This window comes from Gavia stellata, chromosome 2 (genome assembly GCF_030936135.1).
Source record: "Gavia stellata isolate bGavSte3 chromosome 2, bGavSte3.hap2, whole genome shotgun sequence".
Classification (NCBI taxonomy): Eukaryota; Metazoa; Chordata; class Aves; order Gaviiformes; family Gaviidae; genus Gavia; species Gavia stellata.
Genome location: NC_082595.1, coordinates 90,587,657 through 90,876,014, shown reverse-complemented (window position 1 = coordinate 90,876,014; position 288,358 = coordinate 90,587,657). Strand labels below are relative to the sequence as shown.

The 288,358-nt window shown below is 40.6% G+C and overlaps 3 protein-coding genes across 5 annotated transcripts; 1 reads left to right on the top strand and 2 right to left on the bottom strand.

Annotated features, from left to right (window-relative positions):
* Positions 1 to 52,035: 52,035 nt before the first annotated feature.
* FBXO25 (F-box protein 25) lies at positions 52,036 to 81,620 on the top strand. Of its 3 annotated transcripts, none has more exons than XM_009808641.2 (10): positions 52,036 to 52,162; positions 54,410 to 54,418; positions 59,691 to 59,777; positions 61,145 to 61,194; positions 64,146 to 64,238; positions 68,395 to 68,488; positions 69,222 to 69,406; positions 71,306 to 71,488; positions 74,030 to 74,173; positions 81,489 to 81,620. In XM_009808641.2, the coding sequence occupies exons 1-10, from the start codon at positions 52,036 to 52,038 to the stop codon at positions 81,576 to 81,578; spliced, it is 1,062 nt and encodes a 353-aa protein (XP_009806943.1). In that variant the 3' UTR covers positions 81,579 to 81,620. The 3 variants fall into 3 exon arrangements, with proteins under 3 accessions (XP_009806943.1, XP_009806941.1, XP_009806942.1); XM_009808639.2 differs by lacking the exon at positions 54,410 to 54,418 and adding an exon at positions 78,248 to 78,274 and having other exon boundaries at positions 52,036 to 52,172; positions 59,668 to 59,777; XM_009808640.2 differs by lacking the exon at positions 54,410 to 54,418 and having other exon boundaries at positions 52,036 to 52,172; positions 59,668 to 59,777.
* Positions 81,621 to 94,597: 12,977 nt separating this feature from the next.
* Positions 94,598 to 119,826, bottom strand: TDRP (testis development related protein). Its single transcript, XM_059835744.1, has 4 exons — positions 119,707 to 119,826; positions 107,072 to 107,131; positions 97,286 to 97,389; positions 94,598 to 94,968 (listed from the first exon to the last, which is right to left on the bottom strand). Exons 1-4 carry the CDS (start codon positions 119,824 to 119,826, stop codon positions 94,623 to 94,625), a joined length of 630 nt encoding a protein of 209 aa, XP_059691727.1. The 3' UTR covers positions 94,598 to 94,622.
* A 56,057-nt stretch (positions 119,827 to 175,883) lies between these two features.
* On the bottom strand, positions 175,884 to 284,248 carry ERICH1 (glutamate rich 1). Its single transcript, XM_059831768.1, has 7 exons — positions 284,101 to 284,248; positions 262,651 to 262,842; positions 244,354 to 244,488; positions 211,012 to 211,389; positions 208,365 to 208,559; positions 177,905 to 177,985; positions 175,884 to 176,080 (listed from the first exon to the last, which is right to left on the bottom strand). The coding sequence occupies exons 1-7, from the start codon at positions 284,246 to 284,248 to the stop codon at positions 175,917 to 175,919; spliced, it is 1,293 nt and encodes a 430-aa protein (XP_059687751.1). The 3' UTR covers positions 175,884 to 175,916.
* Positions 284,249 to 288,358: the final 4,110 nt, after the last annotated feature.

Genomic DNA, 288,358 nt, shown 5'->3' with positions numbered 1-288,358 from the left:
GATGGATTTCATGCGCTTAAGCAAAACCAGTTCACTGATATATTGTTTAAACTACTGTTCATGCACAGAAGTATTCCATGAGAAAAAAGTGATTTTTCTGGTTCATGGAGTGTATTTGAACTCTGTCTTGAACCATCCAAAAACACTGAAAAAATCCAAAAGATTCCATCATGACTGACAAGCTGAAATAAACCCAGAGCTTCAAGAGTTGACATTAGTTACGTGTACTGTGAACAGCTGTCATATAAATAATTCCAAATATTTGGTCCTTAGTCCCACATTTTGTTCCTTTCTAGTTATTGTTTTTGCCTGTTGTTCAAATTCTCCATAATAAAATCAAACAAACATGTCTTATTTCTTATCAAAGCCAATAAATTTCTTGGCCTCTTGCTTCACTTCTCAGCTACCATATCACCATTTCATTTAACTTCACCCAGCCAATCCTGTATCATGTAAGAAATCCACAACTCTTAATGTTGCCTTAAATTATTTATTGGAAGTGATATATTAATTATTATATTGTTATTATTTAATGGTCTATATTACATATGCTACAGAATATATTTTATATTGTATATAGAATTATATAATATATATAGCATAGTAATATAAATGTTATAATTTAATGGTCTATATTATATATAGCATATATAACATTATTGTATATAATATAATGATATTTTATACTATAATTAATGTGTCATACAGTACTAATTAATAATTATATTTTTGTTAATCTCACTGATTTTTAACAATCTGTTCATAAGCTCCTATCAATTTCAAAAACTGTTTCTTGTCCACAAGTATTTGCCTTTAAAAAAAAATTAAAATAACTTCTAATTTTTTGGTCATACACTAGCAAGGTACTTTCATTATTTATTAGATATTATTCATATTAAAAGATCATTTCCACAACTCATATTATAATATTACTTGGCTTCCTGACTGACAAACTGGAATTCTTTTAAGAATATTGATCCTGTAGATCAGGCTGCTGATACTAAAGCTTTCAGCTGCATCACATCTCTACAGATAAACGGGCCAAATATATCTACAGCATGGGGAATATGCTCTGGATCTTCCCTAAAGTTTAGAATATAGTTTCTTGACATATCTTTTTGGGAATATTTTTAAGCCTGGTCATAATCAATGATCTGTTTACAGCACAGAGCTTCAAACCAAAGTGCAAATCCGCAGACCTCTCTAGCAAGCCAATTACTGTAAAAGGGGATATTCCAGCAGAATTTCTGCTTTATTTATGGTGCCAAGCTCTACTTAGAGAAATCAGGTCCCTTGGTTTCTGCTTATTTAACAACAGAATTTAGCTACTCATGCACAGAGAAAAAAATCAAAATGTTAATGAGACACCTTTTATCTTTCAGGACAGTATTTGTCCTGAAGTGTGTAAAACCACTTGGAATACTAGATCATTACACCAAAACTATTTCAGTGGGTTTAGCGCTACAAAAAACACTGATCTAACTACACTTTTTTTCATGCTGTGGGGGGTTTCATTAGTCAATGTGCCAGGACAAAAGGTATCTTCATCTATCCACATATAAGCCTGCTTGATCCTGCCAAAGGGAGCATAAATATCCCATCACTTAAGAATGGGAACAAGTAGTAAAAAGAATAAAAAGAAAAGCCTGCTCTAAAAACAGAGGGGAATGGACCCAACACATTGTTTTCTTCTACAGCTTTGAGCAAAAGTCATAAAACTCTTTGAACTTCATAATACCTCCCTGAAAAGGGAACATCCCCTTCCGAACCCGATTATTTCATAATGCCTCACCAAAGGGAAGTGTACGCCTGGTATTTCCTAGGCAAACACCCACTGCAGCAGTTCTCACATCCTTCCATCGCTCACCCACACCTCAGGATATGGTACGTGTCTTCACCACCCCCTCTGAGAGCCTCCGGTATAGCCACCACTCTCCATACATGCCTACACACATACTCCCTCCCACTCAGGTTACAGGTAGACACCATTCAACAGTGGCACTAGATATTTGCGCTTAGGCAACTAAAGTCTCCTTGAACTGTCTCAAGGGTTAGACAAGCCACCCTTTGGCTCTGCATTAACTCAATCTCCATTGACTGTAGTGGAAACTTTAGATATTTAGTGAGCTTGTACATACCTACAAGTAGACACCTATATGTAAGCGTCTTAACTTCTGAATTGAATCCCAGTGTGTATTCTTACATGTAAAGCTTTGAGATAAAGTAGTCTCATCATTAACTCAACTTAGACCACTGAGGCCACTGACAAAAGCAGAATTCAGCTTTAATTACTCTATTTTTGTAAAGTGTTTTGAAATATTTTGAAGGCAGAATACTTCTTGCTCTTATTGTTAGGAAACAAGCTGTAAAACTAAGAAAAGAAATTAAGATCCAGGCCAAAAGTAAAGGGTTCACCCCACCTTTGTAAGGCATCCATGCTAAGAAAATAAACCACAATATATTTTGTGGTAAGGAACAGCTAGCAGAAAATGGCCAGATTTCCCATCTTCCCAGTACAAGTTGTAAGAGGTCAGCTGTGAACACCAGAGCTCCTTGCCTGGCAGGTGCTATTGTTCCTTGCCCTTGCTGCAGCTGATCAAGGTACCTTCAGGAGGCTAAAATGTGAATGATCTGTAACCTCCTCTGGCCCTCCCTTCCAAATACCGCCTGGAATAGCGCTGGCAAGTCAGACAGCATCTTACATACTCTCTGCCTTAGTTCTTTCCTGATGAAGCCAATTTAAAGACCAAGTCCCAGCTTGTCAGTGAAACCCAAAATAAAAGGTTTGACTCTATTTGGGCAGGAATTGCAGCTGCCGTGGGTTGGCCAAGAGGGCTAGCCTTTAGCCCTGGTGCCATTTATGTTTATGTGTGGAGTCCAGAGGGTAACGCCAGTGGAGCCAGTCCTTGTCTACCGCATAGGACTAGGGAAACACAGCCCAGACGTATGTGTGCAGATCTGACCAGTCTGGCAGAAAGCTTCCCACGGCATTCCCCATTCTCTTCTGGGAATTTGCATCTTCTTTCCTTACGTAAGTTGATCAAAGGAACCATCCTTCACTTAAGATTTGTTCCACTGTAAATAAAACCAAAGCCTTAACCACGAACACTTCAAATGTGCTACTTAGGAGCATGTAAGCTATATCCCCAGTCCCTTCTGGCTTTTTGCAACTAGTCCAAGATTCACTTATTACCATTCCATGTGTCTAACGCTATCCTGCTGATCTATAGAAAAAAATACATAGTAAGCAACAACTGAATATTATAAAAGGCTCTCACTTTTGCTGCTTAATGCACTATCTGACTCATATATCTTTGCATTACCACGAGGCTTCTGGAAATTAAAGTGTTGGAACGTGACTTGCATGGTACACAAGACTTTCTGGTAGGCTTACAAGGTATCAAAGGATCGGCTCAAATTTGTGTAAGATGTAGGTCTAATAAGTGGAAAAATGGGTGTGTGGTTGTATAACTGTTGAAGCTGGTGCAGGCACGCTCTCGTTTCGCATACAAGCACTTTATGTACTGCTGTCTCACATAAGTAAACATTTCTCCTTTTTAATCTTGAGGGATAGTTTTAAAGCCGAGTATCCAAACAAACAAGATACAAAGAAAACTTATAGCAATTCAGCATTCCATAAATGAGACTGATTTGCAAGCAGACCTTGAAATTCAGTCTCAGAAGCCAAGGTGTGAAGCAGAAAACTCCCAGGGCAAAAGGCTTCAGCTCCACAGTCTGCAGCCATGGCATCTCTGCACATCACACAGGAGCAGCAGAGCAGCACGTGTCAGATGAGCACAGAAGAGTCGTCCTAAGTCCCACAAAAACCCTGTGGCTCAACAATTAAACTATGTTCCAGTGAGGTACACTTGATTTTGGAAGCAACTGCTAAGGATAACACTGAGGTCAAAGGTAAAAGATTTGCTGCACTGCAATTTAAAATGTTTGGGGAATAAGCTCAAAAGAGGCATTGAGTAATATAGTTTCCACCTTCCTTTTTCTTTAGATTTTGTCATTACTAATTAATTAGAAATAAGCAACATCAGAATTAGTCAATATACTAATTTATTATGAATTTATTAAAAAGACACAATTAAGTAAAGCATTTAGCGTATCAACAAGAACACCAGGGATGTATCACAATGCGTTTTAAGCAAATACAGGAATAAGTAAAATTTCCAAAAGTTTGCAAGTCTGACAGACATGTACAGGAGATCTTATAGGGTCAGCTAGCAAATGCAACTGGAGTTCCTAAAATTATAAATGGCAATTTCCCATTTCCCAAGGGACTTCACACAACATCAAATAACTTCGCTAAAGACCAGATTGTGACAAATAAAAAGAATATAGAGATTGGAATTTGGCACTTTGGGGAACCACTCTGACAAGTATAAAACTTACTGCTTCACTGCAGAAAATCAGGACTGAAGCTGATCTGAAAGTAATGTTTTAAAAGAAAATCTTGAGTTATTTCAATGACAGGCTTAATGGATGGATTTGGGATGAAGCAGCATGGTGTACACATGAGGAGCTAAAGAATTTTCTCCCCTTTTAGTTAATTGGGGTACCTACGAGGGACAAACATTAAAATCCACAAGCTTCATAACTCCTACCTAAAAATCTGGATGACTTGTCTAAAGAAGTCTTAATCTTTCTGATGTTATTTTTCAAGAAATCTTAGAACTCTGGAGAAATTCCAGACAGCTGGTTGTCAACAGGAGTCAGGTATGAAAAAGGACTGATGAAGAAAGGTATTATGTAGACTACTGCTTCAGATTAACATAGATAATTGGCATGGCAGTTTTTAATCAACACCTTAAAGTACATAGTTGAAGATTTTCAGGTGAATTTGAACATTTCTAGAATTTGTTGATCCCCTTTTCCCATTCTGTCTAGTATATCAACATCTTCAGATCTCAAATTATTTTTTAAAAAAGTTACTAAAACAAACCTTATAAACACAAATTTGTTCTTGACAATGATGATGAACATAGGCCAATCTAAGCAGTTACCTGTGGCAGTGGTTAATTAATTCACTCTGACAAGGGGGAAAAAAATGATGTGTCTGAATCTCACCACACTTATGTAAGGTTGCCATGGTGTCTCTACTCCCTGAAAGCCAAATCTGGGGGAGGGCTCTCATCCCAAACACACCATCAGTCCAAACCTTCTCGGTTGTCATCACCTTCCAGACTCTGTCAATAACTAGTAATAAGGTGCTTTCATAATTCTCCTTTCCACGTTTATATAAAACATATTTCTGACATGTATGATATAAAGGGCTGTGCACTAAGGTTTACACCACTCCTTAACAGTCTGCAAAGAACACTTAATTCTCAACAGGTAAATGATCTTTTTATTGTCAAGTATCAAGCTACTCATTAGATGTTGCCTCTAACGAATGTTTTGTTTACTGTCTGGCCAAGTGCTAACTCTGTCTGATATGCCCTGGGGACATCAGCATTTCTAAAGCCACAGCTGTTTGGAATATGGTTTAAAACTTGTTGATTTGCTTACAGACAACCAGGCAAATACATCTGATTTTGAATGGAGTCCCCAGAGAAAAGGGCCAAAAAATAAAAGCATGATCTCAGACAACATTCTGATCCTTCAAATGCAATCATGAAGGTAGGTGTTTTAAAATGTCTGGGTCCTAGCTGGCAGAGCTGCATGACTGTCAATAGCTCTTTGGCCAATGGGCGAGAGAACACCATGAAGTTACTAAGCAAAGCATCAGTAGCTAGAAACACCTGGGGTTTTCTTCTGTATACTTGCTACAAATATACTATTTGTCAAGTCTTACATTTTAGCATGATAATCAGTTCATTTTGCTTTTACTTACAGTCTCCGCATTCTTCAAAGCAGCATCCAAGTACCTGACAGGCCACAGAGATTGTATTCACACAGGGGTGGCTGGCCCAAACAGGGTGACTGGTTCACCTCTGCAGTGCACAGGGTGCCAGGAAAAGCTCAGAGTACTCTGGACAAGGCAGAGACCTTTCAGAGCTAACAGCAAAGACTGTCAGAGGGGAATGACCTTTCCCATGGGACATTTGCTGACTGGTGCACCCTTTACATTGGTAAGAATTTTAGGAAAAGCCTTATGAATCTCCTTTAAATTTTAACAGGCATTAAAACCTGATATAGACTGTTTATCCCCAGCTACTCAAACTCATAAGAAGTATGATAAAGTGCTTGGGTGAGTAGCTTAAAATCATGGTATTTTCAAAATAGTACTTTGTTTCTTGCCTTTTTCATATTTGCTATCTGAATTTTGAGACTTGGGACATATAGTTGAAACTTTTTCCCTGCAAGAGTTTCCTTTAATGTCATGTAATCATGTGGATACAAGTTTTGAGTTGGTGTATTTAAGGATAGAAGTAAGTGAGGAGGGTTTTTTTTTCTTTGTTCTGGAAGTTTTTAGCAGATTCTGAGTGATAAATCTTCCTGTTCCAAATCCTATCCCTGAACGAATGCCTACCTAAAATTAGTGTTGTTCAATGGTGCCATGAAACGTTGTGAGAGTCCTGTGGACTCCTAACCCTTCCTTTTGATAGGAGTTCTTACATACAGTTTAAACATCAGGAATACTAAACATCTATGTTTCCACCTCCAAATTGCTGTTTTCTTCTTTATGCCAAGTTTTGTTTTCTGTAATATGTAATAAAAGAGACATTCTTCCTATATTCTCTCATGGAGTTTTTATTTTCTTTTCTTTCTTGTCACTTCCCTTAATTGAAATTAAAGAAGCTACAGCCTGTATAAGCATGATTTGTTCCTTGTGCATGAACACATAATGCCCTTCTAGGTTATCTCAGCGGGGTGCACTGTGACTGCAATGCACCAAAAACTCTCTGAAATTAGAAGTAAATAAACAAACTGGGTTTACGTTAAACAAAACAATGGAAAATGCCTATTAATATAAAAGAGCGAGCTTGCAGAAAAGGTATGTTCCCTGTGCTTTGCCAAACTCCCCACTTTCTTTTCAGCTCAGCAAGAAAAGCAGTTCTGTGCTGCGTCTTCCTGATCCATGACCATGTTATCATAATGATTCTTTCTTTCCTACCATCATAAAATGTTACAAACAAGTAACTTAGAAAATTGGTGACTTAGAAAATTGGTAATATTACAGCTGCTCCTTGCAATTGCCCTCACATCAGGATGTATCACTCTAAGCCACATAACTCACCCTCAGTATTATAGTGGAAATAGCACTAGCCTGAAATTATTACAAAAGTTTTCAGGGTAAAAGGGACATTTTCACCTCCCACAGCTGAAATCAGTGTGATCACTGACTGTGACCAATAAAATAACGATTTCAACTTCAGCTGTAAGCCTTTGGTAGCAGTAACCGGCAAGTCTATTCTATTTGCCTTTAAAGTGCCAGCACAGACATCACAGTCATAAATCAGGGACATTTTTGTACAAATACAGAACAAAAATTATGATCCTTGCCTCTAAGTTTCCTGTTCTAAATATAGGTATTACTTAGTGATGACAAATATCAGGTTGGCTTCCTATGTGCTTTGCATGACACTGTCTAAAATATATAACTATGCACCAGTGATAGCAAACTGCACCTGCCTGCAAAAGGAAGTACCTAAGGTAGGAAAATAAACACCTCCAGATTTTCTTTGAAACCCTACCAGCCCACCTGTGATTACTTCTGCAAGTTGAAAAAGAATGAAGACAAAACATACCACTTCCATTTCATTAAATCAGGAAAATTACCCCAAAATAAGTTTAGATGACCAGAGGGGTTCAGAACTTCCATGCCATTCCTTTAGAGGCTTGCTGCTTAAGCAAAACTCTCTTGTTTTTTTTAACAATGAAAGTCTGTTACCTGCAGGGGCCTTTATGGAAGTTCTCTGTCTTTATAGAACGGTCCAATGGCTTGAAAAAGTCCCCAGAAGCCTCAGATTTGGAACATATTTTTCACAATAGGCCAGGTCAAATCCTGTTGCATTTTTGAAGGAATTGCAATGGTAACAGTACAGGTAAGGGAATTCAGCATGAAGGCAGAAATATTTCATGCAACTGCTCACATCAGCATCTAGAGCATTCTTCCAGCTAACTGTTCTTGTGCAGCTAATCCAGTCCCTCAGAAAGCTTTAGTGCACATGGCTGTATAAAGGGAAGGTTTCTTACCTCTATAGTTTCCAATTAGCTCCCTCTTTCCTAAAGTCTCCTGCCGTAGTAAGTTTACACCCTCACAAAACTGAGTTAAAAATAGAAATAGAAAGATACAGAAATGCTTGCTGAAGTGCCCAGACTTCATCTGTGCTCACAGTATTTCTCAGGAGAGGTTATCCCTCTGATCCTCCCTCTGACAACTGGTTGCAGCTGTGATTAATATTTGAGCTGCAGTGCAACATGCAAAAGGAATGCAGGACCCAACACTCCCAAGGGGCCATAATAACAAAAATGCAGTCTACAAACACTTACATTTTTGTGTAAGTTCCTTATCAACATGAATACTCATAAACACAGTGTGGAAGGCGTTTTGTCTACAGGTAAGGACTGCAGAGAACAAGTCCCCAAAGCTAAGCACCAGGGAAATGATAACCAAGTCCTTCTGCAAATCTTACTGTGACTGTATGAATTTCTTTTAGCAGTTACATCACCTCTGGGTGATGTTTTAATGCAGTGCTTGTCTTACTAGAATACTTTCCATTTCTACATACAGAGAAGTCAATTTTAATTAATCCCAGACATACAGATAAACCTGCTCAAAATGAAGTCATTCCCCAGGTTTGGCAGTCTGCTTGCCTGAAGAGTGATTGAACTGTTCAGTGAGAGGCAGAAACCTGCTGTATATTGGGAAAGTGCACCAAATATTGCATTACAATAATTAAACAGGTTTAATGAGCCCAGTATTTTAATTCAACCTAAAGTTCAATGCCAGTTTCTGTTGCAAGGTAGCTAGGGGGTTATGTTAGATACTTAAACATGAATTAGTATGCCTGAAACAAAAGAAGACAGCTGTGCTAGTAAACAAAATGAGTCCGGAGACAAAACCATACAGCGAGCCTCGCACCCACATGAAGAACTTCTCTTCCAGTACAAAATACGGTCTTAGCTGCTGGGATGTGATGGGATGCCCTGTGATGTTCCCTGAACTATATCCAAATGCTGTTTGGGAAAGCGTTAGATGTGTCACCGTGGGACTGTGTCCAGTCCTTGCAGAGGTTACTAACACAGACGTAGTTTATGTGTCTAACTTCAGGAAGCCATATTTTTAATTGAATCCATCTGTCAGAATCATAGAATCATAGAATTGTTTAGGTTGGAAAAGACCTTTAAGATCATCAAGTCCAACCATAAACCTAACCCTGCCAAGTCCACGACTAAACCATGTCCCTAAATGCCTCATCTACACGTCTTTTAAATACCTCCAGGGATGGTGATTCAACCACCTCCCTGGGCAGCCTGTTCCAGTGTCTGACAAACCCTTTCAGTGAAGAAATTTTTCCTAATAACCAATCTAAACCTCCCCTGGCGCAACCTGAGGCCGTTTCCTCTTGTCCAATCACTTGTCACTTGGGAGAAGAGACCAACACCCACCTCTCTGCAACCTCCTTTCAGGTAATTGTGGAGAGTGGTAAGGTCTCCCCTCAGCCTCCTCTGCTCCAGACTGAACAACCCCAGCTCCCTCAAATGCTCCTCATAGGACTTGTGCTCCAGACCCTTCCACCAGCGTCGCTGCCCTTCTCTGGACACACTCCAGCACCTCCATGTCCTTCTTGTAGTGAGGGGTCCAAAACTGAACACAGTATTTGAGGTGTGGCCTCACCAGCGCTGAGTACAGGGGCACCATCACCTCCCTACTCGTGCTGGCCACACTATTTCTGATACAGGCCAGGATGCCGTTGGCCTTCTTGGCCACCTGGGCACACTGCTGGCTCATCTTCAGCCGGCTGTCAATCAACACCCCCAGGTCCTTTTACACCAGGCAGCTTTCCAGCCACTCGTCCCCAAGCCTGTAACATTGCATGGGGTTGTTGTGACCCAAGTGCAGGACCCGGCACTTGGCCTCGTTGAACCTCATACAATTGGCCTCAGCCCATCGATCCAGCCTGTCCAGATCCCTCTGCAGAGCCTTCCGACCCTCAAGCAGATCAACACTCCCGCCCAACTTGGTGTAATCCGCAAATTTACTGAGGGAGCACTCAATCCCCTCATCCAGATCATCGGTAAAGATATTAAACAAGACTGGCCCCAAAACTGAGCCCTGGGGGACTCCGCTTGTGACCGGCCGCCAATTGGATTTAACTCCATTCATCACAACTCTCTGGGCTCGGCCATCCAGCCAGTTTTTAACCCAGCAAAGAGTGCACCCATCCAAGCCATGAGCAGTCAGTTTCTCCAGGAGAATACTGTGGGAAACGGTGTCAAAGGCTTTACTAAAGTCCAGGTAGACTATATCCTCAGCCTTCCCCTCATCCACTAGGCGGGTCACCTGGTCATAGAAGGAGATCAGGTTGGTCAAGCAGGACCTGCCTTTCATGAACCCGTGCTGGCTGGGCCTGATCGCCTGGTTGTCCTGTAAACATTGTGGACTGAGAAAGGATCCTGAAAGAGTAATTGGATCATCTGACCCAGTGGAGTAAAACATTTGAGAATTTACAAAATTAAGAGACAGAATTGTATTGTACGGTTGCAGCATTGAAAAGGTCACTCCTATAATCTACCATAAACCAGAATATAATATACTACAGACTATTATTTTAAACACTGTGTAACCACTAAGGGGGTAGTAATCAGTAGTCCACTTTCAAAATAAGAGGATGTATTGAGTAAAACTTTGAAGCAGTCTTTTCTGGCTTTAGCTCTCTTGAAGGGATGGAATATGCTTCCTAGATGTGCAGACTTCATAAAACTGAAGAATTTTATTGCAGGACAGAGTTATAATCCAAAATGAATTTGACAAATTGGAGAAGTGGTCTCAAATCATAGGTACAAATGCAGAATATTTCTTTTCAGGAGTAATAATCATTTGCAAAAATACAGGTATGGAGGTAACTGAGTACATACTCTTTAAAAAAAAGGTTTAGCACTGAAGCCACTATTAAGATGAAAAATCAGAAGTATCATGCTAGTGGAGGAAAGCCATAGTGGCATATATAAAGAGAAATATGCCTCTAAAAACATAAGAAAGTAATATTTCTGTTCTACTCTGCTTTGGTAAGACTTCAGTTGGACAACTGTACCTAATTCGGGTGCCCACATTACAGTAAAAGCATAAAAAAAGCATACAGTATAAAAGCTACCCACTACAGTTGCTCAACTGGGATGCCTTTTTGAGTGTGATATTTAACTATTTTTATGACCTTAATTTCAGAGATATTTGCATGGAAGCTGAAAAGGATGTGAAGAACACTCACTGTGTCAGTAGTATCTTCTTCTGGCCACTGCTTATTATGAGTGAGATAAATTGTATAAACATATAAACCCCGCTCCCTGTCTTAAGTACTTCTCCAGATTTGAACTGAGTAGCCAATGTACTGCCTTCAACAGGATAAGGCTAGAGCTAAAAATGAAGCAGACCACAAAATTGCTTTCGTTAGCCCAGAAACCCCAAATCCTCAAAAAACTTCCGTTAAAATAGTCAATATTAACTAGGTTGCAAGTTCTTCTCCTCAGCTGCACTCACGGTTGACCTTAATTGTTTTTCATTGGTATTTATATTAAAAATAGCAATAAATAAAGAAATAATGCAGTTCCTGTGAATCCTATTTCTGACATGAGACAGATTTATCATTCTGCTTGCAAAGTGAGCCAGTTTCTGATATTTTTTTCTTTGTTCAGGGCTCTGAAGCACTCTTGATCCCTGGGGCAGTGATAAGAGACTCCACATTCTTACTTTTGTTGTGTAGACCTTTGACAGCTTGCAGAGAGAGGCAGTTACAATGAAAAGCATGTGTCAGCGCACTGAGCATCTCTCTCCATTGTACTATCTTGAAAGAGCCATTTCAGTTCTCCATGCTGCAGTGTACCGATTTGTAAAAAGGACAGAACCATACTGTGTTGTTATACAGGCACAAATATTTGTGGCTTCAAGACTTCAGCAATGTCATAAATTTCACTCAACAATAGCCAAGTACCTCAATAAAGGCCAGCCTAAGCACTGAAAAGGAAACACACATTCACTGTGTGTTTGAGATGTAAATACAGAGGAGTGTTAAGCTCTCTTCAGGTGAAGGGAAAGATTATTTCCCTATGCTGCTGTCTCTCTCTTGGGATCTTATAGATGCTTAGCATTTTTCAGGGTTTTGTCCAGTAATAGCACAACAAGTGTAAATACAGTTCAGCATCATGCACATATCTTTTCTGCTTTGCAGCTGAATATTGCATGCAATGGAATCAGTGACTTCTGCAATGGCAGACTGTAACAGATTGAAATATGGTTCCATATGTATTCCTTTTCCCTTTCTTCCTCGGTATTTAAATCAACATACTTAAAAGGACGGATTCTCCCTGCACTGTAGTACTTTTGCTAATACATTAGCAGCTACAAACTCACAATAGTAATTCTTTTCTCTCCATACATCTTTTACAGGTAACCATCTCCAGCCAACCATACTCAAAATAAAAACCAAATTCTGCCCTAAAGTCCTCCGAAGCCACTCTGCTCCTGTATGCCTTTTCAAAAAGATAGGTTTGGCAGTATGCCAAGTATGGAGGCTAAAACTCTGGGATACTTTGGCCCAAGTAGCTTTTCTGCTCACAAGACTCTAACATATCTGGCAGTACAATGACCTGAATGTTCCTTTTGATATTGGCCAGACCCCCACCACTGTCTGATGTAAACTGTTCTCAGTGGAGTCAGAGGAAATTGTTACTAAACACTTGTTATTAGAAGCCCTAGCAAAATGTAGGGCTTTTCACAGCACGCTGATAATCTATTGAGCTTGCAAGTACATGGAATGGCCATTATTTGCACATTCTGCAGAATGACGAATGTGAAGGGCAGAGTTTCAAAGTAATAAGCGGAGAGGCTCGCTTATATACTCCCTATTTCTTAAAAAAAAGAAAAAAGAATTGGCTGATGGATGGATATGACGGCAAATCGCAGCCTCGTCCACACACAAATAAGATCCCTTACCCCTGTTCCGTGCAGTCCCCAGGCTCACTCAGAAAGGGGAAATACTGAGATGCTTTGCTGTGCCCTGAGCTTAACTGTGGCCACACTCAGCCTTCTGCTGCATATATAAATCAAATACAGCCACATACTGGACTGTATAAGCAAAAGTATAGTCAGCAAGTCAAGGGAAGTTGCTATTCTCCTGTACTCAGCGCTTGTGCATCTGCATCTGGAATACTGTCATTTCACTTTTGGCCCCGGCACAACAGTGACAAGGACAAATCAGAGCAAGCCCAGCAGCAGGTAACTGCAATGGTTAAAGATCTGGAGCAACTGATGTACAAAGAGATGCTGAAGGAAATGCATTTGTTTAGCTTGGAGAAGAGAAGGCTGCAGGGGGGACCTAGTAACAGTCTTCCATTTCTGAAAGGGAGTTTATGTTTATAGGGAAGATGGAGCCAGACTCTTCTCAGAGTTGCACAGTGAAAGGACAAGAGAGGATCCAAGCTGCAATAAGGGAAATTCCTATCACACATGATGAAAAAAATGCACAGTGAGGGTAACCTGATCAGGCTGCCCAGAGAACTTGTGGAATCTCCATCCTTGGAGATACTCAGAACTCGAGCTAGACACAGCCCTGAACAAACCCCATCTACCTTCAAAGATAGCTCTGCTTTGGGCAGGAGTCTGAACTAGGTAACCTGCCAATGTCCCTTCCAAACTGTGGTTTTCTATGAGTCTCTAAGTATTTACCATGAAAACAGGCACACATGTCTAACAGTCATTTGCCTATTTACTTGCAAAGCAACTGCTATGGTAGAGCATGAATGTCAATGCACAGAGACTGAGCAGAACTTCAGAAGCAAGATCCTGCATGTGGCTCAGGAAAAAAGCGTTAGGTTTTGACAGATACTAAAACTCTACGAGTCAGTTATAATTACAACCTAATGTTAAGTGAGCTACTATGCAAAATGTCTGAAGTAACAGCACAACTCCTTAAAATTAACTAGGACAGGACTGAAGACAAAAAAAAAGCTTTGCAGAACACTCAGGTTTTGCAGGCAGAAAAATTTACAGGCAGGGAGCAGCAAGAGATGGGGCCATTCCCCAAGGGAAGGCGAGCTGGGAGCCGAGGGTGACTGCCTGTCCAGCAGTGTCCCCATTGCCCAGGGCACAGCCCCACAGCATCTGTGCAGCAGTGCTGGTAACAGGGTGCAAGGAGAGTCCCAGACATAGCGAGGACATGAATCAGGTCCATGGTCCATCCAGGGACCATCAGGAGATTAAGGACAAAGACAGTACTGGAGACAAGGCTGTAGCAAAGGTCCAGGATCCATCCAGGAGGCAGGACCGGAGACATGGCTGGGCACAGGCCCATCCACAGCACACCTGGGGCCAGGACTGGGTGCCCAGACCGGAGCTGAAATGGAGCCCTCAGGCAGTGGTGGGGCTGGAGGATCCAGGTAAGGGTCTTTAAAGCCTGTTAGTGCTCTCAGAGCCCTGACAAATTCATGCTTTAAAGGTACACCTTGTCTAAAGCTATATGCGGCCCCAGTCTGTAATTATCAAATCATGTTAAGAAAAAAAAAATGCTTGGTGACTGTGAAAACCATTTTCCACAATGCAGCAAAAAGTGAAATATATTTCTTATCAACAGAAAAATAACAACAGTGTGATTTGATTAAACAAACTTTCCTACTGCTTAGTAATAAATCAAGCTATTGCATCTAATTTTGACAAGATTCCTAAATTCCTTAGTATCATGCCTTCTACATTTATAGTGGTATCTCACAGGTCAGACCTAGTCACTATGATATTAGAAACTCATTGACATCTTGACTTTTTTTCTCCATTCCAGCTTGTGCATTTTGGTCCCACTTCAAGAGAAATTGAAAATGCTGTCTGGGCCAGATTCATTTCAGTGAAGCACAAATAGGATAAATTTGACCACCTGTCACAGTTTTCTCAACTTATTTTAGAATAACTTCAACAATGCTAAATAAGCTTCCCCAGAAATTGGAAATGCTCCATCAATAGCTATACTTAATACCAATAGATTAAATGCTGAGCACCAGCTCTGGCACTGGTTGGAAATGTGACTCTTACTGTATCCCATACACATGTCAAAGGACATTTCACATATGTTAGCAGTATCATTCCTAATGGTAGGAAGTTCCTTCTGCCCTCCATACTATATATAGATTTTCATAATCATCTGGTACCTGAATCTGGTTTTCCAACATGTAAAGCACCTTCATTTTTCACTGACATGCCTGAAATTTGTACACGCTATGAATTTCCATGAAACACACCCAAACTCCTATTTTTAGGGACAGTTCCTAGATGTTATGAAATCAGTGACAGCATCCTCCCAAGACATCCTGAAAAATGAAAATGTGTTAGTTTGAGTCTATGCAGAACTCCTGCCATAAAACAATAAAAGAAAATAAAGCAATGCTTCCCACCATGAGATAAAGTTATCGCCAGTATGGGTGAGCATAGGGGTAATGAGCTAAGAACTGCTTGAAGTCTCTCCTGGCATTTTAGCAACAGCTTTTGTATCGTTTTCTTTTAGCAAAGTTCACAAACTGAACCAAGACTTCTATGTTTTAGCAAATAGGAAAACTAGTTTGTCACTTGCTAGCTACTTAGAGCTCCACTCTACTGACTACTGTTATTGTTGTTACTGCCCCACAGAGCTGTATGGCATACCACCATTTTTCATCTTGAAGGTAGATATACTACTGACCAGGGAAGGGGAGAAGTCTGTGTTCACAGTGGGAGCCAGTACTCCTGATGAGTTTCTCCAGGTACCAGAGAGCACACTGGTTCTAGGGTCCCTGCCTGTCACAACTGTGCAAGACCATTCATCAGCTGTCTGAAGTATCTTGCCTCCGTGTCAGGCAGGAGCGTGTTGATAATAAGCCAGCGTGGCAGGGCTTCCAGCCCCACTGTGAATCTCAGCACTCAGCTGAAACTGTGCCAGAAGCCCTCCGTCCACTGGGAACACTGCACGTTGGTGCATCTCCTGCTTTTCCTTCTGGGCTCCCCAAATATTAACATTATATTCATTCACTAAAAGAAAGTCTACAGCAGTGCAACTAAGAGTCAGCTTTTAATTGTTAAGTTTCTTATCAACTGAAATCAATACCTTTTGTACAAAATAACTTTTCACTTACGTTTCCTTCAGGCCACTCTTTTTTTCTCAGTGCTAGCATGTTATCATTCTGGGGTACTGGTATGCTAGAATCCTGGTATCCACATTTATTTGCAAGAGCGTTTGCAGTTTCCTAAGATCAGAACCCAAAGCAAATGGCCAGTACCCAGTGAATGACTCACCCTCCACTCTAACCTCCTTTCAACAGGTCCCTTTTCAAAGGGACACTTGCCCTTCTCCATGCGAATAAATGCATTTCCTGTATCCAGTCACGTTCCCCTGTAGCCAGAGGTTGGACCCATTCTTTGACCTCCTTACCTACAGAATAAACACAGATATCTCAATACCAATGTCACTCAGCCTTCCGAGTTTCTCTTCTGGTTCCTGAGCAATGACTTTATCAAATTTAAATTTTTTGCCAGTACCATAAAAATCTCTGTTTATCCCTTTGAGCATTTTGTGCTCTTGGCATCAGAGACTGGAAAGCACAAGTGAAGTCTACAAAAATCAATTACTATTGTTACTAGTCTCATAGAATCACAGCAATTACAAAAGACCTCAAGATCCTCTATTTCACCATCCTACACCAAAGCAGGATCACCTGTACCTGGATTATTCCTGGTAGACATCTCTCTAACCTGTTCCTAAAGTTCTTCAAAGACAGAGATGCCATGACCTTCCCCAGGCAGCTTTCCCATCACTTTACTATTCTTACTATTAGAAAATTTCCATGGTGTCTAACCTGAATTTTCTGATGTAATTCAAGCCCTTACATCTTGTTGCATACATATATGATACATAGAGAACAAATTATTTCTTGGATCTTTGCTGAAGCCCTTTACTTATTTGAACTTTGACACTCCTTTCCTTGTCTTTTTCCCCTGATACTCCTCTCTTCTTTCATCTAAATAACCCTTGTTTGTTCAGTTTTTCCTTGTAGGTCATGTTTTCCAGACCTCTGGTCCTTTTTTGTTGATCTCCTGAATTTCTCCTTTTCATCATCCACAAACTGGAAGCCTCTGCTTCTGCAGAAACCTCACTAATGCGGTGTAAAGACTAAAGATTGCTTCATATGTCTTGCAAGCTGTATTTCTCTTCATCTGGGTATCATCATCTAAATGAGGTATATTAAGTATGTAGGTATCATCTGTGTGTGCACACAAGTAGCAGAATAACAAGTCACTTCCGTTGCTTTTCTTTCATTACCTCTTTCTTAGCCTCAGGCTTGTCCAGCATTCTAACATTCAAATTATGAAAGAAAAACACAGAGTGAAGTCCTGGACAAATTCCAGTGAAGATGAGACAAACTGTAGAACTCAACATTAATACAATTGTCAGAGGCTATTCTAAAGCCACTACTGAGGAGACACAGAGAGGTCTGAGTTACAAAGACCCATCCATAACTGGAATTTTTTTATTTAAAAACATATGGAACTTGAGTTTTAAAGGTGGATGTTCTCTTCTGGCTATGTGAGAACTACATGCAGGCAGTTCTGCTGGGAAGGTACTAAATCATAGAATCACAGAATCACAGAATGGTTTGGGTTGGAAGGGACTTTTAAAGATCATCTAATCCAACCCCCCCCCCGCCATGGGCAGGGACATCTTTCACTAGATGAGGTTGCTCAAAGCCACATCCAACCTTACCTTCAACACTTCCAGAGATGGGGCATCCACAACTTCTCTGGGCAACCTGTTCCAGTGTCTCAACACCCCTATTGTAAAAAAATCACTTCCTTACATTCAATCTAAATCTACCCTCTTTCAGTTTAAAACTGTTGACCCTTGTCCTGTCACTACAGGCCGTGGTAAAAAGTCTCTCTTTGTCTTTCTTATAAGCCCCCTTTATATATTGAAAGGCAACAGTGAGGTCTCTCTGGATCCCCCTCTTCTCCAAGCTGAGCAATTCCAACTCTCCCAGCCTTTCTTCATGGGAGAGGTGTTCCAGCCCTCTAACCATTTTTGTGGCCCTCCTCTGGACCCGCTCCAACAGGTCCGTGTCTTTCCAGTGCTGAAGACTCCAGAGCTGGATGCAGTACTCCAGGTGGGGTCTCACCAGAGTAGAGTAGAGGGGCGGAATCACCTCCCTCGACCTGCTGGCCGCAATCACTACAGCTCCAAATGAAATTTAGAGGACTCCACACCTGGCTTAGACCTTTTATTCCAGTTCATAAGAAAAGGAGTTACCTGAACACATCATTCCCACGTGACTAGAAAAGTAAGCCCTTAGGATCTGGTAGATCAAAATAAATATTGTTAATGGGACTAAAAAACCAACAGTAATGACAGAAATTTTGGCAGCAGTTGAATACAATTTGCAAAATGAATGTTACAAAAAGACATGTCCTCTGTTATTTTTGCCAACTTTTTAATTAAAAAAGTGAGTCATACTTCATGTAAATATTCTTCCTAATTTTACTGACTCACTGGATTTGGGTTGAGAAACCTGTTATCTGGAAAGTTCACGGACTTTCACACTTTTGTCTAAGGCCCATGGGCTAGACCTGTTAAAGGATACTGGAACCTAAACATTTGATAGCAGGTTCTGGAAATGGGAACTCACATTTTAAACTCATAACCTCTATGCAGAAAGCTAAATGTTTATAAAGGGTGTTTAAAATTAAATGCAATTGCCGATAACTCATCAGTAGGACTCCATGGGGGTAGATCTTTACGAAAGTCTCCCTCTTTCTGGAGTTGGATCCTTGACTGGGGTCCACAGGCACGTAGTACCAGGGATCAACAGCACAGTACCATCTCCTAAGCACAAACATAATTATTTTACAAATACTAGGCAGGAGTCACTCTTTTCTTTCAAAACAAGGCCAAAGTAGGAAGGGTCCAGAAAGCAGGAAACCTGAACTCAGTTCCTCCCTGGTGGAGTGCTGTAGGAAGGAGGCTGCACTGCCTACTGTTCCCCGCTGAAGTTGTGCCATTATTCAGCAAAGAGGACACTGATGAAATCACAGAAGAAAAAAACAAGACAGCAGGAACATAGCTCATGCTTATTTATATACCTGAGTAGACAGAAACATAAGCAGGAAGATACACAATGCATATGATACATAATGTAATATTTCTAGCCAGGTGTACAGTCTAGTGATTAGTACTTAGATCCTAAAACCTCCTCAGAGTCCAACTCCCAGGAGAGCAAGCAGAGTTTCACCCAGTGATGTTCCTACATGGAGAACCAGCTCTAGGAGGAAGGACTTAAACCCGAGACTCACACCCTCTTATTCCAAGTTCCTTAATCACTAACTAAAGAACATGTCCATAATTATGTGGCTAAAAAAGCCTTTTCCAATTCTGGGGAGCAAGCTACTCTCCAGGGACAAAATTCAAAAAATACGTATTTTTAGTCAGTTTCACCCAGAAGCACTAATGTAGTGTAGCTCAAGCCTATATGTCTCAACACAAACTGTCCCAACAGTTAATTCAAGAGATTTCCATGTCATATTGACTCTTCATCAAAGGTAGAGAATGTGTATTTTTGTATACTGGAATCAATGGAGAGTTATCATGATATATATATATAGATACATGGTATCTTTCTACTCTCCTGTGGACCTTGCAGCTAATTGTCATCCACAAATGTTACTCCATCCCTCAAGCTATTCATGAAAACATTCAAAATACTAAGCCTAAAACAGAATTCATGGAATTTTGATTTAGACTTAAAGCTGAGCATTGGGGAAAGTCCTATATTCTGCTGTGCAGCAAAATGGAACTGCTGTTTTTCTCACAGAGCACTGAGTGAAAGGTGGCTTTGAAAGAAACCATTGCATGCCCTTCACCGAGAGACCTCCTTCACTGACCAACTAATGTGGTTTTTCTCCTGGGATATTGAAGTTTGATGATCATTTAATGATATTGTATCTGTCTCTCAGTGTGAAAATATCAGTACTGGATATACTTTTTTTAGAATGATGAGAAGATAGTCGGTTTCTCTTAAACTATTATATTGATAACTGGAATGCAAAATATGTTCTGATATACATCTGTCTGACCCCTCATATTTTCAAGAAAAAACTTATGTCAGGTAAAAATAACAGCATATCCATTACAATGTTATTTTCTATTTTAATTTTGATTTTCTCTTAGAAGATGATTATATTTTAAAAAAAATTTTGTTTGAAAAATAAATTATAAGCCAATGCGCAATCACCAGAAGTATCAGTTACAACTTAAATAGCTGGCTAAAATACTGAAATTGCGAGAGCAGACTACAGGTTAGAGGAATAAAAACTGGTTGCAGCAAAGGATATTTATTGTTAAGGAACGGGATTGAGACTCAAGAATTAAGTATTTTGAATTTGTTTTGTTACTATCTTGATTTACCTTTCAGCAAGTTGCTTTCTCTTTTTGAGTTACATTTCATTGGTAAAACAGGAATAATAGTATTCCCTTACTTTATAGGAGCATTAATGAGGATATGCACGTTGGTGAAAAAGGCTATTATGGTACTGAGTGATGTGGAAAATTCTTCAAGTAATTAAAAGAGAATTTGCATTTATTTTCTTCCTTTCAACTAATGTTTAATAGCTCAGTTGTCAGCAACAGAGTATTTGTCAAGAAGCGAGATAACAACCTAGCAACCAAAGACTTAGAGAAACAGTTTAAATTCCACATTCTGTCTCTGCATTTGCACACTCAGTACCATATAGTAGCTCAGCCAAGAAAACCTGACTGGTGCGAGCAAAGGAAAAGTTGTTTTAGTGATGTTCTTTTCTGCTTGTGAGGAAAGTATTACCTTTTTCTGAACACTGAATTTGTAGGAAGCGCAGACCTGAGAAGGAATTTATTTGCCTGAGTTAACTCGACAACTGTCAGGCAGTTAAGGTACATTTCGCGACCTACAGTGCCTGTGCTGCTGCGTGTGAGTCAAGCGTAACCGAGCTCTACTTGCCAAAGGCTGTAATAGAACAAGCTGCAGTGCACAGAGGAGACATATCAAGCCACCAACAAGAAGCTGAAAAATGTAACCCCATAACCCCATTGCTAAGGGATACTCCTCAGCTGGAACTCAGTGACACCCTTTGGGAAGACAAAGTACAGAAAAATGAAGGTAAAGAGGAAAGATGGTGGGAAGATGCCTTTATCCTTAGCTAGGTCTGAGCCACTCTGTAATGAATGCAGTTCTTAAAATCCATCAGAGCATCCAAAAGATGCTGAAACTAATGATTACCTTATTTCGCAGCCTTCAGTAGACAAGATACCATGTAGCTGTATATATTGTGCAAACGCGCCTTTTATCCCGGAAATAACGCCCTCTTCCCTAACCTGACTGCCAGGATTTGTAGAAGGTTCTGCATTGAATATTACTTGCTTTTGTCTCTTATTTATTTTTTTTTAACTTTTGAAAAAAGGTAGAAGGTATTGACCAGAACTGGGGTTTCACAGTTTGTGAATTTTTATACAGCCACATTTAGATGGGATCCTTCTCTTGGACTTACGATTTCAGAAATTAAATGGGTGATGTTTAATGGCTTAATGGGTAATGGCGAAAAGTTTGTTTGATAACCTGCTTCACAACTATATAAAATGTCCACGTGGTGTGAATTTACCTCTCATTTTCATCTACTACTGTCACGTAAAAAAACCAAAACCAAATAACAAAATATTGAAATTGTCACTAATAATGCAGGACTTGCACTATCCTGTGTTCAGATGTCTCAGAACTAGGTAAAAAAAATGCAGGTCTCAACCCCTTCACAGATATGCTAATAGAAGTAAAAATCTTTGTCAATTTGAAATTTCACTTAAAAGTCAGAGTTTATACAAGGAAATGGAATCAAGACTATGACAGTAGACATTGTGAAATTTAAGATAGGCAATTCATATATTCCATAGTCAATGTTATTTCTGTTATCCTATATTTTTCTACACTTTTCTCTAAGGTACAAGCTGACAGATTTTCACTGTGACTTCTACAAATCAAACTCACCAGAGACTTGGCTCCTGAACCATCTCTTATTCTAAGAAATACTGCTTGGTTTTTCCTTTCCTCATCTTTATTCGTAATGGTAGGAAGCCTTTAGCAAACAGGTTGGTCTTGCAGTCTGCTCCAAAGGAAATCTCACCATGGTTGTGTCTAATCTCTTTCGGCTTCTCTGTTTGAATCAAATCACAAGGAGATTTAGAAAAATGCTCTGAAAATACTCTACTACATGCTGACAGTTACAATAAGGAATAGTACAGCAGTGCACACAGCACAAAGAAAACAACATGACCCCATGTTTTTGTGACATAGGTGAGGCTGCAAGAGCAAGGAAGGGAGTAAAGCTTCTTTTATGGGAGATTTAGGATTTTTCCTTAATGGAATAGCTTGGGTGCACCAAGGTGAAACTGTTACCGAAAATCGTAACCAAGAAAACTCTCCAAACCAAATGATAGTTTAGAAAGCCGACATTGGTTTATTGCAGCGCTGGGTGCATGGGGGATCCTTCCTCCTAGCATGCACACCCAGTTGAAATCATGACAGGTATTTAAACAGTTAACAAAGTTAGTTACGCCTACTGGTCCCACCCTTTAGCTAACTATTGGTTAGGATCTTTCTTACTTCATCTTAAAGATACAGTTCTCTTTTAATTCACTACGCATGCCCAGAGAGTAGGGGGCTTATTTGGGTTGGGGGCTTTTCTAGCTAGGAGGTGTGGTTTTTAACATTATAATGAGGTAGGTCAGCCTTAGGGCACCCATTTGGGGCATTTCACTGACTTCGCTGTTTGGCCAAGTCTCAAGTTTGCATATCGGCCATTATCAGTAGACCCAGAGGCTATATCAGGTGCTAGGTCTACTTTTGTCTCCAGGTAGACAACATTAACATAACCCAATAGAGCTAATCGCCACAGCCAGCCTGTTTCCGGGAAAACTAATGCATATTTCAGTTTGTGCGATGCAGTATCATCTTAACTCATCTGTACAAAGTTTGCACAAAGGGATCTGGGTTTTTTGTATGCTAACTAATTTGTTTAAGTCTTTGGTATCAAAACCATAGATTGAGCATCAGAGCAATCCAGAGTGTATGATAAAAATCCTGCAATAATCAAGCTACTTTAGTGCTGGGACTCTCACAGGAGAGAGTGCTAGTAGCTACAGCAAACGTTGCCTAGAGTAACAAGAACTACCAACAGAGTGACATATCTGTTTCCACATCATGTGGATAACATTATTGACCTCTCTTGTATGCCTGCTGTAGTACAATGTTTAATTACATACCACATACAGTTCTTTCCAAGCTGTGCTGAGGATCAAATCAAGGCAGAATACTGAAGGGGGCTCTTATCTGTAGCAGTCTCATTTCCTGAGGGAATAAGAAGGTCTCTAGTGAATGAGGCAGGATACTTCTGGAACAAAAAAGCTGATCGCAAGCTTAAGGCAACTGAACCTTTTGCCCATCCTTCTTGCTTCCAGCCTGCCAGCAATTGTTTTGTGTCTTTGTTTCTTCCACAGAGTTCCTGTGTGATGCCAGGCTCCCTCTTAGCTAAGTATTTTACAGATGATCACTATGCTCTTGTTTTCTGTCTTTCTTAAGAGCTGGAGGCTTGACAAAAGTGCTAAATCCCCTTTGTCCCATCCCAAACCAACCAATCTGGAAGACCTGCCTCAAAGGGATGAGAACTTTATACCTGAACAGAAAAAAAGGCTGTCAGTATGTTTTACCTTTAGAAGACAACTGTATTTCTCTTTTACTTTACTCTTAGTTAAAAAATTATTTGTTTTCACTGAAAATTTCCAAACAAACAAAAATCAGGAGTTCCTGCCACTTACGCTATGAGTGTATTAGCAAACAAAATACTCCGGAGATGGTTCTCTAGCACTGAGTAGCCAAGTATCACAATACGGCTTGCAGGCATACCGCTAAATTTTCTTGCATCCCAAAACAGAATGGCCACAGCCTGATCGTCTCCCTGGCTTGTGCGGATTGAACTGTGCCCAGGCATCAGCTGGGACACTGCTGGTTTGCATGGGACAAAATTTTGCCAGGATGCAGGCTGACAATTAGCAGTATAGGCAGTCAAGTGCCCTGGCTGTATTTAGCCTCATGGTGTAAAGTTTCAGCTCTGATGGCTGTAAGTACTAATATGAAAAACTGAGAATAGCATTTGAACATGGAAGTATGATACATCTGTAATAACAGGCAGAGATGCAAGTACTGATCATCCTGCCCTAAGTTACTTCTCCTTTAGGAGCCTTTTTCAAATGGCGGTTTCATATTCTCTTCATGAAGTTGCCATATGAATTTTATAACTTCTAATTGAAGCACTCTAGGATCAGGTAATTCATTATTTCTATTTCATTCAGGTATTAAAAAAAAGGAAACTTACATGAACTTGTGTAAATAAAATAGTTTGAAGTCTGCCTTCCTATGACGATATCATCTGAAGTGCCATGGATGATTTACATTGATTCCACATTTATAATTCAATACCAGTATAATTAGAAGAATTTATTCCATGAAATGACAGTAAAGCTATATTTGTATTAATTACTTGATTAAATCTTCTTCTGAAACATTTGGTATTTAGACATGGTAATAACATGATAGCATATTTTAACATTGTTTAAGCATTGTAATTCCCCTATGGCTGTTCTTAGTACACAAGCTGTACCGACCTACTATAATAAAAATACCACACACCTAAACAGCACTTTTCTCTGTGAAGGATGCCTAAACATTTTACAAACTATCCATCATTCTTCACTACAGATATAAAAGCTTTCTAGAATTGCCTCTGGCATTTGATTAATAGTAACAGCTCACGTCAGTCTGAGTCAGGAAATAATATACTACTCAAAATGGGCATCAGTTTACATATCCAGGATAAAGTTATCTGAATTAGACTCCAAGGCAGTCTCTTGAACTAGTATTTCAGCACTTTCAGAAAAGGGCATGATTATTCCACAAGTAAAATTATTTAGGACCACACTTTTTATCAGCCATTTCTCTTCACAGGCACAATAGCCGTCCTCTCATTTTGAGGGTCTCATTAATTGTTAATTCCTGGGCTACATTAGCACTTATGGGTTGGCTAGTACTCACACCTAAAACCTGAACAAAGGGCTACTGGAGCTGCACTGTTGTCTGATTCATCTGAACGACAGCAGGATCAGACTTGCACAATCACCAGCACTATCTACACAACTCCGGTTTCTTCTCAATGTGCTGGATGGATGTAAACAACCGGGTTGCTGGAAGTTGTTAATAACACAGTCTGAAGTGACTTGTAGCAGCTACAAAGTTACTGAAAAAGATGGCTAATATTACTTCAGAGATTTTTGTTTTTTTTAATTAGAATGTAAACCCTTTAATGACAATTCCTAAAGGGTATAAAATGCTTGACACTTACATTCCTTTATGCTAACATGTTTATGGGCAGATTTCATAACACATACGGGAAATGACATTACTAAGAAAGAATAGAAAAGAGCAAAGGCAGCTTTAAAGCAGAATACCTATGCTACACCAAGCCATGCAATGGTGGCCCACAGAAGTTTAAGTAACTTAACCAAGGACAATCAGTGAGATAACAGCTAAATGAAGAAAAAAATATGACATTGTATATATGATAAATGTGAACAGCAATAGCTTCGAAGAGGCTAATTATGCAGGTGGCTATATACAAATAACTGATTAAGGAAAAACAGTACTATATATCTCTCTGTTGCAAAAGTAGACCTGGGATGCAGCATTTAATTTTAATGAAAAATCTTGGACTACATTTGTGATTTTAAAAAAATCACAATTAATTAAAAGTTGTTTTCTGAGGACATCCAGCTAATGAGCGACGGTATTTGTACGTAAACAAGCCTGTGCGGATTTTCTTGCTAATTATCTGCACAAGCTCATGTCTGCAAGTCAAGTGAAAACCTAATAACAACACAGACAACTCATTTTTGTTTCCAGATGAGAGAACATGGTGGGACGTTTGTCTGAGCCATTAGACACCACAACAATTAACAGCGTCATTTCAGAGCTCACTGAATCTGGATGATATCTTACTAGATCTCTTTCATGTTTAATGCTTACTTGTGAGTGAGGCTTTGCGCAACATATTCCATTGTTTCTCTCTTTAAGTTACTTTAGTTCATTTCACACTCAAGTATGCAAATGTCCTCCATAACCTATAAAACTTCAGACCTGATTCTTCAAGGCCTAGCACCCTTGTAGCAATAATTCACTTCACGGCTGAGAGAAAATAAGAGATGACACCACAGTCTTGGAAGCCCTCTCTATGCTATGCCAGATACCGATACGTCTCCAAGCCCATCTGTGCTGTCTGATATTGACTTCTGGGGACTATCGATTACTTGGGGATTGCCAGAATGCAACGGGCTCCCATCACATCCCATACACAAGGAAATTTACCTTCTAATCTAGTATTGCCAAGAAGCTTATCATGTTCAGAGGGAGACAGAAGACCAAGTTATTCAGTAGAACAGTGACATTATTTTCTGAACCTCAACGAAACCCATCACCTCAGGCAGGTAAGTTTGATTGCCAAGAGAACCTCCCCCATGACATTTCTGGCCTGCTTCCACCACACACACCACTGTGGCACCATGAAGTGGAGTTACTCCTGACTTACAGCAGTGGTGACCTAGAGAAGGGTGCCTGTTGACTTCAAATTCACATGTTTTAGGAACTATCAACCAAGGTGATCCAGCTGATCTTACACAATGAGAAAGTAACTGAAAAAAAAGGAGTTTCACGGGCAGTCCAGCTGAGAATTACTTTGTAGTTGATGCTCAGAAGCAATTAGAGTGCTAGTACAGAGTGTAAGGGAAATTGTTCAGTTTCAAATAGACATTGGAAACAGATACTCTTCACCAATTTTTATTGTGCACGGGGCAAAAGTGGCACAGCTCGAGAGCAGATGTTGCGGTTTGTCCCCTCTGCACAGACCTGCCCTCTCCATGGCAAACCCTCTATTCTGAACCAGTTGAATCTGTCCATAGAAACAGCTCTTTGAGAAACACCAGCAAAACTTTCACAACACAAATGCTCTTTATCTCCTACCTCCTCAGTTTGGAGCAACCTCCAGGATTGCTTCCTTGATGCACTGCAGTATATTTGGTTCCACGATATATCTAATTAGACAATTTGACATTAAGATAGTGTCTTAATCTTCTTGTGCTTTAACATACTTCAACAGTTCAAGCAAGAGGTGTTTGATTTTACCTCTATTTTACTTTCAAATATTTATATTGCAAGCTTTAGACATATGTGTAAAAAAATACCTGTGATACCGCCAAACTATTTTCCTTGTTTCACCATAAATATTATAGTCCAAGTCCTTAGGTCCCAACACATAGCCTTGGGAAGCCAGTTATATCCTGCAAGGTTTGGGAACTGGAATATTCTCTGCAAGTTGTAGAGCAATAACAAAATGCCTCATACTGCTATACAACTAAAGGCTTCAAATAAGGCAGGTACATTAGTTAATATATGCTAAAATCCCGCTGACTTCTGAGGGATTTGCATGTGTTTTATGTCAAACATGTTTTCTGTTGAGTCATTGTCCTTTGAGATGTACTAGCCTGAGCTAATGTACCGCCTACACCAAAGAAGAGGGTAGCTCATGTAGACATGTATTCAACAGGTCTGCTCTTGTTCAACCTGAAAATCTCCTTCTGTAGAAACACAGAGTTTCTGGAGCACAGTTTTGCAGTACCCAGGAGAGACTTCCTGCTGTTCCCAGACATTCTAGATTCTCTTCCTTCCCCTAAGTAAAAGGATCATTTGAGCTGAGTCTTCTGCTCTTGCTGGCTGTGTCAGGAAAGGCGAGTGCACAGAATCTGTCTCGTATGCAGACACATTATTCACCAGACAGGGACAATAACATTGTTCTTATCTGAAAGAGGACAGCAAATAAGCAGATATCATCATTCAGACTCAAATGGAGATTTGTCCTGAAATACAAAGGCTCACATTAGGATTTTTTTTCTCTGTACACTGCTGCCACCAAGAAGCTTACAATATCTTATAAATACCTCCTAGGGCTGGAAAAGTAAGGCAGTGTCAGGAAGCAGACATGACTGCAAAGTCATTTTTACAGGCTTTGAAAACTACATTTTGAAAAACAATAATAGAATTTTTTTAGATAAAAGGAAATCCAAGGACAGTCTTGGGAAGGCGGGGTTGACACACCACGTGTTTTGCTGGATTTAGATTGTGAATGCTTTGAATATGAATAAATGGTTGTAAGAGTTAAGAATTATTATTGCTGCACATTCATAAAGAATTCCCTTCCTTCTCAACAGTACTAATAGCATCTGCAGTGCTGAGACTCATAAAGCATTACTGTTGGCTTTTAGGATGATTCATAGACCTATTTTAACAGAGAGAGGTATCTTAGCATAGCATTGGGAGTCAGCAGTTCCTCCCTTCTGATCTGGGCTCTGATACAAAATTTTCTTTATAGCCTTGAGCAGTTCACTTAATCTTTCTGCCTCATACTCCACATCTGTGAAATACGAAGTTACCATATTCACCTAACAGTAAAGAAAGGTCATTGTTTCTCTCCTCCAAAAATATTCCCCTTAGGTCATACCTCACCTCAAAGTCACATGAGACCTGAAAGTTATCCTGTGGATTGTGAACCTTTGAGACTGGGTTAAAAGTTTGCCTGTGCTTGATGCTACAGAATTTCTCTCCACAGAAATATGTACTGGGAGCTCAGAACCTGAATCCTGGATACACACACTAGCTGACCATAGTGCAGACCGGAATATACATAATGTGGATACTTAGTGAGCTTCTGCTTGAAGGTGGAAGGAAGAGTCCACTTAAAAGACAATATAGATGCAGCTCTTGCAGTTGAGAAGACAGCCTCAACGCCTACATTCCAAATCTCTACTCTACTGTATGATTTTATACCAAAAAGCAGGTAATTCTCGCCCTGCCCCCCCAAAAGATCTCTTTATATTCTTTTATTGTGAAGCCATGAGCACTGCTGTGGTTTTAGTCCCGCAGAAACTCTGCAGCATGCTAATTCACTCAATGCCCACTTTGTTTTACAGAAAACTCATCCACAGCCCAGAAAAATATTCTACAAAAGAAACAGGATTTTTTTCTTTCAAAACAGTAGGAATATTAAAAGGATAGCTCCATAGCCCAGAAGAATATTCTACAAAAGAAATGAGTTTTTTTTTCTTTCAAAATGGTAGCAATATTAAAAGGATATATTTGTGAATAGTCTAGGAATTTTACTCCACATTTTGTTAATCCTTAAATAGTCCATTCTTCTATTCTTTAAAGGTCCAATGTTCCTATTTACTGTAGAAATCATATTATGGTATCACAGAACAAATGACTCATGAGCACTCATGGGATGTTGACAGATACGGGATGCTCCATAGACGACACCATTGGGAACCTGGAAAGTTCAAATGGAGTGTACTGTGTCTGGCTGGGATGGAGATAATTATCCTAAAAATCACCACGGTGAGAAAGATATATTCAGAAAAATTATCCTAAACCAATGAGCAGTGAGGATTAGGGAAGTTTCTCTGAGCATCTGGGAAGTCCTATACAGATATATCCATGCCCCAACATGGTATATCAAGTGCATCAGGAAAGAAAAAGGAACATCCAGCATCCAAAATTCACATCCTTCTGTTCCTCTGCACTGGCTACTGACACCGACCAAACCAAAAGGTTTAGAACATTGTGAAAGGAGAAGTGCAGCTGTGATCTCTCCTCCTGAAGTAATGCCACAATTTCATCTCTCTGCAGTCTTTCAGTCTTTTTTTTTTTTTTTTAATTATATGAGTCATACAGCATAGTGTCCACTACTCTTTGTTGCAGAGATGGAAATGAAAATTTGATTCGTAAATTCTACAAATGTATTTGATCATGAAACGAAACTGCTCTCAAGCTCTATGCATACACCGATTTGTTTAGGAAGTTGAGGAGCAAAGGAGTGGAGCCTTTGACCTTCAGACCCTCTGTAATCATCCAGTCAGTAAAAGCTACATTTAGCCTTTGTTTAGTTTGATGAACCTCTAACAAATATTCTTTCATGGGAGGGCAGATTCTAACTCGGAATAGCTATAAGCTTTTCTATTAGATTTAGATCAGTTTCTCTAGGTTCTATACCTTGATAGCAGAAACATATGGTACTCTGAACATGCTTTATTTTTTTCTAATTTTATGCAAAATCTATTCTCAAAATTAATCTCTGTGATTCTCCTTCATTCAATTCCTTCAGTAATGTTTATTTTTACTGGTTGAGAAACCATTATTTCTAATGTATACTGTTGCCATCTAGTGTCAAAAAACCAGAGGTGTATTTAAAGTTCTATTTTCCATTTTTATGAGGTTAAGCACATATTTGTATGTCTCCACTAATCCTTAAATTAGTTTGATTCTCTTCTGTATCCATTCTTTTCACCTTATCGACCATTTGTGGTAAAGGCCACCCAGCTTCTACCATGCCTACTACATAACTTCTCCAAGGTCAGCTAGTAGGAATTAGTGCTTCGGTTTCAATTATGTTGGGCCACTTAGTAATGGTACAGGGGTTGGGAACTATGGTGGAAACTGAAATTGTTCCCCAGGACCTGGGAGGAATATGGGATGTCCTGCAGGAAAATGAAGAGTGATCACAGAGGGAGTGCATCTCGCCTAACAAGACGTATTTAAAATGTAGACATTTACCTTTTAGGCTCCCTCTCTAGTCACTGGAAAGACACAGACAGGGAACAATTCCTATCATCCTAAAGCAGAAGTGTAAAATAGGTCAAATTACTAATATGCCTTAAAATCGCCTATTTCCACCCCCTGACACCGCAAGTATATAGACAGCATCACGTAGCAAGCTCAGGTGGAGATATCTAAACTAGAGATGGCTAAAGTCAGATGAGATGAATCCTACCTTAACTCATTCTCATGAGGTCTGGAAAGAATTTACTAACTGTCCAAATTTGGACTTGAGCCTGTCATTTCTGAATATTCCTCTGAGCAGTAATGAGATTTTTGAGTTACGTGCTCACTGAAGGCATCTAGTATCCTCTAAATCTTTTCTAATAATTTCAAGAGAGGTCTATAGAACACTGGAGGAGGAAGGACAATTTGATGACATAATTGATTAAAGTGCAGATACAGCAAAGCTGCCAAGACAATCCCTTTAGACCTGGAACCCCAAAGCACAATACAACCCAATAATTCATCATAATGGCAAGTAACTGGAGAAGAGGGATCCAGTCATGGCATTCTCCTGTAATATTTAGAAAGACAGCAGAAAGGTTTTGGGGTTTGTTTTTTTTTTTAAGCCAACATTTTTCATAGAATTGAAACTACATTAAAAGAGTAATTTTGGCTTACCCTAGTCCACTGGAGTCTTGCCACTGATTTCAGTGAGATCAGGACTGCATCCTCAGTGTTACTGCTGCCTACTCTATCAAGTAGGTAAAACTTACAGAGCACAGGGATACATGAAGGAGCATATGAGGTGAAAGCTTAAGCCAAAAAACAGAGTGTCTTGGAAAGAGTTAAGATTCAAGAAACGTGCAACTTTTTCCTCTCTTTTCTGTCATGTGTTCCTCTCTGACTATTAAATGTACACTCCCAGGTCTCATAATTCCTGTGACTGTCCCCACATGTGTTTAAATTTCTGTTAACACAGTTAGCTCTGCTTCCATATGGCACAGCAGTGGCACTTAGTTGCTGTGATTAACTCTAAGCACTGGCTGAGAAGGAAAAGACATGCTTTCTGCTGAAGCAATTTGTCAGTGAAGTACTGCAAGCCATATGTTTCTCTATCTTCTTCCAAATATTTGTGCTGATGTTGCTACAAGGTGATTTCATCCAAAGAAAGGGAGATGTGTAACAGACTGTGCTGTGATAGATTAGTGAAAGTATATAGCACTTGCCTAATGCATTTTCATCCTCTGAACTCAGTGCTTTACAGCCACTGAGCTGCTGCTGCCACTAGAATTCATCAGGCTGTTCACCAGGACTGCCAGTTTGTGGGGCCCATCACATTCTTGTGGTGTTGGAAGAGGTGAAGTTTGTGCTAACATCTATCTCTTGATGGACTTTATGCTCGAAGCATGTACATACTACATAAAATTGTTAAAAAAAAAATCAGATCAGTGGCTGGTACTGCATTAAATTAAATGGATGGCCTCAAGTAAGGGTAAATAATTCAAGATTGGTTTTAATTCAGTAACTTTTCTGACATGAAAATAAAATAAATTCTCCAGACTGGCACAGCTTTATTTGCAAAATCCGGTCTTTATCTCTTCATGTCTACAATTAACCTGTTGCCTCTCATTCTACCACAGTTATATCAACTAGGATACAATAAAAGGTGAGGATAAGTAGGTAAGGAGAACAAAACCCATACGGAGTGCTCTGTCATCTGTCTCATTCCTCCCTCTTCACCCACAGGAAGATTCTGCCAACTTTTGGATTCGTGTTACAAGCAAATGTGAAGGCAGTTCAACTCCCTTAGCACTGAAGAAGGCTGCAAGACCAGAACATGCCAAGTACAAGACTTTGAAACAGGTCCCATGAAAATCATGCCACATTGCTAGCCATGTTGACTAATCAGTTAGGGCAAACTTATGGGTGGAAACTGCCTTCAGCATCCTCATGGGAATGGCACTGGACTTAAGATGGCATTGTCAGTGCTAATTTACTTTCTGTGATCACACGAAAAGTACTAAGAGCTGGATGGTCTAGAAGTGCAGCTGGTGCAAGAGCCATGGGATGTGATTGAGGCTGTGTTGAGAAATAGATGGGAGCTTTTTTAAAAGTACGTAGCCTAAATCTTGTATCCACATCCGCAAGCATTGTGGTCCATAACCTGGGGGTTCCATTGATTCTGGCTGCAGATATTTTGGCAAATAGCTTTTCCATAGGTTTTCCAGTGTGACAGAACTGACAGAACCATAATGTTATAGAATAACATAGCTTGTATTCAAAAAATGATGCAGCTCCTACTTAACTTCTTGCACAACAACAGCATCTTGGGGCCAGTCTTCACCCTGCCAAATTCTGACTGAAGTTACTGAGCCCAGTTCATCTCACAGATGCAATCTCTGCAGCACCACTTTATTCCATTGACTGTCATGGGATTAACACTCCCTAACACAGGTAGTATCATATGACAAGCATGCAAGTGACTACCAAAGGCATAAGCATCCAAAATGGTAGTTATATCCAGGTGAAACTTCATCTGCCACTATAGAAACTCAACCTAGGACAGCTTTAAGAGGTGAAAAAACACTTTTCCCCTGACCCTCTACTATGCCAAATACAGTTTGTACAGATCCCAACTCTGGAGCTGAAAGATAGGGTATCTAAGTTATAAATTACTTCTTAGTGCATATTTTTTATTTAATTAAATGACTAACATATAACCATGCCATGAAATAGAGACACAAAAATAGTATATGGCATGCATTTACATTTTAGAACTGTCAGCAAATTTAATCAGGAAAATTATCTCCTTAATATAAATGAATACAGGAAAACGATTAACTGTTTTTAATTTAGCAAAACCAAATTGTAATATCTTTCAGACAGGTAAATCAGAATGATGTCCTAACTCTAATGATCAACAGGTAACCGCTGCATCCTCCCAAAGCTGAAGAATTAATATAAGGGTAGAGGTTAACAGCAACAATTAATTATTAGTACAATCATAAATACATTCTTTTAAGCGTATTGATTTAAACATGATGAAGATCCCATAGAATAGAATCCTACAGGATGCAATCCTGCTGCCATTACCTAGGCAAAATTCCTTTCAGTTTCAGTAGTTTTCACAACTGGTGGCATCACAGAACTGGACCTCTATAACTACCATAGAATATAAAGGATCTGACTGGGCCACCTTTAACCAAGTCAGCTATATCTTTAAACAAATTGGCTACATCTTTACTGCACTTCATAGAGTGTTCCAAATTCCCGTTCATCCCAAGGAGATACTGCTAGTGATTAGGAGTGACTGCTAACCTCCCCCATTATATGAATTCGTCAGCTTTAGGAACGTGAAACAATTACATATAGACCATTAGAGATAGCACATCTTTCTGATTTACATACTGTCCTCACAGGCAGCCTGTATTCTGGTTGTTTTCTATGAAGGATCCTTAGGAGTTCTCATTCAGGTTGTCTTGTTGCAAGAGCGACTGGAACATCCAGAACCTGCAGAGTGCCAGATCCGCACAGCAGGTGATGCGCTCTGGGGGATGTTTTAAGCACTGTACACACCCAAAGTTTCCTTTGGGGGATACTAGTGGCATACATCAGAGAGATCTGAGATGCCTGTTACATTACATCAGATGTAAAAGAATGCCATTTTGCCCTAAAATTTGTTTTCCAGATGTTTAATATGACAGTGTGGATGCAGTCACTGGGTAGGAAGAAAGAAGCAGAAGAGAGAACAAAAAAAATGAGAATTAAGGAAATGTCGTTCCTGTTCCATTCTCAAAGTTTTAATGACATTTATTTATCCTTTGGGTATGGATAGGCGATCATTGCTGCAGTAAATGTTATGTTCTTTCAGTGTTCTAGGGTGCTTGCAGGAGAAAAATATGTAAGTGATTCTTGCCTCTAGATGGTGGGATAATTGTACACCTAGCTATGCAAAGTCAGTCTAAATAGCATTCCTGATGCTATCAGCAAGACTATTCACATTGTTTATTGGTATTTGCTAGCATAAATTTCCAACTTGACAGGCCCATTGCTCACTTCCTGCTGTTCCTCTAGTCTAATATGGGTGCTAATGAGTCAGTTTTCTTAATAGGTTTTAAAAATTATTTAATTCTTTGCATATTGCTTGTATTCAAATAATGAATGAATGAAATCTACATGTCTTGCAGCCCTATGTGCTTCTGAAAATGACTATGTTTAGTTTAATTATAATCCTCCTTTTTCTATCAAAATGCGCTAGGAAAAAGAATTTTGCTGTGCACAAGGCCTTTAACTGTTTCCTACAAATTCTTATCCATTTCCATAGATTTATATTTAAGATATCTATAAAATCATAATCAAAGTTTCCAACAAACAGGAAGAAATGTACACTCAGAATTAATAGTTCTAAACCTTGCTGAGAACTGGATAAACAGATTGCCAAGGAGTCCTGCTCTGTGTAGTAGAATAGTCCCAAGAACTACGCAGGAATCTATTAGTGACTCTTAATAAAATGCTGGTTTTGGGTCTTCCTTCTTACAAGGCAAAAAAAGAAAAAAATAACATCACCAAGAAAACAAACCTGAGATTTGCCCAGATCTTTCATGACTGTTTTTAGTACTAGACTGGCACTGAATTTAACTATGAAGTTTAGAACTATAGTTGTATATATGCTGTTGCTTTTCTTCTGTATAAACAAGTCTGATTCATTTCCTGTGAAATAAAGGTCAAAATCCTCCTTGACTCCCTTGGGGCTTGGATGGCACTTAAGGAAGGCTGTCATACAAAGTGGTGTTCGTATGAATACAGTAAACAAAGAACAAATAACCAAATGCAGGAAGTTCAACCCATAAAGCTTTACTGGACAAACTCACAATAACAATAAAAAGCTAGCATTTCAGATTCTTCGGTAGGAAACGTGAATTTAGGGATTGTAATTACATGTGAGCAAGACTATGAATAAGGATCATAAAAGTATACTGTGCTCCTATTTCACAAATATATTACTTTTTAACACTTCCTCTGTTTATTGCTTCCAAAGGGAACTCTTTACAACCACAGGTCACATAGGATTACTTATCATGAGGACTACTAATGATGAGGTATAGAATTACCAATCATATACTAATCTCTGCTAGACTTTCAAGTAGTTAAATTAGCTGTAAATATACAATATATAGAGCATATATTATAGAGCAACCTCTAGAATAGTCAACCTTCAGGTTTTGGTTTCACTCATTCGAAACACTTATCTTCACATCTTTCCAAGAAAGGGTAAAATTTTTCTGAACGCCATCGTTCTAATACCTTACCAACTAAAGGCTTTGTCATCTTGCTTGCTGTTTCACCTCTGGGTCAGATTGCTAATCCATTGGTGTCACTCTCCTTCAGCAGCACTGCAAATTACTCCATTAAAAACAAACAGCATTGCGTTATTTATAACCACAATTTATTTCTCAAAAAAAGCCTAACTGGCAGGCTTACATGTGCACAAAGACTAGATGAAACACTAATTTCCAGCTGCTGTGAGGAGGTAGTGCATTTTAAATATGACAGTGACTCCTTCTGGCCAAAGCAATGAACAGCCTCAGCTCAAGAATGAACAATGGCTTGGAAGAGAAAGCCATCGTAATGCAGAACCTCCTGAGAAAGGAGAGAGTGAAAATGTGAGGTTTCAAAGTCGTTCCAGGACACCTGAAAGGGATGAAAGCATAAACTGTATCCATCCATCTATCTGCCACTATTAATGGCAACCATAACACATCTCAAAGAAAGTAGCCGTTAAAAACCAATCTGATACACAAATGTCTATGATGACTCAATGCCCCAAAGATGCTAAAACATCACTTCTTGTCAAAAAGTCACACAATTTTGTTCTTGTTTTAAATCTTAGAATGAGGTAATAAACATAACCCATGGTACTATGTTTGTAATAAAAAAGGAGCATCAGGGCAAAGCCTGCATCCCACAAACGCAGACACACACACCAGCAGAATTTACAGTGCTCCAGTGTTCATCATGTGATTATTCCAAAACCCTAATTCAGCAGAATTCAGCAACCTACCTCTGTGGAAATAATTGCTTTTATTTCAGCATCTCCCCTTCTTCCTTGTGCCCCTACCTCATTCCAGCCACCTCCCCACCTTTACATTGCCAAAGTTGCAAGAACATAAGACATGGAAACTGAAAACTACCAAAACCTCACGAAATTAAGCCATTCAGTTCAACATGCAAAAATTTACCAGAGAAAAATTACCAGTAAGAGTGGAAGATTTTCCAGTTCTGAAAAATAACATAGGTATAGTATCAAAGTAGTTGAAGTAAGAAATTGCTTAGCTTGTTTTAGAAATTACTCTGGAGTCTGCTGTGTCAGTGGGAAGACACGCTGACTTTAAGGGTCTCCAACCAGATTTTTTATTGTACAAAACCTTTTCTCTTTCCTTACTATGCATCTGCAGTTGACTTCAGACAGCAAACCTGAATCAGGACATTTAGGAAGACAGAACCATGCTTCTTTGACACCTGTGAGCTAAAGTGCAATAGCTGAGTGTATATGTAAACCAAGAAAACATTTCTTTTTACCTTGAATTGCCGTAAGTTAGATGAAACACTTAGATTAAAATGTGCTTATTGGCTTCCATTAAAATTTTTGATAAATCAGAAAGCCTGATTCTGTTCTCATACTACCATAAGCAAGACAACATAAGTTGACTAACACAACTATTACTTACGGGGCCTTCACCTGTGTAAGCAAAAGCTAAGTAAAGGTCAGTATTTTTTTTTCTTCAGAATGCTTTCTTTTTTATTTCCCGAATGCTCATGTTTATCCAAATAATGTTACTGTTATATCAGATACAGCTTCTGCTGTCGAGATAAAGACAGTTACTGATAGCACTAGTAATTTAGCTTGGTTTTATGCAATTCCATTAAACAGTGGTTGTATCACAGGCATAGCTAGACGGGAAAGAAGCATACTATGGACAGACATTTTAATTATGAGTAGTGTGCTAGTTTTGGCTGGGGTAGAGTTAACTTTCTTCATAGTAGCTAGTATGGGGCTATGTTTTGGATTTGTGCTGGAAACAGTGTTGATAAAGCAGGGATGTTTTCATTATTGCTGAGCAGTGCTTACACAGAGTCAAGGCCTTTTCTGCTCCTCACACCACCCCACCAGTGAGTGGGCTGGGGGTGCACAAGGAGTTGGGAGGGGACACAGCCGGGACAGCTGACCACAACTGACCAAAGGGATATTCCACACCATATGATGTCATGCTCAGCATATAAAGCTGGGGGAAGAAGAAGGAGGGGAGGGACGTTCGGAGTTATGGCATTAGTCTTCCCAAGTAACCATTACGCACGATGGAGCCCTGCTTTCCTGGAGATGGCTGAACACCTGCCTGCTGATGGGAAGTGGTGAATGAATTCCTTGTTTTGCTTTGCTTGCATGCATGGCTTTTGCTTTACCTATTAAACTGCCTTTATCTCAACCCATGAGTTTTTTCACTTTTACTCTTCTGATTCTCTTCCTCATCATGCTGAAGGGGGAGTGAGTGACCAGCTGTGTGGTGCTTAGCTGCTGGCTGGGGTTAAACCACGACAGTCCTTTTTGGCACCCAAGGTGGGGCTCAAAGTGTTTGAGATAACGACAGGAATGTCCTAGATTGAATTTGATTGGAATGTGCTAGATTGAATTTACAGCTGTTACAGCTGTTTAGCTATTAATTGGCAGGCTCCTCTGCTTGCCATGGGGTTTGCTTGCCTTACTGTCTATTAGAGTCTAGTGCTCATTAGTGGCTGCTTTTTGCTTTCGCTGCTTGCTGTACTGCTGTACTGCTTATCATCTTGCTCTGCTGTGCCTGCGAACATGTTGATAACAGCAATGGCCATGCGCCTGGGCTGGCAGATGGCCCGGGCATCGCTGCTGTCTCTGCTGCTGTACTGGACAGGCTGGAACTCCAGTGTGAACTCGAGTCAAAGGGACTGTGACCTGTGGATGAGTCCACGTGGGAGCAGGACACCCCAAAGCGTCTGTGGCCTTGAACAGGTCCACACCAGAACAGGTGCATCTTGAAGTGACTGTGGCCGTGGTTATGTCTGTGCCACAGCAGGTGTACCTCTGAAGGGATTGTGGTCCAAGGATAAGTCCATGCTGGAGAAGGTACTCCTTGAAGCATCTGTGGCTGTGGATACATCCACGCTGCAGCAGGTATACCTTGAAGCATCAGTGGCTGTGCATGAAGTCATGCTGGAGCACCTCGAAGCATGTGGCCATGGATAAGCCCACGACAGAGCAGGTACACCCCTGGAGGGTCAGTTATGGGTAAGGCCATGTTGGAGCAGGTTTACTTCTGAAGGGACTGTGGCTGTGGGTAAGGCCACGCTGGAGCAGGTATATCTCTGAAGGCATTGTGGCCCATGGAGAAGGCCATGCTGGAACAGATGCACCTCAAAGTGACTGTGGCTGTGGATAAGTCTATGCCACAGCAGGTATACCCCTGAAGAGACTGTGGCTCATAGATAAGGCTCCACTTGGAGCAGGTACAACCTTAAGGGACTGCAGTCTGTGGACAAGTCCAAGCCAGAGCAGGGGCAAGGGGAGGAGTTCACTGCAATGTTAAACCCGATGGTCTGGTCCAAGGGGACCAGGGGTGGAGACTGTAATGGAAATACCTTTAAACTGTTGTAACCTGGGATTTGAATTGCATGTTATGGGAATTACTATACCAGGAACCCCTTGTTGCTAGCCAGGCTAGGAGCAATGGGAGGAGTTCACTGCAATATTAAAATAAACCCTATGACCTGGCCCAAAGCGACCAGGAGTGGAGACTGCAATGGAAATACCTTTAAATTGTTGTAACCCATGATTTGAGTTGCATGTTATAGGAATTATTATAGCAGGTACCACCTGAAGCAATGGAGGACAAGCAGTGTCCAACAAGCAGTGCAAGTGCAGCAGAGACCCGACCTGAGCTGGCTGTGGTGCCCAATAACTCCATGCAACACACCACCTCTCCTGTCCTGAGTGACCACCATAACAGATGGAGCCCAAAGTCATAGACTAAATGAACTCAATGGACATTTGTGGACATTTTAAAGACATTTTACAGGGGTGGTCCATAGAGTAAGGGAATGATATCTGTGAATTCTATCAAAGGAATTGTACTCTTCTGATTCTCTCCCTCATCCCGCCGAAGGGGGAGTGAGCAAGCGGCTGTGTGGTGCTTAGCTGCCGGCTGGGGTTAAACCACGACAAGCAGATATATAAAAGAAGGTCTGTAGGGAATTTCATTCTGTTTTTCAGACCACTTCTCCAAGGTAATTTTTAACTCTTAGCATATCTTTCCACATTCTTAGAGATCCTGCCAGTTTCCTACCATCTACCAATTTACCATGCATACACTCTGTTCCATATTCCAGCTCACTAAAGAGATCATGTTAGTTCCAGATTTTTCCACCAGAAAGTTAAATTTACAAATTATAATTTCTTGTTTCTATTTTTTCTTTTTTAAAACAGACACTGTATTTGCCCTTTTGCAGTTCTGCTGTACTTCTCCAGTCCTCCACATGTTTTCTATATGTATTTTTAAGCTTGCTTACTGTCTAAGTAACCCAATTTATCAGGTCCGGCCAAACTGATGAACATCTAATGTACCTAAATACTCTCTAGCTATCTTTCTCTTTCTCTGGAAACACCTGTTTTTCTCTGTCTGTTTTCCTGTGGAAACCTACACTTTGTGGCTAGCAGTTCTGTTAGCCATCTCCTTTAGCTGAGCATTTTAGGAAATGCCAATGCATATCACTTTGTAGAACAGCCGACTAACAGTTTAATATTTTTCTTAGCCTTCTTGGTACCTCTGGTAGTGTTCAATCAGTTCCCTCTAGTCAGACTCAACTACATCAATATAGCCCCCTTCATATACTGATTAAGCTTCTCTTTAAAATTAATTAGATTTCTTTGCTCCAATTCTTCCTATGGGAAAAGCTAAGAGAAAGAGTGAGCAAAAGGAGAGAGAATCTCTCTCCTATAACAGTTAGATATCTCCTCATTTATAGATTAATTTTATATCTATTTTAATTATTACAACATTGTCTTCAGTTTTGATCCATTTTCTCCTCTCCTGTATGTCCCTAGCTTTTGCTGCAGCAATCACTTTCTCTTATGAACATATTTGAAACCACTGATCTAAAACAATTTATTGGTTGTAGGGATGCATATAAATATGGTGAAAACAGCTGGTAACTTATCAATACGGGAAGTCTTCTTCTGAAAATTGTTTTTTTCAGATTAAAGGTTTCAAGTAGAAGGTTAGAAAATCTCTCGCCATCCTTCACTAGCCTAAAAGCAATGAACCTCACTTTTATAAATAATTTCTTACCTATTTCTATAGCTTGAACTGCCATGAAATTCCACCCCATACAGAAAACTCCTAAACTAGTTCATTTCCTTTCTTATCTCTCTTTTATATAGGCAAAGCTCGTATTTTTTGAAAAGTGAAAATTTCTTTTCCAAAACTTAGTTTTGACCTCACATTTCCCCTCCCTGCGAATGAGTTGGTTGCAGTATCCAACCTGTCGTTGATCAAATAGTGTACCTTCTCGTGGTGTCCCAGTGCTTTCAATTAAAGATTTGTCTGAAGATATGATACATGGTGTTTTTCAGATTGTTTCTCTGGATTTTTTTAACTAAAATCATGTTTTTCACTGCAACACTGAAACTTCTTTTATTTCTCCCTTAACGTTATTTCCCAGCAAAATGTTACCCATTTTTTCCCTAGAATAATTACTAGTTTTCAAAATTCTTTGCCCTACACTCTATAGCATTTCTTTCAGCCAAAATAAATCTGATTTTACATTCAACAGCAAACTATGATGTAATAAAACATCTTTCATATTAAAATCCTACATCCAACACTGATTTGTGAATCTTTGCTGAAAATAATTACATCTTCGAATGTAATTGTTAATAACCTACTGTATATCTGTGAATTCATTTTCTCACGAAGTTCCTAAAAGATGTTTCTTTTCATAAAGGCTTTCCATTCCCCATGGTGTTTGGAGGGCAATTAGTCTGATGACATTACATGCATGAGGCAAGCAGATGCGGGCGGGCTCACAGATGGTGGCCAGGTTCAGCCAAGAGTCCGGATCATCAGGCAAGTGGTGAGGCAGGTCCACGGTCAAGCTGGGAGGTCAGTCTACAGGTCTAGGTCGGGGCCCAGCTCAGCAGGTTATACGGCCAGGCCAGGCTGGTTCCCCACAGCGCTGTCGGGAGCCTCTCTCCGCTGCCCCGGAGTGAAGGGGGCTGCCCTGGGCTGCACCACCTCTGAGCTGGCCCCGGGCCCCAGCAGCCAAGCCTCCAGGAAGGGGGATGCTCTCTTATGCATCTGTAGTTATCCTAAGACACTTAAATACTATCTTCTCATCATTTGGGGAGAGTAATAAACGTAATGAAGGAAGAGCAGCAGCATTACCTCTTGTTTTGGCAGTGCTTATAATAAAGATTTAGAAAAAAATGATGCCAACCACAAAATAAACTTCGGAAGAACTGTGTAATGCACTGGAAATCACACATTAAGTAATATTTAGGACAATGAGGCTTTTGTCCAAGCTTTACTTTTTAACAGGTTGGAAGCTTTCCTGAAAAATGAAACTATAAGCATCTGACTCCTTGGAAAAATGACAACTGCTTGGATTATGTGTTCTTTTCCAGTTTTGTCTTACCTATAAAATACTATGACTTCTGTCATAGCTTATTGTCATGAGCTCCATTCTGATGTCTAATGATTTTACTGCTGCTTCATCACTTTCCTGTTTTTTTTTGTTAGCATTAAATGTTGCTAAGTAACTGAATCAGGCTGCGGTATTATTTGGTATAACTATTCTATTCTTTAAAATATGTATAGAGATTACTCAGCAAAATGAAAATTACTCTCCCAAGGGAAAGAAGGCCATTTGCATCTACCACAACCCTCATTTTCAGACAATTTCTAAGAAAAATTGAAAGGGAAACCTAAAAAGTGATGCATATTTCCAAACCAGGTAGTTCAGGAGATATTAATATTGATGAAAAATTGCTTCACCTTCGCCATGAGGTTATCCTAAGCCACCCTAAATAACAGCATTTATTTTGCTTTTAATCATGTGTCTCAGCGCTTACAAGCAAAATAACTTAAAAGCAAAATAGCTTGGCTTTCCATCAGTGCAAGCTCATTTAGAGAATTCACCTTTGCTGTGGCTTACTATAGAAATCATAATTTAAGTAATTTTATAGAAAAGAAATGGGAAAGATGGAATTTGCCATTTTATTTAGCTCTCCTAATTTCATGTTAACATGGCAATGGTCTGGAGTGTCTCATCTGTACTACCCACATGGACCTACTATCAACAAGGGTAACCATCCAAATTGCAAACAGGAGACGATCTGGGTTTAATGCAATCTTCACTATACATCCCTCTGAAATAATCAAAACCAGTAACAGTCACACTGCAGACCAATTTGTTCAGTTTCCACTGCAAAGTTTTAAACTGTTTCAGTATTATACAAAACATAATAGAGAAGGTCCAGATGAGGACTGTGACACCAGAATAGAAAAATTCACATAGAACTTTATGAAGAATGTCTGAAGCAGAATAGTTTCAAACATTATTAAAATTCTCAAGAATAGTGCGAGTTGCTCAGTGTTGACTGGAATTGCCTTCAAAGTTTCCATATTCCATTATGCTATTGTTATGTTTCAACTTCCCCCAAAATGAGCAACGTATTTTCTGTTGTGTGTTTTTAACATGCACTACACATAAAAAATATTTTAAAATAAATTTCTCAGTCTTAGAACCTGAATCCCCCAGATGAATTTTTTATAGGTAGGAACTTGGACTCTCAACATAACTATTCTTTCCATGGGAAATACCTCTAAATTTGCTTGTTTGAAAATTTATCAGCTTTAGTTAAAAAAAAAAAAAAGGCAGATGGACAGAAATCATAAATACTAACTAGTAAAAAGACTTCTGTTAGGGAGTACAGAGAGCTAAAATAACACTTGCAATAGAGAGGATGGCTCAACACTAACTATGGGCAAAAATCACTTTATATCTGCTTGTTAGCACAAGATTCTTATACATTTGGAATGAAACCACATATACACAAAGTCTTATACCAAGTGGCGCTGTACTAAAAAAAAAAAAAAACCACAACAAAATACATTGTTGCAGCACCCTCTAATGTATAATTAATATAAATACTCTGAAGCCAACAGGTAAAATACTATAACACCTGGATATGAGTAGCAATGAATATTCAGGAAAGAGACTTGTCACGGAAAACCCAATTACTTGTGTACCTCAACTACTAATGACTTTATTAAATTTGCAGCACAAGTCAAAAAGCGAGACTGCCCAAGCTGGGAAGGCACGCTTGTCCTTGCCCTTCTAGAATCCATACCGTAAAAGGGAAAAAAGGTACAAGAAACACATCACTTTCTCTGCTTCCTCCTTCCATATTGCATCCTTCCTAAGGTGTGAGGTACTCACTCAGGGTACCATCCACCAGATGGGCTTCATAATTAAGGGAGTGTGGTGGGTTGAGCTCGGTGAGCTGCCACGTGCCCACCCAGCCGCTCTCTCACTCCCCCTCCTCAGCAGTCCAGATAAGGACAGGGAGATCACTCACCAATTACCATCACAGGTAAAACAGACTCAACTTGGGGAAGATTAATTTAATTTATTGTGAATTAAAAATAGTGGATTATTAAACTAGGATAGTGAGAAAGAAAAACAAAACTAAAAACACCTTCTCCCCAACCGCCTCTTCTTCCCAGACTCAACTCCACTCTTTCGCTCCTGACGCTTCTGCTGCCTCCTCTCCTCCCCAAGTGCTGCAGGGGGATGGGGAACAGGGGTTGCCGTCAGTTCATAACGCTTTGTCTCTGCCACTCCTTTCTCCTCACGCTGTTCCCCTGCTCCAGCATGTATCCAGGACGGGATACAGTCCTTCACAAACTGCTCCAACGTGGGTCCCTCCCACAAGGCTGCAGTTCTTCAAGAAGCTCGCTCCAGCTCACTCTCTGTCAGTGTTTTAGTGCTGCCTCGTCCCCAGGGGAACACAAGAGTACTACATCACGTTTTCTGAACTGCATCACTTTTGGATTAGATGTTTAGCTCGTGATGCTTTACGAGTCAAATCCCACCTGCCCTGAAAAATCAGCCCCACCTGACCCCTCAGGTAACTGTGTAGTCGTTCTATGTCCACGTGCCATAGGATACCTCAAGAGGCGGAGAGAAAATATAGAAGGAACTTAGAGAGAAAAGGATTTTTGCCACATTATGAAGGAATTTTCTAGATCTAGATCCAAAAGAGCACAAAAGACCCTTTCATGGGCTGGGCAAGGAGCGTTACAGGTTCCTGGCAGAGTACTGTGGTTCAGACATATTTATGACGGAATTATTCAGGCCAGTGAATGTGAGTATAACTGCAGGTAAACTCAACCGTCTTGCTAGCTGTGTTTAGTTGAAGGCTGCCCACAGCAGCCATGGATGTCAACAAGAATCTAGACGAGTTGAAGAAATGAGAGAGGGCGGTTAGCAAGGCTAAAACCATTATGACAGAGCGTGCTGCCCCACAAAAAGTTCCAGACCAGCATAAACCACCAGTATTGACTCACATCCTTTTCCAACGTGACGCTGGGAAACTCTTTGCAATCACAGTATTCTGCAATGTGACAATCAGGCTGGCAGACAGGGTGGCCTACAGCCTTTTACCGTGCAAAGGCAGCGCCTTTGCCACGGCTGTATTTGTGTCAGGACTACAGGGTCTTGAAAAAGACTAGGGTATAGCCTTTTTGTCTCTCTTCATGAGAAGAAATGAATCCTACCTCTAAGACAGGAGTTTAATTGCTAGAAGTGACATACTGAGAACATATTCAATCAATCCCAGGTCAAAAAGAACTACTCACGTAACTTTTTCAAGCCCAAAGACAGAAAAGAAGCCCTTCTAAGGCATCTGAGCCTATGCTGAATTCTGTGCTCTTATGGCACTGAGTTTATTTTGTAAGATCATAACCTCCAGTTTCATACGGGAAGAGCTGCAAAAGAATTAGTGAATGCTTCCAGGTAGGGACGAGTTGCAGCAATTGCAGTATGGTCAATCCCAAGCATTCAAATAATTAAAGGTCAACCCCTTGTTCTACAGTACGAAATATTTAAGAATGATTTAAATGCTTTAAAACACAATTTTAATTTTACTTTTAGCTCCTTTTCTTTTTTTCTGTCTTTCTCCACACTCATACAGGGGAAAATCATTGATTTTTAAGTGAAAGCTGAAACGTTCATACCATCATGTTCATAACTTGAAGCTTTATGAAACAAGGAGCTCCATGAGCTTGCGTTCCTACAGACTTGTTTCCCATTTCCCCCAAACTGCTCTTTTACAAAAATAAGCCCAGTGTAGTTCCAAGCCTCACGTAACACCTCTAAGCCACCAGAGACACCGTGCCTGTCCAGGGAGGATGTCCACAGGGACTGCGGCCGGCCACGCTACTGACTGACCCACACTCCCCAGCCACTCCCTGGCACCTGAGCTCCTCCTGCTCCCCCCGCGGCAGCCCTGGCCTGGCGTCTTCCTCCAGCTGCCTACTTTCATACAACCTGTGGGAACTTGAGCGTCTCTGGGGCAACCGCTTCTGCTTCCAACCCAGCTGCAACCAGCCAACGGGTCCGGAAACTGAAGCGAAGGACGGGCAGGCAGCACAATCTGCCCTTCCCCGAGGGCCCCACCGAGGCTAAAACACTCCCCGGCCGGCCACACGACGACACTGCCAGACTGCGCACGGATTTCTGCGCTTTCCTTGAGAAAATTCAGCCAGCGCCAGGCCCGCGGCGCCGCAGGGGCACGCGCCGCGCCGCGCCGGCGGCCGCTGCTCAGCCCGGCTCGCGACACACGCCCCGCCCCCAGCCGACCAAAACATTGACACGTGCGCCTCGCTCCCCCCTCACTTGGCGCGCCTGCCGCTGACGCCACCGTCCCCTTCCGCCAATGGAGAAGGGCGCTGCCGGGTAGCAACAAGCGCCGCGGCTGGCGGCCAATCAGCGGGGCGGGGGGCGTGGGGAGCGCAGCCCCATGTTACTTCCGTCAATAGCCCCGCGGCCCGCACCGAGCGCGCGAGGGGGTGTTGGGCCGGTTGGGTGCTGTGGGGAGTGTCGGTTACCGCTGTTGTGAGGTGAGTGAGGGGCGGCGGTACGGCCGGCGGCCGCGAGGGCCTAGGCGCGAGGGGCCGCGTGTGCAAGTGAGGCGGGGAAGGGTGTTGGGGCTGTGTATGTGAGGCCCACGGGCCCGGGGGTTTGGGGCTGAGTGTGGGCAGAATGGGCAGGCACGGCTTGAGGGTTTTGGGGCTGGGCCTTGGGGGGGTGTGGCGCTCGAGTAGTTTGGGATAAGGTGTTAGGGTCAGGGTGGGCAGATGGGTCTGGGGCTAGGAATGAGGGGCAGCACGGAGGGGGCGGGGGGGGTTGGTGTCTGGAGCCTGCCTGGAGGAGTGGGGTATTGGGATATCAGCAGGCTGCAAGAGGATGGGGGAACTGGGAGAAGCAAGGGCTCGGCAGCAGCAGACTGGAGGGAAGAAACCTCGGGTAGGCAGTTCAGTTGGAGAGGAGGAGCATTCGTGCCTGTTGGGAACTGAGAACTGCATGGCCTGGATGCACTGAAATTGTTGTATGGGGAAATAACAATCCGAATAGGAGGGGGCAAGAGAAAAGCTGAGGAGTTGTTGAATCATGGTCTTGCAGAAGTTTGAGACCTTATTTGACACAGTCGTTTGATGTTCTTATTTGTTTTTAGGGAAAAGTTAAATGCAATCAATGTCTTGTCTTAAACCGTTGTGGTTAGCTAACAACTACATTCCTTTTCCAGTCCTTTTTTGCTTTAAAGAACCCTGTCCCACTGCATTTTCCCCAATACCCAAGTCTGTGGAGCAAATCTTTTATTGCAGTGAAAGTTTTAACAAGTAAACAGCTGCTTGCTATTGCTGAAGGTATACTACAGAAAGTATGCTGGCACTTTTGAAAGTAAGCTCTGGTCTGGAAGCCACAGGGATACTTTAGTGCAATGCTGTACTGGTAAGCAAAGTCTGAATGGAGGCAGAACAAAAGCATTAATTTTGTTACCTGTCCAGGCGGTCGTTCTCTATGATCACTTTTCATATGAAAGAGATGCATAAGAGAGATATTTATGATACATTGCAGCTTCTTAAAATTTGGTCACTTCTGAACAAAAATCAAATCTACACTTCAATCTTACAGGAGTTGAGAAACAATGGGATTTTTTTTCTAGTTGCATATGCGCTGTTGCTAAAAGAATATTTTTACATTTCAGACTCCATGAGCTACAACTTTCGAGTATGAGTACAGATTATTTTGTGGAATTGCTACTGATGGATGCATTCTTAGCTAGTGCAATGGTGAAACTATGTCTTGGACTAAGAATATCTGTTTCTCTGGAAAAAAATTAGGTCAACATGTGCCAACCTCACAGAATTACTGACTTTTTGTAATCTTCCACAAATGTTTAAGTAATTTTAAAGAAGTTAAAGTAACCTGTAATTTTTCTAATGGATTTTTATTTTTTTTTCTTAAAAAGGTAATGTGCTGACTACATCATACATATGCAGAAATCATTCATGTCTCTGAGCTTTTTGTCTTAAATATGGTTTCCCAGGATTTCTGCAGCAGACATCAGCAGTCTTTGATGTGTGTGTGTGTGCACTTCTAATAATGTTGTTATTATTTTGAAAACACTTAATGTAATTTTTTTTAGGAGGGATGACAGAATATTTATTCTGTGTTGAAGCCTTGCAATGGAAGACCATCACTTTTCAGCTTGTAGAGATCTGGAAAGTAGTCTGCTTTAGAGCATGTAGCTATTGAAGCATGTCATTTTAAACTCCAGTACAGCTCCCTAGAAGGAAGTTGTAAGTAGCACTTACAGTGGTGGTCTGATACCTTGAAACCACAGGGTGTTTTTTTTCCCCAAAAGTTTAAGAATTTATAAAGCATACTAAGCATCCTATTCCATAAATTATGATTAGCTTTGGACTTCAGCTACTTCCATCCCCTTGAACAAAATACTCCATGTTTTCTTGTATTGTTTTCAGGAAGGTTTTTTGTCTTTAGCCTCATTTTTTTGTATCTTATCCTGTTAACTTCTAACAATACACACTCCCACCTTGCTGCAAGTGCATGGTCTCAGTTTTTTCACTTCCTTTTCCCAACAATTCTTTATCAATGTTTATCAATATTCTTGAAATACTTTAAATTGTTTTTTTCAAGTTATCCCATTCAGCCTATAATGATCTCTGTGGTTCTGAATTTTCTCTAGTTTTTAATTTTTGAGTAATGACATGCACCTACAATAGTGTTTTATTTTTGTATCAGAGCTGCTGACCAGGAACAGATTGTGAGCTCTGTATTTCTAGATATGGTTGAAAACCTTTTGTTTCATGTTTGTTTAAGATGATGTTTTTGACTTACTGTCTGCTGTTTTCTGGGTCTCTTTCAGTGGTTTAACAAATTTTTCAAGTAAATTCTGCTTATCTTGGCAGGAGTAGAAATACTTTAACTTATGTTACTCTGAAATGCACTCATGAGCACCAACTATTTAAACAGATGTATGATAAAGACAAGAGGCCTTAATTTCAGTCAAAATGAGAGGAGTTCTAAACAACTTGGGAAAAAAATATGTTATGGCTCATATCACTCCTAGGAATCAGTAAAAAGATTGGAAAAGCAGATAGGCATGAATAGAGTTTGTGGTGGCTGGAGGAAAGGATGTGGTAAATTCTGGAAAGGATTCCTGTAGATGCAGAGGAAGGCTGAGTTATGAGTAGGAAGGGTACTTCAGTCAATGCTGAGAGCTAGACAGTGCTCTTGGTTTTGTGTTTTTTTAATTAAAAAAAAAATACTGGCTCACTCAACTTGTAGTTCTTTGGGCTTTTTTTGCATCTGTGCCTTCTCCTGTTCTAACTACTATATTGTGCAGATGCTGGTCAAGAGTGCAAATGGATAAATAAATTCATAGTAATGTTTGGCTCATGTGGCCTAATATTTTTTCAAGGTGAAAAAATATTAGAAAATGCATACTTGTTAAGAACAAAGATGTTGGTGTTATACATTAACATATATTTCAAATATAATAATGCTATTTTCCCTGTCTAGCTTGCATGTGAAATCTCTAATTAAAATAAGGAGCAACATGTATGCATGATGAGTGGGAAGAAGAGGGCAAAAGCTAGCAAGTTCAGAGTCTTCAAAGTGTAGAAGACTGCTTTGTTCAAATTGTTCCTGGAGAAGCTGGCGAATGGTGGCTCAGACAGGTGCTCTCTTCACTGGGTAAAAAACTGGCTGGACGGCCAAGCCCAGAGAGTTGTGGTGAATGGAGCGAAATCCAGTTGGTGGCCGCTCACAAGCGGAGTCCCCCAGGGCTCAGTTTTGGGACCGGTCTTGTTTAATACATTTATGGATGATCTGCATGAGAGGATTGAGTGCTCCCTCAGCAAGTTTGCAGACGACACCAATTTTGGAGGGAGTGTTGATCTGCTGGAGGGTCGGAAGGCTCTGCAGAGGGATCTGGACAGGCTGGATCGATGGGCTGAGGCCAATTGGATGAGGTTCAACAAGGCCAAGTGCCGTGTCCTGCACTTCGGTCACAATAACCCCATGCAACGCTACAGGCTTGGGGACGAGTGGCTGGAAAGCTCCCCCGCAGAAAAGGACCTGGGGGTGTTGATTGACAGCCGGCTGAAGATGAGCCAGCAGTGTGCACAGGTGGCCAAGAAGGCCAACGGCATCCTGGCCTGTATCAGAAATAGTGTGGCCAGCAGGAGTAGGGAGGTGATGGTGCCCCTGTACTCAGCACTGGTGAGGCTGCACCTCGAATACTGTGTTCAGTTTTGGGCCCCTCACTACAAGAAGGACATTGAGGTGCTGGAGCGTGTCCAGAGAAGGGCGATGGAGCTGGTGAGGGGTCTCGAGCACAAGTCTTATGAGGAGCGGCTGAGGGAGCTGGGGTTGTTTAGCCTGGAGAAGAGGAGGCTGAGGGGAGACCTCATCGTTCTCTACAACTACCTGAAAGGAGGTTGCAGAGAGGTGGGTGTTGGTCTCTTCTCCCAAGTGACTAGCGACAGGACAAGAGGAAATGGCCTCAAGTTGCACCAGGGGAGGTTTAGACTGGATATTAGGAAAAATTTCTTTACTGAGAGAGTGGTGAAACACTGGAATAAGCTGCCCAGGGAAGTGGTGGAGTCACCCTCATTGGAGGTGTTCAAGAAACGTGTGGATGAGGCATTGTGGGAGATGGTTTAATGGGCATGGTGGTGTTAGTTGATGGTTGTACTTGATGATCTTGCAGGTCTTTTCCAGCCTTAGCGATTCTGTCTTAATGTCAGAATTTAATCTCCCGTTTGAAAAAGGGTAGCAGAACACTGTTTGAATGATATACATGGCTTGCGTTTGTTTGTAGGAATTTCAGGGGATATTTCACAATTGACTTTATAATGCAGTCTCCATTTGTCCTGGTATCCAGTTAATAGCCTAGTGTGGGAGGTGACCCTGAAAAAAACGTTTGTGAAAATGAAAATTTCTTTACTGAAACATCACTATACAGTGTAGCACAAACTCAGTATTTATAAGCCTTAGAAAAAATAAAAGGAGCAACGTTGATTTTTTTGGCCTGTCAAACTCAACAGCCATTTATTAGTCAGGTCTCAAAATCAGTAATCTGTTTGATCATGACGGAGCAGATTACACAGGAAACAATTTTGCTCGTTTTGATACCATCCCTTTACTGGACTACCGTTATTCTTTTCCGTGTTCCCTAAAGAACTAGGAAACCTACCTTGATCTAATAAATGCCAAAAGACAAGAAGAATGGGGTTACAGAATCAAAAATGTACTTAAACCACTGAATCTGTTTCTTAAAAGGATGTTCTACAGATAACTTACTTTCTTCAAGGCAATCATTATGTTTTTTTAATGAGAAATGAGCATTGAAAATGAAATAAGGACAAGAAGTTTTGCAAAAAACTGAAATAAGGACAAGAAGTTTTGCAACTTTTCTTAATTATTAAATAATAAACAAAAAATTTTCTTGTTGCTTATAGAGAAACCATGCCGTTTTTGGGTCAAGACTGGAGATCCCCTGGATGGCGATGGGTTAAAACAGAAGATGGATGGAAACGATGTGAACCCTTCAGTCCTGCGCTTGAGGATGGGAATAATCAGCTGAATGATATTAGTCACACTGTGTAAGTTAAAAAAAAAAACAAACCAAAAACCAACAACAAAAAAAAAACCCAAACCAAAAAAACAGTGATTCTGCATGAGTTAATAGCAAGTGGGAAGGCAAAGACTGACTTAATTTCCATTCAGAGTGCAAGTGTTTGTGGTAGATGATACCATCTGCATATGCTAGAAGTATACAGATGCAACCATGTGTTTTGTTTATGTTAGGCAGACAGGAGACCCCTATGGAGATTGTCTGTCTTTTGTCACTGCTTCGCAAGTTGTGTATTTTAGGCAGACGGATCCCATCTTGTTGTATGTCTTTCAAAATAATAAAAAGAACAACCAAACAAAAAAACTTGTCAAGTACTATTTAAAGATAAAAGTGATACTTATAAATTGCAAGTTCAGCAGGCATATTGAAATGTTACCTGGAAATGAATGAAGACTTTCTGCTGATTGGGTGTTGGATTAGGACTGTTCATGGCAGTCACATAATGCCTCTGCTCCAAATACACAATTAATGGTAGCTTTATGATAATTCTCTGACACAATATATGACTGTTTGTGCTCCTGTAGAACAGGTGAGAAAGGTACTGGTCAATTAGAGTAATACTTGTGGCAGATGCCCACAGACTGGTGTGATAGAAATAGCTTTGTCCAAACAAATTTCTACTTGGTTTCTCAACCAAGAAGTAATTCTCAGGGATAGCATTCTTGGTCATAAATTCCATCATGTGTTCATAATGAGGAAAGGGAACATTCAGTGTTTTGTTGTTAGTCCAGAAATGATATAGTAACTGATCTGATTTAGAGGGAATTTACTGGCAAGCTAGGACTTGCTGTACTCATACACCTGTGTTTTTCTGAATTTGTGAAATAAACCTCAAGAGTTATCAAGCAGTGAAGAATTATTATTAAGCTTATCTTGACCTACTGTTTTCTTCATGCCGTTTTTGTGTTCATCGGTCACTGATACTATTTGGACTTCTTTTCCACACAGTCTGGCCACTGTGGATACAAAAGACTTTGCTTGTCTGGAAGAGTGTTCAGTAAGCCTCCAACATAAAAGTTGTCTTAAATACCTTTGAAAAAATCTTTTCTTCCCTCTTTCATAGATCTTTAATAATATAGCTGGCAAATGAAAGGAAATCTAGTTTCATTTTGATAGCTATTTACACAGTTCCTAAATAATGATATTTTGTAGGTTGCTTTAATGAATATTGTTTGGCAAGTATGACATAAATGATCATTGTTTTTGTGAATATCATTAAGACTTTTGCTCTTCTGATCCTAATTATATGTTGAGATACATTTATCTTTTCTCCAGAAAGCAAGGTGAGGTATTTTTATTGCTTCTTCAAGCACAAATGCTAGATTTCTTTTTTCCTTAGTCTTGAAAGAACTTAGTATTGAACTCCTCTGGAGTTGTCTTGCTAGAAACAGATTTAAATCAACTGGTTTTGGAAAGATATGAGAGTATTAAAGTTCAGGACTAAAATAGATACATTAATTTGAAGGGACTGGCCATGAAATGCTCTGGGGGGAAAAAAAGTCTTCATTAAACCTGAGGTGTTTCATGATTTGGGTTTCTTAGGCTAGCTTGCCAATTTGTCAGAATCCCAAACTTGGGGACCAACCTAGTCTGCAGCAGATGCCCTCATCTGTAGCGATTCCCCATCTTCATCTCGTACATCTCCTACTTAGAAAAGCCAAACCACACCGTATTCTGTAGCCCTATTTTTTTTTTAATTCTGCTTGTGTCTATTCAGTTAAAAATGTATATTGTCCAAACTTAGACTATAGAATTCAAGTTAGTACTACTTGGCAAAGTAGCACTACTTGGGAGTAATTTCACTACAATTTGAACTTTGGATCTATGAGTTTAATTGCTGTTTAGCAGCAAAGGTTTTGTCTATTCACAGAATATTATAGAACAATTTAGGGTAGAAAGTACCTCTGGAGGTCATCTGGTCCAAACACATACTCAAAGCAGGGCCCACTGAGGTTGGGTTGTATAGGGTGTGGCCCAGTTGAGCTTTGTGCATTTCCAAGAGTGGAGATTCCTCTCTGGGCTCCTGTTCCAGGTTCCATTACCCTCACTGTGAATTTTTTTTTTTTTCTTTTGGTCCGTGTTCCCCCCCGCAATCTAATAAGAATTTCTCTTATCACAGATTGTGTCCATTACAACTTGACTTACTGCTGCCCACCTCTTCTAATGTTACAGTCTAGCTCTACCTTCTTTATACCCCCATATTAGATATTGACAGTAATCAGATTTCCCTCCACCACCACCTCTTAATACTGAACAAGCTCAGTTCTCTTACCCTCATGCATCGTGTGCTCCTGTACCTAATCACCTTGGTAATTCCCCACTGGACTTGTTCTAGTATGCCAATGTTTTTAGTTTGGGGCTCCCCAATACAATAGACACAGATGAAGTTTCTCATGCCAAATAAAGGGGGATGTTTACTTCTTTCAGTCCACATTTTTGTTAACTCAGACCAGGGTGCAGTTGGCTTTTTACAACATAAGGGCACACTGCTGACTTGTGTTCAGCTTGTTATCCATGAGACCCCTGACTCCTTTTCTGCAAAACTGCTTCCTGTCCAGTCTGTGTATACCCAGGCATGGGGTTCTTTTATCCCATGGGCAGGGCTTCATGTTGAAGTACAGCAGTGTATTGTGTTTTGCTGGCTGGTTCTCTGTACCATCTTAAGCTATTTGGAAACAATTACCTGTGTATATTGAATAGACAGATCAGCTTAGGATATCTGTTAATGTGATACAGTACTGAGTAAGGATGAGGCTTGATAAAATGCTTCCTTCCTTGTGGGAGAAGCGTATTGTAAACAATACGTAAGTACTTATTTGTCTCTTTTTAAACTGCCCTATGAATAGGAGTGACGGTGTGTGCCAGTCTGGCTGCCCTAACAGGGTTTTATTTATTTTCACTTGTTAAATGAAAAAATATTTTTCACCAATATATTCTGTAGAAATCTATGCTAAAGGTAGTACTTGAGTATTGTATTCCAGGGAGCAGTTATGACAGTTTTCCTTTAAAAAGAAATAAATTCAAGCTATGTAGTTGACTGAAACCCTGTTTCCTATTACTTGTATTCTCTTCTGTGAGAAGGTATGGATAGATTTACTTGCCAAACTTTGTCTTTTATCAATTACAAATACTTGTTCTTCAGAAATTTAAAAAGATCTAATCAAAACAGATTCAGAAATAAACCTTCAAGACATGTAAATAACTTACACAATAAAAACATATTCTTCAATTTAAAATAGAACTTTTTACCTTCTTCAATTAGTCATCCAGTGCTTTGGTGAATCCAGTTGATGAATTATTCAAAAACAGTGGACCTAATGATAACCAGCCTTGAACAAACATAATCCCTTTGCAGGAACAATTTAAATGATTTGGAATAAAGTTTGAATAGTTGCACTTTAAATTAGTTCCACTTCTGGAAACTGAGATGGAAGAAATGAGACTCTTGGTTCTGTAGCTCTTACTTATATAATAATGTTAATTATCCAAATAAGTGAAGAGTGCCTTGTATTCAAGGTATACAGTAGCTGGAAATGTGGTTGAGGCAGTGCTCATTCAATCTCCGTGGGCTAAATGCTGGCCACAGCTACCTGCAATTTGTACCGATAAATTCTAGCACAGATATATATTTCCAGTGCCAGGGCGCTGTGTCCTTGAAGCTTGAGGGAGGAGAGAGAGAGAACAGCACTGCCTTACAGAATTGTATGTAAATGCCTCTCAATAGCCTGCAACTTATTAGTAAAGCTGTCTTATGCTTTTCTTTTGAGGTAAAAGGAGAGAATCAGGCTGATTTTCATGATGGTGATACTCCTTTTTTTGTGTGCTAGGCTCATACGAACTACTTGGGCTGGCAGGGTAGTCATTTGAGCCTGCAGTTGTCTCTTGTCTAATTCTGAACGTGAGATATGGTGTTCACAGAAGTGGTTTTGGCACTGGATAGAAGTCCTTGGATTTGAATCTAGTCTTAGATAATTTTGGCATTTGACAAATATTACTTGGTGCAGTCACTTACCTCAGGATTTTCTATGCATGGTCAAGCTGTAAATGGCTTTGAGTCTCTTCTAAAACACTTAGTGTGTCTCTGTAGGTAACTGCATGACTTGAGGGTGTGACTTCCTCCATGAGAAAAGAAGTAAGGGGATGAGGAAGAATAGTTGGAGTTCGGATAGCCCTGTGAAGTTTTCCAGCATTTTAAGTCTCATACCCAAGAGGTTCTTTAAATACTGTTATAAAATTACTTTTTTGAAAAAGCTGAAATTCTTTCATGCTTTTTGTAGGGTATTGTAGTTCTAAGGACACCAGGTACTTTGCTTTTAGACGCTTTAGAGTATTTTTTTTATGAAGAAGTGCATCATCACATGGCTCGGACAGGTGCATTCTTCACTGGGTAAAAAACTGGCTGGGTGCCCGGGCCCAAAGGGTTGTGGTGAATGGAGTTAAATCCAGTTGGCGGCCGGACACAAGTGGTGTTCCCCAGGGCTCAGTATTGGGGCTGGTCTTGTTTAATATCTTTATCGATGATCTGGATGAGGGGATCGAGTGCACCCTCAGGAAGTTTGCAGACAATGTCTACCTTGAGGGTAGGAAGGCTCTGCAGAGGGATCTGGACAGGCTGGATTGATGGGTCGAGGCCAATTGTATGAGGTTCAACAAGGCCAAGTGCCGGGTCCTGCATTTGGGTCACAACAACCCCATGCAACGCTACAGGCTTGAGGAAGAGTGGCTGGAAAGCTGCCTGGTGGAAAAGGACCTGAGGGTGTTGGTTAACAGCTGGCTGAATGCGAGCCATTAGTGTGTGCAGGTGACCAAGAAGGCCAACAGCATCCTGGCCTGTATCAGAAATAGTGTGGCCAGCAGGAGCAGGGAAGTGATTGCGCCCCTGTACTCGGTACTGGTGAGGCTGCACCTCAAATACTGCGTTCAGTTTTGGGCCCCTCACTACAAGAAGGAAATTGGGGTGCTGGAGCGTGTCCAGAGAAGGGCAGCGAAGCTGGTGGAAGGGTCTAGAGCACAAGTCCTATGAGGAGCAGCTGAGAGAACTGGGGTTGTTTAGCCTGGAGAGGAGGAGGGTGAGGGGAGACCTTATTGCTCTCTAAAACTACCTGAAAGGAGGTTGCAGAGAGGTGGGTGTTGGTCTCTTCTCCCAAGTGTCAAGTGATAGGATAAGAGGGAACGGCCTCAAGTTGCACCAGCGGACTTTTAGATTGGTTATTAGGAAAAATTTCTTCACTGAAAGGGTTGTCAGGCATTGGAACAGGTTGCCCAGGGAGGTGGTGGATGAGGCATTTAGGGACATGGTTTAGTGGTGGCCTTGGCAGTGTTAGGTTTACGGTTGGACTTGATGACCTTAAAGGTCTTTTCCAACCTAAATGATTCTATGATCAAGACAAGAAAGTAAGAATAGCTGTAAATTGGCAGTATTATGTATGTATTGAAATCTTTCAAGGTGCACTCAGATGTCATATGCAGTATTATAGTAAAAACATTAAATTAAGGCTTCTGTTACACCATATGGCATGTGCTGCACTTGATTCAATTTATTTTATCTCGCCTTGATGTTTGGGAGGGGCAGGGGTTGCTTTTGGAAATGGGGGAGCAGCTTTGTTACTCATCAGCCAGCTTTCCAGATTTCTGGAAGGAAGGCTAACAGTCACTGTATTTCTGTCCCATTCTTCTGATGTCTGTGGGACAGTTGCTTTTATTCTTGATAAGAGACTTAAAGTTTGTTGAGAAGAATGGTGATGGTTACAGATAAGTAGGGAAAGACTTGCCACATGAAGTGTGGAAATAAAGCCTCATATGACAAGATCCTCAGAGATAAGTCAAAGTTGTCTGTTCTCTAAAATTACATGAAGAATTCCAGGAATGTCACAGCTGAATTTGAATGTCAGACGAAGGTGTTTGAAAGAGTCTGCTTCATCTTCACAATTCCTTGTATTAATTCACTGTCATCAAGCTGCCTTGCTTGTTTATCTGATGCTTGAGGAAGTGTATATTATTGGGCATTTGAGCTCTATCTGAATGCAGAGGTATGTTGCTTTTTTCAGGTTTTAAACCTAAGATGAAAACAACTTTCTATTTCTGAGTCTTCTCAACTTGTGTATCTTTAAGCTGAGCTAGCATTTACTGATTAGAGCAATTAAAAAAATTTAGCTTTCTAAAAGCTTTTCTACAGCATTGTTTAGTCATCCTCCTTAACAGATGGTTCAAGCCTGAAAATTTTAGCTATGTAAACTAATAGCAATAAACTAATAAAATTTTATTTTTGCAACTTAACGCCCAAGTACAGGTCTTTTTTTTTTGAATAAACTGGTGTCCTTCAGTTTCACAATGTTCAGCTGTTGCTGGTGCAATTTGAAGTTCAAACTGAGATAGATAGATTCATCTGGCAAATTCGGATTAAAAAGAGTAATGTGTGGGAAGGGTTTTGTATACAACTTTTTTGTCAAAGAATAATGGGGAAATAAAATAGTCCTACAGAAATAACAGTCCTGCAGTCCACCACGTATCCTTAGTTATTCTGCCTATCTGTGCAAGACTGGCCTTCATATGAAGTATCTTCCTTCTCTGTGCTAGAAAAATGAACACCCATTCTTATCTGTATTGCTGTTCCTTACATTTATCTGCAAGAATGGAAAGCAAAACTTTATGAAACTGTGTAGACTTTATGGAGGACAGGCAGTTTTTAAATGTATGTGATTTTTTAGAAAGGTTAGTTTATCCAACAGAACTTTTATAGTTTCTTTATATATATTTTTCTATATACTCACACTATCTATATATACACTATATAGATAATTATTCACTATAGTCCTCAGTGTTAGGTTACATAGTTTACTGTCAGAAGTGACATAGGTATAGTTGATCCTTTCTGGAAGAGAGGAGGGTAGACCACGTGGTTCTTGATGCCATACAAATCATTGGTAAAACATTATTGTGACACCTAAATTATATACAGTATTGTGATTCAGGCACTTATTAAAATACAGACTTCTTTTTGCCCCAAAGTTGACAGTAGTAAGAGAAATGTATGTCTTTGCTGACTTTCTGCCTGTGTGAGGATGTGCAGTAATCCTGCGCTTTTACCTGTATGCACACATTTTCAATGCTTGGTCCGTTTCAAATAATGAATTCTTGTACACTAAAGCTTTGCAGACAGCCAGCTGCCAGTTAGTCCTGTCTCCTCAGTAGTCCTTCCTAAATGTCAGTAATGACTTACAAGATACCTGTTAGGAAGATACTTGTGTGTATTAATCACTTTGACACAAAATTCAACGCCACTGGGAAGAAAAGAGCAAGACAGCATCTCTCTTAAGATACGTGTTGCTATAGAACATTAGGTAGAGGAACATCATTAAAACTATTATTTTTTCCAGCTGGCAGACTTTAATGCAGAGAATTATAAGCTGTATGCATCTTAAATATTTAATCACTGCTGTTCTAATTACATGTGTTTATTTCAGCATCTTAGCTGGTGATGATGAAGATGAAGAAATATACAGTACTGAAGATTGTGAGTTTGCAGCCAAGAAGAGGAAAAAAGATCATTTTAGGAGTAACACAGATTCGCAATGTAAGGCTGGAGGTTTTTTCATTTATTTTAGAAGACTCTTGTAGGTTCAGCAAAATTTTATAGTAGCCATTCATTTATCTTCATCTATAGAGTAGCCTTCCGAATTATGTTTACTTTAGTATTGGCAACAAATTCTGGTGTCAGAAGTGATACATCTTAATTGAACTGTGTCATTGATCATCTGTTGTGTGATTTTTTTTTTATTTTTTTCTTCCCCAAAGATCCAAAGGTAATTCATTTAAGAATAGTAATTCCTGAATAATAAATGCTTTCTGATACTAAACACTGTGGGTTTTTTGTAGACTAGTTTTAGATTAAATTCTTCTGGATGCTTATGGAAGCTTCTGCTTACCAAAGCAGCTATTTAATGTTGCTTAATTCAAATTCTGATTAGCATTACAGCTCTGGAATCAGTTCATACATAAATATATTTTGTCATAATACCTATAGCTATTGGTAAAGACTTTAATCAGTATTGAATTTCTTTAAAATAGTCCTTTTTTTAGAAATATCAAAGCTATTTTTGTCAGTTCTCATTTTTAAAAGATCACCTGTACTTTAGACTGCAAATATGTGTATTAAAGCAAGTGAACATATTCAAGTAGAGAATTTGAAAGAGTAGGTAAAAAAAAGGTGAGCTGATAAGCAACTTCTTGCTGTTTCTGTTGCTTTGATCTTGAAATTACCTCGATTATTTGTATATTCCCAAAATTGTAAAAGAGATGGTCTTGCAGAAAGCTGTGACCTTCCCCCGGCTTGTCTGGGCATAAAGTATTTCAAAGATTGAAGTGGCTATATGTAAGGGCATGTTTTCATTTGACAACATACCACACTTCTGAAAGCTGAAGGTCTGCGTGGTTGCCTTTTAGTCTTGTATAGTTTACTTCCCTGCAGCATTCTGCAAGTAGTTGAACCAACTGGATGCAGAGGAGGCACCTTTACAGAAGAAAATAGATTAGAGGGGTGGAGTGTTCAGGAACAAAAAGGTTGCTCATTTCTGTACTTTCTGTGTTAAGTGCTAAGGAGCCTGTTGGATTAAAAAAGATCAGGGGTTTTGTAGGAGAAATTGACTGTTGTTGGTACGCAGCTGACAAAAGTTGGACTACATCTGCCATGTGTGTGCCAACTCTTGTGTTTGATTTATAAAATTATTTAACTTTTCCTTTATTTTTTGAAGTATGTCACTTCTGAAAATTTGTAGTCATTGTTTTCAGCTTTTACAAATTTTCTTCATCAAAACTGTTCTACCATCTCTCCCAGCTTATGAAGCATTTTATTGAGGATGGTCTGTTTTCTTCAATTTCTTTCTAGAAGGCATTACCTAAAGTGCAAGCCTAAAAATGCTTATATTTTGATTTTTATTTTAGGTTTTTATCGTGAAAAATGGATTTATGTTCATAAAGAAAGCACCAGGGAAGTAAGTCCTGCATGCTGTGGGTCCATTTCTACAATCTTTGTGCTTCTTAATTGACAAATAGTATATTAAAAAAAAAAAAAGCATTTGTGCCATGTGGTTTTAGGAGTTATATTCAACTCTCTCTTCATTGGCAACATAGTACACCTGCACGTGGTGAGGCAAAGGCAGCTAGCAAAGTTGACTTTACATCAGTCATTATGCCAGAGATGTGGGAACTTCCAAGGATGGATGTACAGTTCTCCACTTGCAAGGATGGACATGCAGTTCTCCACTTCTTTGAAAGTATTTGCAAAACTTTGTCTCCAAAGGTGTCTGCAGGCAGCTACCTGATATTTTGGTGTAAATTTGAATATAAGTAAAACTTCAGTTTCAAACTTTATAAAGAGGACCTTTGTATTCCTCAAAGTCCAGATGCTTTCAGTTTGGGATACAAACTGTCATGCAGTGGTAAAGGGAACATAAAAGATCTTGGAATGACCTCTTGGAAAGCCAAGAGTTAAAATACATCCATTTTATGTAGAGATAAACTGTCTTGAAGTTTGAGTTTCGTTCCTGCTTATTCCTCTGATTATCTGGGATGGGTGGAACCTGGGCACCCATAAGGATGTCTTTCATCCACACAGTAATGCCAGCCAGGAGAGAGAGAAGGAGGTGAGCGTGATGACCCTAGCCATGCAGGCAAAAGTTGGCTTTGCATTTTAGAGCTGAGGGAGACCATAAAGAAGTCTGTACTCGGGAATAACGTGGTGTTGTGGAGAGAGATTACATAGAGGAGATACTGGAAGACTTCATCTTGCAGGCCAGTGACCTGGAGGCTGCCCTTCTACATCTGAAGGGTATTACAAAGCCTTTCACCAGATTCATAGCCCTCTTTCCCAGTTTATCTTAACCTGTGATAGATCTGGTTACTTACATTGGTCTGGAAAAGTCTCAAGCGTGCTCTTTCCCTTTGTGCCATCTCAAATTTAGGGGAAGAATGAAGAGGGGACAACAGACTGTCACCAGTCATGGTGTTTTGTATGATAAGGTTGTTAAGTTTTCAAACTACATTCAGGCCAGAACACAAATTGCCTAAAATCACTCATTGCTGTCCTTCATAACCTGTATGTTGGGATTATTTTTTCCCATACTTGTGTAGAAGTTGGTGTGATTATTTGCTTGGGTTTCTTGTCCATTCAGAGAGTGGAAGAAATATTTTGATGTACAAATTAGCTTATTCTTGTCACTGCTGTTGTCTTCTAATAATTGACCATTCACCTCTCCTGGTTAGAATTAATCACTAACCTCTTCCAAGTAATTCCTTGTATAAATTCAAAAGCTTAGAGTAAAAAGTTAGAAGTTAAGTAGCAGAATGAAAAAGTAGCAATGAATAAGCATACTAGAACCAAAAAATTCAGTGCAACAATTTAAGCTAATCTAAACCATAATTTACAGAGGCTCTGGTTTTCCTTACAGGTTGTAATCTTACTTGGGTTCAAAATGGCTGTGTCACAACTAGGAAACTTTTTTTCCAAACTGGATACTGAATTTTAGGGCAAAATAATGAGTAGCAAGGTCCTGATAAGAAACATGCTATGGGAGAGCACTGAAAATAAAGAAAATCAAAAGAAGTGCAGGTATATAGCTGAAATTAAGTAGGAAATGCTCTTTGAGTAGTTTTGTCATGATGGTACTTTGGGAAAGGTAGAGCTGAAGTTTCACAGAAATCTGCTTTGAGTTGTTTGAGGAAATGTACCTCTCATGTTAATGTATTTAAGCATGGCCTTTTCATAACTGTTTAGCCAGAGAACAGTCACAAATATTTAAATTTCAACAAAAGTTTTGTTGTCTGTAAGTGTTATTTCCCTGCTATTAGCCAACTAAGTTGTGCATATTGTGAAGTGTGCCGCACGCTTGCGTCTCACGTATATTAATTGGATGAGCAAGCAGTGCAATCCTGAATTCGGTCATTAACCAATAGGCAGTAATTACCACCACTCTGCAGTGAATAGTTAACTGTCTCCTGTCCCACTGGGGTACATCCAGGGTAAGCTTTCATTGGGTTGCACAAAGGAACGTTAAGTTGTACTGCCATCTCTTCACCATCACATAATTCACTGAGGAAGTCTGTCTAGGAATGAACTTCAAATAATTATTTATCCCCCTCCTTCCCTGGGCTGATAAGCCATACTAACACACTGTTCTGCAAGTATCTCTTTCACCAGTTGTAGGGTTTTTCCAGCCTCATTATATTTGCTTCAAGGCTCCTGTGTGGCTTTGTGGCTCTAAATTTACTCAGCTTACGCGATCCCATGTAATTTCAGGCTGCTACTACCACCTTAAGTAGTTTCACAACAGCTTCTGAAACTTCCATTTTCACCTTAAGACACCTGTGCAGAAGTACCAAAAGAAAATGCGATTGCTCTTGATAGCTAAGAAAAATTGTGCCTAAACTTCTAGCACCCAGAAAATAAATTCTAGATGTTGAGACCATTTGTTCTTCCAATCCTAGGAGCAAGTAGTTGTGTTCTTACCCTCAAATGTGAACATAAACTCAATCAGTTAATGTTTATGGTTGTAAGCTCAGACTGATGTACAAATAAGCTCTACCTTGTGCTGAGGCAAATGGGCAGCATGATAGCTATGAGAGAGTACCAGCATTGTGGCCATGCAATAGTGGAGTCAAGTCCCAGGACACTCAAGATGCCAGTGATTACAGATTGCATGATTAGTATGGATTTAAAAGCCTTGCTGTCGAGTAATACTGCCTACGTACCTGATAGTTCCAAATAGCGTATCTGGTTTCATTTGTTCTACAAGAAATTAAATAAATCTTCAGTCCAGATACATTGTATTTCCAGGGAGAATGGTATACATAAGCATCAGTTGCAGGGCAGAGTGCTGTTGTGAGTATTTTCCTCAATTTTGTCTTTGTTTCTTTCCATTTAAAGTGTGTTTATTCTTATTCTCAGAGACATGGCTATTGCACTTTGGGAGAAGCTTTTAACCGCTTAGACTTTTCAAGTGCAATTCAGGACATCAGAAGGTTCAATTACGTGGTCAAAGTAAGCTCTCTGTTTTATATGCATATTTTAAAAATGCATTTGCTAATGTGCTTGTGTGTACAAAAGAAATAGTTTTGCACTGAACAGCTGATGATTTGTGACTGTATAGATATCCTGTTCACATGTCATTTATACTGCATGAAGCAACTTCAAACTGAGTAATTTTTCTTTGGCGAAAACTCGTTCTATTGCTCTATGAAAGCTTATAGCTTGAGGAAGATGGTGATGGCCAGTATGCTATGTATTTACAGGGATATACTGATGGTAGTTTCAGTTGTTGTTCATCAGTCTGGGTAGTGAACTCTCTTTAAAGACAAAATTATTCCTATATAACCAGAAATAGCAACGTGTCGTACATCTTAAATATACTTTACTATGTCTTAAATATGCTTAAAATAGCAATTTCCAGAAGAAAATTTCATGTGTAAATATTCTGTAGTTTCCGTTTCTTCTGCAGCTTCTTAACAGTCCTGTGATTCATTGCACTTTTTTATTTATTTTTAATCTAGGACAAGATATATATGCATTTACCTTTGTTAACATCCCTTAAAACTTGAGACTTCAGTTTTTTCAGTCTTCCTTTTTTTTGTCTTCCAGAAATGAGTTTTATTGCAAGTTGTCTTTTACAAATAACATAGTGACATTAAGTTTATAGAAACAATTATGATATATTAATCTTATGATTCCTTGGAAAGTCCCTTTCTCACTATATTAGCTTCTCTGGGTCGGGTCTGGTCTTAAGTTGAGAATTACATGCATGGAACCTGTCAGTTCTGGACAACAGGGCTATCTACCTGTTTTCCAAAACTATGTAACTTGTACATGACATAATCTCATACCTTAATTTCCTTGATGCCTAACCAGCTGTCCACTTGGAAATACCTGTTCTGGGAGATACTGATCTTTCTCTACCCCAACTCCTAGAGAAGCTCAAAATGTGAAACATATCAGGACTACAGTTCAGTTCAGTGGTGAGGCTGTTCACAAATAATGTAGTGTTTGGAATGTATCCACAGCTTAGAAGGGCATAAATCAAAATTAAATAAACATACCAGGAGAACACCCTTACCACTAGGCCATGGAGTATTTGGAGAGAAAACACAATCTACTGATCCTTGTGAAGCTAAGACAGTGTGTTACACTTCCAGAAAAACAAGATATGTGGGACCAAAGGAAACAAAGCAAAAAGGATTTGCTTCCAGGCTAGTGGTTAGGGTACTTGCCTGTTTTATTCCCCTTGCAGATTTTTTGGTATACATGTGCATTGTAGTTTAAACATTGCTTTTAATGCTGTTTTGGGAGCAGAAACAAGAACCTTGAACTTTCCCAAGACTTTTCAGCCTTGAACAGTAGGAAGAAGAAAAAGCACCTAAAAAAGGTGAATTGTGTTATAAATGGGGGCAACCTTGAGTGGCTCACTTGAATGGTAAACAGGTAGAATGAATCCACAACTAGAATTTTACGTGTTTTTTAGATGCTGCAGTGCCTAAGCTCAGTTGCTCAAAACAGTTGATCGGAAAAAAGTGCAAAGTCTAACATAAGCACATTGACTAGTTTATCTTCTGTTCGCCAAAGAATATAAAATGGCTGGTTTACTTAGCCAGGCTTAAGACTGTTGAGAAAGGAGCAATACTTTAAAATTCAGCAATTTGTCTTCGTGATCCAAACACTTTCTAGAGTAATGGTAGACCCTAAGAAATTAGGATGGATTTAGAATAGCAGGCAGACTTCCAAAATCCTTTTAACATTTTAGAATTTAATTTAAAATTTTAATAATTTTAGAATTGTTTTACAATTACAAAAATTTAATTATCTTTGCATCAGTTCCTATGAGGTGATGGAGGCAAACTGACTTTTATCAACAGGGACAGAAACTGTACATCTAAGACCTCAAAAGTTTCTGAGCTGCTAATAAACATGATGAATAACAGCTGCTGCTCATTCATTCTGTAGCTGTAGAACTTGTTGACTTGAAATATTTCTGGTGTTGTATCTAATAAATTAAAACATCTGTGTGGATGTCAGTAATATGTGAAGTTGCAACAGATTTTTAAAAAGGATGTTTAATCTGCTCTATTGGGTTTTAAGCCAGTCTGCAAATGTGACCTAATGTAAAAAGCAGGTCATCCCATACCTATCTGCTTTATACAAGTTCTCACTTACTTCCCTGAAGTTTCTAATGGTGGAGATGTTTTGTGTAGATCTCATTTAATGCAGTGCAGCAGTTCCTATTTCTTCTCCTCTAAGAATTATTTCTAGTTATGCACGAACACATTGATCATTACTTTTGTGTGTTGTTCTGCTTGTTGCATTTAAGATAGCAAGTTATAAATCAAGACGACTTTTTTAAATACCAAGCCCTACTGGACAGCTTTTCTTTGACCCCAGACCACTAAGATGATCCATTTTGATTATCCAGCTAACTAAAAACCTCCCAATCATTATTAAAAGTTAATAGCGATGTCTGCCCAAGACACTTTTAGAGTGGGCAGTGGGGGGAGGAGGTAGGATCAGCTGTATTCCTGCACTTGTTTGTGCTGTAGTATCATGATCATTTCTTAGCTGTTAAATGTCTGATACCTTGAGTTTGATATGGATGGTCTTTTTTCAAAATGTTTCCATTTGAATAAACAAGTTGATCCATTCAAAGTTATAATCTCTAGTAGACAACATAAGCCATGGCTAGGCACGTATTAGAGTGAACAACTAGAGGTGTGCTCTAAATTATTAATCAAACTAAAAGGCTTTGAAAATGCCAAGAAAGAGGTGCTGATATCTAGTCTCAAAAACTGTATAAATAAATTGCTTGTATTTAAGTACATCAGGAAAATTATTTCCTCTTTTCACAGCACATAATGTTTTGTCAAGGATCCTGCAGAGAAGCCAGAAGGAACATTATTAAATTAGGGGGAAAACAGGTGTATTCTCTCTTCCTCCAAAGGAAAATTACTGATTTGACACTACACTCAACATTGTTTTAGAAATGAAGATACAAAATAATTCTGGCAGGCTTAGTCTTTGTTCACCATCTGTGCCAATAGTTGATGCTGTCCTACAAAGCATGGCTCTGCAGGTTAGTGTTTAGAGCACTCTGTAGGGGATGCTGCTCCCTGCTTTCCCTTTCTGATGTATTGAGAACACTTGTTCTGATCTCAGCTTTAGGAATTGCAGTTGTCAAGCTCAGTGCCACACTTACAAACTTTGCAATACTGTCATAACATCGAAGTCTCTGTTATATTTCATATGAAGAGACCATTTTCTGTTGAAGAGGCAACTGTCCTTATCAGCTATGAAACTGAATCTAAAATGTAACAGTAAAGGTGTAAGAATGGAGCAAGGGCATCTAAGATGTAAAAGCAAAGGTGTAAGAATGGAGCAATGGCTGCCTCTAGTAGCTAAAACTTGGCATTCATGTGCAGCAAGAACTTAAGCTCTTCTGGTTACTTTCCCCTAGACCATTCCCACTGTTCTCACCGCTCTTCTGTTCACAGTGGTTCCGGAGAGAAACATGTGGACAATTAGTTAAGGGAAAGTTACTAACACAGTATTTATACTGCTCATTATTAGATTATTGTGGTTTCTTCTACCAGGGATCTCAATGTGAGAGTAATACAGACTTTTTTTTCCCAGTCTAGGTAAAATACGGCATTTGCTCTCTATGAGCAAGAGGTATTGCACTAAGTCCATCACACCTTGGTTTGACCATTATGATACTTTCGCTCAGAAATTGCAAGTCTGGTAGTTGGTATCAGTTCAGAGTGGTTTTCCTGGCCACCAAATCTGTCAGGGGGTTCAGGACCTAGCCACATCAAAGACCACATTTCTATTTGTGAGCCTCCAAAACAGACTCACTCTATTGTTTCATTACAGGTTATAAAGACCGTATGTCATGTGCTGTATTACGGAGATAAACACTGGTATTTGTATATATTTTGAAAATCTACATCTCTTCATGAGTTGTTCATGGGATGCCAGTGGGCATGCCTAAAGCTTTCCGCATTTGTCTTGCTTCGTTTTCTGAACTCTGTAGTTATGTTTTCACAAAATATGGTTGCAGTGCTCTAGGCTGTTGTAGGTGAATGTATGTACTGAAAATCTGTATTTGAAACCATGCTTTACTTCTGTCATTCTTCTGAGTTTTAATTCTTTGCCCTAGCTTTTGCAGTTAATTGCAAAATCCCAGTTAACTTCACTGAGTGGTGCAGCACAGAAGAACTATTTTAACATTTTGGACAAAATTGTGAGAAAGGGTAAGACCTAAGGTTTTGTGATCTGCTTGTTCAGATTTAATCACTGTGACTAAGCTATCGGTTGATATTTTTTTGTTAGCTTTATTGCCATTTTTACATTGTAAGACAAAGCAATAGCATATTTAATTAGTGAAAGGTTTCATACTTCCTATCCCACAGTTGCAGTAAGTTGTTTTCTCATGATTATTGAATCATGTCTGTTCAAACAGATTGGTGAAGTTAAACGACAATTAGATTCTATTTAGAAAATATTGTTTACTATTAAATTATATTCTTCATGAAATGTGAAAGCTTTTAGATTAGTAACATGTTTGTCAGTTTGCACGATGTACTGAGCTTTAAAGTACATAACTGCTTTTCTTTATTGTTTATTTTAAAGTATTACATAATATTGAAAAAAAATTTTTATGGTAACCACACTAAATGGAGATGTAATGCTATCAGCTTTGAACAGAAGAAATCGGATTTATAACTAGCTGTTCAGCATTAAGTTTATTAAATGCATAGCATGAAATGTTACATCAAATCTGCCTGTGAAATTGTTAATTATTGATCTTGCACTTATGAAACAGCATTAATGAATATCATGGTGGGAATTAGGGCAGCTATTTGTACACAAACAGTTGAGTTGTCATTAGTTCATCTAAAAAAAGTGTTTATTAGCTTGAGCTAACTGTATTAGCTTGGTTAATTCAGTTAACCAAAATTGTATTTGGTTTGTTTTGTTTTCCAGTCATGGAAGACCAATATAATCCACGATTAATCAAAGATCTTCTACAGGATCTGAGTTCTACTCTCTGTATACTGATTAGGGGAGTAGGAAAATCTGTGTTGGTAGGGAACATCAATATTTGGATTTGCCGATTAGAAACTATCCTTCTGTGGCAACAACAACTAAAAAACCTTCAGATGAACAAGGTATATTATTAAAACATGCTAAAAAAGTAATTGGGGGAGGGGAATTATATGAACATCGGTTTATGATTTGTAAGTGAACAAAGTTCCAAATACGTCTTAAACACTTTTACTTGTTTTCTTTGTTTTTAGAGAAGTAGTATGAAATTAATGAAATGGAATCAACTTAATTTTCTAATGTTTTAATAGCTCTTTTCTAATGAGGGCTGCAACAGTGCCTGTACTGCTGGTTTGTGGTAGAGATGTATAGGTGTAATTGTTTTTCTCACCCAAATAAATTTCAAAATGTTTGTCTCTAGATTGTCAGTTAGAGATGGAAAAAATACCAATTTTTAATTCCTACTGCTGAAGAAATACAAATCTAAAAGGAATTTTAGAGGTGAATCAAGAAAACAGAAATAAAAAACCAGAAATAAAATACTGAAGTAGCAATTTTACAACTTAATGACTTCAGCATCTGGATTCTGATTATGCGAACTTTTGTTCAAAGCATGTGGTATGCACTGTTCAGGTTTTTATAGTGGAAACTTCTGATGATAAGCAGGCAATTTCTTAAATCTGTCTGGGTTACTCCAGGAGGAAGAAATGCTGCAAAATGTTGCTCCCAGTAAAGTCATACAACTGTTTCATCTGTTTGCTTTCGGCTATGAAATTTTTAAACTATCTTTGCTGTGTGTGCCGGGTATCTGAATAAAACAGCTAATTTTGCAATAGAAAGGAAAAATGGGGAACCCAGTCACAGCACTTCTCATACGCTGAGCAACCACAGCATAGACAGTTTTGAGACACTGAGGTTGCTCTGCTTGTTTCTTTCCAGTGTGCCACTTCAACAGTGTGCTGTTTTACATTGGTTGAAATAACTGATGAGCAATCTTGCATCTGTAATGCTCACATATTCCTCAACAGAACGATAGTCCCAGAGATGTTTATAACAGATGACAGTATGGAAAATCTGGTCTATAAGTGAGATGAATGGTTGTGAAATAAACTGACATTAAGTGAGAGCCTGCTAGAGTACAGCTGCTGCACTGCCAGTGCCTTTCGACTGGGCAGCTCTGCTAGATGGGGCCGGCAGCTGCCCGCACTCCCTCCCTTGCCCCCGGGACACTGCCTCCAGCCATGTCAGGCTTTGTGCCACCTGGCAGCATAGGCTCCAGATTCAGTCATGTATGAGTTGTGCTGTAGGTTATCCCGTTAAAGAGGAAGTTCAGCAGAGGTGTATACTCTCAATGAAAACTTTCTCCGTGCTCTGATTTGTCACCCTCTGCAGAATTCTTCATTTACATATGAGGGGAACTATCTCCAGACTTCAGAAATGAACCTACTCTCTTCTGCCTCTGAGTTTCATGTTTTCATTCTCTATTTCTGCTCTTCAGTCCTATATTCTGTACTCTAGTTGTCTTAAGGCAAATTGACATGCGCTCTGTTTCTTAAAAAAAATTGAGAAACTGTAGTTATCCTACAAATTATAAATAATTGGTTCATACCTTTATTATAGTTAGGGTTTTAGCACAGTTCTCTCAAAGGTGGAATTGAATGTATCGTAATTTTCAAGACTGTATACTCTTGAATTATTTTCTAAGAACAGAAGTGTTTTAAAATTATTTGAAATTTGAATAAAGAATTTAGGATATGTTTATTTTAACAGTAGGAAAGCTAGAAGTTATAAAGCTACAGTCTGTAGGTCCTTCTGTACCTGTAGTCATTTACGTTTTTCAGTAACAGCAGTTTGAGAATAATGGTGGCCAAGTAATCAAAGTATCACAGAATTAACTATAGTTATTACTCAATGGTTTTGTACAAACTAAACTAAGACTTGAGATAACCTCTAAAATAAGAATCTTATTTGTACCTTATACTGTCAAGTTTTTGTAGTTAAAAGTCTTCAACTCTTATTTCCAGCAAGTCAACAATGGTCTTACGCTTAGCGATCTCCCTCTCCATATGCTGAATAACATATTATACAGGTTCTCTGATGGCTGGGACATTATTACTCTGGGTCAAGTGACCCCAACTTTGTACATGCTCAGTGAAGACAGGCAATTGTGGAAAAAACTCTGCCAGTACCATTTTGCGGAAAAGCAGGTAATAAACTCTATCATTTGCATAAATGTGGCCCTCATCTTTGCAATATGGTATACTAATAATGAAGTGTGAAGTCACCCTTTGTGAGATAAAAATGTGACTGTGCAGTAATAGTGAAAACGTTCTCTTTTTTGGGGCTTGGTTCATACTAAAAATTGTATTCAGCATGTCTGTGAGTTTAGGATAACTGTCAGGCTGTTTTCCTTGCACTATTTAAAAGAAAATGTCTACTGTAAGATGATTTTTTTTTTAATCTACACAATCCCCAACAAGTGTAGTAGGGGATACCTCTAAGGAGTTTCTACTTTAGGTACTAAAATTAGAACTTGCTTTACTAACCAAGGCAGGCAGACAGACTCAAACTTTTAGGCTACATTAACAGTCTGGTGAATCCAAAATTGGATTATTTTGCAAAAAAAATAGAACGAATCACAGAATGATAGGGGCTGGAAGGGACCTCTGGAGATCATCTAGTCCGACACCCCCCCCCCCACCACCACCACCAGAGCAGATTGCACAGGAACGCGTCCAGGCGAGTTTTGAATATCTCCAGAGAAGGAGACTCCACAGCCTTTCTGGGCAGCTTGTTCCAGTGCTCTGCCACCCTCAAAGTAAAGAAGTTCCTCCTCATGTTTAGATGGAACTTCCTATGATCAAATTTGTGCCCGTTACCTCTTGTTCTGTCACTGGGCACCACTGAAAAAAGACTGGCCCCATCCTCCTGGCACCCACCCCTTAAGTATTTAGAAGCATTAATAAGATCCCCTCTCAGTCTTCTCTTCTCCAGACTAAAAAGACTCAAGTCCCTCAGCATTTAGTCATAAGATGTTCCAGTCCCCTTATCATCTTGCTTGAGATTTTGAAATTAAGAACAAAAAGAGGAAAGGTACTTTTCTGTCACTTCCTCGTAAAAAGCATTAAAGTAATCTAGGAATACCTCCAGAACTGTCTTCATTTTCTGACAGTAATATATGCTGGGACAAAATCAGAGTAGGTGAAAATAAGGCTATGAAAATAGAAGTTACCTCACCAGAGCTGGAGGAAGAACTTTAAAAACCTAGTACATTCCAATCTGCAGGAAATGAAAATATGCATTCTTAAATCTGACAGGTTGAACTGGTACCGTTTGGTTGGTGACTAGCAGATTAAGTATTATTACAACAGGAAAGATAGAATTGAAGATCAATTAACTCATGTGCACTTGAGCCAAATAAGAATTTCGGTGAGATGAAAGGCTTTAGAATGAACTTCATGGAGAATATAGACAGACAAAAGCGAACTGAAAAACCCTCCTTCAAAAGCAGCTGAGAAGAATGCAGGGTGAAGTTATGAGGATAAGAAGTTTAAGCTTAATGTAGCAGTTGAGTGGATTTTGAGGCTAGATGAGGTAAGCTCTATTGAACAGTGACAAAACTGGTTGGAGAGGAAGCTGTTATACTAAGGTAATGCTGGGAAAAAGATCACTGAAGCATTTCAGTAGAATTAGCCTTGTGCCTTATAAAGGACACTTGTACACAGTGTTTCCAATGCATTCCTAAATGTTCACATTCAATTTCTTACTAGGTTATTAATGATGGAAAGTAAATAAAATCATTAGATTTATAATATAATATAAAATTTTTGCTTTTCCTGTTTAAAAGTGTACTACCTTAATAAGCTATAGAATCACGTTAGGTTGTTTTTCCTGTCCTCTGCAGTATATTTGTTGAACCATTGAAACAACCACAGAAACATACTTGATCTCTGAAGAGCACTTTTAGAAAAAATGAGGACTCTACACAGGGAAGCTATTATGAAACAAAGTGAAGTGTAGCTGAAATCAGAAAGGCAGTGCTAGTCTCCCCATCTAGGAGTTGCCTTCTGAATGAATAAAGCCCTTAATGTATTAGTGTTAATCCACGCTGAACAGAAGCCTTTTACAAATACATACTTCATAAACATTGGCTGTGTATTAAACTGGGGAGCCATAGCCATTGTGCATCAGCTAATCTTTACATGCAGATTATGTCCTTAAGAAGTACATCAATCACTGATTATTGCTAACCTTCTAGAAAGATCATAAGTAGATGTGAAAAACAGCCATGTATATACTTCTAAAATGAAAGAAAAAGCCTTATTTAAATCCATAGTTACTGTCTTAACAGAAAACCACTGTTTGTAATGCACAATCATTTTTTAATCTCATTCCTGAGTGTTTTTTTAAAAAGTATAAAATTAATTACTTATGGCTTTGAATATTGTTTTTGTTAAATGGTTCTTGACTATAATTAGAATAATTACAAGACAGTAGAGTTAGATCAGCTGTGTATGGCCTACTTTTTCTTGGCAAGTATGCACCCTCCTATTCTTAGTGTTTTACCTTCCATATTTTTGGTGCCTAGATCTCTCTCACTGCTTTGCAGAGATGTATTATGTCAGATTATTGACTTCAAAGAATTCCAGTTACAAAACTTCAGTTTAACTACCGTTTTTTTCCAGTTCTTTACCGGATTTGACTAGTTCTTTAACAATTTTAAAAGAAGATACTAATTTTCTGTTCAGTTTTGTAGGCATTTGATTCCATCAGAGAAAGGTCACATTGACTGGAAGCTGATGTACTTTGCACTTCAGAAATATTACCCAATAAAAGAACAGTACGGGGACACCTTGCATTTCTGTCGACACTGTAGTATTCTGTTTTGGAAGGTAAGAGCTTTGAAATAGATGATCAGAAATAAGTTCAAGAAGCTACTTGTCAGTTTTCTTACGTGAAATGTGATTGGACAACTAATATCTAACTTTTAAATAATATATAAAACTTCCATATAAAAATCTATTAAATTCCAAAGTTGTTCTTTGTCTAGCATTCTTATCTCTTAGTATCTGATAACCTCAATACTTAGAATTGCAAGGGAAATTGCCACGTAGAGAGTTGCACTCTGTGTCTTCTTTTATCTATTTATCTTATGCAAAGTTGCTAGGAACTTGTATGACATTAGCCATTTTATGACATCCCTTTTCTAATGATGGCATGGCAATCAATATGTCTCTAATAAGAACTTTTATTACTATAGTATTCCTACCACATTGGTGTAAAACACTGTAGTTTTATGTCTTGCTTCTGTTCCATATGAAGCTTGGAGGAATGTTTGAAACTTCATTCAGAATGCCTTTTACATTGATTTTGATATTTACCATGAAGCATATTCTGTCTTACAGGATGATTTTAATTTCTGTAGGGCATTTTCATGTTTAACTTGTGTGTGAACACATAGTCCTGCTTTATTTCATGTTGCACCATAATCTAGCCTTCTAGTTAGTGAGACTTCCTTAATTTTGCAGCTCAAAGACCAGATATGGGTAGTGCTAAGTAGACAGCAAAGAGCATGAAATGTTTGAGAAATGTTGGAAAATACTCATATTCTACTTCACAGAAATGAGTTACTCTCCTGTCATGTTTCTGTAACTTTAAGAGGAATTGTATGTCAGTGTGAGGCTTTTTTATTTTCCATAGAAAAAACTAGGCTGTTTAACAGGATAAGCTAGCTTTCATAAAGTAGCATGTTACTGAATGATGTTATCTTAAAGTTTAGCATCCTTGGTATCACAGGAGCCCTTCTAGGTACTAATATGTTTTGTTAAATTAATAGTAGAAAAGCAGGTAGTCAGAACTCACTTCCGTGATGAAAAGCCTGGGCATTTGCTGAAGAACCTGTGTCGAGAGTGACATTACAGTGGAATTAGTCTTTATCATGTTGCTCAAAATGTAGGGTAAAGTTTTCTCTTTGAAAGCAGAAATTTTAAAAGTAAGCACACAGGATGCAGGCAGGTGGGCATTTTTGGTATCGGATTTGTTTGGGTTGTCTGGCTTTGCTGTGTAAAGGGTTAATGCTTTCTACAGTAGCTTTCTCTCATTCTGATCTTGGTGTGTGTATATATATAGCACTCTAATATTAGGAATGACTAAAATGTGTTTGGAATTAAATGTGTAACTTCAGAGATCGTGTGTGACAGTAAGAGGCAGTGAACCTGTGCAGGCAGATGTCTTGTTACCTTGACTATTCCAGTCTACTACTGGAATAAGAGCACTCACTTTGTGGTTTTACATTTTTAGTGAAACACAGTAAGTTGTAAAGGTACTTTGTTTGGATTGATGAGCAGTACCTACTAGATCACCATTCCAGTGCTGACTGCCTCATCCTGGAGATTTGGGCATATCTTAAAGTGACAGTGTGGTTATAGATTAATTGCATGCTTCAGCACTAAAATGCTGTAGTAGGTGTTTGGGATTGGCTGTTTTAACAAGAACAGTCAGCAGGTTGGGGAAAGTGATTATCCCTTTTCACTTGGCACTCATCTGAGATACTGCATCCAGCTGGGGGTCCCCAATACAAAAAAAGATACTGATAAACTGGATGGAGTTCAGGTGAGGGCCAAATAATCAGGGAGGCTTGAGGACTTGCCCTATGAGGAGAGGCTGGAGAAGACAGCTTCAGAGGAACCTCAGAGCCTGCCATGAGGACAGCCAAGCAAGGGAACGGTTTGACCACAGAGGTTGTGCAGTTTCCATTCTTGGATGTTTTCAAGACGTGACTGGATAAAGCTCAAAGCAACCTGGTCTGATCTCGTAGCTTACCCTGCTTTGAGCAGAAGGCTGGACTAGAGACCTCCTGAGGTGCCTCCCAACCTGATTGTTCTGCAAGCCTGCATTGCAGTTTTCCTTCTCTAGGTCTTGGAATCTAAGCCTTGTCCCTGTCTTAAAATAAATGTTTGATCAGGCTGAACTAGATTGTTAAAAGAATTGATTTCTGCACAACTGGCACCCTTATTGGCAGGGACACTAAGAGGTTAATCATGGTCTGAAAAACAGTCCCTCTGTTTACAGGGCAATGTGAGTAAAGTAGTGCTAGTCACTCTGAGTTATACAGGGAGTGGAGGGTGGGAATAGTTCTGCTTTTTCAGGCACTTCTATCTATATCCTTTCCCAAGCTTTCTAAAGAGAGATGAGAAGCAATGCAGGGAGTGAGGGGTAGCAGGTTAGGAAGTACTTTATCAGTTCTAGCAAAATTCTGTGTTAGCTGAGAGTATTTCTTAATCAGAACTTTTATCAGGCTTTGACAATTCATTCAAGCTTCAGTATCATACTTGATTAGACAGATTATTAAATTAAATATGTATATGAGTGGTTGACATATAATTGTGTCTGTAATGTACAGATTTTTGTTCTCAACTGAAGCTTTTACTCTGCCTAATTCCATTGAGCATATAGCAAAAAAGCCACCCACCAAAAATGAACTTTAAAAGAGAAATCACCGTTACTTTACAGAGGAAAAGTAGCAAGTGTTTGAATCTTGAAACAAATGGAGGCACTGGATTCTTCAGATAGTTTATAATATGTAAAAAATTTAGTTTCTTCTTTTAATGGTACACTTCAAAAATCAGGCAGCTTTTGCTTTCAAGGGCATTCTGAAGAACTTCAGGCAGTGAGCTGAACACTTCTTGGTATTGCATCTTTTTTCTCCCCTCATTCAAGAACAAAGCAAAACACTGGAATAGTTGTGCAGAGGAAAAAGTACTTAAGTGATTGGGGCATGAAGACTAGCAGAGGTTAATTCCTTTTAACTTAGCTGTGTTAAAGCTAATAAGGAATATGACTGCTCTCCATAAATTCTTCTCAGAGACAGAGAAGGGATGAATAAACGTGAGACTACTTAGGGAAATTATTTAAGCTAAGGGGCATCCTTGATGCAAATAAGTTGTAGAAACTAGTTATGGGTAAACCTGTGCTGAGAATGAAGAGTTTCTAAGAACCAAAGCAGTGAGGTTCTGAAATAGCCACAAAGCACAGGCCTAGCTAGTGATGAGAGGAATTTTCATCAGTTTATGAAATGGATAATATAATGTAATTGCTGGCAACATAACAGGGCTACACACAGGAAATTCAGTCCTGCATTTTGTGTCCTTTTAAAGAAGGCCTTGCAAAAGAAGGGACTGATGGCTACTGAATTGAATTAGCAAACAGTTGAAGTAGGAGAATTACTTTTCCCTTTTCGATATGCTATTACAATCTTAGTGTTACTTTCAACAAGTCTTTAAGAGCTTTTCAGGAAGTGCCATTTGTATTCCTGTATCTGTTTAAAACCTGTGACCATAGTAATGTTAAATACAGTAAGGAGGAGACTCCTAAATTCATTGTAGGAAGTACAGTGATATAATAGAACATTTTGTACTCTTCCGTGTTAAAGGAGGGAATGATTATAAGACACTCTTCATATAGAATTACTATCTTTCAGAAGTGATTTCTTGGTAAAGTATTTGTCCATGATGAAAGTGAGAAAACTATGTAATTTCAGTAGTGTAAAAGTAATGGCAAACTAATTACTGACTGCCTCTGTGAACGCTTTTTGTGTATACTATTTCTTCTGTTCCGCTAAGCAACATTGCCGTTGTGGGCAGTTCTTTTATTTTCTTGGCTCACTCAGTAGCACACTTCTGTTTTTCCCAGAGATGTCCACAGAAGTTGAAATACCTTTTCTTCTTTCAATATCCAGGCCTTTATGTAAAATAGTGTAATTGTTTTGTGTAAGTGATATGCTTCACACTTGGTTTTAGTCTTCTTGGGGCTTGTGCTGGTTTTGGTTCTCCAGCCTCTTGTGATTTGCCACAAGAATAAAACACTATTTTTCTAAATGGCATATGAACCTTAGCTTCAGTAAACCTTAACTCTGCTTCTTTTACTTTACGGCTCTCCTTCCTGCTTCCTTCTTCACGATCTCAAAGGACTACCACCTTGCTTTGTTACTCAAGGTATTTTCTGTGTGTCTCATCTGTTTTCATTGCTGACTGTTCTGTAATGTCAAAGTGAATAACATGTTCATTTCTAATTGTTTGATACTGTTTTTTTGATTTTTGTTTCCCCACATGAATTTAGCAGCAGGAATACTTTGTTTCTTGTTTCCCTGTTAGATAATGTAGTGATGACTTTCCATCTCAGTTTTTCATCAAATTTGTTTTTTATTATTGCCATATTCCCTGTTAATGCCATTTAAACGAGGGACCATAATTCAACTTCTAATGAACATAGGTGCATGGTGTCAGTAAGATCAGCCACATTTTACTAAGAAATAGGTTTCTCTGCACTCAGTGTTACAAACTGTTTCTACACTCCCTGATGTATTTAATTCAGTACTTAAATCTGAAAAGAGTAACATGAACCTCAGATAACTTTCTTCAATGCAAAGATACTAAAATTGATTTTACTCCACTTAGAATACTGTTGTCATTTATGAAAGAGTCTCTCTGAAAAGAAATTCCCAAAACAGGCTGCATATGACTTGGGAGAGTTCAGGGAGGCAATTATAGCATTGCTTTCTGAATGAAGCCATGGTGGAAATAATTATACAGAAAAGGACTGTACCTCCAAAGTTGTTATGGGAGCTTCTTAACATCCAATTATGATAAAATTTGAGGAGGAAAACAACTACATTTGCCAGTAAGCACTCCTGCTGGTGAATTTTCTTGTTAATTTAAAAGAACTCTGTTTTAGCTTTAAGTAGATACATTGAAAATCAGTATGATTTTAACACTGTTTATTAAATGTAATTTCAAGGGAAATACATTTTTCTTGGAAGGAGGACTACTCGCAATTACAGGAAAGTTATGATTCTTCTTTTCAGTCCTCATCACTTGTTTCACTGTAAAATTGTTATTTCTGTTGTTTTGTATAACTAAAACCCCCAAGAACTGCTCTTCCCAGAATCCTAAATCTGATGGTGTTTTATCCTGGAAACTAGGAAAGTAATGACATGACATTGACATGGCAATGGGTAGACAAGTTGATAGTTCATTAGCCTTTGAGAATGTTTTCTGCTGTGGTGTATCTCTTCCTTGCACATGTCATTTCAAGATGAAGGTGTTAGGTTTAACGCTTCTGGTCTTAGTCTTCTGTTCTTTCTAATCTGCAACTTCCCCGAACACGCAGTTGTACCTGGGGTCTAATCTATTTGTCTGTTCTTTTTTGTTTGTTTTTCCCTCTGTCATGAATGTAACAACTGGTTCTCAGGTGATGTTAAAGCAATTGTTAAAAAAGTGGGAGGATGGAGGAGGTGATACCACATGATATTTTCACATAGTCATCTATAGACTTAATGGAAAAACACAGATAATATCTCTATAGAGTAACAATTTTCATTGGAAAAGCTGAGTAGTAGTTAGAATGTGTTTCACCTAGTGCACTTTGGTGTTGCAAAGACTTTAGACAGGAATGTGGCATCTTTGACAGCACTTTCCTTATGTAAGTTTCCAAGTGAGGAGAAAAAAAATTATTTACAGGTTCTTTTCCTTCTGTTAACTGAATTGCATGTAACTTCATTTCCTATGGAAACGAAAGAAGTAAAGACTGCAGTGGTCTGTGATCTAGTTACCATGTATTTACTCTAGTTTTCTTGCCCCACATGGTGAATTCATCAACACTGGTGGAAAAGGGAGAGAGAAACCCTGTAAAACCTGGGCAGGATGCTTTCTGAGCTTTGCAACTTTATTGATCAAGGTGTTTAACCTCTCCATTGACCTGTCTGGGACCTTCTCCTCATTACACCTCCAGCATTTCCTTTCTTCAGAGGGTTCTAATAATGTGCAAAGCTGAACTTTTCATTTGAAGAGGAATTTGAATCTTAAATAATCAGACAATTGTGCTGAGTTCAAGTTTCTGTAATATTAAAGCACTGCAGGCTTAGTCAATTTGTAATGACAAAGCCTTTGCATCCTGTCTGTCTTGTTGTGGTTTAACCCCAGCCAGCAACTAAGCGCCATGCAGCTGCTTGCTCACTCCCCCCCAGGTGGGATGAGGGAGAGAATCAGAAGAGTAAAAGTGAAAAAAAACCCTCATGGGTTGAGACAAAGACAGTTTAATAGGTAAAGTAAAAGCTGCGCAGGCAAGCAAAGCAAGGAATTAATTCACTACTTCCCATCGGCAGGCAGGTGTTCAGCCATCTCCAGGAAAGCAGGGCTCCATCGTGCGTAATGGTTACTTGGGAAGACAAACGCCGTAACTCCGAATGTCCCTCCCCTCCTTCTTCTTCCCCCAGCTTTATAGGCTGAGCATGACATCATATGGTATGGAATATCCCTTTGGTCAGTCGGGGTCAGCTGTCCCGGGTGTGTCCCCTCCCAACTTCTTGTGCACCCCCAGCCTACTCGCTGGTGGGGCAGTGTGAGGAGCAGAAAAGGCCTTGACTCTGTGTAAGCACTGCTCAGCAGTAACTAAAACACCCCTGTGCGATCAACACTGTTTCCAGCACAAATCCAAGACATGGTCCCATACTAGCTACCATGAAGAAAATTAACTCTGTCCCAGCCAAAACCAGCACAGTCTTCTATGTTCCTAACTTGCCTGGGTGCTAACTTCTGTTTTAAGGCAATACTTTCAGGTGGGGAAAAGGTAGGAGTGAAAGAGGAGAAAAAGATTTGGGGGTGGGGGGAAAGAAGAACAAGCAAGGTAGAAAAACTTTCATGACTAGGACTTCAAACATGCTGTTCAGGTGGTTTTTGGGAAGTGTCTGCTGCCCTTCACTTTGAAAGCAAGGAACTCATTTTCCCTCCTGAAGTAGTAGTTGATTTCAGATTTTCATTAAACAGATAATTTAGGTTCAACAAAGCAGTTGCCTTTTTTTAATTACACTTACCAAAAAATAACGGATAACAAATGTGAAACTTTTTTCCAAGAGCTCTGACTCAGGTTCTATTTTTGGTGGGAGGAGGGGCGTTGGGTTTTTTCCCTGAAATCTGAAGCTACCCTGCACTACCACAGTCGAACTGGAAAGGCCCATTTTCTTAACAACTTAGTCTAAAACACCTAAAGAAAAATACGGTGAGCTCTTAAAAAGAGCAAGTTCCTATCAGTTTGTTTACAGTGGAAGTAGTTGCATGTACCTATATGTGAATTTTTGCCCTTTTAATTGGGGTTGGAGGCAGATTGTGGGCATGGAAAGAGAACTTACTTTTTTTATCCTTTATTTTGCAGGATACGGGACACCCCTGCACAGCCAGTGATCCAAACACCTGTCTCATGCCAGTATCTCCTCAGCATTTCATTGATCTCTTCAAATTTTGAGATGTTCAGTAGCTGTTCTCCTGTGTTATTGGCCATTTTTGTGAAAAGTCAGGCAGGATACATTATGCTTTTTGTGCAATATATTTAAGTGTAATGTTATGTTGTAGTTTAAAAAAAAAAGAGATGGGGGAGATTATCAGACAGGTTTATTTGGTGTATTGTTTTTGTGCAGGAAAGAGCTGAGGAGAAGGAGACACATTAAGAAAATTTGTCAGGAAATATGCAGTGGACTTCTTTTCAAGTCCAAGAAAGACCATTTTAATCTCAACTTTAAATCCATTCTTTTGACGCCTTAATAGTTGGTTAAAATTATGTGGGGGAGTTTTGGAAAATTTCATGGAAGAGTTAAACTACTCTTACAGGGACCAAAGGAGGGTTTTTTTGTTAATCCTTCTTTCTTTAAGCCACTATTTTCAAAACACCTCTATATAATTTGCACTATTATAAAGAATAGGCTGATAGTCTCTTGGACTCTTAATGTATCAGTTACCAAGGTGGCATTAATCATTGTGAGCTAGTGAATAAAATATAGCTGTGGTTTTATCTGTTGTTGAACCTATGAATTAAGGAAACAAACCAATATTTGTACATACATTATACAAAAATATTTATTTTTCTTAAGGACTTTATTAAACATATAACCTATCTCAGCACATCCTGCATAACTCAAGAGACAGATCTGGGGCTACTGGAAAGTGACTTTTTTGATGGTAGCTACAGCCTTCATTTATACTGTTTAGTATGTCTACAAATGCAACTGCATTAATTCATCTTCTAAGAAGAAGACATTATTGAAATTTAATGAGAACAGAGTTGCTTGTTTCTAGACTGATACAGTAGCAGGACATTACACTACCAACGGAGGTTTTAACCTGACAAGTCTTTACAAACAAACAAGTCTTCATAAGGAAACACTGAAAGTCAGTCTGAGCTAAAGCACCTTCTGCCAGGTCAATCAGATGATAAATTCTCCAGGAAGCTATTTTCTTCTATCCTGTAGAACAAAATTAATTGCTTGGCTTAGACAGGTAAAGGAAAAATTGGCGAAGTTTTGGATTTGTCAATGAAATTTAACAAATAATATGTAATGTACAGAAAAAAAAAATCAGGTACTATATTCTGCACTTGCTTGTTCTGAAGCTAGTTTTGTACAGTGTAATAAATGATGTTTTTATCTATTATTTCTAGAAGTCTGTTGTGCATAGAGATGAATCAATTGGAATTTTGTAAGATCTTTCTCTAACCTTTTCTCTGTAGTAATTGGCAATGGAATGAGAAGCATACAAGCAGTCCACGTGACATTGCTTGTCAGAAATGGGTTGTATTAGCACTTTTTTTAATAGGATAGCTGGACTGTTAATAGGCTGCACAAGAAGAGGAGAGTATTTATTTCTTCAGGAGATAGTTAAATTTCAGTGATATACCAACCTTATCCATTGAATTTGCTGATAGGTGGATTTTTCAATACAGGGTTTTGTGGGTTTTTCTTTCTTTCAATTAAGGTGTCTGCTATGGCTATGGTAATGACCAGGTGTGGAGCCAATGACAACCATTCTTCTTACTCCTGTTCATTCAGAACATTGCTGCAACCCTCACTTTCCCAGCCCAAGCACTGCTGTAGCCACTGGATTTATTAAGGAACCAGCAGCTCTTCTTAAATAAATGGGGTGCAAATCATTGTTAAACTAATGTAATGGTTGCAGACTTGCTTTCCTGACTATGTGACCTAGGTAACCTTGACAGTGGTTGGTGATGGCTGGCATACATTAATTACTCCTTTAACATGGTTACAGTTTTGCTACCCTTCATGAAACTGCCTGTACATGGATGCTACATGCTTTCTTCTGAGTGCTTTAAAGAAAGGTTCTAAGGTCAGCATTTGCTTTAATACTGTGCTGAGCACTTCACCTATCATGCTATTCAAGCACTAGTTGTCCAGGACTTTGTCCAGAACCATGTCCAGATGGCTTTTGAATATCTCCAAAGAAGGAGACTCTGCAGCCTCTCTGGGCAAGCTGCGCCAGTGCTCTGTCACCCTCACAGTAACAAAAAGTGTTTCCTGATGCTCAGACAGCACCTCTTCTGTTTCAGTTTGTGCCCATTGCCTCTGGTCCTTTCAGTGGTGCCCAGTGACAAGAGCCTGGCTCCATGCTCTTTCCACCCTCCCTTCAGGTATTTATAGACATGCATGAGATCCCCCTGAGCCTTCTCTTTTCCAGGCTGAACAGTCCCAGCTCTCTCAGCCTTTTCTCATAGGAAAGTCCCTTCATCATCTTCATGGCCCTTCATTGGACTCCCTCCAGTATGTCCTTGTTTCTCTTGTATTGGGGAGCCCAGAACTGGACACAGTACTCCAGGTGAGGTCTTGCCAGTAGAGGGGAAGGATCATCTCCCTCCACCTGCTGGAAACACTCCTCCTGATGCAGCCCAGGATACCATTATCCTTATTAGTGGCAAGGGCACATAGCTTAGCTTACATTCAACTTGGTGTCCACAAGGACCCCAGGTCCAAAAGCCAGTAAGGTGGCTTTTTAAACCTTTCTTCCAGGTTAAAAAAAATGAGAAGAGCCATGTGCACACATGCCCTGAGAAGCATTTCAGTGCAGGGCTATTACAATTTTTTTAAAATTTTAGACTGAGTGCAGAATCACACTGTCATAAGCAGTGTTACAAGCTTTTAACACTCCGGAAAACTGAGATTGGGAGCACTTCCATAAGCTAGTTAAATATTTAGTGAATGTATTTCTTAGACTACGCAAATAACAGAGCTTGATTAAAAGTGACTACATGGCGTGAAGTCATCAGATGCGTAAGCGTCACCTAAGCAAAAAGCTAAGGCAGTGATTTTCATCAATAGAGTTTGTGTTGTGTTTGGTTTTTTAAAACCTCTTTATGAGATGGAAAGGGGAGAGGATTTCACCTTCAGGATAACAATCTTGTTAATACCTCACCTGTAGTAAAGAACATACTTTGACAACCGGAATTGTCTCATTGCCCTTTACACCAGCACTTACTCATGTAAGCTAAAGCGTTGTAACCAATGAAAAGGGTTATGCCTTAAAGTAAAACCTCCACTTTTTGGCCTCCTGTGTGCTGGCTGTCATATGCAAAGAAAGGCAGGCGCTCTCTCCTAAAGCAGAAAGTGTGCCTTGAAATGTTTACCAAATCTCCACAGGTGTCTTTTGCTCCACAGCTTTTGTTCCAAGACCTGGATCTGTTTATATATAGATTTTGCAGCGGCAATGATAGGAAACCATGTTGTAACTGTGACCCCTGCATGATCACTTCACAATCAAATGTGTTTTGTTGACTTCTTGTCCTGAAAAACAACACTGATTGTGTTGTGGCAATCAAGACATTCTCTGCCACAGCCCACAAGGAGCTTGAAATTACTTTTGAAAAATAGGCTCTTCCTTCCACTGCCCCAACACCTGTCCCAGCCCCAGTCATTAATGCCAAAACCTGTCTCTGAGAGACTCCAGACCTGTTGGATTACATTGTCTCCCAACAGTTTTGTTCTCCTGTTTCTGGGAAAAGACACTCTGACTGTAAAGACAGCAGACATGGAGCTGTTCAGAGAGCCTTGAGTGAGCCTTTCTATTTGGATGTCAGACAGGACTGAGGTTCTTGTCTGGAAAAAGGAGAAGAGCAGAACCTTGCTCTTTTCCTTTCACCTGCTCCCCATCCCTGGGAAATGCATAAACTCGCTTTTGGAGAAGGAAGAAGCTGAAATGCAAGAAAAAACCTAGGTCAAACAAAGAGAGACCCCCCAGGAACAGGACTGAAAGACAAGTGGCATTTTGTGGTCTAGAAGGCAGAAGCAATGCAGGTCAGCAGAAAGGAGAGGGTGGGATGGAGAATAGTAGCACAATGTTTTGGCTTTGCCTGGTGCACAAATCAGCATATTTACAGCTCCATCACTGGCAAAGAAAGAATTGTAATAGCTAAATAGTTTTGTATACAAGTGTATTTTTGAGCCAATAATAAGCATGAAAGTAGTTCATACACTTGTAGAGAAAGGAGGCAATGAATAAGAGGAAAAATTTATTAATTTTGCATTTATGCTATTGCTCTCAACCTCTAAGTCTTGTCATATATATGCATATGTACATCTAGAAAGAGAGTGAGACAGAGTGTACATATTTCTTAAGCCTCATCACTTGAAGTCAGACAATTGCACCAGAAGCTGATTTCATCAAAAACCTTCAAACTTCACAAAATCAGTCATAGCTACTTCAGCATCTGATACTTAGAAATCCCGTAACCCAGATAACAAACCAAGTACTTCATAGCTTCATAAACTTCCCCATGTCTCCAGAAGACATGGGGAAAGTGCCTAAGAAGTCACTCTGCAACGGCTAGAGAGAAACAGGACACTAAGTCAAGGAGCATACTGAAAATGGCCTCAGTTGCTTAACTTTTGACCAGAGAGAGCGTGAGACTTATCTCCGGCAAGGACAAGCATAAGAATCTTCTTCTGGGAGCTTGTCACCTGCACTCTTACTTTGAAAAGCTGAGGAGGTCTCACCTCTTTCAAAGTCCATGAGAGGTCCCATTTCACCCCAAATCTTCACAGTTAGAACACGAATTTTGGGGAGTCCCTGTCCAAAAAGCTACATTTGAGATTGTGTTGTGTCCCATGTCCCATTCAGCCTCCTCTCCCCTGTGCTGTGGCAGGCATTGATGCAGCTGCAGAGTCAGCCAGTCAGTTCAAGTTGCTGATCCAACCAAAATGAGAAACTAGTATTTCTAGGGGTAATTTTCACAGAACCATTCTTCCTCAGTCTTTTCAGCTGAAGCTACACCACTCCCGTATAGTAATCAATCTTCTCTAGCCCTCAAACAATATTTAATCATGGGGCTAGATGTTCAGGTACTCACCTCAGAAAAAGAAAGGGTCAAAGCATCACAGCCAATTGTGGGCAGCAGCTGCCTAACTCTGTGGCCTCGTATGACCAAGCATACATACCCCGGTATGTGTCACTAGGAGAGGGGACTACAGGCTCACTGCCTGTTTTCCCAGAAAGTGGTCCTGATGAAGAGAAATTTTTTCCTTCCGCATGTTGGGCGTCAGAGGGAGGCTAGATCCTTAAGATCCAGTTAAGGTTGCCAATTCAACACAAATATACCAACATTAACTAAAGCAAACAATATCAAATGTTTGGAAATAGATGTTAAATGACGGTTCAGCATATTGAGGTATTAGCCTATTATGCTATTCATTTGCACGGTTTCTATGCTTTCAGCTGCACGGCTCAGGTCGAACCCCTTGAAAGACTCTGGAACATAATTCCCAACTCCTGCAAAGTTCAGTAGGATGAAGGTTACCTTTAAAGCTTATAATGTCTGTACCCAAGGACATGACAGATAAGCGGATTCAGAATGTGATAGAGGCGAGAGTGCCACTAAAGCTGGGTTTCTTTTCCTTTGATTCCCATGGACTGTTCTCTGTGCAACACACAGACCTGTCCCACTGCCTTTCAGACATGGTGGTAATGCTTATTTCCCGCAGGTTTATGTGTACATTCTTCTACAAATATGAATAAACATGTTCAGCTTTATATTTGTTGCACTTTATGGATAGTCATTGCGCCTTCAGCTGAAAGCCTTTCTAACAATTTTTCAAGGCATACACAAACAGCCGCCACTTAATTCTAAATTTACTTATTTAATTTTTATATGCTCTTTCCACTCAAATGCTGTTTTTCTATAGTGTTTATAACAAAATAATAATGGAAGAATAATTCGTTTGCTGAAGTGAGTTGTCATTCCCACACAATGCTTAGATTACGAAACAAAAAGTTCTGCATGCTTGGAGCACCTCTTCCCCACGTTTCAGTTGCTGTTATTCTCTCAAACACAGCAGCTATTTTTAGACCTTTTTCTTACTGGAGACTTCTATAGCTGTAAACCTGTAGTCCCCTTCTTAACTCAACGGTATCCCATTAGAACTTGGCTAATTTATAAAAGCAATACTTTGGCAGTATTTTCATAAGCCACTAAAACTAGATATGCTTGACTATAATGCAGCAGCTCCTGCAGTAGCACGTCCCAGCCTGTAACTCTGATATTTTTCCTTATTCAGCTGCATGGTGCGTGGCCTGATCCTGTGCCTTCACCTGCACCCTTCCCCTGCTCTTACACTGAAGCATGACCATGTTTAAACAGTCACTGGGCAACAGTGAGACCACCACCAACCAGGATGGTGTTGCACACTGCCTAATTAGACACCTTACATCAAATGCAACAACTTTTACAAGTGATGTGGTGAGCACCCCAACCCAAAATGCTGGCAGCTGGTGCACTCCCAACAGGCCTGTACGCAAGTCTTTGCCCCGATTAAGGCTGCCTGAGGCCTTCAACCCGTTGCAGGTACGTGCATCATAGCCACAAGAAGAGACACCAGGCCACCCACCTCACACACTTCTGCCAAGGATGCTTGCACACACATATTTTGAGGATCTGGCCCCACCAGTAAGTCTGCGAGGATCTTTTGTGCAGCTTCTGATTGCTCAAAACAGCGTGCCTGGGGCAGGAGGTGGAAGCCAGGCACAGAGCACTCGAATCATGGTCCCACCCATTCCAAAATGGGCAAGTTCCAAGTGATGCTTCATAAATTTCCAGATTCACAGGCTTAGAGGCAATAAACCAAAAAAAAAAAAAAAAAAAACCCAAAAAAAAAACCCCAAACCAAAACCAAACAACCTCTAGCATGTAATTCATCCAATAAGAGGGGAAAAAAAAATATCCTGACACTAATGGGGAATGATCAGGGATCTCAGGGAAGAGAGGGAAGGATGGAGAACACTCTTAAGAGATCTCAGGAATCTGGTAAGAGATCAGAGAAGGGGAGGAGGCTTAAAGTACTGTATTTGAAAAAGCAGGATACTGGATGGAGCTGTTTAGTTCAGCTAGAACTTCAACAGTTTAATCCCACTACAACTGAAGTTCTTGCTGCAAGCTGACCACATGCTTTCTACTAATCCTATGTTTAAAGGTACAGTCTTCCACTACCTGCACTCACCTTCCACAGTTTTGATCAACGAAGTCTAATTTATAGGCACAGTAGTATGGAACAGATCTGGAGAAGTGCTAGCTGTGAGTTACAGAGCACCAATGTTAAAGGTATCTAAAACCTTCATTTTGTACCTGTGCACAGGGGACATTCTTTCCAATTGCTCATCACAGCCAAAAATCCTGTTCTTGAATAGGATAACCAAGAAAAAACACTAGGAAAGAGGACTAGCTATGTGTTAGTTCTGATTCTCTAACACTAAACTCCTGGCCTAAGAGTAAATACTAATACTAAACCCCCTAGGAACATTCCCAGATGTTCTGGACTTCTTTCTTCTCTTTATACTGTGCTTCATTCCTCGATGCCAGAACATCTGCTCCTTCACTTGTCTTGAAAACCTTCCCCATGTCCCCAGTGCAGCCAGTTCTCGTCGCACAGGTCAGGAGCTCAGCTCTTCCACCACGGCTTAAGCTCCCAACAGGCCGTCCACCTTGGCCACAACAGTTTGGTTCAACACACACATGCTCTTTTGCGGGCAGCAGCATGACAGCCACGCTGTGCAGAGAGGTTAAGGCTTCCAGGAGATGTGCGAGTTTATAAAATGAAAAAGAGAGCAAGTATATATCTCATTAAGTCTCTAATTTTCAAAATAACCCTATGTGCAGCATTACTGTATCTGTAGTATGACTTCTGGGAATCTTGTACTCCATCCTATCAAACAATAGTTTACTTCCTAATGGGAAATGATGCTTGACTTGTTTTCCTTTGTTTGTCCTGTCAAATGTTGGTTGCCAAGTTTCTGTCCAAATGTTCAAAAGATAAACTGTTTACAGGCTCTAAACTGAAGGCAAGTCTGCCTAAAAGTGGGTGTCCGTCATGAGAGGAACAGCAAAGATTAGGTCCTTATGTAATCAGAGAGGATGTCTTTGCGTATGTGACCCCCAAAAAAAAGCTATTAGGGGACAAGTACAAAAATAAAGCAAAGAATAATTCATATTAATTATCTTGCACATAAGAAAGCTGTAGCAGCAAAAAAAACCCCAAAACCCAAGTACAGTACTTGCACTCTGGATACAGGAGTCTCCCTTCCTTTCTTCAGCACAAACACGTGCCCCACAGTATCATCTTCTCTGTCTCTCCCATACCAGAAGCATTAGCAGTGTAATCTTGTGGAGAAATTGCAAGACCCCTGGACAAACAAGATGTTCAAGCCAACAGCATCTGGGGGTGTCAGGGAAAGACGCACAAGATAAGAAAGGCCAGAAGACATTGTTAACTTAAAGGAATGGTTCTGTATCAAATCTGAGCTGTTTTACTATACAACCTCAAATAACTAAACCGGCCAAGTCCCTGAAAAATTATTTAAACTCAACTGCTCGGTTAGTCTTCTCAGTACAAGGGGTTAGCGCAACTAGAAAGCAAAATATCACATGATTATTTTCAGTAGTGGATAAACTACTCTTACAAAATACAGCTGTGCAGTTTTCTCTGCAGAGAGTAACGCTTTTTCTTTTCCAATAGCAAACTCACAGTTCAAAACGTGTTATTAAGCTTTCATGAGTGTTACTTGGATCTCAAGAGCATAAAAATTTAAATGCCAGCCAAGCTTTTACCAGGTTATCATGGACTTGAAAAGAATATAGTCGCTTTCCTGCATCTTTTAGTAAATACTAAACACAGAATAGGAAAATTTTCTTCCGAAATACAGGGCAGGTATTTCTTTATTCAGTACCAGTAGTAAGAGTTGGTAAATATCATATGAAAACTATCTTCTCCTTACACTTTGTTTACTATTGTATGTTTCATATAATTTCCTATTATTTAAATCCCTATTTTCTGATTCTTTTCACACTCTTTATTACTTTGTAACTATAGAAGAAGCATTTTTTTCTGCTATTATGCTGGTTGCACTTAAAATAAATGCAACTCTCCTTTCAGTTTCTAAACTGGATTCTTTGCCTATCTGTCCGATTCCCTGTCTTGCATGGTACAAAGCAGTCATGCTACAGGAAATTTTTGAGACACAGACATTTAATGATATACACCTTTGCAAACTATGGCCAGTGACTAAGCCTTTTAGGAAATTATTTTTCTTCTTCACAGTGCTGGTTTCATTTCCCAGATACATCAGAAACCAACTAGCAGGCACTCAGGGGGGGGGGGGGAAAAAAAATCAGGAAGAACAGTTTAGATATGCAAGAAACAGCTAAATAACACTCGCATTCATGTTCTTTTAAGACTGTGCAGAGATAGGACCTACAGTTTTGTCATCTGACATTCATATACATTAACAACCATTTCAAAAAGTTTTGGAAATTGAGACAGATGCCAGGGCAAATTCACCTGGGCTGTGGGAGCAGCTATGCTCAAAATTTGGCAGGGTCCTTGTCTACCCAAGGTCTAGAAATGCAGGTCCCTCCACTCCCCTCCACCTGCCCAAATGTGCACCCGACCCACCTGGGTATAGTCAGAGGCATCTCGTTATAGGTTTTTTTCCCATAAGACTGTAACTTGTATGAATAAAATTTTCTGTTTCAGCTAGTTCACACAGTCTGGTAAGAAACATTTTGCTTAAATGTTCCCTGCTAAGTCTATTTAGACAACAACACAGCCAGCAGACTAGAGTGGAAGAATGAGAAGGTGACAATATGCTTCTTTCTATAGCTGATCTACTAGTTACAGTGGCTGCATCTCACTTTTGTCACAGTCCAGGATGTGCAGGTCTCACCTCGTTATGGGGCCAGTGTATGCAAAAGCGTTCCAGGTCCTCCAGTTTACATGTAGCTGGTGAAATCTTTAGGGAAAGAATGCTGCTCTGCCCAAACTTCCATAACAGCCAATAAATTTTTTAAAAAAAATGTTTAAACCAATAAATACCAGTAAAACAAAATATTTGCAGTTTGTCAAAACCAATGAATTCTTCCCACTGTGAAAGCAATGGGTGATGCTTTAAATCTAGGATGCTGCAGCTTCTGAGATGGCATCATTCACTGAGTTTGGATGAACACAGCTATTACTTCCTTGGCCACATTCTACAATGATGCAAGCAACGTCCACGCAGATGGAAACAAGTTCTCATGACAAATAAAATGGGACCAAAAAAAAAAAAAAAAAAAAAAAAATCAAAGAATAAGGCATTTCAGTTCAAACTAAATCTTTATTCATATGGAAAATACTACTTTTCTTTTTGCAAATGATGCTAATAAATAAAAATACTCAGAAAGAACTTTGCTTAGAGTTAAGTGACTAGTTACAGCCACATGAAGCTTTTAATTCCCGTTCAAACCACGCCAACAATCATGCAGATTGGCTACGAGAAAGCAATATAAACTATATTTTATTTTGTGCAATCTTATCATACAATCTTAATGCTACCTTCTTCTAAACCATTTCACATAGATTGAAATGCAATTTCAAAACAAATATTAGGGGACATATTCTACACTTATTCCACATATGGAGCTGTGTATAGCTTAAGCCCATAAATGTATAATGTAATGTAGTTAAGCATCTACAGAAGATAAAAGAAAAGAGGACCCCATTCTGAAAATTCAGACAAGTTTATAAACGTAAGGGAAGAAAAGCTCACATCAGTGAGTTCTCAAAAGACAAATACATTATTAAAGCATAACAATAAATTATATTAGATTTAATAATGTTCATCCTTAGAATGGTTATTTCTGAGGAAATATCACTTAAAAAGCACACCAAAACTTTCATCAGTAGGAGTTAAACCTTAAGTTTACATATCTCAATTTCCCACTTAGATGCAATTTTGTTTTATAATAGGCTTCAGCTTTGTAAGCATATTCTTTATCATACATTTAAAAACAAATGGAAAAATGCTGTAGTTAAGCTGTGCATCAAACACATCATCAAGGTGAGAAACAGGCACTTGACAGTATAATGTGCAAGGCAAAACCTTTACTGGTCACAGTATAAATAGTTTCTTCAGGAGGGAAATTAAAAGTTCTCAACCCATCTTTGAGAGCAAAATACTGAGGGCTGCTAGCAGATCTTTTTCCACTCTTTTAGGGCAGCACCACCAACCAAACTAAATACTAGCTCATGCCTTAGAGGGTATTCCATAAACTATAAAATGCAGCATACTTTACCCAAGAATACTAATTCTTTCCTTAATTAACCTCAGCATATGTACCTGCCAAAGGCAAATACAGCGTTTACTCACAGACTAAATGATGCGATGTAACTGCTAACCCGTTCTCTATTAGTATTTTTTTAATATATAATGCAAATTTTACAAATACATTTGCCAGTTACAAGATCCTGTTTTGTAGCACAAAACACTGATGTTCTTTCTTTTATATAAACTTAAGAACAGTGTCTTTTAACATCCCATTAATACCGGAAAAAAAACCAAAACCAAAAACATTTTGCTACAGTTTCCCTCCAGGCACATCTCAACAGGAATCTACAAAAATAGTTATGCAGGAACTGTAAGCCAGAAAACTGCACATGAATTGGAAGAGCGAGGAGACACAGCGAAGAAAGGAGTAATGTGGCAGTAACAGAAACAAGGTACAAGCTTAGAAGAAAATTGCATGCATCCCTTTTCATCAGCATAAGCTTCTTGCAAAAATATGTTTACAAGACATCCATTATATAAAGGTATATGCTTTCTTGTAAAAATGCTGATTTTCTCTGAAATGTTAACTCGATCTTCTGACTGTACTGGCCATATTGCTAGGCAGTCAGCAAGTTTTCAGTTCTGTTATACCAGTTTAACAATCAGGAGAGAAAAGGCCTACTGTTCCTTTTTTATGAAACTTTTGGTTTGATTTTTTTCCATGAATGTTAAAGTAGTATTTATATAGGTCATATAAACTAAATGGAAACCAACTTTGGATCTGACATCAGCCACACTGCTATTGAGAGACAATATGCTAGAAAGAGGCACTTTTAGTATTCTTATATACATTTCAAATCTCAAGTTTAACACTTCACCTTCTTTTACCAAAACATTAAAATATCAGTAGCTAATAAGACGGAGCTTTATAACAAAAATGCTTCAGAAGTTGTGTGCATGCACATACTTGCAATGGCTCAGTTACTCAGTTACCCTGAAAATGCCAGAGTATAATTCAATCACTGCTTACGGGGCAGGGGGGGAAGGAACAACACAGTACAAAACAAAAATGTCATTTGTAGAGCAAGGATCAGCTATTGTAAAAATGAAAACGGATGCCCTTCCATAAGAAGCAACTTATCCCTAGATTCAGGACTACAGATACTGAATATCAAGATCATCTTATACTCTGCTCACTGCTGCTTTCCAAATTTTCAATCCTTTTTATTTTTGGCATAACATGCATCTTAAAAACTGAGAAGGTTAGCTTTGTCAAACAAAGTTCAATATAAAAAAAAACCACCAACTCTGGAAGACCCATTTGACCTGACTATTGGTGAAGATCCCATGATGGAAGGAATTACATTAGAATTGTATTTTCCCATTTCATACACAGTATAGCACATTGTGACAGTTGAGCATCTTGTGTGCATGAGCTGAAGCATATGCTGAGGCTGAAGATTTGGAAAACAGTCTACCAAGTATAAGCATTCTCCCTGCAAGCGACAGATCAGTATTCTTAGTTAAAAAGGGACAGCATCAAAACTAAAATTTTGAGTGGCCCTCAAATACCAGAAAAAAAACAGGACCTCAATCTAGTGGAAGTTCCTACATAAGGCAGTCAAATTTACAACCAGTGTATACATTCACTAAGGAATTACATTTTTTTGGTAAAACCAACAATCCAACATACTGCAGAGTCTGAATGTGAAATATAGGCACAAAATAGATTCTCTACTTTTTTTTCAGTGTGGAAAACATAGCTATTTAACAATGTAATAAGAAAATTTACTATCAGGTGAGCAAAAATTTGTAACAATCTGAATAAAATAAAGTACTGTATAAAGGTGCAATATTGAGCAGATTTGATTTTGGTTTAAACATACAAGTAAATCATGGAACCTTTCTCTTCTTATCTATAAAGTGTTTCACATTACCAGTATCATTCTAGTTCTTCCCAGTTGTCAGTAAGGTTACCTTTGCTTTGACGTCTAATACTAACCAGTTTTCCAGCTGATTTGATACTCCACCTGGAACTGTTTCCTGAGCTGGCCAGGTTTGTGTATTTTGTGGAGCCTTTGGTTTCATCTTCCCAGCCTGACCAGGCTGTATAGTCACTTAAAGTAGTTGCTGCATCACTGGTAGAGTCAGCAGCGGTAATCTGTGGTGGTTCCCATCCCTCAATCTCATCTGGTTTCCTAGATGGGACATTCTGCTTTATCACCAAACTGTCCCAAAAACCTGGCTTCTTTTCAGACTTCGTCTCTTCCTTTAACTTTAGGTTTGTTCTAGAAAGTAACAATGATTAGGTGATTAATTTCTTCATTTAACGATGCATGTAATAGTTATTCATAAACATTCACTTAATTTATTATGTTTTATAGTAAGAACTGCTAATCAGTCATCAGCCTATGACAGCACATCCATTACTGTCAACTTCAGGAAAAACACCCTTGTATACATATAAGCCTAAACACAGTAGAATCTTGCAGTGATAAATCAGAAGTGGACTGAGTATGGGCATTTCCTATTATAACAGAACTTACACTCCCCCCTCGGGTGAATTACACAGAACTGCCTTTAAAATCTATGACGTATTTTAGCATGCATTAGAACAATTTAGCACTTTAACAACAAAAACCTCGAAAAGCAAACCCAGAGGTAGGATAATAGAAGGAATATGAAAATGTTTTGTCTACTACCAGCTTTAACAATCACTTACTATGTTCCTCAGTTTCATATACCTGTTATCACCTTGCCAGTTAAACCTTACACCCTAAAATAGTCATGTACACAGTATTAGGACTTTAAAGATACCAGCATTTTTTTTTTTTCCCCACAAAGATCTGCAGAGTATTTTGAAAACAGCTGTCTTGTATTTCTGGTAAGAACTCCCAAAATGACCCTCCCAAAACCAAGAAAACACAACCTTTGTTGTAATTTCTCTCTCAAAGAGACATTTGAAAGGCTACTCACATTATGACATTGCTTATCCCATTAAGAACCTTCAATCTAAATTATTTCATATTTTCAGTGTGGAGTATTTAAAATACAGAATGTCAAATGTTTATGCATACGTTTATGTGCAGGATTATGTATGTAATCAAATAATGGACCACAAGGAAAGGCTGAATACCAATGGTGAAACACACAACCTTCAGGTTTCAATGAGTTTAAATAGCAAATTGAAAACATTATATGCCAGTAGCATACAAATTCCTTAGCCACAAATAAAACCACCACTGAAATTTTTTTAGTATTTCTATTAAAAGAGCTTTTTTCCATTAATGAAAGCTTGACACTATCATATTTAAATAGAAGCAACTGAAACCAATACCTTTAAAATTACTTTTCCTTTACTGAACTTTGAATTTATTATTAGATTTTTCAGAATTTTCATCTTGCTAAAGCCAGTCACAGACTCCGAACACTTTTCTCCTATTTCGTGAGTAGCGCACTTGAAAAGTTGCATTTTTCTTTACAAGTAAAGTAAAGTAAAAATCATGGTATACAGTTATAGGAAAATACCCCCAGACTTAAAATACAGTCAGTTTTCATAGTAATGCTAAAATAGCTTTCCACATTTGTGGTAACTCAGTTTTCATACTTCCGCTGTCTTCACTGGGTTACTTGATTCTTATATTCAGCATCAATTGCAAAGGATCCTTGAAGCAACCTAGCATCTTAACAACACCCATAAAATTGTGTGGGGACAGTAGCTGGGAGCTCTTGGGTAGTTTTACTGAACACGCTCAAATGGAAATATATGTATTTACATTCTAAATTGTTTATATATATACACACACACACAGACACACCCCCCACATGCACATATATATACTTGCATACTGAAACCTATGCATTTCAATGTAAACTGGAAACAAAACATACTACAGCAAGTCTTAACAAAGCTAGTATTTGGCTGGAACAGCTATACTGATAGGTGGCACATTTCTTCCTGTTTGTAATGATAGTAGTTAGGTAGAACATGTAGGTAAAGCTTACATATACTTGTAACAGCAAAATAGTCTGTTCTGTTCAGAGAACAGCTCTAACTGTACCAGCAGCAGAACTGTTCCAAGTAAACACCTCCGCTCCAAGAGTGAAGATTTGCAGATCCTGGTATATAGCTACTCCACTTAACCTTTTTAGGTGTTGACAAGACTTCAAAAGAGAAAGTAAAGGATGTAAAAAAAGGAATTTGTAAACTGAACCATAATTAATCCTTAAGAGGAAAGGGGGAGGGTGGGAATGACCCTTTTACTCAGAAACCTTTACTCCTATTCTACAGGAATATAAATATAATATATATTTATATATATAAAAATATAATTAAAAATTATTATGCAGTTAAATTCTCTCTTCTTCCTGACAGACCTAAAAAGGTCATCAATGCTATCCGTCTTTTCCTAATACAGCATGCCTTATTTATTGTAAGCTTAACGTATACATAATTTTGAAATGCACATAAACCTTTCTCTGTGATTTAACTTCCAGGGCGTGAACACTACTGCTTCTCAGTGTCTACTGTCACTACTTTGTACAGCTGTTTTCTGTTCCAGTTTGTGTATTTTAATAGCAGATAGACCAATTGGTTTTACTCACCCTTTGGATTTTGGAGACTTGCATCCTGCTAGCAATTGCTGTTCATCATCTTTATTGAACATAGACGTCACTTCCTTCCAACCCCGGAAACTTGCACCTTGAACCTATACAGAGAAGTAAACATCCTCAAAAATGTGAATTACAGACTTACAAGCACGTAGAATGGCTGCCAGTGCTGACTCTCATTGGCTGATAGGCAGCAACAGCCCTACCTCTCATGTGCTGTGCAGCTGGGAGCGCAGCAGCTCTATATAGCCTGCAGAGGATGACCATGTTTTGAGAGAGAGCAGGTTGGGTTACTGCAGCAAGAGCTCTTTCCTGCTGAGCAATGAGTCCAAAACCTTCCCAGTTTGCAGAGGCTGGCAAGTGATGCCAGTGAGTACAGCTGGGCTCCTGGATGCTCTTCTGCAGGCAGGAGCTGCTGGCTCCATTTTAGTATATCACAGCAAGAAGGGAATTTAGGCAGCTTAGGAAACAGTCTAAGCGGCTTCAGTAGACAGAAATGAAACGAACAGGCATTGCTAGAAGGGGCCACAACAGACAGGACAGCCAGCTGAATTATGAAACTCTTAAGATTTAACCTGCTTTGCACTCATTGTTCCTATTTTTAACTCACCAAAACTACTTTTTGTAGCCCTGCAAGCAAAAAGGGTAAAAGCATTGGCTCACCAGTGAAATGTAACACGTGGCACTGGTGCACAACAGTGTGCTCTCTAAATTTACTGTGACCATTAAACATGTAGCATAAATTATTTTTTCAACATTATTAAAGGTTTGATTCCCTCTCCCCCAAAGCAAAAAAAATAGGTATTGGGTATTTTTATTTTGATAGCATGCTTAGGGACTCTAACAGAAATGCACACATGCGTCCCGAGCACAGAATATGAAAGTTGCTGTTCTTTCTCACGGGGTCTAGTAAGAATGACAGAGTGACAGTCTGTCACTGTTCCTTGATTACATTAAAAAATACAACAATACATTATGAAGTATAATAAGCAATCAAAACAAAATTGTAGTTATCAAAATGAGCAAACGCTAATTCATCGCCTATTATTATGTTTCATCCTTTTTGCAGAACTTACTGATGCAAATTAGTATCAATTTGACGTTTAGTTTTTAATTGATTACAGTTTGTAACTAGTTATATCCACGTAGGCCTTAAAACATGTGAAACATCACCTACGAATTGAGCACAAACACCAGATAGGAAAACACTGGTACTGCCACCTCATCACCTTTCAGAAACCCACAACCTCTACCATTTACAGGAGTAAAACAGCAACCTTGTTATTGCACGTTAGTCATGGAGTATTTCCATCTCTTGTGCTCCCATTTCACTATGTTCTACACCTTCACTTCTCACCCACCTTCCCTACTCACATCTGAACCGCTACTCAGACTTAGGAGACATAGCAGGTCTATTTTAGGATCAGGAGGAAGGTCTAACTTAGACTCAGTTTCACTTGGGTTAGATACAAACATAAATCCAGCCTTGGGCAAAGCTCTGGAGAACTCTGAAGAGGTAAGGCTGAGCAAGCCCACAGCAATTTCCAGCTCTCGTTCATGGGATGTGGACAGACTAGGTATACAAGAGCTCAGTTCACCACAGCCCAGGCCTCCGCAACTGCTCTGCTCACCTCACCTCTTCCTAAACCCATGCCTAATCTTACCATAAAGCACAGCATTCCTCATGGCTTCATAAGAAAAGCAACAGCTTCTATTCTCATAGTGGACAAAAATATGTATGAAGTGAGTACAGATTAGAATAAGCAAACCCTCATGTTTAACTTAAACATACGCTTTCTATTTTCAATTTTGTCAAAAGTATGTAGACAGCTAACTTCAACTTTGCATCCCTGTGGCAGACTCACCATACCCATCTCATAGAAGACTGGTACTGTCGACAGTATAAAACAAAACCAGACAAGCTGCAGATGATACCTTCAAACAGATACCTTGCTATACAAAATCCTTGTGTTTAAACTATCAGCTTCTCCAAGCAGTACTCAACATTTAATGGTTTTGTGCTGTAAATAATGGTCTAAAACCTCAATTCCTGTCTATAAAGGCCTAATCCTGTTATCTGTTTCTGTTGTTCAGTTAAATTCTTTAACAGGTTTAACATGAGGATTTGTTACTCTGATTTGGCTTCCTCTCACTGCAAAGTCGTTAATCCAAAACTTCCAAAAAAAGGAAGAATCTCCAAGAAGTTAGCTGCTGAAGGAAGTAGTCTGTTTAAAGAAAGAAAGAGAAAGAAAAAAGAAAGAAACTCTAGAAAGCACTTAGCTTTTCAGATGTTAAAAAAATCCTTCATCATCTGTCATCTTAAACTCTATTTCAGGCCTTTTTGGGAAGGAACCTTTGCTACCATAGGTAAACCCACAATTAAAAGCAGCACATAACAACTCTTAGTGCCTTAATCCTTTAGGCCTTTAAACTGGAAAAAGACCCAAATATACCTAAGGGATCTAATTTATATATAAGCTTGTCTTTCTTCACTAATGATGTCTCATCAAGCCATTGCCACATAGTGAGTCTGCAGATTAAAAAACAAACAAAAAATACAACAACCCACCTTGTTACTGGTTTTCAGATAGCAGTTTAATACACAGACAGACAGCTACCTTAAATTATATTTGCCTTTAAAGAACAGCACTGACAAAAGACTATTTGGAGATAAGCATTTATGTACACACACTTACATTCATGTAAAAAAGGATATACATACACATACACCTTCTTTTAATCTAGAACATCATACATACTTCACTAACACAAATCCAACCTTTGCTGCATTGTTTTGGATACCCAAGCAACCCTCCAGCAAAAAAAAAACCAAAACCAAACAGAACCAAACCCATTTAATAATAAAATGCTGTTAATATCTAGCCACAAGCTTTTGATATTTTTAACACTGGATATGTTTAAATTTAATTTCATTAAGCCTAATTCTGATTTACAGATATCTTTAAGAACAATTATTAGAAGAGTCCTATTCAGTGTCAAGCAGGTAGCATGTGCAAGTCTCCAGATAAAAATTCACAAACTCTGCACTCTTTCTACCTGTGTGTAAATCAGTATCTATGTACACATTGTACCATTTCTTCAGTAGTTTTCATAAACAAGTACTCCCACAATGGATCCATGGCATTTGGTAGGCACATACAAGGGTAGTAACTGTGGAGCAGATTCTAACTCATTTATTGTTCTCTCAACTAGCCCTTAGGGGAAACGTACACTAAACCTTTAAGACATACTTCTACCACCACTTACTTATTTGGGGGTTTCAGAAGAAACACTGCCAGGATAATCTACATAACAGCATCAGTGTCCAAGTGGACCATGTTTTGCTAATATGTGATAAAACTCATTGCACAAAGTCTAGTGGATATTAAATGGACTAGGCTGAAAGAAACCCCAGAAGTGCAGGAGTAAAACCAGAATCTCTGCCTACCATGCTTAAGCCTCTTCTTCTACACCTGCCTGCACCGGTGCTGATCCCCTGAAGCATCTTTTCAATTGACTGAAAAGGAGCAAACAGCTCACTCTTGATAGTCTTCTCAGTGGTACCATACTTAAGATATAAACCTTAGCAAAGGAGGAGGTACAACATTTACTTGCCACTTCCAGAAGCTTTTTTTCTAACTACTGAACTGTTTGTTAAGACAACAATCTTTGACTATGGCTGACATGTAACTCTGTCACATACTAAAAAAACCCCTCAGAACAGCCTGCTGCCTGTCTGTATTTCCTTTCAATGATTTTCAAAGATTTTTAATTTCCAGACAAGCTCCACCTACATATGCAGCTCCACCACCAATGGAACTGGAACAGTTACAACTGTATTTGCTGGTAGGTACAACTCAGGAAGGAGATCTTGAAGTTACCATTCTCTGAAACCATCAGTTTGACATGCAGCAGTTGCAAAGCCAAAAAACGCTGGGAACCATCACAAAAAGGATTAGACAAATTCAGACAGCAGGTCCATAAATGGATACCATCTATTTAGAGGGATGCACCCTCTAATATCTCAAAACAGTGATTCTTGATGTTAGGGGAAGAGGCCCTAGAAACTGGCCAAGCTATGCTTCTCCGTGAACAGCATCTCCTGTTGCCACAGTCAAAGACAGACTGCCAGACTAGATGGGCCAGTCTCTGAATCAGCTGGAATTTCTTACATTCTGACAGAGCCGTGGAGAAAGACCCAGATCCCAGAACAATTAGCTTCCTTGCAATGGATGTCAAAGGAGGGTCAATCAGTAAAGAAGAGATGACACTTTAGTAAGCTGACTCCTCACCACACCGGAGACTTATTTTATGTAAAATGATTAAAGTTATGCAAAGTATGAAAATACAGTACTGATATGGTCATAAATCATCAAGCCACTTGCAGAAGTTCTGTATTTCATTTTTATGATGTAACTGTCTACACAAAACTCAAAAATACTACTCCTAACATTTTCAAAAAAGTTTATATACATAACTGACTAGCTTGTATTCTCCAACCTTTAAAGTATTTTTCCATGTGTCAGTGGAAAAAGAAATAATTCAACATCCAAAGTTCACAGAATCGCACAACCTTTACAGCTGGAAGGGACCTCTGGTGACGAGCTCGTCCAACCACACTGCTCAAAGCAGGGTCAGCTTGAGCAGATTGCCAAGGATCATGTACAGCCCGGTTTTGAATATCTCCACAGCTGGAGAATCCACAACCTCTCTGGGCAACCTGTTCCAGAGCTTGACCAGCCCCATGGTGAAAACATTTTTTTCTGATGTTTAAATGGTATTGCTTCTATTTCAATTTAAGCCCATTGCCTCTTGCCATTCACTGAACACTACCAAAAAGAGTCAAGCTCCATCTTCTTTATACCCTCCCTGCTGCTGGTGTACATGCAGAAACCTTTCTTGTTACTCTTCACTTTCCTCACCACATTTAACTCTTTCCTAACCCCATTCCTGCATGCTCAGAGAGTGTCTCTATATTCCCCCCGGTCACTTGACCCTGCTTCCACCTCCTGTATCCTTCCTTTTTATGTTTGAGGTTTTTGAGGAACATCTTGTTCATCCAGACAGGCCTCCTGCCACCTTTGCTTCTTGCTCTGCTTGATGGGATGGGCTATTCTTGAGCTTGGAGGAGATCTTTGAAAATCAAAGCTGGTTCATACCACTAGAATAGAACCAGGTGTACAGTCAAAACTCCACGTCAAAAAAAAAAAAAAAAAAAAATCAAGTGAAATGCCCATAAAGGACTGCTAAGAAAAAGACAGCACTATTAAGAAGGACTAGACTTGTAACATCAGATGTTAGAAAGTCAAAACCGTTAGAGGACCAGGTTGGATGCTGCAGTCTACTATTTTTCAAAAATACCAATGAGAAACAAAGCAGAAACTTCTCAAGATGCCATTTCAGTATTCTGTGAGGTAGGATTACAGACTCATCTCATATGAGTTTGACTATGGCAGCATGGAGTATGCTTAACAGAACAGCCATTAATAATGTTTCTCCCATATCTTCCATTTTAGATTGTGAAAATCCATGCAGCACAATGCCCTGTGCAATCACCTGAAAGGATCACTAGCAGTGAATTTACACATACATATTAATCCACCAAGTGGCAGACTACTGAAAAAACATCATCGTCTGTCCCAACAGGCATCTAAAGAGCTCAAGCTCAGAGCACAGATTCTTCCCCTTCAGCAGAGGAAATCCCAGCTTATGAAGTACTCTTTCTCCACCATGAAAAAGCTGCCATTTAATTAGTGTATCATCTGAAACTGGGAGTACAAGTAGTCACTTCTAGAACATCATGAAAAGGATGCAGTCTGTATCCCTAGTTAAACTGTCTGCTGTTTCTCCCTCTTGCTCCCCTCCCCTCTGCTTTGCTTATGCTTCAGTATTGGCACCCATCTGTCAGACAGATTCCCAGAGAGAAGTCTCACAAGGTGGCAGATCTGGTTTATCAGACACCTCTGCTGAAAAGGGTCAACGCAGTCCATTGCCTGCTGATATTTGTACTGCCTTCCTCACACTATGGTTTTGTACCTGTGTGATGCTGTGGAAAACCAGTTCAACTCACTAAGCCAGCAGAAATCTAACTTTCATTTTTTGCATTCTTTTGGGTTAGTGATAAGGATCAGCTCATTAAAAGATGTCAATGTCAGATAGTCACCAACGAATGTGGAATTTAGGGGCAACGGCACCTTTTTTGTAGCAGCAACTACTGTATCAGCTCAAGCACACTCTGAAAGTTGCATCTATCATCTATCCACATTCTTCCATACATACAGCTTCGTACATACAGTATGGCTTCCCCAAACTCTCCCCCTAAGCTTCACTCTGTAAACTCAACCCTTGTAGTAAGGGTTTTCTGCTTTGTTACCTATATTGACTCAAGTGAATCAACTGTATAAAAATTGCATCTGTTGACTACCATTTTTCTTTCTTTAGATCAAACAGGAATCAAATGTCTACTGATAGTTAACTTTATAAATTGCCCTAGAAAGGGACAGCTCCTCTCAAATTGGAAGTCTCCTACAAAATTGAGAGGTAAAAAATGATTTTAGGTATACCATTTTTTCACCATACCAACAAATTCTGATGATTTACATGACTCTCAGCTTCCCATACTAGGTAAACAGGCAATGAGTAATAAATGAATAATCAGAGAGTCTACTGAGAAACAGTAAAGCATCTCTAAGAAGACACTTCAGTTAATTTTACTGTCAAAAGTACATAGTTCATCATTAGAGCTCTCCTAGAGGGCAAGAAGGTTCATGAAAAATTAGGCTAAAAGGCAACAAACCTAGAATACTAACAGTTGGATATAAACTAAAGCAGATCAGTCCTAAAAGCAAATTAAAAAAGTACATTGCAAAAAGAAAGTATGCAGATATAGATGAACATATACTAAAGATGGATGTGATTAATGTACATGAACGCCTTATCATGGGAGGAAAAAAAGCACATAATTCAATCAAGTCAAAGAATAATAGCAAGGATTAGGGACACTATGTTAGAGGTACAAGACAAACAGTTTACATTTCAAAGCAAGAGATTCAAGTATGTTCGAATATTATTCCGACTCTAAAATGGTACTGCTTTATGAGTGGGCACCAGTACTTTCAATATATTCCGGTTAGACTTTTCTACCTCCCAACTGCCTAGCCAGCAGGGCTCTGGAGCACAGAAGTCACTCTCTGCGGGCTACAAGAAGGCACATGACAGGAGTCTTAGCAACCAAAAAGAGCAATTACAGGGGATTCTTGCTGTATACCTGCAGTGAGAATCAGCATGTTCAATGCCACTGTGTAGTTAAGCAGCTAATCCCTAAAAAGTCACTGCTCAGCATGTATGAAATGCGATTTCCAGACATTTATATTTTAGCCAAGTTTTAGCAGACCTTCACAAGTATTTTCACAGAGAATTCACAACTGGTGAATCAAAACCCTCCAACAAAATAGAGGCACTCCACAAAACACTTGCAGAAGTTTTTTATAAACATAAACGAAAAGAAGTATTTTCCTCTCAACCTTGACTGAGGAGAAACAATTGTTTGTTCTACAGCTTCCCTCCCTCCTCTCCCTGAAAAAAATGAACCTAAAATAAAAAGCTAGAGTTGGAATTTTCTATATAAGTACCTTACAGTTCAATAAAGTTACAACTAATTGTTTTACAATAAAAAAATGCCAATCAGCTTTAATTAAAGAACTGTTGTTCCCACATTATAGGAAACTTATTCATAACATGCAAGAACTCAAATAACAGAAAGTGGAAAAAAAAAACCTCTCCAAATTTGTCTTCCAGATATCAAAGCATTGCGGGGGGGTGCGCACGAATTTCTCAACTCAACCAACTGCTGGTGTGCAGACCAACAGTTACTAGTTACTCTATTCCGTGGTGCACGTGAGCTGAAACTCCAGGATTTGGCTGGACCAGAGTGTCCCAACATCTCCGATTTCATTATTAAAATGATTTATTTTGTTTCTCAAAACGCTTTGCCTCTTACCAAAAGCTGGCCTAATAACAACAGTAGGTGATGTCTCCGCTGTGCTTTTAACTCAGAAGCTCAGCACGTAGGTGAGACGCCCAAGATTAGCTTTGCAGAGGCTGAAGGGCCAGCTGCAGTGTGAACACAGGTTCCAGATTTCTGCATTTCACAGAGCACCACTAGAGGGTTCACAATTCCTCACTCCGAGATGTCAGGAGGCTTTTTAAGCAGCTATACCTGCCTTTCGGGAGAGCTGTGAAAAGGGAACTAGAAAAATTCAGCACTGCAGTTAACCTGTCCTCAATGTTAAGTGGGCATCTTCCTGCATGAGCACAAACTAAGACCATTCTCCAACCTCCATCTCCAGCTGTTAGGACTAGCCCCCACTTTTGCACCTTCAAACCTAGGTCAAAGGCTTCCCTCTGCAAATGGGCATCAGGACTGTCTTAAAACTCAGTCTTTAAGAGACCAGGAAGGCTATCTCCCTAAAGGGCAGACATACCCTCATCCACTGCCCTCTTCTCCAAGAACTTCCTTGTTCTTCACCATACTGCTTCAATGTGGAGACTGTTTTATTCATGACACATGCATACTGAAAAGGCCACACATATAATTCATGAGCCTTTTATTAACATATTAAAGATTTTGGAACTCCTGGAATATCACTGTACTGACAGCTTCTAAGATGACAGAACAACCAAATAAAATACAGAAGTGCTTTCAGAAACAACAATAAAGAGAAGATGAGGAGGATAAGGTGCTTTTTTGTGAATACATTTTTAAGACAACAGGGTTTTACTTTAAAACACAAAAATACTGCAGCTCAGTGGTTTGCCTGGTGACTTTTTTTTTTTTTAAGTCAAAACACACACTTAGGAAGCCTTCCTGAATGCCTAAGTAAGGGGCAAAACAAGTTTCAATATAAAATATATTGATTTTAAGATTCTTTTCCTAAACATTCATCACCTGGCATAAAATAAACAGTAATTCATGTTTTCATAAAAACGAATACATTTCTTCTAAAAAGTAGAAAAAGGTACAGTACAATCTGACTTCTGTTTTCAGTGAAAATCATGCTGTATCTGAAGTAGAACAAAAAGAAGTAACAGAGACAGATGTTCAGTTTATACATATTAATGTAAAGTATCCTATTACACTAATGAAGCTATTTTTAAATGCTTTTCTCTATACCTATGGAATTTCAAAACAAGCTCTAGCATATTATAATAACTTCCAGTTCTTTCATCTTCTACTAATGTATTTTAAGAACATTAAAAAAGATTCTTGGACACATATCAAGGTAAAAAAATTAACTTGTATGCCTACTTTTCTTCTCTGAACGAGATATGAGAGACAGCCCTTAACCTCTTGTGGTCAGAGAGCCAGCTGGACTACATATAATGGAATAAATAACCCAAATCCCTTCTACTTTTTATGTTTTCATCGCTGGTTACAGCTAGAATTTAGTGCTTCCTTAGACTTCACTTCAGTTATTCCTGTGGCTTCTTACTTTCATTTTGTGTTTTAATATCTATCATGTGGAGGAAAAAAAAAATTAAGATACCTACCTCTCGCCATTAATGAAAGGAAGTTAACATTTCTAACTAATACTGCACTTCTAATATTACTTCAATGAGAACCCCATGACCAAGGATCACATATAATTATAAAGTCATCAGTGAAATACATAAATATCGTCCTTAATCAGGCTGTACATGAAAAACAGGTAACTTCCTAACAGACATTGACTGAAATATATATGATATAAGACGTTACACTTCCAAAGAACAGGTATTTACCTTTGTTGCAAGTTGTGACACTGAAGATGAAACTTCATCATGAAGAAACTGGTCTTTATTCTCAAAAAAAAAAAAGGATAAAGATAAAAAAGGCCCTTAGTCAGTTTTGGTTTGACAATTAGCAGTGACACATTTTAGAGTATTCACAAATGCTTTTATTCTACTCAGCCCATCATAAAAGAAAATTGACAAAATACAACCACAATGCAAAACTAAGCAAACACCACTACTAAAATAAGAAATGTGAACAAAACTGCACTTGGAATGATGAAAAATGCTGCACCAGATTTAAAAAACAAAATCAAACCCTTACAAAACCAAAATCCCCATACCGCAAAGAGAGATCAAGAAAACCCTTGCATCATAACGATTATAGTACAATTAAAATTAAAAAAATAATGTGACCTTAATAATTGTGTATCTATATTTTGGATCTACACTGATTTTCTGAATACCATACTAGATAATGGTCTATGCAGTGTCTTTAGGCTGGGGGGAGAAGAACGTCCCAAGATTATTTCCTTCTTCACATTAAAAAGCATTACATTTCCTTAACTTAAGGACAGACTTCTGCCCATGTTTCCTTTCCCCTCTATTTGTAACTGTAGAGTTCTGAACAAAACCGAAGTACTGAAGATGTTAGTGAAGGTAATTCAGTAGAGTAGCACTTCTGTCCATCTCTGAATTAAGCTGGTGTCTTAGTACGCACAAAATAACAGGCCAACCTGTTATTATCAACGTTCTCTTAAAGACAGGGCAAGTAAGATAAGTGTCGGGAGTACTTTACAGGCCAAAGAAAGATATAGAAAGTGGGGCATGGCATACAGGAGTTACTAATTTTAAATTCTTCAGTCTGTGTTTTAATGAGAAAAATGTTACTTTTTTTTTTTTTTGCTCTACATATAACTCCAAATACAAACAGTCCCCAAGTACAAAACAAGAACAGCTACCTATAAGCGAAAATACTTAACTCCAGTTCCAAGAAAAAACAGAATTAGAATAAAATGGTTTATGGAAGGCATCTTTGAAGTGGCAGCTTCACATAACCCCGTGTTCACTTTGGTCCATTTGTTGCTTATGTCAGCCACTTACTGTTTCAAAAATCAAATTTATCAACTCTTTCTTTTTCAACTAAAGTGATTGCTAAGGAGTTGATACGCTCTTTGCTCCATAAGCTTAATTTTTGTTTTAGGATAACTCCACAAGCACATATCCCAAGACACACAAAACACACAGTATCCCAGCTCCTACGCATTACCAGACCTCTTTCACTTTCCTAACAGCATCATGAAGAGGTGAGAAAGCCAGCATGAGAAGCATCAGGTATTTCTAGTCATGTGGGGGCCCAGATATATCAGCTTCATTTTGAGAGACCAGCTTCAAATCCCATGAATCTTTTTTTGTTATATTTATTTTTTATAAATATATTTTTCTATTTATATTTATTTATTTGCCTACTAATGTTTCCATGCACTGTATAGGCAATACTTTATATTATACAAAGGACAAGGATGGAGTTGGAGCATTTCTAGAACGAGTATGAAGACCATTGCACTATAGTTCAATAATAACTGTATGTTGAAATGGAATTATTTGTAGATAGATAGCTTTACTTGTTGGGGCAGAACACAAAGTCAGGAACTCCTATTATCATCCAAAATGAGAATATTACTTCCTGTGGATCTTAACCAGTTATTTAACTTCCAGATTTCAGTTATCTGTCTTTAACACAGGAGGATATTGTTGTAGATGGGATACCAAAAATGACAAAGGTAAGATTTGTGTAGTACTCTAAAATGAAATTCAATTACTTTTCCCCCTTTTTTTTTCTTTCCTTCCTTTTAAGAGAATCATTGGCAATGTTTTAAACAGAAATGCCACACACATACCATTTCAGAAGTTTCCTTGTTTCTCCTCAACACTCTCAGCTCTCAAACTTTTAGATGAGGTTGCAAAGCCTTAGACTTAACATGATGGCATCTCTGCTTGGACGCAGGGTAAGAGCTAGAGAATACTTCATCTGATTTGTCCAAGTTTTTCCCAAGAAGAAAAAAAATAACAAGAACTAGAAAAGCCTCAAGGGGAAGTATGGTAAGAGGAGAAATTATCTCAGACATCCAGAGCTGGCAGAGCTACCAGTTTCAACAACCAACATTATTGTCTCCAGAAGAAACAAGACACTGTTAGTACCTCCCAAAGAAATAACACCTCTCATTTTAATTCTTCCAGCTCGCCACATTTCTTAAGAAGGATAATAAAAATATGAAAATGCATAAAGAGACTTCATGCTCTACTACAGAGAAGAGAAAAGATGGCAGCGTGAAGGCATACAGCCTCTAGCAAGCCAGTGCACAAAGAACCAAGAGCATGAAGCAACTTTCACAGTGAAAGCTTTTAGGGGAAAACTGAGATGCAGTGAGGACCTCATGCGGCTAGGGAGTCAGCATAATAAAATGTGAATGCCATTGTTGATAAAATATGTAATTCACAATAAATAGTAGACAAAAAGGGGTATTTATTTGCTCCTTTACAAGTGTGACAACTAGGGCTGTGTTTCTGTGTTAATACAGTGCTACTACTCACGGACATACAAGGTGCTACCTCATAAAGAATGAAACAGTAGTTTGCAGTAACTATACTCACAGAGTGGAAGCTAATGGTAAGAAGACAACACAAAGTTGTCACACAAAGACAACACAAAGATACAAAATACAATGATTAAAAGATATTAAAGCCTCAAGAAAGCAACTGGTGAGAATCCAATACCTAAAATACATTTTTTTTGGGGTGGAAGACCTATCAAGTATCCATAGTATCCTTTTAAGATACACTGCCTGAGAAAAGGAGACATGGACAACAGCAGTGTGCTTGTGATGTCTATCCGTACATCCCATGTACTCACAGTAACTCTTGATTGAAACTGGCCAGTAGGTTTGAATTCATCAGTCTCAAAGAGACTAGATTTCAAAATATTTTGTGAAAAATCCATCACTAGGGAAAGCGGAGAGCAGCAGTCTAATGCCCCACAGCAGGAAGAGAGTGTGGGAGGAGCATGTGTGGAGCTTCAGAGCCCACCATGGCCCACATAACAGGGAGAGACCTGCGCACTGTGCGGTAGGGATGGGTTGTGTATTTAAAAAAAAAAGTGACAGAGGGAAAGAGGAGAGGGTGGGAGGGGACCAGTGCCACCACTGGGAAGAGACGATGAGAGAAGACAAGAAGTCATATACAACCCGTCTTCACTTGTTACCCACAGAATAATTTGAGTTTTTCAGTGATACACATTAGTACACCCTCTTCTGATACATATTCTCTACTTTTGTTACCGATCAGAGATCAGGGACCCTACAATTTGTTTTTTCAAACTTTCTTTAGGGGACGATCTACTGTATAGCTACATGTAAAGAGTGAAGATGAGCTTTGTTTATCATGCTGCATAACACATGGTGACACTAAATGCTTACAAATTACTTCAGTGTATTTTAATCTGGGTGTTTTACAGTTATGACAATTCATTTCTTACTTCAATTTAAAAGAAAAACATGGGCGACATTATAGTATTTAGTAACTAATAGGTGACTGAATGCTAACGCTAGTGGGAAATGCTGATCAGCAACTTGAATAGCCTTCCAGTTCTGGCAGAGGAAGGCTGGTATGCGCAGTGTGTTTTCATAAGGAAACAAGTGCCCTTTTGTTGGACATACTGCAAACCATAAGGTACTCAAGGGATTAATTCAACTAGCACACAAACCTTTTTGTACAGAGATCAAAATTGTAATCTACTTCCCTCAGCTTCCTTTGTGGTAAAGTAATTAATTAGTCTCTTTAGATCATTCACTTTCGTAAGTCAGGCCAAGATGAGGAATGCTGGACATCAAAGAGTTAAGGCAAATAATAGCATCATCTCACCCTGCATGCCCTTCTTTTGCTCTAGTACATAAAATGGTGTATTATCGATTTTCTCTACTCAGTTGTGGAACCTTCCTATCGTACACACACCAGCTGTCAAAGCCAAGCACACGTGAGAGTAAACAAGCTATTATTAAAAGAGTAGGTCTTCTTGGTGCAAATTCTCGTCCTCCTACTGACCTATTACATCCCCTCTGCCTATCATCATGTCTCATCAAGAGGGTAACTTAAAGTGTACGTTATCATGCCTGTTAAGTGCAAATTAGATTATGAACCACAAATGTATAATTTAAGTGGAAAAAAACCCAAAACAAACACCACCTCAAGAGACACACTCCAGGGTAGAATTTAGCACAATTCCCAATATTCCACAAACCCCACTAAATAATTTGGTGATAGGAGAGGGGAAGGTTAAAAAAAAAGAATTAAAAAAAAAATCACTCAGGAAATCACAAACCTGAGAGTTAACCTCTGAAGTTGGAAAGATTCCCAAAACACTGATTACAAACCAAACAGTTGAACAACTATATATACACAGCCTGACCAGAAATAGTCAGCACAGATTCAGAAGAGGAGATCACGCTGCTAGATCACCATCTTAAAATACAGCTAACAAAAGAAATCCTCTCCTTGGGTTTGAGCAGGATCTTACTATAATGTCAAATGAAACAAACAAGACTAAAGCAGATTATTAATGCAAAAGTCACTCTGTTTATCTAATTTTAGAACGGATTCATAAACAATGCAAAATGCACTCAAACACAGGTAAGAAGAAAGTTATCAGCAGATCAGTGGCACTGGGCCTCATTTTCTTTGCTGTACCTATAATATATACCTGGAAAAATTCAACGTGTGGATATATGCTTTTGGAGTCAGGAAATTGAGGCAACAGTGATCAAACGTAAATGGGTACTGAAACAACTATACTATTTTCAACATATTATTTTAACACAGCTGAAAAATAAAGCTGAACTATACCTGAACACTCACACAAAACTGAACATGCCCTTTAAGGAAAAACACGGTTTGCAATTTTAACAAATAAAGGATGCATTACTCAGTCATACATAGCTTTCTTCTGGGACACGAGGCTATGTGTTCAGCAGACATAACTCCCATGCTGAACAGTGAATTGCCTCTGCTCCTTTCTGGCAGAGGTAGTCTAGATTGAGATCAAGATCATTTAATTAGTCTTGTCCATATTTCATCTACTGCTAGATCTCAATCTTCCATTTGCATGTCCCTAAAGCAAATGAGTGAACCAAACTAGCCATCTGGGCAGGCGGTGTAAATTGAAAATTTCCTATTAATATCACCAACGAAAAATAGTAACCTACGCATTTCTAAAGTCTGTTCATGTTCAAGAGTAATTCGGTATTTTAAATTCATTTTTCTTTTCTATAAAAGATACTTTTCCACTCCAGATTGCTCACTACACTTAAAAAAACACCTACATTATGACAATAAACCATTTTAAGTGCCACTGAGACTAAATAGTGACAGTGACTCCTATCCTGCAAGTTTCCTCTGCCAGTCTTTGGCAAAACTGAAAATACTTTGTCCATAAAGAAAAGGAAAATGTAAAAATCTAAGTATGTTAAAGAATTATACTTTCATCTTGGGATATATTTAGTAGACAACACTGATCTTGAAACATGTTTCTAAAATACAATTCATCAGACCATATCTAGAAGAACTTACTTCACTCCGCTGACTTTAAAAAGTCCAGGAGACTATTTCAGATACAGCAGACAACCCATACAATGTATTTAAAAATGCTTCCATCTTCTAAGCCCCAGTCTTCCGTAACTACCTATTATTCACCAGACCAACTGGAAGATGAAAAACAGTTTTCCTATGTTTTCATCTTTCAGATTATTATTAATACTGAATAAATTAAAATTAGGATGATGTGCTTTCCTTCAGCATCCACAGCTGTCAAGAACTTGTTTAGCATTTTCACAAATTCATTCAACCACTTCAGTTATTGCTTCACATTCCACTACATTTTAAAATAGAATATTTACGTTATCTCCATTTGATACAAATGGCCAAACATACTGGAGAAGATTAATTTCAGAACCTAAGTATTTACATAAAAATATTTTTGTAATGCCAACAAAATGCAGAACTACAAAGAGAAGCATCATAACACCAGATTCCTATGCTCTCTGTTTTTACATCAATACACAAGGTTATTGTATTAATTGTTCACATTATTGTGCATCTCCATAGTCAGTGGTTATAATACATCTTACTCAGACTTTGCTTCTCTGAAATCTTTTTGGAAGAATGTTATTAAAGATTAAACACCTTAAAAATTTAAAAAAGGTCAGTTCATTAAGAATTTAGTTTTTCCCAATTTATAATATTTCAAATATGCTTCAAGAAATGGAAACAGCTGTATTAATATCAAAATACCATCAGTGTCAAAGCTGAAACAAAGTGAAGTGGTCAAATAATCAATTTGACCAATTGCTGCAACAATTCAAATATTTCAGTGAAGTTTAAGTTTTCAATTTTGATTAAATTTTTGACTGAAAATCTGACAATTATTTTTAACAACCATACTAGAAGTTCATATTTGCTTTTTTCAGATCCAGAAAACAAACCAATGGATGCTAATTCAAAAGACAGTAGCTGACATACAGTTTTTATTCAGTCATGGCATTTGCAATTAAATTATGTATCTTTAAAAAAGCTCTTGCATGAGTAAGGGCAATATTTTCATAGTACAGTTTCTGCAAAACAGGTTGAACGCATTATTTTTGGTTATAGTGTTCACCAGCACATGCACTGCTTCCTTTTGACACGCGGCTTTTATCAGTACTTGCGGTGTTCACACAGACCCGTCCTGGAGCTCTTCACAGAGAACCAGCAGCAAAACTTGTTGGAATGTACCTCTGATGATGACAGAAATGAAAAATAGTCTACCTGGTAAAGTGTTCAGTAACTTCTAATAATTCTAGTTATGTTATGGATGTCCTCACAAAATCTGGCAAATAGTTTCTATAAAAGTGAGGAAAAAAATTATAAACCAATTTTACCAGTAAAGAATTAAATAGATTAAAATGATTAATTCTTTCTCAAAAAGCAATACATTTTAGTTTGTATGTTAATGGTAACAAATCCAACACTGCTAGGAGAGTGTGGCTCCAGAAACCTCACAAAACCCCATGAAGATACAACAAATAGCTTAGGGAAAGTGGATCTCAAGGAATGATGTGAAGGAGAAGATAGTGGTTTTGTGGATCAGTGAAAGAGTGTAATTCTGTATCAGGCTGGAGGGGAGGAAGACAGACAAGGCTGCTGGCAAACTGAGGAGATCGGAGCTGGTAAAGCAGAACTGGCTCGAGGAAAGATACAACAAGTGATAAAAATGACAAATGGGGGAGAGGAAGGGGATGTACTAAGGAAAACCTTGAAAGCAAGGACAGAGATTTAAATGTAAATGTCCTGAAACAAAGGGAGGCCAGCTGAAGAAGCGGAAACCAAAGGATGAGGAGGACTTAAACTTTCTGCCATAAGCAACAACATTAATATCAGCAATGGGATTTGCAGGGACTAGGGGATGGGGAAATGCAGTGTAGGTATTAGAAGCTGCAGAGGAAGCAATCACCATCAGGATGGGAAGTGAGGGTCTGCACAAGAATTTCAGCTGTCTAGACAGTAAGAAAAATAATAATAATAAAAATAATAAAATAAAATAATAATAATAATAATAATAATACAGACCTGGATTGTATAGAGGGAACAGCAGTAAAGTATTGGACACACATTCTCTTTTGCACAATAGATAAAAACCACTGACAACCTTCAGCTTACAGGCTTAACTGAAAGACGAAGATAGATACTGATGTTGTCTACAGTAGGAGACCAACCAGACAATACGTGCTTTGTAGGACTTCTAAGAGTCAGAATAAACCAACTGAGAGGGGGTAAGAGGTGAGAAGCAGATCTGAGCCAGATCAACTATGTAAAGATGACAGTATAAATCAGAAAGTGAAGCACATCAGAAATGAAGGGGATTAAACAAAAAAAGAAAAAAGCCTAAAGCCCCAAAAGACACTGACGGCTCTGCAGAACTCCAGGAAGACTGTGAGAAAGAAACAGGACCCCCTCAAGAAGTTGCTGAAAGATCAATGTGACAAGAAGGAGGAAAAGCAAGAAAGGCAGGCCAAGGAAGGGCTCAGGAAAGTCTTTGCTGTCAGTCCCACAATCTAATGTTCAAGAATGATGACAGAATACAGGTGATGGATTTTAGCCAGGAAAATGTCACTGAAATGTCGCAAGAGCAACTCTGATGAAAGGAAAAAACCAGGAATTATGAGAGTATTGCAGGCAAAGCCTGAGACACACTGAATGGTTAGAAAGTGAAGGAAAGGCATTAGCTGGATTAACATTGACTGCTTTATTTTTTAATTAAAAAAATACCCTTATTCAACATATTAGTAGAAAGAAATGCTGCTCAGCCCCCACCTATTCCTGCAGGGCCTGTCTGAGTTCGACTCATTCCAAGATGAAAGCCAGTATTAAAATTGTACCAGAGACTTAAACATCTTCATTAAAATAGATAACTAAAATTCTTTATAGCCAACTTTAAAACATCCAGTGAGCAAGTCTAAACAAAATTCAGCATAAAACATGTTTTTGCACATATTCTCTTTGAACATAACAAAAAAATACAATCGGGGAAAACAGATCAAGGCTAAGGATCTAAAGTATTTTTACGTTAAAGTTGCAGAAGATAATATAGGCCAGCCTGACACCCATCCACTACCCTAATATATAGATGTACTTTAAAGTCAAGCGCCATTTTACATCAGTTACATGCAATATTGACACAGCATTGACATCTCTAAGGACTGATTAGATGATAGCAGGATTGAATCAAGGAGAACTTCGCACGACTGCCAAAACACTGCTTTCCAGAAGTCAAAACCCAATATTTTTCCCTTTCCAAAAATATAACTACAGTTTGAAACATAACGACTATATTACAAACTGAATGCAAGCTTGGCATGCCTCACTGTACATTTCTAGCATATTTTGAGAGGGACACACAAAAAGCACAATAATTTCATTTTATACATGTGCACCATTTACGTGTGTTAAGTTGCCTTCATGTATTAATTGTAACCTTAGCCAATTAAGCACCTTCATTGCATAAATTAAAAATATTTATGCTTCAAAGCATAAATTAAAATTAACTTCTAAGATTCAGACTAAAACTGTCTGGTCTAGAAAAAAAATATACAATAATCCACACATTTATTTACACAAGTACTGCTTCAAAATTTGCTTGGCTTTCTTATCTCAGGAAACACCTTACTATTTTAAATAGGTGTTAACAATTCAAAGTACTTGAATGTATGCAGAAACTTTTGCTAAAAAGTGGCCAGAGGTTGACAATTCCCTCCCATTGCAATTTTCATGTTCTAAAATTTCTTTTTGTTCTCCCCTGGAACAAAATCAAACCATTCTGTATTCCACAAAACCAGGACTGTCAAAACTTCTCTTTTTAGATCAAACTAAGCTTTTCTATTTAAGAACTACGAACTTCTACAAATTCAAATGTCTGGTTGAATAAGCCCAGATCAGGCTTCCATATCTAAATAGGATGATTAAAATTTCTGTAGACTAACAACGGGTTTTTGTTTTTCGGGTTTTTTTACACTTACAGTAGCCTAATTCTTTGTTCCTGTCTGCTACTGCAATGTCCTAATTACTAGGTTGCACAATGAGAACTCCTTCACTCTTTCTCTACTTTGAAGAAACAACATACAGCACCAACATTTCATTACACTGGAACACTTTCAACCTGGTCTGTTTTAATGACACAGATGTGACTACCAATTTCTTTTCTTTGAAGTAAAACATTTCAGCATTATTTATAGCATGAATGGTAGAGACTTAAGGATTTTTTTCCCGCTTGCCTGTTAAAAATGAAAATAAAGACAAAAGATAGTCATTGGGGAAAACAACATATCATAAATCAAAGTCAATATTTAATGACTACAGTTCATCTTCTCTTTTACCAAATAACATATCAGAAAAGAACCCAGAGGAAGTGAAATCTTAACAGTAAACGTCTGCATGAAATCTAATGCTGGGCTTTCTCAATTTACTAAAAAGCACTCAAACAAATTATCTGGATTTTGGCCTTCAAGACAGAAAATTAGGAAAATCCTGGATTGTCTTCTTGATGAGGTAATCCTTCATTCACAGCTTAAGCAGGCCATACCATGACAACCTAAACAGAGCAGAGGCTGAGGAAGACCAAGACTTTCTCATGCACAGCTAAGGTAGCAAGAGAACTGCCCCTATAACTCCTCCAACCTCTGGTGGTGCTACTGTTTTCCAGAGTCAGGGGTTTGGGTGATGCAGGTCAGGATGCAGCAGCGGCAAAGTGCAGATCATTACCAAATCCCCTATACATTACTGGAATTCACTCACTTGCAATCATATTATTGGGAGCAAAACCAGGTTCTGATGAAACATCAAAAATGTCAAAGACTAAAAGCAAGGCCCTTGAACCAGATCAGCTATAGCAAGCTGAAAAAGAGCATTCAATTACCTCACAATTTCTCCTTGACACCTGTCTAAGCCATACTTTAGACATGCTGTACCTATGGCTGACCTAGAACCCACCTTTGACAGATCATGAGAATTACAATGTTAATCAGATGGTCATAGTTTTCCATATAGCCTATCCTTCCTTAAAGTCTATATAAACTCTAAAATAACTAAATTTAAATCGTGTTTTGAGGATTGGGGTTTTTTCTCCCCAGTTGTCAAATCTTCTTAACAGGCAAAATAACTAATAGCTTATGGTCTTCACTCCAGTTTCTGTGCCAAGCTACACTACAGCCTTGCTAACTTTTCTGAATCCTTTATCTTTAAGCATAGTTCATTTAGTGCCTTAGAATAATTTATTTTTCCCCTGCCACCTCCAATACCAAAAAAACCATCATTTATTCCAGTGCCATTGGTAATAGACACTGTGGGAGCTGGAAAGGAATTTTCTTAAAGTTAATCAAAATGGCAAACCATTTGCACCAGAAATCACTGTCATCACCATTATAACTTGAGACCACCACTAATGGAACAGAAGCCCAGGACAGTAAAGACAATCAGACAGGACAAAAACCCACAGAATAAACAAACAAAAATCCCCAACCTCTGTTGCTAAAGCAGAGGATTGGGAAAATTATCAGGACAGAAGTCTTAACAATCATCTTCTGACTGGGAGGCTAAGGTCAGGAGCCTCAGAGGGAATTTGGAGCATTTGTGGTAGAGAAGCAGTGAATAGTCAGTGGGGTTTCAGGAGGTAAGCAAGTCTAGGATGGCTGTGGATAGCACAAGCCAGCAGCTTAGTAAAAACAGTGGAAGTTTCTAAGCACCTGAGGATAGGAACTGTAGGAGGGAGAGGTTAGATGTTGCATGAGAGGTTGTGGGAGATACTTCAGGTCGCCTTCAACCACACAATCCCCCTCCAACCCCTGAAAGAGGTCTCCAAAATGATTATCTGTTCTTCTCCCACAGGAAAAGATCCTATTCATCCATATGAATCTTCACAGCTGCTGTCAAACAAGTAGCAAGAGCTAGGGCTCTTCTGTTCACTGTGCAGGGGAAAGGACAAGGCAAGGCTGAATGAGGGAGCAGACAGGTGATTTTGGCTACTGGAAGATGGAGGGAATAACTGCTGCAATTGGGAGAGGCTGCTCCTCCACAGTAGCCACGTACGTTGACAACCCATAGCAGTTGTCAACCAGAAACTCAAGCAGAAGATAGATTATCCAGATATGCTCCAGCTCTTCCAGCAAGGTAGGCAAGACAGCCATAGGATGGGAAGTTGGGTGGGTTTTTGTACCTTCTTTTGAATACAAACCTCATCAGATTGCAACTACTTGCTTTGGATACGCTGATCTCCTGCAACCTCTCATGCAACATCTAAAGATACTCTGTGGCAGCAGACGATCAGTTCAGCAACAAAGCAGTGTCCGCCAGCGTAACAGGCTTTTGAGCTGGATTGATTTGCCATCAAGTTGAATTGTCATCAAGTTTTTGAAAGCAAGTCAACAACCATTCTTTTAGATGTTTTGCCTGATACTCAACTGATACCCTTCCTTTCAGGTTGTATTTGTTAGGCGACCAGTACTTCGAGAAGGTCACTGCTGGTATTTAACTTATCATTTAACAATGAAACCTTTCAAATAAGATTGTGGCTATTTAAAGATAGCCAACTACCATTATTGAAACTATAGAAAAAGCAAAATCCTGCCAAAATGTCAGTGCTCTGTATCTGCAAACGAAGATTATGTTCTTACAAATCACTGTTTAATGTATTGTGCTTAACAGATGGGTTGCAGTGCCCCTGCCTAGGGCTGGGAGAGAAAGTACCCTGCGGTATGAAGCCACTGGAATGAAGGACAGCAAGTCCCAGCAATGCCGGAGGCCGGCTTCTGGAAGAAAACAGGGGAGGACAGACCAGTCAGCACCCCAAAAAATCGGGTGACAGTTGCACACCCCGCGCAAACATCCCCTTCTCCGACCACGGCCAGCCTGCCAGCACATCCAGGGGTGGGAAAAGTGATTACTCATGCCGCCGGAGAGGAGAGGAGCGGGAGGAGGGCGCGGGGCCGAGCCCCACGACCCCTCCCCGGGCCCGCAGGGCTCCGCCGCCGCCCGCCGCCCCCGCCCGCCGCCGGGCTCCGCGCTCCTACCTGGGGGGCCGCGAAGGCGGCGGCGCAGGCGACGGCCGGCGGCGGGCCGCGGGGACGCGTCTCCTCCTCCTCGGGCGAGTCGTCCAGCAGAACTTTGCTGCTCTTGTTGAGCTTCCACATGGCGGGCGCGGGGGTGGCGGCTCTCGCCTCTCTTCGTCCCGGCGGCGAGAGGGCCGAGGCGGGAGCGGCGCTGCCTCCGCAGCCCCGGCCGGGGCGGCTCGGCTCGGCTGGGCACGGCTCGGCGGGGCTCGGCAGGGCTGTCACCCCGCCGGGGGCTCCCGGGGCGGGAGGGAGGAGCGCTGCCTGGCGGTGCCGGGAGCCCGCCCCCCACGACCGCCTCGCCTCGCCTCGCCCGCCGGCCTGCTGGCGGCCCCGGCCCGCCGAGCCACTGCCCCGGCCCCGCCGCCCCGCCTGGCGGCTGAGGGGAGCCGCGTGTGAGGAGGGTGCCGCCCGCGGCGCCAAGGCGGGCAGGGAGCGGGGGCGACGCCTCCCCCCTGCGCTGCGCCTCACCTGCCACCTCTTCCCGCCGGAGCCGCCGCCGCCCGCAGCCGCCGCGCCGCCGCTGCCATGTTTGCGGGGGCGGGGGCACGGGGGGGAGGTGGGGGGGGTGTCTTTCCCGTCACCACGGCAACCGGCGCGGCTCCGGCCGCGCTCTGACAGCGCCGGGACCGCGCGGCCGCCGTCCGCCCGGCCCGGCCTTCGGGGCGGGGGTCGGCCCTCCCGCACGGCACCCGCGGCCTCGCCCCGCGGGGGAAGAGCCCCCACAGCCTTCCGCTGACACAGGAGGGGCCCTCAGGGACAAGGCCCCGCCGAGGGCCTACGCAGGTCCCTCAGAAGAGGGGCCGGCGGGTGTTGTGGATGGCGCTGCCCAGGCAGCGGTGACCGCAAAATGTCCGTCTGGGCAACCCGAGGCACTTTGAGGTGGAGTCGGGCCTGTCCGTGGTGCTGGGAGTAACGGCACCGACACAGCGCCAAAGGCGGCCCGGCACCACCTCAAATGGTCCTGGCGTACCCACCCGTGTACCCGCCGGTGCACGCACCGGCCCCTCTCGCCCAGGGACCACCTGGGTGCATGTCAGTCAGGGCAGGCTCCACAGCCGTGCCCCGCAGCCTGGGCCAAGGCAGGCACCACAGGCCTGCCCCTTCCCACCCGCCTCGTCCTGCAGAGCCCTGCAGCCAGGGTGGGAAGGGCTGGTGCGTCCAGCTGCAGTCCAGTGAGTCCCGGTTTGATGGCTGAATGATCCAGATATAGCGCCCTATGTACCAGCTGGTATTTTGAGTGGTTCTTGTTTTCAAACAGATGTTCTAGCATACTTTTCCATAACGATCCCCACCCAGGCACTCATTTATCCATTATTTTGAACTGTGAGTTAGGGTCAGATGTCCAAAGAACTGTGAAAGTATTCTAAAAAGCCATTTTTGGTTGTTCTGCTTGCTTAACATTACTGTGATTTCTCTAGTTGAAAGGCCATAACCCCCAAGGATCCCTCATGCATGATGGAAAGACTTGCCAGTCTTGCTTTGACTGCCTGATCTCTTCAGGGGCCAAGCAGCAGCAATTAGGCAGCAGCAGTGCTTTGCTGAGGGTGGTTTTGGCTGCAATGCGCTCTTACCTGCTTAGCCGGAAAAGGGCTCACCCCGGGGCTGGAACACCGGCTCCCGTGGGCCAGTTGCTCCGTGTGCTGCCCATGAGTAAGGGTAGTTGCTTTAACTCCCCGTCAGTGGCTTATGAGCACCCACAGAGTCAAGGTTTACAAATCAATGAAAAAACACTACTTTTTCTGTCATAAAACATCTTTATCCGTAACAGCTAACTTCAGAGGCATCATGGTTTTAACTATAATCTCACTTTTGTGTTAAGGATTTCTGTAATGACTTAGGAATGTCGTGTAGCTAACTATAATTTATTACCTAACTGCACAAAAGACACATTCACTTCACTTGAACCTGAAATCACGTACTTTACACCAGTGCAGTTTTAGCCCACTGTCCTGAAAATGAACTTTGCAAAATGATATTGATGTGCATAAAGCAAGTGCACAAATGTTTGAAGGACCGGAAAAGCCTTTAGTTTTACAATAAGTTTCCAGACAAAATCTTCTTTCAACTACTAAAAAGTGAAGCATAGAATTCCCTTTCACATCTTGCGTTAATATTAACCAAATCTCAAGACGGTAGGAGAAAAAACACATTCTCAGTTATTCAGACAGATCAAGTTTAGCATGTGTTTCCTCTAGAAGGCCAGGTCAATTTGTAACTACTTCTTTAACTTCTCACTCCTTCTTCAAATTTATAAACAAAAATATTCAGCAGCAGAGCTGAATGTTTCTAATTTACATTGACGCACGTTGGAGTAACTTTAAGTAGTAAACAACCATTTCATTTGATTTGAGTTCTGTATTTAGACCCTTGAAAAGATCAAAAAAATTATTAGTCACCACGTGACCCTACTATATTAATCCAGTGCCTTCCTTATACTATTTTTCTTACAGTTATCTGAAACACCAGGTCTACCATTAGGCTTAAATCCTGCAAATACTTCTGATTCTGCTCAGTTTTGGTATAATGAAGAATTCCACACAGCATTCCCAATACACACAAATAAAAATAACTACATGCCTTTGGTCTTTTTTAGTTTTATTAAGTTTTAAAATTTTTTCCTTAGGTTTTCTCTAAAGATTTTGGACTTTGGTGTGAAATCCTGGCTTTACTTCGGTCACTGAAAATCAGTCCAGTTTACTTCAGAGAAGTGAGAATTTCAGTCCAGATTTTCTATTTGTTTTCAAGACCCCAAGGCATGGTTGAGCACTCTCTCTTGTTCTTCTAAAAAGAATATTATTTTCTGCTCATCTGTTCTACAGAGTTTGTGCTTAAAAATTCATTATTTCCTTTTAAAATTAATTATATGCATCTAATCAAAAGAATTTTCCAGAGTAAGAAGCTGACATCCACAGACTGGAACTGCCTAGGATAAGAAAGAATACAAAACACTTAAATACAAAGTTTCTTCCTCTAAGCAACTGCATTGTCGTGTTTCCCTAAGTTGTATGCAGGGGAAGGCTGTGAAATCCTGTTTGAGAAACTTGTTGAATGGTATTTAAAATGTTATGAACATCTTCATAAAAATAATTATGAGGAAAAATTGATGATTTTGCTTCTGAACGCTGATCCCGTCTCCCTTAAGGGACACACACAAACAGAGCAGGGGAAAAAAAAGTGAGAGAAGTAACAGAAAACGCAGCCTTTGTCTCTGACTCCCGTGGAAGACTGAGCTGTTTTGAAAGCAAAACCAGACAACATGGTTTTAGCTGCCACTTCGTCACCTAGCAAAACATTACGCTGCTGAAAAACTTGTTTCTTCTTTGCTCTTTTACTCCAGGCTCTCACCCAGGGGAGAAAAGGGTGACCGAGTTCTTTTGGCGGACTAAACCAGGCTCTTAGGACACAGAAAGCAAAAATGGGAAAGGTAGGAAAGAGCAGTAAAGAGGTGATCCCCTGTGTCATACCAAGTAACTGCGTGATGCTTAGTGGCTTTAGCATACTTCAGTGACTGCAGCCTGCAGGCCCGTTGGGTATTACAATGCTTTCAGGTACATACACAATGGTTTCAGGTACTGTATCTACCCTGATAGCTCTCAGGACTTGCCTTTCAAATCCCTGTTACTATTCATGGCATCTCTCATTCATCTGTGCAACAATCAGTATCTTATGTGAGGGGTTTATCACCCTTCACTTGGCAGACTAAACTTGCCATGGCTGCCTGTTCTGAAAAGCTTGCAAGCCATGCAAAAGTGCTGCTGCTCTAAGCAAGAAGTAGAAAGAAGCCCAGGGACAGTAAGCCACATTGCGCTGGCGAACACACATCCACCACTGCTGCCACCACCAGCAACCATCTCAGCTGCACTTGGCACTCAGAGTGTTTAACGAAGCTGTTGGAGACTGTTGCCAGCAAGATGAGGTTCACCACTTCCCAGCAGTGTAAGGCACGCACCACAAGCGTTAGAGAGGCATCCTTCTCCTCCCACGGTGGCCCATTGTTAGCCATTTTATGACGAGAACTGTCTTTATGGCCCTGTGCCAGAACATGGCACAGGTGCTGGAGTATCCATATATCCTTTCCTGGATTCCTACCCCAGTTTAGAAGCAAGTGTTTTTCACTTTCTAGAAGCCAATAGTGCCAGAGTCATAGGCTGGAATTCATCCCATGACATTTTAAATGCCTAGATGTCTAATCTCAGTTATTCTCCCTTTCTAACTGGTGGACAGAAATACTCTGAGTTTTTGCCTTTTTTGTCTTAGCTTCCTTAGGTGTTTACTGTAGGCATCTAGCTCTAACAATACCAAAGTTCACAAAAAAACCAATGCCAGGGCTTGATCTTTACAACTGCAGAAGGGGAGGAAGGTTCAGCAACTAGCAATAACAGAGTCCAGGGACGGCAAGACTTTCTTCTTCATGTTTTCCCCCATACTTTCTAGCAGTTCCCTAGCAATACTTCAGCTGAAACATATGTAATATGTATGGGAGAATACATATTGTGTGATAGGATAGGCAGTTTTTATGAATATGAATTCTGGATGACTACAGTATGTGAGTCCTGCAAGTCATCACAACATTCAAGCTCATTCAAATAAAATACCTATATTTCACCATTCTATACACATGCATAAGTCACATTTATTGCAGAAAAGCTGTTCTAGAGCGATTTGAAGAATGTTGCATTTTACTTTTTTGGAACTTAAGTGTAATTCCTGATTAAAACAAATTGTAAAATATAGCAGTTTTAGGAGCCAGAAAATACCCCAGAATGGTCTAACAGAATCACTACGGTTGGAAAAGACCTGTGAGATCATCAAGTCCAACCATCAACCAACACCACCATGCCCATTAAACCATGTCCCACAATGCCTCGTCCACACGTTCCTTGAACACCTCCAGTGAGACTGACTCCACCACTTCCCTGGGCAGCCTGTTCCAGTGTGTTACCACTCTCTCAGCAAAGAAATTTTTCCTAATATCCAGCCTGAACCTCCCCTCGAGCAACTTGAGGCCATTTCCTCTTGTCCTGTCGCTAGTCACTTGGGAGAAGAGACCAACACCCACCTCTCTGCAACCCCCTTTCAGGTAGTTGTAGAGAACGATGAGGTCTCCCCTCAGCCTCCTCTTCTCCAGACTGAACAACCCCAGTTCCCTCAGCCGCTCCTCATAAGACTTGTGCTCCAGACCCCTCACCAGCTTCGTCGCCCTTCTCTGGACACGCTCCAGCACCTCAATGTCCTTCTTGTAGTGAGGGGCCCAAAACTGAACACAGGATTTGAGGTGTGGCCTCACCAGCGCCAAGTACAGGGGCACGATCACCTCCCTGCTCCTGCTGGCCACACTGTTTCTGATACAGGCCAGGATGCCGTTGACCTTCTTGGCCACCTGGGCACACTGCTGGCTCATATTCAGATGGCTGTCAATCAACACCCCCAGGTCCTTTTCCACCAGGCAGCTTTCCAGCCACTCATCCCCAGTCCTGTAGCGTTGCCTGGGGTTGTTGTGACCCAAGTGCAGGACCCGGCACTTGGCCTTGTTGAACCTCATCCAATTGGCCTGGGCCCATCGATCCAGCCTGTCCAGATCCCTCTGCAGAGCATTCTGACCCTCAAGCAGATCAACACTCCTGCCCAACTTGGTGTCATCTGCAAACTTGCTGAGGGTGCACTCTATCCCCTCATCCAGATCATCAATAAATATATTGAACAAGACTGGCCCCAAAACTGAGCCCTGGCAGATTCCGCTTGTGACCGGCCACCAACTGGATTTCTCTCCATTCACCACGACTCTCTGGGCTCGGCCGTCCAGCCAGTTTGTTACCCAGCGAAGAGTGCACCTGTCTGAGCCACGAGTCGTCAGCTTCTCCAGGAGAATTCTGTGGGGGACAGTGTCGAAGGCTTTACTAAAGTCCAGGTAGACAACATCTACAGCCTTTCCCTCACCCACTAGGTGGGTCACCTGGTCATAGGAAGAGATCAGGTTGGTCAAGCAACCAATAGCCTTATTTTCGAAACTCTTATATGACCATTTTAAGCCTTACCAATAGAACAATGAGGTCCAGCCCTGTAAGGGGAAGGAAATCTTCTGTCTCTAGCCGAACTCCATGCTTATTGATAACAAAACCAATTTGATTTAAAATACTGACATGTATAGGAAAGCTGATTGTGGCTTGGCATATAACTTACTCAGTGTGGCCCTTTGTCCGAAGAAAATGTGTGTGAGAGAAAAGCAAAATACTTCTGAAAAATACACTTATTAAAAAAATTGATAGCTGGTTGAATCAACTGCAAGACAGTTCAAGAAATACCAAGAGTCTTAGAGGAAGCAGATTTAGTGCATGCAAATGCATGCTGAATTAATTTATACTCTGTCATTACGATTTATTATAGAGATTTTTTTGTTCCCAGGGATGACATAGCAAAAATAGAAGAAGCCCAGAACTGATGACAAAGACTGTTAGACATGGAAAAATACTCTTACGAAGATAGATTAATACTGTGCTTTAAACCAGAAATAAATAAGAGGAAATGGAATAAACGTATGCAGAAAAAGTCAGGAAAGGTAGATAAACCTAATAGAATTGCCTCTTCTCATCAGATATAAACAAGGAGGCATCCATTTAGTCGAAAAATAATGCATTTATAACTGATAAAAGGAAATAGATATTTTTCAACTGTGTAATTGCACGCTGTGTGAACTTATTTCCAAAGAATGTCATTGAAGCACAATTCAAGAAACAGGAAGTTTATGAGGATAACAATAACATCAGGTAACACAAGTAAAACCAAAAAAGCTACCAGGATGTAAAAGGCCCAGATTTCAGGGAATATGCTAATTTTCACAAACTGGATGTTAGTTACAAAGCTTTATGAGAATATATTCCATTATTTTCTACTGCAGTATTTCCTGTTGTAATGTAAATCAAATTGGCAGTGACCTCTACTGGAAATAGAATATTAGATAAAGCATACCACTACCTAACCTCTCTGGTCTTACATTCCTTTTCTTTTCCACAAGTCTTTTTCAAAAATTTTTCATAGGCACAAAAGAGTTAAAAAACAATGACCTGAAACAGTGCTGTTCTCTGCAATATGTACATTGGACAGAAGTACACTCAGAAGATTGCAAGTACTAAAATTTCATTGTTTGCAGGAAACAAATGTCATAATCTGAAGTGGGTGCAGTTCTTCATTTTTTGAGGTATGCTGTATTTTGTATTATGCTGGTCAGAAACAGTTTTTCAAGAATTTAGTGCATTTACAATTTTGCATTACCAAAGCTAATGAAAATGAAAAATTACGAGAGTAACTTTTGAATATTGAAAACACCGGGTACAGTGCTCATGTGAGAGAGTGCCCGGAGTCACACAAGAATAGTAAATGTAATCAAACATGCATCATCCTATAGACTACTCAGTGATCTGCTTTGCAGAAGTAGTAAAGAGTTAAACCTAAATAAACCTCCCCAGCATTTTATCTAAGTCATCAGTAAAACTTTGGTTGCAGATTCAGGCCTTCTCTGCCTGGTGAAATGGTGATCTCAGCCTGAAATATTTGCATGGATATACCAGCGCTCCAAACAGGTAAAGCACTTTTACTGCAGATAGGGCCTTTTGTTTTGTAGCTCCACCTTTACCTGAGAAAAACAAAGTGTACTGGGGGGAAAAAGGGGACGGATTTGCCTACACACAACTATCTACCATGGCAGCTGCTCTGGCCATGAATGACATCTCTGCACTACAGGGGATGCCAGGCTCTAGCAGAGATAGCCTAAGTTTTCTTTGGAGGGCCAATTATTACCCACAGTTTTGGTCCAAATCTACAGCACAAGGACTCTGAAGAGTGCAAAGCTCACCTCCACGTTCTCTCCTTGTTCAGAGTATTGTGAGGCCAGTTCTCACAAAAAATCTCTGAAAAGACAGAAGACAGTGATTGACAAGGAAAAATACTCCAGAAACATTCCAGTTCAACGCTTCTTCTGCTGGTTGACTTCAGCAGTGGAAAGATAACAAAGGAAACTACTCAATGTGGAGGGAGAATCTCAAGGCACCACCATATGACTCTCCTGGGGCCAATTATTCTGCAAGTATTTCTCAGTGATGCAGCAAGCACATAAGCTCTCACTAGACCATGCAGGAAGGAGCTAAAAAGTTTTAATTAAGTCCTGTTTAAACCATGTTAGCTGTCATTCTCCCTTTCAGAGCTAGGTGCTAGCCCAACCGTAACCAAACCTTCAAACCCTCTGAGCAGAAGAAGGGCTACAGGAAAAAAGAAATACGAAAACAAAAAGTGATTCCAGGGCACAAGAAAAGTTAAAAGGAAGGTGTGTGAGTGTCACAGACTTAAAAATAGATTGAGGGGCACTGGAGGAGGGCAACCCCCAACACCATCAATCGGTCCTGGAATGTGCCCAGGGAAGCAATGGATGTTGCCCGCCAGTGCTCTCTGCGTTGACATGAGAAGATGAGGGACTAGAAGCAGATGATGCAGTTGGCAGGGTCCTCCATTGAGTTTGCTTCTCCTGGTGGCGTGAAAGACCACTTTGGCCATGACTGGGAGGAGGCTGATGAATAATAGGTCTTGTGGTTACTGCCCATTGTGTTACAAACATCTCAAGTGATCATTAATGAAAAAGTGTTTGAAGAATAAATATTCTTTAAGGCAAGACTGAAATACTGTTCTGCAGTGAGAAAATCTGCTTTTTTATATGTCATGTGATTTAAGACAGAATTTTATTTATTTGTAAATCCTACTCTTTCCTGACATTTAAAATGTTCCTTATTTGCTATATTAATAATGGGCTTCGGATGTGAGAAAACAAATTACATACATACTTCCTTCATAGTGCAGCTTCAGTGCAATGATCTGAAAGTATTCACTTATGTATTAGTGAATTAATCTTGACAATGTATTTCTCAAATAACATCTTCATAGCTGGAAACGGCATCTTATCTTTTTTGCCTCTCTTTCAAAGTTTGCTATTACTGGAATCAAACAACATATCATGATTAATAATAAAGTTCTATATATGCTGGAAGCCAAAATACACTGATTTTTCTAGCAAGCTTTGTCAAATCCGTTACTAAGCAAGCAGCAATTTCCTGACTTTACATTCTTGCTGTTTATCCACTAGCCCACTTTCTTTTCTGATGCCACATCTACAATAGCAAGTATTGTTGCAGAACTGTCAACAAGTAGTCATGGATTGTATATCTACAAATACCTTTTTTAAGAGATCAAAAACTCAAATTATTCTCGTCTGAGCGATACAACCTCCTCAAAGCCACAGAAGCTTTTATCCAGCCTACAGCAGAACAGGAACATAAATGTTGCCTCATTTATGTTTTTCCTAACAATCTTCCAGTTCCACAATGCCTTGTTCCCTCAAAGCAATTGTCCCATTGGGGTTTTGATTTCTATTGCTATAGGATCAATGTGATATGAAACCTTCATATTTGAGAAATACTTTTTATTTTCTCCACTGCTAGCCCAGTTTGCAGGCGGGCAGACATTGCAGACATTGCCTCACATAAATTGAGAAGACACTTAAATACCATGCTTCTGTCTGGAGAGAAAGAGAAAGTATGAATCTCCTCACCCCGGAGAGAAGTGAATGTGTAAGGCTATTTATGGCGCAACTGCTGGAATAGCCACGTTTATGAGGAAAACAGAAGAGATGCAAACCCAAGGAATAAGAAGCAATATTGCTAAAAGACAAACATCCTTCTGGAACAGTAAAGGCATACTTGCTTTCGTATGGCTGAATCAAGCCAAAAGTCCATTTGCCTCAGCATCCTGTCTCTGACAATGGTGTTTAAGAAAAGAAACAAGGCACAGAGCAAGTTCAGGGTGATACTTTCCCTGGCATATCCTGCCAGCATCAGCTTCCTATTCTAGAGGCCATACCAGCATCTTTGGTTTTAATAAAAGCTGATGGACTTTTCTTCCATAAGTTTTCACTACGGATTCAACTTCTTACAGTGCTGCATAAAAAATATTTCATTTTTTTTTTAATTTAATGGAAAAAAAACCACATAGACAATGTTGCTTTTAAACGACAAAGCAAAAGTTAGGAATGTTAATAGCATGGTGGGAAAGATAATATGGGACAAGGTTACCCCAAAAAATCTAGTCATAGTCCTATTGGTGGAACAATGTCATCTGCTGCAAAAAGTCCCCCTGTATATTACCACAAGACAGCCCCATGTCCATCTGAACAGCCCTCTAGTTTCCACCCACCTCTGCATACAGCCAGGGTGCCCACCACCCACGTATGCATTTGCTCTAGCAAAGACTTTCAGAGAATGATGGGACTTACAGTAATTTAACTTTCTATTGCTGGCAGAAGGTAAAGGTCTAGCCCAAACTACTAAGCATCTCTAGTCTTATTGTCATTATAAGACACAGACACATAATCTCCTGCCCTTTTAAACATTCAGCAGTCTATAATCTGTGAATATGAGAATGTCGGTGGAATACAGAGTCCAGAATCTGAGAAATATGCTTGGTTTCTAATGAACAGAAGTATAGAATTATACACAGTATAGAAACATACTATGGAGGCATAGAATTTTAGTTAAATAAAAGAATGCCATTAAATGCACTGAGCAATTAAAAGTTTAAAGGGAATTGGAAAAAGTAACAAAGTACTAGCTAAGCAACAGAACTGAGCCACTTGTGTGACAAATGAAGTTAGTTATGGCTCATGAAATTATACCCATATATTTTCCATAGAATTCTGTAGCATAAGACTTGTCATTGATGGAAGTTGAAAATTCAAAATAATTTTAAAGCAAGTTATTGTCACCTCAGTAAAACTGCCTGTGAATCTCTTATTCAGAATGAAGCATTTTGCAATTAGGAATTTTGCTTACTGAACTTTGGAAGTCTTTAAAAAGCAGATTAAATTATATTTACTTCTCTCATATATAGTCTTACTATTTAATTGACCTTGATTTCACTTTGTTTACTTTGCTTCTCAAGTAAAGTATGCAAAATTAAATTAAAAGTGCTTTAATTCTGAATCAGTGTCCACACAAGATTAAAGGGATTTTTTAAAATACACTTCAAAGTCACACCTGCAGTTAATTCAGATCATTTTCCTGAATGCTTCTACATAATCAAGGCTAGTGTGACACACAAATATGGGAAACTCTGCTGTAGCCTTGGATAATGACAGAGTAAGGAAGAGAGCTATAAATATTTCTATAGAAGTCATTACTCAGTTTTGATTATTTATTAGTTTTCTAATAAAGTATGCAGGAGTCAGTGGCATTTGCCTAAATTTGCCTAGAGTATTTGCCATTCCTATTAATTTTCTTTAACATGAAAAAATATGTTCCCATGCACAGTCTAATGATGCAAGACCAAGTTTCTTTTTATTTCTATGCTTAGACCAACTTGCTGAAATCTTGGCCTCGTTGACATGGTTGATAAAAGTTTTCACTGACTTTAGCAGAGGTCTATTTTAATTCAAAGTAACTTGATAGAAAAGAGAGAGAAAAAACCTGCATGCCTACAATGTAGCAGTATCAATGCAATCTAAACAGGTATTTTAGCAGATTAGCTTGTGGTAAGACTTTTTTCTATGGATAGATCAATATGTTTGTAATTTGAGGTTTCCTAATCTGTTAATAAAAACACTAATAATCCATACAAGTAGTTTTATTCTCTCTTATGCCTTTGAGATTGACATTAAAAATGAGATTTTGTTACCCAGTTAAATTTCACAAGAGAAAGATTCACTTCAATTGCTTCAAAAACTAGTTAAAGGAGTGATTTTTTTCCGTCTCTGTTCCCTCTTGATCATAGCAGTAACACCAGATACATAACATGAAAGGAGACCTTGCATTTGCCCCCTTTCTTCTGGCAGAGACTTACCTAAAATGTTTCTGAATGACTGCTTGAAATGAAGGACATAGATTTTAGTGGATGTTGGACCAGGCTTTTAAATTCTATTTTGGTAAATTAGATTATTTTAATTTTTTTGAATTTATTTGACCTGAACAGTTCTAATGACGAAAAAAATTTTAAAAAGCCTGTCCAAACACTGAGGCACCTCTCACCTGATGACAAGCTGAGCTCCAAAACTGGAGCTCCAGCCCTCTGAAAATGCTGGTCCAGTCTTCTGGGGAGGTTTGAGTTTTCTGTATAGTGCTGTAGACATAAAAAGTAGTCAGGATTAGAGTTCGAAGCAGAAGCATCTCCTAATCATGACATTTTTGCTAAAGTTAGTCCTTGGAGACCAGCTCATACAAGCAATTCTACCAATTTTCTACATACTTTATCCAGTTGTGTAGATAATCCAAATTTAGGAAACAGACAGAAGTTTATGTGGCTCAGTCTTTGCAAATTTGCTTGTCTCTAACTTCACCTTCATTTGCAGTAGTTTTCTCAGCATTTAATCATTCCAAAAACAGAACTCAAATACAAAGTGCTTCCAAAATCATCAGGTTTTCAACAATCAGTTGCTGGTTGTTACTGTTCTCAATATACTAGCGTGTAAATCCAGTGCGGATCACCAAGGAAACTGGCAGCTTGCTACCTTACAATTTTCTTAGCATATCTCCAATGAGACATAAATCTACAATAATCTATATTTTCCACTTTTTTACAGCACTTAAAAATTTAGTTCCAAATAAATTTTTCCCCAGGTGTTCACTAGTAATATTCTCAGTCATACTTGACAGAAAGGTCTACTGTAAAGCAGATACAGGTGAGAGAGTTACTTTCTAAAAACTTACAGTGCTTTGTGCGTGTCATGCTTAATGTGGGTCAGGTAAAAGAGACCACATCCATTATGTTTAGGAGTAAGGGAACATAAAGCTTGCTTCAGCCACAAGGGGTTTATTCCAGTCTAGGAATTCAGTTTAGGCTAAAGCTGGAGAGATTTATACTGGCTGAGAATTTGCTTATGCTTTAAGAAGCTTACTTTGATTTAGAGAGTTCAGAGATTTTAGCAAAGGCTTCAATTAGAAGAGTTTATCTTCTGTGGGGAAATTTGCATACCAGTACTTATTTCTCATAAGAATTTTGTAACTTAAATTTGTCTGGTTTTATTTAGATTTAAAATAACGTAATTTAATTTTTTTCATAGCTTTCCCTTGCTCTATTTCATCCACTGTTGATAAGTTTACATGTAAAATCACTAGCTTCTTTGAAATTCCACTGTATCCTCCTCCTGGCTTTTGTAGTCTCAATATGTACTTTGCATAAATCCTTTTGATTTTAATATCATGATAATTTAGTCTCTAGTGTAGTTTTACATTCAATCAAGAACTTACACCTATTGTTAGCAACAAAAAGAAAAAAAACCCTATCAGTTACTTGGGACCAAGAAATTCATATGCTTCAGGAAAGGTGTAGATCCATATAAAAACTAGTAAGCTTACATTTCCTATGAGGACAAATGTTTGGATTTACAAATGCCATTGCAAATAACTCCCCATTTCTGTTGTGTTGCTGTATAGTGCTGTAATCTCATAATCCTGCTTCTGCAAAACTGTTTTTAAATCTTCATGTTCGATTTGGCAATTGGCCTGTTGATCTTGAAGGTAAGCAGCCGTTATGTGTGTGTGCTAAGTCAGTCAGCCTACATTTTGCTCTTAAGAAATACCTAGTAAGTAAAGTAAAGTAAGTAAGTTTCCTTTGAATTTCAAAGCAAATAACATCTGGTTTAGTCATCCTGTGCAAGGTTTCTGGATGAGTTCAGCAGCACAGGAGCCTGCAGTTGATCAGTTTGCCGCTGCCTTTAAAGGCAAATATTCAACTGTTTCAGATGGTGTAGGACAACTCAGCTATCAAGCCACCAAATTAATAAATTTATACAGCTAGATCTTAACGCTCCTCTTTTGTTTTCTTTACAAAGAAAGGCTTGGCATCTTAATACAATATTGCACCACATCTTTCTTGTGTAAGCTGATGAAAACCCAGCAGTGAGCTCATTTCAGTGGGAAGGCAGCACAACCCATTGACCTAGATCGGGAGCAGGGTACCTGTTGTCCAGCTAAATCCTAATTTGCAATCCGGAAAGCCTCCACTCCAGCACTGTTTAAACTAGGCAGCAAACTCCCCAAGTACACGGCCTGGAATTTCCCTGTACTGCAACATCCCTGGGTTCAGCAGCACCCAGTTGAGGGGAGATGGGAGGCTGGCGCCTGCCTTCCCTCCTCTGCAGCCTGGTGTTAAGAAGGAAACGATCTTATTTCTGCTAAGCTCCCTCAAATAGGGTTTGGCTGTCTGGCCCACAGTAGATCTTCCCAGGCTGCATAGATGCAGCAAGGGCGATGCCATCTGGGGGGTGACTCAACATGGAGGCCCAATGGTGGTACCTCAATTCCTAGTTTGTTCAGTGGCCAGTGTGCCCATCTTAACCCACTGCCACTATTCCTCATGCTACTGAAGAGAGCCCCCCAACAGGCAGGACCTGAGCCCACAAAAATGAGGGATACCTCTTGTGACTCTTCAATAAACCTCTGGCTGCTGTCTAGCAGAGGTCACACCACCCGTCTTAACCATCACTCCAAGAATGAATGAGAATTCTTTAGAGGGCATGTACTTGAATGTATAAAATGTTGCATATTTTTCTTTAATTACTTGAACCTTGTGTTCTGCAGAGATCTGGAAGCATAATTTTATTGTGTAATTTTTGAAAACTTGGCCATTACGTTATCTCTGACATATATAACTATAACTATGCAAACAAAACAAAAGTTCTTAAGCTAATTGCATAAATGTCCAAAGAAACTCGGCTAGACATACGTATATGCAGAGATTTTCTCCATTAAACGAGCCTGCAGGGAAATGCCTGAGTAAACAACTGAATTACACTAGCATATGAATCAATAGATCTAGTCAATAAAAATACCCATCCTAGTGCTGACCCTCCTCTATGAAAAAAGTCACTGGTGTTTCTCCTGAGGGTCTGTAGAAAAATTAATATGACATTAATAAAGCCTAGCTTTTGCCTTTCAGTACAACCCCAAGCAGGGGTTGTAATGCATGACATGACATGAGTAAGGGAATAGCTCACAGAGACCTCATGCCCAAAAGATATTTGGGCTTTTTTTTTTGTTTGCGTTTTTTTTTCTTGCTTTCTGAAGGGAGGAGAAGTTAATTATGTTGCACAGTCTTAGATGCGAAGCACCTTGTCTAAATTGTGCAAACACAGCTGGAGAGTCACTTAAATGGTGAACACTCCTTACCCACCCGTATTGGCGGGGTAGCTGCATTTCTAACGGGTTATTCCTAGATATGCTTACTAGAGATGAAAATTATCTGATGAATTACACTCTAGAAATGCAATATAGCCTAAATGAATATTGGCTCCTTGTGGTCCCATAGCCCATGTGGTGTCCGTATGGGGGAGTTCCTTGTTATCCCAGTAGAATTACATCTCTCCAGGTATACTGGCCTTTCTCTGCAGGCAAACATTGCTCCTGAAGGAACATTAGTTATATCAGCAGTAGAAGATATCTTGATTGCAGGGTAAATGTCAATTTTTACCAGTTTAACTAGTAAAAAGCAGTGGCTTTGCCAGCAAATTTCCGTACATTGATAAAGTGATCCATAGCAGCTTAGTCAAGTGCATTGGCTAATAGGAGAGAGTACCATCTGTGGCACCAATGTGTAGTACCAGGGTAAGACACTTCAGTTTTGCTTCCTACTCCAATTCTGCAACTGCAGGATAATGAAGTAGAACTGTTGTTGCAGTGTTCTATAATTTCAACCTCAGAATGAGCAAAACTATTGTCCATAGTAAAAGAAAAGAAGTCACATTTTCTATTTAATGGAACATTTATTCCTTTTTTAAGCATGTGTCAAAATGATTGTTAGTGTGGTATTGTGCTATAATTCTGTATGCTGTTAAGTTTAAAATAATCTATAAGAAATCTGTCATGCTCATTACTATCTATCACCTTTTTTGTTATCTGCTATCTTATCATTCCCATCTGTGAATGATTAAGACATCTATGAGTAAGTAATGTTACAAAATGCATAAATATTCCAAGAAAATAGTTTTGTACTGTGTCTTACTGTAGTATTAATTTCCTAGAAAATGGAAATAGTGTTTTAACTTTGGCATTTACAGTGCCTTAAAAATGCAATTTCTAACAGAATGAAGATGCCCTTCATCACAGACAGACATTGGTATTCAAAACTTTCTTGCTGATATTTTTGATTTTTATGTGATCAGTAATGCTTCTTTGTTAGTAATAATGCAAGAAAAGTACACTTTAAGATAACACTGCACTTATGTCTCGACCAGAATCCTGAGAGCACAGTGCGTATGCTGTGCCATCAGAAATAGCAGAGTCCCTCATGATTATTCAGTGCAAGCAGAAAACAAACTCTTGTAGCATTTGCTCTTCAGCTAATGCGTATCTTGTGTGGTTGGAGGTGTTCCATGAAACAAGACCCTACAGTAAAGTTATTTCTCTTTCCTATTACAATGGTCAGTAGCTATTTCATTTTAAGCTATGGTATAGAAATCTAAAGCTTATGACTTAGCACTGCCAGTGGCTATGGGGATGTTACCAGGCTGCTGCAATGTAACATTTGAGTCCTTTAGGGAGGTTTGCAAGTTGTGGCTTGAAGCGATTACATTGTGGATGAAAACTGCATTGAAGCTTAGTGAGTTCTTATTGAATTGGCATTGCTGCAAAGATTTTGGCTGATAATAATTTAACCTATAGTATAGTAACACAGAAAAAATACGTGTGAGTGTTATTAAGGTTATGACATAAGCTGTAGAAAGCAAAAAAGGTGGAAAGGTAAATTTTATATTCAGTCTGAAATTGCAGTATATGGTGTACAATGTCATGTACAAAGTGACCAGCATTACTCACTGAGCTAAAAATTTTGTTATATCTGAATACAGTGTAACAAAGCAAGGTAGCAATGTCAAGTTTGTAGATCCTAGAGCTTTGAGTGGCCCCATTTTTCCTTAAATGTTGATCTGGGTATGGAATGGCATGGGGTTATAGGGGAAAAAATAATTAAAAACACACACACAGATGAGCTGTTCTTCTATGCATTTTTTCTACTCAATTAGTAAAAATACCTTTTTCTGCTGATAAAAGCTACTTCACTAGTCTGTTTTGTTTTCCTCCTTGCAAATACTAGAAGGATGGAGAATCTGGCTTTTCTAAAGGTCTGCAAGGCAGAGCTCCTGACCTCCAAGGTTTTGTAATGGACCTGAGCTGCTCATCCCAGAGTGTGCACGAGGCTCACCTTCCCTGGCCTTCGGATTCCACTGAAAGCATCCCCAAACCTGCAGGCTCTAAGGCAGTCACAGAATGCCCCGGGCAAGTTCCCTGCAATGTGCCCCTAAGCATGAGTACACCTAGCAGCACATCAAGACACAGACTTCCAGAGACAAAGCAGAAGTGCAAGACCAGTAGGAAGGGGAAAAAGAGGCTGAAAAATAAAAAGGCAGTTGAAATCAAAGCTAGAGAAAAGCAGTACAATCAGATCCTCAATATTACAAAGCACTTCATTCTGCTCCCTTATAAAGCTGGAGCAAGAGAAAGATCTAAATCTAATCAAATCTAGAAGAATACTTGCCTTAGTCCTGGGAAGAGGGAAGAAAGCAGATCAAATAAACATCAGAGAATGAAAAGTTCAGATGACAAAAACGAAATACAAAGTGTTTATTTATTTGTTGTTATTACTGCAGTCATTTATCTCCAGTTAAATTTTGTTTCTGTTCTCTGACTCTTACCAAACGTTAGTCCACTCACTTGCAAAACTGGTATACTGCTTACCTAGCAGAAGCCCTCCAAATATAATAGGTGGGTTACCTTCACCCCTGGTTCTACTTGGCTCAATGTTTCAGAAATGCTTTTTGGGATTCCTGCGTACCGGGCACCGGAGAACTATAAAAAATATTGTGTTATTACTCTGAGCTTTGGTGAGGTCATGTATTAGGGACCTGACATAATGGAAATAATGACAGTGACCCACTTCAATCAAATTCTGTATTTCTCATGTGGGAAGAGTTTTGACTGAGAACTTCAGGGTTTATCCATAAATGTGAGCACAAGGGCAGACTGTGTTAGCATATTTAAGGAGGGAAAGAAGCATAATGAGTATCTTAAGATCTAGATACTATTTTTTTTTTAAATCCATGCTTAGACACCTAAAGGGGATGGAATTTAAAGCTGCTGAACAATTCCAGATGTCACCATCTTCAAATGATGCTGGGAATACTGCAGCCCCTCAACACCAGGAGAGAATTGGCCTGATACTTAACTATGGATTCAAGTAACTTCAAACATTCAGTTTTGAAGGTGCTGTCTGAAACCTCTGGATATCTGAAACATCAAAAAAAAACCCCCAAATCCTCTGTTAGTAGCAGTTAGCCTCTTCCAAACTTTGGAAGATCTATGGGACAGCTTTCAGTAAACAGTAGTAAAACCATGAGGAAAACAGGTTTCTTCTTTTCTACGTGATGAAATAGCTCCCTAAATCTCATTCTTTTGGATCAACAATTGGCAACGCTCTGGCAGAAATACTCTCTGCCAACATAAAAATGTCAGGCCAGAGTCAGCAGACCCAGCACACTGTAAATATTGAAGTTTGTGGAAAGAAATGCAGCGTGGGAGTAACCTTTTACTCCCTTCTGCATACTTTGAGGCGCTTTCTGCCCTTTTGCACAGTTGTGAGCAGCTGAATGTAAAGCAAAGTGCTGTCAGAGGCTGTGGAGCAATGCTGGAAGCGAAGCAGAGCAGGTGACTCCATTTGCTTTGCTGCCAAATAGTTTAAAAGGTACCTTTAGCCACAGTGCATGGGGTGGGCATTAAATGAGATCTGTGTTTGCACTGCCCAGAGTATGGCTGAGCAAGGATGTTCATTAACTAATGCAAGGTGGAGGTTTTCCTGCCCTAAAGAGACCATATACCACCCTTTTAACAACCGCAGAGACAGCCTGGGCTTAAGAACACATCCATGCTGGGTCAGGCAGAGGTGCTCAAATTAGCTTTCAGCAAAACTTGTGTACAGGAGCCATCCAGCTAGTGCAGAGATCAGAACAGACACTCCCTGAGATTTATATACCAATAAACAGAAAATACCCTACTGCCTCACAGGTATGTCTGAGATTTGGTCCTTCCCTTTAAGGCTTAATAGTCTGTGGAGAACAAAAGAGCCAGAGAAATGCTTACTGCTTTCTCTTTAGTGCCTGATAGCTGGTGATTGAAGTAGATGACACCACCTTAGTGAACGTATTGTACCTCTGTTCGCAGATGACTGAATTAACAGCAGTAATAATGCATCACACACATTCATTTCCTGCCAACTCCACGAGGAAATGATACGCATTTGTTGTAGATTAAAATACCATAGCAAGCCAAGCCAAACGGATCACCAAATTAACCTGAACACCAGTACAATGTTTTCTCCTTGCGCCATCAGATCCCCGCGGTTTTAGCCTTTCCCTGTTTTTGTGGGGTTTGTTGGTAGAGCTTAATATCATTTCCCAAACTGCAAAAAGGTGAAAACAAAACAAAACAAAACAAAAATCATGGTTTTTGACGGTATAATTTGTTGATATAATTGTTTAAGTATTAAAAATAGCACTCCTAGCCAATATTATCAGAGCACAGTGTTTTCCAGGCTCAGGTTTAGCCTTTTGCAGGCAGCTAAGAAACAACAGCAGCTTTGGTCACATTGGCATTTCTGCTGCTCCACCTCAGGTGTTCCCACTGGGATAGGACATCCTGCCTCTCACAGTGTCAGCCAACAGGGCAGTTCTGATGTCTTTCAAGATACACAAAAAGGGGGTTAAAACCTCCAAAGTGAGTATGCTTGGTGACACAAACCAAACAGACATGTTCATTGCTTCATTATGTGAAGCTAGTAAAAATTTCAGTGGAGGTATATAAGTACTTTGTATTTGAATTGCATTAAAGCCTGAAAGAGCACCCTACTTCGGTACAAAAGGCTCGGTTACATCCAGGAACAAAAGAAAATACAAGGGCTTTTTTTACAAGGTAAAATGTTTTTCTTGGGTTTTTTTTGGTAAAGGTCCACAGGATATCTTCCAGGGAAAATCGAAACCAGAGTTATGGGAGTGAGCAGAGCAGTGAGTATGGTTTTACAGCAGGAAAAGAAAAAGATACATTTAGAGAATACTGATCATTAGTGCTGGATAGGAAATAGCAGAACTAGAGGGTTTTTTTTTAAAAAGAAACAAAATCCAATCTGTATTTGTATTCCTGTTCTACCAGAGCTCATGAAATCTCCCTCCACCATCAAAAACTGTCCCTGTCCCTGAAGGACCAAAGTGACCTCTTCCAGTGGAGAAGGGCAATCATACCCACATGAGCTGCAGGGCTCTGGGATGATAAGAAGACGAAACCAAGAGAGCAATTTCTCCCCCATCCAAGGTGGTGGCCTGAACAGCAGCCTGGCTGGGAAGGGGTGGCTCTGCTTGTGGGGTGGCTCCATGTGGTTTGAATAGTCAAGGTAACTGAGCTGGACTCCAAATCCCCGTGATTAGAGCCCTCACCCTGATCTGAAAGGAAGTAGTAATCATTCCATCCACTTTACAGGACTCTTTTCTTTCCCACTTCCCGACCATATATTAAAAAAAGTGCTTTTGTGACTAGGCACATACCTTTTATTCTTCTGAAAACAGTGATTAAAAAAGCAAACAGTCACACAACATTTTCTATCCCTCATCTCCAAGACAGATTGCATGAAACACAATGGCTGGCTGTCTTTGCAATTTCTGGCAATAATTGGGCCACATTTCAACACATACACACACACTTATATGCACTTTATCAAGGTTTGTATTGTTTCTGTACAGTTTTACCTCTGCACTATCACTATATTGCTTTGGTAAGTGCACTGAGTGCGAAGGAAACCCCACCCCTACGACGGTGTTACCATCTTGTGTTTTTCAAAATTAGCACTTAGTTATGCCTCATGTGAAATATGGTGTGAAATCCCTCTGAAAAGACAGATACGTGCAAGAGCGATGGACCATGGAGGAGAAAGCAGCAAGGGGAGGAGTGCCACGGTTCAGCGCCATAAGAGATGCTTGAGGGTTTAAGTCTTTTTGTTAGCTGCTGTACCATCCTCCCCACTTTTTCTAATATCTGCCATGCTTAGGATCAGGTAGAGGGACTCGGAGAATTAGGATATATAAGCATAAACTTTGAAGAAGACCTCTTACAGTTTTTTTATTAAACTTGAAATGAAGGGGTTGTACCATAGGCACTGAGATTCCCTTTTTACAGATAATAATTCATGCAGTAACAACAGTAGGGCAATTGGTGTCCCACAGAATCACCTGGGGCTGCTTTGGGTAAACTTAGCTAAAGAAAAAATCCGGGTTTTCTCCCACCATCTTTAAGATAGTTGAGCTTCCTGTGGATGCCTCAAATGAAAATGATTTATTATTTTAGAATTATTCTGAAGCATCTATTTCCCTTTTAGTGATCCTACGTTGCAGAATATGACAACATCTAAAGAAACTTTTGTGCAGGAAAGATTTGTGCAGCCACGGATGAAAAGCAGTTTTTCATCACAAAGATAATGGCAGCTGCAGTGAGTCAGACCAAAGGTCTATCCTTCTGCTGGCTGACAACAGCCAGTAGCTGTTCCTCAGGGGAAAAGTATTACAATATAGAGTGGTGTTTCTCTGAGTACACCTTCTCTTTAGCTTCCAGCAATCACCTACTTAATGAAACTATTAACCCTTGACAAAACACAGCCCTTTGCATCGTGCAGCAATACATATTTACATTTCAGTTTTCCAATGCACAAAAAATGTGTTTTCTTTTTTATTTCAGAACTTTGCCTAATGATTTCAGTGGATGCTCCTTAATTCTTGTATCGATGCTATTCATCGTTTTAAAGACTTCTCTCAAATATGGCATCATTCTTGCCTCTTTCAAGGCAACGTGCCATAGTGTCTTCATATGATTTGTCTTCCATTCTTGCTTTCTATGGCACCATCATTATGACACCACGTAGGGTGGGAGTGTTGATCTGCTGGAGGGTAGGAAGGCTCTGCAAAGGGATCTGGACAGGCTGGATCGATGGGCGCAGGCCAATTGGATGAGGTTCAACAAGGCCAAGTGCCGGGTCCTGCACTTGGGTCACAATAACCCCAGGCAACGCTACAGGCTTGGGGACGAGTGGCTGGAAAGCTGCCTGGTGGAAAAGGACCTGAGGGTGTTGATGGACAGCTGGCTGAATATGAGCCAGCAGCGTGCCCAGGTGGCCAAGAAGGCCAACGGCATCCTGGCCTGTATCAGAAATAGTGTGGCCAGCAGGAGCAGGGAGGGGATTGTGCCCCTGTACTCGGCGCTGGTGAGGCCGCACCTCGAATGCTGTGTTCAGTTTTGGGCCCCTCACTACCAGAAGGACATTGAGGTGCTGGAGCGTGTCCAGAGAAGGGCGACAAAGCTGGTGAGGGGTCTGGAGCACAAGTCTTATGAGGAGCGGCTGAGGGAACTGGGGTTGTTTAGCCTGGAGAAGAGGAGGCTCAGGGGAGACCTCATCGCTCTCTACAGCTACCTGCAAGGAGGTTGTAGGGAGGTGGATGGTGGTCTCCTCTCCCAAGTGACAAGTGATTGGACAAGAGGAAATGGCCTCAAGTTGCACCAGGGAAGGTTTAGACAGGATATTAGGAAAAATTTCTTCACTGAAAGTGTTATCGGACACTGGAACAGGCTGCCCAGGGAGGTGGCTGAGTCACCATCCCTGGAGGCATTTAGAAGATGTGTGGATGAGGCATTTAGGGATGTGGTTTAGTGGTGGACTTGGCAGTGTTAGGTTTACGGTTGGACTCAATGACCTTAAAGGTCTTTTCCAACCTAAATGATTCTATGATTCTATGATCATGACCATGGTCAGATGTTGTCATCAGAGACACACATAATCTCCTGTACCAGGTTCTGTTTCTCTACATAAGGTGGGAAAAGAAAAGAACATGTAATATTCAAGATGCAGCTAGACCATGAATTTCTGTAACAACATATTGTTTTCTGGTTTGTTCTCTACTTGTCTCTTAGCAAACCCTAATTTTGCGTTTCTGCCTGATATTTCATTACCATTATCCACAATGACTCTTGGGGCTCCATTACCTCCTTTTACTGCTTAACCTTTTGCATATCTGTGCTGAGAAGTGGATGAAGGAACTCACCTACCTAAAGAACAACAGCAGAACAACCTGTATTAATAGCCTGTTTTCTTAATTAGTGCCCTAGTCTGGCTTATGGCATGTACCCACAGACAGCCCCATATGCCGCTGGTGATGCCCTCAATGCTATTGCATCAGGGACCTGGAGCCTCAGCACATTCTCCCCTCATGCTTTGCAGCCTCTTTTCACTGATATCAGCCTTACCTACCGTCAGCAAACAATCCTAGCTGCTTCACTTCAAGCTCCAAATGTTTAGCTAGGTTTTGGTCGATTTGCTCAGGAGCTCCTGAGATGTTTTGTTTGACTGGAATCGGTCAGGCCCTGCTGGGAGCACGTGCCACAGGGCTGCTCAGAAAGCAGAGCGGGCCTGAAGCTACCCACCTGCTCGTGTGGGGCTGGTGTCGGCTCGCCTGCCCAAATGACACTCCAGAATTATCATATGCCATCAGCCATTTACTCAGGTCAGTTCTGCCTGCCTGCATTCAGAGGTGCAAGGGGGCTACTGGACTCCTACTAAGGCAAGAGAGGTACAATTTCTAGAAGAAAATGTGTAGAAATACAAAATTCTCCAGCAATATCTTCCAGAACAATGGAAATATGGGAAAGTTAGAAATATCTGAAGTAGCTACATGCTTACCAAAACAGCAGTTTATTAATTTCTTCAGAAATCATAGATATCTTGTACAGTGTGTAGATCAAAAAAACTTCTATACAACTTTAAGAAAGGAGTATATTTTTATTTTAGGTTATGACAAATACAATTTGTATTTCATTCATAGGTATGAGGAATGTAGAGTTACGTATATATATATACTGTACTTGTTAACATATGTCTGCAATAATAGGAAAATAATAGAAACACTGAAAACAAGGCATGGCTGTTGACTCACTAGCAAAAAGGAAAGCTATAATTGTATGTGTAAAGAGGATGCAACGCAATAGTGGGGAAAAATTGTATTTCTATGGAAGAAGCTAGGGAAATGAATATGCAAATGTTTTATACTTTCATTTATACATTCATTATACCGTAAATAAAACTCAAATAATTATCTCACTGTTCAGTACAAGAAAAAATGTTTCACATGAAAGTTTTATTTCAATTTTTCTTCAGATCTCTGTGGCAGGTGATGGAAAAGAATAGGAATGGGAAAAGAAAAGCAATTTTTCTCTGAGAACTTACCTCTTTTTCCAGACTCACAGATCTGTTTGGGACGGCCCTGCCCTTAGTGTTCTTTCAAAAAAAAAAAAAAAAAAAAGAAAAGCTAAAACATTAAGATAAACAGTTCTCTAGTGAATAGTGAGGAGAAGATCCCATACTGAATTTTGGCCTTATAAAAAGGGATGCAGAAGAGTTCTTTATATGTAAGGCATTATAGGGCAAATGAGAAGCAGAAATTAAAATGTATATTTTCAGTATATTCAGTATGTATTTGGGCTACCTCTATAAAAATAACTGCAGGTCTGCCAAAACATGAGAGAGAGAGGAGGTCAAGCTAAAATAGCCTGGCAGGAGCGATGGACATAGGCCGATGCAGCATCATGCGTACTCAGATCTGTGAGCTGGGAGATGTGTATTCAAAGACAGGATCTGTTTCTCTGCAAGAAACCCCACACACCGAACCCCTCCAGGAGCTCCACGAAGGGCTGGTAGCGGCAGCTTTCCCTGCTCCGCCCTAGATTTGACAGCACTTTGCACTTTGGTGATGCAAAACTTGGCCACTCTGATGCTTCTGGAAGACCTCAGATTGCCTGCCCTCAGGGCTCCTCAGCACTTGGAAAATCTCTGAAATAGCTATTCCAGAACATTATTTGGGCGTATGTCCTCTCAGGATACTCCTATTTCAGAATAGGAGTGCTTTTTTGGACTGACTGTAATCCATATTCAGAGCTAATTCAGAAACTGTGTGGCTGCTCAGAGACTTAAACCAAAATAGCTATTAAAAATAATTATTCTGGACTAATAATTACAGCTTTCATTTCTGCATCAGATACAGTTATTCAGGAATATCTCTTCCAGTGTATTTCCACATGGAGGTGAGTCCTGAGCATTCTACCACCTGTGTTTTCCTCAGTCAGGTGAAGAAAAATCCTTTTGCCGAAGTCCTGGGAAATAAAATGAAAACCCTTTAAAATAAAATGCTGCTCTAAACTGCAGTTATTTTGACAATAGATCAATCAAAGGTATCACACTTTATTTCTGGTGCCTGAAGAGATGAATTCTGAGCTGTAGCTTCTGTTGCGTCATTGAGTTACTCATTGCCTTAAACTTAACTGAAGATGATTCATGGGCAATTAATGGCAAGGAATAGAAATGCCATTTAGGATGCTGAAATAATAACAGCAGTTTATTTCTTTGACATCTTTATTCAGATTGGGTTTTACAGGTACTGACAACAGCTGCTGTACTCAGGTGCTGAAGGGGTAATCTCAAACTGTGTACTTGGGTCTCCAGGTATCATTTAAACCAAAATTACTCAATTGTTCAAACACCCTGGTGCGAGCTAGCAAGCTTGCCAGGTGGGGAAACTCAGGCAGCAGGTAGGCGTTGGCTCAAACCCAGGGTCACCAGCAAGGTGGCATGGATACAACCAGTTTAAACCACACTGCACAGCTCTTGTCCCCACGCTCGGGCACAATTTGCTGAATTTCTGCAACAGTCTCCAGGCAGTGCAAAGCAGACAGAGTCGGCTCTGTGCCCTGAAGGACACTGCCCGGGGGGCCCTTTGTAGCTTTTGTTTTCTGTGTTTGCCCCATACAGCTCTGCAGTGAGATGCCAAGTGGAACAGAAACGTTGCTGGACCGAAGGAGTCAACCAGTTGTTAGTCGTATGTATTCCAGTAAGGACCATTATCAATTTAACACATTTTCTAGTAATACAAAGATGGGTGTCAGAAAGCATGGGAGGAAAGGCATGTTGCCATGAGCTTAAGGTACTTGGGCAGCTACCCTTCCTCCATAGCCACCCCGCCGAGCTGAGGAGCTCTGAAGTGCTCCCTAGAAGAGACTTTCTCTCCATTATCTGTAAAGGAAGATTACCTAGCTCTCAAACAGGTCCTCTACAGCGTGTGATGTTAAGAACTTCCAAACATTTAGGCCTGTAATAAAATTATAGCATACAGCAACAATGGGAAGGCTGAACTTTCCCTAAATCTATGCTCAAGCCTAAAGAGGTAAATGCTACCGCCTGTCAAAACACAGATGTCAGGCTGTCGGGACTCTCATAGTTACTAGTAGAAGACCAACAGGTAATAAATACCCATAAAGTCAGCCTATTAATTTCTTGACTAGTGCTGGCCAAAAATAGGCCAGTGCTATTTGTAGCAGAGAGATAAATACTGGATGAGTACAGAGGAGTAAATTGCTGTTGTGAATTATGAGTTAATGGGTGTTGAAAATGTATAAATTATAGATATGAAATAATTATGCAAATCATATTCCTTCATCCAATCATTTATTTAGTGGAAACACTTATACAGTATCTTTACAGAGTGACTGCAGTGGCAGAAATGGTCCTATTGATGTATAACCTGTAAGCGTTAGAAGTAAACAAACTTCTGTTATAAATGGCATTGTCTTCCTTTCAGGAACCTCAAAGCTTCTCCTGATGTTAAATAACATCTTAAGATGGTCCTCAGACATGTAGGGATGGGCAATCTGAGGCTCAGAACTGGCAAGGTTTTCCTCCTCTTAAGTTTCATGTACCAGTTTCACTGCTGGTGGTGGCAATGCTTGGCTTAACGTGTTCCCATGCTCATCACCCCAGCCTAAGCCATCCATTGCCCCCAGCCTTGCTGTGCTCCTCAGCTATGTCTGGACAATTGCTTATAGGACCACTTCCACACAGGAGATTAATCCAATTTTTTAAAAAAATTGTATTAATTAATGTTTTAAAAATCGGTTACTTTTGCAGAGGTTTTCCTTTTTCTTTTTTTTAATTACACCACCCCCTTGGGGGGAATGCATGGTGGCAGGTGCAAGCAGCAGCAGCAGCAGCAAAGGGGCTGGGAACAGCGTACGTCCCCCAGCTGCTGTAGGCTGAAGAGGTGGTGCAGAGGATCTGTGCTCTCCGCATGACAGACTCGTTGAGTCTTCCCCTTAGCACATGAAGACGGCAGCCCTTCTCCGAATGCACTGCTGAAGCATTGTTTTGCAGGAGGTTGGCTGAAATCCAGCAAATACATCTTTGTTTTTCAAGCTGGTCACATACAATCCTCACTGGGTTTTATGGTTATGCTGGCTGCTCTCTCTTTGGACTAAATGAGCAAACAATTAAATATCCCACTGCTCAGTCAGACCTAAAACAATGGTTGTGGCTGCCAAGGACTAGACTGAACGTAAGCACTAGACTGAACGTAAGCACTAGACTGAACGTAAGCACTAGCGCTGGCAATTAATTAGTTCAGAGCTTATGTGTGTGTGCACCTTATAGAACATGCAGAATTTCAGCAGAAAGCCATGCAGACAGGAAAAGTCACGTCTGTAAGTCAGAAAGAAAACCAGAAGACCACTTGGGGTTTGGAAACATGAAAAGGGAAATTGGCTCTGTACAGTCTTCGTGCTTATGAGAACATTGTTTGCCAATAAACCTGATCGTATCCAAGAAATAGCTGACTGTCATAATTTTCTCCTATTGAGAAGGGTGCACAAGTCGCTGCACACAAGGCAAATGCTTGCCGTGAAAAGAATGTAAGTATGAGATCTGATCTGTTGCATTTGACGACTCCACTCGGGTATTTAAAAGATGCCCATTAACTTGAAATCAGAAAACTTTGATATCCCAGCTGCGAGCTCTGCTGAAACCACCTATAGCCCTGCTGAAGCCTGGCAGCACTGACACAGCCCTGGCTGCAGCCCAGGCCAGGGCACAGACTTACTGATCACTCAGCTGTGTCCAGCAGAAACTCTTAAACTCTTCTTTTGCCGAGAGCTGCAGTGGTGAAGAATCTTTTGCTGCTACATGGGATTTTTAGATGTATTTCTTGCTTGTTGAAACGAAACCATAGTTATTACAAAAAGCTTTCATGTGAAACTGGGATGAGGTAACTTGAAAATAGGACAATTTCACTGTCTTACCAGATATCTTGCCAACAGCTGTAACGCATTAGCCACGTGCATATAGAAGCTAATGGGAATTACAGTGTAGGTAGCACAGGACTTCACTAGCTATAAGCTCCTCACCAAAAGGAATGACACCCAACCTGTGGCTTGTTTGATCCAGGAGCAGATGTGTTAATCGTCAGTGTAAGATACCAAACCACTAACAGGTTTCTATATTTTGCTATGCTTGTATGCAAAAAGTGCTCGTTAGCAAAGACTTTCCGTGTCCTTGCCTCCATCATCCACGGTCGTCTTGATCTCATAAAATGACAACTCTCCTGCAATGATTTCTTTCCCGCAGGACTAGCTGGAGATTAATCACTAGTTTCAAGTGTATTGAATAATAAACAGGTTTCAGTGGGTTAAAAAGCTCCTGGTAGCTACTGTTGCTCAGCTTCAGAATGGTACAGGTGCCTGAGTGTTTTCTGGAGCAAGAGACCACTGATTATTATTAACGTATGACATTAACATTAAGTAGTAATGATGGCTGAATTGGTTTTGCTGAAATGAAATTAACACAGAGGATGCATTTTAACAAGGAATAAACAAACAGTAAATCCTAAAGTAATCCCTGGAACAAGTATTACCATGCAGAGGCTTTCCTTTTCTCTTTCATATTCCCAAATCTAATTATATTTTTCTAATTTTCCTCTTTTCTTTTTCCCAATTCCTACTCTGTTTCCACTCTATCATTCTCGTTCCTGCTTAAAACTTCCTGCTTCTTTGCACATTTCTTTTCAACAAAGGGGAAGGAAATCCTGTGGTCCTTCATTTTACTGCTCCTTCGTAGCAAAATCAGAAGGAGAAAATACAGCAGGGAAGGAAATAGAAGCACACAAATTTCTGCTAACCACTGTTGTCACTGACATTTATATTTGTTTGATTTACATACATTCTAATTAATACAAATAGTAAAGGGGAGAACTCAGCAGTGAAGCTACAGAAGTTTACAAGTTGCTTTCACATGTTTATTGCTTTGCTAAAACCCAGACCTCCTAATCAGCTTCACAGATTATTCCTTGCTTTTTAATACCCCGCTGACAACAAAATGTAAACAAACTGCTGCAATGGAAGAGGTAAAATCTATAGAGAAGATCCCATGTTAACATATGTCTGTGTTCCTAGTGTCAGGAAACAAAAAAAAACACCAAAACCAAAACCGTAATATAAGCCTCAAACGAGTAGTTTTTCTGCAAGTGAAAACAATCTTACAGGTCAAAGATTGTACGAGGCTATATCCGAGGAACATGTTGTTCCATAGTTGCTAACTGTTGAATACGGAACCCAGCAGTATCAATCACGCAAGTGAATGAAAAAAATTTCTCCAAAAAAAGGAAAAAAAAAGAAAGAAAAAAAGAATGTGTAAAGTTAGTCACAAAAAAAAAAGCATTGTCATTTGAGGAAAAAATATCAAAGCATCAAACAGTATAAAAAATATTAGCGTATGAAATCGAAGTCAAAAAGAGCTCTCCCACTGTCCCCAGTATGGCCTGGGAGCTGTAAGGGAGATAGAGCAACACAATAAGGAAGAAGAAACTTCATTACCTGACATTTCCAGGGATTCTTTTTCCTTTTACTCCAAGAAAGATGGGATTCAGAAAACCTGGGTATTTTTTTGCAGCTTTTAATCTAAATGACTTTTTTTTCCTCCATCTGCTGCAAGCTCACAGTATTTTTCTGTCTCTACACAACACACTGGATCTTCAGAGAGTGACGGGCACCACAGGGAAGACAATCCTACCTTCACCTAGATAGTTCGCAGGTTAAAGGTAGATCTTGCCCCATATTATACCCTACACTCCTTCTGTGAGCTGGCCCCACTATGAGTTGGTTGTGGGTGGAATTCACCCACAAAAAAGATTTCCTAGCCCAACGGCGACCTCTCTTCAGTCAGCATCTGTAGGAATCAAACCAAACCTGTTGGATAGACTGCAGGGCTTCCCGGCACACGAACATGCATGAGTTGGCCAGGCTGCACCTACATGTGCTGTGCTGTGTTGTTGATTAAACACGCAAAAAGAACATGTGCGTTTTATCAGTTCCATGCAAGTCATTAGACTTTTCTCTGCCCTTACCAGTTCATACCACAATCAGAAATTTTGGAATAAGTAAACACTCCTCAATCACTTCCAGCTGTAAAAATGGGTCTCAGAAGGATATGATCATCTATTCTGAGTTCTTGAGCCCTGAGCAACAAGTTTAATTTGTCACATGTCACCTTAGATTGCAAGGCAGTCCAGGCTGCCATACAGAATTCCACAATAGGAGGAATTTATATGTATTCAAATAAAAACATCTTCAGTTTACCATGCAGTCAAGGAAGGCAATGCCTGTTTATCATAGTCTCCTGATACTGGTTCAAAAGGCTATCGCATTACAGACAGAAATATAGATATAGTCTGCTTTCCCATCACCACAAGTCAACAGTGATGACAGGCCCACTGACAGACAATTTGAGTGTTCTCCTAAGCCCTCCATCCCCAAACCAATATTTCACTGGTTCAGCATACCTATTGCATTGATAGAAGGAAATATTCCGAGTTTATTCAAGGGCACTTTACAATCTTGAGTCTTTTGTTCAAAAAGTGGTCTCAGCACAGGCTGTTTTAAAGCAGCTTTCCCATGATGGTGGACCAGTAGCTGAAGCCTACGCCTTTCCACTGACCTTCTTTCTCCCCAAGGCATATGTGCAATTAGGAGGATGTAGCCAATCTGATCTTAATAGCTTCTTGTTAGAGGAGGTGACACCGGTTAACACAGATCTTCTAGGTGTCTAATCTAACCTCTGCACTCTCAAGGAATTGTGCTGCAGAAGGGGGGTCACGGTCTTCATCCAGATCTGATGGTCTTCCAGTAGACAGCCCAGTGTTGGCTCAGGTGAGAGCACCTGCAGAAATCTTCCCTAGAAAGAGACCTATTGCAAGGTGGGAACTATGACTTATTTCTCTGACTGGAAGAGAATTTCAGCCTTGGCCATTCGACAAAAATTTGACTTGGGATAACATATCCTGTGTTATGTTCTGATATGAGCATTTTCTTGGGGTTTGTGCAGGTCTATAGTTGCAGGTATTTTAGCAAATTACCCTCCAGTGTGATACTACTTTATGGAGTGCAACAACTAAAGTAGCAGAGTGCAGGCCAAAACACTGGGCCACATAGGGAGGCTTAAGCAGGAATTAATTTAGCTGGAATTATATTTGGATCTAATCCCAAATGCAGGAGTTTGGGTATTTAATTGTAGCGCAGCTGTTCACGTCAATGTGCCAGAAGCAGAAAGCATCAAGGAGGCTGGGAGAGCATGGACAGTATGGCCTCAGGGGGTAGCACAAGGAAGAGAGGAGATGTATTTAGAAATAATTTATTTATTCCTACTGTAATCAGAAAAATAAGAATTTGTAATGGTCACAGCACCTAATTTAGCTACTGAAATGCACTCCTGCACTAAGTCACCTTCTCCTTCTTGAATGCAAAAGTCAAGGAAAGGGACCCCTCATGTAGATAGCGTACATCCCTCCTCTTGTGTCTGCTCATTGGAAACGGAAAGGACAGCACCAAAGATGTTCCCAATTCACATCACAGCAACGTCAAAGCGTGGCTGAATACTTCAGCCCAAGGCAATTGCAATGTGGGGGATGTGACGGTGGGAGGCTGTCTTGGGCACAGGGATCATGAAATGATAGAGTTTTCGATTGTCAGAGAAATAAGGAAGGGGATCAGCACAACTGCTACCTTGGACTTCTGGAGGGCTGACTTCAGCCTGTTTAGGAGCCTGGTGTCCCTTGGGAGGCAGTCCTGGAGGGCAAAGGAGTTCAGGAAGGCTGGACACTCTTCAAGAAGGAAGTCTTAAAGGGGCAGGAGCAGGCAGTCCCCAATGTGCCGGAAGACGAGCCAGCAGGGAAGAAGACCGGCCTGGCTGAAGAGAGAGCTTTGGCTAGAACTCAGGAAAAAGAAGAGAATTTATGACCTCTGGAAGAAGGGGCAGGAAACTCAGGAGGACTACAAGGATGTCCTGAGATTTTGCAGGGAGAAAATTAGAAGGGCCAAAGCCCAATGAGAAATTAACCTGGTGACTGCCGTAACAGACAACAAAAAATGTTTCTATAAATACATTAGCAAGACAAGGAGGGCTAAGGAGAATCTTCATCCTTTACTGGATGTGGGGGGAAACATATTGACAAAGAATGAAGAAAAGGCTGAGGTACTTAATGCCTTCTTTGCCTCATTCTTTAATAGTAAGACCCATTGTTCTCCAGGTACCCAGCCACCTGAGCTGGAAGATAGGGCCAGAGAGCAGAATGAAGCCCCCACAATCCACGGGGAAATGCTTAGTGACCTGCTACACCACTTAGACATCCACAAGTCTGTGGGACCAGATGGGATCCGCCCAAGGGTACTGAGTGAGCTGGTGCAAGTGCTCACCAAGCCACTTTCCATCATCCACCAGCAGTCCTGGCTAACCGGGGAGGTCCCAGAGGACTGGAGGTTAGCAAATGTGACACCCATCTACAAGAAGGGCCAGAAGGAGGATCTGTGGAACTACAGGCCTGTCAGCCTGACCTCGGTGCCGGGGAAGGTTATGGAGAGGTTCATCTTGAGGGCGCTCACAAGGCACATGCAAGACAACCAAGGGATCAGGCCCAGCCAGCACGGGTTCATGAAAGGCAGGTCCTGCTTGACCAACCTGATCTCCTTCTATGACCGGGTGACCCGCCTAGGGGATGAGGGGAAGGCTGTCGATGTTGTCTACCTGGACTTTAGTAAAGCCTTTGACACTGTTTCCCTCAGCATTCTCCTGGAGAAACTGTCTGCTCATGGCTTGGACAGGCACACTCTTCCCTGGGTTAAAAACTGGCTGGCTGGCCATGCCCAAAGGGTTGTGGTGAATGGAGTTAAATCCAGTTGGCGGCTGGTCACAAGTGGTGTTCCCCAGGGCTCAGTATTGGGGTGGGTTTTGTTTAATATCTTTATCAATGATCTGGAAGAGGGGATCGAGTGCACCCTCAATAGGTTTGCAGATGACACCAAGTTGGGTGGGTATGTTGATCCGCTTGAGGGTCAGAAGGCTCTGCAGAGGGATCTGGACAGGCTGGATCGATGGGCCCAGGCCAATTGTATGAGGTTCAACAAGGCCAAGTGCCGGGTCCTACACTTGGGTCACAACAACCCCAGGCAACGCTACAGGCTTGGGGACGAGTGGCTGGAAAGCTGCCTGGTGGAAAAGGACCTGGGGGTGTTGATTGACAGCCGGCTGAATATGAGCCAGCAGTGTGCTCAGGTGGCCAAGAAGGCCAACGGCATCCTGGCTTGTATCAGAAATAGTGTGGCCAGCAGGAGCAGGGAGGTGATCGTGCCCCTGTACTCGGCGCTGGTGAGGCCGCACCTCGAATACTGTGTTCAGTTTTGGGCCCCTCACTACAAGAAGGACATTGAGGTGCTGGAGCGTGTCCAGAGAAGGGCGATGAAGCTGGTGAGGGGTCTGGAGCACAAGTCTTATGAGGAGTGGCTGAGGGAGCTGGGGTTGTTTAGCCTGGAGAAGAGGAGGCTGAGGGGAGACCTTATCGCTCTCTACAACTACCTGAAAGGAGGTTGCAGAGAGGTGGGTGTTGGTCTCTTCTCCCAAGTGACAAGTGATTGGACAAGTGGAAATGGCCTCAAGTTGCGCCAGGGGAGGTTTAGATTGGATATTAGGAAAAATTTCTTCACTGAAAGTGTTATCAGACATTGGAACAGGCTGCCCAGGGAGGTGGTGGAGTCACCATCCCTGGAGGTATTTAAAAGACGTGTGGATGAGGCATTTAGGGACGTGGTTTAGTGGTGGACTTGGCAGTGTTAGGTTTACGGTTGGACTCAATGACCTTAAAGGTCTTTTCCAACCTAAAGGATTCTATGATTCTACAACAATATTCTTTAAGGCAGAGAGATACAAGTGCTTCCCTTCGGATCACAGAATCACAGAATCACAGAATCACTAAGGTTGGAAAAGACCTGTAAGATCATCAAGTCCAACCATAAAAAAAAAAAAAAAAAACAAACCACACCACAAAAAACAAACCACAACACACCAAAAACCAACCCACCCAACACCACACAGCACCATGCCCATCAAGCCACAACCAGACCATGCTACTGGCAGACAGATTTCACCTGTCCTTCTCAAGGGAACTAGTCCTGTTTCACACCAATGTAACTGAGGAGATTGACACACCGGGGATTAACAAGCTACTTTCATTCAACTGCTTAACAGTAATTGCCCAAATGCATTTCTCTTCCCAATGGGAAATACAGAGTAGCTCCAGATTAAGTTGCTTCCTTTCCACTGAGAGTTAGATCACCTCATATTTGCCATGGAGTAAAATTGTTCCAATTAGCAGTTGCTGCCCCATCGCTAACAGATAGCAAATTCAGAGGATAACATGCCTACAGGTCCATAATCCTGAGAGCAGCATCAAGCTCAAAGGCCTGAGAAAACAATAGGAATAAGTTATTCAATAATGAAATTTAATTAAAATTCTAATCAGAGTGGAACAAAGGAAATAAACAACTAATAATCTTATGCTAAGTAATCAGGATAATTAAGTTCACATTTGTTTGTATATTTAGAAGACCTCTGCAGCTGTGTCGGGTGAGGTGGTTACGCTCTCTTCCCTGGACTAATTAATTTAAGAAATGCCATACCTTGAAAGACTTTTTTTACTAGATAGATGGAGAAATTGCTGATGGACCCAGGTGGCTCTTTGATGCCACTGTTTTCCTGAAGAGGGCAGGAATTCCAGGGCAGATGGCAGGGTCTGTGCGGGTGGTGCCCAGCTTCCTTCCCTGCCGGGGCGTGCCTGAAAAGTTGCTTTTATTTCCTCATCTCAGGTCACGCTCTAGTTCCTGTTTTGACTTCGGCTTCTCTAGCTCTGCGTGCTGGTGTTTTTTCCTGTTTCCCTTCGGAAAGCAGCAGCTCACAGACTCCTTCCACCTGGGCCTGCCTCGCCGGTGCCTTGGTGTTGTGGGCTTGTGCTGAGGGTGCTCTGGTTTCTGCCATGCCTGCCCCTAAAATGCCCTTGCTGTGTCTCACGACTACCTTAAATACACAAGAGCTGCAGCTTTAGCATGTCAGGATGTTGGGGGGGTTTTGCTGTGTTTTGGGGCGGTGTGTCTAGGTTTCTGGTTTTATTTTAAAGCAACTTTACTCCTTGGTAGCTCCAAATCCCCATCACGTGGAAGTTTACTTGCATTTCTGATGATAGTGTTAGCGAGAAAATGGGCTTCTATTTTGAGTTTTTACATATATATATATAATAAATTATATGTTTGTATAGGGATTTGTGTGCATGTGTATATGTCTTCCAGGAGCTATATATTGGAGCTGTTGATGTCCTGAGGTTCTGTATGAATAGCGCTAAATCACAATATGTAACTTGTCACTTCTGGCTTGCTAACAGCAGGATCACAATCTCAGGGGAAAAAACAGAGGGTGGAGGGTGCGAGCTGAGCACTGCTTTCATTACCTGCATCAGAGCCAGATGGTTTGACAGCAGAGGCATGAACGGTGTGCGCGAAGGGGATCCAAAAACCCATGACCTTGGAGCGCTTGGACTCGCTGTCATTTAACCCTTCTGGCTCAGCTCGGTGGCTCCTGCTTCGGAGTCCCCTGAGAAAGGATACAATATTCGTGAAGTCCTGAGTAAATTTAAGTTGCAAGCTGCTATTTGCTCTTCCACTGCCTTTTACAGAAGCGCTATCAGGTGAAGAAGGAACTCTATAAGGCAAAGTAACTGGTGCTATAAGAAACTAAAAGCGCTGTGATTATATATCAGATTTATAAGAAGCTATACAGAAGTGCTATAAGGTGAAGTAACCGGTGAGGAAGTTAAGCTTGAAAAGATCTTTATTTAATGTTGGTTGGAAGAAAAAGTACTGTTTGGTCTCATTACATTGAGTTACACCAACTGCATTGCCATTTTCAGTAGTAGGTATTAAATGTCCAAAAGCAAAAGTTAACCTGAGGTAAATAGCAATAATACCTAATGGTTATCACTATTTCCAAAACTTTAAATGTAGACGATCCTGATTCCTCCAGCACAACGATGGGAGCTTGAAGACCATGACATTAAAGTAGAACACTTTGACAACATCTGTTGCAAATCGTTGAAAGGGTATTTTTTTATTACACAATAATACATAAAAAATAAGAAAGTATGCTTTTTGCCTCAAAATTTGGCCCTGTATCCAGCGGGCCTCTGGCTCTGTCCATCACAGCACAAAGACAGGGCTGTGGCGACTGGCCTCTAGAGAGGCCGCAGGACCCGAGTGGCTGACGAGGCTCTGCTCGTTCCCCGTGCTCTCGCGTGGTGCAGGCAGGCGGGGAGGTGCTGCGTGCCGTGTCGTGGCAGACTGCTCGTGCCTGGGTCTTGGTCTAGGCTGGGCGACTCCCTCCCGCCCGAGCACAGCAGAACAGGCATGGGGATCAAAACAGGGGTTCCTCATGGGTAAGTGGGAGGAGAGATCACTGAAGAAGGCAGCGAGGCGGCGGCAGGTCTCTGTGTGCTCCCCAGGGTGGGATGGGGCAAGGGGACCAGGGGGTCTGGACCCCGCTCCACTGCTACACCCTCTTTGGTTTTGCAGGCTGTGGGTCAAACCGCGGGCTGCGGCTGTTGTCCCTGTGTTTGTGATGGGCCTCGCAGTGTTGGCTTGCTTTCCGCTGCAGTCGCTGCTGAAATGATGACCCGACAGCGGTGGTGCCGGTGGGGGAATACAGCCCCAGCTGGCTGATGGCCGGAGGGCAGCGGGGCTCGGTCTGCCTGGGGGGGCGAGGGACGCGCGGAAGCACAGCTGCTGCCACCGCCGCGGTGGCACAGGAGCAGACGAGGCCCTGGGGAACAGCAATGGGGAGATGGCATGTGCCTTCCTCCTGCCACCTCTGCACCTGCTGGAAACACAATGGGGCATGCCTTAGCGGGAATACATAAATACGCAAGGATAATAATAATGTATAATATAGTTAAATAATTGTATATTTATAAATTGTGTAACCACGTTATTAATATAGAACATAGATGTATTTATTAGATGTGGTTGTATATAAATTTTTATATTAATTCTATAAAGTAAATAAATATTATATTGTATCATGTAAATAAAAGTATATTATATAATACATTTACATAACAATAGATATATAACGATATATGTACTTAGAAACACACTATAGTATGTAATATACACTGTATATCTTTTTATATGTAACATACACATATGTAATGCTTATATAATATATAATAGGTTTACATCATTATATATTTGTACACTATATAATATATACACATAACAACATATGCATATAATATACCGTGTATATGTGTTATATGCATTATATGCACATATATAACATATGTATTACTGTTGTACATAATGACATATATATACATAAAAACCTTAGCTGAAATAGGTAAGTGGCTCTGTTGGGTTCGGCTTGTGCCTCTGCAGTGACAGGGAGTTTTGTCACCAACTAGAAAGAGCATAGAGTGGCTCCTGAAGAGGAGGCACAAGTTGAGCAGAGGTGCCTTAACATGCTCTCTTAAAACGTTTCTAAACAAGAAATAACACTGTGGTGTCCAGCTCCTGCTTCTCTTCATTTTAATACTGTTTGTTCACTGGTAGCATTTTCAAGCTAAATATATTGGTGGTGTTAAGAGGGCTATGTAGCAGCTCTTTTAATGTTACCCCACCACTGTAGGACATCCCTGTCCTGACACTTTTGTCCAGATGCTTATTATTTTCTTTTTATGGATTGTGTTTAATTCCCAGGAAATAGCTCAGAAGAAAATTAAATATTGAGTAAAGATTTCTGAAGATGGGTCCTTCCCTGAGAGCAGTGGCTGGTAGATTTCCCTGGGAGTGGTGAGATTTATGTCCCGGGAAGAAGACAATGCATGGTGCTCTTCAGAGCCATGAAGCTGCCTCGGTACAGACATCTGAAGAGTTGATTATCTGAAGTACTCGGAAAGTATTTCTTGGGCAGAATGTGCTGTTTCATACTTTCAAGATAATACCTACCATTGTATTCACTTCTTACCGGAACAAAATATTCAGAATTCTCTAGAAAAAAAGAGAGTGATAGTTATTATGCAAAGGGCAGTGTATTGGTGGCAGAGACTTCAGGCAGGAATTTTGAGAAATAGCTTTGGGCACCTGGGCTCGGAGAGAAATGTGTAGAGACAGCCAAGAGCAGTGATTGATTTCCTAGTCTCCAACCACACCAACACTCATCTGACCAGACCAGTCTTTTTTTTATTATTAATTATTTTGTGTGTGTGTGTTTTCCCCTGTGGTTTTCCACAGAACTGCTTTCAGCTAAATTTTATGACAGAACTTCCAGTTTATTCATTTAAATTGGCAGGTGTCTTTTTTATTATTATTTTTGAGAAAATATTTTGAAAGTCCATGCTCTTAAAAGGGTAAGGTAATAATGGTGTGTAAAATATGGATTGCTAAATAACATCTCTAATTTTTAATTTCTTGATATTCAGAAGCAAATCTACAACATAATAAAAAATCAGTCTGGAGAATCCAAGAGTTAAACACAAAATTATGGGGTTTGTGATGTTGATTTGATGGCAGATTTGTGTGAATTTAGATCCTAATCCAAACCCAATGAAGTCAACACCAGGACTATCATGCTCAGCAGACCTTTTCTGCTGTCCGTGGAGTGTTGGCGCAGTGGGTCAATCACAGAATCACAGAATCACAGAATCACTAAGGTTGGAAAAGACCTGTAAGATCATCAAGTCCAACCTGAAAAAAAAAAAAAAAAAAAAAACACCACACAACAACAACAAGTCACAACACACCAAAAACCAACCCACCCAACACCACACAGCACCATGTCCATCAAGCTACATCCCACAATGCCACATCCACACGCTCCTTGAATACCTCCAGGGAGGGTGACTCTACCACCTCCCTGGGCAGCCTGTTCCAATGTTTCACTACTCTCTCAGTAAAGAACTTTTTCCTAATATCTAGCCTGAACCTCCCCTGGCGCAACTTGAGGCCATTTCCTCTAGTCCTGTCACTAGTCACTTGGGAGAAGAGACCAACACCCACCTCTCTGCAACGCCCTTTCAGGTAATTGTAGAGAGCGATGAGGTCTCCCCTCAGCCTCCTCTTCTCCACACTGAACAACCCCAGCTCCCTCAGCCGCTCCTCATAAGACTTGTGCTCCAGACCCCTCACCAGCTTCGTCGCCCTTCTCTGGACATGCTCCAGCACCTCAATGTCCTTCTTGTAGTGAGGGGCCCAAAACTGAACACAGTATTCGAGGTGCGGCCTTACCAGAGCCGAGTACAGGGGCATGATCACCTCCCTGCTCCTGCTGGCCACACCATTTCTGATACAAGCCAGGATGCCGTTGGCCTTCTTGGCCACCTGGGCACACTGCTGGCTCATATTCAGCCGGGTGTCAATCAACACCCCCAGGTCCTTTTCTGCGGGGCAGCTTTCCAGCCACTCATCCCCAAGCCTGTAGCGTTGCTTGAGGTTGTTGTGGCCAAAGTGTAGAACCCAATGCATTATGACCAGTGAGCACTTGCTCTCTCTTAACATATTTAAGTACATCCACAGGACCTCGTGGTCAGAAGGCATCTTACCAATAAATAAAATCAGAGAGCAACAGAAACTTGCAAAGGCGAGACTGAGCAGACAGCTTGGGCTACAAATGAGGTGCAAGCGAGGAAAAAAATTAAATCAGTTTTGATGCTGAAGGACTGCCTTGTCAAATCATTCTCTCTGGTAACACTGCAGGGTGCTACCAAATTCAGTGGGGTTGAATCAACATGAGTAAAATTTGAATTTTTCTAAAGTGATAGAGCAATACTGGAGCTATTTAGGATTGGGGTGTTTTGAGATACCTGGTAGCATTCATCCCACAAGCTGAACTGCCTCCCATTTTATATTCTGCAATGTCAGTCAGCTATTCCTTCGAAGGGATTTTATTTTTTAACAGCCCCCCCAAAATTACGACGTTTCATGGAGTCACACTTCACTTTAGTGTTTCTCCCTGACAAACTGCTACTAAAGAGCAAGTTTTCATCTACTCATAGTTTAATTACAGAGTATTCCCCTGCCCTGTTCCTCCGGGTATACCACTAAGTGTAAAAAAGCCCTTCCTAATGGGTTATATATACAGTTATATACTTAGTATACCACTAAGTATATAGAAAAACTTGTTAATGGGATTAAGTTTTGTTACCTTGAATCCTTCCTTTAATAACCACCCATTTGTATTTTGCCAGTAGGCTTGACCTCGTGACGACATGTTTATTATATAGGGGGGAAACGTGGCTCAGAGCACTGCTCTGGGACTGTCTCTGTGAAGGGGCATTGTCATTACAGCTGCATAGTGTTGGTGGGTGTGATGCTGACTCTTCTCCCTGAACGTACACTGAAAGCTCCCAATGTTTTTGTAGGGTTTCTATGAAACAAGAACACTTTTCTGGCAGCAGGAGCGGCACAAGTGAGCGTGCGGCCGACCCCGTGGTGAGGTTGCAGCGTGGTGGGGCTGCAGCACCCAGGGCCACGGGGAGGGTACGCATGGCATTTGCAGGCAGTCCCAGCCATAACACGGCAAATAACATCTCTCACCTGGTGTTTTGACAGCACGAGTTTGGCACACAGAGGTGCCAGTGAGTCTTACCGGGGACCATCATTCCTATGGGTGGTGTATAGAGTGTTTCTGACAAAAGGAGCAATTGTTTTTAATGCTTGCCCTCAGGGAAAACTTGGATGGAGAGATGGTGCCCCACTGCAGGAACTGAGACTTTTTATGTTATCCCAACTCACCCCTTCCTAGTTCATGGGTCATTTCAACACAGAGGAATTTCATGAGACTTGTGCTTCCATGGGGGACGTTACAGAGGGAGGTATTTGAACCGTTAGAAATATTTAAAGCAGGTAAAGAAGCATATTGTTGGCATAAGCATATGCACTTAAATCAGGACTGAGCTAGATATACTAAATCTAAATAACCAAAATTGGAATGAGGGCCCAGAGTGAAGGAACAAAACAACAACCAACCACTCTTGGTACACAGAAGTACTTCAAGTGCAAATCCACTCCAGAAATCCCCTCTCATGCCCATTGTGTGGAGTAGGCTTTGCTCTATGGCACTTGCATATGGATGGGATTTACAAAGCTGCTCACCACACGTTCGGTCCCCAGCGTTTCCTACGGCAGTAATAACTCAGCATATCTCACCGCGTGCTCTCTGCAAGCGTGTGAGCAGGCAGAAGGATGTATGACATGTGAAATCAGAGTGGGAGACCACAGAACACCAGAAAGAGCCTCGCCCAGGAGCTTTTGCATCAAGTTTATAACCTCTGCCTTCTTTAAATATATTTAGAGTTGTTTCAAAGTGACAGAGATTACCTTATTCCCCATAAGGTGTTCCATGGATGAGGCAGTTTTTTGGCAGGGGGAGGAAGATGATTCATTTGTCTAAACCGCTCAACCTCATTATACACTCAGCTGGTAAATGGCAGTTGCACACAGATAGACTCCCAAAGAAGAAAATACCTCATTGCTCGTAGAAAGGAGGAAAAGTTAAATTTGCTAACATTACAATTTTCATGGCACTTAAAATAATAAGCAGTTGGGGCTAGAAGTTGTTTTATTCTCATTTTCAAGACTCTGTTCTCCTCCACTTCTTCCTTTATCTTTTAAGCACAGATGCAAGGAGGTGAGCGAATCCTTACTTGTTCCTGCTTGTGAAAATTTCCTGATTTGGCAAAAAATAATTATGCGTCAAAAAAATATTTTTTGTAGATGTCGGAATTTGCACAGGTGAATTTGTGAACACATGCATGTTACAGGGATGGTTTAAGGATCTTGTCTGGAAATCTGCCCTCAAATACCTTGCAGTAATGGATATTCAGATTCGGTTATTTCAAAGAGCAAGGCTACGAGGCACCAGTGATTACTTAAAATGAAACAGGTACATCATTTTTATAGAAGAGCCTCAGTAGGCAACATGGAAAAATGATGTACAGGGAATCAAAACAGATCCTGAGCTCTGGACCTGCTTTCTTCCCCAGCGCTCCGCCGGCTGCGGGATGGTCGCACTCGCTTGGAGAGCTCCTTTATACTGACTTGACATCTTGGTGAGGGCTTGCACAGAGGTAATCACCTTCACCAGGGCAAGGGCGTTGACTGGTTTTTGCAACTACAATAAAATGATGACAGTTTTGACAGCGAAGGTTTAAATTTAAACCTCTCTGCATGTCCGACTGCAAAAGGCGGCCAATATTTTCAGAACGCTGTCAAAAATAGTTTTGGTCTGGTGTTTGCCCAAGTCCTTTGGGTTGTCCTAGAGCTGTTCAGAAGTAGAGCTAGATTTCAAGAGGAGATTAACAGAGAGATGGAACTTTTCACTAAATATTTTTATCCTTTTTTTTGACCAGTTCTACTTGCATCTAAATTGCTGAAAAAAATATCATTTCTCTGCTCTTTTGATCTTCATACCCCACCCACACTGGTGCTATAGGAACAGTTCAGAGTTAAGAAACTTGCAATAACATTTTGTCTCTCGATGATCAATAGCATATGAAATAAAAGCTCCATTCCTAAAAATAAACTAGGGATTTCTGCTATCACATTATATTGACTTTACCTTAGGCATATAAACTATTATTTGGGTTACATAATATCGAGTAGTGGATTTAAAAAAAACAAAACAAACAGGCTAGTGAATTGGACCATGTGTGACAATGAGAGCAACAAAAGAAATCACAAGTATTTAAAGTGAAATGCTAGAACTGGGCATAAGAGGGCTATGTGGAAAGAGGGAAAACTCCAGGATGGGAAGAAAAGCAGTACTGAAAAGAGCAAATATATGCATAAAATTATTATGCTGTTACTTAAAAAAGGACATCTGGGTGCACAGTTTATGACATTACGTGACGAGTCACAGATAGCTTTCCTGCTCCCAGTCAGTGTGATAAATATGTCTCAAGTGAGAATACTTTTGCCTATGTCCTATGTATGTGAAATTGGGCTCCTGCACCAAAGCTGGACACCAGCCTCACTTTCTGGTCTATGGGGTAAAGCATGGGCTCATACAGAGGAGATCTACCTGAAGTGTCTCAGGACAGAGCTTGCCCTGTGGATGGGCAGCTGTGACTGGTGAGACCAGATGGCCAACACTGAAGGCTTGTGGTGGGTCCAATGACCCCACATCATTAGGAAAGGAAGAGGCAAGTGTGGACATGAGACTGTTGCCTCTATCCACCTATGCGTGCGATGGCAGACTTGCCAAACCGAGCAGTCTTGCTGTGTGCGATCCGTTTGGGTATTCGACTGGGTATTGCACTGGAGATAATTACAGTCGTTTACCACTTGCAAACAATCTTCTACAGAGCACAGACAAGATCACAGCTCTGTCTCAGAGTTTATAATGGAAAGGAGAATTAATGACACTTAATAGATTACTTATGCTGAAGTTCAGTCAGTTTGTTCTCAGTGTTTAATTACATTTGTTTGGGGAGCCATGGGGAGAGCAGGGAAAGTGCTAGGTGTCTGTGCTTCAAAGTTTTTGGCCTCCTTTCCCACTCTAGCTGTTTGCCTACAGCCATGCTCCTGCTCCCTTGGTGTCCCCACGTGCAGCTCTCCTATAGCAGGGACCTGCCTCCTCCCCAGGCCCACTGCTGGGGGCACCTCGTGGGGCTGGGAGGTGGCTGGGGCCAGGGACACAGTGCTCCTGGGGGTGAGCCTGGAGCCACCTCCAGCCTTTGTCATCCTGGGATGGGTGCTTCGGGCACTGGGCTCTGGGAGAAGAGCGAGTGGCACTGTCTGCTCCCCTCCAGCCACATGTCCAGAGGCATCGGTTGTCCATGAATACCTGCATTTGGAAGAGGTTTCCACAGGCTGGTGAGTCCCAGGTGACCAGGAGTGTCCAAGCACTGATGGAGGTTCAGCTCTTTCAGAGTAGCTACCCCAGGGTGGACTGGTGTCCTGCAGACCTGATGGGCTGCTCTGCAGTCTCTCTTCTTTTCCCTGCCCCCATGGGGAGCCCTGGAAACCTCCTGGCATGGTAGAGCTCATTTCGGTGAGGTCAAGCTTTGTGGTACCTAAAGAAAGGCACCTGAAGTAGGAAGTCGTGATTTTGGCTTCAATGCCTTTACAAATCTAAGCCAAGATTTATTTTTTTTTTCCCACCCAATATTATGGACCCTTTCCCAGGCAGAGTGGACAGAACAGCAAGAGATCGACTTCGCTGGAACTTCTTTTACTAAATAAAACTGAAAACAAAACACCCATTTCCAGCACTGTCCTTGTACCGGACAACCCTTGGTAGCACTTGGCAATGCAGCCATGCACTTCGATGTCCCAGGATGTCAACCTGCAGGATGGAAAAGGTCTGGGATGGCTCATCCCTGATTGCATGTTAGGTGGCATCTTCCCTGCAGTGATTCTTCAGTATTGAGTGTTGGTTGGCATGTTGGCTGTTCCAGGATAACCAAATGCCCCTGAGCCTCCTGTCCAAACCAGCTTTACCCAGTGTTAACTTTGCAGGTGCAGCAGTGTATATTACGTATCTGCTAAAGCATCGCCAAGCAGGGTGGCCTTACCTTTGCAAGACTGCTGTAACACAAAGTGTATGGTAGGTCAGTGAAAAAAAACGCTTGCTTTTTGTGAGTCAGCAGATGTGCCCGTTGTGGGCATGGTGTCCACGGTCAGGGATGGTGGGGAGATGGTCAGGTTCGTGGCGTTTATCAGCTTTCCCCTCCCCAGGCTACCAGCTTATTCAGTCTTTCCGTGCAGGTCACATTTTGTGCACTTCTTATTTTTGTCACTTCCCTCTGAACTCTCTTTAACTGGTCCACATCCTTGAAGGGTGGTGCCCAAAATGAGACACAGCAGTCACCAGTACCAGGCAAAACAGGAGGACCCCTCCACACGCCTTCCAGCCTGCATTTCCACCCTTGACACCCCCACGAGATTGCTTCCTGCCCCCGCAAGAATTTGAGGCTGCTGACTGGTGCTGTGATTCACTCCATCGATCTTGCGCTGCTCCTCACCCTGTGTTTGCACGGCTGATGCTTTTGCCAAAGCATCAAGCTTTTTGCACTTGTCCTTCTTGAATCCCACCGCCGATCTGAGCACTCTGCAGATTTTAGATCATTGTGAATTCTGCTCCTGTCTTTTGGCGCCTGCAGACCTTCCGAGGTTGATGTTTTATGCATACCCACTCTCATAACATGAGTCATTAGTAAAAATATCAGGCAGCCCCCGTTCACAGCAGCGTGCAGCAGTCCATTCTGTACTTTTTTTTCCAGACACTCAAAGAATACTGTTCATTCTTTGTAGGTTTTTGGACAAGACAACAATCTCATTACTGCAGTTCATTTAAAAGAGCTTTCCCCCAGCTTTCATATGAGGATGTTATTTGAGACCATCTTACTGAAGTTGTGCGTTACGATGCTAGCTCACTTGCTTGTAATGTTGTTTAAGAAGGAAACTGGGTTGGTTGCACACGATTTACTCCTGGTAAACGTTAGCTGCTTTTTATCTTCTTATTTTTCTGTGGGTTTGAAGATAGCTCTGAATATTTGTTGAGTACTGAGTGTTTGTTGAGCACCATTGAGTGGCAAGCTGATCCTAGGCTTTCCCATCTGAAGGATATTTACCCTTTTTTCAGTCTTCTGGGACCTTCCCCATCCTTTATGAACCTCAGCTATAACCACTAATAGCTCTGAGACTCCTTCAGACAGATCCCAAAGTACTCCGAAGTGAATTTCCTTAGGTCCACCTGATAATAGCATAGTTATTAGGTGAATGCTTACTCTCTGGCAGCAGCACCTCTCAGGTAATGGAAGCAAATGGATTCTGATACTAAAATATTACTTCAAATAACCATATATTGATTATATTAATTAGAGATCACAACTGTTAGGTATAATTGTTTAAGACTTGGTATGTAGAAAGCATCTGAGGCATTAGCGTAACTCCCTTTCAACATTATCTAATACAGCACAGACATTTTCAGCGAGGTTGATGGTCTGCGTGATTCAGTTGTTTCCTTGTTCTTACCCTGCAAGCATATTGGTATATTTCCCACTTGTTTTATTAGGAGCCACTGGCAAAAAAGGCAAGAAAAAAAGTCTGTTGCTCGCCTTTGACTTCTCAGAAACACTAACAGGTTGCCAGAGTGAGCTGTCAATCTTTACACCTTGCTCATTCGCATGGAAAGCAATTTGGGGCGGGAAATTGTGTTTAGGGTTGGTATGTGCCTAGCGCAGCAGGGACATCCTGGGGGCCTCTCGGAACATCTGCAATAGGAGTAGTAGATGTTCATTCATCAAGGACTGATACCGTCTCTGCCTTTAGGACACTTAACACGCTACTTATGCAGCTGGAGGAAGGGAAGACCGCTGAGTCAGTTGAAGATAGATATGGAGCCAGGTGATTTACTTAAGATCTTGGCAGGTTTTGATTTTTTCTCAGGAGGAGATCTTAAGCACCCGAGAGGCCATAATTTCTATTCAAGAGATTTTTTTTTTTTAAACCACAGGCCAGGTTTTTTACTCTTGTATCCTTACCTGTGGCAGCAGCTCATATTCTTCCACGTAAAGACCAAGGCTCTTCGGCACAAGCACCTGATGGTATCAGGCAACTGAGGGGGCTGTGGTCAGCCAGGGTAACCCATGCAGCCCAAAGTGCTGCCCAAGCGCAGAGCAGGTCTCTGCCTGGGGAAACCGGCACCCAGAGCACATGCTGCCTGCATGGGAAGGGCGGCCACCAGCCCCCCACTCTGGCTGCCATCGACAGAGCAGAAGCATGAGAAAAAGGAAATATTATTTTCTGCCTGTTGCAGGTGGGGAAATGAAACAACTACTGGAGTCCCTAATCAGACTGAAACGTAAAGCTTGAGCTGTGTTCTCCGTATACCCTCTCTTTTTCTCACTCTCTCTCGGTAAAGCGAATGATTTCAGGTTCTTGGCACCACCTGAGCTCACATAGCGCAAAGCACACACAGCACTTTATTTACAGTGCAGCACGGACCTGCAGATAATTCACGCTCAGTGATATTACGCAATTACTTATAGATGCCTGTGTTGAAAATAAATGAAAATTATTATTTATTGAGAACTTCTCAGCAGTCCCTGGGATTAAAGAATATAATAACCAGTAACATTTTATGCCAAACATTGAGTTAACAGAAAGACTACTATAGTATAGGTATTGGCAAAAGAATATTTCATTTAAAGTGCTGTTAGACTATGAGTATATGCAGTCCAGCTTTAAAGGAACCATGAAAATCGAGGTAGAGCACAATTCACTTCTTAATCAAATCTCAGGGATGACAGTGAAGCTCATGAGAAACACAAGCCAGTCAGGGGTGGAAGGGGTTCAGTGCTGACACGTGCAAGATCATTTGCTGTGCTGCTTCACACTCCTTTCAACATGCATTGCACGGTGCCAGGGTGTGTGGTATCTCAGGATGACTAACATTACTTCTGTCTGAAAAGGACAGCGGATGACACCAAGCTGAGTGGTGCAGCCCATATACACTAGAAGGACAGGATGCCATCCAGAGGGACCTTGACAGGCTCGAGGAGTGGGCCCATGCGAACCTTATGAAGTTCAACGAGGCCAAGTGCAAGGTCCTGCACTTCGGTTGGGGCAATCCCCAATATCAATACAGGTTGGGGGATGAAGGGATTGAGAGCAGCCCTGCAGAGAAGGACTTGGGGATATTGGTGGATGAAAAGCTGGACATGAGTCAGCAATGTGTGCTCGCAGCCCAGAAGGCCAACTGTGTCCTGGGCTGCATCAAAAGAAGCATGAACAGCAGGTCGAGGGAGGCAATTCTGCCCCTCTACCCTGCTCTTGTGAGACGCCTCCGGAGTACTGCGTCCAGCTCTGGGGCCCCCAACATAAGAACATGGACCTCTTGGAGTGGGTCCAGAGGAGGGCCACAAAAATGGCCAGAGGGATGGAACACCTCTCCCATGAAGAAAGGCTGGGAGAGTTGGGCTTGTTCAGCCTGGAAAAGAGAAGGATCCGGGGAGACCTTATTTCAGCCTGGAAAAGAGAAGGATCTGGGGAGACCTTATTGCAGCCTTCCAATATTTAAAGGGGGCTTATAAGAAAGATGAAAAACTTTTTACCAGGGCCTGCAGTGACAGGAAAACAGTTTTAAATTAAAAGAAGGTAGATTTAGATTGAACATAAGGAATAATTTTTTTTTTACTATGAGGGTGGTGAGGCCCTGGAACAGGTTGCCCAGAGAAGTTGTGGATGCCCCATCATTGGAAGTGTTGAAGGTCAGGTTGGATGTGGCTTTGAGCAACCTCATCTAGTGGAAGACGTCCCTGCCCAGAGCAGGGAAGTTAGACTAGATGATCTTTGAAGTTTCCTTCCCACCCAGAGCACTGTGATGCTATTCCATGATTGTGGCTTTGTTGCTCGGGATAACCAAGTGCCAAGAGCTGTTGGTGTTGTTTGCTGTAGCAGCAAGTTCAGCTTGTCCTTTGGTGGTGGGAGATTTGACACTTAAGTGGGCTCTTTGGAGATTGTATTGCTTTATAACATTTTGCTTTGGAAACCCTCAGCCAGTCATCCCTGATGCTGTGTGATTACTCGTATGGTAAGAAATATCCCTCACACAGGCCTCCACAGGGCTGCTGCTGGGCACCTCCTGCTTTGGCTACGCCTCATGCCCTGGGGCCAGCAGAAGGCTCTGGTGGCCACTGGGCTTCACCCTGGTCCTCAGTCCACCTCCCGCCTGTGGGCAGCAGCCATGCCTCTGCTTCAGGGGAGGCAGGAGGCAAGCCGGCTCTCACAACCTCATTGCTGATGAGGTCCATTTCCCCGGAAGGACGACAAAGAGAGGTGGTGCTGGGAAGGACGAGAGTGACCAGTTGGGGGGGGTCACTCTTCTGGCAGTGGGGAGATGGAGGGCAGTAGGTGGTGGGGTTGCAAATGGGCTTTGTGGCAGATCCTTCAGCGCTGTTGAGGTTTTCCAGGCGCCTGGAAGCCGTTCCTTCCTGCCTCTTTCAGGGAGGATGGTCAGTAGATGCGTGATAACCACCCATCTAGCGGCTCCCATCGTGGTGCAATAACAGCGCACATGCAGTGGCGAGGGCTTCAGCTCCCAAGGAAACACGAAATGTCCTTTGTGGGCTTCTAATTCCCAAGTGGATGCCTGGACCTGTGCATCTTCATCGCAGCCTTTCTTAATGCTAGTCAGCCCTGCTACAGTGACATGCACTGCTGCATTCACCTCTCCAGCACAAGCATGCTCTTACTCAGCGCTGCTTCAGCTTTCTGAGGTTTCCAGGTGCCTCTGTATGGGAGGTGAGCCGCAGCAGGGCTGCCTGTGCTGGTCGGTGCCTAGACACCGCTTTTTTGGACCCAGAGACAGTGTCCCGCAGCTCAGCGGCTCGCTCGGAAAGCTGCTCAGAGCCTGGCAATCGTGTCTCTGAATTCGCTAACTGATTATCTCGGTGTCTGTCTTGAATGGGAAATTTCTATTATTGGAATAGGATGTTTTTGTAGAGATAGGGATGATTTGTCTCCTCTACCTTGAGCTTTCTAAAAATGAGGTGTCCAGCCCATAGTCAGTAAGCAGAGAGGCATATGTCCAGATGGGGGGTTAGCCCACCTCTTCTAGACACCTCCTGAAAGGGATGAATTGCTCTCTGGAGGTGGCCATTTTTTGCACTGACTACGGAGAGAACCTATGGCAATAGCTCACGCTGAATATTTCACGTGCAGTGGCTAAGGTTTAGCAAACTAAAGGTGTAGCATCACACTCCAGTGTCAATATCCTTAGGCAAACTCTGGAGTGAGAAACTAATTTTGCTTTAATGTGGGAGAGCAATTATGAAGTTGAAGTCAGATTGTATGATTTTAAAAAAAAAAAAAACAACCCAAAACCTGTTAGTGACCTCGTATAAACGGGTTGCTTTGTATTCATCTTCCTGTCACTTTGGCACAAGCTTGTATTGAGACAGTTGCATAGTTAAACCACAGCTAAAACTACCCAGACCTTGAGTGAGTCCCCAGCTTTGCTAAATGGTTGCAGGAGCATTGGTTCATGAAAGCCACCCTGGGCTCAGCATGATCCCTGGCTCACTGCGTGGCCGGGTGTTGAGATTTACAGCTCTTCTCTGGTGGGAGGGATGCTTGTTCTGCTTCCCTTGTTCTTCACTGAGTGATGCCTCTCCTCCCATCGCACGCTGTTCTGCAAGATGGGATCAGCTGAGGCTCAGGGCCTTTCTGCTTCGCAAGGAAAAGGCAGGGAGATGCAGGGACACTCATACAAGAGCAGAATTGTTATTGGAAAATTGACAATAAGGAGGAAAGTGGCAAAAAAAACATTGCAGGTATATTTCATGGCAAACACTCCCAGTGTTTCTTTAGTTTCTCCTCTTGACACTATGCCATCAAATTAACAGTCAAATTCAGTTGGGGATGAAACATTACAAATAATCCCTTAGGTGAGCTCTGGGGCTAATGAATGGGATGTAACTGGCAAGGGAGTGAAAAGGGGACTCCGAGTTAAAGAAACCCCAAATGTTAAGTGCTTTCACATGTAAGGAAACCATCCACATTCCTTCAGCTCGTCTCAAAGGACCTTCAGGCGGCTGCCGGGTGGCAGGGTGGAGGTGGCCTCCGCAGGACCCCTCTCTGCTGTCTGTGGAGGGAGCTAAGGCTGCTGGCAGACTTGGTCAACCTTTCCATGGCTGCTGTTAGCCGAGCTGAACCTCAGCCGTCCTTTCCGAATGGAAACATGTGGAAGCACCCACTGAGAGTTAATTCAAGCCCTCGCTCGGCTTGGGATCAGACACCTCCTCTGACCACCCTGCCTCCAGTGTCTCCCTTGCAGGATGGACTTCCTTGGTGGGGTGCTGTGGATTACACCAAGTTCCTAAAAGCTTTTGAAAAGGTGTGGATTGTTGGCTTTAAAGCACTTTGTACTCTTAAAAAAGATCACTTGCAAAAATGCTGCAAGGGAGCTGAAAACCCAGCTCTTTCTGGGCCCTTTTGGGCTGTTTTTATGCTTACAAACACATTCACTACAAAGACAGGGGCCCTCTGATTAAAAGTCAGTGACACACCTGAGCTCATGATTACACGCTTAGTTAAAAACTGAAGTGAACATAGCCCCAGGAACCATATTAATCTACCATTTGAATAAACTACCTTTCAGCTACCTTATTAAATGGCAATAGTTGTAGAAGAGTAACAAGAAAGTCATAAGAAAGACAAGATAGATTTAGGGGGTTATTTTGTGTTGTCATTTAGTATTCACAACTAAGAGTGGAAAAGGCATTTTGTCCAAGATAGGAAAATACGTGACAAACTTCCGTAAGTGTTTTTTTTGTTTATTACTAATATATTCATAGGGAAGTGCCATTGCACTGCACAGGTAAATCCATTTCTCAGTTAAATCCCTGTGGCCACGTTTGAGTGAAGCCAGTGAGGTGAGTTACCACTAATACATAGCTCTACATAGCTCATGCAGACACAGAACATTTTAAGAAGGAAGCTCCCCCACAGCATCAGTTTTATTGGTGGTATTAATAACCATTACAGCAGCACCTGAAACCCTAGCTGAGGTCTGACTTCCATGTATCTGGCACTCAGAAAAATGCATGGTCTAAAATGAAGGGCTTCTCAGGAAGGTGCGGGTGGCATGAGGGTTACGCTGCCAGAACAACCCTGAAGACATGCGGTACCTCCATTGAGGGCCGTGGCGGATACTTTTCAAATTAGAAGCTTGATAGCAGTTCTGCACGACATGAGACCTCAAGGTAGCTGAAGGACAGAAAATAACAGCTCAAGTGATCTGATTCTTCAGCCTGCAGCACATATGCTGTATAAAAGGATATGCACATAATTTAGGGGTAAAAAAATTAATTTTCTTGTTTGGGTTCTGCTCTTTTTTTGATATACAAATTAAAGGCTCAGCATCACGATGATATTACCATTGCCTAATAAGTGACCAAGTGTCCACTCATTGGTAACGACTGAAGTTTGCCTTGGTCTATGGCATATCTGGAAATGCACAATTTGTAATTCTTTAGTCTCCAGCTTCAGAGATAAATAATAATAATAATAATCATAATTTCCAGAAGATGCATGAAAAGATGTCAGATACATTGCTTTCAATTTATGCTTCCTTTATTAGTAAATAAGTGTTACCTTGAGTCCTTGTCCTAGGTGTCTGTCCTGATGGAAGAAGACAGAAATTCTGCTTTAGACAACTGAGTAGATATATGTGAAAGAGTTTTTCATAAAGCATTCAAGTGAATTTAATCAACTTTATTTAGCACAAGAGATCAAGTTTGAATGCTCTCTGATATTCACTAGCAATGCCATTTATCTCAAACAACTCTCCAGTCTATGCTACATCTATTTGAAGAGAATACCAATGATGTTTGATTTTCTGATTGTTTAATACTTTCATTTCCCTTGCCTTTAGGAGGTGGACTTAGGCGTACAAACCAAACACCTACAAGATCTCTGGGGATTCCTTCTCAAAGAATAAAATAATTAACTTGATGTATCAAGACATAATTCAAACTGGTGAAGTTACTGCTGTTAGAAGCAGTATTAAATTGTTTGGCATCAGGAGATATTAACCTATATTTGCCTGATATTAGAGGTAAAACCAATTTGATAAATTTTATGAGATGGCTTTTAAAGTGTATTTGTAAAGAAAGTCTAATATTTACTAGCTTAAACAGTACTTCTATTTTTACAAGCTAGGGAAAGTAAAAAGTAATTCCTGGAGCGTAATTCCTCAAACATAACAATTTATGTGCCAGATGAAATCCATTGCGGGTGTTTCTTAAAAGCTTTGCAAAACTGCGTAAAGCAGCATTAACCTCCCCAAGCTCACCAGGCTCCCAACTTTCATCAGCATTCAATTGTTGATGAATTGCCAACATTTTTGAAGTAAAAGTCATATAAACAAAAGTACAAATATGTTTAAAATGTAAATGCTTTTTGGGGGAGATCAAGGAAGAGATTAAATAACTCAGTCTAGCAAAGGATATACGGATGTTCCTTAAACCCCCCTTTGACTTCAACAGGACATAAACATATGCTTGAGGTTTGGCATGCTCAGAGCTTTGAAGATGAAGTTCACAGGCAGGTTTGGGAATTGCAGCATGGAGTGGTGTCCTGCACAGATTTTGGGAGCCCTGCCACATACTGAGCCCGCAGTGCCTTGGTTGGTAGGGTCCAAGCCCAGGCCACGCTGACTGTGGGGATGGGGCCCAAATTCACAATTAGGACAAGCTAAAGACTTTTTCCTCCTCATCGCCCCCATCCCCATGGATGCAGAGTTGGGACAGGTTCATGGACCCCACGGGACCATGCTGGTCCTTCAGAAGAACATGCAGAGGGAAGGTACAGCACCATGGGCTCCTTTGTGAGAGTCGTTGTGCAGGTGCCTTTCCTTCCTCTGTTGAACAGTGTTTCTTCTAACAAACAACAGGACAAAAGGGGCTAGGGGGTGTTAGCTTCCAGTCATATTTTGGGCAGCCTCCAGCCCACCTCTGTGCTTCCAGCCACAGGGAAGATAAGAAGATGAGCATGTCATCACGCACCCCCACAAGGTTTCAATGTCTTGGTCCTCAACGTGCCCCAGCCTCACCTGGGAAACCTGTGGGGAAACCTGAAAGCAGATCTTCCAGGGAGCTGCAGCAGTGAAAGGGCCGGGCACGTGGCCATCCGTCACACCCAGCATGAGCTTTAGGAAATCTAAATTTTAGATTTAGACGTTTACAGGAGCAGATAGGTTAGCTATAGATGCCTACATCCCCTGTTGGATGGAGTCCCAACTTTTCACCAAAAGATGATTTTAGCTCAGGCCCAAATCATCAGCATCAAGTTTAAACATACCCGTTCTCTAATTAATTTCAATTACATCTTCCTGCTGCTTTACTTTATGTTCCTGAGGCTCCTAAGGCTTATACCTTTGATGAGTCTCTCCACACTCAATTTGCCTATCACCAGTGTTGTCCTCCTGTCATTTTCATTGGTGCCAAATACAACTTCCAAAACTATTCAAAGCAATTCTCATGGAGAAAATACATTTCCTTATGAGCTTTGTCTCCATGATACAGTAAAATGAGAACATCTCAGTGGTCAAGTTATAATTTATTTTCTTTAGCATCTCTTCTGAAAATTATATTGTTATTTTACTTAAAAACTGCATCATGTTATTACACTTAGCTTTTATCTAACGGAAGAGTTCGTATTAGCATAGAAATGACACTGATAACAGCTAATGATCTTACATTCACCTTACATGGGGGAAGGAAATCGGGTAACAAAAATACAGCTGCTCCAAATTACATGCATTGATTAGAAAACCATAAATATGGCATATTGGGGATGTGTTGTGGGGTCACACTGTATATCTTCAATCAATGCAACTAAATGCTTTCCAGAGATATCATTCTTACTTTTGTCAAAAGAATTAAGTATTTTGTTTCATTTCTTGTAGGTGAAGGCAGAAGATGGAATATTCCATTATATGATTTTTTTATTTTAAATATAAACAGAAGGCTATACAAGATGGAGGTAATTTGTGACCTGGTACATTGTAAAAAATGACCCTGTAAACACTGATTTTCTAATCTTCTTCAATTTAACAACAGTTATGGGAGGAGGAGAGACATTTCTTGGAGGTGGTGAGAAAGGGAAATAGGGGCAAGAACAATTTAAAAATAAAAAAGGGTAAAAATTTCAACCTGATTCAATTTGTGGTTTGTAATGTTGCAACAAGCAATCTGAAGACTTCAAAATATTCAGCTGTGTAGGATGCCCCTTAGTGGCTGAATACAAACACTGTTGACAGAAGAAATAATTTTAAACACAGAAAAAAACCCTGAAATAATATTGGTATTTATTAACTGAAAACAAAGGATTTTAAACACTAACATACACACAGAAGAGCCTACAAAGCCATGTTTACATAAAACATCAGGAAGAGTTGGAAAAATGCAAACCAATAGTAACAGAACATTCCTGAATAAGCTATTGCATCGAGTGAGAAGAACAAGAAAACAAGGGAAAAGGAGGGGAAAAAAGGCCAATCTCTATTTCTGTTTTAATCAGAATGTATATTATGGGAGGAGTAGGCTTTGCAGAGGAGCACAGTCAGACATTGAACTCTGCAAGGAAACTCAACCTAATATTTTTACTGATACTTTTAAGAGCTGAGAGTTTCTGTACAGAATTACGAAATTAGCTGGTCTGGTGCTATGGTTCCTTCCCAACACCATATGGATGGTGTAGCCTACGGCTATCTCTGCTGTTACAGAAGGCTACCAGCTTGTGTTACAATACACAAACATTTCTACACAAAAGGCATCAAGAAATGTTTAAGATTCAATAGGACAGGTTAGAGTGCACAAATTCTGTAATACACACAAACGTATATATCTAGTTAGATGTAACAGTACAAAGAGTCTATGAGAGATGATTTTTATTTGGTCTAACTCTTGTCGTGAGGAATATATTGCTTCTAACTTTTTCTTTTCAAAACCAGTCTTTGCAGAGGAGTCAATTTGCAAAAGCTGCAACAAAGTGATGCTAACGAAGCATGGCACCCCCATCGATCTGTTTACACTTACTCCGATATTAAGTGTACTTTATAACCTTAGATCTCTGTCTATATATACACTGGATAACACAAGAAGTCCATTGGATTTACAGGCAGTTGGTCTTATTTGGAAATCTGATGCCTCTGCTAGTCATAATTCTTTCTTTCTTTCTTGAAAAGGTCTGTAATTCTTCCATCTTTTTAACTTTGCACGTAGAAATCATGGCTGCAAAGTGTCTCACTACCTCCACACCAGTAATGGAGGCAGAAAAGCCACTCAGCACTACTGACATCAGCCTTTACTTCTTGGGTCACATCCCAACGCAGCTGAAAGGGTCAAGGGAAGTCTTGTCTTTTGAGTTAGCTGGTGTGTGCTGTAGCTGGATATACTGATCCCAAACATTCCCAACAGCAACGCTGTCCGTTGCAGCAGTGTGTCGGAGGAGTTGGTAACAATTTTTCCTGCAGCTTGAGTCTATGGGTGAAACAGGACAAGTTACATGCTGATTCAGGTGAGCGTAAGACAAAAAGTGGGTCTTTGGAACCTACAAAGCACATTTTTCTTCTCCATGTCATTTAATATAGTATGACTCCACTTATTGCTGAAGAGCATTCGGCACAGAGTATTACACATTTTGGAAGGCGCCCCTTTTTATCACTTTGTAAAAGAAAGGACACATTTCTGATACGATTTTTCTTTCATTTGTAATGCATTGATTTTGGTGATTTTAATGGGTTTCTCTCTGGCTACCTGGCGGAGAGGGAGAGCTGAATCAAGCATTGAGGCTTTGGCATAAAGGAGAAGGGACTTTCCTGTTCTGTGAAGTACAAAGATCTCTTCCTTCCCACAGATTAGCTACTAACACAGTGATGCTCCCTTGAATGTTAGTTATTAATTCAGGAAAGCAAGGCTAAAAGGGATCAGTAACATCTTTTATTAGCTCCACATGTAGGACTAGATTAAGCAGACAAGTTTTAACACAGTCTCTTTGTCAAGTCCAACAAAGAAGCAGGAAATGCCCATCAAAGTAAAGACTTAAAAAAAAAATATTTACTGATTATCTGAATAACAATCAGAAAATAAATTAAGTTACTGTTGCTTGCCTAGTACATATGATACACTGACCAAGAAGCAGAAACACAGCTGCATGGACTCCCTAGAGAGCAAAACACAAATTCCTATACGTATTGGTGCCATGAGTTAAAACATATCATGTGTCTTTGTAGTTGCAGCATTTCTTACATGAAATGACGAACAGGCCTCAAATGATGATTTTTTTTGTGCTGGCCCTTGCAATCCATGGACAGATAGCATGGCACCACTAACAGGAGTGACAGATTCCAAGGAGCCTGATTCTCCCTTCCAGGTTCTATGCTTTTTATGCGAGCTTAAATAATAAGAGCTCAGTGCTCCGACCTTGATAAATGTGGCTAACAGTGTGGCTACTTCAGCAGCAGAATAAATAAAGACAAAAGAAACTTCAAATAAAATTACTGTGTAAGATGATACCAAAAGATATGCAGGGAGCCGTGAAAAAAATTCACTGCTAGGACTGAAACACAGTATCCTTAGCTCAGCCTCGCAACTACTCAACTATCACCTCTCAGCTACTACAGTCTATGATTTTGGATGCAGATCACATCTCTAAGAGCTGTGAGATTTTCCAACAAAGGATATATACTCTGTAAATATCAAAATCTGGAGTACAATAAGGAAGATGCTCTACTTTGGTATATATATTTTTGGGCTGTTTTACTCTCAATTATTCAGCTGATTTAAAACATTTTCTATGCATGCTTTTATTTTTTTCTTCATATAATGATTGATACTCTGGTCCCCCAATGTTCCAGAGGTCAATACTGATTGAGGTGTCTTTATCATAACCATGTAAGCTGGTTGAAGTGTTTCACTGACAGCTCATTTGAGTTGCTTTGGAACCCAGCATCCTTCTTCCCATTAACATTTTCCTACTGCCCCAAACATACAAAGCCCTTGCAAGAGAAAACGATGGAGAAGTAGTTTCTGTTTAAGCATTGCAGAAACATAAACTCCTTCCAAGTATTCTGCATTTGGTATTCCAGCATGATACCAATTATCAAGAGTTATCATAACTCATTCACTTTTCAGCAGAGGCTTAATTAAGACTTCTTTGAGTTGTTATGCAAGTTAACCCACCAGAAACCAGTGTTCCCTTGGGTTGGTCAGGCAATAATTTGAAATAAAATCAGTCTGAGTAAAAGAAATACTGGTGTTTCGAAGATCTAATTAAAAGCAGAAAAAAAGACAGAATTTTCATACCTGCAACAACCTTATATACCCAGGTGTCATTCTCCGGAGAGGAATAACCATGATTTCTGAGTCTTCGTAGAATTTCAGCCCCTACAATTTTAGAGCACAGAGAACATTACTAAATCCCAGGGATTTTTTACAAGTTGACCCCTTAATGAAACAGAAAATTAAATCTAATATGGTTTGCTGCAATGCCAAAAGCACTCCAAGCAGCAACATATGCAAACATTTTTTCCTCACCTGATGCTCTTTTCCCGCGAGCACTTATACGCTTAAGGTCCTAGGGGTATATAAAGCCCTGCTCAGTTGCATAACCGGTCACATGGGATCTGTCTGCACCGCTTAGGTGTTGGCAGGGCCCTAACTGTCCCGCCTGGTGCCAGGTATGTCTTGCAATATTGGAAAACTCTCTGGGAATGCCCAAAGCTCATTAACAGAGCAGCACGACAGCTGACCTCCTTAAGAACAAAAGGGCCTAAGCCTGCTTTATAGATAGCACTGGACATAAAAAAAGGAGGTCATTATAGCATTTTGTATCATAGAGTGGCAATGCAAATAGGATTGGATGGCTTTTATGTAACTTAGAGCATATATTTATACCCATAGGATGACCTGACTGGGCAGGAAGCTTAACGCAGCCATGACCTGAGTTGAAAGGATGTGCTAATAAAATAGGGTCATTTGGAGGCACATTTAAAAATAAGTTTTTTCTTTTCTGATAGCCTTCTCTTTTACTCAGCATTATGCATGTTCTTGCCCCTTTTTCTACTTCTAAAGCTTTGTCACTAAAAATACTTAATATCTAATACTTGTTATTACTATTTTCTGTTAACAGTGATTTCTTTTCACTGTAGTAAGCTTGGATTCAGTTCTGCTCCTGGGGTGGTATAGTTCACAGTGTGAGAAATGGTGGTAAAATCTAATTTACAAAATGAATTTCTCTGTCTTTTAGGAGTGTCCATGGATAGACTGTGCTGAGAAAGCTCCTTTTTCCCATTATCAATACATGCAACCTTGAACAAGGATAGCAAGGAAGAATTTGGCTCCAGTTGCAGTTCCACTTCTGAACACGCAGGCAAAATCTTCAGGAGGTGTAAGTCCGTATAGCACCAGTGTGCACAGTGAGCCTGCATCGGTTTTCATCACAAGTACTCCGTAGAATAGGGCTGATTTACACCCCATTAGTCTCTGCTACGGCAGCCTAAAGCTCTCTGAGAAATATTCCTGCCATGAAAAAGCAGAAACACAAAATGTTTCTACTTGGAGAAATACTCTACATTAGGTATTCCACAGCGATACCACTTATCAAGAATTCTCATAACTCATTTACTTTTCAGCAGATGCTTAACTGATGTTATATAAAGAAACGATGCTGTTTCCTTCTGAGGCTCTGGCTTACACAGCACGCAGCGGGCAGATCTCATTTTCCTCTCACCACACCACGTTTATACCACATGAACCCTGTCGGCACCAGTGGAGCTATGTCTCATTCACAAAAAAGGTAACTTGAGTTGAACTTGTCCTACAGCGTCAATCTAAATACTAAAAGCAATACTAAAATACTAAAGACTAAAAGCAATAGTAAAAGACTGGGAACCTGCCAATCTGGGTTTTTACTTTAATATGCAACTTGTACAGTGACACCATGCTAAACCTTAACTGCTGTATACCTCAGCTATAAGGAATACTGTATTAATGGGAAGCTATCAACATAAAATTGGGAGCTGACTGAAGTTAATGGAAAGCGTATCAGTAAATATAAGTCACAGTGCCCTCCTAGTTGCATTTGGGATGAAAATCTATACCATAAAATGGCAAAGGCTTTTTTCTTGATATTGTTTCTCACCGTATGCCCCATGCTAACTTTCTTGCAGAAACAGGAGAGCGTCTGGGCTTGCTGCCCAGAGCAGGACAAGGCTAACGCTGCAAAGTCCATGTTCTTCTGGAAATATACAGAACGCTGAGTTTTTTCTTTAAATTTCCAGCTTTGCCTGCATTCAAAGAAACACCTACATACTGCAGCATCAGAGTTTCAGGAGCGGCAAAAAATGCGTTACTAACAATTTCTATCATATTGTGTGCAATTCTTTCTGTTCAGAGAACGGCAGTGAGATTCCTGTGGCATGGTATTCAGAAAGGGAGAGCTTTCCAACCAAGTTTCTTTGTGCAGAAAATAAAAGGGAAGGGAAAGCATATGCCTTGAATGCCACAGCTGTCTTTAAAAATTATTTCTTGGCCATGCTCAACACAGCTGAATTGTATAACGTTTTCTGTAATTGCAGGTGTTACCAAAATCTGTGTTACTTTCCTGAGGACTCTGAAAGAATAGCCCTCCCAGGCTGTCCTAGGAGAACTTTGAACACACAAGGGGCTGCCTCTGTTCCTTTCAAGTTCAAGCCTCTGAGAATTGAGTCCCAACTGCCACGATGCAGAGATGAATGTGTCCCTCCTGGGCAGGGGACCAGCTAACGAAGGAGGACAACCACAAGCAGCAAAGGGCTCTCTTGGCAAATACACGGGGATGCCACACGCAGTGCAGACTGCTCGCCTCATTCATCTACTAATGCCTTCACTGCTTGATGGAGGCACTGTTTTCTAATAGGCATCAAGCAGATAAGAATGCAAATGATATGCTGGCATCCTCCCCATCCCAAAATTAAAGGTGAGGGACACTTTGAACCCAGCTGACAATATTCACCACCTTGTGCTCTATTTCCATTAAAAGGAGAAATCAATAATGAAATTAGATGTTCCTTCACTGTAATCCTGTGCCTTTGGGACCAGCAAGGGCTGTTTCCCCAAATGCAGCAGGAATCAACCAACAGGAACAACTTATTTTCACAGCGTTAGAAGCCCCTTGACTGGCACTCCCCAAAAAGAAATTTGTGCTGACTTTGCTGCCCACAGGTGCGTCCCTGCCTCTCCGGAGCACAGTGCAGGGACACTCATGTTAGCATTGCCCAACACAGCTTGGTGGCAAGCAGCAGGGCAAGCACGGCAGCATGGGGCTCAGGCCCTTGCTCTTTCAGTAGGTTTTGTGGCGCACACCAAGCCCATGCTGTTGACCACTCCAATATAGATGCTGCAAATATTTAGGCTGAAACTACACTGTAATCATGGAATCATAGAATCATTTAGGTTGGAAAAGACCTTTAAGGTCATCGAGTCCAACCGTAAACCTAACACTGCCAAGTCCACCACTAAACCATGTCCCTAAGTGCCTCATTCGCACGTCTTTTAAATACCTCCAGGGATGGTGACTCAACCACCTCCCTGGGCAGCCTGTTCCAGTGTCTGACAACCCTTTCAGTGAAGTTTTTCCTAATATCCAATCTAATCCTCCCCTGATGCAACTTGAGGCTGTTTCCTCTCATCCTATCACTTGTTATGTGGGAGAAGAGACCAACACCCACCTCCCTACAACCTCCTTTCAGGTAGTTGTAGAGAGCAATAAGGTCTTCCCTCAGCCTTCTCTTCTCCAGACTGAACAACCCCAGTTCCCTCAGCCGCTCCTCATAAGACTTGTACTCCAGACCCCTCACCAGCTTCGTCGCCCTTCTCTGGACATGCTCCAGCACCTCAATGTCCTTCTTGTAGTGAGGGGCAGCCTCAGCAGCGTTGAGTACAGGGGAACACTCACCTCCCTACTCCTGCTGGCCACACTGTTTCTGATACAAGCCAGGATGCCGTTGGCCTTCTTGGCCACCTGGGCACACTGCTGGCTCATCTTCAGCCGGCGGTCAATCAACACCCCCAGGTCCTTTTCTGCGGGGGAGCTTTCCAGCCACTTGTTCCCCAAGCCTGTAGCGTAGCATGGGGTTGTTGTGACCCAAGAGCAGGACCCGGCACTTGTCCTTGTTGAACCTCATACAATTGGCCTGGGCCCATCGATCCAGCCTGTCCAGATCCCTCTGCAGAGCCTTCCTACCTTTGAGCAGTTCAACACTCCCTCCCAAATTGGTGTCATCTGCAAACTTACAAACATATAATTCACGGACTTGTTCCCTTCTCTATGGGCCCCAGATTTCCTTAGCTTCTCTTTCACAGACTGCTGCTTCTCCCATCACCCTGAATTTACTTTCAGATCCTTACATATGCGATCTCCTAAAATCAGGCTCAACTTTTTGGTTTTCCTTGCTACCTGTACTCCATACAGTGATTTCTATTTTCCAGCTCACTTTCCCAGCTGCTTTCCAGTATATTTACTTTTATCCTGACGAAAGGGCAGCCATGTCAGCATTTCCCTCTACACCAATACTTTAGATTTAGCATCAGAAATGTCTCTTCAGAAGAGGGTCTGGTACTGCTCTCTTCTGCTGGTCAGTTCTTGCCATTGCGGACCCTTGCAGCTGCCAGAATAGTGATGGTCTGTGGCACTTGAGAGACTCTGGATGCTAGCGGGCCCTCTCACCCCTATGGCAGTCCACTGCATACGTTTAGATATGCTATTTTCCCTCTGCTTTCTTATTTCTCAAAAAACCCTATTTCTAAAAATTTTTGTAGCCATCCTGAAGGAGAGGGAGGGAGGAGCGAGGCAAGCTGGTAAGGTGCGTGAGTTAAACCACAGGCAACAGCAGCTGGGGAGAGCAGTTTCTCTTACGTCTGTGTGGAAGCCCAGCCTAGGGAACTACAGCCAACACGTGGCTGTTACACAAAGGATGCCCAGACAGTTCCACATGCACAAGGATCCATCAGCGGGGTCTGCAGCTGACAGCGTGCATGGAGTTGCTTTTGGTGAAAAATGGAAATGACAGAGGAAGGGAGAGGTGAGGAAAGGTGACAGAGACAAAAAAAAAAAAAGGGGAAAAAAGGGAATTTCAGTGGCCAGCAGGAAGAGAGGTGATGTGGGTGCCCAGGCGAGCAGCTGCCCCAGGAATCCCCTCCAGTGCAGGAGGGTCACCCCAGAAAGTCCCTTGCAGAAACTACACAAGTCTCATTGGGACCTGCTCAGACTGCTGTTGGTGGTTCCTGCTTGTGATGCTGTTACTGCTGACTGGTGCATGCTGGCTGGGGCTGGTGTGTGCTGACCGACTGCTACACTCCATGCATGTGTATTATTCTTGTATATTATTCCCACACCAAGCAATGGTGGGAGGAGTGGTGGAAAGGTGGGTGATTCTCCCACTCCCACAGTCACTTCCTATGAGAACTCGCTACAGCCACATTACTGGATCTGCTGGGGCAAGGCCACAAGAACGACAGCGCGACAGCAAGAACCTGAGACCAAGGAGGGGAAAATCCTGCCCCATGGGCGGCTAGGGTGATGGGCACCCCCCCTGCCAGGGGACGGCAGGCTGCATACCTGCAGACAGGAGGCTCTCAGCAGCACGAAGGCTAAGGCACCTAAGGCAGCGAAGGCAATGTGGCAGCAAGTGCGCATGCTTATGGACATCAGTTACTTGTGATCCTCATATGCTCAAGTGGTTGGAGCCTATTTGTGGTTGCATTTCTGATCAATAAACTGGTTTAAAACAAGACTCTCCACCGGCTTCAAGGGTCATTAAGCTTGATTTATCCTAGGCCTTCCAAACTGATACAGGGGCAGCATGCTAAAAGAGGATTTCCTGTAAAGCATACACAATTTTCATTCTATACCTGGACAATAAAAGCAAAATTTATTGTTTTGAAGTAATAATTTTGAAAATAATTCAGGTATTTAACTACAGAAGTACTTTCCAAAATTGATCATCCTTATGTAGGCCAGGGTGGAGAAATATGGACAGGATTCTGAACCTACCCATGGCTTCCACTGCTGCTCTTTGTGCAGGGTAGGAGTAAACACAAAGTTCTGTCACTGTAGGCAAGCAAATAAAACAAACTATATAAAGAAAACAAACCAGCAAATCTTCCTCTACACACAACGGTATGAGTAATCCTAGGCTTTTTTACTTAAACAGTTATTACATCTGAGAGTACATCCTTGCAAATCGTTCTGTGCATTTAGCTAAGCTAAAAGGAATTTTGCCTAAACCAAAGGTAACTAAAACACCAGCTCTGCAGCGGTAACAGGATTGGGCACTGTCACCTCATAGAAGAAAGAGATGGTCCTGCCCCAAAGAGCCTACAATCCATGGGGCGGGAGATGGATGCCAACAGATGGAGGAGCATGGGGAAACAAAGAGAATATATTGCTTGGCATGCGAGGCAATGTTCTCAGCTCACTCACAGTCAGATTGTTTCCAAATTTTTGTAGGCGTTGCAGCAAAGCACAGTGTTAAGGAGGGATGTGAAGATGGTTAATGATTTTTAAGATGATAAGGCAGGCAAGAAACAGGAACAGTGTTAGTCATATTGTTGCATTAAACAGTAATATCTTTGCGGAACACAAAATTAGGGAGATGTATTGGAATATGCTGATGACAGAAGTAGGAAATACTGTCAATAAAAGAAAACTGCAATACCGTGCAGATGAGCTGAGGCATAGACAGACAATTGCAGATAGTTCAATCCTCAAAGTCATCTAAGGTTACAGATAGACAGCAGCAAGAGATTGTGTTGCTGAAGCTTATGGAGTTACCATTGAAGTAGCTTACACTACTCATTTATTTCCTGCTGAGAATTGACTCGTTCATGTCCCACAGGTCCACTGCCAAGCGGGTACTCCTGTACTTGCAGCCTGTCTATCCATAGTGCTTTGATACCACTGAGGGACGAAATAATAGAAACAGAAAAAAATTTAACAGCAAAAGACTTAATAGCAGAACATCAAGTTAATTTCTGCTACAGAGAAAGGATAACTTCTGCCATAAAAGAAAATTTTGTTAGAAATTGCTGCAGTTTGTATCTGTTAGAAACTACAGGGGGAAAAAAAAATCCTGGAATGTTTTTTTGAAGTATTTCCAAAGCAAAGGCAGGTAAGTGCTACTGTCACGGGCAGCAGCATAGGCATAGTTCAAAGGCACTAGTACAGCTCATCTGGAACCCAGTTCTGGTCAAGCAGGGCTGGATCCCTCTCTCCTACTTCCAGACATGGCTAGCGCAGATGCCTGCCTTGGAACTAGTTGCTCTAAACTCCCATTGTAATTTACCTATTTTAGACGTTTATGTTAAGGTCAGGGAAAAAAGTGATGCTTGATAGTACAGTGAGTTAATACAGCTAGTGCGGACAGACATAAATAGTGTAAATACAGCCAGTCATGTGAACTACACCCCACTGATTACAGCAGGAGAATTCAAAGTGAAACCGGTATGAAGAACGGCTACTAAGATGACCAAAGCAAATAAACAGTATGTATTACAAGAAGAACCTATTAAAAAAATGTTTAACCTCACAAAAGGAGGATTGTCAGACTCTTCGTCTCCTCTTAGATAATGATGAGCAGTGATGATGTCCTTGAACACTGATTTTTGCCTTATTCCCCAACTACTGGATGCAGTCAATAGCCTAGCTTCATCTCCCCCTACTCAGGGGAGGTCTTCATAGAGGGAAAGCAACACTGGTAAAACTGAGTGGCCCACTACACATGGAAAAGCTAACACATGAAAAGGACTGCATTTAAGGCCTTGCATGAACAGGTACTATGTGACCTGATCTGCAAGTACAGCATCTTTGGGGGGACCATCTCCAGTGTCCTAGTAGACAGACATTGCCCTACAGAACATTGCCAGTCCTGATTGCTACTGACCCATGAATGATCAGTAGGTGAATAAACTCACTGTCAGTTTTTCTGTAGCTAAGGTGTGTACTAGTACAGATGTATTTATTCATTTTACAACTGAAAACCAAAAAGACCCAACCAAAATGAAAAAAAAAAAACCCCAAACCAAGAATATAAACAATGGTCATTAATAGAGAGACTTGGGGTCTTGCAGGACTGAAGACCTTAATGGAAGCTAGCACCTTTCAAAAAGGTACTGCTACACTCACACCAACCACTGGCAACTCTGATGTTTGGGTCCACCTTAATGATTTGTACAGCCTTGCAGAATCTGTAGGTTGGACTGCAACAGAAAACTGGTCTAGCAGATAATGGGCACGGAGAAGCCTGTCTGCCTCAGCTGTGCAAGTGACATGGCATCACAAGCACTTCCTTCTTGTGTCTTTTTCTTAATACCCACCCCTGGAAAGTGGGTTGAGTGTTTAAAACACGTAGCAGAATAATGGCTGTCTTTTTTGAGCAACAGCTTTATGCCTTGCTGCTTCTGAGGTGGGTTCAGAAATCAACCAGCACAACACACTACCAGAGAAGCTGGAACACTATGGACCATCCTCATTGGCCTGAGAATTATCTGGGTGCATACTGGTGGAAAGATTTATCTATAGCCATTATTCTGGGAAGGTTCCCATCTGTCAGGCAGCGGACGGACTTCCAGTAGAGGTCCAGAGTCCCAGTTAACCCTGGAAACAGTTGGTAATAGAGTTCCCTTTTTCTCACAAGTGTAATGCACTGTCTTGCAATGATCCCAGTATTCAGCACATGTACCAACCACCTCAGCAAGGCAGCGCACTAGAAGGACATGCAATGCAATGTGACAGTTTGTGAAGAAGGTGGGTATCATCATTTAAAATAATGCCTTTTTTCAGCTACCAAGACACTGCTGATCTGACTAGGAAAGCCTATGGCGCACCTATGGATATATCCGGATACATAAGACTCGCAAGACACATCATTACTCAAGAGCGCATCCACTCCTGTGATTGCGTGTGCCAATCAGCTGATATTAATCCAAGACAGTGTATTTTTTGTCGCTCTAAAGGAGTGACATACGATGGCTGCTATTTTGCTAAGAAACAAGGCATTAGGCTCTTTCCTGTGAACAGCCTGCCATTTCCTTTCCATTTAGAAGAGATGTACAAAGAGAGGTGAGCTTGTTAAGGAGCAAGGCATGTCCTCTCACTCTGCTCTGCTCCCCAAAGTCCATTGAAATGGGTATCTACACCAAGACACCCACCAGACAGTGGCTCCTGTGCCAGGCTGAACACGTGTTCCTGGCTAGTCAGTCCTCAGTGGGTGTTTTTCACCATGAGAGTTGATATGAGAAATTATATTACAGTCTGTTCATGCTGTGTCCTTTGCTGCTTCGATGCCTGATGAGACAAAAAGCTGGACTGTCAGACTCCATGTCCTCATGGGCATCCCTCACTCCATCTGCAGAGGGTCCCAGATCATGAGAGGCTCCATTGCAGCATCCCAGATACCTTCTGCAGCTTGATACACAGTGTATAGCTATACCGACCTGCGTAGGGTTGTAACCTGTCCAATGCACATATACACACACCCTAGAGCCTTTTGAATTTGAACGACTTGTTCATAAAAAGCTGGACAGATCATTCCCAGCAGTTCTGTATTGCTGTTGGGAAATTTTCTCATCAGTAAAACTGTGCACGTGAGCAGGTGCAGACGCAACGAATTATTGAGCAGGGTTCTTCCTCCTCCTCCTCTACGTCCCACATTGCAGCCCTATTACACACATGCCAAATCTTCACCATGAATCACACAAAGAGAGAGCTTAAGAAGCAGCCTTCTGACATGTAATTCCAGAATTGCAGGTATTTGCGTATGGCAGCTGAGGATAGAAGGCCACAAGATCTCCTGCGATGCCCGAGAATGACTCAGAAGCTTGCAAAGAACTGCCATATTTTATGTACAAGAAAGACCCTAACATACAGTATACTGAGCTTTTCTGTAGCAAGCGACATTTTTAATTTGTTTCAGAGCATAGCCACAGTGTGAAAAAACAGCCGTGGTAGGGATGTTTGGGGTAGGGTCTCTGGAATGGAAAAGGATTCATTCCAAGAAGATAATATAGATACGTTCAAAGCATGACCATGATTTTGGTTCTAATTCTAAAGCACTGATTTACAACAGAAGTACACAACTTCAGTCAATCATTTCACTGGTACCTCTCTCTTCTTTTTAATCAAAATTTTCAGGTAGTCAAAATGTGTGGGTTACTATATTCCATATGGCTTTATAATTCTGAGTCATGAATCCTAGAAAGACAGTTTGTGGGGTTTTTTTTCCTTTTTTTAAAACCCAAACTTTAAGGTCTACACTTCAAAGCACCTGATCTACCTTCTAAACAAACCTGTAGAATCTTCTTTTTGGAAGGGCTGGAACTTGTTCTACATGTGATCACAGTTAAAATGAATCTGGAGCTATTATAAAAATGTAGAATTTTACTGACATTCACCATTCCTGCATAAACAAATGTATCTGAACATCGAGAGGTTCTGAAGTCTTCCTTAGTGGTCTGCTAGGAAAGTTACTTACATTAAGCGGTAATGGATATCTAGATCTGTAACGTCCAAAAATGGTTTCTAATTTAGAAACTATAAATGCTTTGATCCATCCTTGCAAATATAAAGGCCTAAATATACATTGCTGTATGCTGCGTGTTTCCAATGCAACAGGCTAATGAATTAGTCCACCCAAAACACAAAAGGTCTGTAAATTCTCTTGTAAGACTTTAAACTGCAATATAAAAAGATTTAAATTACTGGAGCCTTCCAAGTATGATAGAAAATGCTTCAAAGCTTTAAATTAAATTACATAGCTTCAGTGGGAACCTTGCTTGTTGAATGTCTGTTCTCACACATTTTCTGACATGTCCCCTTGTTTTGGTTCCTTGTAATTGGCTTCACATTGGCAATTACATATGGCTCCTATCCCTTACTGTCTGTATTCCTACTTAAATGTTCTAATCCCTTAAAGAGACATCTATTATTTCTGGCATGGCATTATGCCAGCACAGTTGTGGCTATTTAACATGATTGGTAATCTATTTTTAGGCATAATCCTGCGTAAAGGTACATGTCTCATGTTGTGAACTCTCCAGCCGAACACTGGAAGATTCTTTCATCAACTTAAGAAGAGGGCAAAACAACCTATGCAGGAAATAAAGCATGAAAAATGCATTAATCAAAAAAGGAGTGTTTCTATAATGTTTATTTTTTCATTAGATAGTCTTTATTTATTCTGATTAAGTATTGTGGTTATCTGACTGTGAGGCCAAGCAGAAATGATTAAAACAGAATTCAAATTATCTAGGAGTGGAAAACAAAGCAAGAGGGGAACAGTAGTGAACATCTGCACTTAAGCACGATGCACTGGACTTAGCATGGAGTTCTCTCTTCAGAGATCGTATTTCCCACGGCTCAACACTAACAGCTCACTAGGACCAGATGGTGTTCACCTAAGAGCTCTAAACCAACCGAAGGATGAAATAACACAGCTGTGAGCCATGGAGTGTAACCTCTCACTGGGAATTGTCTCAGTGTCAGGGGACGGGAAGGTGGTGAAATGGCTAATTTTTACAAAGGATTCCAGGGGCGATCAGAGGAACTACAGACCAGCAAACTTGATGTCCTTGTTCAGCAAATCAGTAGGAACCACTGCAAGGAACAGAATGAGCAGACACATAGAAAAATATATTGGGAAGCACTCCATTAAGCTTCTTTAAAGGGAAGACATACTTCACAAGCCCATTGTCATTTTTTTTGAGGAACTAACAAATAAGCAGACAAGGTGTACTAAAGTGAATTTTTAAAATTCATTGGGAAAAAGAAGCTCCTAAAAAGGAAGTCTCATGGGCTAAGAAGATCCTCATCTGAATGAATAAGCAATTAAAAGATATGAAAGAAAAAGTAGGAATGCAGAGTTTTCCCACTGGAAGGAAATCACCAATGCAATCCTACGGGACTTTGTGCTAGGATCTGTGCTGCTCAGCAAAGTCCTAAATGACCTGAAAAAGCCTATGAATAATGGGGGAACAGAGACTGCTGATTCCACTACAGTTATCACAGGGACTAAAATTGAAAGCTGACTGTGCAGAGCTGCAGAAGAGCACCATGATCATGAACAACTTGTGATAAAATGGCAGATGAAATTCCGTGTAGGGTATTGCAAAGTGGTGCACATAATTACTTAAACTGGTAAGGGCCGTTGAGGAATGAAATAACAGTTCTATGAAGATGTCAGCTCAGTACTCAGTAAGAGGTCAAAAAAGCAGCCAGATTATTTGGAAAGGACTGATGAACAAATCAAAGCACAGTTCAAAAAATGCATGGTGAACCTGCATTTTTAATAACATGGGCAGTTTTGGTCCTCCCATCTCTGAAAGGATGAAGCAGACTCAGAAAAGATACAAGAAAGGGCAAAAAAGGTATAAAGAAAAGGAGGAAAAGTTTCTTTATGAAGAATGAGCAAACAGGACTCTTCAAGTTGGGATTTGTCCTTTTACTCTTCTTCCCTGCTTCCTTACCCCCTCTATATGTCTTCCTCTCCCTCTAATGTTACTGTATTCTTACCAACACTTCCATAGCCTTCCCAGACCTGCAGACAAATGGAGGGTTTGAAATACAAGCTGTTGGGATTTTCTTTCCTCACTCAGTTAAAGGGAGGGCTTCCTCCAATCTTCCCATACTCCTCCTCCAAGGCAGGAAATGCATAAGGATTCACTGCCCCCTGCCTCAATATACGAACCAAAACCAAGCTCCTTTGAGTTTTTTACCTCCTTCCTGCATGATAGCCTTGTCAATAAGATTTTTACTGATTATCAGACATTGACTTCTCCAGTTCAGAGGCAGCAAGACTGCTTTTAGTGCATGGCTTCTCTGTGAGTTAGGAACTGCTGTGACAGATTGTCCCACCTTGAAGTTACTTTCAGAACTGATTGTAAACTCCCCCTATTTCACAGCTTATAGAAATCTCAGCCAACTGCTCTTCTGTGATGGTGAGGTGGTACTACTAGTTAAGCATGGTTAAGTCTTCCCTCTCACTTACTGGAAATTTGTGTCAACTTTATTTGGAAACTGAGTACAGATACTACAATAGCCAGGGGGTGCTAATGCCCTGGCTGCTTAATCTTAAAATTTAGCTCCGACCAGTTTTTGAGTCTGATGGAAAACTCACTGCAACTTGAGAGACATGTTCATATTCCCACTAACGTGAGCCAAAGACAGATACTCAGTTACTGAGAAATGCACTGCTTCAATCCTTGGCTCATACCACTTCAAAGACCGGTGCACAGTTCAGTTCAGGAGGAACAGGACTGATGGGCTGTGGGCTGGAAGCTGCCCTTTGTATAGGCTCTACAAAGACTTTCCATGAGATGCGTATCAATTCATTCATATGAACTTCTATACAAAAGCCTTTCCCTGCCAGAGATGATTTGGTTTTTACACTGGTCTATAGGAAGTGTCCAATTATACAGATTATGCAGAATCCTCCTTTGCTTGGTTCCCTACAGTCTGAAGCACTCGTATTGGTTTATTTAGTGTCACATTATTTTTGTGAGCATTAAAAACTCTGTGGAAGGCTGAGTGTAGCATTGTGGAAAAAAGATTGCCACTCACTATAAAAATGCAAAGCACAACCAAGGGAGGGTGCTTTAATTTCAGATAGACAGCTGTAAAATTGCTTAGCAAAGATAGTTGGAAATTTGTTTGTATTTCTTCCCAATTGCAATGCAGAGGTGAATGGCTGTGTACTGATAAAGCCATCTGTCTTGTGGGTGCCTGGAGGAAGCCTCTGCACCAAAGCAATATTGCCAGTTTTACAGCTAATATCCTGGTGCACAATACTCTTGAGCTGAGAGTTGGACTGCAGTCATTTCCACCGCCTTGGGGCATACCATAGAACAGCATGCTCAGTTGTAATGACTCCTGCTCACAAGCACAGGCTGCCAGATTGGGAAAGGGAATGAATATCCCTGCAGGGCACAATGGCAATGCGAGCACACCACTCCATGCACTGAGATAATATTCAGGTCCATGGACTCAGATTTTAACCCAGAGAAGAGAAGGAACAGCAACTGTGGGTAGAATGCTTTTATTGGGTAGGTTTTTCAGATGACTTGCTTATCCTGCATATTCACAAAGAATAACAACAACAATTTATGGGCTCAGGGGAAAAAAAAAAAGTGGCAAAGACTGGCCTAGTGTGGATTTCTAACAGTTTTATGGTTTTTGTAGTATTATAGGGTTCTTTTCAGACTTCTTTGGCTGGCTTCCAACAAAACACCATGCAAGAGACTACTGTACAAAGCATCTATGATTTCTGGATACCAGTAACTCCTATGATTTGGATCAGCCTCGGACAACTGGAGCTGCATCAAGGTTGATAGAGAGGACCCTTAGATATTATTCAAAAGAGTAATTATCCTCTTAGAGATACTTGCTCAAGGCTATCTCATCTTTGTGACTTTTACCTCCCAAGTTTCCCACCACTCTCATTTGAAAGTGCGAGTCTCAGGTTAGCCATGAGAATGTTGTTGAGCACAGAGCAGAATGGGTCTGCGAATCACCATCGCAACCAACAAGGGAAAAGCTACACTCACGTAGCCCCATCTCTCCTTCCCTCCTGTTCACATCACCTCGGTAAGTCACTGTTGCCAGTTGCTTCCCAGGATTTGCCCATGTTCAGATTCTCAACCTACGGTACCTGCAAGGTAGTTTGAGACTGCTTTTTACTCTGTGAAACATGGCAAGGCCCTCCAAATTATGGAGAAAGTGGATGGGCAAGGGCTACAAAGATGATTAGGGGACTGGAACATCTTTCTTATGAGGAAAGGCTGAGGGACTTGGGTCTTTTTAGTCTGGAGAAGACTGAGGGGGATCTTATTAATGCTTCTAAATACTTAAGGGGTGGGTGCCAGGAGGATGGGGCCAGTCTTTTTTCAGCGGTGCCCAGTGACAGGACAAGAGGTAACGGGCACAAACTTGATCATAGGAAGTTCCATCTAAACATGAGGAGGAACTTCTTTCCTTTGAGGGTGGCAGAGCACTGGAACAAGCTGCCCAGAGAGGTTGTGGAGTCTCCTTCTCTGGAGATACTCAAAACTCACCTGGACGCATTCCTGTGCAACCTGCTCTAGGTGACCCTGCTCTGGTGGGGGGGTTGGGCTAGATGATCTCCAGAGGTCCCTTCCAACCCCTGTCATTCTGTGTGATTCTGTGATTCTGTGACTTCTAGAAACACAAGTCAGCTAAGTCCTTGTGTCTCAGGCACCCTGACAAGGACACCTGAAATATTTTTTGCTTTATATCAAACTTAGATGTTTTTTGCTTATGCATAAGGGAATCAGACTGAAAGAAAGGATGTTGCCAGGGTACTTTGACAGACACGCTGCTTTTTTCCCCTAAGGCTTCCAGTGTAGGAGAGAGTTAAAGAACCTTTTGGAATCCTGCAAGGCATGTTCTGTGTTAGCACAGAGCCAGAACCTTGCAGCTGGAGTCTCTATGCTGTTTGTATGTGATGGGTTTATACAGCCACAGATCAGATTCTGGTTAGGGCAATTAGACTTTCCTCAAATAAAGCGGCAGAACTGCATTCACCAGCTTTATTCACATGGAGAAAACAAATCAATGTATTGCTCTGCATATCTCTTATCTTTGGCTCTTTTTCTTTTGCAATTTCTGGTACAAAACACTTCAGTTTTCTCTTCCATCTTTAACTGTGGGCTTCTGCAGCTGGTGCAGGACTGGTACTTCCAAAGTTGTTTTAAAATCCTTTTCCTTTCATGTTTAGTTCCTGTACTAAGTGGCCCTACTGTGACTTTGCTGGTTACTGCACTGCTATGCTGTTATTACTCCTTTGTTTTTCCATTGTGTAGCTTTGGGGCCAGCCTGTGACACAGCCTTGACTAAAGGGAATCATGAAGGTGATGAACCACTGCAATGAAGTGGGAATCCCACTGGTGGTTCTGTCTTATACAAGGATCCTCCTGAGAATCTGCTCCTGCTTCTCTCCGGACTGTGACAGTTCTGGGCAGAGAGGAACTGGGACTTCTCTCTGCCATTTCTAGCTCCAACAGAAAATGTTAATGCCACCTGCATTTTGACTCATGATACCAACTGCAACTTGACACTCCATGAGCAGCAGAAGTTGGGAGACTAAGCTGAAGTTCGATTACTATCTCTGATGAATCCTTACACTGGTCTGCAACAACAGCTTAGGGTTTAGATAGTTATTGCTGATACTGACAGTAACATGTCTGTGCTGTGGCTTGGAAATCTGCTCAGAGAACTGCTTCTGTAAAAAATTGAAAGTTTGCATATCCCACTATAAAACTGTGAATGCAACTTCCTAAGCAAACTTCTAACTCTCAAACCTGTTTTTTTCATCAGTAGTTAATGAGCTTATTGCAAGGAACTTCTTCAATTACCATCTGGAAGAAATGCAACACAACAGATAATGTACCCACTAGACACCTTCATAACTAAAGTCATGGATCACATCTCACAGGAAAAGAAAGAAATATGAATTTTCCTTTGATGTTTAAAAATAAGGAATCTTTCACAACAATCACTCTTAACTAATGCAAATCATTCCCCACAGAGCAACACATAAGACAAATTTGAGAGGCTATTTACTTTGAATACCTTTCAATTATTCTGCTTCCCCTTAAACATACTCTAAAACACAATTCTGTAGTTTTTTACACAGTGTCTTTAGTTTGGACTCCTATCCTTACCTAAAAAAAATAAAGCTTGTTCTTGTAGAAAACTGAAGAAATACTTGTTGACCACAGCAACCATTACATCTTGTGCTATTTAGACTCCTGTGAATGTACCTAGTGCCACATGACTTTCTGATCAAAACAAAAAAGGCATATAAGACAGTAAAGTACATGTTACATACATTAGAAATCCAATAGATGATCTCAATTTTCTGTTTTCAAAAAGAAGGTATAAATAGGGAATCATGACTAAATGATGTTATTTCTCTTTGGATCCCATAAAGATTAGTACTAGTACTCAACACCATTCAACATTTTTATTAATGACCTGTAAGTAAACATAGAATCATTGCTGGTAAAATTTGCAGATGACACCAAGATTAGCAGATAGTCTATATTAATGAAAGAAGTACAGGCACACAAAACAGTCCACCATTTACTAATCTAGACATAGTCAAAGAAAATTAACCTTAATACGGCCAAACAGAAAGTCAGACATTTAAGAACAAGAAGTATGGAACCAGGGACTAAACCCTGGAAAGCAATAAATTTCAAGAGTACTTGTATACTATGACAAATAATTCAACATGGACACTCTATACAACCCTACGGCAAAAAGTGGACCCACAAGCAATGGAGTAGTGAGTAGAAAGGATGGCACTGCTGAGATTTTAAATTAAGTTCTGTGTGCAGTTCCAGCACACTTATTCTCTAAACGGTGGAAAAAAAATGTACAGAAGGTGCAAGAGAGCCACAAAACCAATTTGAAGTCTGTAGAAAATGCCTTAATTCAAATAATTTAAAGAAATAATGTTTAGGGCAGCAAAAAGGAGGTTGCATTGTAGCTTGATTACAGTGTTCAAAAACTTTCATGGACAGAAAATAGTGGCTAGCGAGGGACTACTTAATCTAGTGAATAAAAGCATACCAAGAACTAATAGTTGAAAGTTGAATCTCGACAAATTAAAATCTAAAATAAGGTACATATTTCTAACCACGAGAGTGATTGAGTACCGGAATAAATGACCAGAGAAGGGGCTAAGTCTTCATTTCTTGATGTCTTTAAATCAAGCTTTCCTGCCGCTGCAGAAGACTTGCTTTAGCAAAACCCACAAATTGTGCTTTTGTCAGACGCAAGTTACTGGTCTTCACCCTGAAGTAAAAGGAAAATTTATGACCGGGGATCTCGATGGGGTCAGAGAAGATAATCTCATGTCCTTTTTAGTCGTACCCTCTATGAATCTACCAATTTACTGAGAAAAAACTTTCCGAGTGACTTTTGCCATCTGGATAACAATGTGATCCATAGCAGATTGTAAATCATACAGTAATAAATGTATGTCAGGAACTACTGAGATTAATATATTCTTGCAACATCTTCTAATTTAGAAATTTAGAGTTATTTAATATTTTACACATTAGTTTTATAGTGGGTAATTGAATTAATGTGAAAGGGTTAAGCAGACAGGCTAATGAAACACTGTGCCGTGTACTTAGCTTAATGTTGTTGGAAAAATCAATGCACTTTGGTCTGTCAGTTAGCAATCACAGATTTAATTGAATAACATGTCAAGTATTTTAAACTATTTACCAATGTAAATAGAATCCAGCACTATAGTAATGGTAATAAGCTCAGATGCTTTCCCTGAATTCCAATCAGATTTGAACATCACCTTCATTTTAAGCTTCAACATGCCAGACAGAGATCAAACAGCTATCATTATGTCTACAGAGTCTGGCGACTACTCCTGTGATTCTGCTTTTTGCTATTGATTCACTCTCTAGAACACAGGGAATGGGTAATCAGTTTGATATTCCTAGCAATGGTTACTCCTTCTCTGTGCATTTATATTCACTTCCACTTCATTATTGTTACTGGGAGGAGGAATAAATCACACAGCAATCTTTTACTGAGCCTATCTGAGAAGTGGTGGAGGCCATTTTGTGCATGACTGCATGAAGGGAACAAGAAAAGCAGAAGAAGCACCTCCTCAGCTTGTGTCGGGTGAGTTCCAAGCACAGCGGTACAACAGCTCCTTAGACTTCTTCTCTTTCTCCCTTTTACCACTCCCAGGCAATGGTTTCCCAACAGAAGATATGAAAGCAGCAAGGAGGGGGGGTCACAGCCCTGTCCGAGTTGAAGGAGCTTGCCACTGCCAGACCAGCACCAGGAGTAGGTGATGTTTTGGTTATGCAACATGTATATATATTCCTGTCCCTTTCTCAGATACAGTAAATTAATTTTTTTTTACAAGATCCAGATGTCTGCAATGCAGATGTTTCCACCTGACCTACCTGTTTATGCTCCCATAACAGTCAACATAAAGACATAAGTCCTCCTATTTGTACCATTGTTCTTATCCCAAAATAGATGTCTAGAGGCAATCAGTTATACTGGGCTGTACAAGTATCTATTTCATCCCAGTGATTATAAACTTCTTTAGAATAGGCAGCTTAGATGGAAACATCTACACTGTAGACATCTAAAGTTAGGAGAATTTAATCCCACCCTGAATGCCTCCAAGCTCTCCTTAGCAAGGTGCAGATAAACACTGCCTCCAAAGTGTCTACGAGGGAGAACCAGGTCCCTGTTTTACTATATTGATCATGTGTGCAATGTAAAATTATATCATTTTTAACTATCATCAGCCTTGTTTACATGTCCTAGCATATTCTTGATTGTAGTTAAGTTCCTCTAGCACACTGGCACCTCAGATGTAATAGAAATTCACTGTGCTGGGTGCTGTGCAGCAGGCCAATCTCTCCATCAAATTGCTACTAGTTTAAGAAAGGAAAAAACAGATGAGAAAATAGGCAGATTGATGTGGGAGTACACAGATACAATAAGGCAACGTTAGTCAGCACAGTAGGCAGTTGTCTTAGAACACTGCTGACCTAGCTGTTGCCAAGCTTTTGGGCAGCATCATGGCAAAGGAGAGTTTTAAAGAAGGGAAGGTAAATGATAGAAAGACTGCTCCGTAGAGAGCTGTGGAAGGCATTGTCGCAAAAAGCACAAATGTGTTAATCTGAAAATGTAGCAAGTGGGTGATGGAAACTAGTACCAGAGGCTGAAAGGATGGAGGAATCATCTATGCACTGTCTGAGGGACTGAGAAGACTGGAAAAGATCTTGAAAGTGAAGAAACCAGCCTCTAGTTGATGCAACAGAAAAAAAGGTATTGAACCACAGATTCATTCCGTCTCTATTTTTGTGTAGTCCTCTTCAATCTTAGATAACACTTTTTTTTTTTGCATTATGTATCCTAAAACAGGATGTAGCATTGCAGTAATAATGTAAAAGAGAACTACAGCTTGCTTATACATTCTACAAATGTATACAGTTCATGAAAATGACTACAGACTATTAATTCTACAAAGTTAAGCACTCAACTTGGAGAACGTCCTTATTAAAGCTATAAATTTGACCTTGACTGAGTGGTGCATATACACTGTTTTCAAATAATCATAGAATATATAGTTTTCTCCTAGATCGTTAGAGATAGTAAACATACACAGCATTGGTAAATGTCTGCTTTTTCTTTATACTTATGTAGTGTTTCCCCTCCCAGCTTCGTTCAGCATATATCTAGCAGTTTAAAAATACACATTTTTTCATCTAAGAAAAACATATATATTAAAAATCATGAAATACTCAGACATTATAATTAGCCTATTCAACAAAAATTACTTAGATGCAATGCAGAGGATAAAGTAGTTAACAGTGAAGCTAAATTAGCTGCATAAAGATATGCAATGCAGCCCTCCTTAGGTGCAATCTAGGGCTGAAGCAACTAATCAAAACATCTACATAGCTATAACTAGAGGTTGGCCTAAATATTAAATATAATGCATTTTTCTAATCTTACAGTTTGCTGTTTTTTTCACTACCACTCTTTGTTATTATACTTAATGTGTAGCATACTGTACAAGCATAACATGTACCACTTTCCACTCTATGTCTGTGGACTGGTTTTATGATACACCAGATATTACTGAGTGAAATATGTTTTCTTCGGTCAAAGACAGCTTAGCAATTTTCTGCCTTCATGCTGCCATTCACCACTTTTTTCCTTCCTTGTCTTTTTCTTTTAAAGTCTTTTTTTTCCCAGATGTCATTTCTGAGATTCAGCCTACTGAGTAGTGCCCCCCAGCCAGCTGCCACAGAAAACACATTAAGGAATTCATAGCTCTACATGATTGTAAAGCATTAGATAAAATATTGTACCACTTATGAAGCAGTAAAAATCTGTAACATTAGAGACTGATTCCCACATTACATATCCACAAAAGACAATAATTAAGGTCTTACAGGCAATTTTAAGAATAAAACATATACCTATATACAGAGATAATGGCTTTGAACTCATACCCTTGCATACAAGTGTAGTGACTAGCTATTCACTAATACAGATGCCCAAAAGTACTTCAACCTCTGTGGTTTTCCTTGTACACAGAGCCTAGGGAAGGGACCACCACCTACTCAGGGGCCGACTTCTCTCCCACTGTGCTGCTGTTCCTTCCTTACTATGTAATGTTTAATTATGCAAACTAGAAAGTTAACTCTTGAAACCACACGCAGGCTACTTTCTAGTTGATCCTTAAATTCCTCCTACTGTTGGAGTCTATGTAGGTTTTAAAAACAAAATTTTAAAGTTCTATCTTCCCAGAAGTTTGAAATATGCTGATAATAGTGTCTGTACAGTTCAATCTGAAGTTCTCTGATGCAAAGTCCACTAAAAAACCTCTTCCACGCCTCTAGAAATTCTACACGATACTGCACATTCATTAGACCGAATGATGCGGAAGAAGCAAAAATTCAAGGACATCTCCTTTGCCATTTATGAGTTTAGCATGAAAATCCAAAGTGATAAATGTTTCATTGCTATGTTGAAGGAGCCATGTATAGTGAAATGTTAAACACACTGTGTTCACTGGTGGATATTAATTTAAATTTTTCAGTTTTCATATCCCAGCCGTATTGGTTATACTGCTACTCAAATAAACCATAAAAGGTGTAGGGAAATTCAGCACCATTTCTTTTAGAGAAGCAGCACAGAAAAGTGACCAGGTATTAAAATTCTGGTGTATGAAATATTTTTGACTGCAAATAGGATGTTAAACATGGAACCCAACAATCCTTCCCCCATGCCTTTTTTATTACATTGCCTAATTGATATTATTATAGGATGAGTAATGTCCATTTCTTTTGCTTTTAAACTATATCTTTCTGCTGTGTTCTTTCATGTATTGCTCTTAAGCGTCCTTACACATGTTGCAGTTCAGCACACCATTATTTGGCACATTTGTTTCAGAAACAAATACACTCTTATGTGATTGTATTTATCTACAGTGAAAATCTACAATTCATCCGCTTGAATTTGGTCAAGTTTTCTAAACTCTCCAACATCTCAGATTTTACTTTATCCTCTACTCTTTATAAATCCCTGTTAGTGTAATAGTGGCAGGTTTGATAAGTGTAAGATTCAGCTCCTATTGCAGGTCATTTACAAAGACATCAGATATCACTGACTCTAACTAGCTACGCTCTGAAACTGTTCCCAGGCTTGCTTTGTTAGGACCAGCTGATTTCTGCACAGAATATATGGCTCTTACAGTGGTTAAAGAGAAAGGAAAAAAGCGAGACTGAAAGCAGTCTTTTCCCCATTATTACCTGTTCCAAACAAAGTACGTTTTTGACCTGAGAAATTTTACTCACATTCTGGGATTAGACTACTGATAATACAAAATATTTCTGTTTGGCAAAGATACCCAAATCTGCTCTTCTGTATGCAGCTCTTTAGAATTCAGCGTAATTTTAAAAATTTCTTTAATATTATGAGAAATGGCCAAACACTGAAACAGAAATAATAAAGAGAAATTAAAGAAATAAACAAAGCTGTGAGACGAGTGCATGAATGCTTGTGAGATGAGTGTGTGAATGTGTGATAGCGTGTGTCAGGCTGGACTAGCTGGTGAGTAGGAGACCTGTAAAGCAGGTAAGAGGGCCTAGGATCCAGGAAGGGATATGAGAGAGGCTGGGGGCCTGTGCTGATCTTCGAGGGATCTGCAAATGGGGGTACGCTTGTGAATCTAGCAAGTGAAGGGCATGTGTGTTTTCACTCATGAACTTCAATCCAGTTGGCCAGAGAAGATGACTGTACTTGTGTTTTATGTGAGTCCTGGCAGGGTTACTCATGGGTGTTGTTAAAGGCAGTGCCCTGTCTGTGGCAGCCTGTGTAGTCAGCCGTGTGACTGTCATGTGCGTGTGGCCCTGAGATATGTACTAAGCATCACTACCGGCTGAACCTGGAAATATGAAAGCTGCAGTTGCCTCCACTGGCGTGGGACAGAGAGACATCCAGGTCTCCAGCTTGGGATCCAGAGGACCAGGAGGAGGAATCCCCAGGTCCTGGGGTCCACCCAAGGCAACAGCCTTATAACATCCCTCAGCACCGTCACTTGAGTATCAAGAAACGCTACAGTTGTTTTTATGGTCCTAATTTGACCTCGTTTGTACTTGTGTTTCAAAATGCTGTCTTTAATTACATGATCTCATTTATTTTTTCATATTCAGTATATAGGACAGATGATGCTTACCTAATGAGTTGCTGCATATCCTTTTTGTGCAGTTCCTCGGCCTCATTTACTGCATGACATTCAAACCTTAATCTGAGAATGAAGTGATTGATTTCCTGTGGGGTCTGTCAATAGAGTAACTAGGTGCTTCACATTCAAGTGATATTTTCTTCATTCTTCAGATGTGGGACTGAGGCACACAGCATCTTAGCGAAAAGTCACAGCTACAGTTCAGTGCCTATGTGTTAGCAAGTCAGGAGCATTAAAACAGGGAACACACTATTAGTTTCTCCTCTGCAAAGTCTGGTTTAAATATCTTTCATAGCAGACAGACTTAAGTTCTCCAGAGCTGCACACAGCTGCCTTAGCCATAAGACCATTTTTTCTGCACCTGCAATCCTTTGGCATGTTACTGAACCCCTTTTAACTTCTTCAATTAATGAGAAAGAGGTATGATTGTATTTTTACTACACATTTTTGAGCATCACTAAAAACAATGCCTTCCAATAGGATATATCAGGCAATATAATAAAAAAACAAAGCAAAAAACCCACACAATGTTTATATAGTCTCATCAGTAATATATCTCCAAGCACATGTTGGAGGAGATAAATATTTTGCCCCTATCCTACTGATGAAGAACCTAACACACTAAGATATAAGAAATGGTTTGCTCTGTATCACCTATCAGGTGAATGACTCAGGTGAGAGAAGAGCCTCTCACTTACAAAGCATTTTTTTCTTCAGGATTCCAAAACATTTTACAACCATGGATATTATTTACTGTATCATCTACACATGGATAAATTCAGTTGCAGAAAGACTACACAGTAATCAGTGAGAGAATCCAGTTCCATAATTCTGCAGTTAGTGAAGCCCATCGGATTGTAACAGGCTTGGCCATGGAATAGTTCTGAAAATGCCACCCAAGTTTCTGCATAACTCCAAACAGTACCTACATGACCCACATGTAGAAATTTATCTATTAAATCTATCTATTCCATAATTTAGCAGTTTATTCAGCAAAAAATACATTCCTCAGAATAACTGTTGCTTAGATTTAAATATAAAAACAGATTTCTGTTTTTCAGGTAAACAGATATATCAGATAAACAAGAAAAGCCAAGAAATAAAACTTCCAGAAAGGAACAATCAATTTATAAACAAAAAATCATACTATACTTCCTAAACAAAATACTTGATACAGACTTTATCATTCCATTTATCCCTTATCCTAAAGTGAAATGTACATACTGATCCAGCTGAAGAATTAGGCCACACAGCATATGCATATTCTTGACCAACCAAACACAAAAATCACGTGTAGTTATACGCTGTTTATTGTCTTCTGGAGTTTGTAACACAGAAAAATAATTCATTTACCTGAAGGCGTAGAATGTGTATTGACACTGCTCTTCCTGAACAATTGCTACTTGGTTAAGAGTTTGTATATTAAATTTTAACCCTGCGCATATGGACACAGGCAAGGCTTTATTTCCTATTCTTCACAGGAAGGATATCTGTAATCCAGTAGTGAAACAGAGACGTGACTATCTTGGTATGATCTGAAACAAAGAAAACACATTCCTCCTGAAATACCTCTATGACATTTCTGAACATTAAAGAAAAAGACTTGTGCAAACATCTGTTTCCATTCGATATTAGCATTTCAGTAAAACCATTGCAGATATTGGAGCTTGAAAACTAACACGTATGAATTTCTAGATAAACAGGTGCATTTTCTTTTAGGAGGTCAGTTATTTGTATGAGAAACAATTCTGGTTCTTTATTTTGGAATGTCCTATTTGTTATGATTCAGTAATTCAGAAAAAAGGAGTTTGAAATGACATGATCATATGGGTAAGGCTAAAAGAGTGCAATCTTCTCCACTTCTTTCTGTCTGGAGTGTGATTTCACACATTATTATTTAACTTACAGTAGCACCTAGAAGCCCCAGTTGAGAATGAGTCGTCTTGTACAGACAGCTGCATTAAAGCTGCAAAATGCCATGGCTTCTGTCTTAATTCAGAGATTATCTACGTGACTTCATTTATTTTTAATAACAGGACTTTCTACAGTACTTATCACATAATATCACATTTAAGATGATCCTATAATGTTATGCTAATATAGCTTTCACATTTAATTTCCTTTTCTTTGTATGTTCATTCAAAAAAAAAAAAAGTTTAAATTTAATCATTTTAGGGCCTCCGTGTATCCAGCCTGTGCATTGTTGGCACACAGTAACTATATTACTTCTGGTCTGCAAAATGCACCCCACCAACCCCCCCACAATGGAGACATATATAAAGGACAACTCTCAAAAAAAAGGCAGTTAAAAGAAGCCTCTAAGTCTTCCGTGAGTGATAATTTCCTAGGCAACAAGGGAAGAGTATATTTGAGACTCAATACTAACCAACAAAGGGAAAATGTTAATAGGTAATGGAATGAAGTTGATGAGTAGAAGCTGAATGAGTTCATAAATTAGGAGATAATGACTTTTTTTAATTAGGCAATCACCTATGCTTTAATAATTGATGTGAAATGGGAATTAAGTAGCCCTCATTTCAAAAGCTACAGTTTCCAACCAGCAGATGAAGCATTACTTCCAGCCACAGCTCTTTTCCTTTGCCCATGCACTGTACAGGATCATGAAGGTGTCCGGCTTCCTTTTGCAAATGGCCACTGACTTTCTGACAGAGATCAGCCAAGCCCCCGTCATGAGAAATGTGTGGCTATTTGACTTCTAAACATTCTCTTCCCTGCATTTATACAAGACTTTAGGTAGAGGTAAGTACTTTTTGTTAAAGACTAACAAATAAATAGAAATAGTAATAGGACATTTTGTTCTTTTTTACAGTCTGAGAACAATGACACTTTAAATAGCCATGTTAAAACCAAAAACTCTTGACCAGCCTCAACTTTGTATGATTGCTGAAGTACAAGGTCAAAGGTAACTTGATGGAGTAACTTGAAGCACAAAGTACAAGGTCAGTTGATGGAGGATGAGAACTAGATAGAACAACCAGTATCTCTTAACCATAAAGATTTTCTTGTTCAGGTATGTTTTCTCATTTAAATGAGGTTTAAAGATAATACCTTCATGTTGATAATTTTTCTGTTTCAATCTCCTTAGCAATTTCCTCTTCCTGCAAAATTTTTCAGACCCTACCACCAACCTTATTAGACCTTTCTTTGATATGAGTGCAAATATTGGGTTCTAAGAGCTTAAGATAAAACAGAAACTTTTTTCTTCCTTGTTTCTTTTTTCTTTTCATTGAACCATGATTCCCAATCTGAATAACATGCTAAGAGGTGTGAAGGAAATACCAAAACATGGTCTTGAACTGGTGGTTTTCAATTTGTGGTCTGCAAACCTTAGGCAGTCCATAGCTTTACTCTAAAGGGTCTGTAAAAAGTTACCAAGAAAAGTAAATTTATCATCAGTAGGCATAAACTTGGGCTTGGTAGCCCCAGCAGAAAATTAGATTAAACCATAAAATATATATGAGGAAATAAAAGAGATATAATGGTATGTTTACTTTGTAAAGTTTGCTAATGGAGAATGTGCACTTATATGAAAGAGATGGATCACTTCTCATTTTTTTCCTACTCTTTCCTTCTTTGAATTAAAGACAAAACTGAACAAAACATAGCACCTATTATTATTCCTTTGATGCTGGCATCTTAAATAGAATCATAACCATGGGAAAAAGGGTTAACATATTGCTTCTTCAACTAAAAATAGGTTTATTTTGTAAAAATAATACACTTTGCTAAAATTAAGAAAAACTGTTTTCTTTTCATCATGTTAATAAGGAATGACCTTTTCTTCTAGTACACCATGCCCCAGTGAAAATTAGCAAAACAGAAAAAAGGCAAGATAATCATACCAACTTGTAAAAAAATTGAGATTACTATGACGTACTGTACATTTTTATCTTCATAAACAGCCCTAACCTGTATTTCTAGAACAAGAACTTGAATTTGCTGAGACAACAAGTTTTTGTAATAACTCTAAACTTTTATCAGCTGTTTATCGGGAATGAAAGCTAAAATTTAAAAAAAACTGGGCAAGATGACCTATTTTTGAGCCAAAAGTAGGGAAAAAAGTATAATTAAAAGCTTAATTCAAGGTAAAATTTCAGAACACTCTATTTTCATTCACTGAAATTCCTGAATTACAAATAGAATGTATTGCTAAACTCTGCTGAGGCAACTTAATATCTAGCAGGTGTTTAATTATCCTTTAATAATTTATAATAATGTATTTTCCTCTTTCTTATGTTGTTGTACCTCATGAATATCATCAAATCAACTACTACGGTGACACCATTGTGAGCTTGGAATGAGATTAGAATTGAGCCTGGAGTGACAACAGTTACTAGGAAAAAAATCAACTGGAAGAGTAAACAATTTCAGGCTGTATCAGCAGAAACATAAATTAATTTTAAAAATCACTCAGAAAATTGTTTTCTGCTTTTTCAAGTGACAAATACATAAATGAGAAAATTAGGGTAGTTGCATGGATTTGTTTCTTACTTGCTTCTGGTTTCTTTTCTCTCTTCAATTTGACATTTCTGCTATAGAAAGTAAACAGAGCAGCTTGCCTCAAGCCTGCAAAACCCAATAGAATTCCTACTGTATTGAGTAGAATTTGGATAAGGGCTGTAAGGAATATCCTTAATGTGGTCACTTCAACAGTTCCATTTTGATTTAATCAACAGCAGATTAATTAGGTCATTTAGTAAAGGGCCAATAGTATTACTACTATTCCTTCTGCGACCTACTTAATTTGCAAATGTGTATTACATCCAATGGGACTATCTGATTATAATTAAGATCATAGAATCTAGGCTTGAAATTAATTATTGAATGCACAGAAGGATTTTGTTCCATGTATATGTGGATACTTCAGATCTATCAGAACCTTAAGGGCTGTCATACTCCATATGTACACTTTAAAGAATACACATGTACTTCTGTAAGAGTGTCCTTTTCAAAATGTATCAGCTGTCAACTCTACAGGCAGGAATTCTCTCTTTTCTGTGTTTTTACAATGCACAGCATGCAGTAGGCTCCAGTCTTGACTGGGTTCTTTAGCCACTATCATGCTGTAAATTATTTAATGATGTTACAAGCATTAGTCTCTTTGAATCACAGAATCACAGAATCACAGAATCAGTACAGTTGGAAAAGACCTGTAAGATCATCGAGTCCAACCTGGGGGAAAAAAAAAAAAAAAAAAAAAAAAAAAAAAAACCACCACAAAACCCACGCCACACAACAACAATAACAAGCCACAACCCACCCAACACCACACAGCACCATGTCCATCAAGCTACATCCCACAATGCCACATCCACACGCTCCTTGAATACCTCCAGGGAGGGTGACTCTACCACCTCCCTGGGCAGCCTATTCCAGTGTTTCACCACTCTCTCAGTGAAGAACTTTTTCCTAATGTCTAGCCTGAACCTCCCCTGTCGCAACTTGAGGCCATTTCCTCTTGTCCTATCACTTGTCACTTGGGAGAAGAGACCAACACCCACCTCTCTGCAACCCCCTTTCAGGTAGTTGTAGAGAGCGATAAGGTCTCCCCTCAGCCTCCTCTTCTCCAGGCTAAACAACCCCAGCTCCCTCAGCCGCTCCTCATAAGACTTGTGTTCCAGACCCCTCACCAGCTTCGTCGCCCTTCTCTGGACACGCTCCAGCACCTCAATGTCCTTCTTGTAGTGAGGGGCCCAAAACTGAACACAGTATTCGAGGTGCGGCCTCACCAGAGCCGAGTACAGAGGCATGATCACCTCCCTGCTCCTGCTGGCCACACCATTTCTGATACAAGCCAGGATGCCGTTGGCCTTCTTGGCCACCTGGGCACACTGCTGGCTCATATTCAGCCGGCTGTCGATCAACACCCCCAGGTCCTTTTCTGTGGGGGAACTTTCCAGCCACTCATCCCCAAGCCTGTAGCGTTGCCTGGGGTTGTTGTGGCTGAAGTGTAGAACCCGGCACTTGGCCTTATTGAACTTCATCCGGTTGGCCTCAGCCCATCGATCCAGCCTGTCCAGATCCCTCTGCAGAGCCTTCCTACCCTCAAGCAGATCAACACTCCCTCCCAACTTGGTGTCGTCTGCAAACTTGCTGAGGGAGCACTCTATCCCCTCATCCAGATCATCAATGAAGACATTAAACAAGACCGGTCCCAAAACCAAGCCCTGGGGGACTCCGCTTGTGACCGGCCGCCAGCTGGATTTCACCCCATTCACCACAACCCTCTGGGCTCGGCCATCCAGCCAGTTTTTTACCCAGCGAAGAGTGTACCTGTCTAAACCACGGGCCGCCAGCTTCTCTAGGAGAATACTGTGGGGAACAGTGTCAAAGGCTTTGCTGAAGTCCAGGTAGACAGAATGTTATTGCTAAGTCCAGAATGTTATTGCTAAGCCTCTGATGGCTATGATCTTATTTACTCTGTTACCACACTACTACCAGCTCAGTCATTACTCTTTGAAAGATTTAGAGCACTATCTAAAAGGGTTGAGATTCTCTTGTACCATAGCAAGTGCTCTCAACTCTGATTAAATTCTTTGGGAGGCAAGAAAATTCAGCACATCTCGTAGATTTGTCTGATGCTGCAACAAATGTACTAATGACAAGTAACAATGACTGTTTAAATGAAGACTGCTTGGAAAATGAATTATTATACCTTCTATGGACTACATGCTGATCCCACATTCACCTGAGGAACTATTAACTGTCCAAGAAGAAATTCTACTAAAATTATAGGTGTTACAGTAGAGAACAAAAGGAGCATGAATGAAATCAGACTTGTGCCTCAGGGATGAAAAGATTTAGTAACAGAATAATTTTTCTTTTTATGAATGACTTTATAGTAGCATTTATTATAAAGAGTGACTTTACGTTTTTGCATAATCAACAGTATTTTTTAGAAACTTAAACAAGATGTTTATATTTAAACAAAAACAAAGCTGTAAATCAAACTTTGACATGCAAAATCTATGTGTTAAAGAAGCCACCTAGGTGACCAAGAAGAAATGAAATAATAGGCTTTATTGATTCTTATGCACGTAAAATTAATCCTTAAGAGGATGAGTAAAATCTCCAAGATAAACAAGTTAATTTCCATAATTTAAAAAGTCTACAGAGAGAATGTATTAACAATATGCTTTAACCATGATTAAATCTTAAAACAGTTAAGATTTAAAAAATATTGTTTTAAGTACCTGAATCATCTTGTACTCTATAGTTGCTGCGAAGTATGAAAAGTTTCTGTATTGATCATAACCAAACAAGAAAACAGGGAAAATCACTGTACTTTCGATGGGAATTATGCTTTCAAAACTTGTATAAGCACATATTTACCACTATGTAATTATTTACAGCTTCCTAATTAAAAAAAACTGTGACAAATCTGAATTTTAATCCACACAAAAAAGAACATCAGTGAATGTACATGAGTGAAAGGTACCTACCAGGAGGCATCATGGATTGTTCTTGGAATTGTTTCAAAGCATCCTTCAATCTCTCGATATCCTGCAGCAATACAAGGGATTTCAGCTGATACAGAAGAGTCACATCTGAGGAAGAGATGGTGCGAGATTCAAGATATTGTAAAAGCTCTTGGGCAGTTGCTGAATTTACAGCAGAATCTGTGCCGTTTGATTTCTCTGGAAAAACAATTGGAAAACCACATTAAAAATACTCAGTGAGCACAGAGAATTTTCCTAATTAGACTTTCTTTTCAAAGACAGCATCTTCCTTTTTAGTACAACTTACAACGAAGTATCAGGTACTAAAGACCAGCCTGCTTCTCCCATTTTTCTTTAAATATTAAAACAAGGGTAAGAGGGGAAAGTATCAAATTCAAAATTAAAAAGGACAATAGGATTCATAGTGTCATGAATGCAAGAGGAATCTAAATTTTCAAGATTAGCACAAGAAGAAGGTGTGGTGAAGAAACTGTACTGTGGTCAAAGCACTGTGGGTTTGCTTCCTACACACTATGTATTATAAAAATGTACATGTATGCGGAGGCAGGGAACAACTCTGTGGAACTACTGCAAAGCACTTCTGGAGGCATCCAATTATCTTGTTATTGTACTTTTACGTTTTTGTTTAAAAAGTGGGTATTGCAGCATGCAAGACAGCAGAGAAGGACATACATTGTTTCTGCAGTACTAAAGCATAAATTCATTCTTCCATTCCAATAACAATGTATAGTCTATCCCTTTAACTAGACTCCCTTTAATTCTTCTGTTTTTACCAGCAAGCCAACTGAGAAAAACAGATTTTTCCCGATTCAGCTCTCTGACATAAGTACAAGAAGTATAATCCAATGTAACCATTTGAAAATGCTGCTAAAAGCAATGGCTTCCAATTTCATGTAAAAAAAAAGGGGAGTGTTAAAGTCACTCAACTAGAAAAGGCAAACAGCATAATGTCAGATTTATATATAAACTGGGATTTGCCTAACAAGAAAGTTAGTCACTCTCTGATTTATGGATGTCGTATCTTATCTGCAGATGAACTTTCTTTTACCTGAGAATTTCTCTCTGTGGATTCCAAGGTCCTCACTGGCTCAACGCTCCAATCTGCAGATTTGACAGCAGGGCCAGTCAGTCTGTCAACCACTGCTAAAACCTGAACTTGACTTCCAGGAAAGCTGGAAGCTCAACACTTTTTCTTAAAATTCAACATGCAACACAGCTGTTGACCAGGTTTCTGTTCTGGGTCATGTATTAACAGCAGAACTGTTAACTGAGTTTACAATCTTGCTTAGTTACGCTGGAGTTACACTACAGCAAATGCACATAGTTTAGCTTACTTAGCTATACACTGAAGTAGTAAAATTCTTACTTTTGATGATGGAAATACATTAGCCAGCAAGTAGGATGGATTTTGAATGCTAGGCGTAGTATGAAGACCTGACACAGCAGAAATATTTTAACAGTAAGCAAAGAAAATTCTATATATAAATCTTGAGAAAAAAACTAACATGAAATCCCTGATGTCATCTTAACAGGGTTTTTAAAGTAAATCTGTAGTCAAAGATGAACTGTATGGGACTAGGAGCTGACAGCTCTGACTTAAGATGGACTCATACAGGTTGGTAAGCTCTTTTAATATTCTTCATTGACCTCCACAAAGACAGTCAAGGCCATTCACTTTGAAAAAATTTTCACTGCTTTTTTCCAGTTTTACAAGACAGTTATCATTTTAAAGCTATGTTCTGAGCTGAGCAACTAAAGAACACACCAGCTTGCCCTTAAGAAAACATATTTAATTCTAGATGATACCAACATACTCTAGTGTATGTACGTATAATTATTATACTTACCATTAAAACTTCATTATCTCTGAAAGGCATTTATGACATAAGCACCATACAAGCAGCTTTTTAGGAAGGCAATGGAAGAAACATACAGTAGGAATTTCTCTGATTTTAGTGGCCAGATGAACATTCAATAGGCCACTATGGATAACATCCATGCAATCCTTTTTAAAGTGCTATGGGAATGTGCATTGAGCATCAGTTCACGTTCATCTTGTTCACAAGTGCTTTATGCCAATACACCTTCCCAGTGCCAATAGTATCTTTACCTTTCCTTTTGGATGCTGTCTATCTAGATTTCCTTACATATTACAAATAAATCTCCTCCTGGAAGGGAGAACTTTCTGAAAAGTAGGTTGGTTCAGAGGTAGTAAGCATGAAAGTAGTTTCGGATAGCAATTATTGCCCTCATTTGAAGCTCTCTGAAAGCAAGTAATCCTTCTGGATGTTTGCTTGCAGAGGAAAGAATAATTTGGTCCATTTTAACCACTACATTTACCCCAAGTGCATTGGAATGTTTTAAAAAAGAGCAAGGAATATTATGCATCTTTTCAAAGACAGACAAACAAAGAGATTAACACCACAGTTTTTTATATTGATGTGGATTCTTACATATTAATGTACACCCCAGAAAATGGGGTAAATACTAAGTACTCACATGTCTGACTAAGTTCACAAGAGACACTTCTCTAGTAGATTTGGCCCATTCTACAACAATAATAAGTGCACATCTATTTTCCCCTACATGGTAATACTCATGAAAAGAAAGGAGAAAGAGTGGTACATACTGTCAGCAAAATAAATTTGTTGTGTTGCCTGCAGGAAGTCCAGAATGCTATCTGCCTTTTCATCTATGTCTTTTAAGCCTGCTGCTTCTTCTCTGTTGTTTTTGTCAGGCTGATATGTAAAATGCACACCGGTAGTTTTTGATACCAAGCCAGCTGCTCTCATTTTTTCTTTCTGTCGCTTCTTTTTCATTTTTCTCTTTCTGTTTTTGCTTATTTTGGGACTCTCTGCCTGCTGCAGCTGCAAATTATCTTGAACAAGAGTCTCTTGCATTCCAGATTCTGTTTGGTCTCCATGTAAATTATCAGAGTTTTGCAAACTGTTCTTTTGCTTCTTCTTTCGAATGCGCTTTCTCTTGGTTTGTCCTTGATATTCCTCCTCTGCAGATTCAAGAGAGACATGATAGTTGTAAATAAGAAGATCTGTAATAAGCATTTTGGAACTGCATACAATGAAATATTACTCCCTTCAAATTCTGGGATGTCTGAGTGGCTCTAACCTTACTTTTATGCTTAGACTGCCTTTCAGTACTACAATGTCAAAGCCAACTTTTCTGAATACATTGAGCAAGAAGACAAGTTCTTTTCCCTTCTGCTTTCAATAAAGACTGTACTCTCCTTCATGCTACATACTTTACATCACATTTACTTTCTTAAGGCAGATAATATGGTTCTATACAGAGAGTGAGATCAAAAGAATCACCAGGGTAAAAAACAGTATGGGCAGGCTGGGGGACACAGGGTAAGGGAGTTCCCCCAAAAGCCCCACACTACCAGTTGGTAGGCTTGACCAAGAATGCAAGAAGAATGCATGCAATTCACAATAAAACATAATAATGCTTATACCGATGATATCCTTTCACAATAGCGCTGTGCCTTAAAAACACCTGGCATCTAATTCTTCTACTTTCTCCTCCTTAAACATCTTTCTCCTTTGGGATATCTTACTGCTAGCTCAGCTTTGGACATCAACTTTATAGGGAAAGCATGTAAGGCATCAGTGACCTTCGCGAGTTATCTCTGATCTCTTTAACAGCCTGTCTTGGTTTTGTCATTCCCTTACTACATTATAATTTCCTTACTAGCTAATTCTTCAAAAGGCTCAAATGTCAAGGGAAAGAAGTCCCTCTTGCTCTCCAAGACAGCTTTCATGCTTCTTTACTCAGATCTTACCCCTGTACACAAAGACAGACTTCTAAAGTTATCTCTGACCCTGAACTGACTGCCTCTCCCACACGCTCACTTCTGAGTGTAAGCCCTCCTGACACCAGCAAGGGAAGACTGCCAAAATCCATCTTCCCTTTGACTGCACTGCTGCTGAAGTCCATATTCATGCCTATAATTCCTGTCTAATTAACTGAAATTCCCTTTTTCATGGTCTAACAAAATCCTCACACCTTTAAACATCATGGAGTGCAGAATGCCAGTGTTATTCTAATGTCTTCCTCTCGAAAGTTAAGCCGTTTATCCTTCCCTCAACCTCTACCTGCATGTTTCCAAATTCCTCACAGTGCACTGAGCCCAGCGCTCTTATTTATCTGGTTTTATGCCATTCCCTTAGGGTCAAAGAATCTTTGCTTGGCTAACGCTGGTGTAATGCAGGAGAGACACCTGAAGCCCAGCGCTTGTTTCCGAATGATCTCCATAGTCTCCTGAACTGCCTCTGACATTCTCACCTTGTTTGCCTTTCTCATCACTCCCTCCCTACCAGTCTTTGCCTCTATTTTCTCCATGGTTGGAGGCCCTCTCTTTCATTTCTGTTTCTTTTTCTGTCTTGAACTCTGTAAGCTCTGAGCTACTTTCTCTCTTTAAATACCACTACAAAACTTCTAGTTCTTTAGCTGATAGATGACTCACTGCAAAGCAATTTTCCATACTTTCTATGAAGAAGGCTGCATAAAAATAAAGTTGCTGTATTGTAATTGAACACCACAGCATGTTAAAGACACCAAACGTCACCTTGTGCCCACAGCGTAGAATGTTTTGCATGCATGGTATTTGAGTTAAGTATCTTTATACATGATTTGGACATATGGGATGTGGGAAAAATAACGTCTGTGTCGTCCTGTAGGAATAAAATATCAGAACTGAAGGCAGATATGAATGGTGAAAGATGCTATAAACAAAACATCAATGTTTTATCTTAGGCTCTAATTCAGATTTTCATGGGAGTATTTATAATAGGTGAATTTCACTGTAAACATAGTTCCGTAAAATTTCTTAGCCCTCTGTTAACCTGAACCACACTGTTTGCTAATAAAGCTACTCTAATCTGTGTTCTCAGCAAAGTGGCCCAACGTGCTCTTTAGGCATCCAAGAATCACTAAATCTCAGCAAAACTACAGCATGTTGTGCAGCCAAGCACCCTCAATGGATTTGAAGCCACTTGAAAAAAAATGGTGCAGAAGGCAGAACAGGGCTTAAGATAATTGATGTTTTGAGTCAAATCCAAAAGTTTGCTTATCCTTGGTAGCTCAGGACAGCAGAAGGTCTGAAGAGACCAGGGTGAAGCTGTCAAAAGGCAGAATAAATATAGTCTTCCCATGTGTATTTTATTAAGATAAATAACTGATTGAAAGGAAATCAGAACTGTGCTAAGTTTCCTCCAACACAGAAAACAAATCAAACACAAGACTTTACCTAGTTCTCTTGAGGAGTTAAACTGGCAGTCTTCTAGCAGTTTTTGTCATTCTTTGCCCCATATTTTAGTATCTCTTTAGTATCTACTGCTCCATGTGTGGGAGCTACTAGTGATTCAACATCAACAGATGAAATTAGACATTGACAAATGCAAACCAATGGACACAAAAGGGATTAATTTGAACAAGTCACTGCTGGGGTTAGAGTGAACTGTTATCAGCTTGGAAAAAACAAAACAAAGCCAGACCTGTGCATCAATACGGAAAGCTCAATGAAAACATTTGCTCAGTGGGTATCAGCGATCAAAACAGCAAACACCTTGTTTGCATACATAAGAAAGATGATGGAAAATAACAGGAAAAATATTCCAAAGCTATTACACAAATCTGTTCTACTCTTCAAGTTTGTAATGCTATGTTTCTTAGCATAATCCCAGCACAGTAAGACTTTGGCAGACAAGAGGAGGACTCTCACAGAAGTTACCAGAGCAATAAACTCCAAAAAGATTTGTATGATTTGACTTGAAAGAAAGAGTGGTAGAACGACTCTGTTTCTGTCTCCTCATGCACGAACAAGGTGACATCTAATTAACCTGAGCAGTTTTCACAAGCAAATAGAAGAAAGTAAATACTTGTTTTACAAGCGGTACAGTTAGCTTACTGAATTCACATGCGTGTGGTATGCACAGGAGCCAAGAGCTTTGTGGGATTCAAGAACTGGTTGTTTATATAGCCAGCAAGGCTACCTGATTATTACAGCTATGCTAAAACATAAATAAGAGTTGTACAAGAAACATAAACCATAATGTTTAGGTCACAGCCAACACAATGATCTTAAATGAAATGTTCAGTGGGATTCACCTCCCACAACTTTAGCTGTCTGAAAAGAAAATACTTAGTGAATACTTAGACCTATGCTCCCTCTGATAAACTAAGAGATGCTAGCATCTTCAGAAAGCAGTTTACCTCATCCTAAACCAAGTGGGATGGAAATGCACCCTGAAGGTCGTCTTCTCTCTCTCTCCCCTTCCATTGACTACAAAGGAAATGTAGGCAATGAATTTGAACTAGATGCTTGCAACAACTGAGAAGAATTAGTCTCTTTTACAAAAATTAACAGTATGGAGGAAGGTGTTTCTTAACATGACTCTGCTCATCAGACTGATTTTTACTAATTAACAAAATCCACTGTTTTATGAAAAAAACCCCTTTTAACTGATTCTCTACATTTCAAACCAGTAGGGAGGCCTGATAAAATTTCAAAAGATATGAATTTGGTTCCAATAATTTCTCCCACTGACTGAAGAGGTTTGTTATGTCAAAGCAGCATAATTATAACAAATGCAGGGAATATATACTACACAAGCAATCTTAGTAAGGTGTTGAATACATACTTAAGCAACATCGATATGAATATCAGCTTTTGGACCACACTAACTATAGCCACAACTGCAGCTACATCTTGTCCTCATTCCACAAGAGCTGATGATTCTTCTCCTTCTGTTCCATAATGGCCTGTCACCTCTCTCCCTCCTAAGACCCATCTCTGCTCCACAAGTGGCTTAATTTATCACATAATCCAATTATCCAGAAGCAATTGTCTTTAACCTGTTTAGGCTGGACTTGGTGCCCTCTCAGACTGAGCAAAGTAGCTTCCAGACAGAATGCCCATATACATTTTCCAGCCATGATCATAATTTCATGAGCATTTCTTTCAGCCTTAATAAGAATACCCTCCTCAGAAACAGTTCAGAGATAAAAATAACTCTTTTTTTTTTTTCCTGGATTATTTTTAGTCTAGATTACTTTTCTAATGCAGTTTACCATGCAGCTGCACAGTCACACTAGCCTGATTGACAGAATGATATGGAAGTGGGAATGAGTAGCCTGAAAAGGAGAATCAGCACCAAAAGAAAAAGTCATCTTCTAACAGCCTATCTCATCTGGTCTGAAACATTAAACAATTTTCTCCATGGAAGCTGCATGTCTCCTTAACAGAACAGAGGCAGAAATATGTCAAAAACCAGACTTAAAATGAAATAGAGGACTCAGTTTATAGATACTGCTTATTGAATTTTGATAATGAAAAGTCAGCACATCCAGTTTATATCTTCAAGGAAAAATTGAAAGTAATGAAAATAATTATTTACATCAAGACTCTGAATAAGCTGACTTTTATTTATTAACTTCAATTATATTAGCAAGTTATTTTGTATTCATCAACAGGGCAGCCAGAGACACAAAGAGATTAAATACAAAGCTTAACACGGGCTAACAGCAACAGCTGACTGTTCCTCTCATCCAGACTAATCATCAGCATGAACACATTGCTGGCAACTCCATGACTGAAAAGATGACCTTCCTCAAGTTTATCTGTATTATTTCAGTTCCTTTAGACAATGGCAGATGGAAGCATTCAGGGAAAGCATCATATAAGACAATGAAAAATGGAAGGCTATTTACTTAGGTGTCTGCAAGTCTAAGGTGTACGAAGTTCCACAGCATGCCAAACTGAAGTTTGGCTTTGAGTATCTGAGAATAAGATGATGATAGTAGGGTTTTTTTAAAAATCAGGTCCCTAAATATCATTAGAACAAACCTTTAGAACCACATTCAGGATAAGGTGAACTTTGGATTTATACAGTGGTATAATGATGTTCCTTCTTTTGTACTTTTTACCCTAATAATTGCCATGATTTTATTTGCTGCTGAGTGCTGAAATGTTGTTTTCACAGAGTTATTTATCATAATGTAGAATCTTACTCCTGCTTGGTAACAGCCAGCTCTGAGCCTACCATTTTGCAGGTGAATTTTGACTGGTTATTTTTTCCTAAGTGCATCACTTGACAACTATCTAAAATGTGTTTCATCTGCCATTTTTGACAAATCACTCAAACTGAGATTATGTTGCACCCAGCGCTTGCCTTTAGTGCAGTCAATATCTGCGTAGCCATCAGGAAACCTTCTGACTTCACTGTTCACTCTTTTTACTGGACCATCTATCGAACACAAGCCTCCAACTGCGACGTCCCTGTTTTGAGAACTGCTGCATTCTCTTCATCTACTTAGCTATTCTGGGACTTTCCCTTTCATGCTATGTCTATGTGCCCCATTTGGTGAAAGGCTTTATCAAAAACTTTGCGGAAATTCAAGGAAACCACAGCAGCTGTAGCACCCTTATCCACGTATTTCTTGGCTTTTCAAAGAATTCCAAGATATTTGTAGATTTCCTCTTTGCAAACCTCATGTTGATTTTTCCCATGCAGATCACAGGTTTTCGGGCATCCACAAATCTTACTTTGCATTATACTTTGTGCTGAACTGCCTAAGGCAAACACCAGGTTTACAGGCTTGCAGTTCCCTGGATGATTTAAGAGCTGTTTTTAAAAACTGGCATCACACCATCCAGCCTCAAAGTCTCTGATAACAAGGCAATTTGAAAAGCAAGTGGTTATGCATCACTGTCAGTAATGTGGGCAATATTTTTCCTTGAATTCTTTCAGAAATTTTAGGTGAATAAAATCTGGTACTGGTGATTTTATTTTATCATTTATTTTCTTGCATGACCATTAAATCACTTCCATTTCACATATCCTTTGAGAAAGACCAAGAAGAGTGTTCCAGCATGGGATTCTCCACAGTTTTCTCCATAGATAAATTATTTGCACTGATGTTATTTAACTTGTCTGAAAAAGGCCTTTCTAAGTATTCCTTCTATGCCACGATCATTGGCTCAAAAGACTGGCAGGCACACTGCTCCTGATGCATCAGAAGTAAGATCAATTACTGGTTTTAATTCTTTGTACCATTTGCTCAAATACTGCTTAGCTGGTCTTACCATGTTTTTACATTTAAATCTGTTTAAAACATAATTCAGGTGTGAATTCAGCTTTTTAAAGGACACCTACTTCTTTCTAACAACTTCCTTTACTCTGTTGCCTAGCTCTGCTGTCTTCCTTTTGCTTTTCCTCAAGCCCTTCACGACAGGTGGTAGGCACTGGCCTTGAATATCACATCTGGTGTCCTTAAGTAGCTTCCACAACACCTGGTACAACTTCCTCCTCTTTTTCGGTTCTTTTTACTAAGTATCTTTATTCTTGTGTAGTGTCCCTTCTTGAAGTGGATCACAATTGTGGATTTTTTTGTTGTTGTTTCAGGCAGACGTTGAACCTAATGGTTGCTGTTGCACCGTGCCTCTTGTGAACCGAACTCCACCCAAGGACAAAGTGAAGAGTCACATTTCCTCTCACAGCCCCACCAACCAATGCCTTGGTTATTGACTGTGTCTAAAAACAGACTTTTCACAACATCCTGATGCGACAATCACGTCACCTGAACAGGGAGAAACTGAAGATGCCTCTGGTGCTTCTCTGATCTTTCAGCATACAGCAATGAGTATCCACAATCCCAGCTGGATACACAATGAAACAGACTCTAAGCTTGCTTTGCTTTTTGATATGTACACTCAGTCCACACACACATTGATCTAAGGCCTCCAGGAGATATTTGAAACTATTCCCATCAATATATTAACTTTGACAATAATGTTTTGGGCCTCCTGTCACTTTATGCAAAAAGCTATGCTTGATGAAGCCCCCAAGTTTTCTCAAATAACAACTTTTCTAATACAAATTCTGTACCATACAATGGCTTGATTTTTAAACGAAAACAAAAATTTTGACCTTTTACTGATCTTTCTCATTATTATTTTTTAAATTTCAAGATCACTGTCTTCATTCACTTTGGCTTTTTTGGGGTGATGTGCAAACAATCTGCGTCAGTCACCATTGTATAGAGGCATCATGCAGAACTTCCTAAATGGGCTCAGTGGTGCTTCCCAAAACCACTGAGAATTATTATGTTGACTCAGTGAGGAAAATAATATAAAATCATGAAGCTGAGCATATTCACAGACATGAAAGAAGAACAGAGATTCAATAACAATCAGTAACTGTTTTGAAGGCTACTAAATCAGAAATGCTCAAGGATCCTAAAGCTGCCTGTGGAGTTTCTACAGTTTAGCAGCTGCAAAGACTAATTGCTACTAAATGCAGAAATCTTCTTAGTCTTTGGCTAATAAGATTACATCGTCGTATTTGAACAGAAGGCATCACCATGAATTGGAAGGAAAGATTTGTAACATTTATATTAAAAAACTGGAAACATTTTAAACATTTGATGTCACATTTACACTTAAAAAATGTGTTCTTTCCTTTAACTTTGCAGGACATAAATACACATTCAGAGTTTTCTTTAAAGTCTTTTTTTTTCCCCAGAGCTGTTTTTCAAGCAATGGTTAGTTTGAAGAATCCAAAGCTCTCCCTTTGCTCAGAATAACGACAGAAATGATAAGAAAAGCTGCAGTCTTAAAATCCCGTTCAGCATTTAAAATGTTCTTTCAAAATATACCAGCTAAAATAGTGTAAAGTGTAAGAAGTTATTTAGACTACAGGACCACAGACTATTAAATGATAAGCAACCTAATGGAAAACTGATATCTAGTTTTCCCCTGTGATAAAACAGTATGAAAGAACAGATCTAAACTAAAAGTACAATCTTTTGTACAAAAGAGCTATCTAAAAGTACAGACACTGACATAGCAAAATGAAGATACTCAGCAACAAAACCCAGCCCCAATTTATCAATTTCAGTTATCAAATATTTAAATACAATACCTCAATTCAATTTTTGCAATATTTCACAACTTTTCTTAACTTTTTACACAGCATCCAATAACCAATCCCATTTAACCCCACATATGAAAGAGCTGCCACAACTACAATTTACTACATGTTTCTTTCAGTAAATCCTATTTCAAAACACTTTGGAAAAGGAAAGCCTGAAAGAATGCAAACCTTCCAAGTGTTTTATTTTAAACTACCTCCTTTATCCATTTACTTTGGATCTTAACTCTGATTTGAATTAAATTTAATTACATAATTTCTAAGCTTTGTAAAAACAGGGATGTTTTAGGGGCTGGGTTCTGCTTATTTTTATTAATCACATTCTAAATTAATTACATTTTAAAGAATAGTTGAAAACATTAATGTAAGTAATTTCTTAATGACCAAGCTCTACATTAAGCTAATCATACATATAAATATGCAGACAGGTATGCTGTAAAAATAAGAAACACCGTAGGGAAGATCCTGAACAGTTGTGTAAGCTGGTGATCTGCCAGTTTGTAATAGAAGGGAATCTGGTGCCACAGTCTTCCCAGTGATGTAGGTTTGTTCTTGACTGCATGCTGCACTGCAATGGGGCTCTGCCCTGGCCAGAGCTGGGAGGTCAGACTGCTCAAACTGTTTTTTCCACAGTGAACACTTCAAAATGGCTTTTAAATAGGAAAGCTAGGTGTTATTAGAACAGACACGAGAACAGGTGATTTTTTGGGGATAAAACTCAAAATTAAGAAAATCAAACCAACACAATAACCATATCTCCACCTTGCCTACTGCATCCTGGTAAATCAATCCTCTTTGCTTAGGCTTGCTCTCAGTCCAGCATATCAGCGACTTCCAGAGTTGCAGACAAGTCTACAGTCCCCCTTTGGGTCTCTAGGGAAAGTCCCTCTGAAGCCAGGTTCCCGCTGTTCTCAGCAGATATCTGATCTCCACTATACATAGGGCTTATTCCTTGGCCACCATCATTCCTCTGCAACCTGTTTGTCCTTTACATTCTAGAAAGTTATACTCTCTCAGCAAATGTCTCCTCATCTCTTAGAAGGCTCCATCCTGGCTTCTCTACTGGGCAGCTACAGTTTTTCAAAGAATGAAACATGGTCTATGACATAAATATCTGATTATTCATAATAAATTGAAAAAAAAAACCCAAACCCAAATGGTACCATCTGCTACACAAATAAATGTTTGGGATGTGACTGAAATAATTTTGTCACATGTTCTCAACAAGAGATCATGTACTATGCATACTCTAATTTCCTAGGGATTGATCCCACTGTACATCATCTGCTTTATACTATTAGATCACCTAGTTCTAGGCACAGCAAAATGTTACTGGGATAACATGGATCACTCAGTCTTTATAATTTCCAAGATTTCTTGTGCTGCTTCCCAAAAGCAAAGCACTTAAAATGGCAATGCGAGCACAATGACTTGTCTGTTCAGCTTAGTAAAGTGTCAAGTTCTTTTTAGTTCCCATCTAATTTGTTGAAAAATAGGAGTTGCGCTGCATCTCACTGAAGCATAGTATCCTCGCTTGAAAATAAGAGAGGCTCTCTTACTGTTCTTCAGTTATATGACAAGATCTGTGAAATAACCCCGCTATGATAAAGGGAAATGTGTTCATCTGTCTACACTTGACATTATATTTCATACAAATTTTAAAATCTGTCATCTGCTTGCAGAATGTAGTTTTTTCCATCACACACTGCACCCCCAATCCAGATTATTGGTGATACTATTGCTTTTTTTCTTTACTTGGGGCACTGCCTGACACTTCAACAAACTGGAAGTTTAATTTTTCTTTTCCACTTCATAGAACTTTAGGTATAAGTCACAGACTACACATAATATGCTATGGATATGCATAATTTTTCTTTCCCTTCCTTGATATATCTACACATGTACTTAGATGTTCATTACTAACTGAATCTCTCACATGCTTTCGTGAACTGGCTTGATGCATACTGCTACTAATTCCATTGGGAGGAAGGTAAATCCCCTCTTTGGCATAAAAAGCCATTGCTTCAGGGAAGAAATAAAAGGATTCTCCCAAAGAGAACTTATCCTGCCACAAGCATCTAACTTTAACCTATATGCTGACTTCTAGGCAGGATGTTCTCCCTAAACAAAACAGTCAGCAGCAGGTGAGAAATCTGTGAGAGGAGAGAAGGAATAAAACCAGGTCTAATAAGTCCCTCTCTAGGGCTTAACAATGGGCTTTGTACATTTTCCACAATCTAGACAACAGATTTGGGCAAAGAAATTGTGACACAAGTCATTTGGCAGCTCTGACATAAGAGGCTATTGTACTACTTTGTCACTGAATATAGCTTGGGGACTGACTACGATTTGTTGTAAGCATCTCAAGCTATACTGGATACTGTCAGTACACATGCCATTGACTAAGCAGTTAGTTTTGAAGACTTCTTCGTCTTAGGGAGGACAAAGCTTCAAATAAAAACACCCTTTCACTGTCTTAAACTGACCACTTCCAATCTGAAAAAAGAAAACAGAGGTGTAACTGAGTGATGGTTTAACCCTGATGGAGCTGGACAACACAGCACATTGTATTTCACCTTTCCTTCAATCCTTTTGGACTTTGTTTTGCTCTTCCTGACCTTTTAGTAGTAATTAATAACACATATCACAAAGGCTTACACATGATTGGGACAGCAAAAAAAAAAAAGAGCAGAACTGTTCTGGTCATCTTCTCATCCTCCTGCCATGACAGTTCTGAGGGTGCCTTCTCAGCTAGTCAATAAAAGTTCTTTTCATTATGCTGCCAGTATTTGTTCAATGCCTCTAACATTGCTACAGTTCATCACTGAAATCTACTTGATAAATTTTTCCTGAAGAGATGCAATTACTTTATCAGACTATAGATCAGAAACTTAAACTTTAACAAGTCCACACAAACAAAAACCACCTCAAAACTCCCCCTTCTGTCCTCCTATTCTGGTTCCACCTGGAAGTAATTTGACATGGTGTGCAAAATTGTTGCTTCCCTTTATGTTTGTAATTTGACATTATTCTTTCCAGTTTAGAGCAAAAAACATACTGCTTCCTGTTTCTGGAACTGGAGTATCTCCACATCATTCCAATAGCGAGATATTAAAAACTTTATCAAACCTTTAGCACAACTTGAGTAAGATACTCAGCCTGAAGTCAATCACAGTGCTCTTCTGGAGTCATGACAAGGTTACAAAATCACATTACGTGATATACTTTATCCTCTGCATTGGATATCTGATATGCTTTAATCTGAACCTTTTCAAAAGCTGGAAACTAATTAAGTGATATAACTTTTTTTCCCCTCACAAAGACTTTGCTTCTGGTCTCTCTCATGTGACTTATGCTTGTTGTCAAAGGGGTATTCAGGCTTCCTATGCTTAAGCTGCAGAAATTGCTTTCACCAATACTTAGGTCAGACAAGCCATACCTGATTTTTCTCAAGATAGCTACTACACCACAAGAAGTTTTCTGACCCTAAAGGAATTTTATACTCTTATATTCAGAGTCCGATGACATGTTCCATGCAGAATTTTGTTTAAACAAGAAAATGTAAAAACTGTTTCTTCATTTTACTTGTATAGAACAAAAGGGAGCCTGCTTGTAGGCTCCAGATACAAGATTGTCCCCTACATTATTAAGCCAATTGCATAAAGTGAAGATGCTGGATTTAGATGCAAGGAACATAGGTCTGAGAACAATTTTTCAATTTGTTTAAGCAGTAACAATTTCCTTAACTTTAATGAATTAACAAATGCAAGTCTGGTGAAAAAATAAAATCTCATTGCAAATGCAAATGTTTTGCTGGAGTCCAAGACTATAGCTTCATTTGGCCTTTTCTTTTTCACCCTGAGAACACACAAATTTTTACAACTGATCAGACAATGCAGGCTGGCTAAGTAGGTATCATAAATTTAAAGAGATCTGTGTGGTTCTGCAGTAATTATATATCTTACATGATTGTTGCTGTTCCTATCTGTACAAACTATACAAGTGCTTTTAAACTATACTACCATGACACTCATGGCCATATCACACACTACTCATGAAGCACATAAAAAATTATTGTATATGTATCAACCTAAATATTTTCTGTGGGGATACAGGAGATCAAAATTGTGTTCTTGGAAACTAAGGTTTTAGTTTTTTGTATAAAGACTCCTGGATGGCTGTATACTTTATGAAAAAGTGCTTTTAAAAGAAAAAAAAACAAACCAAAACACAACCAAACCAAACAACCAAAACCAATGTAATGTGTTTTATACAGGTCCTAAAGATAGAGGGTTATATGCACAGCTCAGCTCCGTTTCACTTCTTTCCAAAGGACAACTAACAGAGATACAAAATGAACCATGAGAAAGTGGGTCATTTTCTTATATACTGATGAACAGCAAAGAGAAAGCAGGACAGAAACTCAACAAAATTCACTTACTTAAACCAAAAATAAAGTCTAAGAAATCTGTTGTAAGGTTACAAGCTACCTGCACAACTTATTAGCAAAATCAAGTTTTTTAAGATTTCACTGCAATGCCGAGTTTGAAATCACCACAAGCAATGGTTGTTAAGTACACCTCCTGCCCCCTTCAGAAAAGTTATCTTTAGTCAAGCTGGACAAGGGGCCACGCAGTACAGATCTCCATCTTCTCCAAGAATTGGCAGTTTGACTACGGGAGTCAGCTCCTGTGTTCACAGGACTTTTTTCATTCTGGAATACTAAAAAGTTCACAAAAACCTTGCAGCAAGTGACATGACCAACAAACCGCAGCAATGGCTTTAAATGCTCTGGAGATAAGGACCAGAGCACTGACCTCTGTGAAAGCAGGAGTGGGAATGGCGGCCATCTGGATGGAGATAGCTCGTGCCTGGCTCTGCGATGTTGGCTACTTCTCCGCCTGAGCAACATCAAGGGAGACTGCAGCCTAAATTTTACTACTTAGTCATGCTCTGGAGATACATGCTAACCAGCACTTCACACAAGATTCGCTTCTGCCATTACCTTATACTGTAGCAGGTAGAGAGAACTTCCACTGTATTAAAAACGACAGTGACACTAAAAGCTGGCAGAAGTTCACAAGAAAATAGACTGCAAAAGACTGCTCAAAATCACAGAATCATTAAGGTTGGAAAAGACCTGTAAGATCATCCAAGTCCAACCATCAACCAACACCACCATGCCCATTAAACCATGTCCCACAATGCCACGTCCACACGTTCCTTGAATACCTCCAGGGATGGTGACTCCACCACTTCCCTGGGAAGCCTGGTCCAATGCTTCACCACTCTCTCAGTGAAGAAATTTTTCCTAATATCCAGCCTAAACCTTCCTGGGTGCAACTTGAGACCATTTTCTCTTGTCCTGTCACTCATCACTTGGGAAAAGAAACCAACACCCACTACTCTGCAGGTAACTGCAGAAAGTGATAAGGTCTTCCCTCAGCCTCCTCTTCTCCAGACTGAACAGCCCCAGTTCCCTCAGCCGCTCCTCATAAGACTTGTGCTCCAGACCCCTCACCAGGTTCATCACTCTTCTCAGGACAGGCTCCAGCACCTCAATGTCCTTCTTGTAGTGAGGGGCCCAAAACTGAACACGGTATTCGAGGTGCGGCCTCACCAGAGCCGAGCACAGGGGCACGATCACCTCCCTACTCCTGCTGGCCACACTATTTCTGATACAGGCCAGGATGCCGTTGGCCTTCTTGGCCACCTGGGCACACTGCTGGCTCATATTCAGCCGGCTGTCCAACAACACCCCCAAGTCCTTTTCCACCAAGCAGCTTTCCAGCCACTCGTCCCCAAGCCTGTAGCGTTGCATGGGGTTGTTGTGACCCAAGTGCAGGACCCGGCACTTGGCCTTGTTGAACCTCATACCATTGGTCTCGGCCCATCCATCCAGCCTGTCCAGATCCCTCTGCAGAGCCTTCCGACCCTCGAGCAGATCAACACTCCTGCCTAACTTGGTGTCATCTGCAAACTTGCCATCCAGATCATCGATAAATATATTAAACAAGACCAGCCCCAAAATTGAGCCCTGGGGGACTCCACTTGTGACCGGCTGCCAACTGGATTTCTCTCCATTCACCACGACTCTCTGGGTTCCACCATCCAGCCAGTTTGTTACCCAGCGAATAATGCACCTGTCTAAGCCACGAGTCATCAGCTTCTCCAGGAGAATACTGTGGGAGACAGTGTCGAAGGCTTTACTAAAGTCCAGGTGGACAACATCCACAGCCTTTCCCTCATCCCCTAGGTGGGTCACCTGGTCATAGAAGGAGATCAGGTTGGTCAAGCAGGACCTGCCTTTCATGAACCCGTGCTGGCTGGGCCTGATCCCTTGGTTGTCCTGCACATGCCCTGTGAGCGGCCTCAAGATGAACCTCTCCATAATCTTCCCCAGCACCGAGGTCAGGCTGACAGGCCTGTAGTTCCCCGGATCCTCCTTCCGGCCCTTCTTGTAGATGGGTGTCACGTTGGCAAGCCTCCAGTCGTCCGGGACCTCCCCTGTTAACCAGGACTGTTGATAAATGATGGAGAGTGGCTTGGCAAGCTCCTCTGCCAGCTCCCTCAGCACTCTTGGGTGGATGCCATCAGGCCCCATAGACTTGTGAGTGTCCAGGTGGCATAGTAGGTTGTTAACTGCTTCCTCCTGGATCATGGGGAGTTTATTTTGCTCTCCACCCTTGTCTTCCAGCTCAGGGAGCTGAATACCCTCAGGATACCTGGTGTGGCTATTAAAGACTGAGGCAAAGAAGGCATTAAGTACCTCAGCCTTTTCCTCATCCTTGGTCATGATGTTCCCTCCCGCATCCAGTAAAGGATGGAGATTCTCCTTGGCTCTCTTTTTGTTCGTTATATAGTTGAAAAAACATTTTCTGTTATACCTTACGACCGTGGCCAGATTGAGCTCTGGCTGGGCTTTTGCCTTTCTAATTCCCTCCCTGCATGACCTAACAAGATCCTTGTACTCTTCCAAAGGTGATAAACTCTCCTTTTTTCCCTGAGTCCCAGCAAAAGCTCCCCATCCAGCCAGGCCGGTTGTCTTCCCCGCCGGCTCTTCTTACGGCACATGGGGACTGCCTGCTCCTGCGCCTTTAAGATTTCCTTCTTGAAGAAGGCCCAGCCTTCCTGGACCCCTCTGCCCTCCAGGACTGTCTCCCAAGGAACCCTCTCGACCAGTGTCCTGAACAGGCTGAATTCAGGGCTTTCCATTTACTTGGCTTTTAAAAGAAGCATTTTACTGCAAGCAAGTTTAAGCATATGGAATTAATGCCATCAAAAGAGAAGGTATAAAAAAGGAAGTATAATACCCTTGTAAATACATTTGAACTAACAGATACATAATACACAATGAAAGTTTATACAGCTTGTAATATAACTGCTAGAGGCATTTCACTTTAATACACGTTATACCAAGAATGTATTTAATAAAACAAAAATGCCAGAGTTAGGGTGAAAAGGAAAAGCACTGTAGGTGATCACTACAAAACATAATCAAGTAATTTAACCATTGCATTTTTACTTAGATATTTTTCCACATATGTGCAAAAGTTATTACATTGAAGTTACTGCTGAAGTTCTCCATGCATATATATATATGGTTTTGCACTAAACAAAGTGTGATGTTTATTTTCAAATGCAAACATTTCTGATTATTAGTGGATACTGTACACCGTCATGATTTCTAAATATATGTCAAAGAAAATACTGTAACAGAATTTTTTTCTTGGGTAGGTAATTTCTGAGATTACTGAAACATACATCTGTGGTGGTTTGACCCTGGCTGGACGCTAGGTGCCCACCAAAGCCGCTCTATCACTCCCCTCCCTGCACAGGGGAGAGAAAATATAACGAAAGGCTCATGGGTTGAGATAAGAACACGGAGATCACTCACCATTACCCCAAAACAGACTCGAAGTGGGGAAAATAGATTAAATTATTACCAATCAAAATCAGATTAGGATAATGAGAAATAAAACCAAATCTTAAAAAGCACCTTCCCCGCACCCCTCCCTTCTTCCTGGGTTCAACTTCACTACCGATTTTCCCTACCTCCTCCCCCCAAGCAGCGCAGGGGGACTGGGAATGGGGGTTGTCGTCAGTTCACCACACATTGTTTCTGCTGCTCCTTCCTCCTCACACTCTTCCCCTGCTCCAGCATGGGGTCCCTCCCACGGGAGACAGTTCTCCATGAACTTCTCCAATGTCAGTCCTTCCCACAGGCTACAGTTCTTCAGGTACTGCTCCAGCGTGGGTCCCCCATGGGGTCACAAGTCCTGCCAGCAAACCTGCTCCAGTGTGGGCTCCTCTCTCTACAGGTCCACAGGTCCTGCCAGGAGCCTGCTCCAGCATGGGCTTCCCACAGGGTCACAGCCTCCTTTGTGCATCCGCCTGCTCCAGCGTGGGTTCCTCCACGGGCTGCAGGTGGATATTGGCTCCACCGTGGACCTCCATGGGCTGCAGAGGGACAGCCTGCCTCACCATGGTCTTCACCAGGGGCTGCAGGGGAATCTCTGCTCTGGCACCTGGAGCACCTCCTCCCCCTCCTTCTTCACTGACCTTGGTGTCTGCAGAGTTGTTTCTCTCACATATTCTCACTCCTCTCTTCTCCGTCTGCTGTTGCACAGTTGTTTTTCCCCCTTCTTAAATATGTTATCACAGAGGTGCTACCACCGTCGCTGATTGGCTTGACCTTGGCCAGTGGTGGGTCCGTCTTGGAGCCAGCTGGCATTGGCTCTATTGGACATAGGGGAAACTTCTAGCAACTTCTCACAGAAGCCACCCCTGTAGCCCCTCTGCTACCAAAACCTTGCCACGCAAACCCTATAAAACATGCAATCACTAAAATATCTTACAATCTGCTTGAAATTAGAATAGATATATACATGTGCGTAATACATTATGAAGTAAGGAAACACTGCATATTGTATTTGATAATCTTTCATTCTTCCTTAATATATTCTTCTTCCCTTTCAGAGAAAAAAAATCTCCATCCAAAGCTGCATAATATTTAGCATTAAACAGTACACCATCAACAGTATTTTTAAGATTATGGTACCAAAGTTCAGCTGAGCAGCATTTCAGAACTGACTATGAGTACTTACTTCACCAGGCACCTGTATGCCTTAAAACAATCATAAGCCAAGTAGTTAAAGAATCACTGAAGAGCAGAAAAAACAAAAGGGGCATCAGAAAATGTGTGGGGAAAAAACAAAAGCCCAAGATAAACACAAAAAGCCCAAGAGACAGTGAGTTAGTAATAGAGGTAAATGTGAGATTTCCATTGACAAATGCTACAAAGGAGATGCCAAGAAAATCTAGCATTTTTGCAGGAAGAGAAAAGCTGGCAAAAAAGGACAAGATTCAACCTGGATCCTCAGATGAAAACGGAAGAGTTGTATCACTGTTTTATTACTTTAAGTCTTCCAGTTTATCCTAAGGCTATGTATTTCCACTTCTTAAGGAGCTGTAACAAGCACAAATTAACATTTCTGTCCTCTACAGCGTTCACCTGTATACCAAATAAAGAAGTACTGAACAAAGAATCAATCAGTTCTTTTCTCTGGCAGAACAGGAAGGTTGGACACTATGTTCCTTCCAGTAAAAATGCTATAGTTCAGCTAAGGTATTTAACTGAGATGTATAAGCTACCATAATACTCACTCCCCTTTCTGTGGTCACATGAAAAGAGACAGGCTCCTCCAAACAGCCAGTCTGATCCTAGGTAGACTTTATTATCGTCACTTGTTATAATATCACTAGATGCCTCACTCTTCTAATTATACAAGCAGTTTAGTAGGGTATTTTGATATGCTTCAGTGAAGAGGTGGAATAGTCAGGTCCTTGCACAAATCTGGTTTATTGCAGCAGTTCAGGGTATGAATTGTCATAGACCAGCCCTGAAGCCTGCTTGGTGTCTCTCTATGCTGATCTATCAACACTGTTAATTTCAACCACATTCCTATACACATATTTTTGCTTATGTCTTTATACATTTGGGCGTCCACAGCAGAGTCTTCACTATTTTACATAGCTTGTGATACGGAAAGTGCATTGATCTGAGCATTGAGTAAAGTCAAGCTCTCTGGGGAATGACTCCTGATAAGTACAGGCTTAATTCAGCTATCTTGTCTTTAAACCCAAACACAATTGTTTATTAAAACAATACCCAAAGATGTTTGGGCTTACTGTGTCAGCATCAGTATAGATGGTGGACAGAAATATAAAGATGCAAGGGAATAGCTAAGATTGAAAACAAATAAAGGACTTGAAAGTTAAAGGAAAACTAACCTAAATTCGTTAGTTAAGTATAAAAGAACTAAGGCTTTTTAGTATATTGAATGAAGGCTGGAAAAGAATAGGTGCTACACTCGAGCACTAAGAACTACTTGAGACATTTTCACTTTATTTGCTGCTTTCTCTAGAATGCTAGCTGAGTAACTACAGATATAATCCCTATATTTAATAATAGTCACTCTTCATAAAATTTCACAGCAAATCATTTTCCTGTCAACTGAACAGCTGCATGCCTTTGTCATTTTTGGAAATCATATCTTACGCTTCATTTTATAATTGGGATAACAAAGCATTCTATATATAAAAGACACATGTAATAAAGAATATTAGCTTCTAACTCTTCATCTTTAGAGAGACAATGTCCAAAAAATTAGATAGAGCTATTTATTTGTCCAGACTGAGAAAAGATGTTTCTATTTGTAAATACTCAAGAAATGCTGATATACTAATGGAGTTTATACTAAAAATGTAAACAGAATGGAATGGTCTCTGAACACACTGCAAATCTAAGCCATCCAGATGAGAAAGTACCTGAGTTGCATTTAAGACAGAAGCATGAAAGGAATTAAGCTCATGGCATGTTAAGAACACTTCTTTTTTATTAAATGTTCTCTTTAAGGTGTTGCAACCATTACATTTCCATTATACTTAAGATTTTTGCATCTAGTTTGTCTATTATTCAAGCTACCAAACCAAAGTTTTTATCTAATATTATATCTGGCATCATGGCGATACAATTGCTATTTGCCAGTGAAAAGCAAAGCAAAAAAATAAATTTATTTTTGTGGCTAGCTGTGCAAGGATGCTGATATCCAGTTCAGTGTTCCACTCACACCTTGGTCCTCGTTCCAAAAAATCCACCACCACATCACCCACTGAGACTAATGTACTGAACAGATTTGAATTGGCAGAATCTGTTTCTAGCAGTCAGGACTTTAGGTCACGTGACATTTTTCATTCTGTTCTACACACTTCAAAGTTGGACTTCTCAGTGAATTAGGAATATGTTGTATTCTCTCAATGTTCCTACATTTATGAATTCAGCTTTTAAATAATCCCTTGTAAAAATGCAACTTAAGAAACCTTTCATTCATGCTTATTAAATTAGATTGCTGAAAAATTGGTATCATCAGCCTAATGAAGCAAAAATAGTTCCGTAAAACTGGTTCTGAGTTCTCTCCTACTTCCTCAGCGGCAAGATGCAGAGAGACAGTTTGTAGGGCGATATATATGGAAGTTCTTGCAAATATCATCAACTCACCCAGAAAGAAATAGCTCTGAGAAAGTAAGGTAACTCAATTCTTATGGAAAAGTACAAAAGCAGGCAAAACAGGTATGAATTCACAGAAAACTTGACCTGTCGTTAAACCAGCTGGCCAAGACTGGAGGCTCAAGACTGTTGTTTAAAATATCTGCATCAAGAAAAGGAGGAACATGTCAGATGTTGGCAGTGGTCCACAGGTCAGTGAAGGTCATGTTCCTGACTACAACCATACAGAGCTCGGTGCTCAGCTACCATAAACTCGCAGATTCATTCACGTCAGTACAGGTGTGCTGGTTATACCAGCTGAGAGTCTAGGAACAGTCAGATTTCATGCAGAGGAGTTTGTGAGGTGGAGCATCATCACCTGCATACAGATCTAGTACATCTAGTACTGCAAACCAGAGATGCAGTTGTTGAAGTGATTTGCTCTTTATTAGGAGAGACTGCATATTTGCCCTAATGCATACTCGTGCGGTTACATACTGCCAAAGCAGCCAGGAAATGAAACTAATGGTACATAGATGCAGCAAAGGAATACACAACTTTGGTAGAAATAAGAAAAACTGCAGTAGCTTAGGTCAGCCAGAACATGGTGTTCAAAGCAACTGGGGATCCTTGGAATGCAGTTAAATTGCCTGTACTGCATTTTGGCTAGATTACAGCAATAAATTTGTGTGCACTGGTACTTCTGTCTTTTGTTGTATCAACTTAACTTCCATTTTTTTCAGCCCTCTACAGATCACTGGGGAGAGAGAGGGTGAGTGAGACTGATGCATGGCATGTGCAATGCAAATCCTGTAATACTGAGCAATCATGATTCTACAGTGAAGTAAAGAACTTCCTTTCTCTCCATCAGTCTACTATACAGAAGGTTTTGATGGAGTTCAAATTACTAACAGGGCATACTCCAATTATGAACCAATTTCCACTTGCAGGGATAAAATGGAAGGAAGACAGCATGGAACTAGCAAACAAAATTATTTAACAAAAGTATTGGGAAAGGGGGATGGATGGAGGATGATTTTCAAAGCTTCCTGGGCACAGGTTACAGTCATACAGAGCATTGTTCAGTACTTTAAAAGACTGCTACCTGTAAATTCTGCAGAGGGCAGTAACCTAATGCAAAGAATATGAGATCAAGAAATTTCCCAAGTGGAGACTGAATGGAGACAGTCTCCTGGAAGCTGTATCAACATTTGGCTGTAAGCCTACAAGCTGCCATAAATTAAAACAGCTGCTATAACAGAATAACAATAAAATGAGATCATTGGGTAGGCCTGATTTCGACTTCCAACATGAGACGGCAGCATTTTCTGTATGTTACACAAAACACGTAAAAATGTTTAAGAAAAAAAAAAAAAGACATAGTTACTACTACTCACACATTCTTTTCCCTGCTGTCTTCATTTACCTTGTCCACTCAGCCATACTGATTATAAGTCCCTTCATGTTAGACACAAGCCTTCTACTCTGTTTTTACAGTGTCCAGAGTATTTAAACAGCAGGGTAACATATAACAATAGAAATTCGGCATTCAAAGAGCTTTCCTCTTCCCCTGCTCCCTATTTTTTTTTGTATGTGAGAACTGAAAATACTGCATTGAAACAAGTCTCATTAGAGAGGAAGAGCAACATGAGCCCTAACAGCGAGAGGATGAGCCAGGGTCACATTCTCATGCTTAGTATTCACAAGTGTGTTGTCGGTCAGTGGATATTTGGGTCTTGACATGTAAGACAGCAACATGTTGGTTTGGTTCAATATTAACAGGTTCATAGGCAATAGTAGAGCAGTGGAGGTTATACTTTTACATGCAACTACCTATACAACTGATAGCCAAAATGAAAATGTCATGTATATTAATAGTGATCATAAATCTCTCCAAGACCTACAAAACAATCAGATCTCCTGCTTTTACAGGTGATGAACTCAGATATAGAATGATGAAGAACTTGAGCAGCCAAAGACCAAGCTCTAAGTTTGCTGACATGCCTTTCTCCTTAATCTAGCACCCTATTGATTTTACTCTGCTGCTCCATAAGCTACAAAAGCTTAGGTTTTGATTAGGTTTTTGTTATGAAATAAGGAGGCAAAAGCAGTCAAGCAGTGTCAGATTTCCAAAGTGGTGTGTGTCTGCTCAAGTGAGGCAGCAATTATAACAGCACTGGCTTTTTGCTAGGATCTAAGGTGGTTGTTGGTGCTGTTCTCTATTTCTTTTCCTTTCCGACCAGTTGCCTGCAGTCACTATGACGACGGGAAGCCTGCAACACAGCTGCAAGGAGGAAGAAAGGGGGAGCAAGCTCCAGCTGAGAAGGGATAAGTGACTCAGTGGGTGAGTGGGGCAGGAATAGAAAAATGATATGGGAAAGGCCACAGTGTCTCTTCAATCTGTGAGGCTCATCTGTTAGAGGAGGGGATGCTCAACCAAAGTGTTTGTCGTCACTGTAATTTAAAATAAAACAAAAAGCAAGAAAAAAGTGCCACAGAGATAAAGGCCCTAATTGCCTCTCCTCCTGCTTCACATACTGCCACCTGACTAGCTGAACCTACTTCAACTGAATTATTTGCAGACATACAGACATGTAAACAAGAGGATATCCAGTCTGAGACACTGATTCTATCACGGAGGAATAAGAAACAAAGAAAAGATGAAGGACAAGAACTAACACAGAAAGTGAAGGTAATGGCCAGAGTAAACATCTCATTAAAAATGCACTTGTTGGCGAGTTCTTACACTGCTTAAGCACACATTTGCCCTCTGGTTCTAACCGAGCATTCTCTTTACTTTGTTGAAATGTTAAAATGCATAAACCAGGATTAGGAGTACATTGTTTTTTGCACTACAGAAACACATAGGAATGAGATCTCATCTCAAAGGTATATTTTTGTTATTCAAGTATTCAAAGCTTTCTCAAAAGCATGCAGAAAGTTAACTAATACTTATGGCATCTATAAGTATTACTTACGGCATCTATAAGTATTACTTACTTACAGTTATAGAAATATAAATCAAAGATCTTTAATAAACCATTAACATGCAGCCATGGCTAAAGTAAACCATTACCAGTGTATCACATTACTATAATCTTTATTTTTTCCTCAATACATTTTCAGTATTTACAGCCTTTCCTAACACCACACACAAATTTGGACTAAAAATCTGGGGCAGAATTCTTTGCCATTCCACTTCTAAAGACATTTTCCAGAGGTGGGTTTTTTTTTAAAATGGGGTGTCTACCAACATCTTAATGTTAGAAACTATCACACAAGAACTACTGAAGACTTCAGTGACATTAAACAACTCTTAATCCACACCATGATGCATGAGTTCTGTAACAGTCCCATATGCTTGTGGATATATTGGCATTTAGAAGATGTAAATAGTTACAGACAGTGGTAGTTAAAAAAGACTGGTTTCTACATTGTATATAAACCTAAACTAGTGATTCATACTTACAGTTTTAATTGATAGCCCAATCCTGTGTTTAAAAACCCTCAGTGGGCAGCAGTGAATCTCTTGGTGAATTTCACACTCACCCTCAGGAGGTTCAGACTTGTTTGTTGTGAAATCAAGAGAGGGGATTACTCGACTCTAGCTGGCTGCTTGACAGATCACTGAAATTGCTTATAATACTGCTACAGAATATCAGTAGTCTGGAGATGTTTTCTATAAGTGACCGCCCAAGCTATACCTACCTCAAATGTTTATAATCTGTATCACATGTGGTATACTAAAGAAGGATTTCCAAAGAGAAGTGATCACACTAGTCAATAGTTTTTGCAGCATGGTACATCACCAAGCATGTCCTTTTAAGCATACATTTAATTCCTTGGAAGTCAAGACGATAAAAAAGTTAAACACATGACTAGAATTCTGGACGACTCTTAAATCAGGTGTGACTTTAAAAAGGAAACCTTCTCCAGCTCAGATAGAACAGGATTTAAAAATTTTCCAAAGCAATATTAAACTAGAGAAGTTGATTTAGGTCTTTCTTAACCTTGCAGTTTAATTCTAGTGATGTAAGTCAACTGATAACAGTGTCAGTGTAAATATGAGCACTACTGGATCTAGATTTTTTTTTAAATTAAGCCTGAGATAACAAATGATTAAATACTTTATCTGAACTCTGAAAAATAAAAATGCTTATTTAATCTTATTCAATTTCAGAAAGAAACGTGTGGTGTTTTTATCTGTTAGGAATGTCATTGCATCTATCAACAAATATAAGGTCTGCAGAAAGGATATTCAGGGAGAAAACATCTGAAGTACAGAATTCTTCAGCTATAGCTGTCCAACATCTCTACTTGTTTGTGGCATCTTTTGCTGTAACTGGTTCCAAAATGTCAACTACACTTAAGCTAAAGAAGAAACTGGCCGTAGAGGAGAAAGTTGCTTAACCACACAGACATCTCCCCTTCCAAGTTATTGATTAATCTATAAACACCAGCAACATTATGGAAAGGCTTATATTAACAACCTTAACAGAAGTGTCATTGTTGCGATGGCTTGCTTTCCAAGGATGACATATACATGAGAATGCCTAAAGCTGCTGGAAGCTCAGGAAAATCGGCCATTCACAAACTGGGAATCATACATCAATTTCTGCAAGGACAGAGCTAAATTACAGAACACTATCACCTACATTTTTATCATGCACAAAGTATGATAATAAACAGTGACACCCAAACTGGCAGAGAATTAAAATCAGAACATCCAAAATTACTTAGGGGAATTCATTAATAGAAATTAAAAGACAGCCTGACCATTAGAAATACAAAAGAGCCAGAACCACCTTATAATCACTGCTTCTTCCTTGCTGAATTATTGAAAACCACTTTTTAAAGTAATAACTCTTTTACAATAAGTTTTCAACCTGCAAGTCTGTACTATCCTTTCTAGAAGAGGAAAGACCCCTGCTAACAAGTCTGAGGAAAGGAGGAGAGAGAAACAAACCTTACAGCAATAATTTCAGAAGTAGCTGAACGTGGGACAGGAAATCCCTCTCTTTTTTTCAGCAAGTTGTAAGGAAAAACTGGACATCTGCATATCAGTCATATTCACTTGTTAATGCTATAATTTGAAATATGGTTCGGTGCATTTGTGTTGCAAAACACTGACTATAATACTAAGAGCTGTACTTTAGCATTTCATTATTTGGAGATAATTATTTTGCATCTTTCATTATTCGGGTGTACTTAGTGAGGTCCTAAATTAAATACGATTTTTATCTGTAAGCATCCTTTAATAGGTTTGGTTTTTGATTTTTTTTTTAAAGAGAATAAAACTGCGTGGAAAGAGTTTTATTAATTTTTGTTTGCAAATGCAGAATCCTCACGCCCAAATCACCACAGTTCCCTCAATTTGTCTTGTTAAAAGCTTTAAATATTCAGAACCCAAGAAGTTGCCACAAGACTCAGGACAGCCAATCTAGGAGCAGTTGCCAGAACATACTACAAGACAACCTGAATTACAGGGTTTTTTTGCTTTCATAGCTCTTTCTCTCAGATACCAGATTCAGAAAAGCAATTGTATGTGTGCTATGTTAATATATAGAGAAAATAAAAATACTTACAGCTCTGGATACCCTTTTCACAGAATCACAGAATCACTAAGGTTGGAAAAGACCTGTAAGATCATCAAGTCCAACCATCAACCCAACACCACCATGCCCATTAAACCATGTCCCACAATGCCTCGTCCACACGTTCCTTGAACACCTCCAGTGATGGTGACTCCACAACTTCCCTGGGCAGCTTGTTCCAGTGTCTCACCACTCTCTCAGTGAAGAAGTTTTTCCTAATATCCAGCCTGAACCTCCCCTGCCGCAACTTGAGGCCATTTCTTCTTGTTCTGTCACTCGTCACTTGGGAGAAGAGACCAACACCCACCTCTCTGCAACCCCCTTTCAGGTAGTTGTAGAGAGCGATGAGGTCTCCCCTCAGCCTCCTCTTCTCCAGGCTGAACAATCCCAGCTCTCTCAACCCCTCCTCATAACGCTTGTGCTCCAGACCCCTCACCAGCTTCGTCGCCCTTCTCAGGACACGCTTCAGCACCTCAATGTCTTTCTTGTAGTGAAGGGCCCAAAACTGAACACAGTATTCGAGGTGCGGCCTCACCAGTGCCGAGTACAGAGGCACCATCACCTCCCTACTCCTGCTGGCCACACTATTTCTGATACAGGCCAGGATGCCGTTGGCCTTCTTGGCCACCTGGGCACACTGCTGGCTCATCTTCAGCCGGCTGTCAATCAACACCCCCAGGTCCTTTTCCACCAGGCAGCTTTCCAGCCACTCGTCCCCAAACCTGTAGCGTTGCCTGGGGTTGTTGTGACCCAAGTGCAGAACCCGGCTCTTGGCCTTGTTGAACCTCATACAATTGGCCTCAGCCCATCGATCCAGCCTGTCCAGATCCCTCTGCAGAGCCTTCCGACCCTCGAGCAGATCAACACTCCCACCCAACTTGGTGTCATCTGCAAACTTGCTGAGGGAGTACTCTATCCCCTCATCCAGATCATCAATGAAGACATTAAACAAGACCGGTCCCAAAACTGAGCCCTGGGGGACTCCGCTTGTGACCGGCCATCAACTGGATGTCACTCCATTCACCATGAATTGCAACACATACAGCCTATGAACTCATAGCACTGAGATTTTGAAATATAGTTTGAGACAACTTAAAAAAACAACTGTCAGTTTAAAAAAGCCCAGTTCTGCCGGGACTGGCAGGAAACTTGCAGCTACTTGGCTTTTTCATCAGTGATTAACAGTAAAATTCCTGTTGATATAAAAAAAGCAATGCAAACAGGTAAGTTATATATAAGTACTACTTGGTAACCTAGTTCTAAAAAAACCAAACAAACCACCAAAAACCACCACAACAAAAACGACCAAAGCAAAAAACCAGACCCTAAACCACACAAATTTTAAACATGGTCAAATGCAGTTGTTTATCAGAAAACACCTTCTAAGAGACTGACTTTTAGCAATGGCAAAAGTATCTATGTATCAAATAACAGGAGTTATCGGTAGAATGCTGTGGCAGAAAAAAGTTGATGCATTTTTTTTGACACATAAAAACCCCCAGAGTAGTGGGTTGAAGTACAAAGACTATTTTATTTCAACACATGGATTTGTTGAAACCACAAATACTACATGCAGTACTGGAGTTTATATTCTTAAAAGGATGCTGTGAAAAAGGAAATACATAAAAGAGCTACAAATGTGACTTGAGGATTGAAGTAAATATCGTAATACACAAGTGAACCTGTTTATCTAATCAAAAAAGACTGACGGTGACTTGATTACTATGCTTCTTTGTGGGAGGAAAATACTGCTTAATAAAGGCTTTTTACTCAAATGGAGGAAAGCAGAAGAAAGCAATTTTCAAATTGTCTTTTTTTTTTAAATAAAGTGAGACCAATTAGCTATTAGAACAAATTACCAGAAAGTAGCAGAGCCTCTGTGACACCTTTGAAATGTGCATGGTATTATTTATTTTTTTGCAAACACAAACTGCTGAGCTTAATATCGCGTAAGACCTCTCTAACAGGTACAGAAGATTAAATTACATGGTCTAATGATCCCTCTGGTTTGAAGGCTACAAAAAGATTCATAATGCTCAAGTTTCACAACTGGTGCTACCTACCAGTGAAAAAGGTTTGCTGCCAGCCTTAGCTGCTTAAAACATACTGTTCCCTTGGTGTGTTGAGTATATCAGTTCTGTAATGTATCACATTCCCAACCACCTGCCAAGAACGTAAGTAGTCAACCATGATTCATACTAGCATCTCCTCAACAACAAACACAGGCTCAAGCATTATTAGGTCTTCCTAAAACGGCTGCCTTAAACCTTAAGTGAATCAAGACACTACAGTCAGATAAGAGACTACCTGAATATGCCTTTACCAAATTTAGCTTTTGCTGATCAATAAGTCCAAACATTTTTGCCAGCAGAACCAAACTCAAGAAATGCAGTAGTTTTTAGGATGTCTACTAAGGACCCCTCCCCAATATCACTATCCTTCACTGACATAGCTAATAATTTCCTGGGATGCATCTCATTTGAGTAGCTTGATTTACTTGTATGTAAATGAGAGAGATCTCTAAATTCATTCCCTCAGCTTGAACCTCTTGCTGCAGCAGTAGCGATTCTTTTCAGTATTGCCCTTTCTGACAGAAACAAATAAAAAAAGCAAAAGTCCAAAGGACATCTACATTAACAACTGACTTGTATACATCTATCATGTACAATTGCGCTGCCTCAGGCCAACAAGCAAATTTAACTAGGTGAGGAAGTATCCCATGTATGTACCACATTCCACATTACTTCAGACTTGCCAGCTGCCAAAAGGTAGAAAAAAATAGGTTGCTTGCTTCTATTTCCCTAACTTGACTTGTTCTCAGCATGGGAATGGAGCATCCAGGCTGGACTCTTCCTCCTGGCTAAAACTCTGTCTCATAAGATACCCATTAGGAGGTAGGATAAAGCACAGTTAGGTCTTGCTCCTTTTGTCTATATAAAGGGTTTCACCAAAACTGGGTAGGTTGTTATCAAGATAGTAATAAAAGGATATTATCAGATGAATACCATATTGCAGTTCAAAAATATGAAGGAGAAAATGAGGGAGACTTGACAAGAACAAAAAGAATGGGTTATGAAATCAAAAATAAAAAAATACCCTAAGAACACTTTTCTTCGAATTCTCTTTATCTATTCTTCCAGGTGCCCTCAATTACTGCATATTCCTGAACTCCTACGTGCACAGTCTTTTTATTTTCCACAGTCTCTGGATCAGGAATTTGTTCTACCATGCATCTAAAGAAACACCAAACACCACTTTGGGACTCTATATAAAAATATGGATTTAACGTTAAAGCACTTCAGAGAGAAATTATAATCCAGCACAGTGTTTTGTGCACAAATAAAATAATTTTATATGTTATATTCTATTATCATAGCTTAAATTAGCGTATCCAAGAAGAAACATTGCTGAAGAAATATAAATGGTTTGATTTTCTTTTAGAAGGAATAAGGTTATATTTTCAGCATTCATATTTTAATGCAAGACACAGTATTTCATATTGTTTCACCAGTCTTAAAGTAAGAAGGAAGAACTCCACAATTTAACTTCATCTTATGAAACTAAAAACCAAACCAAATCAAAACTAAGCTACCACTTCCTAGTAAGTTAAGGAACACATAATTAAAATTTCTGGATTCTCCTTTCATACAGAACATCCTTTTAAACATGATGACGTATCTCTCAAGTGACTAGTCATGAAGAAATATTTCTGAATAAATAGATAATAAAAATAAATTAATTTTGATCTCTGATTTACAAGCTTTAAGCTATGAGGATATTGAGTTTACGACCAGAATTTGACGGATGATAACTTATCTATGGTTTGAACATTACACATTTTTAATGCCCTTGTCAAAAGTATAAAGCCTATTGCTAAAAGAAAGTTAGCAATACATTAACATGTACCAAAGTCAATAGGAAAATCATGTGAAAACCAAAAGAAATTCTCTGCATTATTTCCTTCCTTGACTGTCTAATTCCTCTTACTCAATTCAATCAACAGAAGGCTGACAGGATCACACTATCATAGGGACTCAATTCCTCCAAAACAGTCAAGGGAGTGTTTAAAAGTTAGACACCTAAGTCTAATTTATCATTCTAAGAATGTTGGATAAACTTAATTTTCATTATTTTCTTGAAAGACAAGGCAGTCTTAGGTTTTTCTTCTCACTACTACAGGTTCATCAATCACCTGCTAACATGAAGAAAATAAACCTGGAAGAGCAGCTTTATTCCCCCCACCTCTGGGAAACATATAAGAGAATTACAAAAGGAAGCCAAGATACTTCACAAAACTTTAAATCCCAATGCCATTAGTCATTTATGCATGCATCGCAAGGTGACTGTGTAATGTTAAAGGCATAACTGGTCACAATATATTTGACACAACAGAGAGAAGTATTTAAAAGTATTTGAAAAATTATTTGAAGTGCTAAAAACAACATACAGAGATAGATGGAGAAAGACATACTGAAATATTCACACAGACCTGCTTTGCTTCTTTTCTTTTCTTGTTCAGAAGCTAGTCTGGACAAGATTAATTTCATTCTGACAGTACCAACCATAATGGAACTACTAGTTTAAAGAAGAATAACAATGGACAAACCCAAACATATTTTAGAGCTGTCAAGAAATTATTTTAATTTATAATTGTAATTAACTTCAACTTTTAAATAACTTCTCAAAAAAAGCTGATGTCTAAATTCATATTCTAGTGACTGAGTATTTCATTCTTCTGCAGATGAATTTAACACAATGAAATATCAGCCATGGCATATCTATTCCTCTTGATAATCTTCTTATATTAACTCAGGTAGACACGAATTTGGTTTTCTTAATTTATTGAAAAGACGTAGCAAATCACACTGATACATAACTAAGTTAGAACTGAAAAATTTTAATCCCAAAATATGGTCAGATTATTTTCATGAGACAGGTTTGATAAACAACAAAATTTATTTTCTGAGTCAGGTTTCTGCTTGTTTGAATTTCCACAGAATTTATTTCCCTCACTTCTAGGTCCAAAGGCTAGAAAAGGCTAGCAAGGCAGCCTTTTGTTGCCCAGCATATATACAACATGCTCCATTTTTTAGGAAACACAGGAAAAGATAGCCGGTGCCCTTCAAAATATATCATATAGATAGTATTAGAATTAAAGCAATGCAAACACTAGATCTGCATTTCCATCTTATGGAGCTGATTTTTTGGGAATACCTGAGGCACTCCTAAACAACACAGATATATTTTATATATGTAGAATGTTCATACATACAGACATGCATGCTCCTTTTTTCTTCAGTGTCAAAGGCTCTCATTGGAGCTTTCCTTTATCCTTTCAAAAAAAGAACTAAATAAGGGATATACAACTAAATGTAGGTGAGCAAACTAAGTAATCCATGGTGTGATTGTCTAAACTGTTCCTTTTGTGTTTTATGAGCACTGCCTGAAATCACATCTATTGCAGGATGAAGACTTTTTTGTATATGCTTAAACTAAATACTGTAAAAGACACACACATGAGTAAAGTTAACCATGTCCCTCAACCTTGCAGGATTAGCACAGATCTCTAATTCTGCAGTCCATATTTAGACAGAACAAATAACAAGGGCTTTAAGCTGCAACAAGAAAGATCTAGCATTAAAGTGTCGTGAAACACTAGAGCAAATGGAAAAGGGCAGGTAAGAAAAACCTACGGGGAGGTTTTTAAAAACAAATTAGGCAAATACCTGGCAAGAATGACATAGTCAAACCTACCTTGCAAAGAGAATATAGATTAAAAACCTTCAAAAATCACTTCAAACTTAGTTTTTCTTGATTCCGGGATAAACTGTGAAGTCAAGCAACAAACCAATCCAAAAATAAGTCTCCCAGAATTCCAGATGCATTTGTTAACTGTTAAAAAAGTGACTGAAGTCCAAAACCTACTCTTCCTGAACACTGAGACTGGGATCAGCTAAAAGAAATCACCATCCAACAGTCCAACTAAGCAACACCAAAACACTACTTATTGCTATCGTGGTTGATTGTTTTGAAATACTAGAGGAAAAGATTAAATCTAAAAAATGAGTGAGTAAAGCCACTGTTCAATAATCTATCCATTGTAAAAACAGACAAATATTTATATGACTCTAAAAAGGGACAATATAATGCAATCCTAAATTCTATTCTACTTTATTGCTATGCAATATATCAACACCTAATATGCATCACGTATTGATTTATTCATAGATTTTAAACAGAAGCTGAGTAAATTTGCCACAAAACCTTAATAAGGCTATATCTCAGTTGCAGTAGTGCTCAGAGGCCTGCATTCTAATGTTTTATTTAGAAGTCACTTAAGTCCCTCTATAAAAGTGAATGTTATAGGTCTATTTACCTACAAAGTAGTATGAGACTTCATTTACTCTTATTAGTAAAATAAAGAAGAAGGAGAAGGTCCCTTTAATATCTGAAAGGAGATCACATCAAAGAATAAACAGAAATTATATGGCATGGAGGCAGAGAAAGGGTGCTTCAATGTCAGAATAAGCAGTTTGAAGCTCACATGCTGTGAAACAGAAACCCAATGAACTGCCCAAAGAGAAATGTGTAACTAAAATTTAAGGATAGTCTAGGAACAGTCTCTGGATTCTGAACATGAATCCTGTCTAACATAAAGAGAAAAACGCAAACTGGAAGCTGTGCATTAGAACACTTTCCTATCCATAATCCCAACAGTATCAAGATCTACTGTTGCATTACTCTGATAAAGTTACTTCTTTCCCAAACCAAAAAAGATCTTTAAACCATTTCACACCAAGAAAGAACATTCTTGATGTGCCACCAGTCATGCTGTACTTTGCTTCAGTCACTTGGGCTACTTTGATAGTTTTACTTGTATCCAGATTCTGAATGGAGCTCAGAATAGAGTGCTGACCCAATTTTCAAGCTGAAAACTCATGCCGTGGGTATTGTTTTCAAAGGCAAGGAGCATTTGCCTTTCTGTATCTGCAGGTAGTACCTCAGGTTTTTCTCACATTTAGGCAGTCTCCAGGCTGAAATAGATATAATGGTTTAATAAATACCGCTTATCAAGTGTTCTATTTCAGCAGGCTCACCTGGATATTTTCTTTGCTGCCCCTAGCAGCAAATGACAGTGATACACAGTTTTGGACAAAAATACAACCACAGGAACATATCAATTGTCTTATCTAAGCTTAGGACTTCTAAGACAGACAGAATCAATTTAATTCTGGCAACGTCATTCAGAAAAGCATGTTTTTAACTGAGGTCAACTTAGAGCCCACTTCTTTACAGATCCTGTGCTGCTTCTTGTACCCTTTGACAACACTAAATATTGATTCTGAAGTTACCTGGTCACAGTTTCTCATCAGAAAGCCTCTCAATGCTAAAGGATTGGTATCTCCCCCCATCAACTCCAGTCAGGTGAACGTCTGTTCTAATTGGGAGAGGTAAATTTGAAAGGTCATTAAGTCTTTGCCCAATTCCTCAGAACAACAGAAGTAAGACTTATTAAAACAGCTTTATCTAACATTTACTCTTAAAAATATTATGACTGTAAGCAGGCATAATATGAATATACATGTGGCACCTGAGTGGGAGGAGCTGAAGACTTTATTTTCAGTTACACTTTATGTAACTTCAGTAACATCAGTGGCACTGTATGGTTGTAACCAATTGTTGAATCTGGTCTTCAAACTCTAACGGAAATGAACCCACAGGGATGTACGTCTTCATCTTGCTTATGTTGCAAAACAGTGACACCCACTGGCAGCAACAGTTTAAATACTTAATTGTTGCAATTTGGATCTACTTGATAAGAGCTGTTAAGAAGTTTCTCTTGAGAAAAATTCATCATAGTAACAACCATACAGACTTACCTGTTGAGTCAGCACTACTGTCTGAGTTTTCAGAAACCGAAGCAGTAATAGCATCTGGAGTAACTGCAACATAACCCTCCGGAGGAAGATTCACCGTGTACATTCTCCTTGGAGACAGAATTGTATTGTCACTACCTACAAAACAGAAAAAAACAAAGTGTCTGGCTATTGATCTCAGTATAGATTTTCTCAAACGTTTTTCCAACTACAGCAATGATAGTAAGTGGTCTTGAAATCCTTATAGAGGAAAAGGAAGTGAGAGAAAGTCAGATGCAGAACACTGAAATTATCCTATGACCAACAAAATTGTACCAAATTCCACAGCAGCTACAAATAAACAAATACTCCACAGCTTAGGTCTTTCCACCAGAAACACTTTTTTTTCCTTGCATCAGACAAGTCTTCTGCCCTAACTTCAGAAGAAGCTTCCACTTACAGTGATATTTTAAGAGACCCTCTACACATTTTTCCCCATTCAGCATGAGCAGATGCTATTCTTTAAAAATTGTTTCAGAAAAGATGGAAGAATGCAGAGATACAAGCTGATTACAAAGTGATAGAAGCAACCGAAAAAGAACCACAGAACTGCAGTTTGTCCATTTGCAGACCTTTTAAACATAACCTATACTCTTCTGAAGGGCGCAAAGATAAAAGGAGTTTGAAAGCCACACTTGACTAAGCCTCAGCAGTGCCTGCCCAAGAGGGCTCATCTCCTCATCCTTCCTCTGCTTCTTTCAAGGGCGGGGGGGGAGGGGGGTAAGATTGCTAAGGGCCAGGTTTCCAACTATTTCGTTGTATAGAAAACTATTTGTGATGACGGCAGTAGACTGTTTTTGTAGGATTTCTTTCCCCTTTAAAAGGTATTTAAAAATATGTGCAAGAGTGGCAGTATAAACTTTTCATTTGTTCACCAGACAAGAAGTAACTCTGCAGGAATGACAGAGATGCATCTCTGCTTCAGTTACATGAAACCAGTCCAAATAGCAGGCTGTATTTTTTTGCTCAGTAGTGACAACAGTAGGGATCAACCACAGGGAGACAAAAGCCTTTCCAGAAGGCCAGGATGTTCAGGGTGTCTCCAGATGCTGCAACATAATTTTAGATGGTTCAGTGTGTTCTTTCTACGCTCAGCCAGCTCCATAAGCCAGCACAGACCCAGCACTAGCCTTCCCTTCTTGAGGGCAATCTTCCCCTTTAAAACACATACACAGAACTGTTAAAATAATACACAGTAAAAACATCTTTGACAGGTGGATACAATTAACCTCCTTACACCACAAACTTGCTAGAAGATCCCAGATGATCCGAGTCTATTACCAAGCTGCAGCTATGGCTGGACTAATACCCAAACATTTAAAATGCAGTTGTGTCTGACAGAAATAATTCTTGTTAGGGATCTATGTTTCTAATATGTAATTTAACTGTACGCATTGTATGCAAATATGTGATTTAACTATACAGTGACATTTCTCAGATAACACTTCAAAAAGTTCAGCATGAATGATCATCTTATCTATGATAAAGTACATTTCAGAACATTCAAGGCACTTTTGAAAAGCTACATCATAGTTGTTTTCATCATCAGGATGTAATAATTTTGTTTTGAGAACACATTAGAAAGTTATTGTTTTTTCTTGAACAAATCATAAAATTTCAAACTGATATAGATGATGCTTACTGTAAAGGATAAAAAAGGAAAAGAGGTAAATAATACAGAAATATGAAAAGCAATTATGTGATTTGGAAAAAGTTGCACTAAAAATTAATTTGGAATAATTCTTCAACAGATCCTTTCTGTGAAAATGATGCCAAATCACTGAACTACCAGTATTTGCATCAATTATTTTTTTCCCTACCCAGGTTGATTAATGATGAAGTGCTAATTGGTGATAGTTTTAAACACATAAATGTTTCTTCAGTTACTCCCTTCTGAACAATTTCAAGTTTCCCCTTTTTTCCCCTTTATATTTAGGTTTTGTAAAACAAAGATAACCATGAAAGCATTAAACTCAATTTGCAACAGTCCTGACTAACTCAAACCATTTAATCATACAAGGAGTAGACATACTCCTCTGAATATACCTCTCCTATGAGGACAGGCTGAGAGAGTTGGGATTGTTCAGCCTGAAGAAGAGAAGGCTCCGGGGAGACCTTATAGTGGCCTTCCAGTACCTGAAGGGGGCCTACAAGAAAGCTGCAGAGAGACTTTTTACAAGGGTGTGTAGTGATAGGACAAGGGGTAATGGCTTTAAACTGAAAGAGGGTAGATTTAGATTAGATATTAGGAAGAAATTCTTCACTATGAGGGTGGTGAGGCCCTGGAACAGGTTGCCCAGAGAAGTTGTGGATGCTCCAACCTTGGAAGTGGTCAAGGCCAGGTTCGACAGGGCAACCTCCAGTGAAAGGTGTCCCTGCCTATGGCAGAGGAGCTGGAACTAGATGATCTTTAAGGTCCCTTCCAACCCAATCCATTCTATGATATTGGGATATTAACTTCCCAGGACAAAATAGTTACACATGAGAGAATTTGGGGGACTAGCTGTAACACCTATCTTACAAAGTTATTACTTAGAACAGTAATAACTTTTACTATGTAAATGAGTGATGACTCAAAAGAATTTAAGTCGACCTGATTAAATGGGAGTCTCCAAATTATATATTTATTCACCCCATATGCATCTTCAAGTAGTTTACAAACCATAAATCAAGCATTAGTCTTTGCTAATCCTGTGCAAGTATGTCAAACCAAACTGTTACCATATCATAAAAAAACCTGTATAATCTCAGTATATCAACAAACCTCCCAGTCTCAAGCCATTAAGTCTGTTTTTTTCCAGCCTGGGGCCATAGTCTCCCTGAGCTAAGAAAAGATGGGTTGGTTATAAAGTCATAAACATTGCTGCAAAGCAAATGGCTAAGCTTATAAAAAATGTGACATAAAAAGGGTTTTTTGACTAACAAAAGTAATCAGATACTGAAGATACTCAAGAATGCTCTTTTTTCTACTAGTTAGAAATCATGAATCCCATTTCTGAAGTTTTGTTTTGGGGGGGGGGGGAGCATCTAAAGGATGTTTACAAAACCAAAAAAAGACAAGCATTACTCTTAAAGCTAAAGTAAGAATAAAGAATAAATATTTTGAATTGAGTTGTCTCCTATTCATGTTCTTCTCCACAACATTCCCCACACGAAGAGCTCCTTTGCATGTAAATCAGCCTTGTGCACAGAGTAGAAAGTGCATCTAAACTACGCTGTTACCAAGGTTACAACTGCAAGTATGTCAGCAGCTTGGCTAGCTATGCCAATTTTTCTGCTATCCTACTACAAACAAGTACCAGACCTTTTAAGAAGGAGCTAAGGGTAAAGCTTCCATCTTGCCTTAGCCATGTAAAATTACCAACTGCCCAGCCTGTCATCATCTCAGGTAGACACAGTATATTTTGTTTTAAGGCTATTTTTCAGTATCCTTAAACTTTCCCCTACCTGCACCTCAGAATGCATAACACTAGCATGGCTTCCAGATCGCCTGAACACAAAGCATGCTTGGGCACACCTCAAATACAGACACGGCCAGACACATGGTCATATAATCTTGGTCTTTTGCTTGCTGGTAAGAATGATTAAACCCTGGGCAGAGACTGAATCACTTCTATGTTCAAAACACTTTTGTGTTCAAAAAACATGTAGAAGCGGCACTGCGGGACATGGTTTAATGGGCATGGTGGTGTTGGTTGATGGTTGGACTTGATAATCTTACAGGTCTTTTCCAACCTCAATGATTCTGTGATTCTAGTTTCTGTGGTGGGTTGGCCCTGGCTAGCAGCCAAACTCCCCCCCCCAGATGCTCACTCACTCCCCCCTCAGCAGGATGAGGGAGGGGTGGGGAAAAAAAAAAAGGGAAGAACAGGCATGAGACCTTATGGGTCAAAGACAGGGAGACCACTTACCACTACTGCTGTGGGCAAAACAGACTCAACTTGGGAAAATTAACTTAATTTACTGCCAATTACTTGAAATATTTATTTACTGACTCAGGTATTGGGAAAGCAAAACAAAATAAAAAGAAGCAAACATTAAAACACTGAGGAGAAGCACCTCTCCTCCCCAGTTCATATTCACTTCAAACTTTTCTCCTCCCTGCTTACTACTGTTGCAGGTTACACTCAGTCCCTTCAGTGAGGCAATGAACAGTGCAAGGTGGTGGTGGTGGGCGTTTACAGTCAGTATATAATGGTTTCTCTCTACTGCTCTTTCCTTCCCACTCCTCCCTTAAGCTGGTGGGGGTTCTCCATGGGCTGCAGTCCTTCAGGAACATTTGCTCAACCACAGAGCACCTCCTCCTCCTCTGATCCTGGTGTTCCCACTGTTGTTTGTCACCCTTTTCAGTTCCCTCCTCTCTCAGGAGCGTTCTCTCCTTTCTTAAACATGTTATCACCATTTTGGCTACGGGGCTCAGCTGCAGTGGGTCAGTTGGAGCCAGCTGTGTCTGGCACAGGGAAGCCCTGGCCTCTCCGCCCAGGGGCCACGCTGTAGCCCCCACTGCCAGTGACTGGGCACCTGCACCCGGTACAGGTTCACGATCTTACACAGAAATTTTGTCTTTCCTGTGAAGTGCTTCCCTGCAACTCAGAAAGCCTTGGTAACCTACTGCTGTGTTCCCATAGGACAGGGTTCAGAGCAAAGTGGCCAGCAGGAGTAGGGAAGGGATCATCCTCCTGCACTTGGCACTGGTGAGGCTGCACCTCAAATACTGTGTTCAGTTTTGGGCCCCTCACTACAAGAAGGACATTGAGATGCTGGAGCATGTCCAGAGAAGGACAATGAAGCCAGTGAAGGGTCTGGAGCACAAGTCTTATGAGGAGCAGCTGAGGGAGCTGGGGTTGTTCAGCCTGGAGAAGAGGAGGCTGAGGGGAGACCTCATCGCTCTCTACAATTACCTGAAAGGGGGTTGCAGAGAGGTGGGTGTTGGTCTCTTCTCCCAAGTGACTAGTGACAGGACAAGAGGAAATGGCCTCAAGTTGCACCAGGGGAGGTTTAGGCTGGATATTAGGAAAAATTTCTTCACTGAGAGAATGGTGAAGCATTGGAACAGACTGCCCAGGGGGGTGGTGGAGTCACCATCACTGGACGTGTTCAAAAAACATGTAGACATAGCACTGCGGGACATCGTTTAGTGGGCATGATGGGGTTGGGTTGATGGTTGGGCCTGATGATCTTTAAAGGTCTTTTCTAATCTTAATGATTCTGTGAAATAAAGGACCCAAGTCCAGAGGTCAGCTAGATTATCTTGCCACCTCCCCCAAACAACTGTCAAGTTAGCCCAATCTGACTGAGACTGTGATCTTTTTCCCACAAAATCATCTCTTAGAAACACCCAGCTATCATTTCTCCAAATGGAAGAAAAGAGTTCATACCCAAAACCAGGTCTTTACAGAAAAGCACAGGAAGAAAGGGAGTGATGCTGGATCAAATCCAAGGTCTGATTAGTTCAGTGTCATATCTTCTACAAAAGTCATTATTGTTAGTAAGCACTTACTGTGTGGTGTTACAGTAGATAAGATCTGGACAAAAATAAGGCTTGAAGAAGGTCTGTTATGTCCTTTAAAAAGTTTCTATTAAAGTAAGTTTTTACTTATTATGTAAGCTAGAATATGATCATGTTCTAGCTATTCTTCATTTTTATTACATAAGTGAGATTGAGACTACAACCTAAAAACTACGACAATCCTCAATGCACACATACAACTCCTCTTTATCTCTACACAATATAGATGCACTATCATTTTCCCCTTCATTGACTATCAAGACAAACATCCTTAAAGACTGTGCACATGCAAATCCTGGACAAGAGTTTTGTCTCCTCCAAAAAATCTTCATAAATTGAAGTGTAGCAAAGGTTATATCAGTGACTAACTGTAGAACGTACACATCTCGAGGGTCCTCCTGAGCTGTGGTACTGAAAAATAGGTACCTTTCCAGTTGATCAACATGAAGACATCAAGTTGTCCTTCATCAGCATGAACATTATAAAACCAATCTGGTGATCCTAAATATCCCCCATCCCCCAGTGTATACACATTTTTGTTCAGATGTTATCCAAGTTCCTGAACATCAAGCTATAGTTACTTTAGTCTGTCATGGTAAGGCATGTGAGAGTAACTTCAGGGACATGAGGTGTTGTGCTGGTTTTGGCTGGGATAGAGTTAACTTTCTTCATAGCAGCTAGTATGGGGCTGTGTTTTGGATTTGTGATGGAAACAGTGTTGGTAACACAGGGATGTTTTAGGTACTGCTGAGCAGTGCTTACACAGAGTCAAGGCCTCTTCTGTTTCTCACACCACCCCACCAGCGAGTAGGCTGGGGGTGCACAAGGAGTTGGGAGGGGACACAGCCGGGACAGCTGACCCCAACTGACCAAAGGGTTTTTCCATACCATATGACATCATGCTCAGCATATAAAGCTGGGGGAAGAAGGAGGAAAGGGGGGACATTCGGAGTAATGGCGTTTGTCTTCCCAAGCAACCGTTAGGCGTGATGGAGCCCTGCTTTCCCGCAGATAGCCGAACACCTGCCTGCCGATGGGAAGTAGTGAATGAATTCCTCATTTTGCTTTGCTTCCTTGAACGGCTTTTGCTTTACCTATTAAACTGTTTTTATCTCAACCTACGAGTTTTCTCACTTTCACTCTTCCGATTCTCTCCCCCATCCCACCTGGGGGGGAGTGAGTGAGCAGCTGCGTGGTGCTTAGTTGCCGGCTCGGACTGAACCACAACAGGTGTCATATTGTATACAATCATCCTCTGTTCACAGGTTGACTTTCACAGGATTGTTTTTCAGTCTCAAGTCAACACACACAGTAGAGTGCTTTCTGGAAAGGCAGAGCCTTTTTGCTCAAGTAATCTTCTGTGTAATGGGAAAGTACAATCCTTTTCCTTGGAGTGCTGCATAATTCCTGCTGCTTGACCTCAGTCTTTAGCAGGGTCTATCCCTCAATACTATATAAGTCACACTGGGTAGGCAGGAAAAAATTATGATAAGCAACCTAGCAAAGAACAGACAATCACTTACTGCTGGTTATTTGTTTTACTTAAATGATAACCATCACACAATAACAGAAATGTTGTGTTACTTTGCTGGGCAACTGGAGTAGCTGATGAATTCTTTCTGTACAAATTCACTACTGCAGGTAGGAACTTGCCTTTCACAAAATTATGGAACTCGCTTATGGAAAACTAATAAACATAGTTTACTATTACAATCTAATTCCCTTAGCTTGTTTTAACACCTCTAGTGCCAAAACTCTTACTAATTTAACTAATAGAAAAACTTCCCTCATCTGCAATAGCAGTGTCCATTCCATCCCCCTCATTATCTGTACTTTATTGGAATAAACAAGGATAGTCACTCAAGCCAGTTTTTGGATGAAGAAAATATACTACTTCCAAAGATTCTTCATCTCTTTCTAAATAAAAGAGTTTACTGAATGTCTTTTGGACATCTAATTATCTCATGTTACATTGTTTGCTACTGTCATGTATTTTATTGGCACCAATACCTGTAACAGAATACTGAAAAGGTATTTTCTTCTGCAGACTTCACTTCAGCTTTAAAATTTTGAAAATGTCTGCTATTGGTTTTGAATGGTAAGTTTCCCTGCTTGCCAGGTAAAAGTTCAAAGTGTATAGTTCTATTCCAAATTGCACAATTACATAGATTCAAACAACAAATTAATGAAAGAAAAACATCAGATAATAAAACAGATACATGTTGTCCTCTGGCTCAGAAAATCCTCAAGCAGCAAACTGTTGGAGAATATTGTGGGGAAGTAGTACAATACGCTCATTCTATTCCAATACTCTTTTTGACAATACTATTGGTCACTACAAACTAGTGTAGACAGCAGTACTGAATTTTTTGGATTAGCCTTAATTTCTGCTACTTTATTCAGGTATCTTGAAACAGAAAAAGTCCACTATCCTTTTATGTTTAAGAAATAGCATATTTCCACTGCATTCCCAGATTTTTTTTTGTAGAAGCCTAGCCATATCACAGAAGACTGCTCCCGATTCTTAGGGCATTTACCATTTGTGTCTGGTAGCATGCTGTCACCCAAGTCAGTTCATTCAAACTTCCCTCCTGACACTTCACATCACCAGAAGTGCTTTACTTCATTAAAAAGAGGAAGTCTAGATTACAGCGGTTGCTCCCTCTTCTCAAATAATGGAAATGACTATAAAGTAAATGAAGTCATTAGTTATAGGAGTCTTTCCTAAGCATTCCTTTTTATGACTTGATGACTCGGTACACTTGATTAGATAAATAAAACTAGGTCTTCAAGATTTATTTTTGAATGAAAATTCCTTTTTCTATCACAGCCCGTAGCTCCTTGGCCTGTAATGACTCATGCCAGTTATCACACTGATGGAAAGCCAACAAGATGGATGAGCACAAGTAGTTTCTCTTTCATCCCCTTCTCCGTATGTGGAGAAATAAGACTAATGTATGACAATCTCTACCTTGTCCTCATGACCACCAGGCTTCTTAGGAGCTCAGATGAGTACAAGGTTTCATTAAGCAGATCCCTAGGGAGCTAACACTTGCCTATGGCTTGGCACAGATGAAAGGTCTAGAACCAACTCCTGCAACAGCTCCCCTCCCAGCAATCTCCCCTGTGGAGGCCGTGCAAATTGAAGAGAATTGAAAAGGAAAAGGGTAGATGAAGGCCAGCCTTACAGTTTGTCCTTTCCAACATGCTAAGTTAATGACCAGATTTTCAGTGAAACCAGATACAATCATTCAGTGATACCCATGAGTTTGGTGGGATGAATTCCCAACCCTTTTCAGCTAAGCACATTGTAATATTTTTTGAAAGAAGGGCCTACTTAGTATCTGACCAGTTACATTTCAGCCTTCCTGTTCAAGTACGAGTATGATTAGAAGGGAAGGAAATGGAAAAAGGAATAATGACAGCATCCAAATGAACGATGATCCATGCACTCATCTTGTATTAAACGTCTCATACTTCTACAAATATTGCCAACTTAGTTACCTTTTTGTTAAGCCCTTTTGGAAAAGCCACCAACTTTGGATTTTATTTCTTCTGTTTTAAAATTCTGTTTTGTATTTGAAATTGCCTTGCAATTTTGTTAAAATCTACTGTACTAAGGTTCAAACACCTGCTACAGTTTATCTTAACACTTCCTTATTCAGACTCATCATCCGACTGATAAGGAGGTAACTACAGTGTTGTTACCCAGCAGTGCCAAGATCTTCAACTCCTAAAACTGCTGTTAGGGTTTATTCGCAATGAAGGGCAATCAAAGCCCCCTTTGTGAGGGCTTGAGAATAGGGTGGGGCTTTTTTGTGGCAATTATTTGCACAGAATTATTTCTCAAAGCTGTCTCATTATCTACTCTGCAGGCTTAGCAAAGTCTTTCCCATACAGTACCATTTTGCCACACTGTCTTATGATTTCTCTCATTCTAAAGGCTAGTAGTTTATTTCCACAAACACATTTGCCCTTCTTACACTTTTTATGGCTACGTATTTATTTCAATGTAAATTGCAGCTTCTTCAGTATAAAATTAACATTCTTTTCCACTGAATACTAGGCCTTATCATATTCTCATATGTATTCACAGCAAGCATCCAATTTCTTTCTTAAGAGCTGAAACAGGTGTAAGATGACCTAAAACCAAATACAAAGATTTTTTTTTTCTATTTTAAACTATGCCGTCAGTCATTATATATCTTTATAAAGGAAAAAAAAACCCAAGGCACTGTTTTCTCTTGCTTTTCATTCTTTACAAGTACTTTTTTGTGGCTGGTAAAAATGACATCAGCATCTAAGTTTGGTTTAAAACACATTTATAAACCATTCTGTTTTCTGTTAATATTTCCAGTGGAATAATTTTAAGAGTTATCTATGAAAGTGACACAGCTAAACTTGGAATTTACAGACCTCATTACATCAGTAAAATCTTCAGTGAAGAGGGAGGAAAAGAGGTTTGATGCTCACAGGACTAGAGCATTAAACTTGAGAAAATCCTCAGAAGTACTTCCTCGTTATTGTCTTTTCCTTCAGCTTGATGGAAACCAAAAAACTTTGAAGGAAATTGAGGTCAATAAAGATATACCCATTTTACAAGGCCCAAACTTGGGATGGGAAATTAATAAAAAACAAGGAACAAGAAAGCTCAAATTTATTTCCCTCATCACCTCCCACACATACATAAACTCAAGTTGTTTTTTTTTTTTAGATGCCTAGAAAGGCTGTATTATAGCCCATTTTATTGGAGACAGAAGTTATCACGATAACTCAGCCTCAGTTTCATTACATTATAAGTGGCAGACATCCTTTGTCACAGAGAAAAAAAAGATTAAAAAGTAGAAATCCTTCTTCCTCTGGTTCTCACTCATCTGAGGAAGAATTTTTACCTATGAACCATTAAAACTTCTACATTCCCTTATTATTTACTAAGTATTTATTAGTTATTATTAGTTATTTAACTTAAAAGCTTCAGTGTCTCATATATGCCCTGGTATATGATTATAGGCAGTATTTTGATTAGATGTCTAAGAATTCTAGCTATATAAACAGGAGAATAAAGCTATCTTAAAAATGTTAATACTCTGCTCAGTTATTTCTCCTAGTGCTACAGATTTTATTTGTTCAACACACTTTTCAAAAGCCAATTACGTCCCTGTCAATCAATATATTTTTTAAAAATAAATGCAACAACACTGAATCTAAAAGGCCATGTCTAAGTTGCAATTAGTTAATTACCCTCACTGATTAAGTGATCATATCATTACTGGGACTTACCTGAAACTAGACCAGGAAATAAAACAGATGTGCTCATCAGAATAAAAGTAAACAAAGTTTAAAGTTCTGAACTATTTTTTTTTCCCCAACACACACTTCCATAACTGGAAGTCATCAGTAAGAGTCCATTCCTGTTTGTGTACAAAAACAATGCAAACCACAGAAGCACAAAAAACTATGGAAAATAATTTGCCCTGAACTTAGTTCAGTACCAAGTTCACACCGTAAGCATTTCCTCTCTTCAAATAATGGTTAGAGGGTACAGTTGGGAGGAAAGTCAAGTAGGAAGTAAGCATGTGTAACAGCAGAAAACATGAAATTTGACTCTGAATAACTATGATTTTGACAATGGCAGCTTAAAGTAATAAACACTCCAGTGTACAAGGGAGCAGGAGAGGCATCTCACACAACCTGTTTTGTCATCAATACATTAAAAGTAATTTCAAACAGGGAGACAAGGTGGACAGCAAGAATGCTAACACACACAATTACTATGTTACAGTTAGATTCACCTCAGGACTGTCTATCAGCCCTTCTCTAGCTGAAACAAGTCCATTTTATCACACAAGCCATTTTCTATTTCCTTTCTCAAAAGAACTAGTTTTCCTGCAGCTGCCTACATTCAGGTTTAGAGCTTGTTTACAATTACAGCTAAAGCTGGCATTTTCTGTTCCAGTTAGACAACTGCTATATACCATTAGATGAACTACTTGTTAAATTGCTTTCAGTTATCACAGAGGCTAGCAGATTTCTCTATGGCAGCTAAGCTGTTTGAAATGAAGATGTAGAAGTATGAGTGAATGTATATACATAAGAACACTGGAAAAAGAAGGAATCTGCCAACCAGCAGAGAAAAAAAAAAAGGCATTGCTAGGGGAACTAGAGACTGAACTACAAGGCTGTTTCTGTCACAACAGAAGTTATAGATATTGTACATGCAGCCCACTCAGTCTGAACAGAGACAGGTTTTTATGTTTATTTGTGTTTTGGTTTTTTTGGGGTTTTTTCCCCTCTTCCCCCAAGCCCCAGATCCATACATTCCCCACAAGCATATAGCTACCAGCTTGTAAATCTAGTTGGGCATTTCTACCGCAGCCACCAGAGGTTGGTGTCTTCAGTCAAATGCTCTTACTCACTTCTAGATATATCTGCCCCATTTTCACAGTATAATGCCACTGTAATATAGCACATAATGAGAGAATTTTTAAACCCTTGAGAGGAGAACGTAAGAGTGCATGACAACGCTTTGTTGTATAATAATTACAATCTCCATTGCTCTTTAGCTTATTCACAATAGACAGCTTTTCAGAGTAATTAACTAAAATGAAGCGGAATTGTTTAACAAGTCTCTAAAGCTGTTTACTGCATTGGGTACTGCTAGAGTTTAATTTCTCAAGCATATGCACTTCATCAATTCAAATCAACTAAAAGCCAGGGCTGTCCAGACATTTTTTTAGACAAGTTTTGTCTTCTAGGCACTTCTGTGACAAACTTAAGTTTTCTATTACTTAAATAAACGAAGGAGAGAAAAAAGATCAAATAGGTTGCCTCCACAAGAGCCTAGGCTCTCTGCATTTCAATTTCCTTTTTCAGAATTAGGAAAAACACAAGAGCCAAAAGTGGAACAGCATGCTTTACACGGAAAAATTGAATACTATACATTTCACTTGTATACAATTATCCTTCTTCAGCAACTCTTAAATTTTAATTTTTATAAGGAAGATGTTAAACATCGATCAGTAAATCCCAAGTCCTTTAAAAGTCGTTATAATTCTGATCAAGAAAAAGGCCTGAGACTAAGAAGGCCATTAAAAAAGCCAATTCTACAATTAGCAACTCTCTAAAGTATCAACAAAAGCAAAGAAATCACAGAACTGCAGACCTCAAGAGAAACATTCCCCATGGAATTAGTATTTGTTGCAAGTAGATCCTGCCCTAACAAGAGTCAGAAACAAAACCAATCCTAAGAACAAAATTTTGTCAAAGGCCATCTCCAACCAAGTAATTCATACTTAGAAATGCTTTCTCAGTCTTTTTCCAGGCACTTTTTTTTGCGGTACAGCAAGTTTTTAAGCATTTATAATACTGCACTTGGAAGCATATTCACAAGCTTAGGGAAAAAGAAATTAAACCCTCTTATTTGCAGGAGCTTTCAGTTTTCCATTTGTTCTCTTTAATACTTTGCCTGCTAAGAAGGCTCAGGTTTACTATATGTATGCATAACTTTTAAATGGTTTAAAGGTAATAAAGCTAGTTGTCTAGACCCTCTTTAATTTTATGTTGAAGCAAGAAAAAAACTGTTTTCTTACATCTTCTGAAATTAAGAACTATAGCTCTTGCAATGGAAGAATTGGATTCCTCAAGGGGAGAAATGTTTAGAAAGTCTTATCTAATTATCCTGGGGAGGGGGGAACCCCTATTCTGGTTACATTCATTTTCTGACTATTTTGGTAGAATAGGAGGAAAAGTCTAATTTAGGACAACTAGAATCCAAAGGGAAGGTAGATCTTAGTATGCCCTTGAACAGAAATTTTGGCCACAGGAAGGTGGTTGGGTTTGTTGGGGTTTTTTTTTTAAGTCACTTTTGAAAAAATAAAAAATTTCTCCTTTCAAGAGACAAGCTATAAGTGACTGCCCTCCTTCTTTGGGGTTCAGAAGAAGCGTGGCACCTCCACGTTTTCTGCATCCCTAACAGAACTACCACTTTCCTAAAGAAAATGCAAATACCATTCAGAAGATCATTCTGTAGTCAAAGAACAGCGTCCCTCAGAATTTTCCTTCAGTCTCCAGTTATTCTAGGTCTTATTATAAGCTTTAGTACCAGAACTATGTGGGGAGCTTTATGGGACAACCCTTTCTGATACTAATTACTAATCTTCCAAAATTAAATGAGAACCAGTCATTAAGATGGGGCCCGATCTTCTATATACTTAAGCATCTCCACTTCAACTTGATCTCAAAAGAGGCATATAAATGCAAATATTTATAGGATATAAGAGTATGATCTTTATATTTTATGGGCTTAAGTCCCTATCATGCTTCAAGATGCAGACATTTAAGGCAATGCTGCAAACTGCATTCCAAAAAATACAAGAATCTAGGGGGAGTTAGCTTGTGTGTATTAGTAATCGTATTTTCACAATTTGAAAATAACTGTTAAAGGCAAGAAGAATATTGTGGTGAGTTTTATAGTAAAAGCTGTTATTTAATCCTAGAAAATACTTGGACTTTAAGTCAGCTTCTTTTAAAAAAGATATCCTCAATTTCTTATTGACACTAAATTTTTCAGTAGCTTTTGTAGGACTGCAACAACCACTTCCAAACTAGGAAGGAGTTTGTATCTACACAAAAAAACCCCTCTCATTTTCCATTGTCCATCTTCGACTACTGCTACTTAAATGATCACTTGTTTTGTAGTTATGCCCATAACCTTTGGTCTACAAGAAAGAATTTACTTAAAATAGTATATGATCAAAAAATTCAGTCAATGCCTTTATGCTTTTCTTTTTCCAAGGTCACACAGCTTATAGCTACAAGTCTTATTATAGCCTATCACTAAACATGTACTTTCAGCATCCAATGCCATAAATCCACAACATTCAAATGACTATTCATACAAGAGCTCCTTAAATTTAAATGAAATCACAACCAGAGAACTTGTTAAGTTACCAGGTTAAGTTACCTGTTGGTTTCACAGATAGGTAACTGATCTCTCTTTTTCCTATGGGTTTATCACTGCAACCCTCTTCAAGGCTTTTTTTTTTTACGTACACATTTGTAGAACATCAATCAAGGCAGAACCCTTTCTGTACTACCATAGCATTTGCTTGCCTCCAACAGAAAACAAGCTCAGTTAGTTTGCTGTTAATTTCAAGAACAGCCTTGTTGCTTTGCTGTAAAAATCCTAAATATGGAACTGTTCTTTTTGCTCCATGTTCCCTTTCTCATGAGCTATATTTTACCTGTATTAGGATTCTGGATCAAAAGCTTTTGTTTCATTAACTTGAAGAACATTGTTTATACCTGGTTTCTAATACAATCAGATGAGTTATACATCACAAGGTCAACTAAATTCTCCCCCTCACCTCCCACCTCAGTGGGAGTTTGGGCAGGCTCTAATTTTATAAGGAATGGTATAGATTGACTAAAAATGACGGCATTTTTAGCTTAAGAAATTACTCCATAGTCATGCTTATTTAGCACGTCTTCATCATAGAGCCAGTAAACAGCCTGTTACCTATTTCAAAAGGACAATTAAATCCCAATGCTATCAAATACAATTTGATAGAATAAGATTAATGTTTCATCAGCCTTTTGAAAGTGTGCCTCTCATTATTGACTACACAAAAGAAGTATTACACGTACTGATCTAGAAAAACATGGGTATCAAACAAGTGGAACTGCAACAAGGTGAGATTTCCAGGAAAACCTCTATCACAGTAATGGGCTGCAATACAGGACAACAGCCACACAATCCTTCAAAAGCAAATTCTACCACACACACATAAGAAAGCCCTGTAGTCAACCTGTTACTAGCCATCCTTGTTACAGATTGGGTGGGGGGCTTTTTTTTTATTAATTTAAAAAAACAAACAAAAAAGCCCCCCAGTAACACAGATTTCTAGAGTAATGTATGTTGGAAAGGAGTTTTGGAGTTCATTAGCCCAAACCCCATTAAAATTTGACGCAATTAGGTCAAGTTTTCCAGTACACAGTTCAGTTTTCAGCTCCTCCAAGGATAGAGATACCAAAAGTCTCTCTGGGCAGCCCATTCCCAATGTTTGGTCATCCCTAAGGTGGAATTCCCTCCCCATCTAGTTGGGATTACTCTTGTCACAACTTCTTTGTTGCCCCTGTTGCTGAGCATCTCCAAGAAGTGCATGGCTCAGTCTTCTCTACACTCTTCCTTCCCATTGGGTAGTTGAAGCAATGATATTTCCTCTTAACCTTCTTTTCTTATGACTGAACAAACTAAATTCTTTCAGTCTCTCCTCATACATAACGTCATCTGGCTCTCTGGCCATTACAGTGCCCCCCATTGGACTCACTCTACTTTGTCACTACCTTTCTTTTACTAAGGAGCCCACTGGTCACAGTACTTCCAGTATGGACTCACAAATGCTGCTCCAGTGTGGTCTCACAAAAGGAACGATTGCTTCCTTCAAACTGCTGGCTACATTGCTAATACAGCACAATATGTCGTCCGCTGCCTTTGTGGCAAGGATGCAATGCTGACTCATGTTCAACTGGGCAACCACCAGAACCCCTAGGTCCTTTTCTGTGGATCTGCTTCCAGCCAGGTTCCCCCCAGCCTGTATTGTTGCTTATTCCATGTCAGACACAGGACTCTGCATTCCAGTATCAATCCCCAAGATACCCCACTAGCACAGACCATCTATTGAACTTTGTACTGCTGATCACCATCCTTTGATCCTGGCAGACTACCTAACTGACCATTCACTTACACAGTTGGTATCTCACCTTCTTGGCTGTAAGAATACTAGAGGAAACTACGCTGAAGGCCCTGCTAAAAAAATTACAGACCATGTACTGTGCCCTCCCTATCTACAAGCAAGTCATGTCATCATAGAAAGCAACTGGGTTGCACAACCTGCCTTTGGTAAATCAAGACTTACTGTTCCCAATTCACATGCTTGAAAAGAGCTTCCAGAAGGATTTACTCTGTAACATACTCACAGTTTTCCAGACCCTCCTTCTTGCCCTTCTTGAAAATGGGTATGATGTTTGCCTTTTCCAGTCACTGAGGAACCTCCCAATTGCGATGACTTCTCAAAGACAGAAACCAGCCTTACAATGACATCAGCCAGCATCCCTAGACGCACACCATCTTGTCCCACTGCATGCAATTGCGCAACTGGCTTAACCACTCCCCAGCTATCATCATCTACTGTGGGTAATGCTTCACTCCCATAGACTTTCTCATTAGGCTCAGGGGCCCGGAAGGCCCGAGGACAAATCTTACCAGCAAAAACAGGCAAAAAAAAAGACACCAAGTACCTCAGCCTTTTCCTTGTCTTCTATCACTAGTCCCTTGCCCACTGAGCAGTGGGCCCACATTTTCTTTAGCCTTCCAGTTGTTGCCCCCACCCTTCTTGTTTCCTCCCACATCCCTCATGAGTTTCTACTCCAGCTGAGCTTTGGCATTCCTAACTCCACCCTAGCATACTCGGGCAACACCTGTGTTTCTCTTGGGTAGCTAGTACCTGCTTTCACCTTCTCTGTATTTCCTTTTTGTGTTGCAAGGGCCCAGAGCTCCCTCCTAGGAGCTTAGCTGCATGCACTTACGAGCAGCTCTCCAATATCACGCAGCTGTTGATCCAGACTGTCATGAAGAAAGAACTGCTTATGAAAGACCTGTAAGAAGCCACCTCAGCAGGGCCTCCCCTCACATCACTCAGGAGCTGCTTTTAAGCTGAGGCCTGTGCGCAGCTCCCAGCCTGAGCTAGACTGCAGCCATGCTTTTGCGTGGGCACATACCCCAGCTGATGCACACCTTGACTCGCAAGCTTTACATACCGGCTTGACCTCAGACCTGCCTTGTCACTATTGACTTGCCTGGTGTCACTGGACTGTTGACTGAACCTGGTTACTGTCACCGGACATGCTCTGCTCTCCTTTTTCAGGTACTGTGGGACTGCTTCCACAGTGATGACACAGCTCCTATGCCTGCCTTGTCACAGCTAGCCTTTCCTCACCTTCCCCTTGCTGCTCCCTGACACATCTGAGCTCAGTCAGGCATCCTGCCACGCTTGCTCAGTTTTCTGCATGTCAAAATGAGCCATTCTTGTGCTTTGAGAAGGTTATTCTTGAAGATCAAGCAGCTCTCCAGAGCTCCTTTGCAATTCAAACCGGTCTTCCATTTGATCCTAACAAGCAGATCCCTGAACAAGACAAACATCTGTTCTTCTGTAGTACAGGGTTCTAATCATGCTACTCATTTTCCTCACTTCTTTCAGGACTTTAGTCTCCTGCCCTGGACCATATCCACAATCAGTTACTCCGTGTTTGTCTGTAACAGGTCTAACTGAGCATCTCCCCTAGAGAACTCCCCATGGGGTTTCTGTTGCAACATGAGGGCAGGAGGAAGAGTTGGATCATGTATTCCCACTGATCTCTGGGTGTATGTCTAATAGCTGAGCAGCGTTGTAGCAGCATAAGTAGTTTTCTCACTGTTCAACAGACACTACCCCAAAGACAGTTATAGCTTACACTGAATTTTCATATTAGTACTGCTAAATGCTGCATTCATGCATATACACTAAGACTATTTCTTGGCTTTCACAGGACTTATGCACTGGCCTCAAGTGTTCTCAGTATTAAGTACCACTAGTTCTTGTACTCATATTTGCCTGTTGGTATCAATAGATGAAAAAATTAGATACTATACTGTTCTCAAGTAAAGTAACTATATTTAAAAGCATATTATCAGAAAAAGGACTATGCAGTCTCACCTTGAAATGATTTGCAGGGTGTATCAGAGGATGTGCTAGCATCTGCTGATGAAGTCTGAACATTATCCAAATTCTTTTCTTCAGATTTTGAGCCCAAATCTCCGAGAACCACCTCCTCTTCTCTACTTGAAGTATGTGAAAGAGAAGATGTAGTTTCAGCATAGAGTCGTTTCAGTACTTTCCCTATGAACACTGTGGGGTAAGAAAACTTTTTTAAACTGAGAGAAATGCAGTGTTTTAAAGGTATTTTAGGACTTTAAACAAACAACAACTAATTGATACAAGATAGTTTCCCTCATATTCCATCCAAGTCTGTCTTCAGTAGTCCCTACCCTCTCACAGGTAAAGCTGAAAATAATATGTAAAAGTCCTAAACTTGAGTCAGAAAAGCAGCTTTTAAACCCCAGAGTTCACGAGCAAGGTTACATTTAAAGTCTTCTATTTGACTACATTTTGGCAATAAATTAGTACAGTACATCTACAGACCAAACACATATTAATTTTTAAAATTTCTTTTAAAACAAGCATCTTCCTACACAAGTCTTATAAGGCTGCTCAAAATGCAGGTCTCTTCTGGCACAGAGGCACCGCAATTGAATCACTCATTAAAATCAGTAAGCTACAACTATTTAATCACATAGAAAAACTTGAAGTACACAGCAGCAGAAACACATGGTAACCCAATTATTTCTACAGAATTAGCAGTATCCTTATACGCCTCTTCCTCTTATGGGCCCCTTTCTGACGACACCGGCAATCTGCTACTAGTTACTCAAATGCAAGCACCATTTGATTGAAGAAAAGGAGTATATGCAGATAAGCTACTCATCAACAAAACTATCATCTTTATATGGATGCATGCATATTTTAATTACTTGTAATTACATATTATACAAAAATATAAAGCAATACTAAGAATTTTTTTCTCTATTGCAAAACAACATCCCCAGTTTCATGAATTCTACACAGTCAAGCAGATATTACAGATTGGGGGAGGAGGGAAAAGAGATTTGGAGAAAAACATGTTATCTAAACTCCAGTTTTAAATTTAATATACAGTGTATGGACATTATACAAGCAACGTGGTGCAAATTCCTAACAAAATATTTCTTCCAAGAGAAAAGGACCTATGTTTTTATAAGAAGAATGGCTTCTACCGCAGCTTAACAGAAGGAACATCACGTTCTACCATCAATAAATACATTTACTCTTCAAAAAATTACTTTCCTTCACAACTGAAAAAAATCACCTTCATCAAGGTGGGAAATCCTTGAACCACCAGTCCTTGACAGACTAAGTTAATCTCCACATGTACCTTGGTGATATGCTTCAACTGTCATGTAAATGACTAACTATGGGCGACAATGTCTTGTTAAGACTTTTTTTGAGCTCTTACTAGTTTATACATGATCACTTACTCTTTGCTTGTCCCCAGTCTCTGGAATAATAGGTGACCTTATGAAAGACCTATGACAAGATGTAAGCCTGAAGAGATACTTGTGCAGAAAGCTTTGCTTATGAAGCCCGAATTTTACTTTTTCTACGCTTATCCATCATTCAGTGACATGAAAAAACCTGTGACAAGCTGCAAGCCATGTCCCCATCAAGTAAGCACAATCTATTTTGTAAGTTATAGGTTTAAGACTACCGTTCCCAGAAAGACAGACATCAACAAGAGACTGTGTATTTTCTTTTCATAAGGTTCCCTTGCCAGGATATTCTACAGCTAGAAAGACAAAATCCACAATTACTCTTCTCAGAGGAGAACTAGAGAAAGTAGACAGAAATAAGCAGTGTAATAAGACAAAGTTAACTGCCCTTTGCAGATCTCTGACTCTAAAGCAAGTTATCTAAAAGGTTTATCCTGGATCCTTTCCCCGAGTACTGCTACTAACACTGCTGCATTTTAATGATCTCCAGTAAAGCTGTTACTAAATGTCATGGTTTAACCATAGTAGGCAGCTAAGCACCACACAGCTGCTTGCTCACTGCCCCCCAGTGGGATGGGAAAAAGAATAGGAAGGGTAAAAGTCAGAAAACTCGTGGGTTGAGCTAAAGACAGTTTAATAGGTAAAGCAAAAGCTGCACACACATGCAAAGCAAAATAAGGAATTCGTTCACTGCCTCCCATCAGCAGGCAGGTGTTCAGCCATCTCCAGGACAGCAGGGCTCCATCACATGTAACGGTGACTTGGGAAGACAATCGCCATCACTCCGAATGTCCCCCCTTCCTCCTCCTTCCCCCTAGTTTTATTGCTGAGCACTACGTCATATGGCGTGGGATATCCCTTTGGTCAGTTGGGGTCAGCTGTCCCGGCTGTGTCCCCTCCCAACTCCTTGTGCACCCCCAGCCTACTCACTGGTGAGGAAGGAGAAGGCCTCAGTGCTGTGCAAGCACTGCTCAGCAATAACCAAGACACTGGTTTGTTATCTAAACTGTTTTCACCACAAATCCAAAAAACATAGCACCACAGGAGCTGATACGAAGAAAATTAACTCTAGCACAGCCAAAAACAGTACACAAAACTAACATTCAAGTACTCATATTGAGGAAGCTATTCTTCCAAAGCAAATGATCATTGAGCTACTGATGACTCTAAATGGAAATACATTTTCTCCAAATCTGCTGAGGAAAGCCAGCCTCCTCGTAGTTACGGTGGATTTTATGCTCCCCATCTTGAAATCTGATTTCTCCAGTCATCTGTTCAGTTACCCCCACAAAAAAAATGACTTCACTCTTTTTCTTTCCTTTTTAAAATATAGGGACTATACTCATACGCACATTAGCATCAGAAAGCAATACAAGACCAGTTTTGATACATTCATTCATTCTCAATCACATGGGGCTCTCCCCATCTCTAATACCTACGCTTGAGAAAGCAAGCTGAAACAATGTCTGCCTTGGGAGGGTGTGAATACTGAGGAAAATATTCTTTCACAAAAATATGTCTTGCTTAGAAAGAAGTATCTAGATCAGTAGCAGCAATAGATTTACTTCAAAGATATGGTTTAGCTGCCAACATAAAAGCAGCATCCAATCTTAGAGGCTGGAGTTTTCAGCAGACACAGGAAGCAGCAGCTGGGTGCAGACTGGGGGAGTTCTTTATTGCCTGCAAAGTTTTCACACCTGTGTCAGTGCATCTCACCACTGCAAAGTCATCTCTTAAGACGACTAGTAAGTCCTAATAACCACAAGAGAACGGCAATGAGCAGCAGTGACACCTAGGCATAACTAGGTCCCTGTTTGAAACTAGATGTATTTCAAGCCTCCTGAAGACAGCAGGAAGCAATGTAACCCAGCAGTACACCTTCCTCAGGAGAATGAAAAGGGTGGTATCACTAGAGAGCAGCTGAAAAAACTGATTTAGACTTAGCTATTTGGAATCCTAAGTATATTCTACCCCGAAAAAAAACCCCTCCCTGCAGCCCAAAACTTTTTGAACAGGTTTGTTCTGCATATCAATGAACAAGGAAATTAGGCTCTGAGGAGTATCTATCCCACCATACTCACTAGCTTTACACACTCCAAAAGAAGCACTCTGCTTTGCAGTTAAGAGTCTCAGAGCTGAGCTACCAAAACATTTTTCAGATGACAGAGGATACTCTTTCCTCAGGGTTTTATTGCTGCAGTTCCTTAAAAAAAAAAAAAAAAAATAAAAAAATCCTGTGATATCCATGAGCATTGGCTTATTGGCTTAACCCCAGGAGGTTGGTCTTGCCTGGTGCTACAGAGCAGCTTTTCTCCCCTATTCAAAACTCTCCTTAATGTGACGTCTTTGGCACTGTGCGGCATCAGAGATCAGTCCATCTGGTAAGAACTGCTCAAACCCTTAAAAATAACTACCTCTTAACAGGAGATTAGCAATAAAGAAAATTCAAGGGAAAGTATCTACTACCAGAGACATATCTAACCTATCAGAGTTCCAAAACGGAATAAGACTTGCTCTAACTATACCTATAGCATAGCCAACTACATACGGTTATTTGTTGCTGTTGTTCTCCAGTCAACATAACTGATGGAGGATCTGTACAGATTCATGTGGTCTTTCAATAGGCCAATCTGGGAACACTTTTTGTAGCAGACTGATGTCTCTAAACAAGCATATACAATTTTGAGACGTGTTTTTGAAAAGACCTCAAGAAAAGACAAAGGAGACTACAGAAAGATGAGGGATACACTATTTGGAGTCAGAACCGACGAAAGTTGCCAGATTTACATACAGCATTAATGCACAATGTACAAGGGAGTGAATTTAATACGTTCTACTGGGTATGTTTTTGAGGACATTCTTGAAAGTTGTATTCACATATTACAAAACCTGGTATTCCAGTCTGGAAGAGAAAGAATAGTTCGAGGGGAATTATGTCTGGAACTGAGCCTGTAATCGCACAGGAAAGAAATGTGAACTGCAATAAGAAGCCAATTACAAGATAAAAAAGGGAGGCCTTGTTGCACAGACTACTGCAAATATATCTCGCCTCTTAGAACAAAGCAGTCTCCGGAACTAACAGATGAGAAACTGGAAGTGAGAGAGGAAAGCAGATAAGCCAAGAGGTTTAGGGGCCAGGAATGGCAGTGATGTGGATGCAGCTGAAAGCAACACAGAATGTTTGTTAGCATTACCTTTGCATTGCTTTCAACTGTCCTTACTTCCCTACAAAATCTGGGAGAGCACGTAGTAATCCAAGAAGTTTTATAGGGCATGGACCAGGCAAGAATTAATGAAAGGAAGACTTTAGTTCACTCAATCCACGTCAAGTCTTTAAAAACTACCACAGTAGCTTATCATGGCTCTATTTCTCTGAGGTATAATTGATAGCTCATTATTCCCAACGTACTGAAGACTAAGGATGCTTTCAAACTTCTATAGGGAATGTATTCTGCAACATGAAGAAAAATTTCCCCATAGCTATACGTTAGTAGAAACAGAAAAGACTAGAACAAGCTGCACTGAAGACTGCTTTTAATACTATTTTCTTCATAGATAGGGTTCCCTACATTTGGTTACTGACATGTATGCAAACTAAGCCAGAGATCAGATGTATGTGATCCTTTTATTTGTTAAAAGGAAGTAGACAAAATTTAACTTAGTTATTACAAAGGTCATCAGGGAAAGAAAAGTTTTCCTGACACAACGGTGGAAAAGAAGTTTTCCTGACACAACGGTGGAAAAGAAGTTTTCCTGACACAACGGTGGAAAAGAAGTTTTCCTGACACAACGGTGGAAAAGAAGTTTTCCTGACACAACGGTGGAAAAGAAGTTTTCCTGACACAACGGTGGAAAAGAAGTTTTCCTGACACAACGGTGGAAAAGAAGTTTTCCTGACACAACGGTGGAAAAGAAGTTTTCCTGACACAACGGTGGAAAAGAAGTTTTCCTGACACAACGGTGGAAAAGAAGTTTTCCTGACACAACGGTGGAAAAGAAGTTTTCCTGACACAACGGTGGAAAAGAAGTTTTCCTGACACAACGGTGGAAAAGAAGTTTTCCTGACACAACGGTGGAAAAGAAGTTTTCCTGACACAACGGTGGAAAAGAAGTTTTCCTGACACAACGGTGGAAAAGAAGTTTTCCTGACACAACGGTGGAAAAGAAGTTTTCCTGACACAACGGTGGAAAAGAAGTTTTCCTGACACAACGGTGGAAAAGAAGTTTTCCTGACACAACGGTGGAAAAGAAGTTTTCCTGACACAACGGTGGAAAAGAAGTTTTCCTGACACAACGGTGGAAAAGAAGTTTTCCTGACACAACGGTGGAAAAGAAGTTTTCCTGACACAACGGTGGAAAAGAAGTTTTCCTGACACAACGGTGGAAAAGAAGTTTTCCTGACACAACGGTGGAAAAGAAGTTTTCCTGACACAACGGTGGAAAAGAAGTTTTCCTGACACAACGGTGGAAAAGAAGTTTTCCTGACACAACGGTGGAAAAGAAGTTTTCCTGACACAACGGTGGAAAAGAAGTTTTCCTGACACAACGGTGGAAAAGAAGTTTTCCTGACACAACGGTGGAAAAGAAGTTTTCCTGACACAACGGTGGAAAAGAAGTTTTCCTGACACAACGGTGGAAAAGAAGTTTTCCTGACACAACGGTGGAAAAGAAGTTTTCCTGACACAACGGTGGAAAAGAAGTTTTCCTGACACAACGGTGGAAAAGAAGTTTTCCTGACACAACGGTGGAAAAGAAGTTTTCCTGACACAACGGTGGAAAAGAAGTTTTCCTGACACAACGGTGGAAAAGAAGTTTTCCTGACACAACGGTGGAAAAGAAGTTTTCCTGACACAACGGTGGAAAAGAAGTTTTCCTGACACAACGGTGGAAAAGAAGTTTTCCTGACACAACGGTGGAAAAGAAGTTTTCCTGACACAACGGTGGAAAAGAAGTTTTCCTGACACAACGGTGGAAAAGAAGTTTTCCTGACACAACGGTGGAAAAGAAGTTTTCCTGACACAACGGTGGAAAAGAAGTTTTCCTGACACAACGGTGGAAAAGAAGTTTTCCTGACACAACGGTGGAAAAGAAGTTTTCCTGACACAACGGTGGAAAAGAAGTTTTCCTGACACAACGGTGGAAAAGAAGTTTTCCTGACACAACGGTGGAAAAGAAGTTTTCCTGACACAACGGTGGAAAAGAAGTTTTCCTGACACAACGGTGGAAAAGAAGTTTTCCTGACACAACGGTGGAAAAGAAGTTTTCCTGACACAACGGTGGAAAAGAAGTTTTCCTGACACAACGGTGGAAAAGAAGTTTTCCTGACACAACGGTGGAAAAGAAGTTTTCCTGACACAACGGTGGAAAAGAAGTTTTCCTGACACAACGGTGGAAAAGAAGTTTTCCTGACACAACGGTGGAAAAGAAGTTTTCCTGACACAACGGTGGAAAAGAAGTTTTCCTGACACAACGGTGGAAAAGAAGTTTTCCTGACACAACGGTGGAAAAGAAGTTTTCCTGACACAACGGTGGAAAAGAAGTTTTCCTGACACAACGGTGGAAAAGAAGTTTTCCTGACACAACGGTGGAAAAGAAGTTTTCCTGACACAACGGTGGAAAAGAAGTTTTCCTGACACAACGGTGGAAAAGAAGTTTTCCTGACACAACGGTGGAAAAGAAGTTTTCCTGACACAACGGTGGAAAAGAAGTTTTCCTGACACAACGGTGGAAAAGAAGTTTTCCTGACACAACGGTGGAAAAGAAGTTTTCCTGACACAACGGTGGAAAAGAAGTTTTCCTGACACAACGGTGGAAAAGAAGTTTTCCTGACACAACGGTGGAAAAGAAGTTTTCCTGACACAACGGTGGAAAAGAAGTTTTCCTGACACAACGGTGGAAAAGAAGTTTTCCTGACACAACGGTGGAAAAGAAGTTTTCCTGACACAACGGTGGAAAAGAAGTTTTCCTGACACAACGGTGGAAAAGAAGTTTTCCTGACACAACGGTGGAAAAGAAGTTTTCCTGACACAACGGTGGAAAAGTTAAAGCTAGCAAAAAGGAGTCATGACGTGTTAAACAATACCAGATAAGTTGGCTTTCATTAGGTACACTAATGGTGTACAAGACAAACATTCATAAAGAAAGAATAAGCTACTAGTTATACCCACTGCATGGCTGTTGCTTTTTTAAACAGATAAAAACCACATAAATCTTAGCGCAGTAACCAAGATCCTGAACTTTGCTCACTACTTCAGTAGTACCTAAAGCACAGTCACATTTAAGGGCAGTACATTAAAATGTATATACACAACTCATTTAGGGCATTAGGATGAGATTTGGCTCAGCTTCCTCACAGAAATCCCACTGACATCAAGTTTTCCACTTAAAGAAAAGGAAGTGTAATTTGGCTTACAGTAGTAGCAAATAACACAGTTTAAAATCTTCCACTGTTGGCTTTTTAATTTGTAGAGCCACTCTACTTTCATTCGAAATATAATTAAACACATGAACTTCACTCACAGCATTATTAAGAGCCTATGCCATTTTAAAGTAAAGAACGGGGCTTCTGTGTACTTCTATAGCTTCAAGAAACCACTGTGGTCTTGTGTCTGAGATGTAGAGAGCTGTAAACACAAGATGAAGAGAACAGTTGGTGTACTTCTGCAGTTAGAATAGAATTTTGCAGCTGGAAGGGACCTACAACAATCATCTAGTCCAACTGTCTGGAATTTTTCAGTAGAAAACTTCAATTCTAATAGACATACAAATGTGAAAAGCTTACATACTCCAGTCTTGTCTTCTGAGTAAGGTTTCTATTTAGATTTCAGAAGTTAAATAAATTCACTTTCTAGCTGAAAACAGGCTACACTATCAAAATACCCAGCCTGTAATTGAAAGCACTCAATGTTCCTACTGTGCAGTAAGTTGAAGCAACACCAGAAGACCTATCTTTCCAGCAATTCCTCAGTGATGAAAAGGAGCCAGTATTTTCAGAAATGAGAACAAGTTGCAACAGGTATCAGACTAGTTCCATGGCTAATTCTGGACAACTCATGTGTAGAAATAGTGAAGTACAAATACACCAGAAAACTGAAAAAGCACCAGGTCTCTAGTCATAACATAAACAAAGCAAAGTATAACTCCAAGAAATAGAGTGCAGAACACATGCTGGCTAGTGATAAAAAATTGTGAACATCCAGGATCTTTCTACCACAATTTCGTGAGAAGAGTAAAAAGCCTCCTTCAAATAAATGCATTGTTTGGCATCTATGTATGAGATCGACACCACTTTAAGTTTCTTATGTACATAAGCAGACTACCCACAAACAGACACGTGCCAACACTAGAACAGCACTGCAGATTTATAAAGGTTCTCCTGGGGTTGACAGCATGACCTAAAACTCAGTTAAGACTAAAGACTGTAACAAAAGCATGCTGAATAACTGAACAAATAAAGTTTTGAACAACATCAGAAGTATTACTGTCCAGCTGAGTGTAGGAGGTGACAGTTTCCTCAAACATTTCTGTGGAGAATGCTTGCCACATTCTTTTGGCTACTTGCCATACATACCGTAAGCACCCCCACCATGTTTCTCAATTGGTTGCCTTCTGCCTACTCAAATGCAACTTGGGCAGCAAGAATAAAATAAGTGGCATCAAGAGCGCTGAACACATTAAAACTCTGTGAAGCTTGCAACTTGCCCTACTTGGTGCCTCTCTCCTACAAACAGAAGAGTTTTCCAAAAAGGGAAGAGTCAGGAGTTTCGTCTGAAACCAGCCCATGTGTAAGATGTGTTAACATGCTATTTCTGCTAAAGCAGAAGAAAAGATATTACAGCAGAACAGAAGAAAATGGAAAGAGCAGACAGAATGATAATCTACATGCAGAACATATGGACAAGGCTTCATTAAAATGTTCAGTTCATCTCTATTAGTGCAGAATTACTCTCTGATATTCAAAAGTATTTAGATTCTTGAAGTCTTTTATTATGCAAGTATCACATCTCCCTCGAAGGCCACAACAGGACAGCTGCTTTACAGAACGGTTATAAAAATCACAGAACCGTTAAGGTTGGAAGGTACCTCCGGACATCATCTAGTCTAATCCTAATGCTCAGAGTAGGATCAACTAGAACAGATTGCTTAGGGCCTTGCCTAGTTGGGTATAACAACCCCATTGCCTGGATAATCTCTTCCCTAACAATGGCTGGACAGTCAACTCTTGACCAGAGATGCTCTAGGGGACCACTTGAAAAAGGGTTGCTCTTGAAAAAGAGATACCTGGATTTCATTAGGACCCAAAGCAACAGAGTGTAAAAGCATTTTAATTTTAAGAGACTCCTCCACACAGAAAATGTTAGCAAGACTGCCATTCATACCAGCTAGCAGGTGGAAGACTGACGATAACTTTAACTTCTGGCTAGCAGCTACTATCCATTCCCTTAAACCATTCCCCACAAAGCTTACTTGCTCTTTAACCATACAGGATGGAGTTTCATATTTTAGGTCTGGATTCTTTCTGAAGGAGTTGTTCAACTGGCCAAACTTGTGAATAAAGGTCTTCACTCTGTGTTTGTTTGGCCTAACACACAGTGATTCTTGGGTCATGGCTCCCCAAGTCTCAAAAAGACAAAGGCACCTAGTTTATATTTCAGACACTAGGGGCAAAATTCACTTTGCAGTTATGATGCCTAACAGTAGACACATGCAAGGCATCATACTCTGTTTACACATTAGACACCCCTCCAGAGACCTACTGTATACAAGACACCAATTCTGCTGACCAGCCACTCGGTGTCCTGAGTACAAGCCCCCATTATAGTCAATGGAATTCAATACACAGGACCTCTAAGGATAATTAAATTTATTAATCTTGACCTGAATTTCACAATACAAGAAAAGCTGCACACACATTGCTTCCAGACAAAAGCAAAACCTCCAATCATCAACCCCTCCAGCCAAACCAAAAAGAACACAGCTGAAAGCTTGAAGACCCCAGAACCATTGCTAGAAGTGGCAGAGAAAAGAGGCTTGGATTAATTCAAGAGAGGGTGTGTGTGTGCATGTGCACACACATGTTCTAGGCCCAAAGGCAATGACTAGCCATTTAAATACTAGCTTCAAAAATCTCTGAGTAGAGATTACTCAGCTGCAAGAGAAGATTCCCAGACTTGGGATACCAGTTCAGCAACTATCAACAGATTAAAATCAAACAAAAAGGAAAGGGAGGAATTAACTAGAACAAAACATTCCGTGGCAGCTGAACAGAGAAACATTTTCCCACTCCTCCTCATTTCTATATGATTTTCCCATTTCCAAAATTGTTCAAGCTGCACAGCGATATGAGAAAAAGAATGCAGTGACATGCAATTACAGCCTGTATAGCCTGATGGTTCAGGTCATCATAAGGGTGTATGTTATATTTAAGAAGGGATGCTCTTGTTCAAGTCAGGAGGAAAAAAAGGAAAATGTAATTTTCCCTCCTACCAGCGAGGTCAGCTTTGCAAAGAGTGACATACTTCCATTCCACCATAGATAGAGTGTGTGCAAACCAAAGCAAAGCACTGTCGTGAGAATAACAAAATTGATCTTTCCAAAGGGGAAGAAAGTGTGAAATATGCAGAACTCTAGCTGTGGTCGAAGTATAGGTTTATGTACATAAGAATGGGAAGCCTCCAATTTTTTTGTTTTGTGTTCACAATCTGCAAGCAGTCCTCATCCTGCAGATGAAGCTATGGTAACAGGCTCTTATACGAGCAGCTGAAGGACAAAACAGGATAATGGTAAGGACTGAAAGATCTGCTGCAGAAAATTCAGGCTGAAGCTTACTATGTCTTGAAAGAGGCACTCGTAGACAAACACAGAAGCTAACATCTTCCAAGATCTTGTGTTTGGTCAAAGAGGACACCATTCTGCAGATCATCTACAACACCTTCAGTTTTCATACTTCAGACTTAACTGCATCTATCTATAAATTTGTAGTCCATGTTTCTGAACAGCACTGTTATTCTCCGAAATTCTTTCCTGAGGAAGATACCAAGTAATTTTTCAGCTTCAAATTTCATGGTGGAATTCACTTGAACCTTAAGGCCAGAAAAAGCACTAGGCTGTCTTGTCTGAATGACTGGAAGTAGTTTTTACATACCTACCCACACTGAGATGGACAACTTGTGTCTGAATACTTTGAATGTATTTCAAAAGACTCTGGAGGCCCTTCAAGAAGTGAAGGAACTAAATAGTTCACATTAAGTATTTTCCAGTGCTTAATCGCCTTTGACATAAAAAACATCACACACACTATGTTTGTTACTCACATTTGAAAGTCCGAGGTTTTTTTGCCTTCATCCTTTTTCTGCCTTTCCTTACTATATTAAGGAATCCTGTATTACACAGTAATTTGTTTCCTGTGAAGATCTCCCTACAGGTTAGAAACCTTGATTCTGCAGAAGAGTCTTTTTGGTCTGGAGGGCACAGTCTCTCAGCCTCATATACCTTACTTTTAACTATCTGCCTTCGCAAAGAAAACACTTTCTTTCGAATAAAGGCTGTTTGCCCCATTTCCCTTCCGAGCTATTATCATCTGGGTCAGCAGATGTCAAGAAGGATGGGTTGCTTGGTTTTGGTTTTTTTGGAACTACAAAACTCTAGAATTAAGACTGAGTAGGAACACTATGGTGAAATGCTGATATCACAAACTGATCATTTTTAACTTGACTAGCTCCTTACACAATCTTTTAGTTCTACTAGCCTCATAAAACTTGAGTGACAGCTGAAAGGGAAAAATTTGTACAGTTTTTGACAGATTGTCTACCCGTAAGGTGGGAATGGTCCCCTCTCCTAGTTTTACAATTGATCTCATTGACATTCCGTATAACATAGATTGGTTTACTCTTAACTACTAAAGCTATTACTAGATATTTAGTGGGAAAAAGGAGAACCCACACGTGCTGTTTGGGAATCAAATAACAGAAGGATTTACTTGTATTCCAGATCACATGAATTCTGTGCATGAACTACTAGGTATCAGTTGTCTGCGTCTCAGTATGGTTGTTGACCAAAACATCAGAGAGCTGCACAAGATGCTGCCAATTTAAATCTAGTGTATAATACCAGCTTCATGATATTGAGGTTCGTATCAAGACCTCTTGACATTACTTTCACTGAAACAGCATCTATTAGTGTTCTACAACCCATTAGACATCAAAATCAGATGCTAATTGCCTAGATTTTACTCCTGTCTTGTTCTTTATTACAGTTCAGGAACTGCATAGTGTAAAAAACCTGTAGGTTTATGCTCTAATATAGTAGTCCATAAAACATGGCTCCATTTATCTTTTCACCTAGCATTAGTTTTTCTAATATATGGAAAACCACTTTGTTATCCAAAACTCTAAGATACCATTCTCCTACCTTTGAGGCAACTTTTGAACAAGAGCAACTTATTTAAGTATATAGCACATGTCAACAGGGTAGAAAGGAACAAAAAGAAAAGAATACAGTGACTACATACACCACATTTATGTATATACCTAAACTAAGGAGTGAGTCACAATGGAAGAGTGATTTACCACTCAAAGATTGACCTGTGTGCATCCAAGCCAACACAGTTCATAGCAACTGCAGATATAAAACAGTGAGTTATTCGCTACAAAAAGGGGACATTTGTTTTCTCTTCTTAGCTTAGACAAAAATGATTCAGCTTCACCAAGCACCATCTCTGTGTCACACTGCAGTTTCAAATCAGTAAGACTGGTGTTACATCTGTCAGCAAATGCTGCATGACTGTGTAGTTCAATAAGAATCTGACTAATAGATCGTGCCATCCTCTCTCAGCAAAGGCTTTAGGGATCTCTCAGGAGGTCATCTTAATTGCAGCCACAAGCTCCTAGACATCTAATAAACTTGACATGACATAGATGATAAGAAGCTACATAACGAACACAATGAGAACATCAGGATTTTGTTCCAGCTGTTCTTAAGAACCCTGTCTGCCTTGTAGTGAAACCTTGTAAGATGTGTACTCCCTACTATAGTCCTGGGAAAACAGAGCATCTTCACCATTTCAATTTCTGCACGCTATCCATTTTTCACAACACGTTTCTCATACTGCACCATTATCTTGATCTCACCTGGCACAATCAAAGAGACCTCCCTCAAAACATCTAAAGATATCTCACCCACCCTTACTAAAGAAGCTCAACTTTGCTGAATATTATTATTAGTAAGAGTAATAATTCTGGCTAGTCAAAGTTGGGCCAACTGTAAACACTAGCTGTAAGAGACTCTTTTTTTTCCTCTCTCTTCTGAGAGAGCAAGCAAAACAGAAGGAGCTAGAAGCCATTGTGCAGCAGGACAGTATGACGTAGTCGCCATCACAGAAACATGGTGGGACTGGAGTGCTGCGATGGAGGGCTATAAGCTCTTCAGGAGGAACAGGCAAGGAAGGAGAGGCGGTAGGGCAGCTCTGTATGTTAGGGAGTGTTTTGATTGTACAGAGCTCAATGATTGTGATGACAGGGTTGAATGCTTATGGGTAAGGATGAGGGGGAAAGCTAACAAGGCAGATATCCTGCTGGGTGTCTGTTATAGACCACCCAACCACGACAAAGAAGCCGACGAAGAGTTCTACAAGCGACTGGCAGAAGTCTCACAGTCGCAAGCCCTTGTTCTTGTGGGGGACTTCAACTTACTGGACGACTGCTGGAAATATAACACAGCCGAGAGGAAACAGTCCCGGAGGTTCCTGGAGTATGTTCCTGATGCAGCTGGTAAGGGAGCCTGCCAGGGGAGGTGCCCTGCTTGACCTGCTGATTACAAACAGAGAGGGTCTGGTGGGAGAAATGAAGGTTGGAGGCCGTCTTGGGCTTAGCGACAATGAAATGATAGAATTCCCAATTCTTGGCCAAGTAAGGAGGGGGGTCATCAAAACCACTACAAAGGACTTCCGGAGGGCAGAATTCGGACTGTTCAGGATACTGGTCGAGAGGGTCCCTTGGGAGACAGTCCTGGAGGGCAAAGGGATCCAGGAAGGTTGGGCCTTCTTCAAGAAGGAAATCTTAAAGGCGCAGGAGCAGGCAGTCCCCATGTGCCATAAGACGACCTGGCTGGGAAGACGACCAGCCTGGCTGAACGGGGAGCTTTTGCCGGGACTCAGGATAAAAAGGAGAGTTTATCACCTTTGGAAGAAGGGGCAGGCAAGTGAAGAAGAGTACAAGGAACTTGTTAGGTCATGCAGAGAGGCAATTGGAAAGGCAAAAGCCCAGCTAGAGTCATTCTGGTCACGGTCGTAAGGTATAACAGAAAATGCTTCTATAAATACATTAACAAGAAAAAGAGAGCCAAGCAGAATCTCCATCCTTTACTGGATGCGGGCGGGAACATTGTCACCAAGGATGAGGAAAAGGCTGAGGTACTTAATGCCTTCTTTGCCTCAGTCTTTAATAGCCACACCAGATATCCTCAGTGTATTCAGCTCCCTGAGCTGGAAGACAAGGATGGAGAGCAAAATAAACTCCCCACGATCCAGGAGGAAGCAGTTAATGACCTGCTATGCCATCTGGACACTCACAAGTCTATGGGGCCTGATGGCATCCACCCAAGGGTGCTGAGGGAGCTGGCAGAGGAGCTTGCCAAGCCACTCTCCATCATTTATCAACAGTCCTGGTTCACAGGGGAGGTCTCAGGCGACTGGAGGCTTGCCACTGTGACGCCCATCTACAAGAAGGGTCGGAAGGAGGATCCGGGGAACTACAGGCCTGTCAGCCTGACCTCGGTGCCGGGGAAGGTTATGGAGAGGCTCATCTTGAGGGCACTCACAGGGCATGTGCAGGACAACCAAGGGATCAGGCCCAGCCAGCACGGGTTCATGAAGGGCAGGTCCTGCTTGACCAACCTGATCTCCTTCTATGACCAGGTGACCCGCCTAGTGGACGAGGGGAAGGCTGTGGATGTTGTCTACCTGGACTTTAGTAAAGCCTTCGACACTGTCTCCCACAGTATTCTCCTGGAGAAGCTGGTGGCTCATGGCTTAGACAGGTGCACTCTTCACTGGGTAACAAACTGTCTGGACGGCCGAGCCCAGAGAGTCGTGGTGAATGGAGAGAAATCCAGTTGGCAGCTGGTCACAAACGGAGTCCCCCAGGGCTCAGTTTTGGGGCCAGTCTTGTTTAATATATTTATCGATGATCTGGATGAGGGGATTGAGTGCTCCCTCAGCAAGTTTGCAGACGACACCAAGTTGGGAGGGAGTGTTAATCTGCTCAAAGGTAGGAAGGCTCTGCAGAGGGATCTGGACAGGCTGGATCGATGGGCCCAGGCCAATTGGATGAGGTTCAACAAGGCCAAGTGCCGGGTCCTGCACTTGGGTCACAACAACCCCAGGCAACGCTACAGGACTGGGGATGAGTGGCTGGAAAGCTGCCTGGTGGAAAAGGACCTGGGGGTGTTGATTGACAACCAGCTGAATATGAGCCAGCAGTGTGCCCAGGTGGCCAATGGCATCCTGGCCTGTATCAGAAATGGTGTGGCCAGCAGGAGTAGGGAGGTGATCGTGCCCCTGTACTCGGTGCTGGTGAGGCCGCACCTCGAATACTCTGTTCAGTTTTGGGCCCCTCACTACAAGAAAGACATTGAGGTGCTGGAGCCTGTCCTGAGAAGGGCAGCAAAGCTGGTGAGGGGTCTGGAGCACAAGTCTTATGAGGAGCGGCTGAGGGAACTGGGGTTGTTCAGTCTGGAGAAGAGGAGGCCGAGGGGAGACCTTATCGCTCTCTACAATTACCTGAAAGGGGGTTGCAGAGAGGTGGGTGTTGGTCTCTTCTCCCAAGTGACTAGTGACAGGACAAGAGGAAATGGCCTCAAGTTGTACCAGGGGAGGTTTAGGCTGGATGTTAGGAAAAATTTCTTCACTGAGAGAGTGGTGAGACACTGGAATAAGCTGCCCAGGGAAGTGGTGGAGTCACCATCCCTGGAGGTATTCAAGGAACGTGTGGATGTGGCATTGTGGGACATGGTTTAATGGGCATGGTGGTGTTAGTTGAGGGTTGGACTTGATGATCTTACAGGTCTTTTCCAACCTTAGTGATTCTGAGATAGATTTTTTTGGGGGTAAGGAAAAAAAAAAAAGGCTGTGCACTTATAACATCACTAGTCACCAAGACCAGTCACCTGCTAGCACACGTGTAAACTTCCTACATTTCCGAAAGTTTAAACCTTACTTCAACCTGAAGATCTCTTAACCTGATGCAAACAGCATATGGCTTGAAGTGAACATCAAACTATACCACACATGTGGGCTAAAGTTAAATGTTACAGTAGATGCTCGGGGTAACATGGAAAACAGACAAATAGTACTGTAATGGCCTAAAGCACTGCCATAAGAACAGCTGAAAACAGTAAAAAAACATCATTCAGAGTTCAGTTTACTGAAGAGAAAAGAAATCTGGAATTTTTAAAGAGACAGCTTGCTCCCTCTGCTCACATGAAAGTAAAATGAAGCTCAATATAATAGTATTTACAAAACAAACCCTGAAACTGGCAGGGGTAATATCACTGAGCACAGGAAAAAGTTCAACAAGACTGTGCATAATTTAAGTTTCATTTAAAAGGAATCTTCATAAGTTCATATTATATAAAATATAAATACAATTGAATGTCTACATAGCCTTCTTTAGGAAGTAAATATATCAGCCTTTCCTGTGGCTTGAATATTTCATTGTTAACATAATATCCAGCAATTTTTGCAGGCATCCCCACATATACCTATAACAGAAATCAATATTATACCAAATATCGCATCATTACAAAGTACTGTAAGTTTCAATGAGAGAGAATTTTTCTTTTCTTTCTAGTCATCCAGGGTGTTTTAATTTAAGCCATTAGACAGCCCTTAATAGAAATGCAAACTTATAGAGAACAGTTTTCAACCTTTTGGACTAAAGACAACTGAAAACATAAGAAACTACATATCGCCTATTGGAAATAACTATCAGTGCTGGTTTTGGCTGGGATAGAGTTAATTTTTTTCATAGCATGGGGCTATGTTTTGGATTTGTGCTGGAAACAGTGTTGATAACACAGGGATGTTTTCGTTACTGCTGAGCAGTGCTTACACAGAACCAAGGCCTTTTCTGTTTCTCACCCCACACCACCAGTGTGTAGGCTGGGGGTGCACAAGGAGTTGGGAAGGGACAAGGCTGGGATGGCTGACCCCGACTGACCAAAGGGTTATCCCATACCATATGACACCGTGCTCAGCAATAGAAGCTGGGGGAAGAAGGAAGGAACATCTGGAGTTATGGCATTTGTCTTCCCAAGTAAGCGTTATGCGTGACAAGGCCCTGCTTTCCTGGAGATGGATGAACACCTGCCTGCCAATGGGAAGCAGCAAATTTTGCTTTTTGCCTATTTTGCTTTCCTTGCGTGCGCAGCTTTTGCTTTACCTATTAAACTGTCTTTATCTCAACGCACGAGTTTTCTCACTTTTACCCTCGCAATTCTCCCCCCCATCCCGCTTGCAGGCTGGGGTTAAACCACAACACAATCTTAACTTTTTATGGATTGCTCTGAGATAGCCCATAGGTTCCAGAAATCTATTGATAACAAGCTCAAAACTAGCACATTCATTGTTTAAAAAAGTAAAATAACCCCAAACCAACATACCAAGATGGCACACATCACCTCCTCCCCCACTTACCCCTTTTACTAAATAACACAAGTACATACACACCTGTTCCAAAAAAAAATAACCTAGTATGTTTAAACAGAGTACTATCTATCTCTTGTGGACAATCCCATCTCACTGCAAAGTAGCTAAGAATTGCTCCAAAGTATAATTTCTAAAAAGAAACCAACACAAAACCAACCCCCCCCAAAAAAAAGAAACAAACCACCCATACAAAACATGGAACACCAAAGACCACATTATGTCAGGCTCTACATATTCAGCTAACTGTGAGCATGATGTACCCTCACAGACTTTCTAAATACAAAGCCACTGGATTCATCATTTCTGCCTGTTCTTTCATTACCATGATGGCCTTTCTCCTTGGCTACATTTCTCATCCAGGCACAAGGTTGAAGTCAGCAACAAAAAAAGCCCTAAGGTTTTGTTTTTTCCCCCCATAAAAGGTTTTAATGGCAGAGTCAGTTACACTTACTCAAGTGCAACTTCTACTTTTAATCACAAAACCCAGATATTTGTGATTTATTCAACTACAATCCAAGTAAAGTTTAGATCTTAGTAAGCTGTAATAAATCTTTGGTCATTAAAAGCAACATGCATTGTTAATTGCTTGGGGGTGAAAGGGGAGCAAGAAGAAAATAGCAATAGGCATAAAACTCCATTTCTAATTAATATTTCCCTTACTGATAAATATGTATTGATGAAAGAAAAGACATCCACCCTAAAAAAATGGGGTTTATCCTTTTTCTTTCCCAGAAAAAGCCTCAAAGTGTTTTCCAAAAATTACATTGAGTTTAAAAAACAAACCCCCAAAAAATAAATCAAGATCTGTAAGAAGCAAGGCTGTTCTTAAACAGTTAGAAAGAGGAAAAAAACGGTATCTTTTTCTGCAAGAATGAAGTTGTTTAATATCTGATACAGCCATTTAAAAAAAAAACAGAAACCCAACAAACCAACAAGACCCTAAAACTAAGGAACTGCAATCTCATTTCAATCCCTATTAAAAGTATGAGCTTCCTGTCCCAAGCCCAAGTCATTTGACTCATCACAAAGAAATGAAAATAGCATTCCTCAATGCAATACTCTCACTGTTTAAAACCTTTTGTTACTGTCATTACTGATGACTATCAACTGGCCGCATTTGATTTTCAGTTTAATCTCTCAAATACGAAGTCTCCTTTAGTACCACTAGATAATCCTTTGTATGGCATACTAACTTTCATATCACTTATTAGCAGTTAAAGTTGATTATGTATACTACACCTACACCAGTATTTTAAGTCCACCCTTTAGGAGCTGGAATGCCACTCTATAACCCTTTACGATAGTGTTACATTGGAGTCGCACAAACTTTCCAGAATGACTACAGCTTTAAAGATGCAATTGATGATGTTTAACAGCTATGAATTATGAATTCAGCTGTCCCAGAGAGGATATCATCCTGTCAGTAATACATACATTGACAATTGCTAGTACCTCTAGCCCTGTTAGGAATCATTGGTACATGCGCAACTGAAAAACAAAAAGCCCCACAAAACTCAAAAAACTTTGCACTTCCTCAGTTACACCTGCTCAACCCTTTCCTGGCAAAGTGAAATGCATTTCACTTACCTGCAATGCTGGCTTACTGTCCTTCAGCTATTTAGATTCTCTTCACTGACAATAAGACACATGATGTACAAGCTGTTTACCATCCCATTTATTCTGTACTATGGGCCAGTTCAATACAAAATAAAAAACTTCAGTGTTCACTTGTAATGCAGACAAAAATCTATCCTCAGCATCTTCAATCTACTCCTATACAGAGGAGCAAAAACAACCTTGAAGAGAAGCATCTATACCTTCTTTTTCAGCTCTTTTCCGAGACACCTGTCTTTTTTTCAAATATATATAGTTTTACACAATAGAAAGTCAACAGTTTCCATATATGCTATCAGCTGCAGAGGCTGATCAGATGAGGATGTAAATTCTTCCAATTTTGTTATTTCATCCTGAGTGACCACGTGGCATCCTGTCATCCTTGTATTCATTGCTGTATTTTCTTCCCAATCTTAAGTCATCACTCCTTAGAGTGCCCAAAGAAAACACAAGTGATTTCTAACTTTACACAGTAAAGACAGTCACTCAGCATGATCATTTTTGCTTTCTCTTCTACCCTACATAAACAAGGGGTTTTTTATTTGACATTTGGTTTTCAACAGTTGGAGTGCTTTGGAATTTGCTTCCCCCACCCTCAGCTCTAGAGTCACATGTTTATTTACAAGTGAATAAACTCACTTTTCCCAACTCTTTAACTTTCTCCCACAAAACATCAATCTGTAATTCTCTACCTTTCAAAGGAAGTCACACTAGAACCAAAACAGTTACTCCATCAGCCTTTTCTATTTCTCGAAATGAAGCTGCATCTAAAACACAGGTAATACTACTCTGGTTTTATTCTTTCTTCTAAACTATCACTAGTTGCAGTCAGCCAGCCAATAGCTTAAACACTGTCCCTTGCTGTGCAGTCTCACTCTCTCATTGCTATCCTCGCAGGAAGGATTCGAGTTGTAGGATGCTGGAACTGTTTGAAAACTCAAGAGCCAGCCACAAAGTCACCACAGTAGGTAAGCATTCAGCTCTCTTACAGCTCAGCCCTCCTCAACCCCCCTTGAGAATGAGCTATCACTTAAAGAACACCAGTATTTTATTATCACATTTGTCCTGCGCAAGGCCGTGTCTTATAAAATGTAAAGGCAAACCAAATGGACTGAAATCATACCTGGATAGAGGAAGGCTGCTTTTTTTTTTTTTTGCAAGCACAGTGCCATGGTTATTTCAGAACTGTGCTAACACACTTTAAATAAGCCAAGCTACACGGTCACTGACAGTGAGTACACATACACGTGTGTACTGAGGAAAAGGGTGTTCATCTTAAAATACTTTGTTATTAAAGAACTAATTTTATTTACTCCTCCCACCCCCCGGTAGGAATGGGCAGCAGCAGGAACTCTCCCCGGCGCCTCCGAGCCAGCGGGGTACAGGACAGGCCGCCCGCCTCCCCCGCTGCCGGGCTCCCCTCCCCGCACACCCCGGGCTTTCCACCACCCTCACCCGCGGGGAAGGGCGCCGAGGAGAGGGACACGCGAGTCCCGCGGCGCGGCCGCGAGGAACCACGGCAGCACGGTACGCCGGGACGGAAACGCGCCTCAGCTGAGGGCGGCCGCGCCTGGGGCCGTTAACCGCCGCCCCTCCCCGGCTCCCTCTGTCCCCAGCCCCAAGGAGCTGGCACGGCAGCAGTGACGCCCCTCGCCCGGCACGGCCTGGCCTGGCCTGGCCTGGCCTTGCCTTGCCTTGCCTTACCTTCCCTCCTGCTCAGGGCCATGACCCCAGGCACACGGACGGCCCCCTCCAAAGAGCCCGACCTACCCCGCAGAGCCAGCAGCTCCGCGCTCGCCTTTCTTCCTGCTCGCCGCCGCGCCTGTCCGTCACGGAACTGGAGGCGCGCCATTGGCGGAGGCGGGGTTGGGGGCGTGCCCGCGCCGCCGGCTGGGAGCCCCGCGGCCCCGCCCCGCTCGCCCGCCCGCCCTCGCGCCGTAGCCGTTGCGGTACCCGCGGGCTCCGGCAGGGGGAGCGCGGCTGTGTAGCGCCGGCGGGCGCCGCCGCCGCGCGCGCGGGAGCGAGGGCGGGGGTGCGCGCGGGGACGGGGGGGGCGGCGCGCGGCGGGCGGCCCCGGCGGTGCGCGGGGAGCGGGCGGCGGCGGCGGCGCCCCGGCGGGGTGAGTCGCGCCGGGGTGATGCTGGGCGCACGCCGCTGCTCCCGCTCCCGCTCCCGGCCGGGCGTCTCCTTCACCTGACCGGCAGCCCCGCGCGCAGCCCGCACCCGCCGCGTTAATAATGCACTAGAATGTCAGCGCTGAAAAAGGTAGGGAGGGAGGGAGGGAGGGAGGGAAGGAGGGGGCCGCCGTCGGGGCGGCGGGCGCGCCGCGCCACTCGCGGGATGCCCCCGCCCAGGCAGCGGAGGGAACGGGGGTGCCGGTGCCGCGGGTCCGGCCGCTGCGTGCGGGGACGGCCGCCGTCGGGGACAGGTGCCCAGGCAGCGGGGCGAGGGCGCGCCAGCCGCGCCGTCGGTAGCGGTGTCCTCCCCCATCGTCCGCGCGTCCCGGCGCCGCGCTGGCCGTGGCGGGGTCTCGCCGTGGCGGAGGTCTCGCCTCGGCACAGCCCGGGCAGGACGGTTGCGCGGCGGAGTGCGCTGTGCCGGCGCGGGGCGGCTGCGGGCTGGCACCGGCGGCGGAGCGCGGGGAGAGACGGCGGGGGCAGGGCACGGACGGACTGTCCGTGCGGCCGCTTTGGCCGGAGGGAGCGGCGGGGCGGGGGATGCTGCGCGCGGAGCCGCAGTACCGGCGGCGATTTAAATTTTGGGAGCGCGTGACCCTCGGGGCTGCCCCGCGAGGAGGGGTAGGGGGAGCCGGGGCTGCAGCCGCGCCGCCGCCCGCGCCGCTGCCCCTCTTTCCCTTCCCGGTCGCCGCGCCGTGCCGCGGAGGGCGCGGGTACGTCGGAGGGGCCGCGCTGCCCCCCCCGGCCTCTCACAGCCCCCCGGAGGGGCGGTCCGGCCCCGAAGGGCTGTGGGGCCGCAGCCCGGCATTCAGGAGGGGCGGGCGGCGGGTGCGTCCCGCGCGTTACCCGCGGCGGCTCCGCGCAGCTGCCCCGCCGCGGGCGCGCGGGGCTCGGCGCAGATGGAGAAGTCCGCGGGCGCGCAGCCGGCGCGCGGAGGCGGGCGCCGGGGGACCGGACGCATCTGCCGCGCTGCCCCCGGTCGCGGGGGCGATGGGGTGGCTCTCCCCGCGGGGAGGGTGGTGTTTGCAGCCGGCTTGGCCGAGCGCCTCCGCCGTTCTCTGAAACACCGTCTGCCGGGGAAACAGAATACTTAACCAGCGCGGTACTAAAACCGCAGCGCGCTCCGGCCCGTCTCGCCTCCCCGAAACTCGCCTCCCGGAGCGGAGCCGGCAGACCGCCCGGCGGCCGCCACCGCGGTGCGGCTGCGAGGCGGGCGGCCCGGGCCGGTGCGGTGCGGTGCGGTGCGGTGGGGCCGGTGCGGGTCGGTCCGGGGGAGGGGAGCCCTCCCGCCGGCGGAAGGTGCCGAAGGGGCTTTCTGTTACGGCCCCGCTTTCTGTCGCCGTCGTAACCTAATTCTTACCCTGCTGGCGCCCCAGTTCTGACGGCGGGGCCGGTGCCGCACAGCGTGGCGTTCGGCGGTAAGCGCATGACCAAGTGCTTCGGCCTCAACTTCCCTGGAACTTCCGAGGGTTTCTAGTCTGCAGGGACGAACCTTTTGTTGTTCGTTTCCGATTGTGCTTCCTTACGGCACAGGCTTACACCGGCTGAAGGTGTCTTGGGAACAGGTGATATTTGAATCTCTTCCAAATTAAAGCACTCAGAACGAGAGCGAGTGCTCCGATCGCTCCGGGTGGTGTGAGCCCAAGAACAAGGCTGTGAAACTCAAGTGCCCTTCTCAGTGCTGGAGTGTTTTGTGTATACCTCTGTGTGCTTCGGCGTAGCATCACAAGCGGAGCCCTAGCAAAATTTGACATACTGAATACCTCAAGTCATTTAGGTCGTAGGTGGCTGCAAGCGGGTGTTCTGCTCGGAGGAAGGGTCACCTGAATGTGACCGAGCGCGAATCCCAGTGCAGATGACTGAGAAATCTCGTGTGGGGTCTTAGTAGCTGAATGCTTTGTACTGTAGCTACAGTACAGGGGAGCCTATTACTAGTTGTACTGGACTTCTTTTAAAAAGCGACTCTGGTCTAGAGCGCGGGATGATACTATTTTATAATGCAAAGGTATTTGAGGTATCAGCCTTTCACATCTGTGATTAGTTTCATTTCTGTCTTCATGTTTTATCTGGAAAACAGGTAAAATAGGAAGAGCAGAAATTTTATATTTCTGTGCTTTCAGCAATATAGCAATTACACTTTCAAGTCATTTCCAGATGGTTTGCACAAAGCACTGTCTTTCAGAATTGCAAGTTTTAATTTTACTGCGTGTAGCTATTTTTACAGTGCTAACCAGATTTTATCATTTATATTTGAAAGGTTGTTCCCCCCCATCCTTTTGCATGCTTTTCAACATGTCTGGTATGTGGTTAAAATGGACTCAGATGATGTTTAATAGTTTTATGAATTACAATGTTATGCATTGGAGATGTAATTCTGAGTGCTGTAGTCAGACCCTGTGTGATCCAACAAAATATTCCTAAGTTAAAGAATGCATTTATTATGCCGTTGTTCAGTTACACACAAAGTAAAAACTAGGACTGCCAAATAAATTTGTTGATTCTACTTTACATTATTTTTAGCTTTTCATTTTAGTACCGGAAAGCGCTATTTGCATTTAGTTACACATATATCTATCTAGCTTGCACTAGAGCAGTGTAGGGCATACCTCTTTGTTAACTTTTTGGAATTTCTAGTCCCTCTGAAATGAGTTTAAATTTCTGGTACAAGTCGAAGTTACACTTAGAGTAAAGTCAGAAACGCTTTAATCAAGCATTTAACAACCAGCAAACACAGACTGCTTTTGACAGACGTGTTGAGGAGAGTGTGTTTTGTCTATATGACGTGTAAAACCTCACAGTCGAATCCAAGATTCGCTGAATCAGAGGTAATATTCCTAATGACTTAATGCGATCGGGATTTCACATCTGTGTAGGGCAAAGTCCCACCAGTATTAATGGTGATATTATTGGCTATGCCGAGCTGTTAAAAGAAAAAGTTACCAAAGCAAGACAAAAATGTCAAGGTCCATTATGGCTAAGTAAAAATTATATTCTAATGAATTCCAATATATGAAGGAAGCTACTTTAATATTAGTTGGTAGATGCGATGGGAGAAATGCAACCCTGAATAGGACAGTCCTACCTGATCCTGAGGAAAGCCTGGGTATACAGTTTCCACTGCGTCTGGACAGCAGGTAGCATCCCGCCCGGAGGGTACTCTCTGCAGGCGTTCCTGAACATTGCTCGTCCCGGTCAGGCTCCCACTTCACAGTTACAACTGTTTTTTCTGGCAGCGGATGTTCTAATAGGAAACATTCATAGACGCAGTCTGGATGACTATATTTCAGCTTGATTGAGAGCTTCGTCCAGCTAAATTATGGACACTGGAGTAATTATTAGACTGGTTTTTGTGTGCCTTAACAAAGGTGGTAAAATGTTATTTTACACCTGCCTTTGGCAGGAACTTTTTTTCCTGTTTGCAATTAGGCATAGTCACAGCAATTTCCTCGTATAGCTATGGTAATCCTATGAGTAGTTTTGGTAATAAAAAGAACATTGAAATAAACCCTTGTTTTTTCTGAGGTATACCATCAGGGGGCCCTTTCAAACTGCATCAGTCAGACAGAACCAGCTGCTTCAGTTCTACTCCATGAACAAAACAAGTCTTATTTGCTGCTTCAGTTCATCGCTACAGTGAATTTGTTTATCTAACCATGCATGGTGAACAAGAGGACCACTAATGCAGAAAGTTAGTGTTAGCTCATCAATTATGATTGTATTTATGAGAGACTTTCAGTTCTTAGAAAAGTATTATACGGGCCAAATTATCCCACCTGAATCTAAAA

Coding starts and splice junctions, on each gene's coding strand:
- TDRP (XM_059835744.1), bottom strand. CDS start 119,826: ATGTGGAAGCTCAACAAGAGCAGCAAAGTTCTGCTGGACGACTCGCCC. Junction 107,132..119,706: donor CCGCCTTCGCGGCCCCCCAG/GTAGGAGCGCGG, acceptor TTTTTTTTTGAG/AATAAAGACCAGTTTCTTCA. Junction 94,969..97,285: donor AAGTCTCCAAAATCCAAAGG/GTGAGTAAAACC, acceptor GTTACTTTCTAG/AACAAACCTAAAGTTAAAGG.
- FBXO25 (XM_009808639.2), top strand. CDS start 52,036: ATGCCGTTTTTGGGTCAAGACTGGAGATCCCCTGGATGGCGATGGGTT. Junction 69,407..71,305: donor AAAACCTTCAGATGAACAAG/GTATATTATTAA, acceptor TCTTATTTCCAG/CAAGTCAACAATGGTCTTAC. Junction 71,489..74,029: donor ACCATTTTGCGGAAAAGCAG/GTAATAAACTCT, acceptor TTTTCTGTTCAG/TTTTGTAGGCATTTGATTCC.
- ERICH1 (XM_059831768.1), bottom strand. CDS start 284,248: ATGGCGCGCCTCCAGTTCCGTGACGGACAGGCGCGGCGGCGAGCAGGA. Junction 262,843..284,100: donor GGCCCTGAGCAGGAGGGAAG/GTAAGGCAAGGC, acceptor CTTACCCCACAG/TGTTCATAGGGAAAGTACTG. Junction 211,390..244,353: donor CAGTAGTGCTGACTCAACAG/GTAAGTCTGTAT, acceptor TTGAATCTGCAG/AGGAGGAATATCAAGGACAA.